The 284,557-nt window shown below is 53.3% G+C and overlaps 3 protein-coding genes across 11 annotated transcripts; 1 reads left to right on the top strand and 2 right to left on the bottom strand.

Moving 5' to 3' along the window:
* Window positions 1-68,984: 68,984 nt before the first annotated feature.
* On the top strand, window positions 68,985-235,064 carry SYT7 (synaptotagmin 7). 5 transcript variants are annotated; one of them, XM_074954644.1, is made up of 13 exons: window positions 68,986-69,314; window positions 150,506-150,609; window positions 163,633-163,712; window positions 169,154-169,285; window positions 170,374-170,589; window positions 176,643-177,011; window positions 184,734-184,856; window positions 193,342-193,477; window positions 217,411-217,681; window positions 218,791-218,960; window positions 219,760-219,874; window positions 220,380-220,579; window positions 234,065-235,064. In XM_074954644.1, exons 1-13 carry the CDS (start codon window positions 69,284-69,286, stop codon window positions 234,167-234,169), a joined length of 2,052 nt encoding a protein of 683 aa, XP_074810745.1. In that variant the 5' UTR covers window positions 68,986-69,283; the 3' UTR covers window positions 234,170-235,064. The 5 variants fall into 5 exon arrangements, with proteins under 5 accessions (XP_074810746.1, XP_074810745.1, XP_074810747.1 ...); XM_074954645.1 differs by lacking the exon at window positions 184,734-184,856 and having other exon boundaries at window positions 68,985-69,314; XM_074954646.1 differs by lacking the exon at window positions 169,154-169,285.
* Window positions 235,065-253,102: 18,038 nt separating this feature from the next.
* LRRC10B (leucine rich repeat containing 10B) lies at window positions 253,103-259,366 on the bottom strand. The gene is made up of 2 exons (XM_074954643.1): window positions 256,754-259,366; window positions 253,103-254,471 (listed from the first exon to the last, which is right to left on the bottom strand). Exon 1 carries the CDS (start codon window positions 258,810-258,812, stop codon window positions 257,922-257,924), a length of 891 nt encoding a protein of 296 aa, XP_074810744.1. The 5' UTR covers window positions 258,813-259,366; the 3' UTR covers window positions 253,103-254,471; window positions 256,754-257,921.
* Window positions 259,367-270,020: 10,654 nt separating this feature from the next.
* Window positions 270,021-282,457, bottom strand: SAXO4 (stabilizer of axonemal microtubules 4). Of its 5 annotated transcripts, XM_074956871.1 has the most exons (14): window positions 282,338-282,457; window positions 278,588-278,737; window positions 277,751-277,868; window positions 277,173-277,326; window positions 275,626-275,754; window positions 275,220-275,283; window positions 274,687-274,790; window positions 274,062-274,121; window positions 273,557-273,643; window positions 273,229-273,360; window positions 273,046-273,140; window positions 271,538-271,702; window positions 271,355-271,442; window positions 270,021-270,897 (listed from the first exon to the last, which is right to left on the bottom strand). In XM_074956871.1, exons 2-13 carry the CDS (start codon window positions 278,691-278,693, stop codon window positions 271,355-271,357), a joined length of 1,302 nt encoding a protein of 433 aa, XP_074812972.1. In that variant the 5' UTR covers window positions 278,694-278,737; window positions 282,338-282,457; the 3' UTR covers window positions 270,021-270,897. The 5 variants fall into 5 exon arrangements, with proteins under 5 accessions (XP_074812972.1, XP_074812975.1, XP_074812974.1 ...); XM_074956874.1 differs by lacking the exon at window positions 271,538-271,702; XM_074956873.1 differs by lacking the exon at window positions 273,229-273,360.
* Window positions 282,458-284,557: the final 2,100 nt, after the last annotated feature.

Genomic DNA, 284,557 nt, shown 5'->3' with positions numbered 1-284,557 from the left:
AGGTGGCCGGAGAGATTCACTCAGGCCAAGTTGGATGAACTAGAGCTGGGGAGGGGGACTTGTCATGTTGTGAGACGGTGTGTATCAGGTAATAGCTGTAACATTATTGGACGACACCAGGTGGCCCTATAACAGCTAGTCTTACAAGATCTGTTTAACTGACTATGTAGGCAGTTAGATCTTAGAGAAATACTTATTGTTTGGGGTACTTGTTTTCATCAGCTGGGTGTATCACCAGAAGAACTCTCTTAGGTGCACAGCTCCTGCTTACAAGATATACCCACACATGCAAACAAAAACTGTTACAGAGGGGCCCTTACCATCACCTAAGCTGCCCATGTGCTGGCCACACTCTGGAAACACCTTGGTGGATCACAAGAGGAGGAGAAATAATTAACAAGTCTTGTCCTGATATCGCCAGACAGGGGCAAACTTCCCACCAAGCCCTTGCTGCTATGGAGAGTGTGAGACTTTCCTTTAAACTCTCACTTTCCCTTTCTTTTGTATTTAGCCAACAGAGCAGATCCAGCTCAGGCTCATGTGAACCAGCGAGAAACCTGGCACAGATTCCGCATGCTGGAAAGTCAGCAAAGAGTTTCTGCGTCAGAAAGAGGCTGCAACCAACCCTCTTCAAGGCCCTTGGAACAGCTGTAAGGCCAGATCCTTAACTGGTGTAAATCAAAGAGCCAATGGCTGCAATGGAGCTGGATTTATTAACACCAGCTGAGGAATTGTCCCACAGTTGTCCACCCACCTACCAGTGGAGATCCCCCAGGTTGGATGGGGGTAGTGCTTCCTGCTCCTCCATGGGATGCGTCCCCCAGTGGCAAGTGGGGTCAGACTGGCTGAGGAGGGGTGTAATTTACATGTTCCTGCACCAGCCACAATGAATCTGGCCTGACCTCCCCAAGCGCCGGCTACTCCTGCTCTTGCTGCAGGGCTCTTTCTTTCAGCATGGCGCAGGCATAACATCTGCCAGAGGAAGCTCATGCCCTCCTGCTTGTGTGTATCTAGCCTCCCCCAGCTCAGACTCTCCCCCACACACACACACTCCCGGCAGCAGTGGAGATGCACATCTTTGACATCCACTTTCCGCGGAAAGAAAGTGGCTCGGAGACTTATTTTTCCACAATTCGGCCCATTCAAACACGCCAAGCGCTGGCCTGGCAATGGGCATCTGGCAAGGAGCCACTTGGTTGCCAAGGAATCCCGGATGCCTCCCAAACACAGAGGCCGTTACAAGGAGCTCAGCAGAGAACAAGGGCCTTCATTTGGAGACTGCTGTTTTGACAGAGATCCAGGAGGAGACACAGAGCAACATGCTTCCCCCCCGGGCTCAGAGCAGCAGACAAGCCAGGCTACTGTGGCCATCAGCTTCCTCCGGTGCCACAATGCTAGTGACTGATCACGCTTTCCCCTGTTGGGCTTTACGGGTATCCTGCACATGCCCTCTGGGCATCAGAAAGGCCATGTTTTTTTTCCAGACACCCACCCCCTTTTTTTGGTCCTTTGCCCCTGCTGGGGCTTTCTTAGGGCATTTTCATGGCAAGGGATGGTTTTGTCTTGAAAGATGGATGGCTGATCAGATAAAATGGTGTACCAAGTACAGGGCAAGTATATGCTTCGTGTTTCACAAGCACACCCCCTTACATGGGATGACTCGGGGGATTGGTAATAGGGCACAGAGCCTTCACCTAGCCCAGATTGGTAGTGACCAAAATTCACAGCCTACAGGAAACGTGGATGGTCTTGGCCTAATTCATAATGGGCATCCAACCCACTGGCCCAGCTGGCTCCCTAGTTGACAGCCAAGGATCAAATAGGCCTGGAGACAACGTGCCCCTCACCCACAAAGCAGCAGTCCCTCTGGGATTGGGTGGAGCACTGCAGCATGGGAGCAGCCAGCGCTGCTTCTGGAGACAGACGAAGAGCTCTTGTCTCCAGGGGTGTTCAGCCAGCGCCTTTCACCACCATTTATTTTAAATTGACTTTGAAAATATTGAACTGCTGATTTTTAAAGTCCACAGCAGCACGGTCTCTGCCCAGGCAGCCGGTTGTGCAGACACTACTGCGGCTGCTCACTCGAGCACGGAGTGGCTTGAATCTTCCCTGTAGTTCCCATCTGCTAGGATTCAGATTAATGAGAGACAGGTAAGAACGGGAACCCCCTGTGTAAGGGCCAGCCAGCAGAAAAACGAATGCCAGGGAGGAAGGCCAGGGTAAACCTCAGTTCCCCACAACCCCTAGGTCTCAGCAGATGTTTTGCTTCCTGCTGCATCCGTCCCCTCTGTACTCTGTATGATGAACTTCACCCTTGGTGGTGTCTGAACTCAGCTCCCTTTACCAAGGAGGGCTCCACCTCTCCTGGGTGAACATTGCTTAGCTAGCCCCTCTAACTCAGTGCTCTCTGACTCTACCAGCTGCCTGTGAGCAGCCCAGGAACACTGGAAACACCTACCCAACTCCCAGCCTGCCCAGGAAACTGCAGCTGGAAGATATATCCCTTCTTTGCAGTGATGGGCAATCAATTACACATTGCCACATCTACGGTAAGGGTCGCCTACCATCCCCATCGGTTTGCACGGAACTCAGTGCTGGGGCTGCCAACTCTCTGGATTTTGGCCCAGCAGTTCTGATTTTGATGAGGCCATCCAGCAAATTAGGCCAGCAAGACATTACAGGCCTGATTTTCAAGATTAGGTGCACGTAATTACTCATCCTACCCTGCCTGTCTAGCTTGTGTGCAAAATCACCGCAATTACCCAGCCCAATCTATACGCACTTTTCCGGTTACACAGCTGCCTGGTCACTTGCACACCTGCATACGAAAAGCTGGAGCGATTGGCTGAGTAGCTGTGTGCACCTCACTTTGATCGCCAGGCCCTAATACGTCGCTGGTTCCCTTTCAGCTCTGGCTCACCGTTAGCAGGGTAGGATGCCGCGTGGTCGCAACACTGCGATGTTGCTTGGTGACCTGGTGCCTTGTGACAACCAGTCCCGCTGCTGCATCGCGATGCAATGACCCTACATCATGACACAGCACACCGTGATGCTGCAATGGCAAGTGGTCACAATGCAGACATCACGCTCACTTGGATTATTCCCCTGGAAGATTTCCCCTTGGCCTCTGTCCCTCTTTGCTGGAGGAGTCGTCTTGTGGCCTGTGCTAGTACGTCTAAAATTGTCAGAGAGAGAGAGTACACACGCCTCCCCGGGCCCGCTCCAGGGGATTGCTTGCACTGTTGCATCTTGCATTATTGAGTGGAAACTGGAGCGATAACAGTCTCCTTGAAATTGCTCTGTCCTGGACACTGGGTTCATTATCAGTGACACTGAGTTATTCTACAGAACACTCTCTCTGCCAGTTCCACTCCAGATCCTAGCTGCCAGTAATGTGATTCTATCTCCTGCCTGCTTTCCCTCTGTCCCTGTACCCCCGCCCCTCCCGGCCTTTCACATACCCGGAGCTAGCAATGTCAGAATCATCAGGAGGTGCCCTTTTCTGGGGAGTTAATCACCCAGCGGGCAGCAGACACGCATCCCAGGGGCAGTAAGCACTGCATGCCCCCATGCCTGATGAATGGCACAGTGTGATGATCTTTCCCATCAGAGGGATGTCTCCACTCTGCTAAATACCGCTACTGCTAGGAGTCCCTCTCAGCTGGGATTGATTAAGCCTCCCCAGCAGCACTGATCTGATTTGGTCCTATAGGTAGAACCAAGTCATGCGAAGCAAACTGCTGTAGCCTTGGTAGTTTCAAGGGCACGGCTTGGGTCCCTAAACACCGGGGTGACAACTGGATCCTGTCTACCAGGGCAAAACCAAACAGGACCATGACAACTGGGAGACTCCCAGCAGTACCATCGTAGCAGTAGTGTAGGTGGTCCCTTCCTCAGTGTGGGAAGTTGCATGGGTGAAGGCAGCTTGGTGCCCAAAAGGGGACTCCAGAGGAGGCAGCAAAGGGAAGTCCCAAGGCAATGATCCTGAAGGGGTGTAGGCCACAGAAAAGGAGGGGCAGGATGGTCCAGTGGTTAGAGCATTTGCTTGGGAGCAACTGCCAGCTTCAATTCCCTGCTTCGCCACAGACTGGCTGTGTGACCTTGGACAAGTCACTTAGGCCCAGATTCTCCAATGAGAATTAGCCACCTTTGAGGATCTGAGCCTTAGCCTCTGAGCCTCAGTTCCCCATCTGGACAATGGGCATACTAGCACTACCCTACTTCCCCGGGGTGTGGTGAGGTCACTCCATTGAAGAGTGCAATGTGCTCAGATCCGATGGGAGGAAAAGCAGTTCTCGTAGGTGAGGGTGAAGTGCCAGTCAGCACAGGGCTGGATCCTGAACTGGTGTAAGCCAGTGCAGTTCTGCTGATGGAGCTATGCTGATTTACACCAGCTGGGGATCTGGCCCTCAGTGTCAAGACTAACTGGAGGTTATAAGATAAAGGTGTCCTCTCCCATCCTTAATATCAGCAGCCCAGTGAAACCCAGTGCCCAGCTACAAAGGAAAGCTTTGCTGTCAGACCAAACAGGGGAATACATTTTAACTGTGATTAACTTATCGCCTTCTCACAATACCTAAGTACATGTCCAGCTTTGGAAGCACAGTTTCACACCATCATTGCCAGATACATTTAACATATACTGGCCCATTGCAAAAAGTCTACATAAAGAACACTGAGGTCACAAAGTTAAGCATTCAAACATCAGGAAATGCCAGAGCTATACAATTTTAACACTGCTCATTTGTGCACATCCTTATGATATAGCCTATAATTAACATGATCATGTTATTTCCCAAATTCTTCCTGCGACCCCCGAGGGGAGCATGGTGTCTTGTAGTGGTTATTTCCCTCTTCTAGGCGTGCTCTAATGTCATTGTCATAATGGGCCAGTTTGTCTCTTTTGGTTTTATATGATAAATTGTCTCCCTGTAAGGACTATATTTCAGTAATGGATGGTGACCAAATTAACACTTATATTCAGTAGCATCCAGAGGCCCCGATCAAGATCAGAGCCCCATTGTGTTAGGTGTTGCACATTCACATGGTCCCGGACTTTCCAATGAATGGCAGAGCCTCTCTAATGGGCAGCAAAAGGGGTGTGCTGGTTAGCTATGGGCTAATTTATATGTTCACATCCCAGCATCCTTGCTTAGGTGCAATGACGGGGACGAGGCAGTTAACTGTGTAGCTAATTTAGCTGCTAACTTGGGTGACCTAGATCTGCCAGCACATTTTTGCTCTCACTCTGTTGTCTATTAAATCCATAGGACATTGGGTAAGTACACTGGCTTTCCATGGAAAGGATTCAGACTCAGCACTGCAAGATACTCTCCACGGGGATCTAAGTTTGTAGACAACACAGAATCCCGCTCACTCCCCCGCACCTTCCCTAATGGCAGGGTGGTCCGGGACTTTCCCCCCTCACATTTACCTCCACCCAGGGCTTCTAACTGGCATGGTGGTGGGAGGGGCTGGGTCCCCTCTTTTGCCCCCTCTCCTTTTGACATCTGCCTGCTTCTCAACCAGCTCCTCTGCTGTGCTCCCACTTGTGGCAGCAGGTGGGGTTTGCAACTCAGCATTGGAGCCAGCCAGGAGGGAGCTCACGCCAGCCCTTGCTCCATCCCAGCCTCTCCCCAGAAGCCACACGCATCAGACTTCACTAATTCCCCCACCTTCCTGGGGCCCAGCCCGCCCTTCACCGGCCCTCGGGGAAGCTCTGTGTCTCCAGCCTCCCAGCTCACTGCCATCACTCTCCTCTGAGCTCCTCCCGCTTTATACCCATCGCCCCGATAGGATGGTGCCCAGGATCAGGTGTGGTGAGCAGCACCTGGTTCTGGGATGGGGCACCTGCGTGGAGCCAAACTGACTTCAGAGTTTGCCTGACAGCAGAGGCCCCGGTTGCCTAGTTGCCCTACACAGGCGATTAGAACCCACTAGGTTCCCTTCATGGTGCTTCCTGGATGATTTTCTGTTACAGGATAGAGGCCCAGTCCGGCATCCTCACAGCTCCAAAGCCTCCCGCTCCTGGTGGCAGCAATGACCATTTGGGCCAGGTTTCAGCTCCCCATGGATTTCAGCAGCAGGACTTTGCAGTGTGCAAGGAACGCGGGAGAGGGGCTAGAGTGGGAAAGGCAGCCGGAGCCCCCTGGGAGAGGTGGGGGAATGGGAAGAGAATAGGGTTGGAATATTCTAGTGTTTCCAGCACTCCCCCAGCAGCCTTGCCCGCCGGTCTTTCACTGCTGCTTTTTAAAGCCAGCTTCCCCTGGGATGGCACAGCTAATTTAACCAGAGGTCAATCTCTCTGGGTCAGGGCAGAGGAAGGATGCAAGTGGGACAATGTTCTATAAAAAGATCCTCGCTGCTGCTTTTTTGTAATTCCATATCGATTTTCCCTTGCATATCTGTACCGGTTCCGTGCAGTATGAGATGAGGGGGGATGGGAGATCTCGCCAGCACTGCCCCTGCTCCTGAAACACATCAAACCAGCCTTTGCCTCACCTGCATTACACTAGCTAGTGAGGACTAGGATTTTACTAATCAGCTGAGCACACCCTCATTCAGATTGGCTGGGAGGAGAGCTGTGCGTAGAGGGTGAAGTCAGACTGTAGCAAGGCCCCTCCATACCCAGCATCAGATGCCGCCTCTGCCTCAGTTTCCCCTCTGTTTCAGTCATTCTCCTGCTGCAAGCATCCAGGACTGTCAGGTCACTGCAGTCACCCAGCCCACCAGCTAAATCCACTCCTTTGGGGATATAAGCCATAGAGTCCAGACACACACAGGGCTTCTAATACTGTCCTTTCCCTGGGCTCTAGGCAGTCCCTTCAGCCACACCATGTTCCCACGGATGACAGCACCCCCGCACTAAGGGGCAGGATAGGGGTAGCCCACGCCCACCCATAGTGGTACACAGCCCTGAGCAACCAGGCAGTCGGCCCTCATAATACAAAATCACCGGGGCTTCTCCTCAGGGTCTCTGCCCCTGCACTCCTAGCCCTGCTGCACTTGAGAGGGCACCAACTCTAAGACCTGCTCTCCTTAGAGTCTTCTAAACGCTCCCTCTAGGCTACGGGCTGCTCGTATTTCCCCAGCAGTCCTGGTCTTAGTCATCTGCCCTTATCTCCCTGGTCTCCTCTACCTGGCAGGTGGGCTAAGCCTGCCATAGGGGTAGCTGAGCCCCAACCCCCTTAGAGGGCCAGCTCACCCTGTAACACCAACCTTACCCCAAAGGACAGTGTCTTCTAGGAGACATTCGGGAGCCAAGCCCAAGGCAGCACTGGTCTTTGCTCTGTATTTTGGGATAACACTTGGTATTTTTACATCCCTTGCCATTGAGCAACGCTGTTCACCAGGTGTCAGTTGCAGGCTCATTTATAGCTTGTAAGGGAGTCACAGGGTGGAGGGGCAGGGCAAGGAAAATGGAGGTGAGTGATGGGCAGACTGAAGCAAGGAAGGGTATCGCAGAGGGCTAGCATACTGAAGGGATGATAGGTAAGGTGGCCCATGGCAGATGATCAATAATAATCCCTAGCACGTTTCACCAGCAGATCTCAAAGTGCTCTACAAAGGAGGGCAGCATCATTATCCCCTATTTTACATATGGGGAAACTGAGGCACGGGGTTGTGAAGTGACTTGCCCAGGGTCACTCAGCAGGCCAGTGGCAGAGCCAGCAACAGAACCTAGGTCTTCTGAGTCCTGCCCCACTGAGCTATCCACTAGACCACACTACCTCCAATGGACAGAGAAAGGAAAATCAGCTTGGAATAACTGAAACAACAACTAAGAGGTGCTGCTTCCCTTCCTGGCCACACACCCCCTCCCCCCCCGATACTTCTTTGTCCGTCTGTTCACCCACTTAGATGATAAGCTTTTCACTTGGGGGCGGGAGGAGCCGCTCTCGGTCTATGCTTGTATGACCCACCCCTACCCCTGGTGGCTGGATATGGTTGCAGTTTAGGAGCCTGTTAACTGGCTTTGTGATAACACAGCTGGGTCTTTTAGCTCAGGCTGCAGTAAGGATTCTTGGCTGTAAATCCAGAGATGCACAGACCCACCCCAGGGCATTGTGTTAGGTTTGTAAATGGCTAGCCCGTTCTTGAACACCAGACTGTCTTGGCCGCGTAGGGCCATAAGGAGGAGTAAGTGCCCCCTTCCTTCGCCCCATGCTGGCCCCCTGGAAGCGAATCTGGGCATGCAGAAGTAAGCAAGGTGAGTGGCCAGATTCATTGCGCTTTCAATATGTCATTCAACGAGCACCGATACAGCACGGAGCTGCTCCACTGCGGGCCTCAATCAGCCTTGGGGCACTGAGAAGTCCAGCGATGGCCCATTAATGCACCCCCCTGGGGGCGGGGTAGCAGGACTGGAATCTAGCTCATTTGCCATGTCACCGTCAATTAAAAAAATATACTGAAAGCAGTGAAGCAATGTATCCTTCCACTCCAAAAAGCAATCCCTGCAAAAAGGCGAAGAGAAAACAGCAGGGAAAAGGCTCTGAGGCCCAGCTCCTCAAAAGGGCCTAACCGGTAGTGAGCTGGAGCCGGCTGTTAAATTTAGAAGCCCTTTCAGAACCGGTTGTTCCGCGAGGAAGAACTGGTTCTAAAAGGGCTTCTAAATTTAACAGCCAGGCAAAAGTGGCACCTTAGGCACCGACTCCGTGGGTGCTCCGGGGCTGGAGCACCCACGGGGAAAATTTGGTGGGTGCAGAGCCCCCATCGGCAGCTCCCCTCCCCGGCCTCAGCTCACCTCTGCTCTGCCTCCGCCCTTGAGTTACGCTCCGCCCCGCTCTGCTTCTCCGGCCCCCCGGCTTCCTGCAAATCAGCTGTTCACGCGGGAAGCCTGGGAGGGCTGAGAAACAGGTGGCGGCTTCGTGCTCAGGCCCAGGGAGGCAGAGGCGCAGGTGAGCTGGGGGGGGAGGGGGCGCGAGGAGGGCCGCCCGTGCCACAGCAGGTAACCCAGGGGTGCAGGGGAACCGATCCCCACCCCAGCTCACCTCCGCCTCCCTGGGCCTGAGCGCAAAGCTGCCGCTTGGTTCTCAGCCCTCCCTGGCTTCCCGCCGAACAGCTGATTCGTGGGAAACCGGGGGGCGGAGAAGCAGAGTGGGGTGGCGCGTTCAGGGGCAGAGGCAGAGCAGAGGTGAGCTGGGGCCGGGCGGGGAGCTGCCAGTGGGGGTTCTGCACCCACCAAATTTTCCCCGTGGGTGCTCCAGCCCCGGAGCACCCAGGGAGTCAGTGCCTAAGGCGCCACTTTTGATGTGATCAGTGTGGGGAGCAGCTGCTCCCCCTCAAGCTACGCTCCCCCGCCCCTAGGAGCCAGAGGGACCTGCCGGATGCTTCCCGGGAGCCGCCCCAGGTAAGCACCGCCGGGACTCCGCACTTCACCCCCCGGCAGGTCCCTCTGGCTCTTAGGGGCGGGGCGGGCACCCACTATGGTGGCCCACGAGACCTTCCTGCCCGGTTCCAGGGTCAGTCAGGGGACAGGGGAGGAAGGTGGAGGGGGCGTCAAGGAACGTGGGGGGTTGGATGGGGCAGGAGTCCCGGGGGGCAGGGCCGGGCAACGACCCCCTTTTGCGGTGAGGAGGGAATGGGTTGTTAAGATTTTGGCAGCTCATCACTGGGCCTAACTCCCACAGCAATCAGCAAATACCTAAACACCTTGGAGGCTCTGGCCCATAGATCCCCTCGCTCCGCTGCTCTGAATAAGTTCATTGTTCATCTCTCTCTTTTAAGGTTCCCTGGACTATTTGACCCCTCGCTTGCTCCCCACAAGCTCAGCCCCCTTACGGCAGCAGCTTGGGACTCAAGAGCCCCATTCAATTCACTTCCTTTTGAGCAGCTCCCCAGCCAGCTTTTACACTCCACGCAGCTGAGGAGGCCCCACAATGGAGCTGAAAGCCCTCCTTGGGGAGGGGCCAGTTCAAGCGGCCATGTGTCCTCCTTCTACCCATCCCACTCTGCCGTGGCACCTTCTTCCTGTCACCTTCAGGTCCCCTCCCACGGAACATAATGGACGTAGGGGTCTCGGGATCTGTTGACCTCAGACAGGCCCAAGCAGGCAGTCGCAATGCAGCACTGGGCAATTGGTGGCTCTCCAGGGTTGGATGCTCTTGCAGAGCCAGGCCGGTGCTGAAGCAGCGTGGAAGGGGAGCATACTCACAGTGCCATCTCCTCCCCCACTTTTGGGGTGGCTTACATGAGGGTATAGTGCAATGATGCCTGTGTGAGCATTTCGCACCCTCCCCTCCCCAGGGGCATTCCTGCAGGGACTGACCACACTCTTTCTGGTCCTTGACCTGGCTGGGGAGGCAGCCCTGTCTCCCAGCTGTAGCAGGAGAAAAAGAGATTAATGATCCGACTCCTCCAGCCCCAGCCCCAGCCCCTGTCTTTAAAGTATTAAATGAGCAGCGACTGGTGTCTTTGGCGATCGTGGATCAGTGGGCAGGCTCCTGGACAAAGCACTGGGTGGGAATCCGGACAGATCTCCTAATGCAGAATGCAACATTCAGCACAGCCTGTACTGGGTCTGTCACTGCTCTGGTGTGCGGGGGGGAGGGGGGACAGCAGGATGGTTCTGATATGTAACAGAGCTCGGCCCTTGGGGCGCTAATTGTCCAATTTCAGATTTCCCCCCCTTTTTTAATAAGCTTTCGCCAGTGAGAAGTGCTACCACCAGCAGAAGTGATTTTCCACTCACAGCTCCTGTCTCACACACACACTCACCGCATCCAACCAGCAACAGTGGCCTGAAATCATATTTCATGCATTAAGTTAATGTCTTACTGGAAGCAACCACAAATCTTACCCTGATGACGCAACACAGGCAGGGTTATTTTGGGGCGGATATCGGTTTGCTTATAAAACGGTCTGTCCTGGCAGAGCAGTCGCAGGAAGTGAACCTGTAGCTCTCGACATGTCCTCGATCAGATCCCGAGCAGCAGGGCAATTGGAACTGTGAGAGGCTGCGCTCGTGGGCTGGCCGCTATCTTTGTTATTACCAGCACTCGCTGGCTGGTTCCATACACAGTGCTGGAGGTGGGTGCCTTGATGCGATAAACAGCATGTTCACAGTCACTGTAAGCACCCCAGCACCACAACCAGAGTCTCACAAGCAGTAAAGCCATCTGCAAAGTTTTGGTTTTGCCCACATGGCGGCACCGCGGGCTGGGGCGAGACCAAGTCTCTTTTCGCTGTGTAAGATCCTGCTGGCTGATCAGATTCTCTCTGGGCTGCTGCTGTCTGACACCTGAAACAGGAGGGTGCTGTCTTGGCTTGCGGCCATGTGCCTTTTCCGCCCTTGGGCGCTGAAGCTGTGGGGTGCTCACAATGGAGCGTTTTCCATTTCTTGTTTGACCTGAAGTGCATTTAGTGCCGGCAAGCAGCGTCTGACAGCCCCTAACCCTAGCACAGGGATGGCTTCCTCCCACGGCCCTGCCAGCTCTGCAATAGGCTGACCCCTGGTCACTCAGCCAGATCTGATCCATGGTGAAATCCTCTACAGGCTGCTGGCAGCCAGGTGCCAGTTGGGGCAGCCCATGGACTGCAGCGATCAGGGCCGAGGGCCATACAGGTGCCTGGCAACCTGAAAATAGAGGAGATGCTTTGGTAGCAAAAACCCAGTGCTCTTCCTGTGCACCCCACGGAGTTCAGCCCAGCTGCGGTGATGAATTCAGCCCAATGGGCCTCCCCACTCCATGCAGGGGCCATCTCTAGGTCTGGCTGCGGAGTTCAGTCTCTATGGCCTATTCTGCCCTTGCTCTCTCTGCTGAGCCTGCCCAGTGAAAGGGTCCAGCTGGTGTCCATGGTGGCACCATTGCTCTGATGTCTCCCCGCTGCCTGGTCCCAGTCGATGCGGCTCCTTGGATCACCCGCTCCCTCCAGCTGCCTCAAGTCACCACTGCTTCCTGGGAGCTCACTGCGCTGGCTTCTAGGCTGCCTCCCATCCCTCCCGCTGACTGATGCCAGTCCCCCAGAGCCCCTGATGGCAGTTCAAGCGAGCTGTGGGTACCCCAGGGAGACTACCAGTTCAGCTCTTAGAGGGGCAGTGGGAGTGGGCAAGAGATGGGTCTCAGCTTCTCATTCTGCCCCCTAGAGTCCTGCCTGCTGGTTCTGTGCCGAACTGTAAGAGCAGGGCAAGGTTACCCCAGCTTGGGGGATGTGAGCGTGTAATTAAAAGCTGTCTCATAATGCAGCCACACAAGGGGGCTGGATTAATGGCTGCATGGGCAACCTGACTTTGGGCATTTCCTGACGTCTGAGTGCTTGACTTTGCAACCAGTAACATTCTTTTCCCGGAGGTTGCTTTGGGTATTTGCCTTCCCCACAGGCCAGATGCCAGCCAGGTGGCAATGACTCCTGGGCGCTGCAAAGCTGGGTTTACCAGTGCGGCCGACAGGGATTAACAGACTGAGCCTGTCAGTCTCCTGTTGCTTTTTCAGTGGCACCAGGCTGTGAAGGAGAGTTTGGTTCCTGCTCAGGAAGATTCCTGAGGCTGTTCTCAGTCGGGTGTGAGATATTTGTTTTCTTGTAATTTCTTGTTGGCTCTTCCCATCCCCTTTTGGGGCTAGTCGTCCACTTGTTGCTTCATGGCCAGTCTAGTGGGAGGACCACCAGGGGACCATTGGCAACAGCACACCTCCAGCATGGCAGTGCCCTGCACAAGCGACAGCTGGGTACTGGGCAATGCTCCTCCACCAGAGAGAGGTAGCTGGGCACCTCCTTTGCTAATGGGGCACCAGTGAGGTCCCAAGGAATTAGGGAGAAGGTCAGGGTGGCAATGGGGAGGGCCAGCGGTGGTGTAAATCGGCGTAGCTCCACAGGAGTCAATAGAGCTAAGGCGACTGGTGCCAGCTGGGATCCGGCCCTTCGAGCTCTGTATTGAAATGGTGGATCCCTTGCAGTTGGGTCAGTACGTCACACTGGGTCAGCTCTCACATCCTCCCGAGCCATCAAGCGCTGGGTGCTCATTCACATCCCCCCTTCCCTCACCCAGCCCCCTCGCTCCCCCTTCCCATTTGTCTCAAACACCCACTGTTATCACTCCCGCCCCAGTCCCAACCCCCTGACAGCACTAATGCCCCATCACACCCACACCTCCAAGCAGGCAGGCGTGTGCACATCTAGAGCTGGGCCGAACAATGGCGCAAGGCAGCAGTGGGTGAGGGCTGCTTTAATCAGGTGCTTTTGGCATCGCCGTGCCCGGACCTCATTCAGTCACACTCCATGTGCGTCACGTCGCATGGGATTATCCGCCATGCCACGCAGCGTGGGGACTGCCCTTCAAAACACAGGCCCTCTCTTTGCGGCCTGCCGTTCCCCTGGTGCCTCCGTTTCCTGCCTCAGCGCCGGACGACGAGCTCGGCCAAGCCAGGCAGAGCAGGAGCTACTGGGCCAGGGAGGGAGGGGCAGACAGAGAGATGACCCTCCGCGAGGGCCAGAGGCCAGCTCGATAGGACGTGACAGGGGATAACAACATCAAACCCCAGGTATCTCAGAGACATTCACAGTCCGTGCTGGGGCCAGGGCATCCCAGGCGGGAATGAGCCTGGAGAGTGGATCCCCCGCCATCACACCAGCAGACGGACTCCTCCAGGGCAGGGCTTGGGCAGAACAGAGAGCAAGCAAGCAAGCGCTTGGGCCTGAATGGATGTGGAGTGGAAACAGCCTGGCGGGGCAGAGCTGGGCAAGGAGCCTGAATCTGTCAGTCCCTTGTTTGGTCTCCCTGAAGGCTCTTTCTTTGCCCAAGGGCTCAGCCTCACTAGCTGGGATAACGAACCAGGATCTGGATCCTCCCACATTCTGCACCTCCCTTGACGGCTGTTAAGCTAGCAGAGATGCCCCCTCGCTATCCTGCCAAGCCCCTGGGTCTTCCTTCCACTCCCCAGTGAGCTCCCTCACAAGTGAGACAGTCTGGACCAGCCCTCAGGTGGCTGCGAACTGCACCCTGACCTGCCACACTGCCCTGCCCTGCTGGCCTCTCTGGCTGCTAGGTCATGATCCAAGGATCCTGCTCGAATCGGCCTCTGATCCTGTCGGTGGCAGTCAGAAGTTCCCTAATGTGCCCAGCAGGGGGAGCTTTCAGACTGTTCCTACCCTTTGGTTTAGTAGCCGATGTGCCCGCATGGCTGCGAGTGCTTTCTCACCTGCTCCATTTCCAGGGGGGCGCCGGCTGTGTACTGCGCCTGGACTGTCTAATGAACACGGGACCTCTTTAGTTCCCTTCAGTTGCAGGGAAGGAGTAAGCAGGGTTTCCAGGAGCAGAGGGGGTTACTCCTAGCAACGGGTGTGTGACAGACCTGCAAGACCTAGAGCTCTGGGCGAGGGGGCACTTCAGTCTCAGCCCCTATTTCCAGTTGCTCTAAAAACCTCTCACTTGGCTAGCAAATTTCCATGTCCAATCATCAAACACAGGCCTCTGGAGATTTCCCAACCAGCACTACTACTTCCATGGCCGTAGTGCCCACCAGCATTAACAGAGGTCAGGGCCGCATGGTGCCGGGCAAACCCAGAGTGAGAGACGCTCCTTGCCCCACAGCGCCCACAAGCCAAATAGACAAGAAGTGGAAAAACAAAAGGATTCTTATATCCATTTTACAGATGAGGCACTGAGGTCCTAAGGGATTAGGAGCTCAATTTTCAAGGGCTCAAACCCTGCCACAAAATAGCGCACCTATATAGGTACCTAGATGTAGCCAGCTTTCACTGAGAGACTCATGGGCAGCACCCACCATCCTAGGCACTTTTGAAAAGAACTTGCCCACACTCACAGAGAGGCTGTGGCAGAGCTGGGAATTGAACTCACAGCTTCTAAATCCCAGCCCAGTTCTTCAGCCACAAAATCAGCCTCCCTCCCTGTGATAGGGGTTTACAGACCCCTCCCACCAAACCAGGGCAAGGAACAGAGCCATACTGGGCTAGGGAGGCCCACGTGCTCCCAGTGGAGGAACAGAATCACAGAAACGTAGGACTGGAAGAGACCTCGATAGGTCATCTAGTCCAGTCCCCTGCACTGAGGCAGGACTAAGCACTATAGGCTAATAGTTTAAAACAGTGACTCTCAACCTTTCCAGCATAGTGTACCCCTTTCAGGAACGGGATTTATCTTGCATACCCCCAATTTTCACCTAACTTACACTACTTGCTTACAACATCAGACATAAAAATACAAAAGTGTCACAGCACACTATTACTGAAAAGTTGCTGACTTTCTCATTTTTACCATATAATTATAAAATAAATCAATTGGAATATAAATATTGTACTTACATTTCAGTGTATAGTAGATAGAGTAGTTATAAATGAGTCTTTGGGTGAAATTTTAGTTTGCACTGACTTTGCTAGTGCTTTTTATGTAGCCTGTTGTAAAACTTAGCAAATATCTAGAGGAGTTGATGTACCCCCTGGAAGATCTCCAGGTACCCCTGGTTGAGAACCATTGGTTTAAAAGGACATTGGTAGCCCAAGAAAATGAAACATGGCTGAAGCTGGGATAGGAGGGGCTACAGAGTTGTTCAGGCTGCTGCAGCAGCGGGGAAGCAGATTTGCCCCCCACCTCCTTTGGGAGCAGAAAGCCCTAAATAGGCTGCTTTGAATGGGACCTTAACAGACCAAGTGGAGTTTTCTAAGCCAGCAACCACACCCCAAACAGAGAAGCTCCTGTCTGACTGGAAGTGACCCAGGGGAAAGTGTAACTTGGAGTAGATCAACAAAGTCTGGACCCTGTGACAAACCTCTACAGCCCAGGTCAGACTCTGGTGGAATGAATGGGCTCAGGTCCCCCTGTCTTGCTCCCATGTAGCAACAGAACCACAAGGGGAGCACTAGGAGCCCTCAGGAGGGATTGAGGCCTCCCGCATACAACTTGGCTGGGGCCCCCACTGGGATGACTCGGCCGGCAGAAACTGAAAGGCCACTGCGTGATCGCGAGGCCAGCTTGGGGTGGGACTGTCCCGCTACACTCCCCGTTAAGAAGCCTCTTCACACTGCGAGTGTGCTCAGATAGCGATTGTGTCTGCTGGCATTCCTCCATGCTACTCTCATACCTTTACCATGAGATTTGCCATTGGTCTTTTTAAGCCCCAGCTCCTGGAGTCAGGTGATTCTATGAGAATCTCAGCTGCTCTCTTAAAAGGACATTTCTAGCCCTTGTGGTTGTGGAGGAAAGCTTGAAAATGTAACCCCTCAAGGCTCCAGCACCAGAAAGCCAATAAAAAGGCCCCAACATTTATGACACGATAAAAATCTGACGATTTTGGGGCAGCTACCTCCTGACGTTCGAATAAGGGCAGCAGTTGGAGCGCTGAATGCCAAAGGCAGCTAGTTTGAATGAAGACACTGAGTCTCATGCTGAGCACTCACCCCGTTCCACAGTAGAGTGGGACGTTCCCACCCACAGATGGAATACCTAGCACATTCATTCCCACCCCGCCAGGGAGGTCCTTCTCAAGGCAGAGGCCTGGCTTTGAGGAGGCAGATACATCTTTGGGCACCCAACCATTACCTATGTATTTCAAAGACCCCTCGCTGCTCTCTGAGCTCCAGTTACCTATAGCTCTGGGCTAAGCAAAGGTTGGCTGGGTCCCTCGGGACTGTGCTAACGGGAGCTGCATGCAAGGGAGCTCCGAGGCTCAGTCCCTCGGGGCTCCCAAACACCATTCCACCATGGTGTGATCAGCCCAACTTGGGATGTTACAGACTCCGCTCAGCCAGCCCTGAGGGGGTGAGAGCAGGGGGAAGGCATGGAGAGGAGGACACAGCCACCGCTAGAGCGAGTGTGGGGTGGTTGCAGGACTGGAGGGGAAGTAGAGTATATGGAGACTAAGGAGTTATTTCCATGCATCCCACTCTGCTGCATTTCAGGGCAGCTGAATCTCCCCTCCCCACCCCCCACACACATAGTTATTGCCATCCTTCCCTCCTTACTCCCAACTCTCTCTGAATCGCTAAGGTACTGGAAGAGGGAAAGGCTAGTGGCCTGAACACAGGGCTGGTAGTCAGGTGTTCTAGCTCCCAGCCCCTCTGTGGCCAACTCATAGGGGCTCTGTGCCTCGGTTTCCTTTGTCTGTACAATGGGGACAGTGAGACTTACCTCCCTGGCCAGGGCTGGGAAGGGGAGGTAGCTGATCCTGCTAAAGTGCTTTGAAGGGCTACGCACCCTGATCCCCAGAGAAACCCCCTCTCTCCTCTGTTCCTGCACAAGTAGAAGAGCGGAGATTCAGGGCTGGGAAGGAGCATCCCATGAGCCTCTTCCCCTTTCTCCCAGTCCCCACCCTCCCCACTCGCTGCTTCATGGCGCACCCTAAATCCCAGCAGGCAGCATGGCTGCCGCGCGGCTGTCTAACACTAGGAGCGTTAGCGAAGAATCATAGAATCATAGAATATCAGGGTTGGAAGGGACCCCAGAAGGTCATCTAGTCCAACCCCCTGCTCGAAGCAGGACCAATTCCCAGTTAAATCATCCCAGCCAGGGCTTTGTCAAGCCTGACCTTAAAAACCTCTAAGGAAGGAGATTCTACCACCTCCCTAGGTAACGCATTCCAGTGTTTCACCACCCTCTTAGTGAAAAAGTTTTTCCTAATATCCAATCTAAACCTCCCCCATTGCAACTTGAGACCATTACTCCTCGTTCTGTCATCTGCTACCATTGAGAACAGTCTAGAGCCATCCTCTTTGGAACCCCCTTTCAGGCAGTTGAAAGCAGCTATCAAATCCCCCCTCATTCTTCTCTTCTGCAGACTAAACAATCCCAGCTCCCTCAGCCTCTCTTCATAAGTCATGTGCTCTAGACCCCTAATCATTTTTGTTGCCCTTCGCTGGACTCTCTCCAATTTATCCACATCCTTCTTGTAGTGTGGGGCCCAAAACTGGACACAGTACTCCAGATGAGGCCTCACCAGTGTCGAATAGAGGGGAACGATCACGTCCCTCGATCTGCTCGCTATGCCCCTACTTATACATCCCAAAATGCCATTGGCCTTCTTGGCAACAAGGGCACACTGTTGACTCATATCCAGCTTCTCGTCCACTGTCACCCCTAGGTCCTTTTCTGCAGAACTGCTGCCTAGCCATTCGGTCCCTAGTCTGTAGCGGTGCATTGGATTCTTCCATCCTAAGTGCAGGACCCTGCACTTATCCTTATTGAACCTCATCAGATTTCTTTTGGCCCAATCCTCCAATTTGTCTAGGTCCTTCTGTATCCTATCCCTCCCCTCCAGCGTATCTACCACTCCTCCCAGTTTAGTATCATCCGCAAATTTGCTGAGAGTGCAATCCACACCATCCTCCAGATCATTTATGAAGATATTGAACAAAACCGGCCCCAGGACCGACCCCTGGGGCACACCACTTGACACCGGCTGCCAACTAGACATGGAGCCATTGATCACTACCCGTTGAGCCCGACAATCTAGCCAGCTTTCTACCCACCTTATAGTGCATTCATCCAGCCCATACTTCCTTAACTTGCTGACAAGAATACTGTGGGAGACCGTGTCAAAAGCTTTGCTAAAGTCAAGAAACAATACATCCACTGCTTTCCCTTCATCCACAGAACCAGTAATCTCATCATAAAAGGCGATTAGATTAGTCAGGCATGACCTTCCCTTGGTGAACCCATGCTGACTGTTCCTGATCACTTTCCTCTCATGTAAGTGCTTCAGGATTGATTCTTTGAGGACCTGCTCCATGATTTTTCCAGGGACTGAGGTGAGGCTGACTGGCCTGTAGTTCCCAGGATCCTCCTTCTTCCCTTTTTTAAAGATTGGCACTACATTAGCCTTTTTCCAGTCATCCGGGACTTCCCCCATTCGCCACGAGTTTTCAAAGATAATGGCCAAGGGCTCTGCAATCACAGCCGCCAATTCCTTCAGCACTCTCGGATGCAACTCGTCCGGCCCCATGGACTTGTGCACGTCCAGCTTTTCTAAATAGTCCCTAACCACCTCTATCTCCACAGAGGGCTGGCCATCTCTTCCCCATTCTGTGATGCCCAGCGCAGCAGTCTGGGAGCTGACCTTGTTAGTGAAAACAGTGAAGCAGGCTAATGAAGTGCTGGTGGTTGAGTTTCCTGCTGCCTCATCTCTGAGGCGCCGTTAGGCACTGCCCAGGAGGAGAGGAGAAAGTAACACACTGAGGGAGAAGGCAGCAGGACAGAGACACTTACCACTGCCTCAGGAGGAACCCCGCTTCCCTCGCCCCATCCCAACAGGCCCTGGGTCCCATTCTACCAGTGGCTCCTCAAGTCTCCAGGATGTTGCTCTCCATCCCAATGGGTCCTTGCAAGGCGTGAGGCCTGGGGGGCTCTGTTGCCCACCCTGGTGGGCCCCTGTGAGGTTGAGAAGCCCCCACAACTTCACTCCCTGTACTGAGGGGCCCCAGATGACATGGGAAGACTGACACAACCCTGCCTCTTCCTCAGGAGGCCCGGGGTCCTCTGCGGTGAAGGACACGTGGGCTTGGACAGAAAGTTGTTTCCTGTCGCCCTCAAGGTGTGTGTGAAGAAGGCCTTGGTGTCTCTCCGCCGGGCAGGCCAGAAGGGGAAGAAGCCATCTCCACCCCTCCTGCTCCAGCCCTGGCTGTTGGGGCCATGGCTGAGGTCTGGCAGTCCTGGGTGAGAGACAAGTCATTGCCATGGCAATCAGGGGTGTGTGCAGGTGGCGCAACCACCGAGGGGCAGCCACCCTCCCGCGCTACTTCCCAGTGACTTCTGGGAGACCACAGCTCAGCAGGCCTTTGGCACCAGGAAGTCGGTTGTTGTGGCCTTTGCTCTTTACACAACGTACATAACATGAAGGAATCAGATGGGCACCATGGGGGCCAAGTCACTATCTTTACTGAGCAGAGAGGACACACAAGGCCTAGCTACATGTGTACAGTACAGCACTGCAGGGCTCCTGAAACAAAGATAGCGAGGATCACTAGATGCCCCTCAGACCATTTATGAAGATACTACCCAATTCCTATATGCTACAGCAGTGAACCCGGGTCATTGGGACCAAGCCTGTCAGCAGTGAAAACACACTATGGATATACAGAATTAATGGCAAGTTCTAGTGCCCATCCACCCAAACACACAAAGAGCCAGTCCCTATATACAGCCAGTCCATCCAACCCCACATCCTTGCTCCTACCCAGCATGTCCATCTAGCTCCCAACTGCACCTCCCTCCCCCAGCCAGCCGACTTATCCTTGCCATCCCCCTTACAGCAGATCCCTCTGACTAGTGAACACGCAGGAGAAACCCAGCTGGTGTTTATTCCTAACACCTGGGTCATTTTCCCCATAGCTCCCTGGACGCTCTGCTCCTGTGGCCTCACATAACAGGTTCTCTTGGGACAAGAGCCTGTGCCCAGCGTCAAGCCTGAACCTTTTCTCTTACAGCCCCCGTTCCTGACAGCACTCTATACCCCTGCCGTGGCAGGCACACCCCTCACAGGCCTCCTTCTTAGCATGGCCTCAGCACATTGAGGTGGAAAGCCTGTGATTCTGGGCCTGTAGTGTTATGAGTGTACCTGGCGAAAGAGGATCAGGTCCCAGGAGGGATCTATATTGGTGGCTCACCAGTCACTCAGTAATGTAGGACCAGGGCTGGCAGCTGGGAGGCCAACAGCAGAGTCTCAGCACAGAGCCCTGGCCTCACAGCCTGTGAGCGAAGGCTCCAGTTCAAACAACGCCACCCGCTGTGCCATGCATGGCTAGTGAAAGTGGGTGCCTGGGCTCCTTGGGGACCAAAAACGTGAGCGTGCCACTGTTTGCACGACCAGTCGTGTCTCAGATCCTTGCACTTAGGCTTGGGAAAGCCAGTCTTAGCCTCCTCCTCATCCATTCTACCAAGCTAACCCCCTTTTGGCACACACACCCCTACTGCCTCTCTTCACCTTCTGGCTGGCCAATGGTTTCCTACCCACTGCCCTTCCCTTGCTAGCTAGCTGCTTGCTCCCCTGTCTGCATGACAGGGCTCTCCTCCCTGTTGTAAACTCTTTGCTGGTCTTGCCGTCCTGTTAAAAGGGAGGGCCTTGACTGGATTTCTCACCATTTCAAGTGGCACAACTGCCCGTCGTAGCTCTTCAGTCTCGTTTGCAAAAGATTGTGCTCACAGCCGTGAAATACCCATTTCTGCACAGAACACGCAGCTCAGTCTGTGTCGAAACACTGAGACCCATTGGATTGTTCCAGACACAAACTGCCTTAAGAAACAGCGAAGACTGTAAAGACGTAGTAATTGCTTCTGCTAAAAGCCTCATTAGAACACTGGGCTTATTAGAAAACCCAAATGCCTGAAAAGCCAAGAAATATCCAGCTAAGGGCCATTGCATAACATTGCTAAACCAAAGCTTGAAAAGTCTCGAAACTGAGAACTAAGTTTTCACAAACACCCTTAATCTGCCCTGGCCCCTGCTATGCTCCAATCGCCCCTTTAGGGTGTGCTGCCCACATGATGTATACCAGTGCCTATGTCAGGTGTTTCAAATGTGTGTGTGCGCTCTATCTGCCTAGCTTCTTACCAGCGCCCATCACCATGGGCTCTGAGCAAGTCCTCTGTGTGGGACAGGTAAGGTGATGAGTGTGTTTTGGAGAAGGTGGTGCAGGCCTCTGTGGTCTGCAGCTAGAATCTGTACAATGGGTGGGATGATAGGGCTGGATCCAAAGACTATGCACTTCCATGGGCTTTGGAGATCTGGCTAGATAAGGATGGGCTGGTCTCATGAACAGAGAAGGAAGGAGATTAAGGCCTTGTCTACACTACGGGGGTAAGCTGACCTAAGTTATGCAACTCCAGCTACGTAAACCATGCTGGGTTGATGGGAGACACTCTCCTGTCGACTTACCTTATGCTTCTCGTTCTGGTAGAATACCGGAGTCGATGGGAGAGTGATCTGCGGTTGATTTAGTGGGTCTTCACTAGATCGACCCCCCGGTGCAGCAGTTGCTGCAGCTTCGATCCCCGGTAAGCGTAGACATGCCCTAAGTGTAACCCATGCTGGCAGAGCGTGGCTCTTTGTCTTTCTCCCATGGCTGGTTTATGCATTTCCTGTTGTTTCCTCACTGATGAAGCTAATCCTTTAGCTGAAGCAATAGAAGTTCATTCTTTTAGTTCCAGAGGTCATAGAATCATAGAATATCAGGGTTGGAAGGGACCTCAGGAGGTCATCTAGTCCAACCCCCTGCTCAAAGCAGGACCAATTCCTAATTTCTGCCCCGATCCCTAAATGGCCCCCTCAAGGACTGAGCTCTCAACCCTGGGTTTAGCAGGCCAATGCTCAAACCACTGAGCTATCCTGGCTTGGAGCCCTGTGGCTAGCCCAGTGAGGCAGGAATGGGCATTACATAAGCAAGCGGCGTCTACATACCACTTAGAGAGAGCAGGGAAGTAGGGACAGATTGGGGGTGGGGGGGCTACCCCACTCCTAAAATAGAAGGGGTTAAAAGCAGCCCTGGAGAGGGCTGTGGCTGGCTGACTGGGGAAGCAGCCGCAGCTGGGCCATGCCCCAATCAGGCCCCAGCTGGCCTGTATAAAAAGGCTGTGAGCCAGAGGCCCAAGGAGTCTCTCTCCAGACAGACAGGGTACTGAGGGTGGTGCAGTGCTGGGGAAGGAGCAGGCTGAGCGGGGGCACTCTAGGCTGTAGGGGCTGGTCTAAGGCCCACAGAGGTACTGGGAGGCAAAAGAAAGCAGCAGGTCTGAACCCCCTTGCCTGTGATGAGTGGCCTTTACACTGCAGTCTGCCCTAGGGAGTGGGGGCTTGGTGCTGACTGGCAGTAGCCCAGACTGAGGCAAGGTGGGGATAGTGGGTTGTGGGTTCCCCAGGAAGGGGAGACCCAGAGGCAGAGTGTGGGGGTACTGCCAGGGGGCAGAACCCCATAGAAAGGGGCACTGGGATCTGTGAGGGACACGGGGCCCAGAGCTGTGGCAGATTCCCCAGCCTGCAGAGGGAGCTCTATGCTGGAAAAGAGTTAATCCCCAATGACCAGCAGGAGGCGCTGTAGGGGTGAGTTGCCATGCCTTTACAAGGATATATGCAGATAGGGAGATGTGAAAGTGTCGTCTGTCAGCTAGGGCACATGGAGTTTTATAAGTGGCTTCATTGCACTGTGCTCATTTCCCTTGGGATTTACTGTGATGCACATATGGGGCACACATGAGAAGGGATGGCCCCAGCCCTGAGGAGCTCTAAGTCCACGAACAGGGGAACAATCAGAGGGATTTTCTGTTCAGATCTACTTAATTCACTAGAGGCAACAGGGCAGAAGTTGGTCTATTAGCGGGATTTCAAAGGGGAGAATGTAGGGGTCTCCTGAATGAGCTGGGGGAAGCGTCATAACATGCACATGGGGAAAAAGACAGAGGGCAATTGTGCCAACGAGAAGGGTCAAATAACCCACGCCTCAATCACAACTCAGTCCTGCTCTGGGATTCATGCTAGTTACTAAATTTCAGCAGGCCGGGGCAGGGACTTTCACTCCCCCTCTCCTCTGGGTGCAGTGCGACCCTGTGGGGAGGGGCCCCCTGGCTGCCAATCCAAGGAGCCAGCTCGGCTCTGCCACCTGCTTTTGTCCCCCAGGGAGGGTGGGAGCGAGAGAACAGTGTGGGACAGTCTGGGGCCACATGTCTGTTGTCTGCTCTCTGATGCGTGGGAATCTCATTGTGGAGTGGTGCTTTCCAGCTCCACCGCGCGGCTTGGCAGGCAGAGGGAACAGGACTAATTACCTTTGTCACCAGCTTCTCTCGCTACCTAAAGTGAGCAAGCAGCGTATAATCTGCCCTGTCAGACAGGAGCCCGTGTGGGGTGAGAAGCCCGCCTCCCCACACCCCCACACGCATCTATTCACCGGGCTGTCAGTGCCAAACGCCACTCGCTGACAACAAATATTATGCCAGGCGAGGAAGGGAAAAGCTGATTAGAGGAGGACGGGGCACTGTGATTCATGGGGGTAACTGGCAGCTGCAAGGCAGGACTGATAAAGAGCAGCTGGCTCCCTGTGGCAGCAGCCCATGCAGGGTGTGTATACACAGGGATCTCCCCTGGGTGCTGGCTCAGCACCCAGGGGATCCAGGCCTGCACATACCGGCACCTGACAGGGGCCCCTGAAAGCACAGAGAAAGGACTTCTGACCTCTCCCACTCCTTGGAAACCTATCTAGCCAGTATCCCCTCCAGCTCTTTGGACTGCTCATCAGCTGTCCCACCCTTCTGAAAAGCTGAGCTGTCTCTGCACTCCTTTATTGATCAGAGATGCAGTCTTGAATATTAGCTGCAACTAGGTGTCATTGCTTGCCTATTCCAAGACCCTTCTATCCAAGAGGGATGCGTAGATGGTTTCTTCCTCCTCATAAAAGAAGCTCAGACACCTGCCCCAAGAGCCTCAGATACCTACCCTCATAGCAGCTAGATAAAAAGATGGCAGGGGATAAACACCTGTAAAGGAAATGTGTTATGACTCCCAATGCTGTCCCCTACAGAGTACTATGCAGCACTGCGTAATTATCAAACACTGTCTGTTTCTCCTCAACGTCTCTCCTGCCAAGCGATCCCCAGCACTGCATCACAATGGCACACTCAGGAGATCAGGGTTACAATAAGAAAAGGAGTACCTGTGGCACCTTAGAGACTAACCAATTTATTTGAGCAGCAGTACCGCCCCCTAGGGAGCCTTATGGAGCAGTCTCACACCCCACGAAGCACTGCCCAGCACACAGCACTGTCCTGTTGTGCTCTGTCTCCTCCCTGGCAGCCTGCCTGGGGAATTCTCCCCCTCCGGCGCTGGGTCTGGGACAGCTGTGTCTCCAGGAGACCCACCCTCCGCCAGTGTTAACTAGGGAGTAGTGAGGAAGCTGCTGGAGCAAGACAGCAGCCGGTCTCCCCGCATCTGGGAGTGTCTGATTTCTGACACCGTCACTTATGCCATTCTAAATCCGGCTCCTGGCTCTTGTGGGGTGGGAGGATTTGCGTCAGTGGGTGACTATTATAGCTGGGAGAGCGGCAAGGGGGGACTCCTGGAATGGGAACCAGCTGCTGCTTGAGTCACGCGTGGAGAAGGCTCCCGCTCAGGCCGGCCAGGAGTGTGCGCGGTCAGTCCTGCCTGCAGCATGATGGGAAGGATGGGGGGGCTCCATTCCCATTCACCCCAGTGGGTTTGCTCCATCCCCCACAAGGCCTGAGTTAGCTCCTTGTTCTCGAAGGGAGGCTGCCAGGCAGGAATGGGAAATGCTGCAGACTCTGCTTCGAGCTTCCATTCCCAGCTCACTCCTATGTCCCTCTCCTCCTGCTCAGCTGGATCTCAGGCAGGCAACGTGAGGATCCAGCTCCTGGAAGTCCAGAGCTGCCTTAGAGAAGCATCGTTCTGGGTAGAGATTTCACCCATGTCCATCGGAATCCCTCTGATTGCAGAGCTCATGCTCACCGCTCTTAAGTACTGTCACGATTCGGGAGAAAGGGAATCCATTAGAAATAGCACTGAGAGCTCCCAAAATGGCCCCTTACAAAGGCTTCTGGGGATCCAGCTCACCTGAGCCTAGATCTGTCCCAGGGAGCCTCTTCAGGGGACTGTCCATGAATTCATCTTACTTCGCTGGGCATTGCCTTCAGTTCCATGTGGACACTTCAGACTCCCACTCTCCCATCACACCTCAGCTGGGGGTCCCCTCAGAACCTCATCCACTGCAATTGCAGCCAGATATCCACAAACCCAACTCAGCCCGGCCTCCTGCTTCCCGAAGAGCTTCCCACACAGAAGCACAGAAAGTTCAGGGCCCAGCAACGACTTGACCTGGGGAGTCCTTGTGCTGGGTGTTGATCCCCAGATCCCCCATTCTGCAGGATTCAAGGTGAGGCACCACCCCTGCTGAGCTGGTTCAAACCATGGTTTTAAAGGTGAGATGAGCTTGGAGAAGAACAGCATTGGCACTGGGGGAGGTTTGGGGCTTGGCCCAGTGTCTTTTTTTTTAACAGGGGCAGGCTAACTAAATGCCACTTATCTGGTCATTGGGTATGGGGCCTAACCATTTAAAATCCACATTCTAGCCTAGGTTGAGATGTGTGCCAGGATGCAGGCTGGCTCAGCCCTCTAGATCGAGTTAGCCTTGATCACATATAGCTTAACCCCATTGAGAACCTAGGTGTCCAGAACTCCAGATCACTTTAGCCTGGAACACACTCTGCTGGGGGTTTCAGTCAGGTGTCCTGTACCCGACTCCATTCAGTTGCTCCTGAAGACAATCCACACAGAGATATACACGCTGGACTGGGAGTTGGAAAGCCTGGATTCTACCTGCCTGTACAACTGACTGTGAGTTTAGCCAAGTCACTTAATCTCTCTGTGCCTCCAGCTCCCACCTGTAGAACCGGGACAATGATTCATACCCACCTTCCCCAAGTGCTAGTGAGAGCTAATCATTCGTATCAGAGCCCAGCTAACTCACAATGGAATAAGCAGAGTCTGTTCTAACCTCTGTCTTCAACCACTCAGAACTTTCTGAAACATTCACCTTTGGGCCTGACATTTTCCAGCCTGGGCTCTGTCCAAAGGTTACTTATTTTTGGTGAGGGATGCAGGGAGAGGGAATGTTTTAGTAAAATTCTTTCAGCTGTTTTGTCTTAAGGGAAGGTTAAAGAAAGGAATTTGCTGTGGTTGGTTGAAAATTCTGTCAATACTGTTTTTCAACAAAACATTATTCAAGAATAATCTTTGTTTTTTTTCCCCCAAAACAAATCAAAATTTTCTGTGGAAAGCAAAGTCCCCAAAACCAAAATATTTTTATCTGAATATGTTTTCACAGTATCTCATGGGAGTTGTAGTTAGCTTGCTTCATGGCCTCATTCTCCTCTAGGGAGCGGGCTCCCTACTTGGACTACATCTCCTATGATGCACCAAGGCCAGGAATTCCCAGGATGCAACCACTTTTCATCACCATAAGGGGAGATTGTAGTGCATCATGGGATATGTAGTGTGAGACCAGGGAGCTGACCTCTTGAGGAGACTCAGGAGGCATCTGAACTACAACTCCCATGAGGAGAGGCAGCACAGTTTCCAAATTGCTATTTTTCAGTTTTCGGCATAAGTATTTTGATATTTTAATTGTCATTTTCTGACCAGTTCTAGTCTTTTTCCATTGTAAAAAAACAAACAACCCCAAACCTTTTCATGGGTTTAATTTCAGAAAGGAAAGGGGAGGGCAAGATAGGGGAGCAGCTACATCTGGGGAAGTTACTGATAACCTACAGTAAATAAAATATCCTATTTTGTCCTCCTGTCTGCTTGCTTACCTCCATCAGAATGCACTAGTCTCCTTGGCATATGTACACGTGTCAGTGGAATCCTCCCTCGTCCAATACCTTTTGCCCTGAAAGTTAAGGTACTAACAGATGTATGCTGCACGCTTGTCATTAGTTGTATTGGGCTGGTGCCAAGATGCCTCAGGCAGGCAGGGGCTGATTGTGCTAGGTGCTGTATCATCATAAGTGACAGTCCCTGACCCAAATAGTTTACAATCTAAAAGAGGCACAAGCGTTCTGAAATGGGTCACGACCTGTAGAGTTGGTGTATGAAAAACGCTACCAATCTATCAGTGGGATTTGCCCCATCACTTCACAATCTTCAACATATTTAGCCTCACAATGCCCCTATGTGGTAGGGATGCACGACTATCTCCATTCCACAGATAGGGATCTCAAGATCCTGCAGGGATCCTATAGCAAAGTCAGGAAGAACCGACGTCTCCTAAGTTATAGGCTAGCACCCTAATGACTGGAGCAGTCTTCTCTCTAAAGACCAAGCCCTTCAGAATCAACTTAGTTTTACATTAAGGGAAACAACCAAACACAAATAAAACTGCTGCGGCAGGTGTGTGGGTGTGTGTGTAACATGTCGCATCAGCTGTCTCGCAGAACAGCAGCTACCTCAGCATCTTTGTCAGAAGTGTAACAGTGCAGAACAGAAAGCCAACTTGTAGCAGTAATGAAGCTATCCACAAACCGCAACCTATCTTAGGGGCAAATGTGTGCAATGGCACATTCTTGCACGCAGGAGATGTTGACACCATATTGTTTTCCCAATACACTATATACGGTTTATTCCATTTTCAATAAAGAAGTTATTATTGATATTACTAAGGCAAGTGGAGGTCTCACACAAGATCAGGGTTGCATTGTGCTGCACAGACACATAGCAAGAAACAACCCCCAAAGTTTATGTTCTCATCCAGACAGACATCCCCCCCTTTTCCAGAGAGATGAAATCCCTACCCCAAAAAGCTTATACTCTAACTAGACAAAGGGAGCTTTACTGTCCCCAGAGGGGGAACTGAGGCCCAGAGAGAATCAGTCACTTCCCCAAGATCACACAAGGAGGTGGTGAGAGATCCAGGTAATGAACCCCCAGCTGAGTCCTACTCAGCTGTTGTAACCACCAGGCCATCTTTCCCCGCCAGTGAAGGGGTTAACAATCCAAGTGGTTGGGAGTCTTGGCATATTTTTTTCCTGCAGGCCTGTGTGAGCTCTTCAGAGCCACCAGGTCCTTTCTCAGGAGCTGTCACATGCTTATCCACCTCATTAATTTTACTGGACATGGTCATAACTTTGTTTTCCAGCAGGACGGGAGCATTTGGCCAGAACAGAGTGCTTGCAGAAATAGGAGGGAGCCTATCCTAACCCGGCTAGCAGCCTCCTTTCCCCCCCTCTAACAGGGCTTAGCTGGAGCCTCCGCACCTAACAGGGAAGGTGATAATGAACACCAGGCAGACAGTGAGGTGCACTTTAAATGAGTCCAATTTGGCCATTTTCTACTGTATTTTTGCTCATGCTATTTTGCCTCGTTGTGTTCCGCTCGAGAAAGGACGGAGAAGCAGATCTGCTCCCCACAGCTCCTCTAAATGCAGGATGCTGAGTGGTTAAAACACTAGCTTAGAATTTAGGAGACCTGCGTTCAAATCCAACCTGTACCACATGCGCCCTGTGTGACTTTGGCAAAGTCACTTGGCCTCCCTGGGCCTCAATTCCCCATCTGAGGATAATAAATCTGTCTTGTCTATTTAGATCGTGTCAGTCCCTGCTCCAGAGAATTTACAAATTATGAGCCTGTACAGCATCCAGTGCCACAGGGCACTGATTGAGGTTTGGCATTACCATACTATAACTAACTATGGACACAAACATTTAAAGGGCATTATTTAGGATGCAAAGTCAAGCACTGAAAGGTCTGGAAATGCCAGAATATACCATTGCCCATGCCACCTTAGTTCAGCCTCCCTTATGCATTATGATACAGTACTTAATTGCATGGTCACTTACTAGTTTTCATACAGGATCCCTGCCTCATTCAGTGCCCAGGGTGCAGCAGCTCTGAGGAAAGCTTGGCTGCTTTGAAGGTGGAAAGGAGGCAACTGAGGAGATTGGAGATGGCTCCATCTTTCATGACTTACTCCAGATTCCACAAGGCACCAATTCCTGAATGGACTCAGATCCAAGCCCCATGTGAACGGATTCATCCCAGCTCAGGAGAACTTGTCTGAAGGAAGTCAGATGCTTTAATAAAATGGCAGGGTATGACCAACTCATCTGAGCAGCTAGTGCCCATCGGGGTCTTTTGTCTGGGAAGGGCAAGGGCGAATTTGTGTAGAAGAGAAAACAGAAGCAGAGTTAGAGGGCGGGGATCAGAAGTATTTACAAGAGCCAAAAGTTTAGATCTGGGAAACCCATCTTTAGGCATCTAAACACAAGGCCGGTGTTCAGACATGCTGAGAACTCAACTCTAGTTGAGGCCAGCTGGAGCTCAGCACCCCAGAATGTTGGATGCTTGAACGTGGATGCAGGCAGATAATTTCAGGCAGCCAGCAGAAACACGGGATGACACCTGCCTAAGTAAGACATTGTGTGCTGTGATGATTAATTGGTGGACAGAGGTTAAGGCCAGAAGGGACCATTAGATCATCTGGCCTGACCTCCTGTGTAACACAGCCCATACAATGTCACCCAGCCATTCCTGCAGTGGAGGGAATCGTTTTTCTCTGCTTTCTAAGAGCCTCTGTCAAGCCTGAGAGCTGATGGCCATATGGCGCTCCACATGTGCTAAGCAGCGAGACACAATAGAGATTGCTCGGGGAAAGGTAGGAGGAATTAAAACCAAGGGGGGAAAATTACCAGGCATCTGCTACAGGCCCTAGGGTCTGGAGAAGAGAGAGAATGACAGTGTCCAGATGCAGCTCTCAAGATACTTGAAACCAGTGTACCAAACACTCAAGCAGGATTTTAACCAGCCAGGTATCTGTTGGGTAACATGGGCAGCCAATCGTGCCTCGTGTGGGTCCTTATCTTCCAAAGTGGACAACTTTATGATCCGGCAAGAGGCTCTGACAGAAAAGCATCCCTCCTGGACTGGCTGGTGGAAGATGGGAGACCCTCACGGCTCTAACAATAGCAGTTAAAGGCCCCTCTGCCATGCAACAAGCTCACATCATACAGCAGAGCAAGAGGATGCGTTTACTTGAAAGGCACTATAGCTCAGCGAATTAAGTGAGCAGGACATCATGGGAAGAGGTGTCAGAATTAGACTCCATGAGTGTGGGACACTGATCCCTTAAAGGTGGCCACAGGTAACCGCATGCCTGAGCTTAGCTCCCCACAGGGAGTGGAGTTAATTCCTGCTGGGACATCTCTTGGGAGGGGGATGCCACTGCTGCACCAGAGCCAACCGGCCTTCGCACCACACAGAGCTCAGCAAAGACAGATGGGCTCCCCCGGCAGAGACCTTACTAAACATTCTCCTGCCTTCCTGGCGCTCTATCCAGTGATGAGCTGCCAAAATCTTAACAACGGGTTCCCTCCTCACCCCACGAGGGGGTCGTTGCCCACCCCTGCCCCCCGGGATTCCTGCCCCATCCAACCCCCCCGCGTTCCTTGATGCCCCCCCAGGACCCCTGCCCCATCCACCCCGTCTGCCCCCAGAAACGGGCAGGAGGGTCTCGTGGGCCACCATAGTGGGTGCCCACCCCACCCCTAAGAGCCAGAGGCACTTGCCAGGGGGCGAGGTGGGGAGTCCTGGCGGTGCTTACCTGGGGCAGCTCCCAGGAAGCATCCAGCAGGTCCCTCCGGCTCCTAGGGGCGGGGGAGCGTAGCTGGGGGGGAGCAGCCGCTCCCCACACTGATCACAGCAAAAGTGGCGCCTTAGGCGCCGACTCCCTTGGTGCTCCGGGGCTAGAGCACCCACGGGGAAATTTGCTGAGTGCAGAGCCCCCACCAGCAGCTCCCCACCCCGCGCCCGGCCCCAGCTCACCTCCACTCTGCTTCCCTGGGCCTGAGCGGGAAGCCGTGGCCTGCTTCTCAGCCTGCCCCAGCTTCCCGCGCGAACAGCTGATTCGTGTGAAGCCTGGGGGGGGGGGCGGAGAAGCAGAGCGGGGCGGCGCATTCAAGGGAGGAGGCGGAGCACAGGTGAGCTGGGGCCGGGGAGCTGCCAGTGGGTGCTCTGCACCCACCAAATTTTCCCCTTGGGTGCTCCAGCCCTGGAGCACCCATGGAGTCGGCACCTAAGGCACCACTTTTGGCCGGTTAAATTTAGAAGCCCTTTTTGAACCAGTTGTCCCTCGCGGAACAACCGGTTCTAAAAGGGCTTCTAAATTTAACAACCGGTTCTAGCGAACCGGCTCCAGCTCACCACCAGCTCTATCCCTGCATGGGGGAGAGCGGCCTGGACTGATCCCTATGCCGCTACGAGCACCAGGACAGAGGCAATGCAGCTTGAGTCTCCCCTGTGGCAGGGGCTGCCCTACATCCCTGCTTCATGGAGCCCTTGGGGAGTTTTGAAGAATTGCCAGGGCACAGGAACACCCTGACCACACCCCTGACCTGCTGCCTTCCAAATTGGCCCTCTTCCAGCTCCACCCCCTGCCATAGGGGACTGTGACTGACAAAGGCAGCTGTGTGCTTGTGCCCAGAGATCCCTCACTCTGGGGTATCCCCCATGAGGGGGTTGTGGCCACAGAGCAACGCTGAACGGTGCCCAGAGCAGGGGTAGCAGCAGGGAGGAAGGTCACCAGGGAACACGGCTTGTACTGTACAAGAGGAAGCGGAAGCGGCATTGTCCCATCAAAGCCCTTCCCTGCAAACACCCGCCAGGCATGAGATGATTAGGTGGCAGCTTTGCATTCCTAGGTGCTCAGCAAAACCTTTTCACAGCTCACTCACCAAACCGCTCATTGTAACAGAGCAGCTCTGAGCCTAGAGTCCTGTCCACCAAGGCGGGAACCCAAGAAAACCATGCTCCCTTTCTAGGCCTTCTTATGTGGCAGACAGAATTCCCAGAACTCCTTGGGATTTTAAAGGGGCATTGTCCAGTTTTCACCCAATACACGTTTACGATCAGCGAGACAGAGCTGTGCCTGCCATACAGAACGGAGTGACTTAGCCCAGTGTTCTTAGCAGGGTCCCCCGTCAGCGACACAGTGAAGAAGCCCATTGTAAAAGGAAAGTTAGTTTGTAATGCCTCAAACGGGGAACTCTCCTGGCTCTATGGCGCTATATTCTCCTTCCTCTGCCTGGCAGTCCATCCTGTCTGTTCTGCTTCACCTGCCTCGTCCTCCACACTACAGCGTCTGGAACAACGCACCAGTGCACTTTCCCCTCCAATGTCTCACACTCCCAGCCGCACTAGAGAAACCACAGGTGGCCGGCTGCCAGCTGGAGCAGCGCTCCTGAAACAGAGAGGGGCCACATGGGAGCAGCAGGGACTAGCGCAAACCTGAGGGCTCTAGGACAGGGAGGCAGATGGGCCTCCCCAGATTGATCCCCTGCCCCCAAATGCAATTGGGGGGCGGGGGCTAACACACACACACACCAGGCAGCGAGTCCTTCTCCCTTAGGAAACCGAGACGGGGGAGCTCGGCAGTGTCCTGGGTAAATATCGCCCCCAGCCCCACTCTCTGGCAGAGCTAGGAAAAAAAAAACATCAGGAAGGAGAAAAAGGCGCTCCTGCCCTCACCTTACAGGGAGAACGTTTTCACGGGTCCAGGGCTCAGGGGAGTGGGAGAAATGGGCCAGATGGGTTGAGAGGTCTTCTCTGTGCCTAGGAGTCTGTGACTCCCGGACACCTGTCTGGGATAGCCCATGGCAGAGTCCCGGGAGGAGGGGGGCTGGGTTCCAAGACACTTCTTGCAGCTCCCCCGACTTGTGCCTGTCCCTCGTCCCTGGCTGGGCTGTTGTTTCCAGCTGGCAACCTGCCCCATCTCCTGCTGTTCCAGGGCTCTGAGCCCTTCCTCTGTCTGCAGGGCCTTGGAGCTCCTGCAGCAGGGAGACTGGGCGACTGCATTTCCTGGCCTGAGAAATTCGCCTTTACCCCAGCGTGGGTGGACTGCAGACTCATCTTCTTCCCTTGCTCCAGCCCCAGGTCCTTCCCAGAGCCAGGAGGCAGGTGAAAGGGTGAGGCAGTGGAGGAAGATGGGATGAGTCAGTGGCGAAAAGGAAGCAGAAGAGGTACAAAGAGCCTGAGGAAGGAGGGGAGTGGGAGACTGATGGAGAAGAGAACCTGCTCCCTCCGGCCCACTCTTGGCTTCAATGACAGTCCCCTCTGGAGCCCGGGGGAACTCGGGAGCACAAGGCATGATGCCCTGCTACGCTGAGCGACAGGTCCCCTTGCCCTTCCCATCATGCTGCAGGCAGCACTGACTGCAAATCCTTCTGGCCAGCCTGAGCGGGAGCCTTCTTCACGCATGACTCAAGCAGCAGCTGGTTCCCGTTCCAGGAGTCCCCCTTGCCGCTCTCCCAGCTATAACAGTCACCCACTGACGCAAATCCTCCCACCCCATAAGAGCCAGGAGCCGGATTTAGAATGGCGTAAGTGACGGTGTCAGAAATCAGACGCCCCCAGATGCGGGGAGACGGGCTGCTGTCTCGCTCCGGCAGCTCCCTCCCCACTCCCTAGTTAACGCTGCGGGAGGGCGGCCCTCCTGGAGACACAGCCGTCCAGGACCCAGCGCCGGAGAGGGGAGAATTCCCCAGGCAGGCTGCCAGGGAGGAGACTAGAGCATAACGGGACAGTGCTGTGTGCTGGGCGGTGCCAGGGGGTGCTTTGTGGGGTGGGAGACTGCTCCATAAGGCTCCGTAGGGGGCAGTACTGAGGCATGGTAACCCTGATCTCCTGGGTGCCACAGTGATGCAGCGCTAGCGACGCAGTGTTGGGGAGCTGTTCCCATCCCCTGCAGGTGTGGCAGGGCTGCAGTCTAGAGGGTGCGGTGCTGGGGAGCTGTTCCCATCCCCTGCGGGTGTGGCAGGGCTGCAGTCTAGAGGGTGCAGTGCTGGGGAGCTGTACCCATCTCCTGCGGGTGTGGCAGGGCTGCAGTCTAGAGGGTGCGGTGCTGGGGAGCTGTACCCATCTCCTGCGGGTGTGGCAGGGCTGCAGCCTAGAGGGTGCGGTGCTGGGGAGCTGTACCCATCTCCTGCGGGTGTGGCAGGGCTGCAGCCTAGAGGGTGCGGTGCTGGGGAGCTGTTCCCATCTCCTGCGGGTGTGGCAGGGCTGCAGTCTAGAGGGTGCAGTGCTGGGGAGCTGTATCCATCTCCTGCGGGTGTGGCAGGGCTGCAGTCTAGAGGGTGCGGTGCTGGGGAGCTGTATCCATCTCCTGCGGGTGTGGCAGGGCTGCAGTCTAGAGGGTGCGGTGCTGGGGAGCTGTTCCCGTCTCCTGCGGGTGTGGCAGGGCTGCAGTCTAGAGGGTGCGGTGCTGGGGAGCTGTATCCATCTCCTGCGGGTGTGGCAGGGCTGCAGTCTAGAGGGTGCGGTGCTGGGGAGCTGTACCCATCTCCTGCGGGTGTGGCAGGGCTGCAGCCTAGAGGGTGCGGTGCTGGGGAGCTGTTCCCATCTCCTGCGGGTGTGGCAGGGCTGCAGTCTAGAGGGTGCGGTGCTGGGGAGCTGTTCCCATCCCCTGCGGGTGTGGCAGGGCTGCAGTCTAGAGGGTGCGGTGCTGGGGAGCTGTACCCATCTCCTGCGGGTGTGGCAGGGCTGCAGCCTAGAGGGTGCGGTGCTGGGGAGCTGTACCCATCTCCTGCGGGTGTGGCAGGGCTGCAGCCTAGAGGGTGCGGTGCTGGGGAGCTGTTCCCATCTCCTGCGGGTGTGGCAGGGCTGCAGTCTAGAGGGTGCAGTGCTGGGGAGCTGTATCCATCTCCTGCGGGTGTGGCAGGGCTGCAGTCTAGAGGGTGCGGTGCTGGGGAGCTGTATCCATCTCCTGCGGGTGTGGCAGGGCTGCAGTCTAGAGGGTGCGGTGCTGGGGAGCTGTACCCATCTCCTGCGGGTGTGGCAGGGCTGCAGTCTAGAGGGTGCGGTGCTGGGGAGCTGTACCCATCTCCTGCGGGTGTGGCAGGGCTGCAGCCTAGAGGGTGCGGTGCTGGGGAGCTGTTCCCATCTCCTGCGGGTGTGGCAGGGCTGCAGTCTAGAGGGTGCGGTGCTGGGGAGCTGTATCCATCTCCTGCGGGTGTGGCAGGGCTGCAGTCTAGAGGGTGCGGTGCTGGGGAGCTGTTCCCATCCCCTGCGGGTGTGGCAGGGCTGCAGTCTAGAGGGTGCGGTGCTGGGGAGCTGTTCCCATCCCCTGCGGGTGTGGCAGGGCTGCAGTCTAGAGGGTGCGGTGCTGGGGAGCTGTATCCATCTCCTGCGGGTGTGGCAGGGCTGCAGTCTAGAGGGTGCGGTGCTGGGGAGCTGTTCCCATCCCCTGCGGGTGTGGCAGGGCTGCAGTCTAGAGGGTGCGGTGCTGGGGAGCTGTTCCCATCCCCTGCGGGTGTGGCAGGGCTGCAGTCTAGAGGGTGCGGTGCTGGGGAGCTGTATCCATCTCCTGCGGGTGTGGCAGGGCTGCAGTCTAGAGGGTGCGGTGCTGGGGAGCTGTACCTGTCCCCTGCAGGTGTGGCAGGGCTGGAGAGTGCTCTGCACATGGCACGGGCTGCGTTTTCCTTTCACACCCTTTTCTTTCAGTGCGTTTCCGGCGATCTGGAGAGGCCCATGCTGCAGAAGGCAGGATGATGTGAGTGAGGGTGCAGTGACCCCAGTCCCGAGCCCTCCTTTAAGAAGGTGTCTCGCAGCCCCTTCCTCCCGCAGGGCTTTCCAGAACTATGGGCTGCTGGTCTACACAGCCCAGCAGTCAGAGCAGCCGAGTGATAACAGGTTATTAAAGCTCTCTGAAGTGTCCCATTTCCCATTATTGCTCTGAGTGCAGAGTCATTACCATTTAATAACCACTAATCCCCTCATTACTAGTTATCTCCGCTCACTAGCTACTCATTGCCAGTGCCCAGCATTGTGCCCTCCCTCCTGCTGCTGGCAAACAGCTGTCCTGAGCCCCATGGAAGAACTCCCTGGCTGAGCCATCTGGGCTCAGTTCCCAGGCACAAGATCTGCAAAGCTATAGGACAGCGGGAAGAACCAAGCCTATGCACCAACCTCCCAGACTCGGTACTCCACCTCCACTGTTTCCTCCACCTACTGCTTCCCCCTCCTCCCAGTTTGTCTGTGTGCTGATCCCCAGCTGATGGCCTCAAATTTCCAGTTCTGATCTCTCCAGCTCCCTTGGCCATCGGCTCCCCACTCCCCTGCGTCTGATATTACCAGATTGGGCATCCTCCACAAATCTGTATGTGGTTGCATTTCACCTCCTCCTTGCACATCAAGGAACATATTAAGAGAAGGGTGTCATAGCACCCGACCCTGAGATTACCCCACCCAGCACTGCTTCCCCTCAAATGGTCTCCCCTTAATGGTCACTCCACTCCCTGCTCTTCAGCCAGTTGCCAGTACATGCAATGGTATTTTTATCTGCTTGGTATCGGTCCAATGTCCTAATGTTTATGATGAGGCACAAGAATGACTACCTGACTGAAATGCACATAGACTCTCTGCCCTGCATTCCCTTTATCTGCTCCATCAGTGATTACATTTAAGGAAGCTATTAGCCGGTTTGGCACAACCTCTTTCTAATAAACCCATGTTGCTCAGTGGCTATTAGAAACCTTTCTCCTAAATGTTTACATTATTGACTATGCTTTTTTGGCTTGGGCTAGATGTTGGGCTAGTTGGCCCAGTTAATTTCCTAATATGGCCGTCTTCTGGCCTGAAATTACATTGATCTCTTCCCTCTACCACTCCCACCCCTTTCAATACCTCCTGCCCACATGATTTACTGCAGGTTATTTTCATTTCCATGCCAGAGGCTGGAGATTTCCTCCACTACATTCTTTAAAATCTCCCAGGTACCCCCTTCCAACCGGGCCTCCAGATTCACCGTGCTCCATCCAGGTGTGCCGTCTCCTGCAGGTGTGGCAGCGACTCTGTTGTCTTTTCGTAATGTGTGCTCAGTTTCTGAAGTGATGAGGGCACCCGAGTACCTCGGTGAATGACATGTGGCAGCGACAGTGCCTGTGAACTGTTGGCATGCAGAGCGAATAAAGGCTGTATCGCTGAAGATAGGTGTTCTCCTTTAGATCAGATTGCAGGGGCCTGTGTTACTGGAGCAGAGTTCTCATCCCATCTCCCCTTTGGGGTGTCAGTCACATAGTAACTTGTCAGTGACTTTTGCTCTGCCTGGGGACCCTCCATGCCCTGCCTCCTCCCCACGGTTATCTGAACTCCCTGGTTAGCCTTTTGAGCTGACAAGAGAATCCACTATCTATAAGGCTCCCTGCCCACAGCAGCCCTCCTCCTCTCCCATCTGCCACCTCCTCCCTCTCCCACTGCAGAATGTGTGTATCCAGCTTCCTTTGTTCTCTTTGTCTCACCGCCCCAGCATTGTCTCATTTGCTGTCCCCTGATTTTGTCTGCACCTTTGGTTGGCAGTGTCTCGCAGTTCCTTTCCATCCCCACCCCACCCCCCGCCTCCCGCCTGTTTCCTACACAGTCCTTTCTTCCTTGCAGGCATGTGGGTTTTTTAATCTCCCTTGTATGTAACTTGTACTTAATTTTTAGGCTTCATGTATTGTCTTCTCAGAAACATTCTCCTCCTGGCACTTTGGCTTATTTTGTGCTGCCTATGCTTTTCTCCCTGATAACAAAGTTTGCTGGATGCAAACAGGTGTGTTCTGGGCCCGCTCTCTCAGCATTGAGTCATGGCAGTTGTTCCAAGGAAGTCATTGGGCCTGTTCTTAATCATTACAGTCCCCAACGGAGATCAGACCACAATGTGGTAAGGACTGGACATACATACACTACATACCTGGCCCCAAAGAGCTTCTAATCGAGATAGACAAGACAGGCACAGGGTAGGAGAAAGGGCAGTGCTGTTTCACTAATAGGGAGCTGAGCACAGAGAGACTCGGTGACTTGTCCAGGGGTCACACAGGGAGTCTGTGGTAGAGTCAGGAAGTGAACTCACATCTGCTGAGGGGCCACCCTGTGCTTTAGCTATAAGACAGGGCACAGGGGGCTTGCGAGGATCATCTGAGTAATCTTATTGTAATGGTGCCTCCCTCTCGGGTCCAGAGGGAGGCTGGATGTAGCTGGATGTATTCCCCCCCCCGCGCCCCCCCTGGGGCTCCCCACCCAGGTCAAGTGGAGGGTCTGGGGCTCCCCACAGCTGCCCAGGCTTCCGGCCTGGTCAGGGGGTGTGGCCTTAGGCGGAGGAGGAGGGGCAAGGGGCTGGGGCTTGTCCTGAAAAGTGGATGGGCCAGGCAGTCCGTAGCCCCTCCGCTGGTTCCGGCACCCCTGGCCTCAGAGAAATGTCTTGTCACATACACCTTGTGCACAATAGGTTGCAGAGCTGCTACTAGCAGGTCAGGCTTCTGTACCAGATATGGACTGGCCCCAGAGCTTCCTTCTCAAGGTAGATGCCCCAGATGTGTCTTCCATAAGACCCTTTAAAGGTCTAAATGAACGAGGTTTAGGATTTCTCCTCACATTTGGTTTGGAATGACAATGCAATCGCCTTTAATCATGAGTCCATTTGACTCACTTAATTGTCCACATACAGCAAAGTAACCTCTTGTCACTTCATTAGTGTCCTTTAGATTCCCTGTCTGAGAAGAAAGCTCCATAGCCAGTCCATACCTGGCACAGAAGCCTGGCCCGCAACCTACCATGTGCAAAGTGTATGTGACAGTTCTAGGATTCAGAAGTGGGACAAAGACAGAGTCCATGTGACACAGCTTGGAGGAAACCTGGGGGCAGGGGACAAGGTGGGAGGAAGAGTCTTATTTGTCACAGAATCCAGGCTCCATTCAGATGTAATCCACCCCCAGGGGAGAGTGAAACTCAGATTAGAGCAGTTTAGCACCACAGCAGAGAAAATCCTGTTACTGAACTGAGAAAAACTCACCAGCTTCCAGGGTTTTGAGCAAAACATCAAACTCAGGCCAAGTTTGTTGAGAATTTGTGACTCTTTGGAGGGAACTCGGGCCGAGTTCTGAGCAAAGTGCTCCCCACAGCTTCAGTGGGGAGGAGGTTTAGAGAAGAGCTTGAGCTAAAGTCTGGTTCAGGATCCAAACTTGGCTGAAACTTGTGGGGTGGGGGGGGACTAAGGTCGGGCGCATTGCTAATAGGCTTGTGTGAAATTAGGGATTTGGACTCTAACTCAGGCAAAGTTCAATGGTTCCAGTAGAGTTTTGCATTGAGGTTTGGATTGTTGGGAGGTGCCACATCCCCTGCCCAAAAACAAACATTTGACATCCCTCTACCCTGGTGAACCAAAATCGCCAAGACTGGCCCAAATCACACAAGTCCCTGGAAGAGCAGAAGCTTCTTCTGAACATCCCGAGTCTGAAGCAGGAAATCTAAGGAGAACAACAGGCCCTTGGGGTTTTCTGGCACTTTGTGCTTCTGCTTGGAAAACCTCTTTTCTTGGTGGATTCACCTTCCCATGGCTGGTCTTGGCTAAAGCCTGGAGGAAGGCACAGATTAAAACAGATGGGGAAAGAAGAACATGTTACCTAATGTTGGTAAAGTGCATGGAGGCTTTGATTCAACTTCACACGGGGTAGGGCGTATGGCTACACTTGAATTGTTAGTCATGTTTTAACAGGTGTGAACTCCATTATGACCTCTAATGTAGACTGGCCTTTACAGTTTATTCCTAGTCCTATTTAACCCTAGACCACAGCAAAATGTGCGTCATGTAACAACTACTTGTGTAGCTGCTACACTAGAATTTACAATTTGGTTAGTTAACACTTGACTAAAAATTCAAATGTAGACAAGCTGTTGGGCAAAGGTCAGGGCTGGCTCTTGTTTTATTCAAACCAACTGCCCGGCTTGAGTCCTAACATGACTCCTCATTTCTAACACTCTTCCTTGTGACACAAATAAGGGTGAATAATGCCTGTTTATTCAGTAAATGTCCTCCTACCATTTGCTTTTTTTCAGTTCACATGAACTCCAGAGTCACACTTTTTCTTGTTGTTTCCCCCACCATTTGCATGAAGAAACTGTCTGCCACCAGGTCTAAGGGTATATCTACACTGCATTGTAAACCCAGACTCAGATTCAGGTTTGAACCCAACCCTCCCACACAACCATCCAGACACAAATCTGTCTGACTCAGGTCAGCAAGCACTCAGGACCTGGGTCCTAGGACAGATCGCTGGATATGGGTCTTCAACCAAGTCCTGCTGAGACTTGGGGTCCAAGCCCGGTCATTTTGCAGTGTGGATGCAGCACAATCTCCACACCCAAGTCAGCAGGTCTGTGTAGTGCAGTATGGACACATTAGCATAGCTGTGAGACCCGGGTCCAGCAATTTTAAACCTAGGTTTACAATGAAGTATGGAAGCTCAAACCCAGGTTTAGGAACGCAGTCCACTAGCACAGGTTCCACAGACCCAGGTTTGCAGTGCAGTGGAGAAATACCATAAGTGTTTCTGCAGTGTAAGGTTGTCATTTGTGTTTTCCCGCAGAACTCTAGCTACAATGATTGAAGTCATCTATTATTCTTTCATTTTTTGACATTCTTGATATTTGCTTCATAACTGCACAAGCTTCCCCTATTCCCTGCTTAGGGATTTGGAATAGTAATGTAATATCCCACGCAAAATCTAGGCATTAATGTACTGTTGCAGATAAGAAATCAAGTGCTCAAAAGTCAGGAAATGCAAAGTTAAGGTTGAAAGCTCAAGATTAACTCAGGTCCTTGCTGCTAATGCCAGAAAAATAGATCTCTCTGTATGTCTCTGAAAATGATCTGTCAAGTAGCACAATACATAATGCAGCTTCCATCATCTTTATGCTGCACTTATCCCAGGACAAATTCTTCCCCAGTTCTTCATGGTGCATTAACGCTCCCAATATGCAACTGTGGTGATGCACAGGGGACAGAATATGCGCTGAAACGTGCTGGATGCTTACATAGGCTGGCTGGGCAAAGGAAACACTTCATGAATTTTCAATAGGCTGTTCAACAGGGGGCTTGGTCCCATCCAGACTCCCAAACATGGGAAGAGTTTGCTCTTCAGGGGTAGGCTGTCCTGTGGATGCATGCTACAGAGCAGTGACAGAACCTTGCAAAGCCCTTCTGCTCCCACACTATTCCCGTGGGCACAGTATGGCACAGCGTTGGTGATAGCCAAGGGAATGAGGCTCTGCCCGCAGTGGGCAGCCGAAGCAGCACGAAAGGACGATGCCACTCCCCAGGTTTGCACTGCTGGGTCGTGCCGGTGTCCAGCACTGCTGCGAATAGCAGGCAGGCTAATCTGACTCAGGCTGCCCTCTGCCAACTCTTTGCCAGCTCCATAGGAGGGGAGGCCAATGGTAATTGACAGCCTACTTGTTTTGATTGCTTCATCCGTTGTCAGGTCCCATAATAATGATTAAGGACCTTAACATTTAAAATGTGTGTGTGTTTCATCCCTGTGTATGAGAGAGATGGGAAAGCTCTTTAGTAGTTCAAGTATTAAGTATAATAGAGATTTTTATCTCTGGTCCTGTTTTATTCTCTATTAGATTTCCTGCATCTCTCAAGCACCCAATAAAATGTTTGCTAAAGCGGTGCCGTGGTCTCTGCTCACTCAATAAACACAGTGCCCATACCATGCTCCTACTAAACCAAAACTGGCTCCAGAGGGAGGGTGGCTTCCAGAGAGGGACAATCAGGATCTGAGAGCACAGGGTATTCCTGGCAGTAGGACAATACTGGTGATCTTGGCACAGGAGTAGGGGACGGGAGCTACGGAGGAGATGGCAGGAAGGAAGAGGACTGTGAGGAAGACACAGGACGTGATTGGAGGCGTCATTAGAGGCTGTGGGAGCCTTTCCATTGACTTCAGTGGGCTTTGGAGCTGGGCCTGAGTGAAGCTGGTGGGAGTCAATGCCAGGCCGCAGAAGCTGGCAGCACTCCTGGTGGGCAGTTTCAAGCCAGGATTGCCTCATGCAGCAGGCCCAGGAACAGCGCATGCTTTGCTATCTTCATTTGCCTCAGAGGCTTCTCATGCTAAATATAATACCCTAAGGGGTTGGTTTTCCTTCTCCACCTGTAGCCTCAGCCTCTCAGCCTCCTCCTGCCAACCCTCCTCATCCCAATGTGTGTGTTGTTTCTGCATTTTCCACACATCCATGGAAACACTGGCACTCAGAGCCCCTCTTCATCTCCTAGTACAACTCAAGGAAGAACTCATTCTTTAGCATCCTCTTCTTTCTCAAGCTGCCCGGCGGCTGCTCTCTGCTGCCCTCCAGAGGCCTCTGTAGAGCTTGGGCAGGCATCTTGGATATGGTCTTCCGAGAACCTCAGCATGCTTCTCCTCATTATCCAGGTTGGGGGGGCTGCCAGGCCTGGGAAAGAAAGAAAACAGCTGATGGGAAAGTATGTATGGGTGCCCCCTGTGTTCCAAACCTCACATGCATACCCCGCTCCCATCTACAGTACCTGCAGTAAGTAGGGGCATGCAACAGAACTAACACATCCACAGAGAGTATCTTCTCCCAGGGTAACAGAACTCTGTTGCAATTAGGAGTGGGAAGGAGGAGAAGGCAAAAATAATGCTAGATAAAAAGATGGAGGATCATGGAGTCCAGGATTTGTGTGACACTATCATAATGTGTCACTGTCTGTGCGCGTAAACCGAGGCAGCTGTGGCCTCAACAGAGTCCAGCAGGGGCTTCCTCTGCTCCCCGGAACTGCTGTAAATCTACAGCTATCCTGTACTCCCAGGGCTTCTCCCTACCCGTAGCTCAGCATGCTGGCAGAGCTCTGAGTGTCCGCAGGCAGCTTCCCAGTTCTCTGGAGAGCCCACATTCAGCCTATGGTTTCAGCTGGTGCTTAAGGTCTGCAGTAGATCCTGTGCACTTCAGAAAGTCCACAGGGTGCAAAGCTGAGAAGAGGCAGCAGGAATTAAGATGTGGAGTGGGGGAGAATGTGGAACTGTGGGAAGCTGACTCACTGGGTGAGGAGCCGGGGACCACGTGGGACTCCCATGCCCCCGCAGTTCTCTGTTCCTGGGCTCGCCCGATCCCATTACCCTGCAGAACTTAGGGGCATCACATGCCGCCTCTTCCTTGCCTACCTTGCTTCTTATGTACATCAAAGGTTTCAAACTATAAAAAAAAAATAAGGAAAATCCCATCCAGAAAACTTTGCTGTGCTGGAGTCAAGCTTGAAAGCATGTATCAGTAACTGAAGGGTAAAAAAAATACTTACAATGGGGTCATAAAAACCCAGAACAAAATCCAACATCCCTCAAACAAACCCAGGCAACAGAAATGCAGGAAGTTCAGAGTGAAAGTTAAACTTAAAAGAGAGCTCCTTTTTAAAGGATGAAAAGGCACATTTAAGGCATGCAAACAACCTTAATTCTGCCCTTGCAGTATTACCCTGATTAAAGAGAACAGAAAGACATTCTGAGTCACCCTTATCCATCCATAATAAACAGTTTAAAGTAATCAGTGACTCCAGCCACTGGAATGATTTACTCTTAATTGTACAGTGGCTCTGCAAAACCCGACTGCCTTTATGTCCACGAAGATAAAAGAAAAAAAAAGATGTAGTGTACAAATTCCCACTGAAACTAATAGCATACTGGAGGTCATCATTCATTAAGATTTCATGTACCAACCATTATACAAGCATCAAGAAATGAAGCTATTTTTAATACGGATACTAAGCTCCTAGACTCAGATCACAATAGCTATAGCCCTTACAGAAAAAGAGCAATGCGTGGTTATGAAGCACCACACTTACAGCTGGTGCAAAATGGCAGGTCTGCACAAGGGCAGCATTCTCTTCAAACTGAGTATTTCTGCAGCCGTCAACCACAAACTTCTTAATGCCCTTAGGAAAAAAGACGACTTGGGACCAGATCCAAAATAAACTGAAATCAATGGAAAAGCATTCAGTGATTTCAACAGGCTTTGGATGAGCTCCAAAAGGAAGATGGGAGGTTGCCAGGAGTAGAGTCCAATATACCTGCTTTTCCAAACTCCATGCACCCGCTGGTGTAGAGCATCACAGCCCCATTGACTTCAGCTGAGCAACAAGTTAAAGCTCTTAGAAAATATCCTTGATCCAGAAATAGCAGTCTGACGCCACAGAGGCTTGAGCCTACCCAGCTGTATTTGTGTGAGTAATGGTCTGTAGAGCCAGGGTATGTCTACACAGCAAAGAAAAACCTGTGGGTGGCCTGTGCCAGTCAACTTGGGCTTGCGGGGCTGTTTCATTGCTGTGTAGACAGACCCTCATAGGGTCTAGGGTCTACACAGCAAAGAAACAGCCCCGCAGCCCGAGCCCTGCAAGCCTGAGTCAGCTGGCATGGGGCAGCCGTGGGTGTCTAGCTGCTGTGTAGACAGACCCTCATACTCTTTGTGTGAAAGGAACAAAGACCAACAGATTGGAAACTGGTGCCACCCAAACAGCAGAGTTAAGCTTATCTGGGAGCGTCCACTGTGCAGCTTCATGCTTCCGAATGTTAGGGGCTCTCCAATGTAACCTCAGCTTTGAATTTCTAATGTGTGAGGTATTTTTTTATAGAACTGTAACATTGCTTTAACACCCTTAACTTTTTAGTCACTGATGTGTGCTCTCGACCTGAACAAAGACTTATGCCTAGAGATATTATTACTAAGCAGTTATGCAGCACTTTTTCATCCATAAGTCTCAAAGGACTTTATGAAGGAAGTCAGTCTCATTAGCTCCATTTTACAGATGGGGAAACTGAGGCACTGAGCTGAAGTGACATGCCCAAGGTCACCCAACAGATCAGGACACACAAAGGTCTCCTGACTCCCAGTCCAGAACTCTATCTATTGGACCTCTCTGACCACCTTCTCCCTTCTGATTCAGTCAATTCTTCAAGGATTTGAATTTCAAAGTTTCCAGAGAATCTAAATCACGAAGCCTACAACAACATAGCCCTCCTCATCATATATCCTTATACTTGTTATGTCCTGTATTCTAACCTCTCTTTTCCCCCAACATCCCTCTGCCCTTCACTACTTACATGGATATTGTTATGCTGGGATGTGTTAATGGTGGCCACCAATCTGGTAAAAGTTGATGGGCGTACTAAGCATCCTTCATTTCAGGCTAAATGAGGGTGCAATTTAGTGATAGTTTAAACCACAGAAGCCACCGCTCATGGCTTGGACCAGAAAAGCCTAACTAAGAAGTGAAGCCATGTGGCCTATGGGGTTTCCCTGGAGACTGACTACAAATTTAGGCTCTGGGCCATTGGTTTAGTTGCAGCTGTCTGTCTGTCTGTCTGCGGAAGGAACCAAAAAGCAGGGAGAAAGTGAGCAGAGGCAGTGTGAGTGTGGCCCTGGAAGGAAACCAAGAGAGACCTTCTTTTGGGCAGAGAACTCACTGAGAAGGCAGGCTTGGATTTCTGACCAAGGAAATTGCCTCCTGTTTGTGTTTACTGTGTTCAGGGGAACAGGACTTTGTGTACATTCATTGCAAATAAACAGGATTACACCAACAAAATGCCTGACTCACCTCATCCATTTCTCCTCCTAAAGGAAAGAACCCAGCAAGGCCCCGAACACGGCTAACCACTTGGGCTTAAAGGGGTTAACAATGTTTTTGATACCACCAGTGACTTACAACCTCTTCCAGTCTTCCCTAAGAATGTCCTGATTAAACTGTACGTTGGATCCTTCTCTATCAGCATTCTGGTCATGTGTCTTACCCTACCAGGTCCCTGCAATACCAACTAGGTAGTAATTGTCTTCATGCATGAGAAACTCTACTTCCTCCTTGATTCTAGCATCAGCATCATCACATCTCAGACAGCTTTCACCCCCTTCTTTCTTAATCCTGGCTCAGCATTTCCTTTATTAGTCATAGGGCTGCTCTTCCCTTTCACTTAGAGACCTAGTTCTATTCATTATATAATTGTATTCCCTTCTCACTGCTGAGTTTAAAGTCCTTCCAACCAGCCTTGCTAATCCCCCCCACCCAGCCACCCAAGGAGGATTGAAAGTGAAGACTCTATCAGTATAGTATGAAAACCAATGCTGCATGAATCCAAACTCTCCCATCTCCATGCCAGCTCATAGAACACCATTTTATCACTAAGATCATCCCTCTTCCTTCTTCACTGGCCCTTGCTACAGGTGGGCTCATTGGAAAGATCACTTGGGACTTTCTTTCCTTCTGTTGCTGCCTAGACATTGTCCATGAGCCTTTGTTTTCTACATACTGGACTATGCTGCCATGGGAGCTTTACTGCACTGCCTTTCAGCTTTCCTTCATGGCCCGGGAGATCTGAACAGCAATTGAATGCTCAATGACATTAGCACATTAGCATTCATTTCAAACAGAACCCAAGCTGCAAAGGAGGGGGATGATGGATCCATTAAATGCAGTATTTATTTCTTCACAGCCACAGCTGCAGATCCAAGAAAAAACTAAGCCAGCTCCGCCGCTAACGTCAATCAGCATAACTCCTCTGAAGGCAATGAAGCCATGGCGATCCACACCAGCCAAGGGTCTCAGGTGTGGAGTCTAAAATGTAATAGTCCTTCGGACACTGTCCACACCAGAACTTGTAACTGAGACTGGAGCCAGTTTGGCTGGTCTTACTCATTCCCAGCTCTCTGTGCAGTCAGACATCCCAGAATGCGCTGCTGCATGGGTTGTCGGTGCCACTCTCTGGGCTTGATCGATGGGAGATGGCTCAGGCCCTGTGGGCATGTTCTCTGGGCACTGTGTGCCTTGCTGAGGCAGGATGGAAAAGCAGCGCAGATTTTCCCACAATGCACTGACACAAAGGCAGAAGGGGAGGTGTGGATGCACTAACTCATCCAACACATGGCTGGGCTGTGAAAAAGAAGCTGCTGTGTGGACATAACACAATGATATTTAGCTGGGACAGGGGAGAGTGTTATGAATTGTTATAAAACCACAACTGCCCTTATTGTATAGACAGGACCTGAAGTCAAGCCTCCAGCCCAGCAAGCAGAGATCTCATTGGCTGGCAGCTAGCATGACAATTTCCTGCCTTTTCCAGAGCCTTTGTTCTACTTTAAGTGTATCCCAATGTTCCTTGTTTTCACGCACCGTCTCCTGTCTCCAGGCACAGCAGAGATGGAGCTGGAGGTGAGACTGGGGGCCACAGGAAAGGAATATTCCCAATGTCTCTAATTCTGGGTGCAGTGGAAAGCAACTGTCCTGCTACCTCCCAGCTCTAGTGCAAGCAGGGAGAGTGTTTCCTGATCTCTGATGCTGTAGTTACTGGAGGCAGTTTCATGGGGGCAAGCCACAAACCCAGAGAAAGATGCTACGTGCTGCCAAGGCATGAATGTGCAGGGAGATTTGCAAACCACGTGCTGCCCTTTTAGGATACCAGTTGCCTGCACTCATCCAGCACATGAGTCCAAATCAGAGACCCGATTGGGATTATAGGGAAAATGGCACATGCCAATAATCTCCAATTGCTACTGATCTTAGAGGAGCTCCAGGCTGCTCAGCCAGAACGTCGGGATGCCCCACTTGGGTACACAAGGCAGCAGGCTTGACTGCCATTTGGAAATGCAGCTGCACAAGGGAATAAGACTCTCCTAAAGCCCCGATGCAGACTAACTGGATCTTGGGCCCAGGATCACTGGGGCAAGTGGGACCAACTCATCCATTTGCACCTGGAGCAGATGGGCCAGGCCTTGGCTCCATGTCCCCTTACATGCTGGACGGAGCAGCTGAGACAGCATGCAGGGGTAATGATTTATTGTGATATAGCGAGGGGGAAATAGAGGAGGAATTGGTGCCTCCCAGGAGCATCTTAGCATCCTGGGCAGGGCATTTTATGCAGCACCCCTTATTTGAGGCTGTGTCCGAAGGCACAACCTATCCCAGTTGTTTTTTAAAGGCAACTACAGAAAGCCACAGCTAGACCTAATTCCATGCTAAAATTACTCCCAGAGGGACTAGAATGTTTGGACATAACAAGTATAAGGATATATGATGAGGAGGGCTATGTTGTTTGTTAGCCTGGGAGCAAAGGTGTATAAACACTTAGAACAGGCAGTGAGCAAAGAGGAGAAGACATAGGAGGAGAAGACAGCAGATAAATAAGGCAGAAGGAAAGAGAGACAGGAAGGAGAATGGAAGCCTAGGGATGGGATAGACCAAAGTCTCCATCCCAGGAGCTGCCGAGCACCTGTGACATCAGTGGACATTGAGGGTGCTGAGCTCATAGGATCAAGCCCAGGGGAGAGCCAGTCTCTGTCCATATTCAGGAGCAGAAATTATTTCAGACACCCCCACTCACTTAAATGGCAGCAGCTGGGCAGGGCTCAGGGTCATCTGATGGCTCGAGCCCTCTGCTAACAAATATCTGGGCTCCTGGGTTTAACCCCCTGGGTTTAGCCCCCCCTGGGCTCCTGGGTTTAAGCTTGGCTTGGATGGGATCTTAGAGCGGGCTGTGTCTCCTAGGCAGGCTAGTGAGTGGGCAAGGGACAGGGCATCGATGGTGCAGACAGGCTGAGTGCAAAGCAGCTTTATGGCTCAGCACTTCCAACACAGCTGTCATTCAAACGACTGACCGTCTCCATGGGGAAGAACCATCAGGCTACATTCGGTGCACATGAAGGCATGTTGCTGAGAGAGAAGAAGCATTGCTGGATCAGAAGGGTCTAGTCTGAAGGCCTGTGGGGGACAACCTGGATTCTTCCCAGGGAGGCAGTAGCGAGACACAGCTTTGATCCCCCATCTCCCTCTCGGCTGGCTTGGTTTCGGGTGGGCGCGTGTCTGGCGATGGGAAATGGATCTTTGATTGACCGTAATTCCTCTCTCAGCTTCCGCTCCCCATCTCCTGTTTTCATGTTAATTATAATTTTATGTTCCTGGTTCGGTTTCTTTTGTTCGTTTAATAACGTTGGCTGCCCAGGAGAGGAGAAATAATGAATTTTTATAAAACACAGAACAGGGGCTGAGCGGGAACTCAGTTGAAAGGCCCTGGAGCTCTTACGCTAGCTTAATGCCCCACTCAACCTGGCTGAGCAGAGCATCCAACAAGCAGCAGAGGGGCTGGGTTCTTCAGGATACCGGGGAGGGGTGTTTGTGGGAGGTGTATCAGCTGCACGGGAGGAATATCAAAACCTTCCCTCTCCGGCTCAGGCTTGTTTGGCTTTGCAGATGGCTGTCAGCTTTCAAGGAATCTGAGATGGACCCACACCCAGCTGGACCCTGGTCTGAGGAGCGTTGCTCCTCCATGGCCAAGGAGTCTAAACCTGGGGGTTTCTCCAAGGCCTAAAAGCTTCCTGGAACTGGGTGGGTCCTCTAATTTCAGGAGCCAGGGGAGTCCCCTCAGATGATACCAGCTGCTGCTTCTGATTGTTGGCTTTTTCTAATGGTCATTTCTGAGCAGCACACTCTAAAGTGCCCTTAATTCTCCACACTGACCATCACTCCACAGCCTCTGTCCTGGTCCCAGGGCAGTTGTCAAGGGACAAAGGAGGGCATTGCTGGATTGGAAGTAGCTGATCATCCGTCACTGTGGAGCAGACCCAGTGAGGGCAATCTACTGTCTGGAGGAGGAGTAGCATGGAGGACATTACTGTTATTGTTGTTCAGCATAAGACTCATGAGAGGCCTCTAACATTCCCCACTCTCAGTCCTCCACCCTACTCCTTCTCCAGAAGGTAAGCTGCCCTCACTAGGTCTGCTCTTGTTTGCCCTCTCAAAGGGCTCTCTTTCTGTTTCTCGTTTTCCCTCCGCTCCTATCTCTGCCTCTCCCTCTTGTCCCCTGAAGATCAGCTCTTAGAACAGAGAGATGGGTAGCTGAATGTTTAGTCCTGAGTTCAATGCAGAGGCTGGCGGTTGAGGAGGACAATAGGGTGCGGGATGAGGACAGTGAAGTGCTGTCCTGCTGCAATGGAGGTGATTGTCCTATTAGGGATGGTGGAGGTGCTGGCAATGGGGTAATTACAGTAGAAGCGAATGTAAGCGAATTGTAAGCGAATGTGGTGACCAAAGAGAGCCAAAATGCTAGGGAAGATTACGATGATGTAATTTCTACTGCTCTGGTGAAGGTCACACAAGATGTGGGCTCTACTGCTGATAGACATCACTAGCAGACTATGAAGAGTGCGAATCAGACTGTCCTGATGAAAGTGGTTATAGTGATGGGGAAGTTAAGAATTAAGATGCCTGTGAATATTACAGAGGACAATATTGTGATGTCGTGAGGACAACCCCATCCTGATTCCAGAGCAGAACCACAAGAAAGTTCCATCCCAGAGACTCCATCACAGATTTTACACAGAGCACTGTCCAGACAGGACTCTGGGAGTTTAGTCAGTGCTGTGTGGCTGTGCATGCAGTGTGGACACAATCAAAGCACTTCTACTTACATACCTCCCTACTGAGTTCTGGTGTCTTGATTTAAGGAATGGCCCAGTAACCTGGATGTGACCCTAAGAACCGCTCAGTGCCAACTGGCAGGGGGGTTACAAAAATATCCTGATCCTAGTATGTACCTTCTAGTTGACTGAAGAATATCATGTGAGGTCTTAAATGAAAGCCAGGCTCATGTTGATCAGTAATAGCATTGTGAAGTGTATGTACAGATAAGTCAGGAGCTATACTAAAAATATGTTCCTAAAGTCTGTATCCAGGCAGAACTGACAAAAAGATGTGTATTCACCTGTCTCTTTGTTGACATGTAAATCAAGCATTGCAAGCCAACACAATGGAAGTCCCATTTATATAAAAACATAAGAATGGCCATATTAGGTCAGACCAAAAGTCCATCTAGCCCACTATCCTGTCTTGCAACAGTGGCCAATGCCAGATGCTTCAGAGGGAATGAACAGAACAGGTAATCATCAAGTGATCCATCCCCTGTCACCCATTCCCAGCTTCTGGCAAACAAAGACTAGGGACACCATCCCTGCCCATCCTGGCTAATAGCCATTGATGGACCTATCCTCCATGAATGTATCTATTTCCTTTTTGAACCCTGTTATAGTCTTGGCCTTCACAACATCAAAGTCAACTGGAGGGTGGGAGGAGGAGTGAAATCAATAGAAAGGCAGCACACCAGAGAATAAACCACAGAGGGTTATCTTATCTCTAGGTACAAAACATGAACTTTGGGGAATACAAGGATCTTTTATCCTGCACCTAAGAAGTGATGGGGCAGTGCGGGATGACCACCTGCCCTGGCTGAAACATTGCAAAGGGCAAGTGAGATTAGATAAACTTCTTTAGACAGAAAGTTAGTCTGTTCAGTTCAGTTTCTAGAAAATGTGCTATGACTTTGTTTTATATATATCCCTCTTGTTCCCATTATCCTTACTCACTATCTCTTCAATCTCTGATAATAAACTTATTATTGTTTCCACTATAAATATAGCTCAGTGCTGTGGTATTAGACCAGGAGCTGAATCACTCAAGCTGGTGTGAGCTCTGGATCCGTGGGGACAGCAGAGCTGGTATTACTGTGGGTGTTCAGTGCAGAAGAGGCTGGATATCACAGGGGAAGCTTTGAAGGGGCCCGGGGACTGGGGTGCACCGAATGTTAACCTACAAGGCAAAGTGAGGGCTGGCCTAGCCCAGTGGAGATGGTGTGGGTGGCTAACAAGCTGGTGGTGTCAGGGAGCTGACACCCAGTTAAGCATAAGCGAGGCTCCCTCTGGCTGGAGGCAGGGGTGACTCACAAGGTGAGATGGAGGTGAGGGTGGAAGTACAATATCAGGGCATTTTGATGAAGATTGTGACAGGTAACAATAACATCTCTCATACGCTATCAAGATATCAGCTCTTGCCTCTGCTCTGCCAGTGGGGCCAGCCTTCACCGCCCACTTGTTACATTTTCAAACAAGCACCTTCATGCTTTCTCCCAGGCAACCCGTCATGCTTGGGGGCAGCTCCCTGTAACCATCCACAAAGCCATCTTGTTGCCCTCCTTCAAATCCCTCTCACAACTTTGCTTTGCTGTGATACCTACGAAAAACCTGACAACAGTTAGGCTGCTGGTGTGCTGAGACCACTGCCTGTCATCCTGACCGACGTTGCTTTATTGGTTTCTTGTGCTCCCTTAGCTGCCTGTATCTGTCTGTCATCTCTTGTAATAAACTCAGGTTGTAATCTTTTTGGGGCAGGGACTGTGTTTATACAGCGTCTGGCAGAATGGGGTCCGGGCCCATAACTGGGGCTCCTTGGTGCTGCTCCAATACAGACAATTAATAATAATTAGGGCCCTTTGATGAGGATGATTGTGATTGTGGTGATGAAGATGAGGCCCAGCCATGGAAATGATGGAAAGTGGAAGACTTATGATGAGGATGCCCCTAAGATCAGACTCAAATGCGCCACAATGCTGAAAAATTGGAGCAAGAGGCCAAAATCAATTACAGGAGATGCAGTGAGAACATCTGCAAACATCCCCAAACATGACAGGCTTTATGTGGGGAGGAGTAAGATGCACACATAGAACAGGGGACTTAGCGGTGAGGCAGCTGGGCCGGCAGAAAACAGACAGGATGACAAATGGAAATGTCAAGAATGTGATGCTCTGCCAGAAGAGGCCAGGATGTTGGGGTGTCACACGGAAGAGAAGCTCATTCCACTTAGCGCTGGGCTGGCTGCCGTCAGGAGCCTGCGTTCAGTGGTTAGCTCCATGTTTGAGGAACTGGAAGCAGATCAGAGGAGAGTACGAAAAGTCAGAGAAGTGCATAGGAAATAGGTCCCCCGGGGCAAGGCTAAGAGAAAGTGGCACATTGAGCTGGCAAGAAATGAAGTGGAGCGGAGACATGAGAGCTGGCTACAAACACTTGAAAGGAATGATTGTCACCAGCTGAAGGCAGAACAAGACGTAACCAGCTCAAAGGCCAGCTGGGAACGTTTAGGTTAAACAGCAAAAAAATCTTTCTGACTTTGAGATGAGTTCAGCCTGGAAACAATTTAAGTGGGGAGCCCACTCCAAAGGTGGCCCCAGCCTTGCAGTGGTACATGAGCAGAGGGAAGGGCAGTTGGCTCATCTGGATCTAGCATGCGGAGGTGCATTCAGCCACCCCTGTGGGCCTGCACAGGATGTGAGGGACAGTGGTGGGAGCATGTGCGGGACAGCGTGGGGACAGGGCTGGGTAATTTGGAGGGATACAGGCGAAACATTCCCCCAAACCACTGAAATTTAGGGAACATATAAGTATATGACCATCACTGCCCCTCAACAGGAACCCTCCAGGTCACAGTCACCCCCTTCACAGCCCCCAACAGGAACCTCCAGGTCACAGTCGCCCCAGCGAGGTGACAAAACCAGGATTCCTATCACAGGGTGAGAGGCAGCGGTTGGTTTTGGCAGGATTCCTGGCTGTGGGTACAGGAAGGTTGGGGGACCAGGAAGGGAGAGAGCAAAGGGTGCCCATCCTTCCCTGTCCCGTCCTCAGCCAAGCAACAGCCCTTCCCTTTGCTCTCAAAATAAAACCAGGGCCTGAAACCTCAGCTGAGCCCCAGAGTTCTCCTTGTCCTTCCTAAGGGGGGAACAGGAACAAGTCCCTTCCTTATCCCCATCCTGCACCCAATCACACCAGCTAGAATAGAGCAGCCCCAGAGCCTCAAATGGCTCCCTAGGGGCCATCCTGCTGGCTGAACTCCAGCCAGACCCCCTCCTATCTTAGTAATACCCTGACATCAAGGAGCTGGAAGGGGGTGGCCAACTCCCTGGGGGAATCTTCAGTCACCCCCAGCAGCACAAAGGGGATTTAATGTCTGGGATTCATTATAATAAAGGGTGAAGTGGGAGCAAACAGCATTTACCCATCTGGTGTCTCCACTGCACCAGTCAGCACATCCCACATACCTGAAAGCCCCAGCTCCTTTCTCATCTATCTCCCATGGGCTGGATCCTACCTTATTTCTTTATTTTCCCTGTTCTTGTCTGCCATGCCCTCCTCCACCTGCTCTTACACCTTTCTCTGGCATTTCTCCTTCTTTTCCGCTCTCCCCGCTCACCTCTCTCTGTGAAAGGGAAATGTAGCTCAAGGATTCCTGCCCAAGAGGCCTGATGCCTAGAGGGAAGGCAGGGTAGCAATGGGATAGGTCTGGGAGGGTGCAGGCCTGGTAGCACACTCAGCCAGTAGGGTTGTCAACCCTCGAGGATTGTCCTGGAGTCTCCATGTCAAGTGATGAAACCTCCAGGAATTCATCCAGCCAGAATTGGTGACCTTATCAGCCAGTCTACCATCAATTCCACCAGCTCAGCCATTTTGTTGCAACTTAAAAAACTGAGGCAAATCTGTGTGTTTTGTAAAACCAGCAGGGGCTGCGGGATGGGTCCCCACACCAGGGATATTCCCAGCCACTCAGTCTCCCTACTCACATGGCATGCAGGGCCTGCACCAATTACATAATGCCCTGATGCAGTCAACCCCAAGTGTTCAAAAATCATGAGATGCTTTAAATACAATACATCTGTGGGGAGGGGGTTGTTTATATTCTGAATCTTTAGGGTACACTTGGTTTATGTTTGTAGTCTTTTCTCTGCAACCATGAAGGCTGGAAACTTACTGCTCAGATTGCCACAAAACCACCAGACAGTATGAGGAGCATAAGCAGCCCACAGTGGTGTGGCTTATGGTTTTGTTTTAATATGGCTGGAATTGTCCAAAGCTGCATTCTAATTGGCTGGTTGGATCTTTCTTTGATGATGTCACAGCTGCGTGCCATCTCCCAATAATGTACAGCTGGTATCTCGTCAGTGGATGGCTGCACCTACATGTGAAATAAGAGGGGTGGGGCCGGGGGAAGGGAGTGGTGGTGGCAGTGGTAGCTAAAGTATGTGGAGATAAAGATAGTACAGGCCTCCTGAGCCTTATTCCAAATTTCTCCTTTTACTAAGTACTATTTTTCATAGTGGAAGGGTATATGTGTTGTTCCCTCCACCCTGTTTCCCCCCCCCCCCCCCCCCGAAACACATTCCCTGGCCGGACCAGGAGCCATTGGGTTTCCATCCTGGTGGTGGCTTCTGTTCTCCAAGCCTGTCCTAGGCCTGGTTTCCATGGGAACCCTGGCTGATAGCTGAGGAGCATACTGAGTTCCTTCCTTCTCTGTAGCCTGAGGAGATGCTGGGTTTTCATAGAGAGACCAAAGATGGAGGAGATAGGGGATGTGTTTCCCTTCACAGGGAGGAGGGTGTGAGAGCCCAGCCCTACAGGAGCTGCTGTTCTGCTGCTAAGTCTCAGCCGGAGGACTAAGGCAACAATCCTACAAGGCGGTCTGCATGCACAGATCCTTGTTCCCAGTGGGACTCTGTGTGGGCCCTTGTCAGACTGGGGCCACAGTGAGAGACAGGGAGTGATCATCCATGTCTCAGTGCTTGAGCCAACCTGGAGACTTTCACACTTTACGTCCTGCTTCCTGCTGGACAGAGGTGCATGGACATTTGTGTTGTTCTTATTGTAAGAAATCCCAGGGCTTCCTGTTAGTTGCCCTACTGCCCCTTGTGTCTGCTCAGAACTTCACAATGACAGCAAGGGCAGGACTCAGATCCTCTTGCTCCCCAAGCTCCTATCACTTGAGTTAAAGGAGAATCTTCTTTCGGTGTTGAGCAGTATAGCATGTAGGGTACACCGAGGACCAGTTCTGATTCCGTCCAGCACACGGCAGCTTGCGCAGGTGTGCACACTCACATAATTGGCAGCTGGCTCACTGCGGTATCATGAGAAAAGCCATCGTATCATGTCCCACATGTCCCACAGCACAACATCGCATAACAATGACATACTCGGTCATTTTATGGATGGGTCAGTGAGCTGAAGTTGGGGTGATCCTACTAAATTCAAAACAGGTGGCAACCTGCTGAGGCAAGAGGAAAGGAGAGAGACTAGATTTTGAGAGCATGTAAGTCAGTTGCCGGAGGAAATCCTCTTGGAGCTGAACTCTGGTGTTTGCTGCTGACCTGAGCAGGTTTGCAGAGATAACACTACTCCCAGAACAGAACTCCACAATCCTATCTCAGTGCTTTATTCCATGCTCCAGCCAGAGCTCAGGAATAATACAGACACTGGAGTTCCCTGCTCTCCCTGTCCCAGCCTGCCTGGGGGGCCTAGAAAGGCTACAAGCTGAATCTCTCCAGGGGATTGTTTCTTGGCCTATAGGTTCCCTTAGAAGCCATGCCCTGCAGCCACCCTGACACAGGGCCACCTAAAGGCCACAATTTGCTTTTCCCTTTAGTGGTAACTGACCCATCTTGGAGGTTCCCTTAGTGTGGGGCACTGTAATTCCACAGCTTGATAAACACACGGGGCCTGAGTCTGCTCTCACTGACAGCCTTGTGAGCTCAGAGCCCCCCAGGAGGAGAAGCAAGCCACTGAGCGAGGAGAGAGAAGTGGGTCTGGAAGTGGGCAGTGTGACCCAGTCATCCCCTCTCACACCGCCTCTGCTCCTTACTATTCCAGTTGGCCTGGTACGTAATGGCCTGAATCTGTTGTGCTGTAGCCCCTTTATGTGCTGTGTTGGCATAAAGGGGGTAGAAACGGCCGCTGGGGAATACTCTTATATAAGGGGGCTCCCTCGCCAGCAGTGGCATGACTCTAGGCTGTGCTGATATAGAGGCCAGGCCAGGGGTGGCTGGAGTGCATTGCACTCTGCCTCTTCCTGGCTTGCCACAGCTCCCAGGGGACCATGGGAAGAAGAGTGTACATTGGAACAGACCTGGGGCTACAGTACTTTATACCAAGGGCCAGGCAAGCCCCCAGCTGACCCCAGGGAGGTGCTAAGGAGGCTTAAGGCTACCTTTGTTGTCCCTTCCCACTCCACGGTTCCTGAGCTGAGTGTGGGAATGGTGCTGCATAGAGCCGGGCCAACGTCTTCCCCCAGTCTGTTTCCTCCAGCTCTTTCTGGTGCTTGTCTCTTTTGCACTATTTACACCAAGGTTAGACTGGGGCTGTAGCCAGGGAGTGGGGGTGGGGAAGTGGCAGGACTCAGATCTCTGCTGATGATCCCCAACTCCACCCACAGCCTCTGAGCAGCTGGGTGTTTCTGTCAAAATTATCACTAGGGAACTAGCTAGCAACAATGAGTTTTAAATGGTCACCATTAGCCTTCAGAGTCAACATCCCATTGAGAAACAGAGGGCGGTGTACATCTTTGTGGGTCCCTGGTTTCAGTCTCATTAAGAGAGTCCTGCGTCAGTTCAGGACAGAGGTTTGCTTTGAAACACTAAGGGCTAGAAATGTAATTACTTTTACATACAAACTTATATTCTGCAGAAACAGATGGAGGCGCCCCCAAGAGGGGCAGCACTACTGAATGCTGTCATGGCCCAGTTCCATCCTAGGTACTTACATTACATTACTGGGGTATTTAAGCACCTTGCAATGTTTTTATCCCCCTTGAGGTGGGGAATTGCTGTTAACCTCATTTTACAGCTGGGGAACTGAGACACAGGGAGGCTAAGTGACTTGCCCAAGATCACCAAGGAAGCATGTGGCAGAGCAAGGACTTGAACTTAGATCTCCTAAAGCCGACGCTAATGCCCTAACCACTGGCTCACGCTTCCTCTCTGAGCAGCCTGCTGTGCTTTGGTTCCCAGCAGCCTGCTATGCACTAGCTCTGGATCCACAGCATATTGCTCTACACCAGCGTCATCCAGCCTCTACATTTATACTGACCTGTTCTCTTTTCCACCCTGTTCCAGCCATGTTCACAAGAGCGAAGAGACCTGAGAGCAGAATGCCTTGTGCAAACTCTGGCCGGGAAGATGTGATTAAAGCCAACAGCCGAGAGGCTCGGGGTAGAAATTATTCCCATTTCCCCAGTAATCTGGAGGAGAGAGAGCAGCCTTGTTGAGCAGTCTGATTGCTGGGGCCTTTCAGTCACTCTGTCAGCCTAGAGCTGGGGGGAACTGAACTGACGTGTTCTTGCCTTCCGGAGGCCTGCAGTAAGGCTGTCAATCATACTACTGGTGACAAGCATGGAGAGGCTCCTTCAGCTCCCGTGGCAGACACAAGACTTCCCATAGGGGGAGGGGGATGGTAGCCTTGAGTTCTGTCCCCCATGCTGCATATGCCTGGTATGGCTGGTGATCTTGGTGCCTATATAAGGCCAGGGACTCATTTACTACAATCAGTGTAAAGAAAGGTCAAAGTACTGCAGTGGTGAGCCAGTGCAGCAAAACAAACACAGGCAACATGGCAAGTAGCAGGTGTTTCCTGGCAGCCAGAAGCACTATACAGGGTATAATGAAACACCTAGGTGCCTGATCCAAAGCCCGATGAAGTCACAGGAGGACTTTTCATGGAATTCAGCTCAGGGCTGAAAACAGTCCCATCAAATGGGCGGCTAGCAACAGAACAGTGACCTGTCAGGAGTGTAGCTTTGTTCTGTGTCTGTACAACACTTAGCACAGCAGGGTTCTGGTCCATGACTGGGGTGCCCAGGAGGCACAATAATATAAATAATAATAGCAGCGTGGGGCTTCCTACCCCAGGGCACAGCTTCAAATGGCCAACCTAGGGCTTTCCTGACACTGCATTCTGTGGGCTCCCCTCATCAGAGACCCATCTTCTAATGGAGCCACTGCACCTTGCAACACTCCACTCCTTGGTCCCCAATATCTCCCTGCCAGTCCCATGTGAGCTCTATTGTCAGAGGCGGAAGGCCCTGGCTAATGGTCCCATAAATCAGGGCATGGTCTCTTTGCTCAAGGCGAGCTCACAGGAAGGCGTGGCTGGCGTAACGGGACCCTGCTTTGTGGCAAAGCTGACGCAGGAGGGAGCAGGTAACTCTTATGTAAAGGGCGTGGGGTTATAGCACAAGCCATGCAAAGCAAACAGCCCATGCAAATCTCTGCTGATGATCCCCAACTCCACCCACAGCCTGTGAGCTGGAAGGAAACATCTGATCCAAATCCAAGCTAAAACGTTACAGACATATTCAGGTAAATATAGTGAAGAACAACTTGTGCCACAAGAATCGTGCCATAGAAAGCATGATTGACACTCCCTCTGTAATGAAAATACATACAGGGTGTTCAATCACCCCCCGTCCAATCACTCCTATGTGGGATGCTGTAGTGAAGGCAAAGTCCCTCATTACTGGGTAGAGACTGCAGGGTGTTATCCCCACCATGTTCCTGGCCAGCGCTTCAGAGCAACAGTAAGTGTGCTGTTCCCCCAGGCTTAATGTTAAGCCTGGTGCATGCTGGGGCAGCGAGGAGGGTGCCCATTGGTTAGCAGGCAGCATGGCATCATGTCCCAGTGCTGAGGATTTATTTGCAGCCATAAAGGCTAGAATGTGTATGTGTTTTGCAGATGAAAGCTTAAAATTGCTGAAAGCATTGGGTCCATGCGAGAAGTGATAGGCAAGTGTATCGGCTCCAGTCTGACCCCATTCCCCAATGGCCGGTCCCCTCCGTGGCCAGGCCAGACCTCTGCTCTATTGAAGGACAGGCATTATTTTGACCTGATCCCTGGGAAATGCTCAGAGAGGTCTGTGCACAAGGCCTGATCCAAAGCTCATGAGAGACTGCAGGACTCTGTCCGTTGACTTTAATGGGCTTTGGCTCAGGGTCTTAGTGCTTGTGTGAGTGACTGTCTCTGCACAAGAGTGTGGCTTTGAGGGTAATTCTGCCAGTGTCCCTGTCTGGAAATTGGAACATTCAGCAGTGTAACCTACTGCCTTCCACATCCGCCCCTCTGTGCCTGATCCACACAGGATAGGAATCTATTACAGCTCCTAGCTACAAGCCCTTCAATTCAAGGGGTATAGGCTTACACCATTGAATCATAGAATCATAGCATCATAGAATATCAGGGTTGGAAGGGACCTCAGGAGGTCATCTAGTCCAACCCCCTGCTCAAAGCAGGACCAATCCCCAACTAAATCATCCCAGCCAGGGCTTTGTCAAGCCTGACCTTAAAAATATCAAAGAAAGGAGATTCCACCACCTCCCTAGGTAACGCATTCCAGTGTTTCACCATGCTCCTAGTGAAAAAGTTTTTCCTAATATCCAACCTAAACCTCCCCCACTGCAACTTGAGACCATTACTCCTTGTTCTGTCATCTACCACTGAGAACACACTAGATCCAGTCTCGTGCTTGAGGGTTCTGGTTCACAGCCCCTGGTCACCACCAAGCTGGTGGTTGTCACAGACAGCATGTGACAATCAGTATAACTTTGGGTCCTGGTTACTTCAGAGTCTGTCTCCTCATGTGATGCCATGGCATTTGAGATCAGCCAATATCCTCCATCTAACAGCCCTCCCAGGACCAGATAGCCATGGGTTGGTGGCAGGGTGTTTTCAGTGCCTGGCCCTGGGCTCTGTAACTTGTTCTTTCTGCCTTGGCCTGACAAAGCCAGGACCTAATGATCTGCAGGGCTCACCTAGGATATAGGTAGAAGCTCTTGCCTGTGGGGATGTGTGGATGAGTTTCCAGCTGCCCTTCTTTGTTAGCTAGGTTGTTAGAGGTTGCTTACTGGGACTAGGGCAGTATGTGTATGCTAGTGAAGTGATGTGGTTTTAATTACACATAGGTTGAGGGACTTGCTGATTGCAGAATTTTATACGCTGCAATAACTAATTGTATAGATGAGTGTGTTCCCGGGGGAGGGGGGGAAAGGGGGTGTGTGGAATACACCTGACCTGTTCATTTTCCAGCACAAGCATAAAATATCCTGAGCTACACAACCCACATAATCTCCAACACAGAATCCCAGCACCAGGGGCAGCTTTGGCTGTGCTCTGACCGGCCTCCACCCTCCCAGAACACACACACATACAGCTGCTCATACAAGTTAAATAACTCTTAATTCCATTTAGTCGCTTGACCGGTTCTATCCTCAGCATAATGTTTACACAGAAGGACAAACAAGATGCTGCATGGCCGGGCTACGATTCCACTCCAGTCAACAGACGAGAGCTCTTCTGCAGGGCAGGGATGCTGCCGTAAGAGCTGTAACCTAGCTAATCTCTCACTGCTTACATCCTGGGAAATGTTCCATTACACTGGACAGGGGGTCACAGAGACAAGGTAGGGATGAGGACAGGGAGTTGGGAACTGCCTGATCAGAACAGCTCATTGGGCCATCAGCCCTATAACCCTGGCTCTAATGCAGCCTGTGGGAAAGATAGTCTTGGGGTTAAAGCATTGGCACAGACCTTTGGAAAGCTGGGCTCAGCCCTGCCATAGACTCTCTGTGTTGATCCCAGGCAGGTCACTTAATCTCTCTGTCTCAGTACCCCCTTTGTGCAAGGGGGATAATAATGCTCCCTTTGCCTCTTTCCAGTCTAACTCTTCAGGGCCGGGAGCACTGTGTGCATGTATAGCACCCAGTGTGCTGGGGCTCTGATCTTGGATGGCATCTCGGTGATGAACATGGGAATTTTCTGCAATATTTTTATGGATGATATGCCTGGAAATGAATGATGTGACAGGATTGCTACCCTGTCAGTACAGAAGGGTTCAAATGCTGCTCTGGGGCAGATCAGGAGACATGAGGGACTGGTGTCACGGAACTGTCTGGAATGGTATGAATGGGGTGTTAAAGACTGGCTGAAAGCGACCCATATCAGTGAAGGATCCAGAAAGAGAAAGAGAACCCCAAGGACTGAACAACTGACACCTATAAATGGAAAATTCCCACAGGCACAACATGTGAACTCAGCATGGGTCTGCAGGAGGGAGACAGTAGAGCAGAAGGTGACAGGAAGCTAGGATAAGCACTGGCCTTGACAGAGAGAGCCACTCTCACCTGGGACTGACACAGAGCGACAGAACGAAAATGGATTCTACAGCAGCTTGGCTGGGTGGAGTCCTGATGCTGGTGGCCAGTCTGAACTCTATCTTACCCTTTGCTTCTCCGTGCTCATGTAAGGACTTCCCGATGCTGGGTTCCAGTTGACTAATACACCCTACTCCATTGTGCAGTCTCTCATGAGCTGCCTGGTGTGATGAAGCCCAGAGGCTCAGTCTCAGAGGTGTTGGCCTCCTAACCTGAAGGAAGAGTGGGACCCCTGAAGAAGTACTGCCAAGAGACTGTTTAAAAGCTGGGGCGTAGCACAGATGCCTAGACACTAATATAATACAAGTAAATAATACGACTACTATGCACTATAATTCTGTGCACCCCTGCAGTGCCTTTAGTTGGAGGATATCAAAATGCTTCACAAACAACAAAGAATTCAGTGCTAAGTATTATCCCTGGTTTACAGACAAAGAGGTGAAGAGACTTATCCAGAACTTCACAGTCAATCTATGATGCCCCCAGTGCTTTGCACTAACCAGCAGCAATGCTCCCTTTATTTACAGTTTTGGTTCCCTTTTCCTTACGGCACTTTGCCTCCTCCTAAAGTGTACTTAATAACTATAATTAATAGGACTTATCACTCATGCAGCACTTTCATAGAATATCAGGGTTGGAAGGGATCTCAGGAGGTCATCTAGTCCAACCCCCTGCTCAGAGCAGGACCAATCCCTAATATTTGCCCCAGCTCCCAAATGGCCCCCTCAAGCGTTGAACTCGCAACCCTGGGTTTAGCAGGCCAACACTCAAACCACTGAGCTATCCATCCTCCCCATCTCAAAATCACTGTACAAACATTTAGGTATACAATGTAAGAGTTATGAGCTACTTTTCAGCAGCCAGTGGGTCTTTATTGTGGTAGTTCATGTATTTACCCTTTATTGACTGTCTTGGGTGAGTCCGGATGACTTGGAGGCTGTGATGGACTTGTCCTTTAGCCACTCAGGTATCATATAATGAAAGACCCAATATTTTGCCCCCCGCTACTCCCCGACTTTGTAGGTCTTGTGATAAACCAGTGGAGGCTAGAGAGCAATTGCGGCAGCTTTGTATTTGCACGGTCCAAGGGAGAGCCAATGTCTGGAACAAAGATCCAATGGATGGAAGTTGGAGCTTGATAAATTCAGACTGCAAATAAGGTGCACATTTTTAAAAGTGAGGGTAATCAACCTCTGGGACAGATTGCCAAGGAATATGGCAGATGCTCCATCACTTGAAGTCTTTGAATCAAGGCTGGATAGCTCTTTACATGGTATGCTGTAGCTGAACCACAAGTTATTGACCCTGATACCAGGTGAAATTCTGTGGTCTGTGTAATGCAGGTCAGTCCACTACAGCCTTAAAATCCATGAAATTATGGGACCAGAAAGAGAGACTGGGAAGTTAAGATGTTTGAAAGGGAAGGAACTCAGATTCTCAAGCAAAAGGGAAGGAACTCGGATTCTCAAGCAGACTTAATTGAAATGAAGAAACCTAGGCGTCACGTTGTTATCTTTAGTTTGTTAACATTTTATTTAGTCCATCCTAGCAAACGCCTGGTTACAACCTGCTCTTGTTAAAGTTGCAAAATAGTTTTCATTCTAACCCCCTATTTTAGTCACTTATGCTCTGAAAATTTCATTTTTTTTTTTTTGGATTAAGTTTCTTTGAGCCCAAAGATTAATTGTTATCCAAGGCTTGAGCAAAAACTAAAACTAAATAAATAAATTCCACCACTTTTGAGAGTAAGGAGAATGAAACAAATTCACTTTCCCCCAAACTGTGCAAAAGTTTAATGACCATTTTTTTAACAGTACTAGAGCCAAAATGGCTGGGGATTGTGAATTGCAATTTGGCTGGGAAATAGACTTTATTGAAGAGCAGTGCACAGCTGCCTCCTGGAAGAAATTCATTTTGATTTGGTCGACTTCTGGGTGTTCGGAAATCACATATTGAGCTTTCACGGTAGAGTTTTTTGACTGGACTCATTAAAGGCACAACAAAGAAAAGATGAGCTGTTGTGGTGAGGGATGATTAGACTATCAAATGTCTATTGCTGTGCAGCCCGTCACAAGAAGTGAGGGTGAGGATGTTCTGTTTGGACTAACAGAGGGAAGATCTCCTGGGGGAGACTGGAAAAGGAGATGTGTGTTTTGGCTTATTATTTGTCGGACAATAGAACCAAGAAGCCCAATGGTGCTAGGTGGTGTGTAAGCCCATAGTAACTCTGTCACAAAGAGTTTGCACTATGAATGGGCAAGACAGACACAGGGTGAGGGGGCAATAGAGCCCCAGAGACACTTCTCCAAGGTCAGACAGTAGGTTAGTGGTAGAGCTAGGGATCTGAACCCAGTGCTCTTTCCTACAAGTCCACAGCCACTAGACCAGACCGACTCTCGCTTTGGGTAGGGAGTTAGGGTAATAGGGGACGGAAAGATCCTGCATAGGTGAGACATCTTGATTCCCCAGCTGGCTCAACCAGACCCAAGCTGCTCACCCTCCCTACCACAAAGCATAAGCTGTAAAGACCACACAGGCATTTCCACCTGGTGCGGGCACCCATGGTCCAGCCCCCTCCAAGGCTGCAGGGTCAATGGCATGACATACAGCAATGCCTTAATTTTCCCCATGCTAAGCACTCTTCCTGTGGGCAGGGACAGCAGGTACAGCAATCTCAGCCTGTTGCAAAGGAGACACCCACAAAACACTCTCACTCTGCTTCTTTCTTGTTGTTTTTCCTTTGATCAAATCTAAATCTCTTTCGAGAGAGGTGTGAGGGCCACCATCTTGGCTGACACAGTGAGGAGTGAACCCGCGGCCGGGGAACCACTGGAGCTAAACGCACAAGTTGCTGTACTGGAGGAAAGGCTTTCCAGTCAGGGCTGTACCAGCCTCTGCAGCTTGGGCACAGTGGGGACCAGGCACATGCTCCCCAGTGGGGTACAGAGGTCCAGGTTTTCCTTTGTGTATGGCAAACTGAATCAGCAGCATGTTTGAGGCAAACCTAGGCCAGCTCCACCTACTTTCAGGGCAGTTCCAAATACATTGCACAGATCTGCTTCCAACTTCCCCTGCTTAATTACCTCTCACTTGGAAACTCCTCCGCTTGCTCTCGCACAGGTAGGGAGGAGTTTGAGGCCCGTTGAAGGTCACTAGGGCAGCGACAGTACTTCAGAGTCATCTGCGCATGTCCCCCTCTCCCGCCATTAAAACTTGCCTCCCCCTCTGCCCCCGATCACAAGTAAGCAGTTTGGATTTAAGACCTTAAACATGGCCTGCGCATAGTCCCAGGCAGGAAGGTGGCTTTGCTGCGTTCACAAACAGTTGGCTGAGAAATAAAGGTTTGGGTGAGTGAAGCTTGCGTAGGGCTTGGGAGCAGCATGTGTGGTGTGTATTGCAGGTTTCAGAGCCAGTCCAGGGAACATGCTGGATGGTGGTGGGGAGGGAATGAGGGTTGTGTAGACGATTGGGGATTGTGGAGGGATCAGATAGCTATAAAGTGGAGATGCAAGGTGGTGGTATATCATCAGCTGGAGAGCAGGCAGGTCTCTGGGTTGAGAGTGGGGTTGCACAACCCAGGTGGGGAGGAACGATGGTTAAGGTGCTTGAGTGGGACTCAGGTGCTCTGGGTTCAGTCCCCCACCCCACCTCTGACACAGACTCTCTGTGTGATCTTGGCCAAGTGACCTGAGGCTGGATTTCTATAAGTACCCAATCCACTTTAGGCCCCGAACCATGGGCCAGATTATCCAAAGCACTGAGCACCCTGCAGCTCCTGTAGAGACACTCCTGGGCAGATTATCTCTGGAAAATCTGGCTGCCTCATTTGGTGCATAGATGGGAGCAGAACTCGTGGGGTTTCAGGTCCCCATTCTGTCTGTTTCCTTTATTTAGCTTGCAAGGTGTTCAGGACAGGGGCTGTCTCTTATCATGTGTGTGCAGCGCTGAGCACACCCATGGACCTGAATCTCTACCTTGCAGCATTGTTGTAACCTGGGCATAGTGAGGGCATGACTCTGCTCTGAGTCAGCAGAATTTTACACTCACTTTTCACCAGTGAAAATGTCTGGGCAGGGTGCAAAGCAGTGGAGTGCATTTGTGTGGGAGTGAGGGGTTATGGAGCTGACAGGAGCTTCTGTGCATGGGGGGAGTGGGATTTTCTAGCCTGCTGAAGAGCATGTGGGAAGTGTGTTTAGAAAGCGGAGTAGAGCAGCGATTTGCTGCCAAGAATTTAATTAGAGGCTCTCACAGAAAGGTCCCCCCCCTTTGTCTTCAATCAACCCCACATGCTAGGGGCATGTGAGCTCTCAGAGGAGCGATCGAGGGACTTGTTTGCTTTCCCCATTTAAACCAAACCACTCTCTCATAGCCCCAGGGAAGTGGGTATGATCAGTTGGCAAACAAACTTCACTGAGTGCACTTACTGGAAATGTTTATATTTGTGTCCTGAAGAGTGGGCTGTTTACTGAGACTCCAGCCCAGTGTTTAACTTGTTATCGGAGATGGTGTGTGCATGGGGATGTGGAGGTGTGTAGAACAGCCCAGTTCCGTGGTCTTTCCCATTATCCTTTTCCGACACAGGAGAAAGAGGGCTGGTTATATAGGCCTGGTCTCAACACGCTTTTTGTCCCACTATAACTATTTCAGTTAGCGGGGTGATTTTTGTTACAGATATACAGTGTGGACAGTTCTACTGGTATAAGGGTGTCTGATCCTGGTATAGTTTATTCCCCTTCCTCTGTAGGAATAAACTACACTGATACCAGGCTCCTCTATACATCTATAGCTGTCCACACAAGGGGATCCGTCCTGATATTGCAATACTGGAATGGTTCAAGCACTACAGCTCTTTTATGGAGACAAGGCCTTAGTTAAGAGCCAGCATGAAGTCAAATTTCTTCAGAAAGAGAAATCTCCTGGTGCTTTAATCCAAGCCAGGCGTGCAGCACAAATAAGGAAACAAAGCAATAGGGGAATGGAGAGTAGTTTCCTCTACACAGCAGCAGCCCTGTCCATAGGAGACGGCTCTCTCTGTGTCTGCTACTGAAAATGTTCCACCTCCTTCCCTGGAGGTCCAGAAAGCACTCCTCCAAGTACCAGCTACTAACCTCCAGGAGGGTGTTGCCTTATTTTGTTTGAGAAGCAGGGGAACTGAGACTGTTTTGGGTCCTGAAAGGAATGTACACTGTGCATATGACATGCATGTGTGCACCTGTGCTTGTACACGTTTCTGTCTCCAGGTGTGTTGTTGTTGGGAGGCGGGGGGGGAGCACCTGGGACTTCTGGTTCTAAAACGTGAGCCTTCGCTACTTGAGCTAAGAGACCCAGCTCAAGTCAAGGTTGGAATAGGTTCATCAACCTTGGTCCCAGTCAATGCTAGAGAGGGACGAAGCAACATGCTGAGTGGCTGGGACACATGCGTGTACAGGTGGGTACCTGTGGGTTGATATGTGCATGTGCATGCATCTTATAAGCATGTGTATGTGGACCCTGTTAGGGCACCTTCCCCTCAGAACGTTTTTATAGCACTTGGTGCCACCTCTGATGCATTCCAAAGGCAAAGATGAAATTTTGAGAGATACCCGCACAAGCCACAAGGATGAGGCCTGTCCGGCAGGGCTGACGCAGAGCAGGGGTGAGCTCCAGCAGAGGCAGGCAACCACCCCAACCCACCTATCATGAGAGACCTCTGGCCACCACCATTGGTCTGGGGAGCTGACTAGTGTGTGTGAAAGGATGACGGGGGTGTCAGTAGAGCAGGCTTCTACAGCGGGCTGGAGAGTGTGTTTATGGGGGGGGGGGTAACATTGACTGACTAAAGTGGGCAACTTCTCTACCTTTGCTCCTGCCCAAACTCTCTTGGCCCTCCCTCCTTAACCCTTGGACATGGGTTAAGGAGCATGATAGGCTGGGTTCATTTCCCCACTGGGGAGGAAAGGTTAGATCACTTCCTAGGGACAATTAGTCCCTTGGAGCTCTCACATAGGCTTGTGTGAGTGGGGATGGGGTGGGGGTTCTTGGCTCTCAGGGGCTGTTTCCTGTTGGCCTCAGTTTAGCCAGAGAGCTCCCCTCCCTGACACCCCCCTCCGTACCTATTTATCAACACACTGCAGAGCCAATTTACCAAACATATTTCCGTTAATTTGCTATGTGTGTTTTTCCATTGGATGCGTTCAGCAAATGTTAATGTGCAATAAAAGCAGGGGACGTAAATTGTGTTTACCTGCTCTGGTGGAGTGGAAATGATATTGAGATCTTCCTCTGCCCCCTCACAGATGGCTCCAGAACTCATTCCAGCAGGGCACAGAAATCCACCCATGGCTTTACCAGTGACCATGTGGACTAAGAATATCTGTGCTAGTGTCAAGACTAAGATGATACCCTCTGTGAATTTATCAGCAGGCAAAAAACTGAACTGGATTTCTGTGCCCCTTGGAGTGGACTCTCGGTGGCCCCGGGAAGAAGAACAGGAGTTGGATTTCTGTGCCCACGGGGTGGGTTCTGGGTGCCCCTGGGGAGAAGAACCAGAGTATGGTTTCTGTGCCCACAGGGTGGGCACCGCATGCCCTCAGGAGAACCGGAGTTGGATTTCTGTGCCAATGGGGTGGGCTCTGGGTGCCCCTGGGGAGAGGAACCGGAGTTGGGTTTTTATACCCACGGGGTGGGCACCAGGTGCCCTCAGGAGAAGAACCCAAACTGGATTTCTGTGCCCACGGGGTGGGCTCTGGGTGCCCCCGGGAGAAGGGCTGGTGCCCGGTGCACACCGCGGGCCCGCGGTCCAGCTGGGCGGGCGCCGGCCCATGCACGTCCGGCTCCGGCAGGCGGCTGCAATCCCCTCCGACGCCAGCAGCGAGCAGCAGCGGGCCGGGCGCCGCGCACACACACACACACAGGCGCGCGCGGCGGGGTGTGGGGAGCGCGCCGGAGCCTGGCATGCCCCAGTGTGGACGTGAGTCACTCCGCGGAGCCCCTCGCAGCAGCAGCAGCCGCCGCCCGCCAGGCTCCCCCCACATGCCGGCTCCCCGCTGCTCCGGGGCTCAGTTGCCCGCCGCGCTTGCCCGGCTCCCCGCTGCCTGCGGCTGATGCTCGCTGCTCCCCAGCTGCTCCGAGCCTGCCCGTGTGGACCGTACAAAGCCCGCAGCCCGTGCCGCTGTCTGGGGACTGCCTTGCCTGGGAGGAGCCCACGGCTACCAGGAAGGGACCATGTACGTAGACCCGGAGGCTGCCGGCAAAGGTAGGAGCCAGCCCGGCCCCTCCGGCGCGTCTGGGGCTGCCGCGGCCACCGGGCGTCTCCTGGGCCCGCCCTCGCTCTGCTCGCGCCCCTGAGCGCTGTACAGCGCCGAGCACCGGGACAGCGGCACGACCCCCTGTTCGACCCCTGCTGCTGCTGCTGCCGCCCGAAGCGGGGCGACGGCGGCGGCTGCGCCCCCCTCTGTCTCCACGCTGGGCTTGACCGGGGGATGCCCCCCATCTTCCCTCGGGGTAGCCCTTTGGCTTTGACAGGCAGCTGATTCTCGCCCCCAGCCGCGCTTGCCGCGCACCTGCTGCGCTCACCCAGGTGCTGCCCGCTGGGCGCTGCTGATGCTGCCCTTCCGGGACTGGGCCGGTGGGGACGGCGCGGCTGGGGGAGCGCAGGGCTCGGCTGCTTAGTGGAACTTCGCTCCCCATTTCGGGGCACAGAGAAGAGCAGGGCACGGGCACAGAATGCGGCTCCAGCCGCCCCTCTCTCATGCCTTCTCCTCTTCGCTTGCTTCATTTCATCTCCTCTCTGCCCCTATTCCGCCTCCTTCCCCTTCCCTCTCTGCCCCATCTCTCCTTCCTCCTCTGACCCATCTCTCCTTCCTCCTCCTTCCCCTTCCCCCTCTGCCCCATTCCTCCTCCCCATTCCCCCCTACCCCATCTCTCCTTCTTCCTCTGCCCCATTCCTCCTCTTCCTTCCTGTTCCCCTCTGCCCCATCTCTCCTTCTCCCTCTGCCTGATTCTGCATCCTTCCCCCATTCCTCTTCCTTCCCACTCCCCCTGTGCCCCATGATCTCTCTCCTTCCTCCTTTGCCCCACTCCTTCTTACTGTTCCCTCTCTGCCCCATTCTGCTTCTTTCCCATTCCCTCTCTGCCCCATCTCTCCTTCCTCCTCTGCTCCTATTCCTCCTCCTCCTTCCCTCTCTGCCCCTATTCCGCCTCTTCTGTTCCCTCTCTGCCCCATCTCTCCTTCCCCTCTTTGCCCCATTGCTTCCCATTCCCTTTGCCCCTATCTCTCCTTCCCTCCATCATCCCATCTCCATCCCCTCTTTGCTCCCATCTTCTTCCCCTTCCCCTCTCTGCCCCATTCCTCCTTTCCATTTCTTTCTTCTCTTTGACGTTCTGCTCCCATTACCTCCTTCCTGTTCTCTGCTCACAATTTACTCTATCAGATCTCTGCTCCTGTTCCTCTCTTTCCCCAGATCCCCTTTCTTTTCCTTTCCTTATTCCGCTTTTCCCTCTCTTCCACCCACGGAGCCGCCTACTTCTCCTCCTTTCTCCGTTCCTTTCCTCTCCTTCCCCGCGGGGGTTGTGGGCTTTCTGGAGTTTCCCAGGCAGGAGTTACAGTAGTTTGGGGGGGAAGTCACCGCCGCTCATTTCAAATGAGTCACCACCCTGCAGAGCTGCCTGAGCAGTGGCACCTGCTATTCCTGGAAGAAATAAACACAACACAAGCAAAACATTCCCAAGTCCCGGAGCCAGTTTGAGAGCAGTCAGCCCACAGTGGGCGGGGGGGGGGAGGAGAGCCTCTCCATCTGGCTGGCTCTGGGGGTCCTGCTTAGACACAGCTTCCTGGCCTCACCCGCTCCCTACCAGCCTCAGTCTTGCCCTCTGGGGATAGGGGTTTGGGGAGGCACTTTGGCTGGTGCTCTTTGCTGATCTCATGCTTACAGGGAGCAGTTGGCCCACTATCCAGGAATCTGGGACACGCTGGTGTTGGGGGCTAGGACTTACGGCTCTCGGCAGAAGGGTCTGTTGCCAATGCAAAAGAAGAGGGAAGGGGCATTGTCGAACGCAGTGTGGCTGACTGGGGCCTGGTGTTACCTTCAGGGTTTGGTTGCCAAGGTGGCTAGTAATGATGGGTTCCCAGGGGCAGGAGGACAGGCTGTTTTCTTGAGATTTGGGGAGATCCAAGAGAGGGGTGGATTGGGGGGTGGATTTGTCTTCAGGGGATTCTTCGGAACGTAGAGTCAAATTTTCCAAGTAATCACGATTCTATTTGAAGTAGATGCTCAGGCCTCAGCTAACTGGGCCTGTAGGAACTGGCAGACCCAGAACATGGGTCCATCTAGCCCAGTGTTCTGTATGTCAGTGGTTCTCAACCAGAGGTCCGGGGCCCCCTCGGTGGCCGTGAGCCCGTTTCAGGGTGTCGGTCAAGCATGGCTGGCACTAGACTGTGTAGGGCCCAGGGCAGAAAGCTGAAGCCCCACCGTGCAGGACAATAGCCCTGGGCCCCGAGCTCCAGCACCGGGGGATAAAGCTGAAGCCTGAGCAATTTATCTCCACGGTGTCCCTTGTGGCGTGGGGCCCCAGGCACTTGCCCTGCTTCCTACCCCTTAATGCCAGCCCTGGCTTTTATATGGAGAAAACAGTTGTTGTGGTACAGGCGGACCGTGAAGTTTTTATAGCATGTTGGGGTGAGGGGGGAGCCTATCATTTTGAAATTTGCTGCCCTTCCGTTTTGTTGCCTGGCCACCAGGTCTCATCCTGTGCAAGGATAAATGGGATGTACCTGATCTACCTCTTCTGTGCCAGTCGTTATTTTCTATATCTTGATCATTCCCCTTCTTATTCAGCTCCTCTCCAAACTAAACAGTCCCAGTCTTCGCAATCTTCATATGGAAGTTTCCTATGTCTCTGATCAGTCCTGTCTCTGAAGCCCTATGTTTCTGCGCTGTCCCTTTGGAGACAGCGTCCCCAGCATGGCACACAGTATTCCATACGGGGATTCCGTATTCTTTTGTTTTACACGCTGGCGTTATAATAGTCTCAGTGTAAATCTCCATCACCTTCCTTGCGGACCCTAATGTGCTGTTTGCTTTTTCAACTCCCGCATACTGAGCAGAGGTCTCCATTGTACTGTCCGCAATGGTGTCCATGTCTTTCTCCTGAGCTGATAATTAAAGTCAAGCCCAGCAACGTGTGTGAGTAGTTCTTGCTGTGGGCCACTTCATTACTGCAGCCCCCTGTTCTGTCCTGGCCCCTTACCAGGAGATTGAGGCCTCAAATCTATTACATCCAGCACTCCACCTGCCTCTGCCCCACTGAGGAATCCCACTGATTGCCCCCAGATTAGGCAGCTTCAGCCTGAACTGCTCTATGTTTGACATCTGCCTCGCTGTGTGGGCAGCTCTCTCCCAGCCCCTGCGGTGAGCTGCCCTCACCACATTATGTGGGTAACCCTCCCTGGACTCCTCCCCACATCACAAAATGTGTGTGACCCTAGTCCAACGCCCCCTAGCTGCACTAATGAGGCTCCTTCCCTGACCCCGTGACATTTGGGTGTCCATGCACTAGTGCCCCCTAGTCCCAGCACACCCCTGCTCTGAGCCCCTCCTCCCAACATTCCGAACGGGCGAAGCCCCCTGTGCCCGACACAACCGCACCCTGAGACCCGCTGTCACCATGATCCTGTCCCATTGCCTTCCACTGCACTAATGATCCTGCCTTGACCACGGTTTTCCCCATGATTTATGGATGACTGTCTCATGCCCCACTGCTGAGCTAATGACTGCCTGAGCCCCATGTCATCCCAGTGTGCTCACCCGTACCTGCCTCTCCATGTCACAGGGACAGCCCCCTTGGTCCTTCTCCCATCCCATCCTTGGGCTCTCACACGGAAGGGTGGATTTCTGGGATGTAAAGCTGCCACGCGGAATGGAATTGAATGTCTGCCTTAGAACAGGGGGTTGGGGCGGGGGAGCCAGGTAGGGGCAATGATAAGGCAGCACAGATTTCCCCTCTCAGGCCCTGGACAAATATGGGTTATTTTGAGTGGGCTTGATCCTGCTAGGAGAAACTCCTGGGGGTGCCGAGCCCCCTCAGCTTCCACTGAAATTCCGCTGAAATCTGTGGGAGTTGAGGGCACCCAGCCCCTTGCAGGATCCAGCTCCATGTGATGTCTGTCTCCATTGTGTGGCCTGGAAGCAGGCCAGACAGATACAGAAGCTATGACGGCAGGTGTGGCTTCCTCAGACACAAGTTCAGCCAGAGCGCCAAGAAACCTAGCTCTGCATGGGTTGGCAAGACAGGCCTTGCTGTATGGGGAGACCAGCATGAGCGGCAGTGGGTTGGTGGGGGACCTGGTTTAGTTTCTGTGCTGAAATCTCTAGTCTGAAAGCAATCACAAGGAGACTCCGTGAGCAGCCTTTGGAGGAGTGTGTCTTGAGGCAGGGACAACAGCAAGAACAGGAGCAGCAGCAGAGAAATAAACACCAATGCCTGCACAGAACCGTGGCCTCAGATCTCATTAGAGCTCACACATTACGCAAGGTGGGATTGGATTGGTATGTGGATGGGCACCTCCCTGGACACTGGGTGTGAGTACTTGTATGGGAGATGTCCAGGAAACATAGAGGTGCTGCAGGAAATACTGTTGGTGACTCCGTAGATGCCACTTTCCCCTCTGTTTGTACTTGTTCCAATGCCCCAGCATGGTGCTAGGGGGAACTTCGCTGCAGGTGGCATCATCTTCTGGCTGAAAAATGATAAAACCAAGGTGCTGATCATGTGTGGTCATTAAAGATCCTATATCCTGGTCACACTCCCCCGCAGGTTCTTACATCTTGCAAAAATCAATTCCTGTTCCGCTTTCAAATGGAAAGAGTATTACCCTTCATTTCCTAATGCAAAATTGTGTTATGTTGCTGTGTGCTGTTAAACAGCAGTTGCACCTCTCTCCAGAGGTGGCTGCATTTCAGTGGTGAAGGAAGCAATCAGCCTTGAGAGATTTGTGAAATGTAATTCATTATGACTTGTAAAATTCTTTGGGACCTTTGGAGGAAAGGTGCTTTATAGCCCAAGGTAGTGGTATTAATTATTACCTAACTGTAAACAATCCACAGTCTAGTTAAACAATGGGAGGAATTGGGAGCTGTTATTAAGGGAAATAGTCTAGGGTGAAAAGAGACATTACGGGTGTAATTCAAACCAAGAAAAAACTGAGGTGGTTTCCAAGGAGTTTTTCCAGAGGCCAAGAGTGGCAGAGAAGGCTCTTGCTCTGACTGATTGTGGCAAGGGATTGCGAGAAGGGAGCAGGGACATGGTCATGGTTTTGTGAGGTTTGGGGAATGGGTGATGCCACACATGATACCCAGCTGCCCAGGGGAGTTACACTTCCTGTAGCACATCTGAGGGCTTGATCTCTCTGAAAAAATGGATCAGCCTTAATGTCAAAGATGCTTTCCCTGCTACAGAGCAAGATTTCTTCCCCATAACCCTGTGAGTGAGATTTCTGCCCCCCACCCCCGCCATCCATGTCCTCCCCTCCCATCTCTTCCTGCTCTGTCTCTTTCCATCTCAGCCCGTGGAGTGAGACTGCCCACCCCTGTCATGCCCTTCGGGTGTCTGGCAGCGTGAGAATGTCTGATGCCCCCAGCACTTCTGGGAGGGCAGGTGTGGGGGCAGTTTGATAGTGGCTGTCCCCCTTCACTGTGTGAGTAATGCCTGGGGGGCAAGGGATCAGCACCCCACATGGCAGAGCCTCCTATGTCCCTGGGGCAGCCCTTTCCACTCTTCCTTTGGTGCCTCCGCTCCTCTGATCACCAGCTGCACTGACAGAGCCGAGCAGCCTGAGTGATGGCCCCTCACGATGTGGTGAATAAATAACCAAGCGCCTGCTGTTTTCTCAGGGGAGCTCCTGGATCTGGGATAAAAAGGTCTGCGTGTTTGAGCAGCAGGTGTCGGGATGGCAGAGCAGGGGAGTGGAAGGGAAGGTGACTCCCGAGGGCTTGTGGTGTGGAAACAAAAGCGGGGCTGGTTAAAAATAAGATGAAATAACATCAGAAAGATTGTAGCCTGGGGCCCTGGTACAATAGGGGAGCTTACATGAGCAGAACAGCCGGGAGGGGAGGGAAGGGGGGGGGAATGTATTGGGGAAAGTCACTGGCAGAGAAGCAGACACAGAGCGAGGAGCTCAACCAGCCCGCAAAGCCATTCTGCACAGCGCTCTCCATCCCCTCCCTGGAGAGGCCAAAGAGCCATTTCCATGAGCAAGCCACCTTCGCTCCCCCCGGGCCTCCCTGTGCCGCTCGGCTGACATGCGTCTGACCTCCTGCTACTCCAGGTTTGCCTCTCTGGCTCTGCTAGTGCCCCTCCATCCTGCCCCACAGCACCACCCTGCTATTTCTGCCCCAGCTTTCCCCTCAGTCCTCTTGATCAAGGACATCCTCTGTTATGTCAGGTCTGGCACTGCAGATACATTTACCTACATGTGCCTCTGCCAAAGCCCCAAAATCCAGCCCTACAGCATCCTCTGCTCTTCCGCTCCTGAGGTCCCTGCATCAGTTTGCCAATCCCCTCAATCCTGCCCTGTGTTATCCCTCTGCTGTTCCAGCTCTGGGCTCTCATAGAGCTCTGCCAATGCCCCTCCATCCTGCCCCGCAGCACCACCCTGCTAGTCCAGTTCTGGACCCCCTGCTTTGCCAGTGCCCCTCCATCCTGCCCTGGAGCACCACTCTGCTACTCCAGTTCTGGGCCCCCTGCTTTGCCAATGCCCCTCCATCCTGCCCCACAGCACCACCCTGCTAGTCCAGTTCTGGGCCCCCTGCTTTGCCAATGCCCCTCCATCCTGCCCTGCAGCTCCCTCTTCATGCCACACCTGGGCCCCTCCAAAGCAGAGACCATACCACCTGTTGCCAGCTCCTGCAGCAGTGGTTTTCAGGCATATTAAATCAAGACCCTTGGTCTCATTTTTCTTGGGACCAAGGTCACATTTGAACCCAGATCTGCTGGGCTGAAAGGCCGATGTGTGAAACTATTGCATCATGAGCTCCCTCCCACCGGCCTCCTGCTGGCTTTTCTCTCTCTTCATCCCTCCCTTTCCCACCTACTAGCTGTAAAATTTCTCCTTTCCTGCTCTCAGGTGCTGGTGCCTCCCAGAATAGCTCCCATGCCAAGGGAGGGGTGGGGAGAGAGAGAGAGAGACCCACACACACACCCTCACACACCCAGTGGTGACAGGTGAGATCAGGTTACTAAAATTAAACCTGCCTTGGCTGCAGCTGCAGGAAGTGGGGTTGGAGGCGAGGGGACCCTCAGACAGAAATACGCTCTAGCCAAGCCCAGTAATGGCACAGGCCAGCCCCAATTTTGTTTCCAGTGAAAAATGGGGCGAGGAGGGTGCCCCCTCCCCAGCTGGGAATGATAAGTGTGGAAGGAGCTTGGGGCTGATTTCCGTGATCTGATCTCGCAGCCTTCAGCCTGCCAGGGAGAGAGAGAAGGAAATGAAGACAGATGTAGATAATAATCGCTGCCACCCCAAGCCCCCGGGGGCTCGGCTACAATATGTATTATGGATGAATTCAGCAGGGAGAAAGGCTTTCGAAGAGCAGACGGCAGGGCTGGCAATAAGGGACTGTGTTTTTTAAAGGCAGAGAGCTTGGGAAAGCATAGAGTGGGGTGGCTTGAAAAGCCACCAACTGGCTCAGCAGGGCATGGCCCGTTCCTGGAGGGGGTGGGGGGGGCAGATTTAAAGCAGGTGCTGGGATACCTATGGGGTGGAAGCAAGCCCCTTCTGCCATTGGGGGTGGGGTCCTCACTTCCAAACAATGGGACTCTCTAACACTCTCTTGACTTCCTCATAGGGCGAGTCCCTGCCCTGCCCAGCCTCCCCACTTCCCTCTTGGCTTCATAGATTTTAGGGCCAGAAGAGACCATTATGATCCCCTAATCTGACCTCCAGAATCACAGTCAATTCAGTATCACAGCTAAGGCAATAACCCACATGTCTGGCATTCATTTCCATGACAGAGGTGGGGATAGAACCCAAGAGTCCTGATTTCTACTCGTGTGTGTGTGTGTGAGAGAGAGAGAGAGAGAGAAATGAGTGAGTGATATAAAGGAACTGGTGAGAAGATATGAACTTCCTGGAACCTACACACACACCTCCTCCAAGGGAGCTCTGGGTAGGGGCTGAACAGACTTTGGGACTAAAAGAGGCCATGTGCTGAGAGCAGTGGAGAGGATCAGTGGGGCGAAGGGGGCCTGGGAGAGTATTGACTGTCTCCTTCCTTGACATCTCCAGTAATACGAACCCACTCCTCCATGTTCAGCTCTTCTGGTCAGTCCGTTCTTCCTCTCTCTTCACGCCCATTTCCCAGTCCTCCTTATCCATCTCTCCATCAGCCTCCCATGTCTTCTCTCCTTTCCTCTCATCCTGTCTCATCCACTTTTCCCCACTTATATCTGGTCCTTATGTCGCTCACTCCCCCATCCTCCCTTCTGTCTTCCCCTTGCTACCTTTCCCCTTCCCCTGTCTATCCATCTTCCTACCGCGCACATCACCATGGTATCCGAGCACCTCTTTCCCCGTCTCTCATTCACGCCCCCTTCCCCCCAGTCCAATCTGTCATGTTTTCCTGGGACATCTGTGCGATTGGCTCGTTAGGGACATCAGGAAGCCAGACAGACCGGCACCCAGGTGAGATGGCCACTGATAATGCAGGATAAGAAGGAGGGAGACAGGAGGAGCGGGAGGGAGAGGTCACCTTGTGTGGAGTTAATGAGGTTTAAAAGGGAAGCGGCCAATCTCGCAAGAGGAGAGAAAGCGGGGGCGGCTGAGGTCGAGGGACTGAAACTGCCCTGCTTCTGCACCAGCTGAGGGATGGATGAATCTTTCCCTGAGGATATAGACAAGCTCTGAAGCTGTGGGGAAGTGTAACAGGGTGGCTTGCCCTTTAAGGGCTGAAGGCCTGGGACCAGCCAGCCCTAGTTACTAAGGAGGCACACCTCAGCAGGGATCAGCTGATTCCCTATAAAGAGTAGCAGGAAACTGCAAAGGGGGATGTGAAGGAAGGCCAGAGGCAAGTGACCTGATCTGTCTGGGAGCAATTAGGCTCTGGTGGAGGAACCTGGGGGACTTGGGGAGTGAAACCACAGGCAGGAAAGGCCTGGGAATGACCTGATGAGGTGATAAACGGAGGAACTTGGGAACTTCAGTTTGAGTGTTTGTTAATGTGATAAACCAGAACCCGAGAAGGGCTGTGAGTACATAAAGGGTTTGTGAGTTATTGAAGAAGCCCCTTGAAGGGGGAAGCTGAGGCAGGGGCCACTTACAGGACTGCCCTGAGGCCACAAGGGGATACACAAGAGGTGGCCTGCCCAATAACAGGAGGACTGTAATAAAGGAGAGATGCTGGTAATAGACCGGTCTTTATTTTACGTGATATGGGTCAGTAGCCACTGACTTCAGTAGCTACTGCTCCATGGACCAAGGCTTCATTGTGGGTGGGCCATGTGTTGCTGTCCATGCCCTTTAGCTGGGATTGGGCCCTGGCATGTTTGCCTAGATGTCCCATTAACCTCCTGCCCAGAGACTGCAGCTGGAAGTTGGTGCCTAAATTCTTTGACCATTGGCAGCAGGTGATAGCAAGAAGCTGGTAGCTGGGTTTAGCAGATGCTTTATTCCTTTTGCCTTTGTCCATCTTTTCCTTCCCTGCCTGAAGTGGGTTCCTCTCTGGATCCTCCACACGTACCTTAGAGTGTATGTTTTATTCATAGCACAGTCCTGGTTTCCCATTTGGCTGTCTGGGACATTTCCCTTCCCCGATCTGTGTCCTTGTGTCTGGGGGATTTTGGTGACATGCGTGACTGAGTGGTGGCAGTGTGGGAAAAGTGTCCCCCTCTTTCAAGTCCGCTTGTGCATGGCCAGTTTGGTCACATGTTGTCTTTCAGTGGTGTGGATGGAAGGTCGCTCCAGGTGGGCTGGTCCTGGGAGGAGTGAATTGGAATCATTATGATTTAGATAATGGCATAGAGAGTACACTTAGAAAGTTTGCGGACAATACCAAGGTGGGAGGGCTTGCAAGTGCTTTGGAGGATAGGATTAAAATTCAAAATGATCTGGGCAAACAGGAGAAATGATCTGAAGTAAATAGAACGAAATTCAATAAGGACAAATGCAAAGTACTCCACTTAGAAGGAAGAATCAGTTGCACACATACCAAATGGGAAATGACTGCCTAGGAAGGAGTACTGCGGAAAGGGATCTGGGGGTCATCGTGGACCATAAGCTAAATATGAGTCAACAGCGTAGCACTGTTGCAAAAATAGCGAACATCATTCTGGGATGTATTAGCAGGAGTGTTGTAAGCAAGACACGAGCAGTAATTCTTCTGCTCTACTCCGCGCTGATTAGGCCTCAGCTGGAGTACTGTGTCCAGCTCTGGGTGCCATGCTTCAGGAAAAATGTGGACAAATTGGAGAAAGTCCAGAGAAGGCAACAGAAATGATTAAAGGTCCAGAACACATGATCTATGAGGGATGATTGAAAAAATTGGGTTTGTTTAGTCTGGAAAAGAGAAGACTGAGAGGGGACAAAACAGTTTTCAAGTACATAAAAGGTTGTTATAAGGAGGAGGGAGAAGAATTGTTCTTCTTAACCCCTGAGGATATGACAAGAAGCAATGGCCTTAAATTGCAGCAAGGGAGGTTTAGTTTGGACATGAGGAAAAACTTCCTAACTGTCAGGGCAGTTAAGCACTGGAATAAATTGTCTAGGGAGGTGGTGGAATCTCCATCATTGGAGATTTTTAAGAGCAGGTTAGACAAACACCTGTCAGGGATGGTCTAGATAATACTTAATCCTGCCATGAATGCAGGGGACTGGACTAGATAACCTCTAGAGATCCCTTCCAGTCCTACGATTCTACGAGCAGGGGCAGGTTTGGAGATACCCATTAGGCTGGCTCTTTGCAGGGGAAGAAAGCTTCAAACATGACTCCAGGCCCTCCCTTTGGATGCCTTCAGTAGGTCTCCTGGCTTCCTATTGGCCAAGGTGGTGCAAGGGTCTGAGATTCCCCTGTGGGAGATTTTGGTCAGCTTCTGCCAAACCTGTTGTGGAGAAAGCCAATGCTTTTCATGGCTCAGTGGGTGAGCGTCACCTGCCTCTGAGGAGTCCCTGAGACCCGGTTGGATGCTGCTGCTGATCCATTTGCTTCTGGCTGGGTCCTCAGGGATTCAGAACCTCATGCAGTGTCATTGTGACCTATTCATCACGAGTGAGATGGGCAACTGAGGAGTGAAGTTTATTTGAGCATCTGGCCTGGGCCAAGAACTAGCTGCAGGGTTCTCCCATAGCTGATCCAGCTCCCCAAGAGGTGGTAGCTACATTGATGGAAGAATTCTCCTGTCGACCTAGTGCTGTCCACCCCAGGGGTGAGGTTGGCATAGCCACGGCTCTCAGGGGTGTGGATTTTTCATGCCTCTGAGAGACGTTGCTATGGCAGTGTAAGCTCCCAGTACAGACTAGCCCTGAGGTTATAACACCTCTGGAGAGGCACCACCACCTGGGGAGGCTCGCATATGCTGGTTCAAATTTGACTCTCCAGAGGCCAACAGACAAAAGAAAGGACTTTTGGATAAATAGCACAAGCTTTAACTCACTCGAGCCTTCGCTCTAGTTCCTGATCTACAGACTGATCCAAATGTGTAACCACAGGAAAAACCCAGCAGTGGGGTTTGAAGGACTGACCCATACCAGAGCCCTGGGTTGGAGCTAGGGGCGCCCTCTGGTAAGCTTTTTAGCATGTTTGTAGATTCTTTTATGGATTGTATGTGCTTTCTCTGTAATGCTTTTACCTTCAGAATAAATGTGCTTGCTTAGAAAAAGCTGTGTGGTCATTTGTAACTGCTGGCAATACACTGGCCATAGCTCATGGAGAGAGAGCAAAATGCAGACGCTGGCCTCTTTGGGCAGTCTGCCTTGCTGTGAACGTTACAGTGTAGGCAGGGAACTGTGCAGCCTTAACGCTCCTGGTCAGAAGGGAGTGCAACATGGGTCTCTGCCCATGAGAGGTGACGGCTGGGAGCCAGAAACCTTTAAGTGCATTCCCTCAAGGGATGATGGAGGGGGAAAATACAGGTGCAGTTATCCTTAAAACTGTGACACACAGCAGCTCAGTCCTCTGCTGTTGGTGCTACTCTTGGATGCTCTCAAATGATTGTCATTGGGGATTTCAATAAGCATCTGCATATCAGCGCAGATGGGCTGGCACACGCCTTCCTGGAAGCAATGGATTCTCTGGGCTTTACTCCAGGGTCTAGAAGAGCCGCTTGATCTCCAGCCGTGAGCTTGTATGGGTGAGTTCTGGATAGTTCAGATTCTCCGGTCATCTGAGTTGGGTGGTCCATCTATCCCCTCATCCATTCCAGTGCAGGGTCTGTTCCACACCTACGCCAGCACCACATCTAGTCTATTTCCCCGTGATCTTGGAGACTCCCGAGTGCGACAGGTTTCAGCTGGTGCTGGGGTAGATCTGACCCTCATCCCCTTCATGGTGGCACTGATAGATAGTCCTGGGTGGGGGTGCGTTCAACTCCTTGGTTCATCCCTCTATCCTTGTTATTTCTTGGGCCTGGAAGCCACTGGGGCTAACTCCTGCCCTCCTGAAGATCACCCATATAAATAGTGTCGGGTGAATAAAATGCTTTTGAGATGAAACTCACCAGTGCCCACCTCCTTGCCTAGTCTAAGGGTCTATCTGCCATATTTAGCACCTCCAGCTCCCTGCTGCCTTGTACACCACTGGCCGGATGCTCTCCTCCATGGGTTTCCTGACTGTCTCTTTTCCTAGTTCCTCTCTTCTGTGTTACCATCGAAGGATCCTCTTCCTCCTCCCTCTCGGTACTGTTTCCCAGGAGTCTGCCATTCATCCACTTCCCTTTTCCCTTCAACTCACACCCCATCGTCTCTTGTCACCTCACAGACCACTCTCAGATTTATCTCTGCAGCCCTGTACTCTCTGCCTAGGCCACATCTCTCTGTCTCTCTCCATGGATGACCCACTAGTTCTTCAAACTAAACTCTCCCATTTCTTTATCAGCACTGACCACTCCTCCCTCCTGCCCGTCGCTCAAGCCTGCACCCTTGGGAATATCGTTGACTCCTCCCCTTCCTTCTATCCTCACATCCAGGCTTTCCCCAAACCCTGCCATTCTCCCTCTAACCATCTTCTGTCCCCACTGCACGCTCCTCCTCTGTGCACCGCCCTCTGGAGGGGGTTGGTTTGGTGGGGGGGAGCCAGGTAGCAAGTGCCTTTATGTACCTGGTGACAGACTCACAGCTGTAGCATGTGCCCCTGGTGACTGCAGTTCCCTCTTATCAGGGCTCTCAGCGAGGCTCCCCCAGCCCCTGCTGCAGCCTCTTGGTTGTGAGCTATTATGAGTATTACTCCCACTCCAAACTCTTGACAAGGGCTGGCTCAGAGTGGTGGATTGATTAGAAGCTGCTGCTGTTGGTTTTTAAAGGCCCTGGCTGTCCTCCCGACCTCCTGCTCTTGGAGTTTCAGTGACCGTCCTGCTTTAAGAGATTCTGCCATCTTGTCTTGGGTCTTTTGTGGATCGTGCCCACGTGGGGGTGGGGCCTTGTGGGGAATAGGGGTGGGTATATCTATGCTGCATCTGTGGGACCCGGGCTTGTGGGCTCAGTGTTTCCAAGCCTGTGCTTGAGCATCTGCACTGCACTGTAAACCTGGGTTTGCAGTTGCTCGACCTGGGTCTCCCAACTGTGTTAACACATCCATACTGCCCTGTGAAGACCTTCTGACTCAGGCCTGCGGCTTGAGCTGCGTCCACACTGCAAAACGACAGAGCTTGCACCTGAGTCACAGTGGGACTCAAGCTCTGACTGACCCCATTAGCAGGATCCTAGGACCTGGGTCTTGAGTGCTTGCTGACCCGTGTCAGGGTGGATGGATGGAAGTGGGGTTTGGGCTCAAACCTGAGTAACAGCTTGGGTTTAGTGTTCAGTGTAGACAGGCCCAAGGTGTGCAACTTACTCCCCTGCCAGGGCTGCAGAGTGGGGACTGTGTCTTTTTCTGGGGTTGGGACATGGGGTAGGAGCTAGACTTTTATCTGAGGTAACAGGGTATGGATGGAGCCTATTTCTGGGACAGAGACCTGCAGCAGGGAGTGGGGTATCAGGGTGAAAACTTGGCTTTTATCTGGATGGAGACACAGGCCCGGCCTCGGTCTGAGTCGGAGCTGGACTAGGCCCTTTCCACAGGTGGGGCCATGGGGGCACAGAGCAGGGTGGTCATTGGGGCTAGGAGAGGAGGGAAGTATGTGGCGTTGCTGGTGAGGGGTCACTGGTGGTGCACAGGGTGACTTGCTTGCTATGTGTATAAGTCTGGGGGCCACTGAATTTGTGGGAGACTCGCCATGCGCAGGCCTCAGCCCTAGTTTTGTTGCTGTGAAATTTGTCACTGTTTGGGAAACTCCCTGCCAGTTTGGTGATCAGGACACTTAGAAGGTACTGTAGAGAAAGAGAGCGACAGGAGATAAAGGGGCTGGGTGAGCTCATCAGAACTAGCCCCCCTTCACCACGTCCTATTGCGCCTCCTGCTGGGAGAGGCTGAGACTAGGATACCTATGAGCTCCCCATACGCGCAGTGTCCTAACCCCATTACCTATAGCACCCCCTGCTGGGAGAGGCCAGCACTGGGATTGGTTTCTCCCCTCATCTCCTCTCCTGTGACAGTCTGGAAGTGTGTCACTTTCTGCCTCTCTTTCCCTGTCACTCAGTCACCCTGGCTGTGTGTGAATAACGGAAGGCTCAGAAGAGAAGTGATTTCGGGTGGTGGTGCGGCTCTCTCCCCTCTCGAATGGCTCTAAACCGGAAGCAGCTCTGGGAGGCATCCCGTTGCTGGAGGGTACTGGCTGCCCCTGAAACAGTGCTGAAATGGCAATGCCAGTGTGTGAAGCCATAATGCTGCCCGGTGGCATAAATGTGCTGCCCCCACAGCCAGCCGGGGCAGATGGAGGCTGCACCAAATGTTTAACGGCAGCTGGGCGAGCCAGCCAGGGAGCTGGGAGAACGGTGGGCGGCAGGGGCCGTGCTCGCTGCATGGGTCACTGATTCCACACGCTGCTCCCCATGTCCACACTGGATCCGGCTCCCCCGCCAGGGCCGTACATGCTGCACCTGCAGGGGACAGAGACAGTACAAGCCAAACAAGCTTCCCTGCTGGTTTCCAGCCTCCACTCTCACCTGCATGCAGAGACGGTAATAGCATGCTGCAGCCAGGGAGAGATTCCATCCTGCGCCCTGGCAGACCTCAGGGATTCCTCCCCCTTTGTTACTGGGGCATACCAACCTGGGGAGAGCACCCCTTGCTGCTTAGAGGCAGACAGAGTCCTGCTGTCGGACCCAGAGAGCTCCTCTCCCCCCTGCACTAGCCATCGGGATGGGGGCACCCCATGCTTGCTGCAGGGTCAGATCTCCTTGCACTCTTTCAGTAGAATAGAGGTTCTCAAACTTTTGTACTGGTGACTCCTTTCACACAGAAAACCTCTGAGTGCGACCTCCCCCTTATAAATTAAAACCACATTTTTTATTGTTAACACTATTATAAATGCTGGAGGCAAAGCGGGGCTTGGGAGTGGAGGCTGATAGCCCACGACCCCCCATGTAATAACTTTGTGACCCCCTGAAGGGTCACGACCCCCAGTTTGAGACCCTTGCAGTAGAGGGCATTGAGCCTTCAAGAGTCACACTGATTAGGTGAGGCCTTAAAGCCCAGCTGGATGTGCCCCCGCTCCCATGCACTCCCAGGCTGTTGGGTGGGTGAGAAAGGGAGTGAGCAGGGAGAGGGGTGAGTGGACAGATGTGTGTGAGCAAGCCGGTGGAATCCATTTGCACTGGTAGCTGTTTTCATCCAAGTCTGATCCTCTTTCTATTTAAGACCAAAGAAGCTATCACCCAGGGTAAGAGGAAAAGTCAGCAAAGATGATGTAGCTTCTGGCTTTCTCATTTACAGCTTAGCTGCTGGAGGAATCTCAGGTAAGCACCCAATACGAACCATCTTATTAGCCACACTGAGACTCTGGCTAGGATTGGACTAAAGTATTAAGTTTATCCAAGAAGCGGTTAAGTAGGAGGAATTGGTGGCCGGGGAATTCTCTGAGAGAACCAGCAGAATAGCCCTTCGCCACATACATTACAGATCCTAGCACAGGGAGTGTGGCAGGGAAAGAGGGGCCATGGCTGGGCTGTTTGTTGCATTCTGATTATTCTCGCTTGCAAGAATGGCCCCTTGTGGCCTGTTGTACCCAGGTGTAAATTTAGAGCAGTCCCAATGCTGCTCTAGCTTTTGTGGAGGGTAAGGCAGGCTTGACCCCCCCCTCTGTTCCTGTGCGGAGCATAACTCATCTGGAAAGGAAAATCTAATGTCAAACCAGCATTTGGGGAACGGGAGGAGGCACAAATCCTGGACCTACAGGGCGGTAGGAAAGGGCCATAGCTCACAACTCAAGAGGGAAGGTGCCTCTAAAATATTGAAACAACCATCAGTCTAAATCTGGATTCGGAGCTGCCTTGTTCTTGGCCCTGCATATGCTGTTACAGGCACCGTTCTGGCTAACTGAACTGCACACACTCCTTGTTGCAAACAGATGGATCGTACAGCATTGGAAATCAGTGCCTCGGCTGCACAGGCCTTGCTGGCACGGACGGTTAGAAGAGCTGGCCAGCCTCAGAAGAGCAACGCATCAAGTAGAGAGACTCTCGCGCTGTAGCAAGCTGATCCGGATCCAGGGTTTGGATCTCCCAAAGCTCAAGTGGGACTGGATTTTTTTTTGTTTTTGCTTTGGGCCCAGTGCTCATAACAGTGCAGTCCTGGATTAGGTGAGCGCCGAGAGGTGTGGCCAGCTTGTGGATGTGCTCCACTGTCCCCTACTGCATGGAATCAGAACTGTTCCGTGTGTGACTCAGCCCTTATGTTATGCTGCTAACAACTATAGGAGAGTCTCCTTTAACTCGAGTGGGAGGGGCTTTGGGAGCAGGAGGGGCAGAGCTCTGTCTATGCTGTCATTGTGTGTGCAATTCTAAGCCGCCATGGAAGCGCAGTGAGAGCTGTGAAATCCTAGCTGGCCACAGCTTTTTTACAACAGTCTCAACTGTGTGTGTAACCCTTGAGTCTGGCCATACTGTTACAGCCTTTAGTGACAGTGTAACCCATCCAACACAGCACTGACCCGCAGAAAGGACTGTATAGAACATAACGGGTGTGTAACAACATTACCTAGCTCTTATCTAGCACATTTCATAAGTAGATCTCAAAGCACTTTACAAAGGACGGTCAGGATTGTTATCCCCATTTTACAGGAGGGGAAACTGAGGCACGGGGCAGGGAAAGTGGCATGCCCAAGGTCACCCAGCAGGCCAGTGGCAGAGCTGGGGATAGAGCCAAGCTCACCTGAGTCCCAGTCCAGTGCTGCATGCTCTAGGCCAGTAGTTTTCAACCAAGGTCTGGTGCCCCCTGGGGGGCCACGAACAGGTTTCAGGGGGTCTGCCAAGTAGGGCCAGTGTTAGACTTGCTGGGACCCTGAACCCTGCCACCTGGGGCCGAAGTCGAAACCTGAGCAGCTTAGCTTTGCTGGTCCCACTGTGGTGTGGGGCCCTGGGCAATAGCCTTGCTTGCTACTCCCTAATGCCGGCTCTGGCTTTTATATGCAGAAAGAAGCGTGGCACAAGTTGGCCATGGAATTTTTATAACCTGTTGCGGCGGGGGGCTCAGAAAGAGAGAGGCTGAGAACCCCGGCTCTAGGCTGCACTGCCTGCACTTTATGTCCCAGGTGTATTGTACAGACAATATCAGACCTGGTGCAGTTAGCTAGAACCAGATACATCAGTCAGGCTCTTATTTAAGTGCCTCAGTGAGAGCTGAGCTGTTTTGAAACCCTGGCCCCGCTTGTGGGTGCTGAGCCCTTGAAATCTGGCCTTGAGCTTTTGTGACTCTGGCGCCATTGTCTGCAGAATCTGCCTGCTTCCAAACCACACCTCTCACAGTCCTTGCACTCCTGAGTGTTAGGAATGGTGATGTTGTTACCAGACAGTCTGTTACCTTCCTTCCCACCCTGTGCATGCTGCCCCAGGGTGTGTAAGAGAGTGGGGAGATTAAAGGGCAGCGGGGTCCCTGGGGAGTGTGATCAAAGGGGAAGGGGAGCGACTGCCCTGCAAGGCCTAACGGGGAGAAGACCACCTGGCCTGGGATCTGTGAGTGAGGGGGCCCAGGGAGTTGGCCTGTGATCCAGGGAGGAGGGCAGAGGGCTGTGTGTGGTCAGTAGAGGCAGTTTCACACCTGGGAGTGGGTATAGGATGTCTGGGAGTGCAGTGGGGCAAGAGCCCTGCGCAGAGTGAGCTCTGCTGATTGCAGACAGGGGTGGCTGGGATCCCGGGGGCGGGGGCCATGTCCATGTGGATAGGAAGGGCTCTGGGCATGTAGGGGGAGCATGTGTCTGGGCCACATCGCCTCCTCTGGCTGCCCTTTAATGAGCACAGCAGTGCAGAATTGCTGCCTGTCTCCTGCAATCAGTGCTGCCCACTGCCAGCCCAGCTGGGGGCTTGGCTGCCTGTCTGCCCCTGCTCCAAGGTACTTGCTCCTAGACCAGGCTCCTTCCTCATTTCCTCTGTGCCGCCCTTCCACCCATGCCCAGGTGCTTCTCCACAGGGGTGGAGAGTGAGGGCATCAATTCTTGACAGGTGGAAGCTGCTCATGGCCTCCTACATTGGCTGAGCCCATCTCCTGGGGAGAGTAGCTATGGTAATCATGAGTCTACGCCAAGGCCCCTGCCAGCAGTGCTCTGAGTCCTGGGATCCCTTTGGCCCAGCAGAAACCAGAAGATAGGGAGTGGGGGCCCTGGATATTCATACCTAGGGCTAGTTCCCTCACTCCTCCCCAAGCACGCCTGTCTAACACCTGTGGGAGGTAGGGGGGCGGTGAGGAGAGTCCCTGGCTGGAGCACAGGAGTGGGCTTCTGCTCCTGCTTTGTCACTAAGTCAGTGTGTGACCAGGACCTCCCTATGCCTCAGTTTCCCCATCCAGTTAAAGAGGGGTGCTACCACCGTAACAGAACTCCTGTCACCCAGCACTTCACAGTTGTCCCTGTGCTGCACCTTGTGTCCACCCGTTGTGTGGCTTCCCTGTGCCTGCAGGGGTACAGTGCTGCCCTTCCAAAAGCACAGGCACCCACACCGACCCCATCAAACGAGACTCTCCATTCTCTGACAGCAGCATGGGGACTCGAACAGGTGGGGAATCAGTTCCACTTCCCTCCAGTAGGGGGTGGTGGTGGTGCCAGCCAGCTTATTACCCCATTTGCCTCTTTCCAAGGGTTGCTGTGAGGCTTAATCCACAATGCGCTTGGAGATCCCTGGTGGGAAGGTGCTACAGGCTAGCAAAGTGTTGCTGTACCCAAATAAAGGGGGTGCAGTGTGTGTGTTTGGGATCTACCCCCCGTGTCAGGTTGAGGGCAGCTGTCCCCATCCCGAGCCTTGCTACCCTGAAGAATTCATTCTGGACAAAGCCTTGGGCAGCACGGCGTAGGAGACAATCCATGCTGGTCTCTGGTTCTCTGTGGGCCTCTCTGAAGCCTAGCCCTCGGGTATTGCTGGGGCAGACACTCTTGCCTCTCTCTCTCCCCCCAAGGACCTGGAGCTTTGGCTGAATCTGACTGAGCGCTTGCAATGGTGCCGTGCGCTAGGAACGAGGAGAGCGCTGTGGTAGGGCACAAACTGGGGGAGCTGGCTGCTTTCTCAGCTGTGGGCGGCTGTCATGCGGCTCACTTACTGCGTGGTGCCAGCTCCGTGCTGGCTGTGGGAACAGCACTGGGCACTGATTTTGCTGGGCTAGATGCTCCTCACCATTCCTGCCTGATTCCGGTGACGTCAAAGCTTCCTCCGGTGCCTCCAAGCGAAGGTCGCTGGGTCTGTTTCTCTGATTCAGCCTGGGCTCCCCAACCCCGCTAGCTGGCAGCGAAGGGACTAGGGCTGATCAGAGACTCAGCTGTGACCCCTGAGCCAGAGCAGCACTCTGAAAACCCTTCTGTGGTTTGCTTAAGTGAAAACTAAAAGGCACCACAGACCCGAAGAAGGGGGCTGGTTAGCGTGACGTCAGGCCTTCTCCTGATGGGTGGTGTGGCTGGATCACAAGGTGTCCTTGTGCTGTGCCGAGTATTCTCTCATTGCCCTGTCCACAGGAAAGGAGTATTGGCCCCAGCTGAAGCAGCTGGCCTGCATTATCTGAGCACCTCCCTGCTCCTCGCAGCTTGGCGAGTTCTGCATGGGGGGTGGAGGGGGATCACAGGGCTGGTTTAACATGCCTGACTGGCTCATTAGCATCACTTGGGGGGGGGTGCACACTCCTGAGGGGGAGGAGAGAGAGATGGGTGTGCATGGATGGAGAGGCAGATGCGTATAGGGGTGGAGGGACAGGCAGATAGGGTGACAACGCAGGACGCTTGTTGCAGAACAGTGGGGTGCAGAGGGGTGAGTGTTGATGGGAGCCTGGGCGATGGAGCTGAGCCCTGGAGGTTTTGGGCAGCTGGGTGCAGGAGGTAGACAGAAAGAGCAGTCGCTGTTCCTTCTTCCTCCCCTCACCCCCGCTTTTCTCCCAGCGCCCTTGACTGCTGTCCTGACCCTGTTTTCGTAGGCTCTGTCTATCACTTCTCTCTGCTCTCCCATGTCACTACACTGGTCCCTCCCTTGTTTGTTTTTCTCTTCCCTTCAGTTTTCAAGCCTGTCCTTCCTCCTCTGCTTGCTCCCTCTCATGATCCGTGTCATTCAGTCTTCACCTCCCGTCTGTCTGTCTGGGGTTTGATTCCACCCCCCACCCCAGGGAAGGCCCGTTCTGGTGCTCCCGCCCTCTCCAGTCCTCTTGATTGCGGGTTAAATGGGAAAGCCCTGTTCCAGCCCCAGGAGAACACCCCTCCTGGGCAGCCCCATGGGAAGTCAGTCCCCTTGCGAGCCCCCTGCACACCCATTTGCTCGTAGGGCATGTGTGTGCCGCATCCCTGGTACAGCTGCCATGTCCCCTTGGCTGCAAAACTGTGTTTGAAATTACCTGAGTGGGAAGGACAGACTGTTTGAAAGTGACACAAAGGGATGTGCAGGAGCTGATGCCGGGCTTCCTGTGGGCCTGCCAGTTGCCTTGTCATTTTGCCTCTCTTCCTGTTCCTTCCTCAACAGGCACAGGGGCCTTTGGGGTCACACGTTGTCCCTGCAAAATCCATTTCAGGGGCCAGCACCTGCATTTGGGGTCACTGCCCTGCCTAGAATCCGAGGAGAGTCCTGCTGGGATTGGGCTGGGCTGGGCCAGCCTACTGCAGGGGTCATCACCCTGGCCTGGATCGCAGTGGCCTGGGGTGAGCCTCCCTTCAGTTCAGGCTCAAGGGAGTTGCACATTGCATAGCATGCCAGTGCATAGTAGCTAATTAGCACAATGGCATGTGCTGTGGCTGCCAGCGGGAAGATCTCACTGCAGGCAAAATGGCCCAGGGGGTGGGTGGGGCCACCTTGTGTCCTGGGTGATGATTGCTCTGAGTGCGGCTGGTTAGAAATATTTCCTGATCTGGCTTGGCATGTGTGTGTAAACTGCACTACTGTGTAGGTGTATTCCAGTGTACGTTGTATACATGCTGTGTGTAGGGCTGGGTTAGGTGTGTCTATATGTGTTGCTTTGTGTAGGTGTAGGAGTTCACACTTACTCCTGGGCGAATTTTCTGCCACTGCGCATGCGCAGAATTTATGTCCCCCGCAGATTTCTTTGCTTCCCCACAGAAAAATGACTTTCTGATGGGGAAGCAAAAGGAAGCCACAAGAGCAGTCATGTATGTTTCATGTTTCAGCAGAGAGGTAAATCACTGTGGGGCAGGGGGGTGGAACTGGGGAATACCTGGTTGGTGTCTCCTCCCTGCGCTGGGATCAGCTGCTAGTCCAGGCTGGGCTGGAGAGGACAGGACTTCCCCCTCCCCTGCATGGCATCCGGGGCTGTGTCAGACCCACCCCCAGATTTATCCCCTGGCTGTAGGAAGCTCTGCAAACTCTCTCCTCCCCCCCCCCCCACCCCACTCTTCCTTCACCCATAGCTCCTCAGCTGCAGGGGGAGGGATCCCTGTAGAAGGAGCTGCTCCCCCATCCGCCCAATCCTGTGCATCCAATCTTATACAGACTCTCCTGCTGAGCCTCACCCCCCTACACACCCAGAACCCCCACCCCCAACAAGCCCCTGTGCATCTGCACCGGGACCTCCCACTGAGCCGCCCGTACCCAGATTGCTCCACACAGAACCCTCTCAACCCACACCTGGATTCCTCCTACACCAAGCCCCTCCACACTTGGATCCTGCCTCACTGAGCCTGCCCACACCTGATGCACCCCGTATGGAGGGGCAAGGCCCTGGGGTGTTTCCTGGGGCAGGCCCTGTCCTTGAGCTGTGTCAGGGTTGGGTGCAGCCTCATCACTGAGTCCGTATCCCAGGGAGGAGCTGCACAGTGATCGCCCACCTCTGTGCAGCCAGTGGCCTGTGCTCCCCAGTGCCATACTGGAGCCTCAAATGTTGTTTGTCAAAATTTGCAGAATTTTAAAATATTGTGCGCAGAATTTTTAATTTTGGGGGGCAATTTTTTTTATTTAATTTTTTTTTGTACAGAATGCCTTCAGGAGTAACACTGTATGGGTGTCTGTATGTACTATGCCCAGCTGTGTGTATAGGTGAGTGTTGCTTTGGACAGCTGGAGATAGTGTAGCTTGCATGCTTGTGTGTGTTCATTGTGTGGGGGGATGTGGGTCTGTATAGTGGTAGGAGAGCTTGTTCTGAGTGGGTGTGTACATATATAGGAATATGGAGGGGTGTTAGGTTGTGTAGCTACGTATATGTATCTCATAGATGTGTGTGAGGCTGTATATGAGTACTGTGTGTGTGTCTGTATTGTGTAAGATTGTGTTGCTTTAAGTGTGTATGTAAGAAGTGCCCTCTGTGTATAGGTGTACTATACTGGGGGGTGTAGGTTGTGTTGCGTGTCTGTTTATGGGTTTGTTTGGGTAGCTGCATGTGGGGCTGAGTGTCTTGTATGCGGGGGGATGTAATGACTCTGCTGTGCGTGGGTGTATTTGTGTTTTGGGGGGGCGTAGGGTTGTGTTGCTGTGTAATGAGTGTGCTGTGCTTGGGGGGGCGTGTATTGGTTGGGGTGTTTATAAGCTGGCTATAAGTAAACACGGTGTGGCTGTGATCTCAGGGGACCTATGTGATCTGCAAACACCGTATTCTAATTTATTTATTTATTTATTGGGTGTTTCACTAAAGTCAATAGACAGCGAGGGGAGGGTTGGCTCCCACTTCCCCAGGTGGCTGGCAGTGTGTGGCAGCCGGGGACGAAGCCTGCTAGCAGCAGCTGCGTGTGTACAGAGTTTTGATCATCTTTTCAGAACCAGGTGCCCCGCAGGAAGGGAATGTCTGGAAACCACCTGATGGCTGCCTTCTCTCGCTCACGCGTCTTCCTCCTCCCCGCCTGCCCTGGTAACTCTTTGGAGGATGTGGACCTGAGGCCGGCTGGAGCCCAGCAGCAGCTGACCCAGCCTGCCATGGGTTGTCTCAAGGCAGCACTCACTGGCTGAGAAGAAGGCAAGGCTGGAGGGGCCTCAGGTGCAGGGCACCACTGGGATCACAAGGGCAGAAAGGCCTCGCCTTGGACATCTGTGCTGCCAGGGCATGGACCGTTGCAGCCACCTTGGGATGTTGTGGGGAAACTTGTCCTGCCAGGGCTGTGAGCAGGATGCTGAGAGACCCCAGGACTGGCTTCTTCTTGAGTCAGTTGGGATTCGCTGCCCTGGAGTCAGTGGAGCTAAGCAGTGTTGCATCAGGAGAATCAGGCCTAGTGGCCTGTAAGGATTCAAAGACAGGGCGATGCACCAATCCCAGCATGTTAGCAGCTTGCCCTGTATGTTCTCAATCAGGGGGTCACCAGCAGAGATGGGGCAGAGGGAAGGTTCATGTCGCCAGCCTTCTGGTAAAGGTGATTTGCTTAGTCACTTGTAATCCCATCTCACTTAGAACCCCTTCCCCCTGTGCCCCATAAGTCTCCACTGCACTGATTCCTAGGGCACCTTCTGCACAGCCCCCTGGACCCAACACTGCAGATAGCTATCTGGCACCTCTCACCATGGTACCTAGGCCTGCAGGATTCCGGGGCACACCAGCAGTGGATGGTGGCTGAGTATATATATGATCAGGGTACTAAGAGCTGGTGCACCTGAGCTCTGCCCTTCCAATATTTACTCTCTGCGGTGCTGCCTTGTTCCTCCAGCCTCACCGGCGAGACCTCACCAAAACGGTCCCCAGGCCTCCTGTGAGCTAGTTGGAAACCTGCTCCCCTCTGAGCTTTCGGTAAGAGTTCTCTGGAGCCGTCTGCGAGCCTCTCTGCCTGCCAGTCCCCAAGCAGAGCTGAGCTGCGCTCGATCCATTTGCAGAACTGCCCCCCAGAAGCCCAGAGTTTGTGTGACCTCCATTTCAGCTTGCCTGACGCTAGCTCTTGCCTGCAGCTGCATCACCTTGGGCTGCGATCCTGTCATCTCTCATAAGCTTAAACAGGGTTAAGCCTGGTCAGTGCTTGGATGGGAGAGCCCCAGGGAAAACCCAAATGCGTGAGGAAGTGGTGCTGGTGATTCAGTAACTGGCATTCTTCCCCAGGAGTCAGTGCAGAGCCAGCGGTGCTGCTGTCTTTCCAATGAGATGTAACACTGAGGACTTAACCCTTTGTGGTCTTTAAAGAGTCCATGCCCTGCTGTAGTTTAACTCTGGCGTCTGGGCCAAATTCTGCAGAAGTTTCAGATCTGGAAGCTCTTCATTCTCTGTCTGAAAGATGGTTTCATGCGATTGTGTTCCACTCCGTAGGTGGCTGCATTCTGGCATTCCGTGAATGACCCCTGGATACAGGGTCTGTGAAATGTTTTGGGTGCTCTCAGGTGGTGATTGTTCCCTTCACCTTAGCAACAAACAGCTGGATAAGAGTGTGAGGGGAAGATGCTGCCACCTCTGTGATCTTTTGTCTCCTTTCTCTGCAGGCAACTGGGATTTGTGAGTTGGGGTGAGGGAAGGAGACTTAATTCTTTGCATGATTTTGTGCATCTTTTCCACACACCCACCTCCTGAAGCCAGGCTCTGTTCCGTAGGACGAATTGCTCATTAGCGACAAGGACCTGGAATTTGACAGGATGGCTCTGCAGATCATCTCTTTATCGATAGATTTGAGGTGGAGAGAACTGAAAACCCATCTCTGTGGGAGTATTTGCTGCACAAGGAGACCTAGGAATGGGATCCCTTTGTGGCATCCCTGTGCACGACCAGTCCCAAGAGAACAGAGGCTGTCCAGGCTGCAGAGTGGCAGAGGCAGCCTAAGGATTTGAGGATCTGATGCACTTCTTGGAGACCCAAATGGAAGAGCCCCCAAGGAGGAGCAGGTCAATCCCTGCCTGTTGGGATATTAATTATCTGGGACACCCCTAAGATACTAACCAGAACGTCTGGCTTCAAATTCAGTTCCCTGGGAAAGGAATGAAGGGGCCAAGGTTCAACTCCTGCCTACTAACTGCCTCCGTTCACCACCAAACATGAACCAGGGGTCCTGGCTCAGTCCCTGGCTGGGAGAGTCTGCAGCCAGGAACTAGTGGTTGAGATAAGCCCCTGATGGGTAGCCTGCTTCCGTGCTCCCGGGGACAGGCACTCTGATTGGTGAATTCCCTGGGATAGTCACTGTGGGACGCAGATTCAATGCCCAGATGGTAAAGGACAGGAACCATCAGGCCTAGGTAAAGTCCCAAGACAGTAACCTGGGTACCTGGGTGCAGTCTCCAGCAGGTAACTCTGCCCACACAGGGATAAAAACAGGGGCGCCTGGGATCAATCCTGGCGTGCAACCCCCATCTCCCTCAGCCTGCATGCTTCTGAACAGACACCTGGCAGAACTTGGGGTACCTGGGGCAATGCCCAGTGTGGAGAGCCCCCAGAATGCAAGCAGCACTGAGGGGATCTCAGCACTCAGCTAACCATTCCTTCTCTGCTCAGCAGGTGGAACTGGTATTTCAGAGCCAGGCTTGGTAACAGGAAGAGATCTGAGCACTGGAAATAGACAGGGTAGGGGAGGAAAGGGGCGGGGGAGACAGAAGCCCAGCAGCAAGGAGAGGAAAGAGGGAGAAGGGGGCCATGTGGGAGGCAGGAATAGGAAGCTTTTGTACGCCCTATGGGACGCGGTGTATTTGATGAAGAGAAATTCTCTCTAAAGAAAGTGGGTGCATGTGTGTGCCTGTGTGTGTGTGGGGGGGGAGGGTGTCTGTCCCCAAGGGGTGGCAATGCAGTGGGGTAGGATCACCTACCTCTGAGCACCCAGAGAGCAGGGCAGAAGGACTGAGGGGAAGCTGCCAGGGGCGAGGTGCACTCAGAGCTGGGCTGAGTTACAAAGGAAAGCTTGCTGGCTTGTGGATGCGGGGCACTGCCTGAGCATACAGACACTGGGCACCTGGCGTGTGTGGTGGGGCTGTTAATATAGATATGGGGGGTGCCAGGGGGAGAGGGTCATAAGATTATTCGGTATGGAGAGCACCTAGAGGAGAGGGTGTTATAAGCCAGTCACACTCATGCAGGGAGGTGACACGAGCAGGGGTGCTCAGGTGGCAGGGATACATGAAGGGGGCTGGCCTGTTCTAGGCCCGGGGGTACAGAGGAGAAATAGGGGGAAGAGATTTCCTCGTGCCTCTCAGGAAGGTGAGTGGAGAATCCAGTGGTGGGCTGAGAGTCACTGGGGCGGGATGGGGGTAGAGACTCTTGGGGCAGGGGCAGGAGTGTGCAAGGAGTGTGTCCAGTGAAAGCCTTAACCCTGTTGTGCAACCCCCTGCTGCGTGGTCAGTCCCAGCGAGGGTGACCAGATGTCCCGATTTTATAGCGACAGTCCTGATTTTTGGGGTCTTTTTCTTATATAGGCTCCTATTCCCTTCCACCCCCTGTCCCGGTTTTTCACATTTGCTGTCTGGTCACCCTAGTCCCAGCAGAGGGGAGACAAATGAGCTCCCACTGACAAACGTGTATCAGCAGAGGCAGCATGAGTGCTGGTTGCTCCGTCCAGCCCCGGCTTTGCTCGCCTGGCGTTTGACCGAGACGGCATAAGCCGTTCTGGCTTTCTCCCTCCGTCACCTTCGGGGCTTTCAAACATCAGGCAAGCTGGGGAGGAATGAAGACGTGAGCAGAGCTGCCTTGGCTTGCCCCGGGCTGATCTCTGGAGTGCTTCAGGCCTGAGCCCTTGCTGCTGTACATGGCCTTACGCTGATGAGCTGACACATGCCCTGATGTCCCTGTCACTCGAGCGCTCCTTGTACCTGCTGCCTCCTCTGGGACCTGCCATGGCTCAATGACCTGTAAATAGCTTCCAGCAAACTGCAGAGCCTGTGCAGTGGTAGGGGCAGGACAGCTGTCCCTTGTAAATGGATCTTAAGCGCTGCTCTCCCTGCAGTCGCCTCTCTCTGCTCCTTTAGGTGCCTGAGCAATGCATAGATATGTATGGGGGGATGGATGGACAGACAGACACATGCATGTGGAGGAGGGACGGATGGATAGTCATGGCCCCTCTGTGCCTCAGTTTCCCTTCTACCCTTTGTGCATCTGGTCTACCTAGTTCGTAAGCCCTGCGCGGTAGGGGCTGTCTCTTACTATGTGTTTATACAGCACCTAGAACCATGTGGGCCTGATCTCAGTTGGAGCCTAGACACTAGCATCATAAAAATAACTCTGAGCAGCACAGTGCCCCCTAGCCTCAGGCGGGTGCCTTGCTTCAGATCAGACTCATGCGGACGAGCGCCCCTTGCAGAATCGAACGCCCCCAATGCCTTAAGCCCGTGGGTTTTTGTCGGAGGTCTCCCATCCAAGCACTGACCAGGCCAAGCCCTGCATAGCATGAGGCTTGGCAAGCTGATCCTAATAATGAATGAATGAAAATAGTACTTAGGGCTTGGTAACACTTTGCCTCCACAGCTCTCAGCGCGCTATTAAATATTCTCCGGGTTGCGTTTTGGAAACAGGTACTATGGATTCTGTGGCTTTTATTTTGTATTAACCCCTCTGCCTTCTGACATGGTGGGATTTATGTGGGCAGATGTGGTGGTAAAAGCTGAACCAGTTTCACTGAGATGGTGGGTGCTACTTAGGGCTGGGGCAGGGGAAGCTAAGGGAGAGTACGTGAGGACAAGTGGCCTAGCGCCTTGTCATGGGGAAGGGGTGTCAATGGTTTGGTGTTCTCTTGTTCTGGGGGACACGTGGATCAGATCTGCACAGATGGCAGCGTCTGTGTGGCGCCACTCGCACCTGGTGGCTTTGTGGAGGCTGAGGGGGAATAGATAAGAGGCACCAGTGATCGCTCACTTCCTCCCGCATGCTGTGTTAAATAGGCTTAAATCACCTTTGTTAAATGCTATTACATGGTTTTAAAAGCAGATTTTATTGCCAAATCCAGGGCATTTGGATTCAAGGGAGGCAGCCCAGGACTCTTGCTCTAGGTTTATGACTCTCTCTCTCGTCTCCATTTATCATAAAAGCCACTAGCCCTAATTAGCACCTTCCTCACACAGATGGGAAATCTGAGGCATGCAAAGTTACAGCCCGTGTGTTCCTGTTCGCTGGGCTAAAGCCAGGCCCCTGATAATATGACATATGACCAGGGAAGAGTATAAAAATATTGCTCGGGCATGTAGGAAAGATATAAGGAGGGCCAAATCGCACCTGGAGCTGCAGCTAGCAAGAGATGTCAAGAGTAACAAGAAGGGTTTCTTCAGGTATGTTGGCAACAAGAAGAAAGCCAAGGAAAGTGTGGGCCCCTTACTGAATGAGGGAGGCAACCTAGTGACAGAGGATGTGGAAAAAGCTAATGTACTCAATGCTTTTTTTGCCTCTGTTTTCACTAACAAGGTCAGCTCCCAGACTGCTGCGCTGGGCATCACAGAATGGGGAAGAGATGGCCAGCCCTCTGTGGAGATAGAGGTGGTTAGGGACTATTTAGAAAAGCTGGACGTGCACAAGTCCATGGGGCCGGACGAGTTACATCCGAGAGTGCTGAAGGAATTGGCGGCTGTGATTGCAGAGCCCTTGGCCATTATCTTTGAAAACTCGTGGTGAACGGGGGAAGTCCCGGATGACTGGAAAAAGGCTAATGTAGTGCCAATCTTTAAAAAAGGGAAGAAGGAGGATCCTGGGAACTACAGGCCGGTCAGCCTCACCTCAGTCCCTGGAAAAATCATGGAGCAGGTCCTCAAAGAATCAATCCTGAAGCACTTACATGAGAGGAAAGTGATCAGGAACAGTCAGCATGGATTCACCAAGGGAAGGTCATGCCTGACTAATCTAATCGCCTTTTATGATGAGATTACTGGTTCTGTGGATGAAGGGAAAGCAGTGGATGTATTGTTTCTTGACTTTAGCAAAGCTTTTGACACGGTCTCCCACAGTATTCTTGTCAGCAAGTTAAAGAAGTATGGGCTGGATGAATGCACTATAAGGTGGGTAGAAAGCTGGCTAGATTGTCGGGCTCAACGGGTAGTGATAAATGGCTCCATGTCTAGTTGGCAGCCGGTGTCAAGTGGAGTGCCCCAGGGGTCGGTCCTGGGGCCGGTTTTGTTCAATATCTTCATAAATGATCTGGAGGATGGTGTGGATTGCACTCTCAGCAAATTTGCAGATGATACTAAACTGGGAGGAGTGGTAGATACGCTGGAGGGGAGGGATAGGATACAGAAGGACCTAGACAAATTGGAGGATTGGGCCAAAAGAAATCTGATGAGGTTCAATAAGGATAAGTGCAGGGTCCTGCACTTAGGATGGAAGAATCCAATGCACCGCTACAGACTAGGGACCGAATGGCTAGGCAGCAGTTCTGCGGAAAAGGACCTAGGGGTGACAGTGGACGAGAAGCTGGATATGAGTCAACAGTGTGCCCTTGTTGCCAAGAAGGCCAATGGCATTTTGGGATGTATAAGTAGGGGCATAGCCAGCAGATCGAGGGATGTGATCGTTCCCCTCTATTCGACACTGGTGAGGCCTCATCTGGAGTACTGTGTCCAGTTTTGGGCCCCACACTACAAGAAGGATGTGGATAAATTGGAGAGAGTCCAGCGAAGGGCAACAAAAATGATTAGGGGTCTAGAGCACATGACTTATGAGGAGAGGCTGAGGGAGCTGGGATTGTTTAGTCTGCAGAAGAGAAGAATGAGGGGGGATTTGATAGCTGCTTTCAACTACCTGAAAGGGGGTTCCAAAGAGGATGGCTCTAGACTGTTCTCAATGGTAGCAGATGACAGAACGAGGAGTAATGGTCTCAAGTTGCAATGGGGGAGGTTTAGATTGGATATTAGGAAAAACTTTTTCACTAAGAGGGTGGTGAAACACTGGAATGCGTTACCTAGGGAGGTGGTAGAATCTCCTTCCTTAGAGGTTTTTAAGGTCAGGCTTGACAAAGCCCTGGCTGGGATGATTTAACTGGGAATTGGTCCTGCTTCGAGCAGGGGGTTGGACTAGATGACCTTCTGGGGTCCCTTCCAACCCTGATATTCTATGATTCTATGATTAAGTGGCCCAAAGACATTGAGCTCCCAATACCTTCCATTCAAATCAGAGTTGCAAGGGTTTCAGCACTTCTGAAAATCAGGTCATTTCTTTAGGAGACTAAACACAGATTTAGGTGTCTGACTTGAGCTGAAAAATGACACCTATAGGACTCGTCCAAGGTCCCAGAATGAGGCAGTGCCAGAGGCAGGATGAGAACCCAGGAGTCCTGACTCCCTGCTATGCAATTGCTCCACTGTGTCACACTTCCAGTGGGGTTCTTGGCCCCCGTTCTACCGGGCTGCACCGCAGGTTAGCTGAACCAGGGCTCTAGACCAGCGGTTCTCAAACTGTGGGTCAGGACCCCAAAATGGGTCGCGATCCTGCATTAATAGGGTTGCCAGGGTTCATGTTGCTGAGACCCGGGGCCCAAGTGCCCGAGCCTCAATGTCTGGGGCAGCAGAGCTTGGGCTTTGCCCCCCTCATGCACCGGGGGTGGCAGGGCTCAGACTTCAGCTTCGACCCCACCCCAGGCGGCAGGGCTTGGTTGGGCTCAGGCTTCGGACTTGCTTTGTGGGGTCATGTAGTAATTTCTGTTGTCAGAAGGGAGTCGCGGTGCAATGAAATTTGAGAACCCCTGCTCTAGACTTATTCCAATCAGCTTGAGACCCCGAGGTCCTTCCAGGTGCCAGACAATGCTGGTCCCGAGCAGCAGGCAGTGTCTAGCTCAGGGGTGGGCAAACTTTTTGGCCTGAGGGTCACATTGGGGTTGCAAAACGGTATAGAGGGCCGGGTAGGGAAGGCTGTGCCTCCCCAAACAGCCTGGCCTCTGCCCCCTCCCACTTCCCGCCCCCTGACTGCCCCCCTCAGAACTCCTGACCCATCCAACCCCCTCTGCTTCTTGTCCCCTAACCGGCCCTTGGGACCCCACCCCCATCCAACCCCCCTGCTCCCAGTCCCCTGACCTCTATACACATCCCTGCCTCCTGACAGGCCCCCCGGTACCCCACACCTATCCAACCCCCCCCGTTCCCTGTCCCCTGACCGCCCCCCCCCCGAACCTCTGCCCCATCCAACCGCCCCATGCTCCCTGTCCCCTGACTGCCCCTCGGGACCCTCCGCCCCTTATCCAACCCTCCGGCCCCGCCCTCGGTCCCCTTACCATGCCACTCAGAGCAGCATGTCTGGCAGCCGCGCCGCCTGGCCGGAGCTAGACACACTGCCGCTCTGCTTGGCAGGAGCTCGCAGCCCCACCACCCAGAGCGCTGCCCGCACGGCGGTGTGGCTGCAGGGGAGGGGCCAGGGGCTAGCCTCCCTGGCCGGGAGCTCAAGGGCCGGGCAGGACGGTCCCGCGGGCCATAATTTGCCCACCTGTGGTCTAGCTGGTTTGGGATGCTGATTGGCTCCTCAGCTCCCTGCAGGGCAGCCTGGCGGGGTGAAGGTGGCACCTCATCGAAGACCACATGCTGCTCTTGAGTGGCAGGTGTGACTGGTTAGATTAGTTCCCAGGTGACCTTGCTTCCTTCTCCTCTCCCTGGTGCCTGTAAGCCATCAGTGTCTGTCCGTGATAACGATCCCCCTGGATGGGCATGGGCTGCTGGAGAGGGTAGCAGACCGTTGCTCATCACTCATGCAATAGGTCTCTGCAGACACTGGTGCTGCACTGCTGTTGCATCAGACATTGACGGGCTAAGTTACCAGATCAAGGCAGGTGGCGCCAGTGCAACCTGCCAGACCTAGCCCTCTTCATCATGGGCTGCGACTGGCTCAAGTGTCCAGGGGCTCTGGGCAGCTGCTCATCACTTTGCAAGTTCCCTGTTCCTAGTTGCTGGGAGACCTGCTAAGGAAACAAATAGCCTGCTAACTACAACTGATCCCATTGGCAACTGGATAGATATGCCTGCATGCACTGCCAGCACGTGTAGACGTGCAGTGCACGCGCACACCCACACCTGCACCGCTTGCACCGCCAGTGCATGCAGACGTGCAGTGCACGCAGACGTGGGTACATGTCCCTGCAGCACAGCACAGACGTGCAGTGGCGTTTCCTACAGGAACGTACGCACATACACACATTCAAACATAAAGCTACAGGCACTTGTATGGGTTCACCCACACTTTGTCACAGACTCACAGATGCACCTGGCTATCTGAGTTCTGGCTTCTGGAGCACCTGTTCCCTGGCACCAAGATGGCAATTGAGATAAGGTCTTGTCTCCCCTCCCTAGATCTAAACGTCAGCAAAGGGCCTTCGACTTTGAAATCTGCTTCCCCTGTTGATCTGACAGAGCTCAGGTCTGTTGACCTTCAAGGCACAGTGTAAAGACCATCTGTTTGTAGAGCTTTTTGCTGGAGGGGAGACGGTAGGGTGTAGCTGCCTAGAGCATGTTGCAGGGTGGCGTCTCTTTGGATTTAGTTTGACGTCGGGCAACTAATTTTGTATTGTTTAAGTAATGTATCTACATACGTCCTTGTAAAGGGTAGAGTTTAATTCAACAAAAACAAGCACCTGTCCACGCGCATACCCGCATGCACAGTCACACACGCATAGGAAATGTTATTACAGGCAGCCACCCAGGCTCTTAAGCATGCATTCACACATCCATACAAACAGTCACAGCCCTATACCTAGGGCCCTGCCAAATTCACAACCATGAAAAACACATCATGGACCGTGAAATCTGGTCTCCCCCGGGAAATCTGTATAGTATAAGGTTAGAGTTCACAAAGGACCAGATTTCCCGGGGGAGACCAGTGTTTCTCAAACTGGGGGTCCTGACTCAAAAGGCAGTTGCGGGGAGTTGCAAGATTATCGGGGGGGGGGGCGCGCAGTACTGCCACCCTTACTTCAGCACTGACTTCAGAGCTGGGTGGCTGGAGAGCAGCCCCCCACCTGCAGCAGCGCAGAAGTAAGGGTGGCAATACCGTGACCCCCCTACAATAACCTTGCACCCCCCCACAGCCCCTTTTTGGGTGAGAACCCCTACAGCTACACCACTGTGAAATTTCAGATTTAAATATCTGAAATCATGAAATTTATGATTTTTTTAAAATCTGATGACCATGAAATTGACCAAAATGGACTGTGAATTTGGTAGGGCCCCAGCTACACCCAGGGTGGCATATGTGTATATTCGTGTTGTTTCAGCGTTGTCCCAGGCACTCTCACACCTGAGCCTGGTGCTGGGTGATATAATCCCCAAATCACTTGGGTACCTCATCACCCCCACCACACATTTCTGTATTCCTCCAGCTCTCTAGCCTGGTGCATGCTGGGTGAGTAAAGGCCGCTCTATGGGTGAGGAGAGGAGGGACTCTGGGGACAGTGGGGGGTTGTGGAAGCACTGATGGGTGACGGGTAGAGCGGTGTCCCTCATTGTCTCTTGATTCCCCTTGCACAGTTATATCTCTGCCTGTCTGAGCCCAGTGGCAGGGGACTGGCCAGGAATAGCCCTTCCCCAGGACATGAGCAGGTCAGAGGTGTGCGGAGTGGGACGGCAGTGAATGATGGTTCTATCCTGGGTCCAGGTGTGGCTGGGGGCCTGGGCAGGGGCTGTGGCCGCTCCAAATGCTTTTGTGCGGTAGGATTTATTTAGCAGAAGAGCTTTTCAAGTGTCTTTCGCACCCCACCCACTGGCTGATTCCTCAGGCACCTAATTTCAGCAGTTGTGACCCCCTCATTGGCTGTTGTGTCTGGGAAGGGAGAGCAGGGCTGTCAATCACAGGGGCCAGCTGGGTTGAGAGGATGGAACATTCCACCACCCCAGTGTGATCACCATGGAGACTAGCAGGCGAAGACTGTGCTTTGGGTATAGCAAGTGGTTGACACTTCGTCACAGGTAGTGACCATAACCTTCAGCCCATGCTGTTCAGTGTGCATCAGTCATTGCTAAAGTTTGATTTAGTTGGGGATTGGTCCTGTTTTGAGCAGGGGGTTGGACTAGATGACCTCCTGAGGTCCCTTCCAACCCTGATAGTCTATGATTCACCATCCAGGACTTCACTCAGGCCAAGGTACCCAGCATAGCTTCCAGCTCTAAGTCCTGGCTGGCCCCATGCTGCTCTGGCTTTCTCCAGCAGTTTGCTAGCTCCAGCAATGCACAAGGGAAGGCAGGGACAGAGGGTGTGGTTGTGCTTTCCACACCCAAGTTCAAGTGTAGGAAGCGTCTCACCCCCAAGGAGTGCATCAGCCCAGGGTGAAATTCATTCAGGGACCGTGAGGTCATATAGCGAGCCCTGGTCCTCCCTGCAGTGCCCACTTGCATCAGGTCAGTTGTCCGGCCTTGAGTTGACATCGCGTAATCTCTTGCTCTAGGCAAATTGTGTTTCCATGGAGATGATGGCTCAGGATCTTAAGAACTCTGATAACTAGGCGATTGTCCCAGGTGGCTCCTGGCTTGAGATAGAGAAGGGGCATGACAGGGGGGTCAGCAGGATCCTGCAGCATTGAACTACAACGACTGAAGGTGTGAGGAAGAAACCCATTGCCTGATTATTAACAACCCCAGAAAACATGGTAAAGGAGAACAAAAACCCAGGACACACACCAGAGCTTAGGTTTCCTAAGTCAGTACCTTTAGTTCATGCAGCCAGAGAGTTTGCCATACGGAGCGCCTTCTCTGGACATTTTCCTTTATACTTTGGAGAGGGTTCCCATTATGCCCTACTCTTAAAGGAGCGCTTGTTCCTTCGCAGGGCAAGCTCACCTTGTCTTTCTCTGCAGGGTGGGCGGGTGGAATGGAAGCGCACCAAACAGCATTTAACAGCCCAAGATAAGGAAAGGAAGGAGAACAGTGAATACTGTGATATGGGGTAAACTAAAAGGGATAGGCCCCTATTCCACATTTACTCTGTCAGGGGAGTCACACAAATGCATTAGATGTTCTGCATTAGTTTCCAGGAGCTGCCATTGAAGGGGCTGATGATTAGCTATAGATAATGGCAGAGAACTTGGTTTCTCTTGGAGATACCATGTTGTATCATTACGTCTTACAAAGCATTCCGAGTGTGGGGAAACCACGCAGACCCTGCTGATTTCCAAATGCCCACCCTCACAGTGGTGCACAAATCCGGACCCTAGCTGCTGCTCTGTTAGGAGGGTTGCCAACCCCCCAGGATTGGCCTGGAGTCTCCCAGAATCGGCGTCGATCTCCCAGTGACTATTGAAAGCAATCCGGGAGGTTTTAATAGGATATTTTAAGAAAATGACATTACGTCATGTTGGGGGGGAAAATCTCCCGGAATAGCTTCAGTCAGAGTTGGCAACCCTACCTGTTAGGTTCTTGCCGCTTCTGCAGTAGAAGGCAGGGCAGCCCAATGTATTTAATGGGTTCCTACCCAAGTCCTACACCCTGCTCTGTCCCAGCACATGCTGCCCTAGCAGCTGCCAGGAGCGGAGGGACTCGTGTTGCCTGACCCCCAAGGCTGAACCCATGGGGGCCAGGGCATTCTCAGAGGGGAGCCTTGGCTTCCCAGGGGGGCTGACAGAGTTCAGGGCTGGCCAAGGTCGAGGCCCCTTGCAAGGAACAGCTCCCTGCTTTTCCGTTTGTAGAAAGGCGGGTGGACGGTCTAGGACTTGTTCTGTCTCTTGAAGCAAACGAGGTGCAGGCTGTATTCGAAGGGCCCACAGCCCTGACTGCTCCTTGATGTCAGGCAGGGACGTGTCCCCTGCTCCGTGCTGGCTGGAGTTTTGCAGCGCAGGATGGTCTATGCAGCAGGCCTTTCTCCTGGGTCTGTCGTGGGCAGCATTAGGAGTTTTCTGTAGCGGGTGGCCCTCTCCTCGGCCCACCCTTTTCTCTCCTGTGCCTGGGAGATTCCTCTCCTCTTCTGCCCGTCCCCCATTGCTCGTTTGCACCGGGGGTGGCTTTTGAGGCCCTGGAGCTGCAAGGAGCCCCGAGGCAGCGCTTTGCGCATGTCCCGGCTGTGGTGGGCAGAGTCTGGCGGACACACTCCGTTACTCGCGAGTTTGCACAGGTGCAAAAGCTGCAAATTCACAGCTTTTCAACTGCAACCTAAAAATATCAGAGTGGGGAGATGACTGGCAAATGAGGAGGAGGAATTAGAGGCCCAGTGCCAGGCAAACAGAATCTGTGAATCCCCCAGCGTTGAGACATAGCCCCATCCCCACTGCTGTATCCCAACTCCTGAGGACCCCCAGCTCTGAGGCACAGCCCCAGCCCACAGGACCCCCCAGCGCTGAGACCTGTGAAGCTAAGTTGCTCAGGCTTCGTCTTCAGCCCCGGGTGCTGGAGCTCAGGGCCCCGGGCTGCAGTCCTGGGCCCTAGAGAGTCTAACGCCAGCCATGCTTGGTGGATCCCCTGAAATCTGCTTGCGTCCCCCCAGGAGGCCCTGGACTCCTGGTTGAGAACCACTGCCTTGGGAGGTGTCAGACTCTTGGCTTCACAGAAATAGATACATTGCCTTCCTCTGCAGAAGGTCTCTCTGGTGGTAGCCATCCGCAGAGACTTTTAATTGCTAGACACTCCTAATGTTGGATTCCTTTGTCAGTAAACAAGTGTCTGCACTGATGGTCTTTGGGAGCGAGTGGGAACTGGGAACACTGGGGCTGATCATCCATCCATCCATAGTGTGAAGCAGCAGGATGTGGTGCACTGCAATTCGAGCCAATAAACGTAACTGGCAAGACAAAGGATCTGAGAATCACCAAATTTCTACACAGAGTTCAATATCAGCTCAAAATAGAGCCCTGCAGGGCTCTTGCGTCATATGTCCATTTGATATCATCGTCCATTTCTAAGCCAGTGGCTCGTTGCCACACATTGGGAGTTTATTGCTGACGTCTCTTTGATGTCCCCCAGAATTAGACTCAGTTTTTCATCCTTGTGGCCTCGGGGAAGGTTGCTCCCTTTGTCCAGCAATCTTTCTGATATTTCTTTATCTTCGAAAAAGTGGAATAGAAAGTGCCATGCAGTTTCACTCTTCTCTGTCATAGCGATTACATATTTTCTTCCCTCGGTTTCCAGTGAATCATAAATCTCCTTGTTTCTAGTCCCACTTTGGGATTGCTGATTCTATAACCATGGAGAGCCCGCTGGTATTTTGCCCCTTTCTTTGTAGAAACTTTGTTGGCATAGAATGAAGTTTCCGGGTGTAGCTCTCTAACATTTTAGCTTCGTGAAGGCTTTGATCACTTCTTTCCCGGAACACAGTCTACATGTAGCACTCTGCGCATTTTAAATTCTCCCTGGGATTGTTTTTATTCGTGCATCTTGCTGCCGGTATTATTTCAGATTGGGAGGCAGGCTACGTAGGTGTGGAGTGTGTTTGCTTGAGTTTCTGCGTTTGGTCGTCTACTGCTTTGTGATGGTAGGAGTGTGTGTTGCTTGGATTGGGATGATAACAGAATACCAATCAGCTGAGGGGATTGCCCTAGTTCTGCTCTGTGCCGGTGTTGGGAGAGCGCCTGTATTTGCTCAGCACTGGCTGGTGGAACAGCAAAGGGCTGGGTTTCCTCCGGCTTTCTGCCCTGTTAGGGGAAGTCTGGACTCAGCCTTGGCCGCTGCAGGGCAGAATGAGTTAACATATACTGCCAAAGAGTTTCCAGGGTAGTCTTATCAGTGGGTTGTATTTACCTAGTGTTTTCTTTACAGCGCAAAGCTTTTATAGCCAGACTGAAGCTCCCTGATGCATTCAGTATGAAGCCCAGAAATATATAATTTATAATGTGCTCCGTTTCCGTGGCTTTCAGATTAAATTGTAGCTTGTTTTGGGTCTTTCTCTGAACAGTCAAGAGCTTGGCCCTCTTCTTGGTTGACCCGGAGAGCCCACGGGTTGTGGTAGGTTTGTACAAAGCAAGAGATTCTTTGGGAAGCCATCTGGGGAGGAGGAGAGTTTGACCAGGTCACTTGCACAGAGCAGGCATGTGAGGGCAGATCCACAGCTGGAGGAAACGGATGTCAATGGAGCGATGATGATTTACACTAGCCAAGGATTGGGCCCTGGGTTAGTTAGTGAGAATCTGGGGACTGCTCCAGCTTGGTAGGTCGTTGATGTGTATCTTGAGAAAAGTAGGGCTGAGGTTCCATCCATTCCTTGTTCATCTTTATTGCTTGAAGGCCTCTGTCTGTAGCACTGATTCCCCTGGGGTAAACGTGCCAGGCAGTGGGGAAAGTCATCGCAGAATTCCCCTGTTCCAGTCGAGCGGTGCTTCATGCCCGCTCTGCGTACGCTCTCTCCCCTGGTCTCAGCAACAACATGTGGTGCTGGGCGACGGGGAATCAAATGTGGCGCCACATGTCTGTGTTTCCCCTCCGGCTGGTGGACTAGTGCAGAGATTGAACTCAGTCATTTGTTTTGTAGCAGTTTGCGGTTCAGTCCTGGGTGCCAGGGTGAACCAAAAGCCCATAAAGCAGATGACAAATATCTTTCTGCTTCTATATTTTCCTTCCATGATTGTTAATAAGTGTCTGCGAGGCAAAGATGAGTTTGAGGGCTCATTTCTCAGGCAGGGCACCGGTTGGACTCTCGTGTGTTAAGCTGTCACTGCTCAGTTGTTGCATTATTCTTTTATTGAGGAAGCAACACAGTAGCTTGCTGGTAACGCAGATAACCCCGTGGTTGTGGATCTTCCTGCTGTGTGTTTTATTATATATATTATTGTAATGCTCAGGGGCCCCACCTGAGATGAGGAACCCACAATGCTAGGGGTTCTACAAGCATGGAGTAAGAAGCAGGCCCTGTCGTGGAGAGCTCCTAGTATAAGCAGACAAAGCAAGGTCTGTTGTCTCCATTTTACAGATGGGAATCTGAAGCCTGGAAGTGAATTGCTGGAGGTTGCACAGAGAGTCTGTGGCACAGCCAGGAACTGAGCCTCATGTCCTGGTCTAGTGCTTTTAAATACAAGACCATTCTGGCCTCAGAACTTAGGGAAATGTCCCAGGGAAGCATTAGGTGAAACAACTTGAATGGGGTTTTCTAGGTGTTGGGTTTTAACAGCATGTGGAATACGTTCTCTCACTGTTGCCAATCCCCAAGTCAAACAATTATGAGTTGGCTCCCCCAAAAATCATGAAATAAAAAAAAAGTGGGGACCTTTTTCCTTTGCCTTCTGGGTTCTGAACTTTTAGGTCACACTTAGGTCATATCTTCAAGCTTTACTCCACAACTACCAAGGCTAGAAACTTACTTATATTTTTAAACAGAAGCTGAGATTCTCACTTAATCACATGTCTCCAAGAGCTGGGGCTTTAAGAAAAACATCAAATACTGTGAGACTCTACAAAATTGTGAGTACAGGCAGTGCTGCATCTAGGCCTCCTCTCTCCTTCAGCCTGAGTTTCTGAAGGTCCCTGGAGTGTTATGGGGCTCTCTGGGGGGTTGAATGACATTACTGTTTTCTCTGAGCTTGTTGTTTTGTTCTTGAGTAAGTTTGCCAGCCTGAATTCGTCTCCAGATCTGCCCAGCCTGCATGGCGAGGTTGCCTTCCTTTGCGCTGGGGATAGTCTCACTAGACCTGCCAGATGGAATTGGTGTCTACTGCCATTTGATTTTGTAACAGCTGCTCTGCCCTGTGCTGGTGGGAGCCTTGGTTTGCGGTTCCACGGGGAGTTGAGAGGTGCAGAGCACTTGCTTGGACCCAAGCGCATGCCGTACTTGTGCACCTATGCAGCATGTCCTGGTGCACACCTCTGCAGAGCACACACATGGAAGCCTGGGTGTTGAGAAGAAGACGCAAATAGAGACACGCTAGTGCCCGTGGAGGAACACTGAATTGCCAAGAGAGGGCATGCAAGGGGAGGGGGGTGTCTGGAGGTGGATATGCAATTGTGTATGAGTACCTGGAGAGGGGGGTGCAAGTGTGCTTTGTGTAGACCTGTAATGATTACCTGCATTTGCATCATGCACCCACAGAAAAACATGTATGCCAGCACTTCATCATAGAATATCAGAGTTGGAAGGGACCTCAGGAGGTCATCTAGTCCAACCCCCTGCTCAAAGCAGGACCAATCCCCAATTTTTTTTGCCGAATTTCCCTAAATGGCCCCCTCAAGGATTGAACTCACAATCCTGGGTTTCGCAGGCCAATGCTCAAACCACTGAGCAGAGCAGCGTGTGATTGTGTGTGCGTGTTTGTGTGTGCATATATTGTGTGCGGGCACGGGATGCAGGGCGGGATTGTGCCTGTGTGTGTTTGTGCACGCATATGATTGTGTGTTGGCACGGGATGCAGCACGGGAGTGTGTGTGTGTGTGTGTGTGTACGTGCACGCATATGATTGTGTGTGGGCGCAGGATGCAGGGCAGGATTGTGTGTGTGCGTGTGTTTGTGCGCGCGTATGTTTTTGTGTGTGTGCGGGTGTGGGATGCAATGTGTGATTGTGTGCATGTGCACATGATTGTGTGTTTTGCTCCTCAAGAGAATGGGGAGGTTTACATGAATGGAGACTCCAGGGCCCTCTGTGTGTGCAGGTATGGTGGTGCCAGGGTATGCAGGCGGGGCGTTGGAGCCATCCTTATAATGGGGGTGCTGAAAGCCATTGAACAAAACTGTAAACCGTGCATATGATGGAAACCCTATCTTCGGTTGTTGTTACTGCTTCAAGCCAGGGGCTGCTGCCGCACCCCCAGTACCCCTGTGCGCAGGGCCATGAGGGCGTGGAAGGGAGTCCCCGGTGGCAGAGCGACTCCCGAAGGGCGTCACCAGGTTGTGGGGCGCCTTGCGAAGCTGGCGCTGAGTCTTTGTGGTGCTAATGAGGCAGGTGATCCAGTCATCAATAACAAACAGTCAAAATGGAATTATATTCCATCAGAAAACCAAATCACGTGGAATACTGATGAGAGAGCTACTGACCAATAATGGCTCCGCTCCCACTGCTCAGCTCCCGGCCGCTGCCCTCCCTCCTCCATGCCTTCCACTCGCTCTTCAGCGCTAGCTCCCTCTCCCTGCTTCTCGGGATGAAAGTGGGGCCTGCTAGGGGAGCTCCAGGAGGCTACCTGGTAGTCTGTGCTGCAGGGACCTGCGCATGGAGAAGGGGGCCTCTGGAGGAGGCCTGGGCACAAGGATCTCGGCTGGAGGTGACGCCCCCAAATCCTGTTTAATTCCAGAGGCATGTAGGCACCTCATGCCTTTGGCTCCCCCTTGTTGAAAAGGGGAAGCCCAAGGTCCATTTCACGCTGAGCAGCGAGAGGCAGCTTCCCCTTCACTCTTACACTGCTCAGGCGTCACCTTGGGCCACCCCAAAGACGAGATCCCGGTTTCCCATTGAAAGGGGCTAGAGTGCTTTGGAACTGTGTGGGAGAGCAGCCAGTGCAGGCTTCTGGGGAGCCACAGGGTCTGGAGTCTGGATGACGGAGCAGGTAACTCAGGCCTTGGGGGAACCAGGTCTGGAGCCTGGATGATGGAACCAGGTAGCTCAGGCCTTGGGAGAACCAGCAGGTCTGTGAGTGGGACAGGTGCTGCCCACTGCACCTTCACCATTTGTGGCTAAAAATTGAGCCTACTTTCCTTAAAGGGCTAGGTGGGGTTCTCATGAGTTCAGGTGACCCCCCCTCGGCTCCCTGATGCGTTGCAGATGCTCATTGTCCCAGTGCAAGGTTGCTGTGGAAGCTGGCATCCCCCCACTACCCTGTTCCACCCTGAAGTTTCCTGGGGCAGAGATGACGGAGTAGGAAGGAGGTTTGGACCGTGTACAGTGCGAGCATCCCAGTGAGTGACCAGCCGCTCATGGAAGGAGACAGAGGCCTCAGCCCTACTGCCCTTGTCATCTGTCAAGGTGGGTGTGGAGCCAGAGAGGGGCTGACATTATGATTCATTTCCCCTGATTGATCGGGCACAGGGCCCTGTCAGAGCCAACTAACCTAAATTACATCAGACGACCGCCACACAATCCGGTAGCCAGGCGAGTGGGGTCTCTCCGGGCCGTGGGACTCGCTGTCTCTCTCACGTGCACCCAGTGCTGTCTGCACCAGCAGATAAAAGAGATTTATGGCAGATTGGAGAAGGAAGGGGCAGGGAGAACAAACGAGCACTGTATATATCATGTGTACTCGTCTCTGTCCTCGCGCGTGCTGCCTCCAGCCAGAAGCAATTATCAGCCGCCAGAAAAAGCCCGGGCTGGTGAGAGGAGCAGCTTGGTAAATGAATCATGGCATCCATCGGAGGCACAGCTCCTGCTCTGCTAACAAACCTGGCTCTGGCAAGGGAGCCCCGGGATCTGGCAAAGGAAAAGGGACTGCAAGCTGTTGGGGAGCCACCTAGATATGTGCCCCATGGGAGAGCCACACGGACCTGCCACCCGTCTCCAGCCTGCACCTCCTGGGAGAGCCACACGGACCTGCCACCCCTCTCCAGCCTGCACCTCCTGGGAGAGCCACACGGACCTGCCACCCCTCTCCAGCCTGCACCTCCTGGGAGAGCCACACGGACCTGCCACCTGTCCTTTACTCCCACCACCTTGCCATCCTTCCTCCCCTCTTAGTTTGATCCAGATTCAAAGAAATGATGACGAGCTGGAGCTGACCCTGGGCTTCAAGGTTCAGATGTGGATGCACAGCCCTGCATAACAAACAAACAAAAACTGCCTCAGGTCTCTTAAGGGACCTGCAGATGTCAGCTGGGATTGACATTCACCTCTGGACACCACAGTCACTGGCTGGGCTTGACTGCTGGCTCGTCAGCACCCCGAGCCCAGGCCTCGCCCACTAGAGGAGAGCTTCTTCGGCTGTGAGGACGACGTAGCTGCTGAGCCTGTCAACTGGAGCACTACAGGCAGTGTCCCTTTAACGTTTCCCTCTCCCGGTGGGGTTGTCCAACATATACATCTCTTCTCCCCCTCGCAATCTGTCTCGGTCTCCTCACTCAGCCCCGCCGCCTCGCTCTCTCTTCGCTGTCTTCTCTGTCTCCGGCTGCCGTGGCGTTTTGTGGCCCTGTGCTTTAGGGCTGCAGTAGTTACAGTTTGTCTTGTCACAAGGCTGAGTGAGCAGCAGAGCCGAGGCGTCTTCTGTCTGCTAACAGTCGTCTTCTGGCTCACCACTCCGTGTCACCCTCGGCCCTCGCTCTTCCAGATGTTCCCCTCTCTCAACTCACGCCACCACCTCTCGATGGCTTTGCTGACAGTCAGGGGTCCCAGTCGGTGCCTGTTCCCTGGCCATCCCTTTCGTGAGGGCTGCATCACCCAGGGACCAGCTGTTCCCAGTGCACCCGGCATGTCATGGCACGTGTAACTCTGATCACCACCAAGAGCTTTGCTCCATTTGCAGCCTGTGGCTCTATTTATGGCCAGAAGGGGGAGCACTCACCTGGCTGGGAGTGGGGGGCACTGACAGCATGGGGTTCAGCCCTGAGAGTAAGAAGGATGGGACTGTCTCCCCGGTACCATCGCGGGGAGCTCTCACCTGGGGAAAGTCGCGGGGTGGTCACGGTAATGGGGCAGCCCAGCGGGGCTTCACCCTGAAAAGCCATAGGGCTGAATTCAGTCCTAGCGTAAAGCAATGCTAATCCCATTGCAGCTGATGGGGCTGTGCCAGGGTGGAGGTTGCCCTGTCGCCTTTTCCAATTTGTTTGGGTCTCTCCCTTTCACCTACCCTGCCACCTGGTCCTCCCTCTGAGCCTGCCCCTGCGTTCCCCCTGCACCTCCCTTTGTCTCTCCATCGCCTCTCTCTGTCTCCTGCGTGCTCCCTTTTTCTGTGGCAGCCGCTCGCCTCCCTTCTCCCACTCTGACCCCCACCCGCTTCAGCTGCTGGTGATGGGCTGGGGCAGCCCTGGAATTGCACTGGGGTGAGCAGTGGATGTTGAGAAGGGTGGGGAGATGCTATAGGGTGATGGATCCATACCTGGCACCATTAGCCCCTGTCTCTCTCCCCCCTGCTTAGCCTCGGGCCCCACCCCACTCCCCCTAGGTGGTGAGCGAGGTTCATTGGGCTGGGTTTCTGGTATGTGTGTTGCCTAGTGGCAGGCTCCGTCTCACTCCAGCTCTCTCCTGCTTTCCTCCCAATGGGAGCTGGGCCTCCTGCTAAGAGCCGGTGTCTGTGTTCTCGTGGGCCATCCTTGGAAGTGGCCTCTCAGTCCTGGTCACCTGGCCGGCAGCGGTGACTTGGTCCTGGTCACCTGGCCAGCCACTGCTCAGCCGTGGTGGTGGAGGGGGGCTCTGGCCACCTCCAAGTTGTCTGCAGTTTCCTCGGGGCTCCAGTTACCCCAGGCTGGCTCTAGTCCGGCCCCATGGCTCCTGTTGGTGCTCAGTGGAATGGTGTCACTGCAGCTAGAAGGGATGTAGTCTCAGCACAGGGGATGTGGCACCAGGAGCCACGAGCACAGCCTCTGCCCTACGTGGCCCTTTAGAGCCCCAACACCACGCAGGCCTGGGAGCCGTCAGAGTCTATAGGGTCGGGGGCCTTCCCAGGGGCAAGGGCAGGCAGGATTCTCCAGGGAGATGCTGCCCTGACCCCCTCCTGTCTGCCCATTTATCCCCAGTGTGTCCCTTCACCCTCCCCCTGCCCTGTGCCAGGCAGGGCTGAGCCGGCCCCTGGCACTTCCCAGCTTCCCCCTGCCCCGGGATCCGTTCTGTTCCCCCAGGGCAGAGTGGCCTGCAGGCTGCTGCCTGCCCCACGGGCTCCCTTGTCCTCCTGTGCTTTTATTCTGCCTCTCAGTGCTGCTGCTCCTTTCTCCATTCGTTACACAGCTTCTCCCCTCCCCTCCGCCCCCCCAGGGGAACACAGACCAGGGCATCTCTCCCAGGTTGCACTGGGGGTCAGCCCCGTGGGCTGGGCACTGGCAGCCTCTCTGGCTAATTAACAAGTGCTAATTGCCTGGAAAAATTCATTTAGAACCAGCCTGAAAACTGCAGCTGAAACTTCGCCTCTGTTGAGTGCGATGAACATGTGAAAGTAGAACAGCGCTGAACGGGGGTGGGCTCTGGGCAGAGCTGCTGGGCTCAGCCTGGGGACCAGATGTGCCCACATTGGGGCCCAAGGGTTAGGTGGCAGGATGGCCAAGTGGTTAAGGCAGTTGGCTAGCATTTAGAAAACCCGGGTTCAATTCCCAGCTCAGCCACAGACTCCCTGTGCATGCTGCTGTATCGCTCTGTTCCTCAGTGGGGGAACTAGCCCTGCCTTACCTCACTGACATGGCCTTACTGTCCGTGAGGCGCTAAGTGACCAGGGTAACGAGGGCCAGAGAAATGCCTGAAACTGGACTACTCCTGTTGGCTTGCCCTGCCAAGTAATCTGCCTTTGGGGGTGAGGGTGTGGTCTGGAGGCCCTCAGCTGTCCAAGAAAGGTGGGAGCTAAAGTCCACCAATGGAACGCTTAAGCCAGTGCTCTCAATCCTCCCTTCCCGTAGTGCTCCCTGGGAGTGGTGTCCCGCCTGAATCAGGCGGGGTCTTTGTGGGCAGAAAGAGGTTGGCCCGATCCTGCTCCTGTGGGAATTCAGCTCTGGAAAGAGAGGGTCCTGCATTGGGGTGGACAGAACCCAGGTCCTTCCCCCACTCTTGGCTCTGATGACACCTTGGCCCCATCCCAGTCCTGGGCAGCCCTTGGCAAGGTCCTTGCTTTAGAACCTTCGTGTTCTTTGTGCCTGATTTGATTTCTCTGCTAATGAGCATCCTGCCGCAGCCTCCTTAACCCCGTTTGGAGCTGCCAGTGTGGTCAGGGGGTGAGGATGCAGAGGGGAGATGGGCTGGGACCAATAAGCAGGGCCAGCAAGCAGCCTGCTGCTCCTGCAGGTTGGGATGGTGAGGCACACACTCCTAATGCTAACAATGAATGCTAGGGGAACGCCAAGCAGCCTGCGGGGGAGAGGGCCCTGCCCAGGGTAGGCCACGATCATCCCAGGGCTGGCTGGGAGCGGACTCCAGTTGCGGCTCCCATTCCCTGGCACATGCGCTGGGGCTCGAGGCGGGGTCAGCCTTGTTGCTGGGTGAGCCTATGGGGTCCAAGGGTAAGGTGGCAGTACCGGGCTGTGGGATCAGAGGCAGGCAATGCATCCAGGCCAAGTACCCTTCAGTTCTTGGTCAGGAACGAATCGGGATGTGACACAGCACTGCTTGGGGGAGATCAGAAGCAGGTTCCTTGGGCAGGGAGAGCAGGAGCCCTGCTGTGGGGAGGGGAACTTAGCACACACCGATGTGATACTGAGCTGCGGGAGTGTCATCATACATGCCCACCCATACTGTCCGGGAGCAAGCCTGCTGTGCCCCGCCCCTCCGGCATGTGGGGCCGGGCCCATGCTCCCCTTATCAGCACGGCCGTGTGCATTGTGCCGATGGCAGGGGCATCAGAGACTGATTTGAAATGTGTGGCATAGGGGAACGTTTGTGTTTCCCAGTGTGTGAGTGTGAGCACAGGCCGTGTGTTAGCATGAATGAATGTGGGGAGGGGGAGGAAGCTAATGTGGGGGAGCGTTAAGGGGGGTGTGTATGTGTGAGGGAGAGAGCAAGAGAACACGAACACGTTCCCTTCCTTAGTCACTAGGGTATAAGAGCCATGAAATTAACAAGCCGAGAACAGCAATAATCTGTTCCATCATGCCAAACTAATTCCTGCCCCCCCCGAACTGTTAAACACATCGCAGACAAGTGAAGGATCTGCTTGACATAACTCTTCCTGCCTGACAGCATGATTTCAGGGATGCCGCATCTCTTCGTTCCAATCCGTGTCCTCAGCAAGGCAGCCCTGTCCCAGCCATGCTTTGTGTGCTGTATGCGGCGGCTGGCTGCGGAGGGAGGCAGGAGAGGAATTAATTTGCTACTTTGCGTCGTAATTTAGCACTTAGGATGTAAACCATGGTGCTTTGGCCTCTGGGGTCAGTTGCCTGAGTGTCATGTGCAAAGTGTTATGGAGCCATCTTGCCCTCGCCCCACCCTACCTCACCCGAGCTCTGTTCTGCCCATTCATCAGGAAACCAGTGTCGGTGCTCTCGCTACCCTGGCTGACTTCTGCCAGCGAATACCTGGCTGCTGCTGCTCCAAGTTCTCCAATCCCCAGCCTAGGGGAATGAGTGGCTCCTCGCTCAATGGGAAGAGCTGGTGGCACCTCACCTGAGATCACGTCCCGTTGTGCTAGGCACTGTACAGACACACACTGAGACTCAGTCCCTGCCCCCAAGAATTCAGGCCCAAATCACAAGTGTTTTGATTCCTAAATCCCATGGGAGTTAGGCAGCAGATACCTTTGAGGATCTGAGCCTCATAGTCTAAATAGGGCCAAAGGAAATATAATTATCCCCCGTTTACAGATGGAGCACAGAGACATGAAGTGACTTGCCAAGACCTGAACCCACAGCTTCTGATCCCCAATGCCTTGTCTGTGAGGCCAGCCTTGCTCTGTATGCAACTGAGCAGCTAGATTGGTTCACTCTTTGTGCTGAGGGGTAGAGGATAATTCCATCGGCTGGGGCACATCCACTTATGACTTGCTTTGCCGCTGTGTGCCTCAGTTTCCCTCTTCATAAAATGGGCATAAGGATCCCTCCCTTGTAAAGTGCTAATCAGAGCTGGAAACATCTATGGTGTGGAACAGAAATGCCAGGTGCTGTCCTTCCCCCACTGGCCAGTGACTGTGCGTCCAGCCATCAAGGGACTGGACTTCATCTATTTCAGCACCACGATCAGAGCCAAGGCCTTTAGCCATCATTAAAGTCAATGGAAAGACTCCCTTTGACTTCAGTGAGCTTAGGATCAGGCCCCCACTGAGTCACGCAGTCTGAACAGCCCTCAGAGCCATGGAGAGCTCTCCTGGGCGGTGAGGTTATTTAACCGTGGCCATAGTGTTGGGGGCGCTTTATGGACAAATAATTCGGGGCGGTCCCTGCCCAGAAGAGCTTGCAGTCGAAGTGAGGCAGGGATTTGGGTCTGAATGGGTGAGGTAACCGGGGGCAGTAGGGAGGAGCCCCAGTTCCTCTAATCCCCAGAGTGGGGGCACCTGAGCCCCTGCTCCCTAGAGCCAGCCCCAGCTCAGAGACTCCTGGCGGCCCTGTGGGGGGCTAGCACCACTGGGGCTCCCCTATCCCAGCACTGCGGGAGGCACAAGCCCCAGCCAACCACCCCCATTCACTGGGGCTTCTTCAAGCCCATTCCCGAGCGCAGCTGGGCCGCCATGGAAGACGAAGTCCTGGAGGTCGTACAGAAGCCGCAGCTGCTCAGCCCGCCTGGCCCGTGCCACCTGGGCAAAGCGTGAGGCCAGTGGCTGCAGGGCTGAGTGCAGGTTCCATTCACCCGCAGCTAAAGGAGCCCTTAGATCAAGTGATAGGGGCACGTGTTTTCATTGCTGAAGAGACCAAGTCAATCCCCACCACTGGCCAGGGTGTGTATGGAATGGGCTGCTGCTGGCTACATGTGCAGGGGACCTCTCCTGGTGGTGGTGGTATTTACAGTGAGGTACTGACTGCAGATCTTAGCCATCTGGGGCCCCACTGTGCTAGGCACTGGACCAGTGTACGGTCCATTTCTGAAGCCTGGGCCTGCAAATCTAGCTCAGACTAGCAGCTATTACAGGAAGGCCCATTGACTTCAGTGTGGCGCCATGCGGGAGCAAGGATTACTTATGTGAGCAAGAGTCTGTGGATCAGGGTTTTATAAGGTTCTCCTCAAAGTACCTTGTAGCTGAAACGTGTCACGCTTGGTCTGAGCCTGGAGATCAGTGATTCTGGCAAATTTCAAGGAAAACTTTTCAGACAGCTCTGAGTTAGCAGCGTGCAGAAAACAAGCCCTTCTCAACCCTTCTCAACAATCGCCCGGAATCTTTTCTGTGCTCGGGCGGTTTGGATTTCAGACGTCAAGTGTGGCGTGGCTGTCATCCAGGGCGTGCTTTGCCTCCTCGCATGAAGACATTTGATTTGAGTCCTGCGCGTGTTCATAACGCACGTTTGCTGTCCCTCTTTCTGTGTTAAGCACTAGCCCAAGCGCGAAGCTCTGAACAGCGGCTGAGGTTGCGTTTGAGGTCGCAATTCGAGTTCAGCCTTGCAAAACTGGCAGGAAAATGGACCGGCCCAGGCACACACCTACTAGCCAGGCTTTAAGGTAACTGTGTGGCCAATGCTGAGTCCAGAAGCCTGGGGCCGCTCCCCGAGGGCTGACCTGTAACTGGGCTGTGTCGCCCACTGAAGGGGCAGGGCAAGAATCCAACAGACTCTGAGCCACAGTCTGGGCCTTGTATCCCCTTGCTCCAACGTGGATGTGTGCTAGGCCCTCTGCTGCCTCAGCTAACTTCTCTCCTGCCCTGGTTAGTGAGTTGGGTGGGGGTGGGACCACCCACTCCCCTCCCCTCCCCTCTCCGCCCACCTGAGTGGGAAGGAGAGCCGCTGTCCTGTGGTGGCTGTTCTGCCCCACTAGCCCATAGGCAGCCTCAATGCTGCTGGAAGCCCACCAAGGGGAGAAAGTGGTCACTGCAGGGGAGTGCAGCAGGGCTCATGGTTTAGCTTGAATCCATGTGTGCTTCTGATCCTGCCTGTGAAAGGGGGCTGATGATCTTTCCCTTCAGCCCCACCCTTTGTCTCTCTTGTCTGTTGAGATTGGATGCTCACTGTGTGTCTGTACAGCACCAAGCGCAGAAGGGCCCTGATCTTGTTTGGGACCCCTAGGACCTACCCTGTCACTGGGAGGAGGCAGATGCAGCCAGCCCAAATTATGAGATTGCTATAAAAATCAAGAGCTGGATTCCCAATTAACTCCATGGTTGGTTGGTTTGTCCTTTGCTTTTGGAGCTCTCTGGGGAAAGGGAGCACTCCACTCCCTCGAACCATGAGATTCACAACCAAGCCTGCAGGGTCAGACCCAGCTGCGCTGTCCCGTGGCATCAGCCCAGCTCACTGTGATTCGTGACTCGCTTGAATTGTGAGCAGCACAAAAACGTCCGCTGCAAAATTCCACTCCACAGCCCTGTTAACTCCTGCCAGGCTGCTCCGGTCTCCCGGGATAACCAGGGGACACGGGTGACTTGTCTGTGGCAGGCTTTAAGGCTCGGAAAAGGAATCACATTGCCCATCTATATCTATGCTGAGGAGCTTGAACCTTTGATTCCCTAGCAAGCTCCTCTCCAGCACCTTTTTACTGCAACTGGTAACCCTCCTTAATGTATCACTTCCACAACAGTGGTGCCACATGAAAGTTGATGGTATGGCTTGTAGGGAAGGTGCTGCTCTGGGAGTCAGGAGATCGGAGTTAATGCCCTGCTCTGCCACTGACTACCTGGGTCACCCTGGGCATGTTGCTTCATCTTTCTGGACCTCCGTTCCCCAGGTGTAAAACAGGGATAAGGCTTGTCTCATTAGATTGTAAACACTTTGGGGCAACAGCGCCTGGCACAATGGAGCCCTGCTCTCGGTTGGGAGCTTCTGGGTGCCCTGTAACACAAATAGTTATTCCAAAGATCTTGGCATGAATCAATCCCAGCACTCATAGAAAGTCCCAGGTTGTCACAGCCTGCTAGGAGCAAGCAGGCCCATTTGTGCTGGAAATGGCCCACCTTGATTATCATACACATTGTAAGGAGAGTGATCACTTTAGATAAGCTATTACCAACAGGAGAGTGGGTTTGTTGTGGGGGGGAGAAAACCTGGATTTGTGCTGGAAATGGCCCACCTTGATTATCATACACATTGTAAGGAGAGTGATCACTTTAGATAAGCTATTACCAGCAGGAGAGTGGGGTGGGGGGAGAGAAAACCTTTTGTAGTGGTAAACACCCATTTTTTCATGGTTTGTGTGTATAAAAACATCTTCTGTATTTTCCACAGTATGCATCCGATGAAGTGAGCTGTAGCTCACGAAAGCTTATGCTCAAATAAATTGGTTAGTCTCTAAGGTGCCACAAGTCCTCCTTTTCTTTTTTCAGGCCCATAGGGTTTGAGACCAGGGCTGAGGTCAGGTAGCTGGTGGGCGTTGTCGATGCGCATGGTCGGGGAGCAGCTGGGCTTTGTCGGGAGGTCAGGGAGGGGTAGTTGTCTGAAGGGCAAGCCAGCTTTCGAAGTCCAGGGTGTAGACAAGTTCAGCAGCAGGGATCTCAGTCCGCCAGAGGACGACAATGGGTGGATAGGCAAGGTGCAGGGTCAGTGTAGGTAGTAGGCAGGGACAGGCTGACCCTGAATCCAGCCAGGGTATGGGCATATCAGAAGCGTGGCTTGGATAGCAGGAGCTTGTTCTCAGTGGGTCTGGGCAGCGACAGGCCTTGTTGTTCAGACAAGGGGTGGGGCCGGTACTGGAAGCTATAGACTAAGTGGTGTCCAATCAGCAGTCTGCTGCTAGTCACCTGATCCCGCTGAGTAGGCGGGTGTAGCCTCTGGTGGTGGGGTATTAACGATGGGTCCCTTGTGTGACCTTGGGGCGCGGTGGCACAGAGGGTAAGGCTCTCGCTCGGCAACCCCGCAGGCCAGTGGTGCCTGATGCAAGAGAAGAGCCAATAACTGCTTGCTTGAAAGCACAGTGCTGCGCCTGCCTGATCTTAGCAGGCTGGGAGCGATCAGCGTGTTGTGGCTGGGGACCTAGGGGTGACCTATGACAGCATGTCACCGAAAACCTCAGGGAGGGCGGCTGACTGATGGAAAAAGCCAAGACTCCTTCACTTGGGTGGGTAGCCCATGAGATTTTGGATGGAAAAGATCTTGGCTTGATTTCTTCTTGGAACAGCTTCTTCCTAAGCAGGGACAATCCTTCATTTGAGCTTTGCTGCTTGGATCCCTTTCTGCAGTGAACAGATCTTGCCTTTTATTTTAATTTTCTCTTGCCAGAATGCACTTAGGGTGAAACTGGCCCATGCAAGGGCTAGACATCACTTAAATCCTGCTTAAACCCCCAAGCACAAGGCTCAATGTCCCCTTCATTCCTTAGCTGAGTTGGGTTTGTAGTGTTGTTATTTATGTATTTATTATTAGTTTATTGTTATGGCTGTTGGCTGATCCAGCTCTTTGCTATGGAGAAAGGCTCAGAAGCAAGCTGACAACTTTCCAAACCCTTTACCTCTCCAGCCCAGCTTCTCTCCTCTTCCTTCTCAACCCAGAGGTGACGTTATTATGTTTTGTTTGGAAAAGTGGGAAGAAATACCCAGCCTGACTGTTTAAGGAGGGGACATTCCAGTCCCCACAGGTTCCTTTTCACGTTGGGGTCAGGATATTGCTCGAGATGCAGGATCTTTCCTCCCTCTCTTGCTCATGAAATGTAAAGTGGGTCGAACTGATACAAGCAAGTGACGTTGCGTTGAGCAAAGCTGTGATTGCAGAAGACAGAGGGATGTTGGAGTTCAAGGGAGGAAATTGAGGCCCGATCACTGGCTCGCGTAAATAGCCCGTTGCTTCAGTGCTGATCTACCCTGGCTAAGGATCTGGCCTCTTGGCTGTCTTGAAATGGCATTGAGTCCCTTTGTATTTTTTAATCTCTGGGGGGATTCTGCATCAAGCGTGCTCGATTGATGAGTCAAAAAATGATTTTTTTCTGCCTGCCAGCCCTGCAGAGCTCAGCCCGGCATCTGAGTGTCTTTGTGTTTCTAACATCAGTCAGAAGGACTCTGCAGTCAGAACTTCGCTGACAAATGCCTGATGCTTTGATGCTGGGCAAATGCAAAACAGATTGCAGCTTGCTGCTCTGTGACCCTGCTGACTGCAAGCTGAGGCCCTTGGTCCCATGTGCCTTAGCATGAAGACAATGGGACGATTTCCGTGGCATATGCATAAAGGTTTGCAGGTTCAGCACCAAAGGGACTAAATCTAGCACCGACTGAACTCAATGGGAGTCTCTCCAGTGCTGTCAGTGGGCTGCGGGTCAGGCCCTTACCGGTAGCAAAAGCTCCTTTATGTCAGCAAAGAGATGCACCTGGGCGTAAATTCTGTCCTCCCTTACACTCGTGTAAATGAGGAGTCACTCCGCTGAAGTCCGTGGGACACCTCCTGACTCACATGGGGGTGAGTGAGGGCAGGATTCGGTCCCCAAGCATATGGTGAGGCTGGGATTAGCTAGGTTCTGGTTCTGATCTGAAAAGTGACTCATGGGCTCCCTGTGTCTCAGTGGTTTCTAGCTGCAATGCCCTTAGTTATCATCAGTGCATTGTCATCGAGGGGCTTACTCAGGGGTAAGTGACTGGGAACTAGGCTGGTCCTCCAGTGAGCTCCACGCGGACGGAGCCCTGCACCCACATGGTGCCCCTTTGAACTCGGTGGGTCTCCATGCAGCTGCAGGGATCCATCCCTGCCAAGCTCACTGCAGAATCGGGACCTTCGTTATCAGTTCTGCTGCTGTTGCACAAGGCATAATAGACTCCAGCTCCCTCTCCCTTGGCTTCGCTGGCTTGGCTGGGCTAACAAAGCAGTAAGGACATATTATCAGCCCTGACCCTGAATCCAGCCAGGGTGTGCGTCTGCAGAGTACAAAGGAGCCCAGCTGACAGTCACGTTTCAGAGCAGAATCCCACACTAGTTTCCCAGAGCAACCTTACTTCCTCTTTCTTGCCGCAGGGTCGTTCATCCCATCATCACACAACTGTCTTCAGGCCCCTTCCAGCCCTGTGTGTCTGTGACTCTCTGATTGACCCTGAGCTGAGAAATGTGGCACACAAATATTTTACCTTTTTAAATGCACTGGTGACTGTATTACTCATCTCCCTCTTACACAACGGCCACTCTTCGCCTTGGATCCATTCTCCTTTTGTTTTGTGCTTGGGGCTGGATTTATTGTACTGTATTTGTATGGCAGGCTGAGCCCTGTGGAAGGGGGAAGGACAGATGCTATAGAAACTGTGTTCTATTGCTCTTATGTGGTGTATTTGTTTAGCTTCAAGGGTGCCCAGAATGACACAGTCACGTGGTCCCTGCTCCAAGGAGCTGTCAATCGAAGTAGACAAAGAAAGATCAGACAATACAAACCCACCACAAAATTCAGTGGGTGGCCAGAGAACAGATTGAATATGGAGTCAGGCGAGTTGCTTTGGGAGGTGGGGTATGGGGGTAGTGGTTTGAATTTGTCAAAATCTTCTGGTTGCATAAATCACAAGTGAGAGGCAGGACGGGCTCAGAGCCCTGGGCTGCGATGGAGGCAGTCTGGGCTCAGATTCCCATTTAGTGAAACCAATGCAGATCCCGGTGTGGCTGTGCTGAGTCCAGTTCAAGTGGCTCTATTCACTTCAGATGATGTTAACTGGGGACAGGTTTAAGCTAAACCACAATAAGCCACCTTGAAACTGAAATAAAGCATCTCCACCAGCTTAGCTGGACCTGGTTACAAATCACTTTAAAGTGCAACTTTCCCACGTAGACAAGGCCTCAGTTTCCCATCTGCACCATTGGGATGATAATCCTTCCTCCCAGCTACCCTGTGTCTTGTCTATTGAGATGGTAAAAGCTGAAGGGAAGGGGCTGTCTCTCACTGTGTGTCTGGGCAGCGCTGGCACAACGGGGCCCTGATCTCAGCCAGGGCAGGGCCTGTCTCACTGTGTCTGGGCAGCATCCGGTGCAACAGGGCCCTGATCTGCCTTAGGGCAAGGACTGTTCCTCACTTTATGTTTGTACAGCACCAAGCACAATGGGAGCCTGATCTAGGCACTACCTTAATACAGATATAACTAATCCTCCTCTGGCTGGTGGATGAACTCTATCAGGCTACCTGGGAAAGGGTGTCTGAAGGAGGGATTAGTAGGGTAGGGAGTTCCCAGCCATGCAGTATAATTTTATGGACAGGACCTGCTGTCTTGGATTCTGCGTTGCTTTCCAGTGGGGCTGGGTATATCAGCTGGACCATGCTCTGCTCTCTGGTACAACTGCCCATGGTCTAGCGGGCAGAGCACTGGAATGAGACCCAAGAGAGCTGGGTTCTGTTCCCACCTCTTCCTTTGACCTGAGACAAGTCCCTTTGCCTCTCTTTCCCACTCTTTGGATCGTGAGCTCTTTGGGGAGGGACTATCTCTCACTCTGTGGCCCTGATCTCAGAGGGGACTTCTAGGTGCTACCATAGGGATTTTCTTCTCTGTATTAGCTCACGTACATCATATGATCATGTAGTGGAAAGAAGCCACTGAGGTGTTGAATTTCCTGACACGAGTGCGGCTCCAACCTCCACACAGTGCTGATGCAGCCATCCATCCATGAGCAGCAGGGTGGGGACAATGACAAATTCAGACTGGAAATAGGATGAGGGTAATTAACCATTGGAACAGTTGCCCAAGGGTCGGGGTGGATTCTCCATCGCTGGCAATGTTTCAGTCAAGACCGGATATTTTTCCAACAGCCCTGCTCTAGGAATGTGGGAGCAGGTCTCTGGCCTGTGCTGTACAGGAGGTCAGACTAGATGATACACAATTGCCCCTTCTGGCCTTGGACTCTATGATCTCTTGATCAAATGAGCAGCACGTTGCTAGGCCCAGTGCCGCGGTGAATGGAATCACTCAACTTGCCTAATCCTCAGCTTCAGCATCCCACTCCAAAATCACTCCCGCTCAGCAGCCAGCCACTGTATGCTCCACGTGCGCTCTGAGTCCGCACCATGACTAGAGCTCAGAGCCCTGCTGGCTCCCCCTTGGTCCAGAGCTCAGCTCCATTGTGCAGTGCCCCAGAGGGACATCGCCTCAGATCAGCACCATGGAGAGCAGCCGCTTTCTTCCCCAGCCCCTTGGGGGCTGTTCTCAGGGCTGTGCTGGCAGGTTGAGTTTGCTGAACATTCCTCTCAGCAGCTTATCTGGTTTCAGGTTATAAATGTTTGAAATTAAGGGCTGCTCCCAATTCCCTTCTAGGCAACAGTTGCTAAGTGTGTTTTACACAAAGACTCGTTATTACTGATGCAATCGAGGCGTTTTCCCTTTTTGCTCTTTCCCTGGCACGTGCTGGTGAGAAAGATGGCTAGGAGGTGCACAGGCCTGCTGCATCACTCTCCTAAAGAGCCCGATAATCTACGTGGTGTGCGGGGGGTCCATCGTGTCCTTCCACCGCTTTGAAAAAGAAAACCTCTGTCCAGCTGCGTCTCCCAGCCCAAGCCGTGTCCCCAGGGCAGCTACATGCTTAATAAATTCTTTGTTTCTCTGCTCTGCCCTGCCTCCCTATCCTCTCTGACAGCTTATCCCTCGGCCCTACAGATGATTACATCTTCTGCTTGTCAATGCTGCGCACACGCCCCACACACCGGCGGGCGAGGGGAATGCATGGCTGCATCCCCTACTCCCCTCCCTCCTTTATTCCAGGGGGTGGCTGTCTTTGTGGTGGGTTTTGATTTCCATTAGGCCCTGCATCTGACTTGTGGGATTGTCTGCGGCCAGAAAAAGCACCCACTGATTCCAGCCAGAAGCACCATCAAATGCCCGCTTTTTTGGCTTGCTCTGCACTCACCTCCCTTGCCTGCATCGAATCTCGGCACCGCTTTTCTATTAGCGATTACTGTGCTCTTCCAGCTCTTCCCCTCCAGCCTGACGGGGCTGACAGTTTCATTGACGGCCTCTCGTTAGTGCCATTAAAATCCTCTTCTTTTTTTTCCCCAATGATATGCAGCGTATTTTGGCTTCTGATTTATGCCAGGTTCTCCAAGGTGGTCGTTTTCCTGTCCATTGAGGAGTTAGTGATGCAGAGATGAATTATGGGACTGCGCGGCTGAGAGAGCAGAGTGAAAAGCAGCCGGGCAGATTAGCCACCAATATCAGTCAGCCTGACTTGAAAAGGGCGGGGGGATTATCTGCACGGCCTAATATAGTTCTCTGGGCACACCAATTAAAAAGCAGAGCCTTGGAATATGGATCTGCTGAAGGAGATTAAAAGATTGGTAATGAAAGAAGAGCCCCTGAGCTTCCGCTTCCTAGAGCCCGGCCGACATGCACAAAAGCAAAGCCTCTTTATCATGGGGCAGTTGGGATGAAGAGCACGTGCTCCAACCAGCCCCAGCGCCGATGCTGCCTTGTCCCAGAAAGACAGATGCTCCCTGCCAGCAGAGCCGCGCTGCCGGCTCTTCGATTTTGTTCAAAAATAAATCACATTTGCCAAATAAAATACAAGGGAAGAATACTAGATTATAAGGCCAGATGTGAGGCAAGGGCGCCGTCCTGGCAAAGACTCTGTTGATCATTGTGAAGCAGAGAGAGATGCCCACCCATTTCTCCCTCCCTCCCACCCGCCGTTACTGGATCACACTGGCTTTTCATCTGAAAGATACCAACCCAGAGAGGGACGCCAAATTGACGGGACTGAGGTCCCAGTGCTCTGCAGTGCTGGGATCTCACCTCAGTCAGCAGACACTGACGAAGGGAGATGGGCTAAATCCTACTGAGCTCAAGGAGTGTCCTTGTATGGGGAAACTGAGGCATAGAATGTGGGAGTGATTCGCTTATGGTCACACAATGACTCAGTGGCAGAGACAGGCCTAGAACAAAGATCCATTCCCTAGTCCTGTGTCTTCATCAGCGTATCATCTTCCTTTCAGGGTCATTGGCAGTCAGTCTCTCTCTGTTCTTGGCTTCCAGGTACTGCTCCCTCTGCGGCAGGGAGCTGGTCTCTGTCTGTGCTGGGTCCTATGGAACTACCTTCCTGCTTCTTTGGGCCTACAGGGCTGGTCTGCTGCTGCTCTGCGTCCTGAGGAACACATCTCCTGCTGTGTCAGAGACCCAGAACAACAGACCAGCTCTCTAGGCTCAGAAAAGCAGGAGACCTGTTCCTCTGGACTTGGCACAGCAGAAGAAGCAGGTTCTTGGAGGCCAATTGTAACAGGTGGCCAAGGACCAGTCTCCACCAGCTTCAGGCCCAGGCAGCTGGTCTCTATCTGTCCTGGGCCCTGGGGAATGTCTCTCCCCCTGGGCCAGACCAAAAAGCTGGTCTCTATTGTTCTGGGTGCCTGAGAATGTGCTTCCGGCCTAGGGAGCTGATCCTATCCCCCTAGGTTTCCTCGTCAGGAAGCGAGCTGGCTAAACCGCAGTACGAGTACGTCTTGCATGCTCTGCATTGCCCCGATGGGATGGCAGGGCAGGGGCCAGGTGTAATTCTCTCATCACTGGGAAAACACCAACTCCCTCTCTAAAGATCCCGTGGATTGCAGCTGGTCAGCATGAGGCTGGTCATTGCTGCCGTGACGTTGGCTGGCTGGGGCCCCCATGTCTGAGACTCATGGCTTGCGCAAGTCCCTCCACCTTAGGGCTGGCAGGAAAACAGGAACTCCAGTTTGTGGAAAATGTTAGGGTTTCATTCTCCCTCAGGGTGAAACCAGGGACCTTTCTGAATTTTTCATGGAAAAACGAGAGATAGACCCAGAATAGCCAAGAGGCCGGCGTTTGGGCACACAGCTGGGACACGGGAGACCTTCGACTCAGGCAGAGCAGGGGAAAATAGGGCTCCCACCTCCCTGCTGAGTGGCCGGACTCTGGCCTAGTAACTGTTCTTGGGTTCCTCTCGTGTGTGTGTGTGCGTGTGCGTGCGTGTACACACACCAGTAATTCCATCCTGGGCCCGAGAAATTCCATCGTGGACCCGAGAACACTTCCCGGTGAAAGCATCATCAGACATGGCCATTTCTGTGACAAGTCTGGGTTTAAACAAATGGGTGTTTTCTGATGCAAAAAGTTTCATCGCAAACTTCCCCACCGGCTGCCTCAACCTTTGTGCCTGTCCCTCCACTGGTAAGAGGGGGTGCCCCATGGCACAAAGGGGTGTGGAAGCGAGCTGGCCCTTCTGCCTCTAGCCTGCAGCCGCCTTGCCATGCAGCACTGTCGCCCAGGGTCGCAGAGAGCTCTGTGCGCAGCTCCTGGAGCTCTCAGCTCTGCTCCTCCTAGAACGTCTCCCTAGTTTGATCCTCTTTGCTCTCCTTCCCTAGTCAGTCGTCTGTGGTACTGTCAGGGCATGCTCCCTGCGCAGGTTTCCCAAGGACAGCACGCATCCTGCTGGATGGGGGGAGGCCGTGCTTCCACCTGGAAGCCTCTTTTAAAAAACCCCTCCCCCGGTCTTCTTGACTTTTGTTTTGTTAGTGTGTGTCTCTTTTCAAATGTCACCACGGCCTGTGCGACAATGGCAGGGAGGGGAGGCGGTGCAGCAGCTGCCAGCGGCAGTAGGGGAAGAGACGGGAGCCATTGTCTCCATTTAGTACCATAATCTGAGCCGTGTTTCAAAATCTCACAGAGGAGCTTGGCTTTTTCTCTTCTTTCTCCTGTCTCTTTGCTTCCCTTTGTCCTCCCCTTAAAACGCAGGCGGAACAGACATTGGGAATGAATTTGGGGGCATTCTGCCTCTGCCAAGCACCGGGCTGCTCTGGGAAGAGGGTGTCAGAATTGGCTCTTTCTGCCAGAGCTCCCTACACAGCCTGTGACTGGGCAGGCTGCGGCATCTGGCACACGGGCTGCAGGCTCCGTTTCTGAGCCACTTGGCTTTCGCGACAGCAGCCAGGCACCAGAGGGACAAATGCCATTCTATCCCCTGGCCTGGGGCATGTGATGAGGTATGGTGGGTTGGTGCCAGCAGGTGACACTCTTTCCGCTGTGGGCTTGGGTTTCTCTGCCAGTACGGCGGGACAGGGGGCTGCAACAGTGGCTAGAGGATGGGAAACTTCCCTCTTGTGCCAGCTGGGGGCACTCTGAGAGCTCTGGGGGAGAGGAGCCTCCCACCTGAAAGGCTGAGGACTGGAGTCGTGTTAGCAGCAGGGAGTGCTCTAGTGGGGTGGCCGTGAGTCTGGACTGTAGTGCAAAAGGGAAAGCGTTTCTGCAGGACTGAGACTGGGGATTAATTCATCATGTTTATTATGGTAGGGCCTAAGGGCCAATCAAAAGTGGGGCCCTGTTGTGCTAGGTGCTGCACAAACCCAGAGTAGGAGAAGTACCCTGCCCTGAAAAGCTTACCATCTAAATAGACCAGGCAGCCACAAAGGGTCAGGACTGGGGTAGAACACAATGTCTCTCTGGTACCAGCAGGGGACGCTCACAGTGGCTTGGGTTTGGGAAGTATCGCACAGCAGACCGCCACCGTGGTGGCCAACAGCAGCGATTGAACTGGCAATCTCCAGAGTTAAAAGCCTGAGCTGGAGTGGACCAGCCACGACTCCCTAGCAATGGCTGTAGCAGACTCGTATCCTCTGCAGATCAGGCACAGTGGGGGCCTGTAACACACACTGTGCACTGGGTTACCCACTCAGCTGCTTGGGGTGAAGTCATCCCTTTGCCCACCTGTCGGGAATGGCAATGTCTCCATGGCACCAGCAGCGGGTGCCCTCAGCTGCTTGGGGTCATGGAGATGAGGGGACACAGCAAGGCCCAGGAGTCCCTGGGGCAGAACATGCCTTTCCTAACAGGCAGTTTGACATCTGTAGATACAAATTCTCTTCCCGGGGAAACGCAGGCTGAGAAATCTTTCTTCACAGCTCTGCAGCCTCTAATCAAAGCAGCCAAGCGTCCGTCTCTTCTTTATCCCATGGGGCCTGCGCTCATCCCTTCCCCTCACCCCATGGTTCATGAGAGTGGGGACAGATCCCTCGTTTGTGGCCTAAATGCAGCCTGTGTTGGAGGAGCTCCTTTTAGCAGTTCAGTGCCTCGTGAGTAGCACCATGAATATCTGGTTGCCTCCTTCTCAGCTTTCATGTCTAGCACAGGCTTCGTGGGGGGCTGGGAGGGGGGGCTGGGCTGAGCTGGTGGAATAAAGAACCGCAGCCTCCCGTGAAGCAGGAGCAGAGAGGGAGGGCTCAGTACACAGTGGTGCTGGCAGCTGTGCGGGAGCCGGGCCGGTGTTGGGGAAGGGACACAATGTCTAGGTCCTGCACCCCAGGGAGGACTGTGGTGGCTGTCAACCTCCAGGATGCAGGAAATCCCAGCCAGACCGTCCTCCTCATATGATGAGGGCAACAGCTCCAGGGGGAAGCACTTGCCATGGCTTCCTGAAGGCGCTGGATCAAGGGGCAGAGGTAGCACCTGAGGCTGGGATGGTCAAAGGAACCTAATGGATCCAGGCCTCTGACTCCTTAGGCTCCTCTGAGAATCCCAGCTCTGAAAGCAATGCCTTGTGAGCCATGTGGTATCCTGCCCCAATGGCCCCCTGGAGCCCGTGCTCCTCTCTTCCCCCAGCCCCCACGGGGCTGATCCTCTCCTGCAATAGTGCGAGTAGTGGGGCTATGGCAGATCCTTCGCCAGCCCATCCGTGGGCACAGTGGGCATCAAAGGGGACATCGGGTCCAGTTCTGCTCATACTAGAGAGAGACTTCAAGTCCCAGCTCCTGGAGTCAGGTGCACACATAAGAATCTCAGTCCCCAATGTGAGCCCTTGAAAATGTGCCCCCTAATGGCACCAAATCCAGAATGCCACTAAGGAGGGTCCCCCACCCCCACCTTCTTCTGTTTAAAGCTCAAATGGTTTTTAAGCTCATCTCTTGATTTTTGTGGGCCCGGCTCATGAGTTTAAAGCCCCAGGCAATGCTGGCTCGGCACCAGGCTTTTGTTGGCCAACCCCATCAACGATACAAATGCGTCTGCTCCTGACAATCCATGTCCCTTGCCCACTTCTGGTTAGATACCTTTAGTGTCCACCAGTTGGCACTATGCCATACTGGCCCAGACAGTTTCTGTATCACCATGCTGAGAGCCCCTGGGGGATAACCCTCCAATATGGGGTTGACTAGCTCCGTTGCCTCTAATTGGGCTGATGCACTAACCAGCTCCCAGGAGGCTAGAGTGGGCGCTATAGCTGCATTAGCAAAACCTAACGGGGCCAGCGAGACCATGAAAGCAGCCGCTGAAGTGAGCTGTAGCTCTCAAAATCTTATGCTCAAATAAATTGGTTAGTCTCTAAGGTGCCACAAGTCCTCCTTTTCTTTTTGTTCTCTACTAGCTACCCCCTGGAGACGGGAGTCCCCTCAGCAGGGGTGTGCAGTGGGGGGGTTGTCCCTCTCAGGGCAGGGGTTTCAGTTCCACAGGGGAAGCCAAGGACTGAAGGGCTGTGCTTGTGGCTCTCCCTGTCCCCATTAACCAGCGGCGTCTGCTGCAGTCATTCCTTGGGCTCCAGTCAAGCCATCAGCCTTTGTTACACTGTGTTCCGCCAGCTCTGCCAACTACAGGGCTGCACCCGGTGCCAGGGATTTAGGAGCACGCTGCCAGCCCCACACAAGGGAGCACAAGGTCTCTGCTCCCGACCAGAAGGCTGAGACTGCTGTGGGGCATGGTCAGGGATCACCAGAAACCCCTCAGAGCATCCCCTCTCCCAGGGCACAGGGCGGGCAGTGGCTTAGGTGCTCTACTTCGTTGCTTTTTCCTCTGGGATCTGTCCCTTAGAGATGGGCTCGTGCAGTGGGATCTGGATTTGGAGCAAGGATCTGGGTGTTCAGAGCCAGGGAGTGGGCTGGGCCCACGGCAGGGTTCAGGGGAAGGCTCAGGGCACATCAGGGAGAGAAACTCGCCCTCGCTAGCTAAGCACATGCAGCAGTGGGGGTCCAGGGCTCAAGGCACAGCAGGGAGTCAGGTTCATGGTGAGCCAGGGCTGAGGGTGCAGAAGGTCTCAGATTCTGAGGCCTTCAGGGAGTCTGGGCTCAGAGCCCATCCGAGAGGGAGGCTGTGACGAAGTGGGACTGTTCTTAATGGTTCCTCCGAATATTGTGGGGGTGCCTCAATTTCCCCTATGCAGTTCTTAAGTATCTAGGGGGTGGGGTAAGGGTGTATGATCACTGCAGAGCCCTAGAGGGCAGGTGTGTGCAGGGGTCTGGACACAGAGAATGGCCGACACCCTGTTTCCTGGCAACTGATGGCCTGGGCCCTTCCCCCCTGCAAGGTGAGAGCTAAAGGGTTGGAGAACAAAGGAACCAGGTGACCTCCTGGCCCGGGAAAGAGACAAAGCCCAGAGGAGGAGGGGCTGGAGGGAGTTTCAGTTTGGGGCTGGCTAGGACATGGAGTGAAGTGCAGACGTGGTTGTCTGGCTCACTGCCCTCCAAAATGGACCCAGCTGAGGGGTCCTGTTCTCTGCACCTACAAGCTCTGTGTTAGACCATGTTCCTGTCGTCTAATAAACCTTCTGTGTTACTGGCTGGCTGAGAGTCCCGTCTGACTGCGAAGTTGGGGTGCAGGACCCTCTGGCTTCCCCAGGAGCCCCGCCTGAGCGGACTCGCTGTGGGAAGCACACGGAGGGGCAGAGGATGCGGAATGCTCCGAGGTCAGACCCAGGAAGGTGGAAGCTGTGTGAGCTGTTTGCCCTGCGGACAGGCTGCTCACCGGAAGGCGACTGCCCCAGAGTCCTGACTGGCTTCATGGGGAGCAGTTCCAGAGCATCGCCCGGGCACTCCGTGACAGAGGCACAGAGGGAGTTGGGGCACACCCTGAAGTCCTGGCTAAGGGGAGTTGGGCCTAGGACCCTTCAGGGAGTCGGGCTCAGAGGGAGTCAGAGGCCAGGGAAGTGGGAGGGCTTTGGGCAGAGCAGGCAGTGCAGTGCTGAGAGGGGCGGCCAGGAGGGAGGCAGCTGCAGGCTGCCCCCAGGGCACAGTCCCTCTCGCTAAGCATTGCTGTTTTCCTTTTGACTGTTCAGCCCTGCTTGTGGGCTGCTCCTTTATCTCAGTGATTTATTGTTCATTACCAAACTCCATTAAAAATTCAGGCTCCCCATGTGAGAGTATGAAAGAGGTATTCTTCCCCATCCCTTCCCTCCCGCCTTCTGCCTTCCACTGTGCACCAGCCCAGCCAGGGGCTGCTTCTTCGTACAGCCCGGGGAGCAGAGCCTGCCTCCGAAAGTGCAAGAAATGGCATCCAGCTCCCCATGCCGTGCTCGAGGCCTGCACGCCCCATCTAGCCCTGCACGCCCTACCCAACAACTGCACTCCCTTTCCAGCCCTGCACGGCCCATCCAGCCCCACAGGCCCTAAAAGAGGCCCATGTGCCCCATCCAGCCCCTCAGGCCCTGCCGGAGGCTCGCACACGCCATCCAGCACCACACGCCCTGCCCAAGGCCTGCACGCCCCATCCAGCCGCACACACCCTGCCTGAGGCCCGCGAGCCCCATCTGGCCCGTGTGCCCCATCCAGCCCCCGCATGCCCTATCCAGCCCCGCAGGCCCTGCGAAAGGCCTGCAGGCCCCATCCAGTCCTGCACGCCCCATCCAGCCCCGCACGCCATGCCTGAGGCCCACACGCCCCATCCAGCCTCCCACACCCTGCCCAGGGCCCCCACACCCCATCCAGCCCCACAGGCCCTGCCCAAGGCCCGCACGCTCTGTCTGAGGCCCACATGCCCCATCTAGCTTGGTCACAGGCTTACAGCAGTGTTTGCAGAATATACAATCTTGGCCGGCTAAGCCAGACTGATTAGAAAGAGGGAAGGAGGAAAGGGATAGGAAAGAAGAAATAAGGTGGGGAAGGAAAAGGGCCCATGGAGGGAAACAAAGTCTCATCCCACATGCGGTTTGGGATTCAGCCAGAGCTGGTGGAAGTGGTGATGTATTCTGTGTTGCTCTGTGTGGCCCGGTCTGGTCAGGACACGTCAGGATCAGGATGATGAAGGCCCAGGAGACAGTGGAGGTGGCAGCCAGGATGGTGCAGCTTGCTCCTGTTAGGCAATTTCCCCCTCAAACTCTCAGTCGCAGGGAGCGATGGATGGAGTGATCCATCCCCTCATTATTTTGTCCACCACTTAGGCCTCGTTTCCGACACACCAGTGTCGCTTCATTGATTTCTGATTCCACACTTTTCTTGTTTACCAGACGCGATCTTCACACAGTCCTTGTTATGGCAGGGGGGCGTTTTGGACTCAGTCTGTCTGTCTTTCCCCCCTTGCACCATTTCCCATCAATGTTTGTGGTTACAGGTTATGGTGACATTTTATGAATTTTCACTCGCTTTTTACTGTGGAGCTCATAATTAGCATAAATGTATAAGCCCAACTGTCACCCCATCTAGCCCCACACACCCTGACCAAGGACGTGTCTTTATCCAACCCCTTCAGCACCATCAAACTGCAACCATACCCATTCCCCCCCAGACCGCATCGTGTACAACTGGCTTATTACAGCCTGTCTGGCATCACCCTGTGGCCCCCACCCTCAGCATACCCTGCTCAGTGCCATCCCCCATCCCCCTGTCCTGTCCTCTCAGGCCCACACCCTGCTTTCCCACCACGCCTTGGGTCCTTTCCTCCAGGCACATTGCCTCTTCTGAACTTGATTTCGGCTCTCCTCTACCGGTAGTGTATTCCATGGACCAGTCTCAGATTGCATCTGCTTTCGTGGGTCACACCTGTTTATACAAGAGCTACCCCTGGTTCCACACCAAATAAGATGTTTTACCTGCACTCCCTTCCTCCCTCGGGATGTAGGTGAGCATTACTGGATTGGCCTGGGGTTGGGAATAATACTTGATGCTGCTAGAGACCATCTTCTCCAAAAGACTTGAGACAGCTTTGCAAAGGTTAGTAGATCTCAGTGTCTGTTTGCGCTCCAGATTGTCGCTCGATCATCTGCAGTTGGGAGGCTGTTGTCCTTTACGTGGGTGTGACTTCTCCTCCCATCTCCTGCCTCTGTCCAGAAGAGAGGAGGAGAGAAAGGATGAGATTAAACAGGACAGAAGGAGAAAGAAGCACCCAGAACATGATGGAAGGGGTGTGGGAGGTTGCTCTTCTGCAGAGGGTTATTAATAAAAGCTGCATCTGTGGTCTAGGAATAGCTCCTCTGTTGTGGTGACACAGCGATGGAGTCGTTAGTGTAATTCGCTGAGGTCCCAAGAGGCTGCCCCCTTGGGCCAGCACTGGAGAAGTGGTGACACATTGGCTCAGGGAGATCAGCACATACTAAAGGAAGCTCCGGGGAGAAGGCGGACAAGCTGTGGGCAGCTCTCCGTGTGTCATGGCCAATCCGGCACCGGGAGGGGTGAGAATGAGATAACATTGGGAGGGTGACAGCCAGCTCCCAGTGGAAGAGTATTTACAAAGAGAAACATGCCAGCAGTCAACAGTGAATGCGCTTCCGCCACCCAGCCGTATGGGCCCAGGCTGCCCCAGCTCCGCTCCCACCACCCAGCCGTGTGGGCCCAGGCTGCCCCAGCTCCGCTCCCACCACCCAGCCGTGTGGGCCCAGGCTGCCCCAGCGCCACTCCCGCCACCCAGCCGTGTGGGCCCAGGCTGCCCCAGCGCCGCTCCCGCCACCCAGCCGTGTGGGCCCAGGCTGCCCCAGCGCCGCTCCCGCCACCCAGCCGTGTGGGCCCAGGCTGCCCCAGCGCCGCTCCCGCCACCCAGCCGTGTGGGCCCAGGCTGCCCCCGCCCCACTCCCGCCACCCAGTCGTGTGGGCCCATTCCACGTTAGGTGACCTTATAGGGGAAGGCAGGCAGGACTGCGAGCCAAGGTCCTCCTGTGCCATGGGTTGGAGGCTGGCCATAGCCTGGCAGCTGACCTACAGATGTGCTGGGGCAGGGGGTAGTTCCCTGTACCCTGCCTGTAGCTGCAGGAGCTGATGAAAGGGAGAGATCTGGCGTGGGCGCCCACTGAAAGTGGGACAGAGATGCAGCCAGGAGCCTCTCTTGCAGCCAGGAGTGACGAGAGCAAGAGATGCATCATTAATCAGACAAAGAGCTGTAGCCTCCCCATGGGCCTCTGGAGCCTTTGGCAGCTCACGCAGTCTCAACAGCAACTAGCCAGGTGGGTTAGTGTTCCCACCATGACAGCGGGGCAGCCCCTGGTGCATGGGGAATGAGCCCGTCTGGCGGTGCTGCAGGGTGGGTGAACGCTTGGGTATGGGGGCATGGAGGGGCCACAGGGAGAGTTGGAGCTGTGGCCTGTGCTGTGGCACAGCCATGCTGGCCAGGCCGCACCAAGTGATCTCAGTTGCTGAGGCGGGTGTCAAGCCCTCAGAGCAGGCCTTCCAGGCAGGTGCTGGGATCCTGCCAGTTCCCCAGGAGCAGCTGTTTGTTTCACTGGGGCACCATCAGCAACCCCACTGCTGCATTCGCTTAGCTTGGCGAGTGCTGAACACGGCCCATCCGGTGGCTTCCCAGCGGGGAGCAGAGTTCTGGAGAGAGCAGCTGGTGGACCTAGTGCCCTGCTTTCTCCCGTCCTCCGCGGGTTGAAGGCCAGAAGCGTTTGGAAATCGTCTCGCCACCCTCTCCCCAGGTCTCCAAGCATGGTGCGGGTGGCAGGCATAGCTGGAGGCAGACTCGCTGCAGCAGTGCTGGGAGCTGGGGCTGGATGGTCTCTGCTGAACCATGTGCTCTGATGTACAGGTGCAGAAGCTGCGGGTGAGGGCAGACAGCCTGGTGGCCAGATGTTGTGTTCACCACTAGACAGCCACTGAGCTGAGCTCAGACACCTCCTTACTGTATCTGCAGCCTCTGTGTGTGCTGGTCTCTAGGACAAAGACGGTTGCCCAAGTGTTTGAGGCCTCGCATTGTTGGAGACTTTAAACTAGCAGGAAACACAGTGATCCAGCTCTTTCCGCCCTGCCAGTCCTATCCCCACAGGGCTGACAGTGCTTGGCATAGCTGCCCAGCCTTCCTTGCTGGAGCTGGGCTTGCCAATGCCTCACTTCCTAGAGTGACAGTTTCAAGCCCTGCTGGGGGTAATGCAGCTTTTCACTGGTCGATGAACTAATGACACCTAAGGTTGCTTCTGCTCTGCACTGAAGAGCCCATGGCCTGATTTTGCAAGAGTTGGGCCTCACCCTGGTATCCTTGGAGAAAGCCTCTCTCTGGCCCCTGTTCAAGTCGTGCTCTCTAGCTGTAGGGTCTGAGCACCTCATGACTTTCACTGGATTGATCCTCCCCGTCAGGCAGGGCTGTGCTATCATCCTCATTTCACAACTGGGAAACTGAGGCACAGCGAGGGGCAGAGACTTGCCTGTGGTCACGCAGGCACCCTACAGCAGGGCAGGGAACTGACTCCAGGTCTCCCAAAGCAAAGGCTGGTGCTCTAACCACTGGATTAGCCTTCCTCTCCTATGCAGAGGAGTGGGTATACACCAGCACTGTTGGTGTCGACGTTGTAAACCAGACGGGCCTGGAGCTGCCGAGAGCCGTTCCTTTGTCTCTAGGGGCTTTGTGCCAGGTCCCTTTGTGGCGACTCTGTAGCCACGTAAAGCAGAAGAGCAGTGTTTATTTTCAGCGCCGCCCCACAAGACCCAGGCCCAGGCCTCTGCTTCTTGATGCTCTGCATCCCGCTCCACAGAGGCATCCCTGCTGTGCTGGTGAGGCTGGAGGAGAAGGAATCAGGTGGAAGCCCAGGGGGTGTCTGTTGTGCTCCATCATAGCAGGGGGCATAGTTCGGGTGATCACAATTATGCTCTGGCACATGAGGGCTGATAACCCTTAACTTGTCATTGGCATGCAGGGGCAGCCCCAGTCACTGCCACAGCTGCTCTGAGACAGAAAAACGGCTGATCCCTGGGTGAATTTCATTAAACTATTTGCCTCGATAACAAGGGCAGCTGGTGAATGAATGATTAGTTATTATTTAATATTTATACCGCAATAGAGCCTAGAAACTGGGGGGGGAGGGAGAGGGTCTTGTTTGCCAGGCATTGTACAAACCCAGCATTATGATTGTGGTGCCAAGCAGCCCCGACCAAGATGGGGTCCTTGTCGTGCTAGGTGCTGTAGAAACACCTGGTGACAGACAGTCAGTCCCTACCCCTCAGATCCTACAGTCTCAACAGAAAAAAAACAGGGCTAGAGAAACTGAAGCACAGTGACTCGTCCATGCTCACACAGCAGGTCCGGGGCAGAGCTGGGAATGAAATTCAGCTCTCCTTACTCCCAGCCCAGTGCCCTGTCAGCCAGGCCAGGGTGGCAACTGTCAGATCCGGCCCATAGGACGATTCCGTCCAGTCCCCGAATGCCTCTGCCCCCTCACCCCCTAGCAGATCTGCTCTACACCATGAGGGTCCTGCGCATGATGTGACCTCGCACACACTGTCCTCGTGAGGTCGCGCCGCATGGAGGACCCGGTGTGTAGAGCACGTATTTCTGTGTGTGGCCCGCAAAGGTGCCCCACGCAACTGCATCCAGCCCACGGCAGGGAAAATGTTGGCGCTCCCTGCATGCAGCTGCCCGTAGGAAGAGCCTGTCCCTGCTCCATAGCTCTGACGTGGACAAGCAAGTTCCACAAGCTGTCTCCAAGCTGTGTAAAGCAGGAGTGTTTCCTTCCGCGCCAATTGTGTTCGTTCCCCCTGGGTTTCACAGCCTGCCTGTCCGATGGGAGATGGTGCATGGGACCTTCTCATTGGCGTGCTGAGCCCTCTCTCTCGCCCTTCCCCTTCCTCGTCTAAATAGCCCGAGGGACTCTGTCCTGCCTGGCTGGTGTGAGGGCTTTGCCCCAGCCCGGCTGCTAGCTTCCCCTGCCCCCAGCATAGGGGGCATGGCCAGAGTGCAGGGCTGTTCTCTGCTTCCCAGCGGCCCTCATACATTGAAGCAGCCTTGAGGTTGCTGTAATTTGCACTGGCAAGGGGCCAGCAGGGTCCTTGCACAGCCCCAGAATACAGGGAGCCAGATTCCCCGCTGGGGTACACCGCCATATCTCCATGGACTCCGGTGGAGCTACACCAGTTTATGCCAGCTGAGGATCTTGGCCCAGCAGGAAAGTGGCTTAAAGCCATATTACTTCCCCCCCAGCCCTGCCCCACTAAGCATCTGATCCTTAGCATTGGTGTTGTCTGTTCCTGTGAACCCCTCCTTGTGCCTGCACTCCCTCTCCCTGCCAGTCTCCTGCCCTCCCCTGTTCCTGCTCCCTGGTTCAGAGATGAGGTGCCCAGAACCAAGTGGAGTCGCACAGCTGCTTGCTGTAATGGCGTTCTCCTATTTGTGTATTTGCTCTCTTACGCCCTGGCCTCACGTTAACGCTGCTCCTAGCACATTATTTGCTCCCCTACCCCCAACTGCCTCTGTGCATTCAGCAGCAGGCTTTACTGAGCTGTCTGCGGTGACACCTTGGGCTCTGTGCTGAGGGGTTATAACTAATTCAGAACCAGTCAGGGTGTGAGGAGTTTAAATCATTCCTTCCAAGGGGCATTTCTTTGCACTTGTCTAGCAGGAATTTGGCCGGCCGCGTAGTTGTCCAATTACATTGTTCTGTTCATTCCCTTTGGATGGCCGTGCTGCCCTCCAAAGTCTGCTAACCGAAAGCATTCTGTGCCATCAGCAAGATTGGCTGCCTTAATATTCAACTCCCGTTCCAAATCATTAATAAACCTCCTGGACACGGGTCCTCATCCTGGTCCATGGGGCACCCGGCTCTGAATTCCTGCTCGCTACAGTGGTGGTGCATTGTGTGTGTGATGGCAGGGTAATACCATGCCCTAGGTGGGTCGTTAGCAGTGGGGATTGTCCCTGGGCTCTCTCCATCTTAAGGTGTGAGCCTCAACTGCTTGAGCTAAAACACCTGCCTCAGTCAGCTTAGCCTGCAGTGGGCTCATCAATCTCTGTGTCACAGCCACTACCAGAAGAGGACAAAAGTGCCACACTTTGTGGGTCACGGTAGGGCCTAGAGGGACCCCATTGTGCTAGCTGCTGCACAGACACAGAGTGAGAGACCATCCCTATGAACAGAGGAATAGCGATGATCCCCATTGTACAGATGGGAAGCTTAGGCACAGAGAGATTGAGTGACTTGACCAAGGTCCCACAGGGAGTCTGTGGCAGAGCTGGGAAGTGAAAGCAGGTTTCCTGAGCCCTGTCTGGTGCCTTAACCACTAGACCAGCCTTCCTTGATGAGAACTGGCCATTTATTTTTCCTTTGGGGCCTGATCCACTGTGCAGTGACGTCAATGGGTGTCTTTCCATTAATGTAACAGCTCCTTTTTTCTGACCTCAGCTTGCGTTAAATCCATGCTAGGCCTTTAAACTCTCACCCCTGGCCCCCTGAGCTTCCCAGCCATGTCCTGAACGTGAATGATGTTGCCACCTGCTCCTCCCTTCGGCACTGTCCTAGGAGGGTCCTGGCAGGTTACAGCTCCAGCAGCCAGGCTGTCTTGTCCGTAGCATACCACACTCAACTAGGTCCTTTACAATAATCACCAGTGCTTCCTGTTATCCCTGTGTGTTGTCCTTAGGCAGTGCAAAGTATATTCCTGGCCCCAGGAATTTCACCACAGACATTGATGAAAGGCCTGCAGACCTGTAATATAATAATAACCTCCCCCCCCCCACCCCCACGCCGAAGTAATAAATATCTCCCCTCCAGCTGAGCGCTAGGGGAGGGCGTCTGCTGGGGCTCAGCCACACCTGTGCAGAGGATGGGACTGATCCGTCCCTCCCCAGCCAGCGGCTGGAAGCTGAAGCTTGACAAACTCAGGTTAGACACATGCAGATTTTTAACCCGGGAGACTGGGAGTGGGTAGTGAATCATGGGAACAACTTGCCTTGGGACATGGGGCTCAAAGTCCTTAAAGCAAAATGGGGGCATCTCTCTAGTTCAGCCAGGAGCTATAGGCTTGAGATGGGAATTTCTGGTGAAACTCTCTGGCCTCTGTGATGCAGAGGTCAGATTCAATGGTCAGAACGAGCCCCAGAGGGAAGTGCACAAGTGCAGTGGAGGGCAGGTATGTGGGGCTGTAACAAGGCAGCCCACTCGTTTAAGTGCCAGGAGGCCCTGGGCCAGACAACACTGTTAATTAGCCCTGCCCTGCTACACTTGTGTTGGGTGTCGGACTCAGGAGGAAGCGGTAGAGAGTTGGCTGGAGAGGACAGCAGAGGCCTGGGATGGGGAGCACAAGGCTGGCAGAGGATAGGAGACTCCAGGTCAGGATCTGGGAGTGGCTGCTCAGGAGAGGGTAGAGAATAACCCAGAGGAGCTCAGGAGGGGCTGAGGAGGGAGATGGAAAGGACCCAGGCAGGGTGAAAGCTGAACCCAGAGGGTGGGCAGAAGAGTGCCTGGATCAGAGGAGAGAAGACAGACCCCTGGGGAAGCGGGGGCTGGGCTATGGTGGAGACTAAGGCAAAGACTTTGTGTTGTGTGTGATGGGACGTGATGCCCTGAGTGGGATGGACTTTTGTTCAGAGAAAAAAGACACTGCAGCAAGTCACCTCTGTGGCAAGAGGAGGCTGAAGATCACTGTGGGGAAACTGAGGCAGAGTGCAACAGTGCTGGGTCTTCCTGTGAGTGGGGCACTCCAGGATGGAGTCTTGGGACCGGGACATTGATTGCAGTCAGGGGACAGGTGTAGCGAAGGGCAGGAATTTGTCCCTTTGCAGTTTTCAAACCTGGGTATCTCAGCAGAACTCCAGTCCAGCTCCTGCTTACACTCGGGCAACTCAGCCAGGCATTTGAGCCCCTAACAGACGCTGCTGATGGATGCTACCGATGCCCAGCTGTGGGATTCCAAGGCCACATTTGAAAATCAGCCCTGGCCCATCTGTACTAATTTTCCCCCTCTGTTTCCGGCACTGATGTGTACGTCTCCGGTTGGTCCATGCCAGCATCACCCTTCGCATCCTTGTTTAGAGAGGGACCTGGGGCTGGCTGCTCTCCAGTGCACTGGGAGAGTGGCTGTTTTGAATGATAAATTATGCCTTTTTGTGAGCAGCTCAGTGACTTTGTTCCTCGGCTCCTTCCGAGCCCTGCAACAAACGCCAGCCGTCCCCAGTGATTTATGAATGGGACTCAGCTTACAGCTGTGGGGCGTTTCCCTTCGCAGGCCCCACTTCTGAGTGCCAGGAAGAATGACCCCATTGGGCTGGAGTTTGTGCTGCTGTCCCTCTGCACAGCAGCGAGTCATTAAAGTGTCGCCTGGTGAAACTCCCTGTGGCTGTTTTAAGAGACCCAAAAGTGTGGGGACAAAGCTGTCACCAGGGAAGATATTCGTCAGATTTTGTTTTAGGGCTCCGATCACTCAAAACCCAGCTTTACTTATAAACTCCAAGCCTTGCGGGAGGAAGAGAGCTACTGACCTGACTTTCACTAGTGTCAAGTACCCCAGAGACCCTATTGGAGTCAATGCAGATAGATTAATAGATTTTACATCCAGAAAAGACCATCTAGTCTGACTTCCTGTGAGTCACAGACCATGGAATGTCCCCCAGTAATTCCAACTTCTGGCTCATAACCACTGGTTGAGCTGAAGTATGTCTTGTACCCAGTTTTGAGGTAAAGACTTTGAATAATGGAGAATCCCCCACCTCTCTCAGAAAGCTGAGCCAATGGTTCCTAACCCAGATTCCAGTGTGACTTAGTTTAGCCTCCGCGTCCACTGGCTTTGATGTCCAAATAAGGCCCAGAGCGATGAGATCTAGCTGTGACACTGATGCTGCTGGTTTGGTGAGCCGGGCAAGTCACTTCAATCTCTCTCTGCCTCTGGTTCCCCATCCGTAAAATGGGGAGAATAATTCTTGCCTGTGGGGCTGTGATGCTCATGTGGGATCTTTGGGGCGTGTTCTAGGAATGCAACGTCTGTTACTGGTCGGACGTTTCCTTCAGCTAAAGCTTCCCCCTCACCTGTGATGCGTTAGAAGAAACGTTCCTTGGGGAGGAAAGCTGGGAGCATTTGCAAAGCTGCGCAGCCCGTTGGCCCCCTGCCGTTTGCACCCGAGTCTCACCTGGGAGCATCCCTGTTTCATTGTGCACTTGCACAGCATCTTCCTCTAAGAACCTCAAAGCACAGGAAGTCTCTTCAGGGAGATGGGGGAGTAGCATTGTAATAGGGGTCACTCGCTCTCGACTGAAATGCAGCCACCTCAGGAGTGGGAAAAGGCAGCTGTTTCTCCGCAGCATTACAGTGTGAGAGTCAGGAGGTGGAAAAGAATCTTCTATCCTGGGCATCTTGACCCCCAACAGGTTTTAGGGGGTCACTAATAACCCTCCATTTCTTTATCATAGAATCATAGAATATCAGGGTTGGAAGGGATCTCAGGAGGTCATCTAGTCCAACCCCCTGCTCAAAGCAGGACCGATCCCCGACTAAATCATCCCAGCCAGGGCTTTGTCAAGCCTGATCTTAAAAACTTCTAGGGAAGGAGATTCCACCACCTCCCTAGGTAACGCATTCCAGTGTTTCACCACCCTCATAGTAAAAAAGTTTTTCCTAATATCCAACCTAAATCTCCCCCACTGCAACTTGAGACCATTACTCCTTGTTCTGTCATCTGCTACCACTGAGAACAGTCTAGATCCATCCTCTTTGGAACCCCCTTTCAGGTAGTTGAAAGCAGCTATCAAATCCCCCCTCATTCTTCTCTTCTGAACACTAAACATCCCCAGTTCCCTCAGCCTCTCCTCATAAGTCATGTGTTCCAGTCCCCTAATCATTTTTGTTGCCTTCCGCTGGACTCTTTCCAATTTTTCCACATCCTTCTTGTAGTGTAGGGCCCAAAACTGGACACAGTACTCCAGATGAGGCCTCACCAATGTCGAATAGAGGGGAATGATCACGTCCCTCGATCTGCTGGCAATGCCCCTACTTATACATCCCAAAATGCCATTGGCCTTCTTGGCAACAAGGGCACACTGTTGACTCATATCCAACTTCTCGTCCACTGTAACCCCTAGGTCCTTTTCTGCAGAACTGCTGCCAAGCCAAGCGGTCCCTAGTCTGTAGCGGTGCATTGGATTCTTCCGTCCTAAGTGCAGGACCCCGCACTTATCCTTATTGAACCTCATCAGATTTCTTTTGGCCCAATCCTCCAATTTGTCTAGGTCCCTCTGTATCCTATCCCTACCCTCCAGCATATCTACCTCTCCTTCCAGTTTAGTGTCATCTGCAAACTTGCTGAGGGTGCAATCCACACCATCCTCCAGATCATTTATGAAGATATTGAACAAAACCGGCCCCAGGACCGACCCCTGGGGCACTCCACTTGATACCGGCTGCCAACTAGATATGGAGCCATTGATCACTACCCGTCAATCTAGCCAGCCCGACAATCTAGCCAGCTTTCTATCCACCTTATAGTCCATTCATCCAGCCCATACTTCTTTAACTTGCTGGCAAGAATACTGTGGGAGACTGTGTCAAAAGCTTTGCTAGATGGCTAGATGGGGGCAGAGGAGAACAGTCCTGAAACTTTTTGTGTTGTAGCCTGGAGTCACAGTATGGAAAAGGTTGAGAATCTCTGTTCCAGGGGGTTGTAACTGCAAGGAAACAGAGTTCTCTTCTCTTCCCTGACAGGTTTCAGAGTAACAGCCGTGTTAGTCTGTATTCGCAAAAGGAAAAGGAGTACTTGTGGCACCTTAGAGACTAACCAATTTATTTGAGCATAAGCTGCTCAAATAAATTGGTTAGTCTCTAAGGTGCCACAAGTACTCCTTCTCTTCCCTGAGGTTCCTATACCATGCTCATCGGCGTGTCCGAGGGAGTGCCTTCCAATCGGGCGTTACCCAGCGTGACTAACCTGTCCTGTGTGGTGGGGTTTTTCCATGTGCTCGTTGCTCTGTATTTATGTCAGAGAAAGCAAAGGCAAAGAAACACGCCTGGCACTTGGAGCAGAAGCTGCGGGAGGTTTGGGATGGTCCTTAATTCCTGGGGGAGTTCATTCCCTGGGCTGGGACTGGCCCCCAGGAAAGCTCTGTCTCCTGCACAGAGGAGCTTTACCCTGATTGGGGAGAGTTTGTTTGGCGTTGGAATTTGGCCAGGACTTGGGGGCTCTTCCCGGCATGTTTCTGTAGAGGAGCTTTAGTGACCGCAAGAGGCCAGGACACTGACCTTTACTCCTCCCGCTGATCTGATTTCACCATGGGGTAACTCCCCTGAGAAGTCCCTGTAGCTGCATCACTAATCGGTTTGGCCCAGTACCTCCAGCAACACAGATTCCCCTAGCATCGTGCTGGGACTTCAGCTCACAACAGACTCCAAGAGGAAAGTGTCACGTTCTGCATCGCCAGCCAGCAGCACTGCCTCCGGCAGCCCGCCACTGCTCCAGGGGCCTGTCTAGCCACACTCTGGCATCTGACTGTCTGAGGTCTCCTGATCAAGCATTGACCCAGCTCATCCCGGCTGTGCCTGGGAGAGCCAACCGGCCCGCCATGCAAGGTGTCATATCCCCAGGCTGTCTTTTCACCTGGCTGTGGAGGCGCGATGCAGCAGACAGACACAGGGGCGGGTGAGCGAACACCAGAGAGATGTGTGGTTGTGCAAGCGGAGAACACACTGAGATACAGCAGGAGCAGCCTGACTGCTCTGCATCCTCCTTGCAGACCTGCCTGGCGGGTGTCCTACCCCTGGTCCCTCCTCCACGAATGTGACTATCTGATCCTGCGGCTCAGCCCTGGCCAGCTCTGGAATCTGGCATGCCCCTAGGAAACCTGCAGCATCCCAGAGTCTGACGACTTGCAGGGCGTCATGGCTCTGTATTACTGAGATCATTTCCCTTTGTGTTCTCGCCATTGGGTCGGAGGAGGCAAGGTGACGTAAGGGCTAGTCTCAGGCTCTGTGTCTGATCTGAGGCTGGGAGGAATCTCTGTCCGTGTTCCTGCTGATCGTCCCCTATGGGAGCAGAGGGGGCTGTGCCAGTGACTGGCTCCCCCACCCCTGCCGAGCACGCTAAGCAAGCGCAGGCTTCCCCATCTTGCCACTGCCTTAGCAGACAAATTACACAGGGCGGCTCCCCTGCTGCCGGCAGCCCCACTCCCTCTCGGGGCTGAGGAGTGTAGTTTGCAGCGTGGGTCTGCAGGTGGGTGGGAGCAGGGGAGCAGGAGCCTGGAGAATGGGGTGCTGGTGAGGGTGGAGCCCCCCACTCTGCGATGGCCCATGGGTGACCAACCCCATAGACACCCCCAGTCAGTGGGAGGCTCAGGGTCACCCTATATGACAAAGCCCGAGACAGAGCTCTGAGGTGGGTCTCATGGGATAGCCCAGAGCGGAGCTGATGTTTGGCTGGACCTCAGGAGCCAGCTCCTAAGAGTGGCATGCGTATGGCTCCCTGAATTATTGATAGACTATTATTACAGCGATTAATTATTCATGAGCATTGATTATTATTTAGACAGCACCCGACGTGTGCGTTACTAGGCCGCAGAATGACCTCCCCGAGAAAGTGCTCTGACCTCTCCCCTCTGTCACTCAGGGCGTCTGAACACAGGACAAGGCGTGGGCAAGGGGCTGCAGGGAGCAACCCTCAATGGGGGGGGCGAGAGAGGTGTGGCTCCAGCTGTGCTTGTGTGCCAAATCCTGTAGCCTGTAGTCAACCCAGAAGCCCAGCTCCTATCAACAGGAGCTTTCCTGCGTCGGCACTCCGCGAGTCGGCCCTGCAAGGCTGGGACCGTCGGTCAGTATCATGGCCGGGGGGCTACACGTGTAACGCTCTCCGTTTCACACACCCGCACGCACAGAGAGCTGTGGCCCCAGCCTGGCTCGCTAGCAGGCACCCAGCTGGGATTTGTGTGCGGTGCCACCTGGGTTTCTTGTTGTAGGATGTGGGCTCCCAGTTAGCGTGGATGCCCAGGTCTTTCTCGCTCTCTCTTGTCAGCATCGATCCCTCAGTGTTGGGCTGGCACCCTGCTGGGCCCAGGCAGCCTTTCCCCACGATGGGAATGTCAATCACCCAATGTGGGAGGACCATCAAGAGGAGACCTGGAGTACAGGGCCCTTTGCTGTAAGGTCGCTGGCTCACACAGGCCCCCAGGTCTGGGGAGACTGAACGGCTGAGAGGATGTGGAATGGGGTGCAGAGCCTCCACCCCCAGGTCCCTGCTTCCAGTCAGGCCTACGCTTATAGCAGAGGGTCAGGGTTCCACTAAGGGCACTGTGGCAACTGGCCCTTCTGTTGGCAGAGACCCCCTCTGACATGGGTCAGGGATTCTGCCCTCCTCATCCCTGCTGGAGCTGGTCCTGCTCTGAGGCCAGGCTAGCTAGGGGGGCAGTCAGGGGCGTGTGCGTCGCTGTGGCCCATACTGTAGACCTTGCCTGGGGGGAGAGAAATGTCTGACTTTGGGCCTGGGCGTCCTTCCAGCCTCTTCTCCCAGCCCCGCCTCCACTTGCAGACGTTTCCTAAAGGGGAAGCAATAAGGGAGATAATAGAAGGGTTGAGGAGACAGGGAGAATCCGGCTTTCAGGCTTGAGTAAACAAAGGTGACTCATTCCCCAAAGCCAACGTTCAGGGAGAGCCCAGACAACACAGCCGAGTAGTCAGGCCCATTTGCAATGAGACTGGAGTGATGCAGCGCAGATACGCAGATACCGTGGCGGGCCTCCCCTGGGATGTATTGTCACTTAGGGGAATGCACCATGACCAGCAATGAAATTAATAGGACCGATTCCTGCCTGGTGTAAATCCACTGCACTAGAGGTGACTCACCTAGCAGCACAGGGTCTGCCAAATACCAGGCAGCAGTGCCTCTAGCCAGCTGTGCTGTGTCCAGCAGCGCTCAGTTCCACGTGCTTCCCCCCGAATGGACGGCTGCGCACTAACGTGCCCATAGCGGAGGGCTCTTCCTAGCACCAGGCCATTAGTGGAGAGCCTGGGTCTTGAAACAGGAGGGATTGGGTTCCCAGCACTTGCTGTGGGGAGCTGGCTCTTCCTCCTCGTTTTCCAGCTGCTAAGTTACCATTTAAAAAGCTAACAATACATGAAATACTTCCTGAATGGGACTCTTCCATGTGAATAAGGGCAACAGTTGTATGATCATCAATGGGGGAGGGGAGGCGGAGCTAGGGGATGGCCAGTGGGAGGGGAGCAGGTTCGCATGATCTTTACTGGGTGGGGAAGTGCCCATGAGACTCGTTCAAGGATAGAATGTGACGTCTCTCACGATATATTTGTATCACAGTTGGTGTAACTGAGGAGATGCTTAATATTCATAAACATGTCTAATCCTTTTGGGAGTCTACTAAGCTCTTGTCCTTCCTGACATCTTGTGGCAAGGAGTTCCACAGGTTAATTACACTTTGTGGAGAAAGGTATTTACTTTTGTTAGCTTTAGATGTCTTGCCTTTTAACTGAATTGGATCTGCCCTTGTCAAGGCAAGTGAGAGCACCGACTTTATCTTGTCTGTATTCATCATTTTATAGACCTCTGGCACGTCCTTTCTTATTCACCTCCTCTCTAAACCAAACAGTCCTAATCCTTGTAATCTCTATGCACATGGAAGTTTTTCTATGCATAGGATCATTTCCATTGTCCTTCTCTGGATCACTTCTATTTCTGCTATATCCTTTTTGAAGGGTCTAGATGCTGTATTGTTCAGTGATAGATGACTACGAATGAGGTGGGTAGATAGATCACCCAGAGCAGCACACAGTATTCAAGGTGAGCGCACATCACTGATCTACAGAACGGCATTAGAATAGCTGCATTTTCATACTCTATTTTTTTTTATCCCTTTCCTGCCTAAACATCTTGTTTGCAATTCTGCCTGCCTGCCACTGTGCACTGAGAGGTTCCTATTGAAACGGCTATGATGGTACCTTTTTCCTGAGTGGTTATGGTTAATTTAGAGCTCATCACGGGGTAGGAGTAGTTCAAAATATTCCTTCCAACATGCATTATCCTGCACTCATAGCCCATTGCTTTGCCCTAATCTCCTAGATGCACTGAACCCTTCCTTCTGCTAGTATTCACTCAATTAAATCCGTGCCATGGCAGCTGCAAATTTTGCTGCTTCACTTTTCAGCCAGGCGTCCTACCAACGCATGGGACATTGAAGCACGACACCGTTAGCCATGTCAGAAAGGGGGCGTTCGTGCCTGCCCTTTGCTTTCAGTCTTTAACCCAGTTTCTAATCCAGGACAGTTTACCTTGCACCCTGTGATGACTTAATTTCCTTAAAACATCTCGTGATGTGCTTGGTCACAACTCTTTTGAAAGCCCATCAGCCATGCCTCCCTTATATACTAGTTCAGTCGTCCTCAACCTTTTCCACACTCTCCTTCTGTCTAGCCAGCCCCCTCCTGCTGTTTAGAAATATGGGAAGGGCAGGTTGACTACAACACCCTGTTACCTATTGATGACACATACACCGTCAGGCCCAGAATCTCTGCGTTAGTTAGTTGACTCCTTCAGAGAATTCCAGTAGATTGGAGAGGCACGTAATTCAAGCTGCCCAGGGATGAACTGCCCCATTGTACTTTGTCAGCCATGTCCCTGCAGGCTGGCACATTTTAGAAAATAAACAGATCAAATGACGGAGTGTTTCCTCACTATCATGCCTTGTATGCAATGCATGGTGTCTGGCTTGGAGATGGGCTATCCCACTGCAATGTGATCTACTCAGTGGACCGTACCTAGAGAGGAGGTTCGATATATCTTGCTACAATGTCTTGTGAGATCCACGAACAAGCAGGGCCCTTGGCTTGGCCTGACGCCTGACGTAGTCTGTGGTGCTGTATGTGGATGTGTGTAGCCGAGATTGGAAACTCTCTGGGCAGGGGCTGTTCTCAGGGAGTGTTTTTAGAGTGCCCATCACTCTGGGAGACTGATCTGGACTGGAATGCAGGTGCTGCCCAAATACACTAACTAATTGTGACCCGATGGCTCTGATATGCAAACTGCATTCTGTCTGGGTTAGGATGGACCAACTCTCATTGCTGGGCATTCTGTGTAGCACCGTGTCTGGGTGGCTCTTGGTGTCGGCTGTCCCATGCCGCTCCCTCTGTCTGGGCGAGGATGGGGGGATCTCGCTGTCGGGTGTCCTATGCTTCTGGATGCATGCCTGGGTAGGTGTTTGGTGTAACACCTTATTCCCTGAGGCCACAGCAGGATGGCCCTGAGGGGGTCTACCTTACCATCAGGTGTCAGAGTGGAATGGCCACCATACTGGGACATGGGCCATGGTGCCAGAGTTCAAGTGCTGCAAGGTGGGGGTGGGTCCATGTGCTCCCATGTGTGGCTGGTGACCTGTCCAGTCTCTGTCTGATCAACCACATGGCTGCTGCCATCCTCAGCACTCTGCCCGTGTTGCCTGTCTTTCTCCCCAAAGGCTGAGCTTTCCGCAGTAGCCGTGCCTGGGACCATCCTGCAGGGACTGTGTCGGGGGGGTTGGCTCAGGACAGACCAGACCAGTGGGAGCTTTGTGTCCCTCCCTTGCCAGCCCTGTTCTGCCCGCTCTCCCCCTCGCCAAGGGGCCTGACCCTGTGGTTTCCTCTTGCCAGGAGTGCCCTCCCGCGATGTCCTCCTGGTCTCAGCCATCATCACCGTCAGCCTTAGCGTCACCATCGTCCTGTGCGGGATCTGCCAGTGGTGCCAGCGCAAACTGGTAAGTGCCGTGACTCGGTGGTGGGGGGCCCTGCTACCCTGCTTGGGTTAGGAACAGCTAGGGGGTAAGGCTGCCGGGTGGCACACAGTATACTCGCCGAGGTACGCCACTCGGGGCACGGCATGGGCAATCCACTCTGCAGCAGCGTCATCCACGACCGTGGGGAACGAGAGCAGTATGAGACACAGGGCAGGGAAACCAGGGCAGTCTGGAGAGGAGCAGCCGCCCAGGGCCAGGGCTCGGCCAAAGAGGACCAGGGTCCAGCAGAGTCGCTGGTTTAAAGCAGAGAGGGAGTTCAAGGGAGCGTCTCCTGAATGAGGAGTGTCACGCCCCAGAGCAGAGACTCCACAGTCCCTGGCGATTCCTCACCTGTAATGGCGGGACCCCAACCCAGCCCCTCACCAGAGCACAAGGATTGGACCCCCCGGGTGGGACCCTCCCACCCCGAAGACCCCCCCCCCTCCACCCGTGCTGACCAAAGGGCAATGTGGCTCCCCCCCCAACCTTATCTGCTGCAGCTTCCTTCACCTCTGAACCACATCTTAGAATATAGCACAACCAGCAGGCCCCCTGCCCACCCCCCACAGAACGTGGGGCAGCCCCAAATTCAGAGCGGGCACCCCCAAATTCAGAGCAGTCACTAAGGGAGGGATCTTGCTGCTAGAAACCTGGGTGCCGTGCAGTGCTGTTGCTGACATGGTTGGCTGGCTCGACCAGGTGCAACACCTGGCAGTTTCCTTTCTTTACATTTCTCTCTCTCTGTCCTTCTTCCCACCTTGGATCAAGCCATGGGTCTAGCAAGATCCTTCTCCCAGCTGTACCTGAATTCTTCAGAGGAAGGCCAGTCCTTCCCAGAATGCAGGGAGGAGGGGCGGGAATGCTTTCCTGGCCCATGCAATGGTGCGCTTGGGTTCTGAAACATGACAATGTGATCCCCTGCCTTAACTGGTATAGACATGTTCCCACTGATGGGAGTGATCATCTTCACACACACACACATCCTGCAGAGAGGCCAGCAGTAGGGAAATCTATAGTCCCCCTGCCTGGAGGAGGCCAGAAGGGTCAGAGCACTGAGCAGGGACCAGCCCCGGCTCCTCTCAGGCCCCACTTTGCCCCACTGGGTTTTCCTTTAAAGACAGGGAAAGCAATCGAGACCAAAGGAAAGAGCCGAGCCTGGAGGTCAGGCTTCTCTGAGCCCCACACCACACTTACGTCCTGCACAAGGCCAGCATGCGTGGGGGTCGAAATTCCCCACCAGGCACACAGCTGACCAGGAGAAGATATTGGCCAGGCATCAGCGGAGCCCAGCTAGCCTGTCTTACGCTCCAGTGCAAACAGACTTTGGTCACACCTGCCGCACCCTGCACTGGCTGGAGAGGCTAGGATGACCAGGTGTCCGGTTTTCGACTGGAACACCCGGTCGAAAAGGGACCCGGCGGCTCTGGTCAGCACCTCTGGCCAGGCTGTTAAAAGTCTGGTTGGCGGTGCTGCGGCGCGAAGGCAGGCTAGTCCCTACCTGTCCTGGGGCACCATGCTGCACCCCGGAAGCAGACAGCAGGTCTGGGTCCTGGGGGGGGAGAGGTCACGGGGCTCCACGTGCTGCCCGAGCACCAGCTCTGCACTCCCATTGACCAGGACTCGTGGCCAATGGGAGCTGGGCGGGGGGGCGGTGACTGCGGGCGAGAGCGGCATGTAGAGCCTCCTGCTCCCCACCCCACCCCTCCGCCTAGGATCCAGACCTGCTGCCACTTCCAGGGCATGCACAGCCCCCTACGCTGCGCTGCTGACCGGGAGCCAACCAAGGTAAGCCTGCACCCCAACCCTGAGCCCCAACCCCTGACCCGTTCCTGAGCCGCCCCCAATCTGGAACCCCCTCCTGCACCCCAGACAACTCATCCCCGGCCCCACCTCAGAGCCCGCGACCCCAGCCCAGACTTCTCACCCGCCCTGCACCACAACCCCCTGCCCCAGCCCAGAGCTCCCTCCCACACCCTGAACCCCTCATCCCCGGCCCCACCCCAGAGCCCGCACCCACTCCTGCACCCCAACCCCCTGCCTCAACCTGCAGCGCCCTCCCACACTCGAAATCCCTCAACCCCACCCCTCAGCCCGGAGCCCCCTCCTCCACCCCAAACCCCTCATCGCCAACCCCACCCCAGAGTCTGCACCCCCAGCCGGAGCCCTCACCCCCTCCCACAGGCCAACTCCCTGTCCCAGCCCAGAGCCCCCTCCCACACCCTGAACCCCTCATCCCCAGCCCCACCCCAGAGCCTGCACCCCCCGCCGGAGCCCTCACCCCCTCCCACACCCTAACCCTCTGCCCCAGCCCAGTGAAAGTGAGGAAGGGTGGGGAAAGCGAGCCACCGAGGAAGAGGGAATGTAGTGAGCGGGGGTGGGGCCTCGGGGCAGTCTGGGGATGTATATATACCTGGGGCAGGGGGTGTCACCTCCTGAGTCCTGCAAAGTCTGGTATGTGGCACCAGCAGCTGGCCGTTGGCTATGTTCTGCCTGCTGATGAAGTCAGGGCTCTCACTGGCTCAGGGCTTGGATCTGAAGAATCAAAGGCTCTGCCCTCAGTTCACCCTAGCACTCACCTAATACCTCGCAGAGCCCCCTTCCCCTGAACAGTGTAGGAGGCGAGGTTGGGAGGTGCTATTTGGATAATTCGTACTCATGGGACTTTCTTCAGTTCCATGTGCCAGCTGCTGAGAGCCACTGTGCCCCTGGTGGAGGATGGGCAGGTATCCTGGGGCAGAGTTAAGGTGATTGCCAGAAATTTAATCATGCAGTTCCTGAGTTTGGAGAGTTTTTAAAACACCTGTAACTTTCCCCTAATGTTATTTTACAGGGCACTTTATTCTCAGACTTAATTCTGGTCTAACAAAACTTAATCTCAGGGTATAAGATGTTTCATTTAGACACACACCAATGCTGCTTTTTATGCCTCTTGAAACTGAAAACTGTCAAGGCTTGATTTTCCACCTTCCCATTTCTAAGAACACACTTGCCTGTCTGAGAAGTAGCAGCTCTTCCATTCACCTCTGTTTGGGGTAGCAGTTGTTTCCTTAATTTGGAATCTCAGCAAGATCCTTTACTTATTAATCCATTCAGATTGTTAATTCGATAGCAGAGAGACAAAATGTAACGGTCCGAACAGCAGCCCTCGCTTTCCCCAGCAGAAAGACAGTTGCTTGTTATGAAAATCAACCGCAGCCAAATAAATCTAATTGGGCTCATGGGGTGTTGGGGAACAGGAACAAACTGGGGTATGAGAGTGGGGGTTACAATGCTCCCTTTTCTGTGTAAACAAAACTGCACAAGCTTTGAATAAGGGGGGGTACTGGAGGCACAGCATGAGGCGTAAGAGGAGGAATTGGGGTACAGGGCAGAGGAGTTTAATTAGGGGTGCACAATGAGATGTAGACGGAGACACACTGGGGTATGCAGTGAGAGGCATAAAGGAAGTAATTTGGGGAGCACAGTGGGAGGTGTAAGGGGAGCCACTTAGGGCATTAGTTTAACAGGTAGAAGAGCAGTCAGTTGGGATTCACAGGGGAGGTGCCACCCCTGGGTGTGTGGGCAGGCTGGTGTCCGGGGCCCCTGGAGTCCCACCCCGCAGTGACAGTTGTGCAGCCCTGAGAGGCGTTTGCTGAGTAAGGCTCCGTGGTGGCGGCTGCAGCTTTTATTTTGCTCTTTCGGAGATGTGATAATTAAATGTTTGGGTGAAAATGTGTGTGCTACATAAAGGGAAGTTTTCAAAATAAATATATATATTGGAGATGCACGGTAATGAGCTGGCCCCTCTCCTGCTCCGCCCTGGCTCTGCATTGGCATGAGCAGCCCGGGGGGAGGCAGGCTGCACGGCACTGCTGCGTTATGCCCGAATGGTGGTAAAGAATGGACCTGCGGGCCCCCCCTGCCCTGCGGCCCCCACCCACCCCGGTCCCCCACAATGCCCTGTGGCCCCTTCCTACCCACAGTGCCCTGTGGCCCCCACCCGCCCTAATTCCCCACAGTGCCCTCCTGGCCAGGATTCAGTAGCACGTTGTCTTTCGTTTCCTTCCTCCATGAAGCCTCTCTGTGCACGGCTGAGATTGGAAAGTGGGTCAAGTGCTCCGAAGGCGGCTATTTTTGATTCTTTTTCACTCTCCAAACAAACACCACGCTAGAAATAATATCACCTCCCCATTCCGCCTGCCGGGGCCCGAGAGGGCACGGCCGGGCACCGGGAACCATTAAAAAGCCATAGCATCTGTTCTTTAAAACTGGCGTTAAAAGGAGACAGCATCTGTCTTTCCAGAGGAACGTTCCTAGGAGCGTCTCCCTGCTGCACCTTCACACGCACAGGCAGCTCTCCTTCCCCAGCCCTCCGGCAGGTATCAACACGGCTCCTCCCCAGCTGCTCTCTGCCAGCTCTCTGGCTCTGCCACCCCACCGCCCAGATCCAGGCTGTTTGGCTTCCCGTGATTTATGGCTGGGGGAAGCTGGCATGTGGAATGTCGAGGAGGGCCGAGGATGTTTACATTCACAAACAAGGGAGTTAAGCAGCGATACTGCCACATTAATAAGTAAAGCCCTGCGGCCGGGAGCCAAATTAATAAACCAGGCAGCCTGGGAGGAAGTGAGATGAATTGAAGAGCTCCCCGTTCAGTGGTAACTGGGCCTGGGGCCAGGTTCAAAAACGCTTCAGCCAGCCGCACAAGAGAAACAAGGACTCGCTGGGAGGGGAAGGACAGCCCTGGCCGCTGCCTGGGCCCAGCTCTCCATGCTGCCTGAGGGTAACGAGAAGGGATAGAGAGCTAGCTGGCTGGCTCAGTGGGGTCAGGGAGCCGTGGAGTGCTCAGCTGCCTGGGGTGAAGGGTGGCTTCCTCGTCCTGAAGACTCTGCTGCTGTTCCCCCTCCCAACACCCTCCCTCCCTCAGAAGCGTCCTGTTCCCAGTACCCAGGCCAGCGCCCTGGAAGGTGACAGAGTTCTGTGACAGATCCGTGCCCAGCCAGCACTGAGGACCGAGGGAGGAAACCTCTCCCAAGGTCACAGAGCCACAGCCCCTAGCAGGTGCCCTCGGTAGGCCGAAGATCCATGCCAGGTGAGGAGAACCTCCTTGCACTCCCCAGCCGCCCACGTATCTACCTGTCTCTCATGAACCATAGTTACCCCCGTCTGCCAACCAGCCAGCCAGCCTCCTACCTGTCTGCCCTCCCTCACCCAGGCATCCAGCCCGCTCTGCTGAGAGAGCATTGTCTGGCCGGCAGCAAACAGGGCAGTGCCTCCCCTCCATCCAAGCCAGCGGAGATGCCGGAAGAGCTGGGCCAGCTCAGAAGTATCTCTGTGTTATAGCAGCAGCACCTGACCACTCGCTCTCCTCCCCTGCCTCGTCTACTCCAAGTCCTGTCTGGCGAAAGGGAAAGAGCCCTGGCAGGTCCACCAGCTTCTCCGGGGCTAAGGAAAGTTAATGCAGCCGCTGCTGCCATGTGCCACCTGTTGGGAGCCTCCCGTGGGGTCCAGGAGCAGCAGCTGATGAGGAGGGAAGGTCACAGCCGCCGCAGTCCGTCAGTCTGCATGCGCCGGGGAGCGCGGGCAGCACAGAATGCTAACAAGCGAGTCCGCTCTTCCAGCAGGCTAAATTTAGAAGCAAAAGCAAGAAGGTGAAACCCTCTCACCTCCTCCCCGAACGCAGCTGAAACATGCCCAGCCTGTCTGCAGCCAGCTGCCGGCTCACTCACTCCTGTAGTGCTGGCTTGTCAGGGAGGCTGGATCCAGAGACGCTGTGAGGGCCCCCCGGCCACTGGCTGTCTGGCTACTCTAATCGCAGCATCAAGGCCAGGGGATTGCCCTCCTGGTTCATGGCATGGCCCATATTTTCATCCTGAGATTGTCTCAGGGACACCTGCCCTCCCAGGTGCAACAGCCCTGTGCAACGCCAGCCTCCCCGCCACAGAGCAGTGACCCGAGGAAATGTATTGAATGTGTTTCTAGCTTCATTTAATGCGAATGAATAAGGAGGACAAAGAGCAGCAGCATTACCCGATGGTCCATGCACAAATGCTCCCCAGATCACAATTTTGGAACCTCTGGTATGACTTCTGTTCCATTTCCTGCAGCGCCCCCAGCTGGGAGAGGCTGGCACAGCAATAGCTGGGAGCTCCCCCACAGCCAGCACTCCAGTGTTGCTGTGTCCTCCAGGGGCTTGTGCCGGGTCTCCCTTTGCTCGCTGTGGCTGCTGAGCCAGTCCGAGCACACCTGGCAGATACCCCAGGGTAGGGTAGCTAACATGTGGTTGCCCTTCTGGTTCAGCACGCCTTCAGGCTCCTCCATGCCCCAGAGGTGAAATCAGAGCCCCCCACTCCCTACCCAAGAGCTGGACACAGGTTGTGAGTTCCCTGCCTCCTTGAAGAGGCGCTGGGCGTGGAAAGGACTGGGCTCGGGGGCAGGACCTGAGGAAAGGGTTGGGATGAAGGGGAGGAAGGAGGCCCGGGAGGGTGGAGAGTGGGGAGCCCTTCTCCCATCCTGCTGGCCAAGTTTGGGAAATCAAATTCCAATCTTGCCCTGTGACTTTGGCGGGACAAGTGCCAGGGAGCAGTGGCAGGAATTGGCCGTCACAGAGCGCCTCCGTTGCACTCCTGGCAAAGAACCCTCCACTTCACTTCCGCATGGATTAGGCTGCTGACTCCTCCTGTTGGGCTTGTGGCAGCTGGGCACAAGGTGTGACCTGCCCATCTGGTAGTCAGCAGGCCAGGCCAGGCCAGGATTACATGGGGATGCTAGCCAGAGAGAACCCCAGGGTCTGCCCCCGTCCAGCAGCCTGCCCAGAGCGTCCCCTTTCAGTTCACTGCAGCCCAGTCCCACCTGCCCCTGTGGAGAGAGATGCTGGATGTTGCAGCAGAGCGTGCCCTTTGGGAGAGCCTGGGGTGTGAGTGCCCTCTCCCCGCTGGTCAGTGCCCTGGCTGCAGCCTGCGGGCCTGCACTCCGGTAATGGGAGCCATTGCGCAAGGCTGCCTCGAGGGGAGGCATGAGGGTGGTTGTGCCTGTGTTCCTGGGGACCCAGGCTCCTGCCCTCAGAGACGCTCACCCCGCTCCACAATGCCCAGCTGCCCTCAGACCTTGGCAGATGGAGCAGTCACCTCTGTGGCCGAGGGAGCCAGGGGTTGGTCAGCTGGGCACTGTGTCTCCCCAGCACAATGAGCCAGAGCCCCAGCGGGCACATGGCAGTTGTTGGATCTGCACACGTTCACACCAGCTGGGGTGTAGCCCCGTCTCCCTGATACAGGGAGCAGGCTTGCCCAGCTCGAGTTTCCCAACAGAGCCAGCTATGTGGCTCACCAGCACTGACCGGTGAGCACCTGTCCAGCTCCTGCCAGGGAGAAGCTACTGCTGCAGAGACCAGCCTGTGCTGAAGCATTGGAGGAGTGAGCTGCTCCCCGCCCCTTACCTCAGCAGCTGGCTGACGGGGCCACCAGGCAGCTGCCTACTACCAGCCTGCCTGATGTGACAGGCCTGGCACTCTCACCCTCCCCATCGGCACAAGCGGACCCTGCCATGGCTGGCCTGATGCTGCTGGCCTGGGAGAGGTAGACGGAGCCCTGCCTCGCTCTGGCAGGGCAGCAAAGGCTCGGAGAACAGAGAGAGTTCAGAGAATGCAGGAGGATGGGGGAGAGGAGTGACACGGCTTCACCTCCAGCACAGGGATCTAGGTCCTTCATAGCCCGGCCCATGGCCTGACATGACTGAAGGGCTGAGAAGGAGGAGGAGGGCATGGAACAAAGGGGCAGAGAATTGGACAAAGGGGAGACACCTCATAGCCTGGCCCTGGGGGAATGGTAGGCTCAGCCGAGCGATGTAATGGGTTGGGGAGATAACAAGTAGGCTCTAGGATTTGTTATTATCTCTGTGCTAGTAGCTCTTAGAGGCCCCCCACCAAGCTTGCTGGCCCATTGCCAGGTGCTGCACAGACACAGAGTCAGAGTCAGCCCCTGGTCTGAAGAGCTTACAGCCTGAATGGACCCTGGGAGCGTCACAATCACCTTTTACAGATGGGGCACTGAGGCCCAGACCCTCAAAGCTGTTTAGGTTACTAACTCCCATGGGAGATGAAGTGACCTGCCCCACAGTCAGTCACACAGGGTGAAGAATTGAATCCAGATTTTCTGCTTCCCCATCCTGTGCCTTAAGCACAAGATCCAACTAGCTGGAGTCACAGCTGGTGATCTGCAGCCTTCCCGGGGCCCAGCAGGGGGCACTCTGACTGTGGGCATTGACCATGCAGTGGGTGCAGGCCAGCCATTCAGGTTCATCTCATCCCCACGCTGGTCTGCTGAGACGCCTTGCTCATCAGTGTCTGTGGAGGGGAGTTTTTTGCCCTTGACCAGGCACCGTGGCCCTGTGGTTATCCCACCCTTACTCAGTTTCCCTGTACCCTTGCCATTGAGGTGCCCACCAGTGATTGTCCCCAGCTGAACAGTTGCTTCACCCAGTCCCTGCTGTCTTATCTAAAAGCAGATGTGATGGGCAAAGGGCGAGGAAAGCGTGAAGGACAAAGTGGGTTAAGATAGAAAGGTGGCTAGATGCATACTGAGGAAAGGGAAGCCAGCCCACAATGGCTGTCCCGCCATATCAGATAAAAGAGCTCCTCTCGGCCTGCCCATCAGCAGCGATGCCATGTGTCTCGCTCAGCTCAGGAAGTGTGCACATCTGTCCTAGATTGGCACATAGGCCAGATTCAGCTGGAAGCAGATCCAGCTCCCATTGAATTCGGTGCAAGTTGCATCTCCTTTGACCTCCCCCAAAGACCCATCCCTTTGTAACCAAGGTAACCAGTTATCTCTTGTACCATCCACCCCAAATCATTTACATCTAACTCATGCTTCACTCCAGCTCTCAAGTATGAACAACAGCTAGACGTCTCTTGAAGTGCCCACTTCTAATCCTGCTGGGATGGTCATTAGGCTCCTTCATGGCTCTGTTCCCTTTTGCACCATCTCAGGGGCAGAGACCAGGATCTACCCCTATATTCTGCTACAGTCCTAAATGTGGTGTCAAGTTGGCACTGTACTTGGTTTTCAGCATTGCACTGGAAAGAACTACTCCACTGGCTTGAGCTTGAAACCTCCTTGGACGGGAACATTTTGATGAATGGAGTTCACTGGAGGCCGTGCTGACAGAGCCCCCACCCCCTTCACACCTGAGCAGTTCTGCTAATGGAGCCTGCGGACACTGCAGCCTGCTCTTGGAAGAGTCTGCGCCATTCTGGAACCTGTATGATTTAACGACAGAGCTTACGGGTGCCTGGAACGCAAGAGGTTCACAAGACAGTGTTTCCGCGTCCTGCAGGCCACTCCGGCTGTGTCTGTAACCTCCTCTAACCTGGACCTTTTGAACAATGGAGCTCAGAGATCTCATGAGCTGGGCCGGGGGTGTTTGCAGCCTTGTTGAACTGCAGCGGCTGGGCTGAGAGAGTGTGGCAGGCTTGGGAGCAGCTTAAACCCAAACTGGTTGGCTGATGAAGGTGACAGAGTCTCCAAGTTGTGCTGCTAGCAAAGACAGGAGCTCACCTGCTGAACCTTATGCTCTGCCAGCAGTTGTAGAGCTCTGGAGATGCTGAATTCAGCCTGATGTTGGCAAAAGTTATCAGCTCAGCTGGGTCCTGGCAAAGTTCTCCGAAGTTCAGACATTGGGGGAGTGCCCCAAGGGTCGGTCCTCGGGCCGGTTTTGTTCAATATCTTCATAAAGGATCTGGAGGATGGTGTGGATTGCACCCTCAGCAAGTTTGCAGATGACACTAAACTGGGAGGAGAGGTAGATACGCTGGAGGGTAGGGATAGGATCCAGAGGGCCCTAGACAAATTAGAGGATTGGTCCAAAAGAAAGCTGATGAGGTTCAACAAGGACAAGTGCAGAGTCCTGCACTTAGGACGGAAGACTCCCATGCACCGCTACAGACTAAGGACCGCATGGCTCGGCAGCAGTTCTGCAGAAAAGGACCTAGGGGTTACAGTGGACGAGAAGCTGGATATGAGTCAACAGTGTGCCATTGTTGCCAAGAAGGCCAATGGCATTTTGGGATGTATCAGTAGGGGCATTGCCAGCAGATCGAGGGACATGATCGTTCCCCTCTATTCGACATTGGTGAGACCTCATCTGGAGTACTGTGTCCAGTTTTGGGCCCCACACTACAAGAAGGATGTGGAAAAATTGGAAAGAGGCCAGCGGAAGGCAACAAAAATGATTAGGGGACTGGAACACATGACTTATGAGGAGAGGCTGAGGGAACTGGGGATGTTTAGTCTGCGGAACAGAAGAATGAGGGGGGATTTGATAGCTGCTTTCAACTACCTGAAAGGGGGTTCCAAAGAGGATGGATCTAGACTGTTCTCAGTGGTAGCAGATGACAGAACAAGGAATAATGGTCTCAAGTTGCAGTGGGGGAGGTTTAGGTTGGATATTAGGAAAAACTTTTTCACTAGGAGGGTGGTGAAACACTGGAATGCGTTACCTAGGGAGGTGGTGGAATCTCCTTCCTTAGAAGTTTTTAAGGTCAGGCTTGACAAAGCTCTGGCTGGGATGATTTAGTTGGGGATTGGTCCTGCTTTGAGCAGGGAGTTGGACTAGATGACCTCCTAAGGTCCCTTCCAACCCTGATATTCTGTGATTCTATGATTCTATGACATTTGTGGTGACTGGCTCCAAAGTTAACCACCTGGCCTTCTAAGGCACATTCAAGGACATGTGCTGTTGTGGAGGGCTCTTGGAGTTTCTAGGCCAAGCCATTTCTGGGGAGGTGCCTTCCCAAAAGTAACTCAGGAGGAAAACATCTCCATTTGCACCTCTTGTGACTGTCTGAATGACCTCCAGAAATCTCTCCTCTGCTGGGAGACCACACAGGAGAAAGCAGAAGCAGAACTGAGGTGTTTCTGAGGGACACAGAGGGAGATCAAGGGCTGAGGCTTAGGATGGAGAAAGCAAACCACAACCTAGCTATGAAGTCACTGCACTGCCTTGGCTCCATAAATGAGCCCCTTCCCCCCCCCCACTCCCCAGGGCAGCATTTCTCATGGTGATTAACAGGCTGTTTGTGATCCTCCCCAGGCTTTTTCTTAATTTGTGGGCAGATTACCCACAACTAACCGCAATGAACAATACATGTATGTGGCTGCCTGGAGAGCTCACAGGGACAGTGCAGGTGGGGTGAAAGGTCTAGGGGGAGAGAGCTGTCAGTCTGAGTCCATATTTCACATTGCTAGCCTACCCCTCCCCGGCCACGGAATCCCTTCCCCTACCCTGATCAGACTGGTCATTCTCCAACTCTCTGTTGTCCCCTCAATCCAGTCCTTCTTTCCAGATCCAAATTGCTGACTCCCCTGCCCACAAACACCCCAGCCTTATCCCACTGTCACCCCTGCCCTCAGTCCAGACCCAGATTCCTTCACACGCACATCTGCTGCTGTGCCACTCTCCATCGTCCCGCTCTGATCCAGATCCAAATTCTCTTCTGCTGTTCGTCGCCACCTTGACCTAGATCCAAATTCTCTCCTGCCCCATCCTGCTCTATCTGTGTGCCTGGAGCCAGCTCCCTTCCTCCCCTCTCCCCCCGCTGCTGTCCTGTTTTCTCCCACCCCTACATCCAGAGCTCCTGTTGGATCCAGAGCACCCCATGTGTTTGCTGCTCTCTCTTGTCCCCTCTCCCCCAGCCCCCGGCCAAGCATATTTCATGCAGCTGAGGCTTAAAAATACCCCTGGCGGCCTCTCACTTTTCTTAGATGGCTTCCCCCTAGAGCTGTGAGGGGGGGGCCCTTTACCTGCACCTCTGTGGGATGGTGTCATCTGCTAATTGTTTGCTAATCAGCATTAATTGTGCTCTTGTCTGCCCTGGAATCGCACAGCATGTTGAACCTGCCATCGGAAATCACTACCAAGTGGCCTTATTATCAAGCCCCAATTAGGAACAAATGCACATTTCATTATATTGTGACATGGGTTTTTTTTTTCTGTGAACTTAATTAATTAAAGTTCAATTAATCCTAAAATTGCTGTTCCTCCCCTGCTGCAGATGTGATGGGGCAGCGGAGAGGAAGGCCGGGTTTTGCTCTCTGTCATGCGTTCGTGAAGCAGAAGCAGTAGGGGGGCATAGGTCATCCAAACTAACTCCTTGGAAGTGCTCCATTGTGATGGCCAAGCAAGGAGCATTCTGGGGCATGCCTTTCCCATGATGCTCTTTCACTGTTTCAGATGTCTAGGGAAACACACCAGAAACATTAAGAGTTTGACCAATTTCAGGATTTTTCCAAGCAAAACCAGGTGGGCAGCTGAAGTGAATGACAAACTGGAAGCCACAAAAGAGCAAAAACTAAGTCAGAACACACCTGACAATCCGGGACATGAGACTTAATCATGGCCTCATCCAACGAACGTCCCCCAAAATCCAGCACCCATCTTCAGCTGCACATTCCCCTCACCCTGCAGACAGTGGGCTGATAGAGATGGCACCAGGGAAAGCTCTGGCTGGCCTCATGGGCAACCTGTTGGTTCAAGAATTAGTCACATTAAATAGACATTATTCAGGGTGGGGTGGGAGAGTTTGGGCACTTAAGTCACATGGTCTTGTTTCTTCTCCCTGATTAAATGACTGTTTTAAAACAGGTATCTGTCAGTGGGTGAGAGGATTGCTTTGTGTTTAGGGGACTTGACTAGGATGCTGGGGACCTCGGTTCAATTCTTGGCTCTACCACAGATTCCTTGTGGGACCTTGGGAAAGTCACTTGGCTACCATCACATTAGCCAGGAAAGCGTTTATGTCATAACCACAATGAGAGCCAGATGGATAGGGAGAACACTGATCTGCAGCAAATGAAACCTGTGAGTCTGATTACCGCTGGTACCTGGGGCTCACAGTGGGCAGACTGGCCTGAAAAAAATTAACAACCCCCAGACAATTCACAGGTTTTAGCACGAGCGAGCCTGTGTCCAAAAATTCAGTTGGAAACTTCTTGGCTCCGACCCCTTGACATATCTCCCTTCTTTTCCCATAGGGTAAACGTTATAAAAATTCCTTGGAGACGGTGGGGACCCCGGATTCCAGCCGAGGGCGCAGCGAAAAGAAAACCATCAAGTAGGTGCCACGGGACAGCGCGGGAAGGGATTAAAGCTTCAGGTGCTGCCCTGGAACGTGGTGTCTGCTCCACGCAGCTTCCCAGAAGCTGGGAACTCCTGAACCCCAAACACCCCCACACACTGCCCCCTGTACACCCTGCCCCCACACAGGCATGACAATCCGCCAACATCCGCATGTCCCTACACACTGCCCCATTCACCCTGCCCCCACACAGCCTTAACACCCCACCAACACCAGCACATCCCCACACTCTATGCTCCATACACCCTACCCCCACACCATATTGACAGTCCACCAACACCCACACATCCCCACAAACTGCGCCTGTACACACTGCCTCCACACAGCCACAACAATCCACCAACACCCGCACATCCCCACACACTGCACCCCATACACCGTGCCCCGACAGAGCTTTAACACCTCATCAACACCTGCACATCCCCACAGTCTATGCTCCATACAAACTGTCCACACAGTCATGACAGTCCAATACGTGCACATCCCCACACCCTGCCCCCACACAGCCATGACAATCCACCAACACCTGCACATCCCCGCACACTGTGCCCCATACACCGTGCCCCGACAGAGCTTTAACACCTCATCAACACCCAAACATCCCCACACACTGTGCCCCATACACCCCACCCCCATACAGACTCCACACCCCTGCAACACCCACACATTCCCACACACTGTACCCCATACATCCTGCCCCCACACAGCCAAGACAATCCACCAACACCCGCACCTCCCCATACTCCTTCAGTGTCCACAAACACATCCATAGACCCGGAAACTCTGAACATCCCCACACCGTGATGCCTTCAAACATCCCCATGCCTCTGCACCCCACATTCCTGTGCCCCCAGACTACCCAATCACACGTCCCCCCACCCTCCTGCACCCTCAGATACTCCCATGCTCAGAGACTCCACACACTTCTGCACCCCAAAATACTTCTTATAGCCCCACCCCCAAACACACCCCTGTGCCCCCAAACAAACCAGCCCACCACTGCACCCTCAAACTCTCTCACTCATCGCCCCCAGCACACACACCTCTCCAAAGGCACACAGCTGCCTAACCCCCAGATGCCCCCCCACCTCCTCCCCTAGCTCAGACACCTCCCTGACACACACAGCCCCCCACACCAATCAGACACCAACCCCAGACTGCCCCACTGCCTCGTGTGCACCCAGCCATGACCCACAAACTGCTCTCCTCTGCCCCCAACACCACCCCCCATCTAAACATTCCAGTGCTGCCCCTGCTCACCAGCCCTGAGCAAGAACAGAGCCTACCAAAGCCAGACCAAGGCTTCATGTCTCCCTGCCCTCCTCAGGCAGCAGGCAACCACCTCCTGGGATCCCTGAGGACTGTCCCCAGGGCTGCGAATCCTCAGAGCTGTCTCCTCAGGGTGGGCAAAGTCAGGGCCTCGGGTCCCTCATGCCAGGCTCGTAGCCATGGTGGCAGGGCTTGGCGAGGCTGTTAGGCCATCATGCTGCATCTTGCCTGCAGGGGATGCTGATCGCCAGCCGGGGTCTGCTATAAAAGACCAGGTCCTGCAGCAGCTAGTTCCCCTGGTTCTTCCTTCTTCCTGCATGGTCCATGCTCCCCAAAGGGCAGCCAGGGCACATGGAGGGGCAGGGATCCTAGCTGCTCTCCACATTGACAGCCATTGGGGTAACCAGTTGAATCTGGGCTCCCATGCCCACCCCATCCCGACCCCCCCTGGACACCTCCTTCTGCGGCAGCCTGCTTGGCTTGGACCAACCACAATGAGATTTATCCTTCTCTATTCACATCTCAGCACACAGAAGTCCCCGCTGCCCCACAGAGGGAGGGGAGATGTCTCAGGGTCCCCTCTGCCCCACAGAGGGAGGGGAGACATCTCAGGGTCCCCTCTGCCCCACAGAGGAATGGGGAGGTGCCTCAGGGTCCCCTCTGACCCACAGAGGGGAGGGGAGACGTCTCAGGGTCCCCTCTGCCCTATAGGGGTGGAGGACACCTCACGTTCTCTCTGTCTCACACCAAGCGGGGGCCCTGCTGTTCACTTGGCTGTCTCCATAATGTCTCGCCCCACTCTCAAGCTGAGGGTTTAAGCCCATGGTGCACTCTGGGGGGATATGGGCCACAGCCATGACCTTTCTCAGGGCTTCTCTTTGTTCAGAGGCCAAGGCAGCATCCAAAGACAGAGACGCCAATGGGGCAGTCCCTACACCCACTCCGTAAAGGACGTGGGGCCGAGGGCTGTAATGCGTGACTGGGCTGTGCAGCAAGAGGGCTCCTAAGACGGTTGCACTTGGGTGGAGAAATGGTGTGAAGGGCTAGTGATGGGCCTGGGGTGCTGTAACATCGTGCAATGGGGCAGTGCTCACCGGGGCAGTAAGATGGGCCTTCAGGGGAACTGGGCCCTGTGACTATGACTAAGCCCCAGGTGGCTCCTACCCACCCACGCCAGGACAGCGATATCGGTCAGCACTCTGCCTGTTCCCCCCATGCCCTGGAAACCTGGCGTCCCCTTCTGCGTGGCCTGCGCGGCTGGGTGGAGGTCAGCTGGCCGGGGAGGGGGCAGTCCTGGGAGGAGGGATGGGTGGATGACTGACGCATTTCAGCCTGGCGAGAGCCATTGTCGCGTCTATCGCTCTTCCAGGCTGAGCCTGTCGCCTTCCACTGCCTTCCTGAGAAGTGGCCACTTCCAGTGGGACTGTGGCTGCTTCCTCCTCCCACCAAGCCTATGTGGTGCCTTGTGGAGCTTACTCTCTTCACCCGCCGTGACCAGGGCTGCCCCTCCATGGGCCGGCCAGTGGTGCAGTTATTGTGGCACTCTGGCTGGTGGATCAAGTGTGTGCGCACAGGGTCCCTGGGTGCATGGGATCTTCCCTAGCATAGGCCCAAGGGTGGCAGCACCTGTCCTCATGTGGGCCAGGGGACCTTGGGCAACATGCCCCTTCACACAGTGCCCGCGTGTCGGCCCCATTGCGTGCTCCAGACCTGGCTGATGTCACCGACCCTGCTGATGAGTGAAGTGATGAGAGACGAGGTCCGTGGTGAGTCGCAGAGGAGTGGTGTGTGGGCTGCCCTCTGAGGAGAGGAGTCACTCAGGGGACAAAGAGCTAGCCTGAGACACACCATCCTACACCGCAGACACTCACCCCATCGACTCCTCAGACACTCCACCCTCTCTCTCTGGGAGGGTCTGCCCACTCCCTAAGGGATACGCCGCCCACTTGAGACTCTTCACCCTCTCTCCTCGGGACTCAAAAGCTGCCACTTCCCAGAAGCCTCATGGGTCTCCCAGCACCAGTGACAAGAGTCTCTCCAGACAGCTCAGCCTCCGATGCCCAACCAGCTGGCCCTGACTGAGGGAGAGAGCTGCAAATCAGAGGGCCTTTGTCTCTCCCTCTCTCCTCCATCCTCTCTTCTCTCTTTCTCTCCCCACCTCCCTCTTTTCCCTTCCCTGCCTCCCCTCCACTTTTTCTCTCCCTTTCCCCCTTCTTTCCACTGGGTTGTGAGCGAGCCTTGTGCTCCGAGGCAAAAGGCAGTGGCCCCTGGGGCACGTGCGGCCCCCTCTCCTCGGCCTTTCATCTCACTCTGTGTGTTTGGAGAGGCCGTTTCATGTCAGAACCGCAGGAGGACTGGAGGAATTAATGAGGGGAGGCGGGCTGAGTGCAGGCACGCAGCCTGTCGGGGACTTTTGAAGTCTCCGATGAATTTGCCGCAGTACCACTTGACTTCAAAGGTGCTGCTTGTTGGATCCCACGTACTCCAGGTCAAGCAACAGGAAGCCATTGGCGGCTCTCTGAAGTCAGGAGGCGATGGGTAGATACGGCTTGTCTCTGATCTGTCCGTGGCATGAAGTGACCTATTTAGAGTCTGAAATGTACAGCCAGACAGTCGCAGTGCACGCCCTGCTGAATCACGCTTCCTGGCTCCCGCTGCACCGCCAAGTGGGGACTGACCTTGTCCCGCAGGATGGGACAAGAGGGTTACCCTTGGTATACGTTTTCTAGGAGTGGAGGGTCTCACATCTGGAGCAGAGTGTCATTAGTTCTGGATCCTGCAGGGAGGGATTACACATCCGTCCTGGATTCTTCAGGGAGGAGTTGCACATCTGGAGCAGGTGTCAGTAGCTCTGGATTAGAGAGGGGCCCCACATCTGGAGCAGGGTGCTATTAGCTCTGGTTCTCCACCTCTGCTGTACTAAGATGAGTCCTGGTGATGGACAATGCCTATCTAGGTGGAAGACAAACAGGGAATAAGAACCCCCTGCTGGATTCATCTGCCATCCCTCTCAGGTTTTTAGTGGCTGGTTTCAAATACTAGTCCTGTGTGTCTCTCAAGTTGCTCCCCGGGTCCCTCTCCTCTCTCCAGCTGGAGTTTCTAGCAAATCTCGAAGTGATGGCAGAACAAGTCTGACTATATTCCTGGCCCAGTGTCCCTCAGAGGCCAACCTCGGGAGATCCTGATGGACCATCACCCTAGCTTGACTCCCAACTTTATCAAATGTTCTTAGAATCTTTCCATTCCCCAAATCCCACGTCCTCCCATGCCTCAGGAACTGGGCATTGAGTCCTGCCAGCTCATTTCCCCCTTGTCTGAAGGTGACATTCCCCTCAGCATGCTGACCTCCAGTCTCTTGGAAGATGTCAGTCATTCCCCAAGACTGTAGTGGATTCTGCCGCTGTCTCAATGCTAAGGGGACTACGTTTTGCACTGCCCCATTGCCAGCTCTAGTGATTATATTGTGAGTCTTGAGCAGCTGGGGTGTTTTCCTGATGACCCCAGCTCTCGGGCTCGCGAGTCTGTGAGCATCTCAGCTTCTGTGGTAACACCTGCAGTGCGTTCCCAGCCCAGTAATGGTTGCCAAGAAAGCTTGAGAGCATGACTCCCTAACGCTCCCAAACCACCTCCTTTTTAGGCCAATCTTATGCTTTTGGGGGTGTGCCTCCTGATTTCTGAATGCCTGGAGCCATCAGTTCTGCCATCATCCGGGGGGCAGGGTGCTTGGAATGTAGTGAGAACTGCCCTGAAGCTGTTCCCAGGAACAGAGCAGGGAGCCTGGCGAGACATTACCAGGTTGCCGTGTCCAGCGGACTCTCCTTTAACCTGCACTCTGTCTCTCTCTCTCTCCTACCAGCTTCTGGAGGCTCCTGCTCCCGTCTTTCTGCTGCTCTTCCTCCCTTTGTCCCCAGTCCATCCTCCCTCCGTGTTTGCGTGGGTGTGTATGTGTGTGGCAGGCCAATGCCGCGACCGCTGTGGCTTTTTTTTCACAGGAGGAGATGGAGCTGCTCTCCTTTCTAACCTGGCTTCTTTCTGGTTTTGTGGGGGAGGGGGTTGATTTTTTTTTTCTCCTTCCTCCCCTCGCAGGAATTCAGATTCTCTCTCTTGTATTTCCCTTTTCTTTCTCCCCTCTTCTCCGGCCGATGTAGTGATCTAGACAGAGACTTTTGGAATAACAATGACAACACAGTGCAGCAGAAATGGAGCTCCTACCCTCCCAAGGAGTTTATACTAAACATTTCACCTTACGCCCCATACGGTGATCCACGACTTTCCCTCAAGTGAGTCTCTCGTTACCTGGTTTGATCATGTGTAGTGAGTATATGCGCAACCCACCACCCACCCACCTACCCTCTCCTCCCCTTCACCCTCCTCCTCTTCCTCTTTGCTCCACCTCTTCTTCCCACACACTCCACCCCCATGGGCAGACAGCCATGGAGACGAGCAACCCCTCCTGCCCTTCCCGCCCCCCGCCTTTATCTCAGTGGTTCCCAACCACTGGAATGGGCGCCAGTACTGGTATGCCAGGCCAGTTCCCTGGGCTCAAATCCAAGTCAGAGAGAGCGTTGCCAGGGACTTCAGTGGCCCTTCACAAGGCACCACGCATCAGGCTGCCCCTGTGTGGGGCTGGGCCCAAGCTCCAGGGCGGGATAGAACACAGCCCACCAAATGGGAAGCAGCGGTGGGCACCGGCTGGCACAGCTGTGGCCTTGGGACCTCATCCAAAGCTCATGCCAGACAATGGGAAGCTTGCCATTGACTTGGTGGAGGTTCGGCTCAGGCCCTTCGCCTGCTAGACTGGAACAGCTGCCCCAATGGATTGGGAACCACTGCCCTAAGTGACTCGCTGAGAGAGGCTAGCGCCCCCATCCTGCTGCCCCAGGTCCCCTCTGCTCTCCCTCCCCCACCCCATGCCCCCTTCTCTGCAGCACAGGATGGGGTTGCGCGTTTGGGTCCCCCCTCAGCGTGTACTCTGCATTTGCACTGTGTGGTGGTGACTCTGGTGCTGGTAAGCTCTCACTAACATGGCTTTTCTCTCCCTCTGCCTGTACTGGTGCCTCTCCTAACAGTTTTCTCCATTGTTTAACCCCTCGTTGTCTATGGGATAACGTAACTTTGCTGCCATCACACACTCACACCGAGCCGGGGCCGCCTGTTGTTTTTTCTCTCCTCTCCCTGTTGCCGAAGGCTCCCCGTCAGCCCTTTCTTTTGCAGTGCTGATGTCTCTCTTTCTCTCTCTGTCTGTCTGTCTCTTGTCTGTCTGTCTGTCTCTCTCTTTCTTTCTCTCTCTCTTTCTCCCCCCACGTGTGGCCTCCTCCCCGCCACCCCCCCCCTTCGCGCCCATCCTGGTGGATCTGGCCCACCCCAGTGGCTCTCTGCTGTCGGGCGCTAAGTTGGCCACCTCTTCCGCTCCGGGGTTGGCGGGGGAGCGAGAAGGACGCCTGGGGGAGAAGCAGCAGCTCCGCGAGGACGGCATGAAGAGCAGCCTGTCTGCCCACAGCGAGCCCAGCAATGGGAAGGCGGGGAGAGGCCGATGGCACACGGTGCAGAGCCACCTAGCAGCAGGGAAGCTCAGCCTATCCAAGTGAGTGAGAGCGCTTCACAGGCCCTTCCCGGCCCCACGAGGCACTGCAGCGTGGGGTCCAGCAGAGCATGGGGTTGGGTGAATATCCTGCTGTTTGAGTGGATTATCCCCCCCACTGGGGTCAGGCAGCAGGTACAGGAAAATGTGGGGTCGTGTGAGAGGACTACCCCACCCCAGTGGGATCAGACAGGGCAGTCTGGAATGTCTGAGATGGCAGGAAACACTTGGCCACCCGATGGGGATTTAACCCCCATGTGTGATGAGAATCCTCTTGATCCTTGGTGAAGTACTGTCATTATCTCCATTGCGGTAGCATCTGGGGGACCCCAGTCAGAACCCAGGGCCCCAGTGTGGAATCCCTGTCATTGGAGAACAGGTTTGACAACCACCTGTCAGCACTCACCTAGGTACACTTGGTCCTGCCTTAGCTAAGGAGGGATGGACTGGATGACCTCTCGAGGTCCCTTCCAGCCCTCTATTTCTGTGATTGTGCTAGGCACTGTGCGAACAGCAAAAGACAGTCTCTGCCCCAAAGAGCTTATAATCAAAGTAGAAGTCTAGAGACAACAGGTGGGTCTAGACAGGAGAGTCTGAAGGAGGACACCGAGGTGTCTTTGTGGATGACCACAGGGAGCTTCTCCCATGCATGAGGGAGAGAGCACGAAGGGGCCTGTCTGAACATTTAACAAGTGGGTGATGGAGGCTCTGGCAAAGCGGAAGGGGAGCCAACGGCTTGGCAGCATTGGATTGACATTGGGAAGGATGGGGTAGGCCGGAGAGGACCTTGAAAGTGACAAGTCATTTGGGTTTGATGTGGTGGAGGAGGAGCCAGCAAAGCAGTGGAAGGAGAGGTGTGAGAACGTCAAAGCTACAAGCCTGGAAAATTATCTGTGTGGTGGTGTTTTGAACGGGAGATAAGTGGGGCAGGACTGCTTTTGTCAAGGCCAGAGAGGACAAGTTTGGTCAAGATGGGGTGGGCGTGGATGAGACTTTTAGAGGTGTGGATGGAAAAGGAAGGCTGGATCTTAGAGGTGAAGAGAGAGGAGGAGGAAGGCAGGAGAACGTGTAGACCCAGCCTGGATGTGAGGACCTACAGAAAGGGCTGAGGCAAAGATGACGCCTAGATTACAGACCTAGGCAACAGGAATGATGGTGGGGTTGTCCATAGCGATTGAGAGAGGAGCGTGAGGAGAGGCCTTAGGGAGTGGGGTTTGGTGGCTGGGAATTAATTAATTTGATGTCCAAAAAGCAGGGCCCCGTCTCCATGTCACTATTGCTAGCTGGCTGGTTCCCCCAGCTGGCAGAGCTGCATCCTCTGCGGTGGGGTAGCACCCTCTGAGCAGCCTTGTGGATGTGCTTGAGTCAGTTAATCTTGGGGATCCTGCCTGCTACATAGGCCTTCTATGGGTCTGGAAGCACTCACCTAGGTCTGTGATCACCTGCCCAATGCTCAGTCTCTTGGAATCAAGGCTCTCCTGGGGATCAGTGCTAGAAGTGGGGGGAGACTTACAGGTACCAGGCAGGCCAGGGGTTATGCCTACATTTCTGCAAGTATCTGCGGGTAGGGGAAGTGAGCAAGGTAGGAGGCTGCTCAGCTGGCTTTCTACCCCTTCCATGCTTAGTACCAAGCCGGGGGGCTCTGGTAACTTACTAGTGGATTGCTCCAGTGGGTGAACACTCCAATATGGAGTCATTGGTTTGTGTAATGAAACAGCTAATGGATTGCCCCACTCTTGGGCCATCCCATTCCTACCCTTGGGGGCAGGACCATTCTTAGCCCCACCCCCATGGAGGGGGCTAACGGCAGTAGTGACTTCTTGGAGTCCATTCTATGTGCAGATTTGGCCTAACTTTTGCAATAAACTAAATTTTTGAGCCCCAAAATTTTGCTCCCTTAGTCTGATGTCAGAGGGGGACTTGGGGAAAATTTTGAAGTTTATCAGCATTAGAAAAAAACAGTTTCTTTAGGACACTCGTAACTCAGTTTGGCTTAAAGGTTTTGGACCAGATTCTCGGCTGCTGTAAATTGGCATAGCTCTATTCATTTACATGGAGCTACACTGATTTACACCAGATTGAGGATCTGGCCCTAAATTTCTAATCTCTGTTGGTTAAATTGCCCGAGATCCAGGAAGGTACAGACTCCAATGGTGCAGTATTTAACTCAGATACTATGCTGTGCTGTAATTCACTGAATAACATGTATAATTCTACACCCTAACTAGAAATACAGCAAAGTAGTCTCTCGGAAGAAAATATATAGATGTATGGCATGTTTTCACATATCATTGTGTTGAAACACATTCATTTAAAAAAACTAAGGAAATTCCCAGACAAAATGCTTTGTTAAGATGCCAGTAAGGTTTTAATAACATATTCAAATACGTCATTTAAAATTTTGTTAGAGTCTTATTGTTATAAAGAATAATTTGAAAGCCAGGAAACTGTAAGTTAATATTCAATTTACAAAAAAAGAAAAAAAAGAAAGAAACTGGAAATTCAGAGTTAAGGTTCCATAAATAACCTTAACTCTGTACCTGAACAACCTTCTGTATCCCCAAGACATCTTTCCAATGGCCCTTTCCATACATTTCCTATATGAGCTACATGCCCCTACAATAGAGACCCCTTTCTGATTTATGATATGCAAATTGCATTATCGCTGCATTGAAACAACATACCCAGCTACAATCCCTCCTCAAATCCATGCTCCTGGACTGTGTCAGGCAGAGCACCTGCCTCCTACCCATCTGATACAAAGTAAAGATCTCTCCTTCCCACCCACAAATGCCCACTGGAGCAAGACAGGACAACACTCACATCACACTTTCTATATATGGTCCCCAGACACATTACCTGTTCCAGAGAGGACTAGCTCAGGTGTTCAGATACCATGGGGGTGGGAGTAGTGATGGATGGATGGATAGATGGAAGGATGGATATATGCATCTGAGGTGGGAATGATGTATGAGTGTGCATAAGGGTGGATAGATAGATAGATTAGATAGATAGGGTGTAGCTAGCTAACTAGATAGATAGATAGATTAGATTAGATAGCAGGGTGTAGCTAGCTAACTAGATAGATAGATAGATAGATAGATTTGACAAACTTTTGAAAATGACTTGAAGCACTTGGCACAGACACCAATCTATGACATGTGGTTAGTGCATTTAAGAGTGGGAAATGAGGCAGAGTTAGGGTGTTTGAGAAAATTTAGCTCTGAATTTCTAGACTGTAGTGCCTTTGCATTGTCATGAATTTCCCTTTGGCTTTGTCTTTACTGCTTTTTTAAATACGATGTCCCTGTTTTAAGAAGGTTTCTAGCAGAGGGAATTGATCTGCCTTACAGACCTGGTTGTATCTTAATGAAGTTCCTTTTGCTGGGGAGTAACACAGCCACTCCTGTAGCTGACACCTGCCCTTGTGATGGGGCTCTCCATTGCATTGTGTGTCTGGAGGAGGTCGACCTTCACTCGCTTGTGCCATAGGAATAGCAGTATCCCAGGGGCAGGAGTAGGTACTAGCAGATGCTAGAGTGCCAGGTGTGCTTGATGCCAGGTTCGTACAGTTCCCTCTGCATCAGAAGCGGCTCCCATGCGTCAGTTACCGCTGATAGAAATTTATATATTCCACTGGCTCAGGGCCCAGAGCAGCCAATTTTAGTTTCCTGTGACTGAGAGGTTGTAAATTGGACTAATTTAGGATTTGATAGAAAACTGAAATGAGGTCACCGAGCATGGAAGCGAAGGCAGCGGCTGGGAAAGGCCCATCTCTGCGTCATACCAGGCAGCACAGGGGCCACGCTTGGGGACTCATCACCCAGATGGCATTGCTCCTTCCGAATCACGTTTGCCAAGGAACCCAAAAATATATGCCAAGCCAGAGGCAATGCCAGCTGGGTGACACACCTCTCCAGGGCACCTGGGTCTTTGAGGCGGGCTTTCTGCTTATTCAGGACTTCACTTTTTCTCTGTCCCTTTACTCTTTCTTGATCTCTCTGTTTCTCGATCTTTCTTTTTTCTCTCCCTCTCTCCTTTCTGCTCTCTGCGTGATGCACGAAGGCGCAGCTTCACCATTGTGTTTCAGCCATAATTACAGCCCAAACCCACATGGAAAGTAGACAAGTTTTCCTGCTGCTGCCACGGTGGAAGCGATTCCCCCAGGGCCCGGCTGGTATGTGCCACGGAGGTGGCATCTGCCGCCACTGTGGCTGGGCTGTTCTTCCTTTGTACCCTTGGGAACCATGCAGGGTCTTAGGTTTGAAATGACCATCAGGGTGGATGGTGAATACCCTGGCCTCAGCCCAGCCGGCTGCTACAGGGACGTCTCAGCCGAAGGCATGACCTCATGGCAGCAGCAGAGCTGGGGGACAAAGAGGTTAGTTGGGTCCTGGCCACATGCTCCTCTGTTCAACCACATGTTTAGCTACCTGCTTCATTGGCTTTCCAGCCGAGCGTCTAACTGGGTGCTCTGTATGCGTGCACAGCCATGTGCTCTGCCCTGTGCCCAGCCTTGGGCTCCAGCTGCATGCTCTCATGTGACAGCTGTGTGCTCAGCGACAGGCTTTGTCAAATATCCAGGAACTGTGTGCTCAGCTGAAGGCTCCGTCATGTCTTCAGCTAGGTGCGCCATTGCATTCCCAGTTGGGGCGCTAGCCACATGTTCTATTGTGTGCCCAGCTGTGTGCTCAGTTTTGTCCACTCAGTTTTGTCTGGCTGTGCTCTACCATGTAGCTGGCTGTGTGTTTATCTGGGTGCTCTGCCATGTAGCTGGCCATGTGTTTATCTGGGTGCTCTGCTGTGTTTATCTGGATGCTCTACCAGGAATCTGGCTGTGTTTATCTGAGTGCTCTACCATGTGCCTGGCTGCATGTTTAGCCGTGTGATCACCCATGGGTCTGGCTGCATGGTTAGTTAGTGTACCATTGCATTGTCTTGCCATGTTCTCTGTCCTGGGTCAGCCCATGCGCTCCGTATCTCATGCCCAGATGAGCCCCTGTCCCCACGTGGGCAGCTGGCTGTATTTTTCAGCCACCAGCCCTTTCCACCAGGGTTCAAACATTGCAAAGGCCAGATTGTGACCTGGCCGTTGTCCCTTTGGAGTCAGTGATGCAGCCCTGATTTACCCTGGCTGAACATCTGACCCTTAAATGCAGAGTCATCCTGAAAGCTAAAAAACACAGATGCAAGAGACCAGCAGGCATCTTCCCCTTCTCTGCAGGGCAAAGGAAAGCTTGAGTCCAGGGGCTTTCACCTCATGGCTGGGCTTTGGGCTGCCTCCCGATTGGCACTGCGCCATCACCAGCATGTGGGGGCCGAGGAAGGGGCAGCCAGTCAGGAGAGAGAATACTGGGAAGTCATTGCCGCACGCATGCGCCAGGCCTGACGTTGCCGCTGTGCCCCAGGGAAGGTGCACGGTACACTTGAGGGGCTTCTGTGGTTCTTGACCTCAGAATGTGAGTGGCTGGGAATGCGCCTTTTTCACGCCAGCTTGGCCTGAACTTCGCTGAGGAGCCTGGTCCCGGGACTTTGGAGAGCCCCCAACCTCACAGTCCCTTTCAGGGACTGAGTGGCTGCCCAGTTGCAGCCAATGGGGAGAGGGGCGTTTCTCATGTGACGGGAAGCAGCGCGGACACTGGGGGGTTCGCCTTCACGCAGCAGCCTAATTAGCTCAGAAAGGAGGTCGGCCAGCGTGCTGAGAAGGCACAGGCTTCCTGCGAGCCGAGTGGGAAAGGAACGGGGACAGCGGTATCCCAAGCGTCGGCTCATGGGCACGGACACGCCAAGCCCTCAAGGATCAGACAGAGTCTGGGCGACATGGCGTGGGGTGGACGGGAAGGCGAGATGGCCATGGGGCAAAGAGCTTGCGCCTCTGGGAAGGCAGAGACAGGGCCGAGACCTAGAGGGACAGCTTGCTGGTTCCGAAGGCCCCTGGCAGAGAGCGCACCACGCTGGGGCATCTTCTCTCTAACTCTCTTCTTTTGCTTCCTCCAATTTTGCCCCTTCACCTTCTTCTCCTTTCTTTCCTCTCCTTTGCCCTCCCCCTCCCTAAGTTTCGAGGACTCCACCATGTCCACAGCCACTACCCTTGAGTATATCCCCACCTCAGCAGGAGACCCGAAATGCCAGCGCCCGCGCACACTGATGCGCCAGCAGAGCCTCCAGCAGCCGCTGAGCCAGCACCAGAAAAGCAACCACAGCCAGCCCACCACCAGCCAGAGCCTGGGGCACCTACAGTCTCACACCAGCTCCTCTTCCAGCAGCAGCAACCCCCGGGGGTACCGGAGCGGCCAGTCGCGGCAAGGAGTCTCGGCTGGCTCCAAGCACCGGACAGCTGGCGGCCGGAGCCGCTCCAACCCTGGGAGCTGGGACCACGTGGTGGGGCAGATTCGCAACCGAGGCTTGGATGTGAAGTCCTTCCTGTAAGTTCTCGCTCTCTTCTTCCCTCTCTCGTTTGCTCCTTCTTTGCTAGCCAGTGGCAGGCGCCCAATGCCATGCCGGCCACTGAATTGTCCTCTCTCGTGGGCAGCACCGCCAGCTCTTTCACTGCTCTGATCCTTATTTGCAAGTGGCAGAGGCAGCCATTACCCTGCGTGGATCTCTGTCCCCAATCCATGAGACACTGAGGAAGAGGGGGGCTCTCTCTCCTTCCTCTCCCTCCAAGTGTGTCTGGGGAAAGGTTCTCTCCCTCCCTCCCTCCCTGCTCCCATCAAATCTGGTCGCTTCCATTTAATGCTGTGGCTTTGCCCCACATATCCAGTAAAATCTCAGACTAAAGCATCCTGTGAATTTTGCAGCCACAGCTGGAGAGGAACTCTTGGGGCCCAGCCCTCCTGGCTCAGGGAACCAGTAAGTCCCATCCACTTCCTTCTCCTGAAGCAGGAGAAAAGGCCCGTTGAGTGTGTCTTAGCAGAGCTGCTGAATCCCGGTTCCAAACCCCCACAAACTCTTGCGGAACTGCAGGTCTGGCTCCTCACTCCACAGCTGCCTCACTGTCTATAGAATGGGCTGAACCAAAATCCCGGATCAGACCCGGGAGAAAGTGCCTGTGCGGTCCTGGATCCGTCCCTAGGTGCAGCTGCAGACAGCGCACAGTCTTGCCTTTGGGAGAGGAGGGAGCCTGTCAGCTCAGGGACAGGAATTCTCTTCCTGCCATGGGGTGACTCTCTTGTACCAGTGGGAAACTGACATTCCCACCGCGAAGGAGGCAATTGCCTGTGCTTATCCTTGGGAGTGTCAGCCCGCAGATCCTCCACGGCCGTGATCCCTAAATGCAGCTGTGTCAGAGCAGCTGGAGGCGTGCGATCTCTCATCAGTTGTAAATGCGTCTCCTATCAGTGATGGCTTTTACATTCCCAACGCCATGAACTAAGCTGAGTCCCTTGCTGTCATTATATCCCTGCATATGACAATCACACTTATCTTCTGGGCACGTGCCTCTCCTCTGCCAATACTTTCCCAAGGCACCCTGCTCTTTCATTCACTGTTTACCCAGTGGGGCCCATATACAATGGGAACCACGTTGTAACTCCCACAGAATGTATTACATATAGGGCCAGATCCTCAGCTGGCGTAAACTGATGTAACGCCATTGGAGTGAATGGGCCAGATCCCCAGTTAGTGTAAGTCAGCATTGATCCCTTGACTCAGTGGTGGGTGGGAAGGATGGTCTGGTGGTTAAAACTCTGGACTGGGCTTCAGAAGACCTGGCCTCAACTCGGGCTCAGCTACAGACTCCCTGCATGAGCACGGGCTGCTCACTTACTCTGCCCTGTGCCTCAGTTCCCCATCCGTGAAATGGGATGAAGCTTCCTGACCTCAGAGCAGTGTTCTGAGACTAAAACCCATTAGTGAGTGGGCGGTGTTCAGATGCCAGGTAACTACTTAGATGGGTAAGGAACCACTCTGACTGACGCCAGTTGAGGCTCTGACTCACGGCAGGGAATCCATCCTGCCTAATCAAGGGCATGGAGTGTCAGGGGTAATTCACCCACGTAAAGCTCTTGCAGATCCTTGGATGGAAGATGCAAACTCACTACACCAATGATGGTGATCAGCATCCTTGGGGTTAATTTGCTATTAATTCAGCCAATTTTGTGGCTGTTCACACCCAGCTCAGCACCAAGGCCCTTTTACCTCCTGGCCTTAGCCTTAAAGATTTTCATAGCAGGCTCCATTTGCCAGCTTCCTGATTTATAGATGAATCTCATTAGCCCTCCAGAGGATTATAGACCTCTCTGTTTGCACAGCTTCATTTGCTTATTCCAGCCTTAATTGGTTGAAAAAAGTACCCCCAGAAAGAGAACAAGCTGAGCAGTTCTGTTGCTTTTGCCCTTCGAGGAGTCACTGCCATTTAGTTCCATTACTTCCAAAAAACCATTAACTTTGTTTTTCATCTTGCTTACCATCAAACTCCCGCTCCTCAGCATTTTAATGCACATGCATTTATTAACCTCTGGAGGCCCACAGGAGGCTACACTAACGAGGCTGCATCATCCATGCAAAGCATCCTGGGATCTCAAGTGGGTGAAAAGGCTCGCTCTTCTAGAGAGGGAGCTGAGCCTTTAAATAGCAAGGCAGGCGTGCCAGTGCTCCCCCCCCCCCCCCATACACACACGCATAAGCAGAGGCTGGAGTTGAGTGGGTTATTCTGTAGATATGCAGAGCACAGAAATATCTGCCTAGTATTGCTTTTCCATGCAAGCAGTTGCTGTGGTTGACATGGGGATGCGCTGCCCATGAGGGAAGCTGGTTGGTGTGATCAGGAATGGGAGAGGATGGAAGCTTGGGTAAATCGCTAGAAAGATGTGATCCAGGCTAGGAGAGCCCCAGCTTTACACCTTCAGGAAGGGGCGATCTCCAACTGCTTCCCAATGGGACCCAGCACTTCTAGCCCTCAAAGGGCCCAGAATAACAGACTTTAAATCTGTGGCATGTTCAGGTACATGAGTGCTAGTTTGGGTTCTTTCGTGGCTCTCTCTGAGCCCTAAACAGTCAGGCTCATGACAGCTACAGTACTTGGCTTTGCAGGCGGAGGAATACAAAATATAGTCCCAATAAAACAGTTTAAAAATCTCTAAAGCTTTCCTAAAATGTCCGGTATCTGTAGGAGACACACCAGCACGGTGTGCTGGGAAGGCTCTGCTGGAACTTGGTTGGGATGACGTGCGTGTCGCACCAGGTGCAATGCAGCCGTCCCAGACTCACTGATAACATTTACATTCCACACCAGGCTAGCCTGCATTCCCTGTCTCTAGATGCAGAGATGAGTGCATGGTCAAGGTCTCTCTCTTTCTCTCTCACTTCATTTTGATCTGGGGGATCCTCACTCTCTCTCAGGGGCGCTGGAACAATTTGTGTAGAGGGGATGCTGAGAGCCATTGAACCAAACTGTAAACCCTGGGTATGATGGAAACCATGTCAAGTCAGGGGGTCTGGCAGCAGCCTTAGTTCCAGCACCTATGCATTCTCTCTCCCCTTCTTTTCTCTCTTATGTATGTCTGGAGCCAATTTCTCTCTCTCTCTAGTCCTTTCTCCTGTCAATTGCCGTGCATTTCTGAGATACAAATCACGCAGTAGAAGAAGCCCATTCAGACCTTCCCTAGCTTCTCCCCCTCTGTCTCAGCTCTGTCTCATCCCCTGCCAATCCCATTCATAGCCCTGCCCACTCGGTTTGGCCTCATGTGACCTCTCCTTCCCCCTCCCACCGTCTGGCCTTTGTCTCACCCCGTGACCTTTCTCAGTTCTCTCCCCGATCTGAGCTGCCTCCCATTCACTAAGGAAACCTTTCTAGTTCCGTTAAGAAACAAAACACAGCAATGACACTCAGGGAACGAGACAACAGGACCAGCGCCCAGGGGTATTTTTTGCCACTGTGTTCTGCACTCGATGTCTCCTAATCCTCCCATAACAGACAAGCATCTTTGCAGGGCCCTGCTCCACAGCTGCTGCCGTGCTGTTGGCTGGTCCTGACTTCCGAGAAGCGCTTTACCTAGGAAAGGAGTCAGATGGCACTAGGCCTCTGCCAGTGCAAACCCACTCATGCTTCTGATGGCAGCAGCTGCAACAGGATCAGACCCCATTCATTCTGTCTAGTCCTCATTGCTTTGGCTGGTGCAGGCTCCCTGGCAGCTCAGCGTGCCACCCTTTGCATAGCTGGATAGACTTTAAACCCATTCTAATCATCTAATCTGATCTCCTGCATAGCACAGGGCGGAGAACCTCACCCAGAGATTCCGGCATCCCAGCCCATAACCTGTGGTACAGCTAGAGCACAATCTAGCAATGTGGGGCTCCGTCCTGCCAGGTGCTGAACACCCTCAGTGCCTAATGACTTTGAGAGGGGAATTGAGGCCACCTGGTGCATCTCCTCAGCCCCTTGCAGGACTGGGGCCGTAGGATAACAGCAGTGATCCCTGGGCCATGGTCCCTCCCTCGTTTGGACGTTCCACTTCCCCCAGAGTTTCAAAATGTCCCCTTTAAAGAGTTCCGCCTGGCTGGATCCCAGCAGATAGTGTCAGACTGAACCTGGGGGACAGCGGGCAGTTGGAGAGGGAAATGTTCTAAATGGAGATGGAGGAGTATCTGGGCTCCTTTCAGTCCAAACGAGGTGACACTGCCCTGGGGACCAAATGGACATTGTCCCAGCCTTGGGGAGGTTCCTGCGTAGACCCTCTCTTCTACCTATTGCAGCAAGGAAGGGTGTGCTCCCAGGACATTAATAATAATAACTCCATACACTTAGCATCTTCCAACCCACGTTGTCAAAGTGCTCTACAGAAACCAGGCCTCCACTGATCAGATGGGAGACCCTTGGCATCGGTCAGTGAGGGAGCACAGGCTAGGGGTTAAAAGGAGGCAAGCGGACTGGGTTCTAACCCCAGCTCTGCTACTGACTCACACTGAGTATGGAACAAGAGGTGGTAGTTCCAGCTCTGATCGAGCTAGTGCACTAAAAATGGACGTGTAGTGGTGGGAGGAACTAGCTGCCCCAAGTACGAGCCCATGCGAGATGCTAGGCACACACGTGGCTGGCTAGTCCCTGCTACCGCGGCTACACTCTATTTTTAGCACGCTAAGGCTAGTGGGGTTAGGTCTCCAATAGCCGGCATTTATGCCTCCAACTCCAGTGTAGACGTACCCAGTGTGACCTTGGGCACATGGCTGTGCTGTTCCACGCCTCAACGACCCGCTCTGTGAAGCAGGATGAAAACGCCTTTCTGTCCCGCTTTGCTGCTGGGAGGATTAAGGGCCGGGGTTGTCAAAGGCAGCGAAGGGAACTGAGCAACCAGCTTTTGGAGCTTTGGGTTTTCTGAAAAGCCCAGCCTTATTCAAGCAGGCCAGTGTCATCAAAAGTGGGTGCCTAAAACGAGGCGCCAAAGCAGCCTGATTTTCAGAGGTACCAGCTCCTCTTGAAAACTGGTGGGATTTACAGGTGGTCGGCACGTCTGAAAATCAGGCCACTTAGTGAGGGGACTAAAGGTGGATTCAGGTGTGTAGGGCCCCTAGTTTGGGTCATTGTACCTGAATGAGATCATTCTCCCAGCCACAGTGTGAGACAGAAATGTATGATGAGCCCCCTTTTGAGTGGGAAACTGAGGTGCCCAGAAGCTGAGGCCCAGATCCCCAGAGGTGTTTAGGTGCCTAACTCTCATGGGTTGCAGTGGGGATCTAGGCCTTAGCCACTTGCCCAAGGCCACCCTGGGACTTCAGATGGCCGGACTCCTACTCTGTGCCTTAACCACAGCACAATGCTCCCTCGCCGATGAATAGCAAACCGTCTCTCGTGATCTGTAATACAGATGCATTTAGAATTGCGAGGAGCAAGAGGAGGCTGTTTCTACCCTGGCTCCTTCCCGAGTGTCGTGCTGTTTGTCCTGCTCTCTTCTGCTCCCATGCCCAGCCTTTCCTGCCTCGCACAATGATCATCTGATCTCAGACACAAGCCGCGCAGCGGCTTCAAATGCAATTACACAGCGCCCCTGCCCAGAGCACCCCAGTACCTTTTGAAGCCAGCCGAGAGCAGTGAGTTCAGGGATGCGAAAGTGTCCGCAAGACACTCTCGTCAGCCGTAATAAGTAGTGGCACGTGCGTGTCGGAGCGTCTGCATCACACTTCAGCGTCGAAGGCACAGCTCTTGAACCGGGGTCATGACGCTATTTGTTGTCTCCACAACACATAAGAGCCCGGGGCCCGCAGAACCGCTGCCCGGCAATAAAGGTCAGAAAGACCTGCTTGCTCAGAATTGAAAAGCCTTTGCGCTCCCACCAGGAGTGAGGTTTAATTTGGAGCTGACACTCTTTCCGAAGGTCCATGCTTCTGAGCAACCGGCAGTACTCTGCGGAGAACATTTCTATTCACTTTGCTCGGGCGGCTTGAGCTGGGGAAACAACAGATCAATCCAGCCCTGGGAAATGCCTTCGACCACAGTAGAGCTAAAGCAGGGATGGCTTGGGCCCAATGTATGGCCCTTTCCCCTCACAGAAAACCTGCCCTTTAACACCTGTTCCCCAGAGGTTCCCCCATTTGGTACCAACTCTCCTTCAATTCTAGCTCCTACTACTCACTGCCTCCCATGGCAATCTGCATATGACTAAGACCCTCCAGTATCCCCACCCTCTCACCCAACCTACCTATGCTACCAGGCCAATTTCTGTCCCAAGCATCCAGATCAGCTTGCATCGTAGTTAATTCTCCATACCTACCCTGATTCCACAGCAGCCTCCTGTAATCATTCTCAAGTACCAGCTCCCCAATAGCTGCCTTATTCCAACTCCATCCATCTCCAGCACCAGCTCGCCCAGGGGCAGTAAAGGCAGCCTGCCTTCAGTAATCAACATTTCTGTGACCTTGTCTGCTAGAACCAACATCCCTGTACCCAACCACCCTGCACACCACTGTCCCCAATGGCAGCTCCCCAATGCAGAGCTGTTGTCAGGATCCATTCCTCACTACCGTCTCTCCAGTACACACCTGCCTCAGATAGATTAGATTAGATTAGATTACAGCTAGATAAGGATAATTTCAAATACAGCAAAGGGGAATTTTCCCAAACTCTTCATTAAATAAATCTTCTCCTTTGGGCTGAGAAGTGAGAGAGAGAAATATCCCAGGACAGGGTAATTTTACAGAAAGCTATCACCTGAAACGAATGTGCCTCACAAACCATATGACCATAGGCTTTACCATTCGGGATCAGACCATTGGGCTGTCTAGCGTGGTATCCTCCCTCTGCTGTGGCCAATATGTGATACTTCGGAAGAAGGTCCAAATCCAAGTGAAACTCCTCCTGAAGTCAATGGGAGATTTTCTGGAGTTGGCCAGGATGCATTTTGGCAAGTTGTGCAGTGGTTGCCAGTGCAACAGTAAAATACCAACTCACCTTCATCCACACACTACCTGAGCTTTGGTCGTCAACAAGCCCCAGCTATCAAACCACCAAGGATTGCTCTCCACCGCATACCGTTACTCCTCTCTTTCAGAACCAGGACACCTCCCATAGCCATAGCAATCCTAGTTTAATGCCCATCCTTCCCATGTTACCCAGTTGCTCTTGCCTTCCACACCAACCTTCAACCCCTGTTCACCTGCCTTCACTTTCATCTTGTCTTCTCTGCTAACCTTCATTCCCTGCACAGTCACAACTCCCGGAGGAGAGGCCATCACCAATGGGAGGGGAACTGCCCCCAAGGCAGCCTGTCTGTTAGGATGCAGTCCACACTAGAAAGAGGTCTGAGACGCCCTGCATTAGATTGACAATCTGTTCTGGAGCTGGTTCTCAAGTGTCCACTGGTGATGGATTCCCCACGAATAACGCAAGTGCCTCTTTCCTACTGAAAAGCGGCACCATGGCTGGTTGACTTTAGCCCTGGTCTCCATGGCCAGAAAGAAGTGCCAAGTGCATTTGCCACCTTACGGAGATTCTCTGTCCAACAATCTACTCTATACTCCATGTTATCTCCAACTGGGGAGCCTGTGGCTCTGTACTGCGGGTATCTATCCCAACCTTGAGTAGCTTCACACTCTGTCTCTAAGGTGCTGTTTTCCTCTGGGTTTTGTTTCTCATGCTTTGTTCTCCTCTCTCTTTCTCTTTCCTTTCTGCTTCCTGCTCTCCTCCTCTCCACGGCCGGCTCCCTCCTGTGCAGGGAAGGCCGGATGGTGGTGTTATCCCTGGTTCTGGGACTTTCGGAGCAGGACGACTTTGCCAATATACCTGATCTGCAAACCGCTGGGAACCAGCAGGCACAGAACTCTCAGGGGGACAAGAGGTATGAGTAAGGGAGAGGGTGCTTCAGCAGGAGGAGAAGAGAGGGCCCTGCCGAGGGTCGGAGGAGGCTGGTGGCAGCTCCAACTGCCAGGGAGAGCGGAAGGTTGGCGCAGCAGGAGGGGGGGAATGCCAAGTAGCCCGGGTGTTGGGCACAGTGCTGTTTCAAAGCCATGTGGCAGGCTCCCTCCTCTTTCCCTAGCACCTAGTCCTGGTGTTTGCGTTCCTGTTAGGGGGAGCGCTGGGGCTTGGGAATCACGCCTCCCTCAGGCAGGAATGAATTGTCCTTGTCCTCCTTCCTCCCTTCCCTTCTGCCACCTCCCCTGCCCCATTCACCTCCATGTCTCATCCCCTTCCCTCTCTTCTGATGGGTGTCGGGGAGCAGGGTGGTGGCCACACCAATTCCCGCCTTTGAGCAGCCTCACCCTGCTTAGCTAAGGGCGATGGGAAGCGAAGACATGAAGGGAGGGGAGCTGAAAAGATCCAGGGGAGAGAGGGGAACAAGACCGACAGAATGGAGAGGGACAAGAGGGAGGACCTCAGGGAAATTTGTGGTCCACTGGGCTCATTAGTCAAGGCCATGGCAAGTCCCCCAGTCTCAGTTCCTTGGTGCATTATCAGGCAGTATTTGTTGTGGTCCCTCAAGAGGTGCCATGTGCTTCAGCAGAGAGCTGGAGAATGACCTCCTGCCAGGAATTTCCTGGTTTCATTCAATCCCCTGTACACCACATCCCGGAGAACCAAGACCTTCATGATTGGAATCCCAGCCCCATAAGTTAAGGAGAACTTTGCCATTGACTTCAGTGGGGCCAACATTCCACCCCGTGCATTTAACTTAACTCTGCAGTGTTGGCTGGCATAGGGCAGCGGGAGACAGTGAACTGCAGGGAGGGGAGAGAAGAGTCAGTGGAGAGGGAATCTACTACTCTCATGCTATTCTACGGAGAGACCCGACACAGTCACTGGTATTTGCACATTAAACCCAGGGAGGTAACAGCCGCCCGGTTGTTTGTTGCCAAATACACCTCCTGTGGTGGCACATACCCCTGGGCTACTGTGCTGGCTGCTGAGCTGTGATCTGAGAAATACCTTTGTTTCCCAGGATCCCAGGGTTTCTTTCTGGCTACAGGGATGGCAGGATATTTCCTAGCAGCTCTGGGGCTAAGGTTTCTCTTCCTCTCGCTGGCAGGCAGTTGCTTTCACCGCTCCTACTGCCTGGCTTCCAGCAGCCTCTCCTCTCCTGGGCCCCCAGCTGGTTCCCGGGCAGTATGGAGACCGCAGGGAGGAGGGGGCCTGGGCTGCAATGGGACAAAATGGAGGGCAGATTGGGGGCAGCCACCCCAGGCTGCCCCACAGACTCCAGGCTCCCACTTCCCCATCACCCCTTTCCTCAGGCTGCTCCAAGCCCTGTCCAATCCCCAGTAAGGCTCCAGGCTCTCTCCCCACAACCTCTCTCACTCCAGCCTCCTCCAGGTGAGCCCTGACTCCTTCCTGGTTCCCCTCCCCCAAGGCCCAGCTTCTGAAGTGGTGGGGCACTGCCCCATCTCCCCTCACTCCTGGGGAGGAGATTCCCCCCAATCAGTGCAAGAAACATCCCATGTGGGCAGATGTGCAAGCACCTTGGCAGCCATGAATCAATGGGGTGGAGTGACTGGGTGTTTCAGGGCAGTGAGCTCCAGGGGGCTGAGTCTCTTTTTACTCTTAACCAGTGTAGCCCCCTGGACTGTTCCAGAGTCACTCCAGAGTCACCCCAGGGAAGGATGGGAAGCAGACCCTAGCCTTGGTCTGTGGGGAGCTTTCATACCAGAGCTCTGTTTACACTGTCATCAGGGACTGATTACCGCTTGTGTAGACATAATCGCACTAACTCTGATCTAGCTAGCTCGGTATGCATAGCAGTGAAGCTGCAGCAGCATGGACTGCAGCACTGGCTAGCCGTCTGAGCACATACCCACGCTGGCTGGCCTTCAGGTGGCCAGCCCATGCTGCCGCAGCTTCGCTGCTGTTGGTAGCCCAGCTGGCTAGATCACAGCTAGCTCCGCTGTGTCTACGTGTGCTGCAGCGTAGATATACCCTGTGAGGTTTATGGATCATGCCTGCACTTCAGGGGCATCTGCACAGCCCTGCCTGAACTCCGCGAGTCCTGCCCTGGGACGCACAGGGCTCAGCAGTGAGTCTGGGGGTGGTGTCACGCTTTTTGGGCTGTTCCAAAGTCCTGGTCAGGAAAATGGGGAGAGACACCCCGCAGAATATTATACCCTGATCTTTCCATTGCCTAAGTCACATGGCAGGCAAATCTGCCAGTGTCCTTTGGCCTTTCTGTTGCTGCCCAGCAGGGGCTGCTTCCCCTGCTAGCTGCCTGCTGTCCTCACAGAGGCGAGGGTTGTGGGGGAGTGATGTGACAGCCACAAGCCCCCGTCTCTTGTGTGGTTTTGTGCCATCTCATTCCCCTGCTGGGATCAGGAGGGGAGGGGGCCTGGCTGACTGGAGGCAGAGGCCTCGAGCAGCTCCAAGTGCATGTTAAATTCCATCTCTAGCTGCGAGGAGGTGTGAAGAAAGAAGAAGCCGGTTCCACATGATCAGTGTGTTAATTAGCTGGCACCGTTCTCACCCACACGCTATTTATACCTCACTGCGGTTATATTTCACTACATATTTTAGCACTTCCATTTTGATCATCTCATTGCACAGTCTGTCCCTATCTGATGGTGTAAGTGGGGGTGGGCTGAGCATGTCCAGCCGAGATCGCCTCAGCCCAGAGAGAGCATCCCCTGCTGGCACAGGTCCATTCTGTGCACACTGACCTAGGAGCTGATCTCCCACGGGGCACGCAGCATGCTCCAATCTGGAGAGAGCGCCCCCTGCTGATACCACTTTGTACCTTCCACCTTGGTCCTAGGAGAATAGCCTGCCCTCCCCCCACCCCCACCGCAGCCTCCTCCTGACCTGGTGAAAGCACCCCCTGGTGGTGCTAGGGAGGCAAGTCCCTTCTCCACAACCTGAGGACTTGTAAATCTGTTCACGGATTAATTTAAGGAAAAGTTGCCACACATACCTTGTCTTCCCCAGCAGACAGAGATGGGCCAGTGGGGAGGCATACGTGGGGGAAACTCTGTAGTGAACAAACATGGGGACAGTTCCCCTCATCCCAGAAAGGAGAGAGAGAGAGTGTGTAACCCCAGGGACAGTCCCCCTCTTGCCCCAGAAGGATCCATTGGTGGATGTTTGTGGATGTGTGTTTAAACGCCACAGAAAATTCCCCTCTTACCCTGACCAGGCCTGTGGTTGTATTTAGGTTCTCCTCAGCACTGTAGCAGACCCTGCTCCTGGCCTTCAACTGTTGCCTTTTATGGAAGACTTTTGCTGGACTTGACTTCCACTTGATGCACAACAGCTTGGTCCTTGGGATGGTGCTTGCAGTCATCCAGCCTGAGACAAGAGGGGTGGAGAAGGGCAACTCCAGCAGAGGCCCCCTGCCCATTATTCAAAGCAAGGATTTGCCCTGACCCTAAGCAGCCTACCCTGGAAGCTCAACGTCTCATCACAGATGATGAGGTTCATTCAGTGCCCAACTCTATTGCCCAGACCGTCCTCAGTGTCCAGTTCTCAGTGCTGTTAAGCAGCAAGGGCCAGTGAATTTGGGGTACCCATGCCTCGAAAAGGGGGCTCACTTCTGAGACACACACACACACCAACCAAATCCTGCTGGGCCTTTGCTGCAGGCTTCTCCAGCCAAAGGCAGTTGCCCTTGGCTTTGCAGTGGGAGTCAGCAAGCAGGGGGCATGCTCCTGGCATCGTGTGCGAGGGGGGAAGGCTGCACTGTCAGGTCCAGCTGGAATAGGACACCATCCCTGTTAGAAAGAATCAGCCTGGTCCTAACAGAGACCCTGTCATTCATGAAAACAAAGAGCTGCAAGAGGGGACTTTGGGGAGAGGTAGGTGAGCCCTGTCTAGCCAGCCTGGAACCCTGACCAGTCTCACCTCCCCTGTGCAGTGCGGGGATAGGATGGGGGTCCCTTGGGAGCTGGATTTCTTGGGGAGGTGATCAAACTGTCCATGCCCTGCCACCTCCTCTTTCTCTGCAGCGAGTGAGCACATCACCCACTCCTTCCCTTCCCCTCACTGCCTCTCCGTATTCCCCCTCTGATAGGCCCACGCACCACCTGCCATTCTCAGCCGCGTGGGCCCCCAACTCCCAGCCTGTTTCCCCCACATCTTCCTAGTGACCCCATTTCGCCCACCCTCCATGCTCCCCCTCCACGCCCTCCTAACCCCAGTCTCCTGTTCTCCCCATAACCCATCAGCCTGACATGGATCCTGGGCAAGATAATGGAGCAGCGGATACAGGACTAGAGTAATAAAGAATTAAAGGAGGGTAATATAATTAATACCAGTCAACATAGGTTGATGGAAAATATAGCCTGATATCTTGATATCTTTTTTTAATGAGATTACAAGTTGGGTTGATAAAGGTAATAGTGTTGATGTAATAGACTTAGAGTTCTGTAAGGCATTTGATTGGGTACCATAGAACAGTTAGCTTAAAAAACTGGAATGATATGAAATTAACATGGCACATATTCAATGGATTAAAAGCTGGCTCACTAATAGGTCTCAAAATGTAACTGTTAATAACAAGCAAACAATATGCATTTTACTATGTAATGTAAATGTGTACAGCTAGGAAAAAAGGACATAGGCCACCCTTACAGGTTGTGGGAGTCTATCCTGGGAAGCAGTGACTGAAAAAGATTTTGGGTCATGGTGAATAATCAGCTGAACATGAGCTCCCAGTGCGATGCTGTGCCCAGAAGGGCTTGTGTAATTCTTGGATGCATAAACAGGGGAATCTTGAGCAGAAGCAGAGAAGTTATTTGACCTCTACCTTTGGCACTGGCGTGGCTGCTGCTGGAATGCTGTGTCCAGTTCCGGTGGCCATAATTCAAGCAGGGTATTATCAATTAGAGAGGGTTCAGAGAAGAGCTATGAGAAAGATTAAAAGATTAGAAACTATACCTTGCTTAACAAAGCAAAGGGTAAGGGGTGATTAGATCACAGTCTGTAAGTACCTATATGGGGAACAAATATTTAATAATGGGCTCTCCAGTCTAGCAGAGAAAGGTAGAACATGATCCAACAGCTGGAAGTTGAAGCTAGACAAATTGAGACTGGAACTAAGGCGTACATTTTTAAGAGTGAGGGTAATTAACCATTGGCATAATTTACCCAGGGTCATGGTGGATTCTCCAGCACTGACAATTTTTAAAGCAAGATGGGCTGTTTTTCTAAAAGCTCTGCTCTAGGAATGGTTTTGGGGCAGTTCTAGGATCACACTGGCCTCTTCTGGCCTTGGAATTGATGACAATGATAGGCTCTATGTTCTCCCCACTTCCTTCCAGCCCCCAGCTCCTGCTCCCCCCACCTCACCTCTCTCCCTGTTCCCTCCACCCTTGTCTCCTTTTCCCCCTCACGCTCCACCTTCCTCCCTGTTCCTCTACATCCTCCCAGCCCATCTATTGCTCTCCCCACAAGCTCCCCTGCCCCTCCAGTCTCGGTGGGATATAGGGGGATGTAGCTTGTGGGGGCTGGCGTGGTGGGAGGGGTGGGTGCTAAGGGCTCCTGAGGCTTGTGGGTCCACGGAAGGCTCTGTCTCTCTTTCTCTCTTTGTTTCCCATTACCCCCCATCCCAGCACTCCTGTTCACAGTGGCCATGTGGTGTATCACATTGTAATGTCTCCTCCTTTCCCTTTTCTCTGCTTCTTCCTTCCAGCCCTGCTGCTGCTGCTGCTCAGCCCTGTCCCCCCTGTCAGCCCTGGTGGCGCCAGTCCAGTGCCTAGTCCTGTCGGTGTGGTGGTTGCTTTTTGTTTACTAATCTCTCTGTGTGTCTCCTTCTCTCCCCTCACGCTTTCTTCCCATTTTCCCTTCCCTCAGGAGGCAGGCCAGGCCCTGTGGTGGAAGATGCTGCTCTTCCCTTGTCTCTCTCTCGCTCTCTCTCTTGCTGTCCTGTGAGCTCCGCCGGTGCTAACCATTTCCCAGATAGCTTTGCAGCTGCGTCCTGATGCACTGGGGTTGACAAAATACCTCTGAATTGTTCACACCTCCAGCTATCAATCACACACTTTCGCTCTCTCTTTGTTTTTAACCTGACTTTACCTCTCCAGCTATTTCAGTCTCTTTCTTTATCTGTGTGTGTGTCACTCTGTCTGTGAGTGTATTGGCCTGTCTGGATCTCTGTGTGTGTCACTCTGCCTATGAGTGGATCACTGTATCTAGATCTGCCTGTCTTACGCTGTCTACGAGTGTATTGGTGCAGCTGGATCTTCGTGTGTGTCACTCAGTGTGTCAGTGCATCTAGATCTATGTGTGTGTGTCACTGTCTATGTCACTTTGTCTAGATCTGTGTATCTATCTGTGAGCTTACCAGTGTGCCTGGATCTAGGTGTGTGAGAGAGACTGTGTGGATGCCACTGTCTAGAAGATTTAGGCGTGTGTTGCTCTGTCTGTGAGTGTGTCAGTAGGTATCTGTGTCTGATTCTGTGTGTTTCTTTGAGGGTTTTGTTTGCTTTTGTTTTGTGTCTCTGCATGTGGGTCTGTGTGTATGTGTGTATCCCACGTGTCTCTGTGTGTATTTCCCTGCATGTTGGTGTCTCTACATGTCTCCCATGTGCCTGTGTGTGTCTCTCTGTACGCCGGTGTCTCTCCTCTGTGCCTTTTCCAGTGTTCTGCCCCTGCGCCCTCATACCTTGGATCTCTCCTTCCTCCCAATCGTACGTGCATCATCTCCTCTGGCAGCATCTATGCTGGGGTTGCTGCTATCAAACCCCCCAGCACTGCTGTTCAGTGCACCTATCGACCCAGCTGCTGTCACAGAGAGACCATTGAATTGCTAGACCAGGACGAGCATAGCCGGGACCTCCCATGTGTGTATGTGAATGAACACCAAGCCATGGGGGGCCTGGATGTCCTGGGCCAGAGAGATGGCATCATCACCGTGGTCAGAACAATGGGGGAACCAGTGAAGGCCTCTCCTTAGTGTCTTAACGGGATAGGTTCATCCCTGCTAGGGTATCAGGGGTGGATCTGGCTTCCTGGATGTCTGGGGAAGATGTCCGGGCTGACCCAGCCCTGCTCCCTGTGCTATATGGTTCTACCCAGCTCACAAATAGGGACAAGAAAGGCCAGTGAACCCACATCTCCTGGGAAGGAGGAACAAGCCTCCAACTTGTGTCCTTTGTCCAGCTTCTAGGGGCAGAAAGAGGGAGAGCTGGGAATGGGGCCGGCCAGCAGGAGGGGAAAGGTGGGGGAGATATTGGCAATCTAGCATCTTTACAGAGAGGTTCCTGCAGTCAGCACCTACTGAGATCAGACCTTTCCCAGGCATGGGCAGGGGAGGCATGGACAGGTACTGAGCAAGGCCTGTCTGATGTGGGAGACCCTTCAGTCACTCTCCTAGTGGGGTGGTGAGTCCTGGCCATGCTGCTGCAGCTCCCATGGCAGGGTGCTGAGCAAAGGAGGCATAGCCAGGCAGCTTCCCCCAGCACTGTAAATGAGAGCCGCTAACACACCAGGAACTGCAATGGGATGTCACATGGGGGACATGGGGCTGCCAGGGCCTGGCTGCTGGGTTACAGGCCTTAGTGGGGCTGTCAGGATTTGACTGGTGGGTTACAGGCCATAGTGGGGCTGCCAGGGCCTGGCTACTGGGTTACAGGCCATAGTGGGGCTACCAGGACTGGGCTGCCATGGAGTCACAGCTGCAGCGCGGTTGCCATGTTGCTGACCTGCCCGCCCTGGGGGAGTCTGTCCCATCGCACTTGGCCCGCAGAGCTGACGTCCCGTAGCACCTGGCACTCGGGTTCCCCCAGGTGCTGTGCATGTGTCGGGCCTGGCAGACAACTCATCTGTCAGGAGAAAGCAAACAAAGGCAGCTGCCTCTCTGTGAGAGGGAGCGTGTGTGTTCACAGAGGTTAATGGGCCTGAGAGGCAGGGGAGGGTGTCAGTGGAAAGAAGCAGAAGCAATAGCTCAGGCTCTGCCTCCCTCCCCCATCTCTCCCAGTACAAGACAGGAGAGCCTGCAGTGCCAGTGGGTGATGCCCAGGCCCCCACTGAAGGGGGGGAATTACTGGAGGCTGGGGAGACATGAGGGCCTCCATCTATAGGGCCAGAGCAAGATGGAGGCCAGGACAAAGGGGATCAGCACCAGGCTGAGGGCAATAGTGAACAAGATGGACGGGTGCCCATGTGAGGGGCATGCCTGGATCCATGGTTATGAGTCCAATGGGTGGGAGGTCGGAAGTGAACTCTCTTATGGCCAGGTGGGTGAGGAATCACCGAGGGGTGTGAGGGATACACAGGGATGTCTCAGGGGATCTTGGCATTAGGATACAGCCGTGATGGAGAGCAGCTGGGGCTGCATTGGCACGGCCTGACCCACGGCTCAGACATGGCACCCTGCCCCCTTCTCTTACATACTGCTCCTCTCTCCCAAGGTTGCCGTCTGGAGGCAAGATGGTGAACACAGCCCCTATGCCTGGGCAGACCCAGCATGACGAGTCTGACCGCAAAACGGAGCCTCGCTCGTCCGTCTCGGACCTGGTGAACTCCCTGACCAGTGAGATGCTAATGGTGAGTGCAGGCCAGAACCCCTGTGCCTCTCACTTGGAGATACCCTGATCCTGTCTGAACTGCCCCATGCCCAATACTCCTGCTCCACTTCCTATAGTGCCCCCTGCTGGGAGAAGCTGGGACTGGAATAGCTGGGAGCTCACCCACAGCCAGCGCTGCTACCCCATTTCTGCAGCCTAGCTACATCTCCACTCAAAACCAATCACTGTGGGTCCAGTGTGCCCTTGGCTGCAGGGCTCAGTGGGTGACACTGCAAAGAGCGCTCTGGGAACTTTAAGGCTCAGGGTTTGTTGTTGCCAGGTTGTTCTAGATCCATGTCTCAGGGGCTGTTGCCAAGACACTGAAGGCTACCAAACCCTGCAGGGGTGATAGGCAGGTTGTTCTAGGCTCCTGCTTTGTTCTGAGCTGTTCTCAAAGTGTTCTAGACTTGCACTCTCTTTGGGGGCAAAGAGCAGGTTGTTCCAGATTCCTGCTTCATTCCGGGATCATGGAAATAGTCCAGACTTGTATTTTTTGGTGGGTGATGGGCAGATTCTTCTCAGCTCATGCTTCATCCAAGGGTCATTGCTGAGAAGTTCTAGGCTCCCAGTTCCTTTGGGGGTGACGGGTAGGTCGTTCCAGGCTCACACTTGGTTGGGGGACCTCCACTGGGATGTGCCAAGCTGCCGTTCCCTTCTGGGCTGGTGCTGGGCCACAGCTAAGAGGGGGTTCAGGCCAGCCTTTGTTCCCCAACCCTGTGTATCCATTTCCCTGGAGTCAGCCCTGACAAGCCCTGCATTCAGGGAGCAGGCAGCACGGAGCCTGTCACTGGGCACCTCTGCCCAGCCACACGCCCAGTGGTGGCAGGGGCGCCTGCGACAGGGTTGGCCAGGCTCATTCATCTCACGGATAGCTCTCTGTTCCTTTACGAGGGCTGAGCAAACCCCAAATGGGGCCAGAGGCACCCCCTTGTCACAGAGTTGGGCAGTGTGTTGGATCAGTAACTGTGAAGCTCTCGCTCTGCTCTTTGCTGACGGGAGGCCGGGATGCAGCTAAAGTGGCTGAGTGTGTTCTGGCACCTGCCCAGCGCAGATGAAATGAGTAAGAAAACCCTTGCCAGAGCTCTGTGCTGAATCCTTAAGGAGGCAGGACGGGAAAGAGAGAGCCACCAAGCCCGGGGTTCCCAAGCATCTCAGGGAGGCCAGGGGGAGCGCTGAACTAGAGCAGGCAGGAAGGGCAGAGGGTGTCCAGCCAAGAGGGGGAGGCACCATTCTGGATGGAGGATGATATATCTATTTATTGGGGCAGCAGTTGCTTTAGGGAGGGGTTTTATTTGCAGTCGCTATTGATGGAGCTAATGACATGCCGAGAATACTCAGTGTCAGGATTGCCCTTCCCATGCATTCAAAAATCACGAGACTGAGCCTATGCATTCAAAGATCATCCCCCCAGATCATGAGATTCGCTAAAGAAATCACAAGATTTCAAAAATACTGTATTTGGGGTTCTTTTCATTTCTTATTTGGCTTTGGAGTATTCAGGGGTCACGTTTTCAATCTTTCTGTGCCGCCAGGAGGGCAGGAAACTTGCTTTGTTTTTTAAATGATAGATGAGAGTCTCATAGAAGCCCCTAATTCCAGGAACTGGGGCTTTGAGAAATATGCCAAGAAACTCGCTAAAGTTTGCAACCTTGAGATTGGAGGAGTCGCAAGCAACCCATGCGGACAGAGAAGTGAGACAAAGGGGCTGACCTTAGACATGCAGGCACAAAATAATGCCTCTTGGGAAGAGACCAACTGTTTGTGGGGGGAAGAATCTGGAGCAGGGATTTTCAGTGGGGAAGTTCCCTCTAAGCTGCGCAGCCAGGTGGTCACCCAGCAGGCTATCAAGTGCAGCGCACTTCAGGTGTCCCTCCCCTCACTGCCTCACTGCTCCTGACCTCTGCCTTGGAGCCCCTAAACAGCTGCTGCCAGGAGCCTCTTGATTGCTGTGCAGAATGGGGCGAGGGAAGGGGGCACTGATGTCAGGGTGTCACCCTCCCCCCACCACTGTACCCCGTCTCCACAGAGCGGGTGGGACACGACAGGGCTCCAGAGGGAGCTTGCTGGCAGCTGTTGCTGTGTTTGAACACGCAGCCTTCAGGCTGTTGAGTGCTGATCTACTTAAAGGGCAGCGGACTTAAAGGGGCAGCGTGTATCTCTCTTTGTCACACACACTGTGTGTTTCTCTGTCACACACACACACACACACACACACACACAGTGTCTCTGTCACAAATACACACTGTGTCTCTGTCTCTCTCTCATAGAATCATAGAATATCAGGGTTGGAAGGGACCTCAGGAGGTCATCTAATCCAACCCCCTGCTCAAAGCAGGACCAATCCCCAACTAAATCATCCCAGCCAGGGCTTTGTCAAGCCTGACCTTAAAAACTTCTAAGGAAGGAGATTCCACCACCTCCCTAGGTAACCCATTCCAGTGTTTCACCACCCTCCTAGTGAAAAAGTTTTTCCTAATATCCAACCGAAACCTCCCCCACTGCAACTTGAGACCATTATTCCTCGTTCTGTCATCTGCTACCACTGAGAACAGCCTAGATCCATCCTCTCTGGAACCCCCTTTCAGGTAGTTGAAAGCAGCTATCAAATCCCCCCTCATTCTTCTCTTCCACAGACTAAACAATCCCAGTTCCCTCAGCCTCTCCTCATAAGTCATGTGTTCCAGTCCCCTAATCATTTCTGTTGCCCTCCGCTGGACTCTTTCCAATTTTTCCACATCCTTCTTGTAGTGTGGGGCCCAAAACTGGACACAGTACTCCAGATGAGGCCTCACCAATGTCGAATAGAGGGGAACGATCACGTCCCTCGATCTGCTGGCAATGCCCCTACTGATACATCTCAAAATGCCATTGGCCTTCTTGGCAACAACGGCACACTGTTGACTCATATCCAGCTTCTCGTTCACTGTAACCCCTAGGTCCTTTTCTGCCGAACTGCTGCCTAGCCATTCGGTCCCTAGTCTGTAGCGGTGCATGGGATTCTTCCGTCCTAAGTGCAGGACTCTGCACTTGTCCTTGTTGAACCTCATCAGATTTCTTTTGGCCCAATCCTCTAATTTGTCTAGGGCCCTCTGGATCCTATCCCTACCCTCCAGCGTATCTACCTCTCCTCCCAGTTTAGTGTCATCTGCAAACTTGCTGAGGGTGCAATCCACACCATCCTCCAGATCATTAATGAAGATATTGAACAAAACCGGCTCGAGGACCGACCCTTGGGGCACTCCACTTGATACCGGCTGCCAACTAGACATGGAGCCATTGATCACTACCTGTTGAGCCCGACAATCTAGCCAGCTTTCTATCCACCTTATCGTCCATTCATCCAGCCCATACTTCTTTAACTTACTGGCAAGAATACTTTGGGAGACCGTGTCAAAAGCTTTGCTAAAGTTAAGGAACAACACGTCCACTGCTTTCCCCTCATCCACAGAGCCAGTTATCTCATCATAGAAGGCAATTAGATTAGTCAGGCATGACTTGCCCTTGGTGAATCCATGCTGACTGTTCCTGATCACTTTCCTCTCCTCTAAGTGCTTCAGAATTGATTCCTTGAGGACATGCTTCATGATTTTTCCAGGGACTGAGGTGAGGCTGACTGGCCTGTAGTTCCCAGGATCCTCCTTCTTCCCTTTTTTAAAGATGGGCACTACATTAGCCTTTTTCCAGTCGTCCGGGACCTCCCCTGATAGCCATGAGTTTTCAAAGATAATGGCCAATGGCTCTGCAATCACATCCGCCAACTCCTTTAGCACTCTTGGATGCAGCGCATCCGGCCCCATGGATTTGTGCTCGTCCAGCTTTTCTAAATAGTCCCGAACCACTTCTTTCTTCACAGAGGGCTGGTCACCTCCTCCCCATGCTGTGCTGCCCAGTGCAGCAGTCTGGGAGCTCACCTTGTTCGTGAAGACAGAGGCAAAAAAAGCATTGAGTACATTAGCTTTTTCCACATCCTCTGTCACTAGGTTGCCTCCCTCATTCAGTAAGGGGCCCACACTTTCCTTGACTTTCTTCTTGTTGCTAACATACCTGTAGAAACCCTTCTTGTTACTCTTAACATCTCTTGCTAGCTGCAACTCCAGGTGTGATTTGGCCTTCCTGATTTCACTCCTGCATGCCCGAGCAATATTTTTATACTCTTCCCTGGTCATTTGTCCAATCTTCCACTTCTTGTAAGCTTCTTTTTTGTGTTTAAGATCAGCAAGGATTTCACTGTGAAGCCAAGCTGGTCGCCTGCCATATTTACTGTTCTTTCTACACATCGGGATGGTTTGTCCCTATAACCTCAGTAAGGATTCTTGAAAATACAGCCAGCTCTCCTGGACTCCTTTCCCCCTCATGTTATTCTCCCAGGGAATCCTCCCATCAGTTCCCTGAGGGAGTCAAAGTCTGCTTTTCTGAAGTCCACGGTCCGTATTCTGCTGCTCTCCTTTCTTCCCTGTGTCAGGATCCTGAATTCGACCATCTCATGGTCACTGCCTCCCAGGTTCCCATCCACTTTTGCTTCCCCTACTAATTCTTCCCGGTTTGTGAGCAGCAGGTCAAGAAGAGCTCTGCCCCTAGTTGGTTCCTCCAGCACTTGCACCAGGAAATTGTCCCCTACACTTTCCAAAAACTTCCTGGATTGTCTGTGCACCGCTGTATTGCTCTCCCAGCAGATAACAGGGTGATTGAAGTCTCCAATGAGAACCAGGTCTTTCGATCTAGTAACTTCCATTAGTTGCCGGAAGAAAGCCTCATCCACCTCATCCCCCTGGTCCAGTGGTCTATAGCAGACTCCCAGCACGACATCACCCTTGTTGCTCACACTTCTAAACTTAATCCAGAGACTCTCAGGTTTTTCTGCAGTTTCATACCAGAGCTCTGAGCAGTCATACTGCTCTCTTACATACAGTGCCACTCCCCCACCTTTTCTGCCCTGCCTGTCCTTCCTGAACAGTTTATATCCATCCATGACAGTATTCCAGTCATGTGAGTTATCACACCAAGTATCTGTTATTCCAATCACATCATAATTCCTTGACTGTGCCAGGACTTCCAGTTCTCCCTGCTTGTTTCCCAGGCTTCTTGCATTTGTGTATAGGCACTTGAGATAACTTGCTGTTTGTCCTGCTTTCTTAGTATGAGGCAGGAGCCCTCCCCTTTCGCGTTCTCCTGCTCGTGCTTCCTCCCGGTATCCCACGTCCCCACTTACCTCAGGGCTTTGGTCTCCTTCCCCCGGTGAACCTAGTTTAAAGCCCTCCTCACTAGGTTAGCCAGCCTGCTTGCGAAGATGCTCTTCCCTCTCTTCGTTAGGTGGAGCCCGTCACTGCCTAGCACTCCTCCTTCTTGGAACACCATCCCATGGTCAAAGAATCCAAAGCCTTCTCTCCGACACCACCTGCGTAGCCATTCGTTGACTTCCACGATTCGACGGTCTCTACCCAGGCCTTTTCCTTCTACGGGGAGGATGGACGAAAACACCACTTGTGCCTCAAACTCCTTTATCCTTCTTCCCAGAGCCACGTAGTCTGCAGTGATCCGCTCAAGGTCATTCTTGGCAGTATCATTGGTGCCCACGTGGAGAAGCCGGAAGGGGTAGCGATCCGAGGGCTTGATGAGTCTCGGCAGTCTCTCCATCACATCGTGAATCCTAGCTCCTGGCAAGCAGCAGACTTCTTGATTTTCCCGGTCGGGGCGGCAGATAGATGACTCAGTCCCCCTGAGAAGAGAGTCCTCGACCACCACCACCCGCCTCCTTCCCTTCGGAGCGGTGGTTGTAGAACCCCCATCCCTAGGACAGTGCATCTCATGCCTTCCAATCGGCGGAGTCCCCTTCTGTTCCCTTCCCTCAGATGTATCATCTAGTCCACTCTCCGCATTAGTACCTGTGGAGAGAACATGAAAACGATTGTTTACCTGTATCTGCGCTGCTGGTACATGGACGCTCCCCTTTCTTCTTCTGGAGGTCACATGCTGCCAAATTTCTTCACTGTCCTCTTGTCCCCGCTGCGCAGCCTGCTCTGAATCTTCAGAACATTGTGCCCATAGAAGCATATCCTGACGTCTGTCCAGGAAATCTTCAGTTTCCCTTGTGCAACGCAGGGTCGATACCTGTTGCTCCAGACCTTGAACCTTCTCTTCCAATATGGAGACCAGCTTGCACTTTGTACAGACAAAGTCGCTTCTGTCCTGTGGAAGAAAGACAAACATGGCACATCCGGTGCAGGTCACAACAGCTGAACGCTCCCCATCCAAATTACCTTCCTTCTACGAGCTTCCTCAGGAGTTGTAGAAACTACTCAGAGAAGCCGGCAAGATGTAAGCCTCAGTGGGCTCTCCCCGGGTGAACTCCCAGGCAAACTCCCTCTGTTCGCCGCTCAGCTGGTTCGCAGTTGACTGGTTTTTATAACAGTCAGGCCCACTCAAGGCTCACCTGGAACAAAGCACACACACACACACACACACACACACACACACACACACACACACACACACACACACACACACACACACACACACACACACACACACACACACACACACACACACACACACACACCTCCCAACACATACTTGTATTATTGTTGTTGTAACTTGATACTTCTTTCAAAGTGTACTTTTGACACCTTAGAGACTAACAAATTTATTTGAGCATAAGCTTTTGTGAGCTACACGATGAAGCTTATGCTCAAATAAATTGGTTAGTCTCTAAGGTGCCACAAGTCCTCCTTTTCTTTTTGCGGATACAGACTAACATGGCTGCTACTCTGAAACACTTTCAAAGTGTGTTGTTTTAGTGTTTTGACTGGTCTGTGCATTTCATAATTTTATTTCTCTTTTATGCTTAAATTTAATTCTTTGAGTACTAAGTTCTAAAATGCCTGACCTGTCCTGGCTGGAGTAATTATCCCTATGGTAACTTTTAAAATATATATATTATAGCTAGGTTTTTTGTTTCTACTGGTGGCGCACATCCGCACATTACCTCGCTATGGTGCACATAACAAAATGCATTCCGCACATGGATGGAAAAAATTAGAGGGAACATTGGTGGGGAGCCTGGGGAGTGGCTGGGGATGGGGGGTGAGACAGGACACCTGCTTTAGGAGCTTGCAATGCCAAGTAGATTTCAGGGCATTCACATCACTGAGCCAGCTGTGGGGAGACAGCAGCTAGAACGCTGGGTGCTGCTCAGGGAACCTCCGTCCCGAGGCAGTGCTGAGCGGAGAGGAGCCATGGGGATTGCGGTGCAGGGCGAGAACAGGGCCTGATCCAAAAGCCACTGAAGTCACTCAGAGACTCAATGGACTTTGGATCAAGCCCTAAGGGAGCTCAGGCCAACATTTCTCTATGCTGGCCCCTGATTTTGAGTGCCCAGTTAGAAACCTGGAGACATCTAAAAATCAGTGACCATTTGTGAGAAATGGGGCCTAAATGATATAGCTTGGACACAAGTGGGCTGGAGGAGCGAGGCTCTGAATAGTCCATTGCAGAAGGGAAGGCAGCGTAACCAGAGAAAGGCAGACTTGTGAGTGAGGCGCTGGCCTGGGTCTCCAGAGCTCTGCATTCAGTTCCTAGCTCTGCCAGAGACCTGGGTAACTCACTCAGTCTCTATGGGCCTCAGTTAAACATCTGCAAAACGGGGTGCGGGGTAGTGATCCTTCCTTTGTCTGTTGGGACTAGTTAGACTGTCAACAGTTTTGAGCCGGGACAGGGGGGTATATACAGCACCCGGCATAACGGGGCCCTGATCTCAGCCGGGGCAGGGGCTGTCTCTGGCTGTGTCTGTGCAGCACCCGGCATAACGGGGCCCTGATCTCAGCCGGGGCAGGGGCTGTCTCTGGTTGTGTCTGTGCAGCACCCGGCATAACGGGGCCCTGATCTCAGCCAGGGCAGGGGCTGTCTCTGGTTGTGTCTGTGCAGCACCCGGCATAACGGGGCCCTGATCTCAGCCGGGGCAGGGTCTGTCTCTGGCTGTGTCTGTGCAGCACCCGGCATAACAGGGCCCTGATCTCAGCCGGGGCAGGGTCTGTCTCTGGTTGTCTCTGTGCAGAACTGGCATAATGGGGCCCTGATCTCAGCCGGGGCAGGGGCCGTCTCTGGCTGTGTCTGTGCAGCACCCGGCATAACGGGGCCCTGATCTCAGCCGGGGCAGGGTCTGTCTCTGGTTGTGTCTGTGCAGCACCCAGCATAACGGGGCCCTGATCTCAGCTGGAGCAGGGTCTGTCTCTGGCTGTGTCTGTGCAGCACCCGGCATAACAGGGCCCTGATCTCAGCCGGGGCAGGGGCTGTCTCTGGTTGTCTCTGTGCAGAACTGGCATAACGGGGCCCTGATCTCAGCCATGGTTCAGTGGGGCTTTTCTGCCTTTGTTTAAGAGAGGAAAGGGTCAGAGAGAGGGGTCCACGCTGCCCTGCTCAGGAGGGAATTTGCACACAGCTTGCTCTTTCCCCGTGTGACCTTGGGCCGAGTGACCCTCTTGCTGGGGGCTAAAGAGAGATGGGCTCAAACCCAAGACCTGCCCTTGGGGGTGATCCTCACTGGGCCCTGATTCTGCACCATTCAAGCCCATGGGAGCTTGGCCACGGGCATCAGTGGGCTCAGGATCAGGGCTGTAGTGATGGCACCAGCCCAGCAGGGCAGAGACGTTACCCCCACCGCACCCCCGGTGCCATCCCAAACTCACAAACTGTCTTGTCTCACGGCAAGATCCGGAGCTAGAAGAATGGCCTCTGCTTCTCCTCATGGACATTGTGGCATCATGTGGCGCCCCCTTGTGGCACATCTGGGAAGAGCGGTGTCAGTGACAAGCAGCTGCTCCCTAAACTGGGGCGCCGGGCAGAGATAAGAGCGGCGAGCCAGAAAGCAATCCTCATGCCCCTCCGCACTGCAGCATGAGAGTGAGACGCGCCCCGGAGGCTGGGACCACCCATCCAGGGGATACGGGATGAGCATGCCTCTGCAGAGAGAGGGAAGGACAGACTGGCTGCTCCCCACCCCTAGGTGCATGGCCAGGGCTTGGGAGCCCAAGCTCCTTGGCCCAGGCAATCAGAACTGCTCCCTCCACTCTGCCGAGGAGACCCCAGCGCCTAGGCCTGGACCAGGCAGTGGGAGAGGAGGAGCTGGGAGCGTCCATCCTCCTGGATCAACGCACCACACCGTGGGGCTGAGACCCTGCTCCTTGCTTAGGTCCCGTGTGCGTGGAGTGAGGCCAGAGCTGCCCAGCTCAGAGCCAGGGGCCAATCCAGCACCCTTGTCTGGGCTACATTTGCCCTTTAAAACATCCCTGCCGAGATGTAAGCAGGTGGGGCACTCTGCTCGACTGGGTCACATAGCTGGGCCCACCATGGGGTATGGCACATTACCACCTACTGCCAGGGGAGAGGCTCCAGCAGGCAGCCAGGGGCCTGGATCCCACCTCCCCCAAGCATGGGAGGGACTAAGGAGGGCGTTTCCCACAGGCCAGTGCCACTGCTGGGGCCCTCAGTCACACAGTTCAGTCCAGCCACCGCTCCCGGGGCTCTGGGACCGGCAGCTCAGCTTCCGTGGCAGGCTTGGGCAGAGGGGGAGGAGCTCAGCTGCAGGGCAGGGAAGAGACCGTGTGGTCGAGGAAATGGATACGCTTCCCCTTAAAGGCTGGGGAGCCTGGGGTGGGGACTGAACCCCGCAGGATGTGGGGGCATTACCTCCACACGCAGCAGAGACATGCAACTGGCCATAGCCCACAGACATACAGCAACGCACACACGCAAAGCCATGCTCTAGCCAGTCATCCATCCCCCTCCACCCGCAGCCAGGCTAATGCATGCGGGGGTGCACATACACCCAGGGCAGGGACATTCACACCCAGAGCCTCCTGGCCTGGACACATACCCACAGGGTCACACGTGTCCTACCTGCCCACCCACATACGCTCTGGCTGCCTACGTACCAGCCTGCCCTGGTGCACCAGTCCTGGGGGAGGCCTCTGGGCCCAGCAAGGAGCCCCTACTTAGTCCCCTAGTGTCTCCCCCTGCAGGAAGTGGCTCACTAATGTTAAACACACTGGTGGGGTCAGAGGCAGGAGCTAATGAACTGCTGGGCCACCGCCAAGCGCACCTGCCCTGTAGGAAGACGCACAGCCAGGCCATGGGCTGCCACCGAGTCACCCAAACCTCACAGGCCATGGCAGGGCCCTGAGTGGCAGCCTGCATCTCCCACCCCCTACCCTGGCCCCACGCTCAGGCCAGCCCCTGCAGCATGGTGCGGGGCAGGGCCCTCTGCCTGGGCACAGAGACACCTTGGACAATGTGTCCTGCTTTAGCAACCGGTGGCCTCTCTCCTCCTGTGCTCCCCATGCCCTGCCCTCCCCTGCCCCCCTCCACTGCACATGCCCTACTCCTCCTGTGCCTCCCTCCACTCCCCTACTTCTCCAGCCCCCTGCCCCTCCCCTACTCCTCCAGCCCTCTGCCCCTCCCCTCCACTCCACTCCCCTACTCCTCCAGCCCCCTGCCCCTCCACACTCTTCTGCCCCTCCCCTCCCCTACTTCTCCAGCCCCCTGCCCCTCCCCACCCTCCTGCCCTCCCCTACTCAGCCAGCCCCCTTCCCCTCCACGCCCTCCTTCCCTCCACCCTGCTCCAGCCCCCCCCACGCCCCTCCTGCCCTCCCCTCCCGCTCCAGCCCCTCCCCTACTCAATTCCACTCCCCTGCTCCTCCAGCCCCCTGCCCCTCCCCTCCACACTCTCCTGCCCTTCCCCTCCCCTACTTCTCCAGCCCCCTGCCCCTCCCCTCCTGCCCCTCTGCTCTCCTCCCCTACTCCTCCAGCCCTCTGCCCCTCCCCTCCACATCCTCCTTCCATCCCCTCCCGCTCCAGCCCCCTCCCCTCCACGCCCCTCCTGCCCCTCCCCTACTCACTTCCACCCCTACTCCTCCAGCCCCCTGCCCCGCCCGTCCCCACTTTTCCAGCCCCCTTCCCTTCCCCTCCCTCCCCTCCCATCTTCCTCCAGCCCCCTTCCCTTCCCCTCCCTCCCCTCCCATCTTCCTCCAGCCCCCTTTCCCTCCCCTCCTGCCCCTCCTCTTCCCTCCCCTACTCCTCCTGCCCCTCCCTTCTACGCCCTCCTGCCCCTCCCTTCCACTCCCCTATTCCTCCAGCCTCCTGCCTCTCCCCTCCCCTCCCCCTCCAGCCCCCCCGCCCCTCCTCCCCTCCCCTACGCTACTCCTCCAGCCCCCTTCCCTTCCACTCCTGCCCCTCCCCTCCCATCTTCCTCTAGCCCCCTTTTCCTCCCCTCCTTCCCCTCCCTTCATTCCCCTACTCCTCTTGCCCTGCTGCCCTTCCCCTACTACCCTCTGCCTCCCGCTCCCTCTCAGGCAGTCTTCTTTCCCGCAGCAGGCAGCTCACTAACCCCTCTGAGTCTCTGACCTTCCAGCCCTGGCTCCTACTCTGCCAGCCCCTCTACCTTCCATTCACTGCTCCCCAACCCAGCCTCTCTGGATGGAGGAGAGAGAATCCCGCTGGGTGGCTGAGCCTGCCAGCCCTGCAACGGGGAGGGAAGCTGCTCTGTACGGGGCTGTAGGATGGTGGCACCCTGCTCTCTCAGCTCCCCAGCACCCTCAGGCTGTTCCTCAGGGGGCCCGGCCCACTCAGCAGCATTGTTTGCCTGAAGCCCACTGCTCAGTGTGGTACGCCTTCCCCCCACCGCCTGGCCAACACAGGGGAGGAGTTTAGCTCTTTAGCTCAAGCTGTGGAGACTCACACCTTGGCTCTGGAGGTCCTCCTATCCGTTCCAGGTCATGAGCAAGACACATAGCACCAACACTTGGTCTTCCAGACCCACAACCAACAGATTCCCATAGACCTAGCAAGAGCCTGATCTGAGCCATCATTGACAAAGGCACTGCTCTGAGGCAGCTCATATGGCTGACACCATACAGGAATAGACAGGGCACTGCTGAGGGGAAGCTCACAGCACTGGAGTCCATGCTGGCATAGACAGAGCACTGCTAAGGGGAAGCTCACAGCACTGGAGTCCATGCTGGCATAGACAAAGAGCTGCTGAGGGGAAGCTCACAGCGCTGGAGTCCATGCTGGCATAGACAAAGAGCTGCTGAGGGGAAGCTCACAGCTCTGGAGTCCATCCTGGCATAGACAGGGCACTGCTGAGGGGAAGCTCACAGCGCTGGAGTCCATGCTGGTATAGACAGGGCACTGCTGAGGGGAAGCTTACAGCTCTGGAGTCCATGCTGGCATAGACAGGGCACTGCTGAGGGGAAGCTCACAGCGCTGGAGTCCATGCTGGCATAGACAGGGCACTGCTGAGGGGAAGCTCACAGCTCTGGAGTCCATGCTGGCATAGACAGGGCACTGCTGAGGGGAAGCTCACAGCGCTGGAGTCCATGCTGGCATAAACAAAGAGCTGCTGAGGGGAAGCTCACAGCGCTGGAGTCCATGCTGGCATAGACAGGGCACTTCTGAGGGGAAGCTCACAGCTCTGGAGTCCATGCTGGCATAAACAGGGCACTGCTGAGCAGAAGCTCACAGCTCTGGAGTCCATGCTAAGATAGCCAGGGCACCGCTGAGGGGAAGCTTTGTAGAAATGAGAGATAAACAAGGCTTTTAGGACCTGGCTGGAATACACCTACCCTGCCCCTCCCTGGACAACACACAGTCATTCCCTGCTTCCACCACTGCCTTTGGGGAGACTCTGCCACACCCTAACCCCTTGCCATTAGGAGACTATCACTGCTCATCAGTGTCACCCCATTGCTCCTACCTAGCCCCCTTTAAACACTCTCCTCCCCCGCTCGAAATTCACATTGCTCAGGTCCCCTAGACAGTTGTATCCCTGCACCCCTGGCAGGGACATGTGCGGGGGAGACGGAATGTAATTACCCCAGCTGGAGCTAACAGTACAGTGCTGTGTCTCATACATGCTCTGTCCTTCCCCAGACACATTACCCAGCTACATAACAGGATTACAGAGAGGGAGACCAGCAGAAGGACAGGAAAACAAAACTGTTTTGCCACTTAACTCCCTGCTTTGTCCCAAGGATGCAGGAGATGAGGGGCCAGATTCTCAGCTGGTCTCCATCGGCGTTGATATGCACTAGCTGAGAATTTGGCTCAATAGCTTTTAAGGGCAGGCTCAGGCTCAGTTCTTCCATATAGGCAGGGCAGCAAAACCCCCCAAGGCAATGCCTGGGTTTCTCCTTCTCCCTAATGCTCCATGTGTGTCCTTCTGCGCTCTCCTCAGCGGTTGGCTTGGGGAAGGGCAGAATGAGAGGCCCTGTGGATTTGTCTCAGGCAGATCAGGGTAGCTGCTGCTGGGACCCCTGAATGAGTCTGTGCTAGATTCCTTACCCTGCACAACTAGCTTCCACGGCTGGTGTGGAACATGAGCTAATGACCTGACACAGTGTCCTCCAAATGACCCCAGGAGGTCCCCAAGCAACCCAGCAAGCTGCCCTCTGAGTGACCCAGGGAGGGACCTACACGATGACCTGACCAGGCGTCCCAAGGGATCTGATGATGTGTCCTCAGAGGTGTATTTTGAGCAACGCTCGAAAAAGCTAGAGCAGTCTCACTGGCTGCCTCCCTGCTCAGCTCCCGCTGGCTCCTGGAAAAGTGTGACGCTCGGGTGGATGGCAAGAAATGGAACACGTCCTGCATTCTTTGCTTCTGAGCAGAGCTGGTCAGGAAAGGGAACTTCGGCTCCATCTGACATCTCAAGATTTCCATTCCTCCCACTTCGGAGTGACAAGTCAGAATTCACCACAGAACGAAGAGTCAAAGACCCTTCATGTGAGACACACGGAAAGAACTTTATGGAAATGTAGTTTCACTGGGACTTCAGTGTTACAATGTACCAGTTGAAATGATGCCATCAAAGTGAAAAGCTTTGATAATCTCCCCTTGTAAATTTCAACATAACAGAACGTTTTGGCTTCACTGGATCAGTGTTTTCCGAGGGAAAGCTTTCCACGGGCCGTGTTTTGACCAGCTCTGCTTCTGAGGGTACGTCTACACTTGGTTGCAGCCCATGTAGCCCTAACCAGGGTAGTGGTGATCTAGCTAGTGTGCGTCCTGGCGCAGTGAAACAGCAGTAGCAAGGGCTTCACCATGGGCCGTACCAGCCTGTCCAGACCCCTGGGTAATTACTCACGGGGCTAGCCCAGGTTGCAACACGGGCTGCTGCAGCTCCGCTGCTCCGGCACCCCGGCTAGCTAGATTAAACCTTGCTCGGGTACGTGTGCTTGAGCTGCAGTCACACTCTGGTTGCAATGCAGGTGTAACCTTGTATCTCTAATGCACTAGTGTGTGGTGGCAGGGAGGGGTGACCAGTGGGTCCCTAATGCACTGGGGGTGGGCAGTGTTCATCCATCCAACAGCTCTCTAAGCACTGGTGTGGAGGGAGGGATGGGGGGTGGGACATCCAGTGGAGGAGATGGTTGGACAGCTTCCTAAGGCAGCATCAGTCTGTGACAAATCTGAACCGACTGGCTCCTCGATAGCTCCTGTGCTGCCCTGAGCCCCTGCTGGAACGCAGTGCCATTGCCCTGCAGGAGCACTGGCCCCGGCCGATGGTACCACAGGAGCCCCAGCAGAGAAGGGGTTGAGATCCAGTCCTAGCAGGTGAGTGTCTGGGGAGGCAGTGTATGCCCCCCTGGACTGACATGACCGAGCGAAACCACAAATGTGGAGCTGAGTCAGACAGACAGTGAGTGGGGCTGTCAAGGGGCGCGTGTCAAATGCTGCATCACAAGGGCCTGGTGGGTGTCAGGAGGTCCCATGTTTGGAGCATGTGGGGACTGTCAGTGGAGCACAGGAGAGACCTGGCCCTTCTGCCCTTCTCTCAACAGTTCTCACACATGAGGAACTCCACTAGCACCAGCCATTATCATCTCCCACCGCCCCATCATTTGCTCTTGAGCCTTTATTTAGGGATGTTGAAGAGCTTCATCCCAGCTGGGTTTGGGGGCCTTTAGGTGTCTCTTCCCAACTCCCTGATAGACAGTACAGCGTGGAAATCCCTCCCCATAGATAGCCGGGTATGTTACTCCTCTCTCTCCCTGCTCAGCCCTCTTCTGTCTCAGGCATTCAGGCCATACGCCCTTGCCATTAGCCGCTGTGTGCGTGAGGGTCCCATCCTCTGCCAGGTCCCAGTACCTCCACTGTGTTGGGTCGAGGAGGCCAAGCTATCCCAGGGCTGCCCACGACGAGACGCAGTCTGGGCCGTCGGATTGGTTCTGGGGAGATGGCTGCAGTGATGTGACAGGCAGGCTGTCAGGAAGGATTTGGCTAATTGGAGCTCCCGACCCTAGGGAAGTGAGTGTGTGGAGCGGAGCCAGGAGATGCCGGTGACAGAGAGAGAGGCTGATCCCCTCTGACAGCTGCCTGGACAACAATGAAGCCACAGGCCCGGGAATCCATAAGATATTATCTAGTTGTCTAAACGTAGTGGGAAGAGTTCCACTCCCCAGTTCCTCTCAGAGGTGTCTCCGCTGACAGAGACAGGATTGCCATAGAGTGCTACAAGCACAGGGGGCTCCAGGTATGGAGACAAAGGGAAGAGCCCAGCTAGGTCCTGGCAAGATGCAGAGGGGATTTCTCCTTCATCGTGGATGTGGGTGTGCCCCTGATTCCATGCTGTGTATCCAGGAGAGTCAGCCAGGAGTGAAAGGCCAGCCCCTAACACCCCTCAATGCCTGGAGGATGAAAGGATTTGTTCTTTGAAATCTGGGAGCCCATGCCTGCGACTAGACATGTATATCCTGTCCCAGGGCCATGCACACACCCACAGAGACATGAGGGCCACATGCAGAGGAGGGACCTCAGCATCAGCACTTGAGGTGACGGGGCCTGGAGTCTCTGTGCGTGGCGATGTGCTGATGAATTAACCAGAGCTGCCCCTGACCCTTGCTTCAGTCAGAGGCATGGCCTGAGATTTTCCTGGTGCCCTGCTCACCGGCAGCTCCTCTACCTCTCGCTGAGGTGGCTAGCTGAGCTGAGAGCTCTGCAGGAAGGAGAGCGGCCTGTCTCGAAGGGGCCTGCAATGCCTGTTTCTGGTGGCAGTGCCCAGGCTGTGCTCCACATTTCCTCTTGCTGACAAGATGCCGGGAAGGTTTCTCCTTGGGCATAGTATGGCACGAACAGCACGCACATCTGCTCAGCTACGTGCCAATGCAGGTCTCCCTCTGCCCAGTCCCCAGGGACTTCCCGGGTAAGCCCTCCGCATCTGCTTTGGGCCAATGGCTCCAGCGTCCTCCAGGCTGCCCTTGTGCTGATGGAGTGGCTTGCAGCTGGTGGCGTCACTACCCATAATGGAGCAGAGGCATGTGCCGCCCTCCTCGTGTGTCTGCATCTCTTCTCTTATTTCTTCCCCCATTCCTCAAGGGGAGCCCCGGCCAGCCCTCCCAACAGTCCCTGGGCTGCAAGCCACAGCACCAAGCCTTCTGCTCTGTCTGAGTGACTCAGGCTCCCAGTGGATCCGGAGAAGCCAGAGGCGGAAAGGGGCTTTCATCATTAATGGAGGAGTGCAGAGCCACCAGCACCCGCAAGGCCTCTCTGTTCAGCCAGGACAGGAATCAGAGCAATCTGGACAGGGCTACTACAGACCAGCTGGCTCATCTACACACACTCCCCCCACCCTCCCCGGTTCATCCCACTAGTGACTTCTCCATCCTGCATCTGCACAGCCATGGCGCCTCCACCTCCTCCCTGGTTGGCCACATGGTTGCTCATACTTCCTAACAGTGAGGCCTATCAGTGGGAGGATCCACGGTCCTGAGTCCAGGCCTTCAGGCTGCGGCCACATCCACAACACCACTCAACAGCTCTACTAGTGACTGGAGAACTAGGAGCCTGAAAGGCATATACTCCATTAAAGGTACCTCCCCCAGGGACCGGATTGGATAAGTTCTGGAGTCCCTGATTGAGCCACGTACACTATTTAAGCCAGAAAGAGACCAAGGAAGTTATCTGTGCAAAAAGGTGGCTCCTGGCTTGCTGCTGCTACAGAGCCTGCCGTCTCCTACCTGCTGTCCCAGCCTCGTCCCCAATTCCATACTCTGACCCTGTCCTGTTCCCAGCTCCTGCCCTTAGCCTCCTTCCAGTCCCTGGACTCCGTTGCCCTGGTTTCTGACTGCTCCGGCTCCAACCATGGGCTATGACTCTTTGGCTTCTGACTCAACACTGGCCTTTGGCTTCAGCTCCTGTTTCCTGTCCCTCCTGGCTTCGATTTTCAGCTCTAACACCTGGCTCCTTCCTTCAGACCTGCCCATTGGCCTCTGGTTCCTGAGCACCATGCTGACCACCAGGCCAGCCTGCCCCATACTGCTCCCAGGGCAGGGGTGGAAGTCTTATCACTGGAGTCGTCTAGAAACCAGCTTGTTCTTTAGAAACTAGTACAAAGCACTGTTAGGTGCCCTGAAGGGAAGCTCCTGCACTGGCCAGAAGGAGATTTAATGGGTCTGTTCCCGTTGTGGTTTCTACCCTACCCAGTAAGAACCTTGCTTCCAACATCTCAGCCTGAACTTCTCCTTCCTTAGTGCCAGGCCGTTGCTCTGAGGCCCACGTAGAAAGCTGTGGGATATTGGATGCAAAATGCGCAAGGCATCTGAGAGATGTGAGGGTTTAAGAACTACCGTCTTCCTCATTTCTTGGGGAGGCTTTGTGGGCTGACCAGGCCTGGCACCATTCAGAGCGCAGCCTGGGCCCCTCGCTTGTGAAATACCTCCCATCAACACCCAAAAGTGCCCTAAACAGTGCCCATTCCTGCCATGAAGCACTAGGATGGGACAGGCTAAGAAATGTCTCAGTCTGCAGCATGATGATGGCAGCGTGAATGGAGGTCACTGGCGTAACTCAAATGGTTCAAATAGTCCTCCCTTCAAACAGTCCCTCATGGCACCGTTGGCCTTGCAACATCTTCCAAAGGCCTCTGCTTTTGGGAACAGTGGGATAGATACCTAGAGGACAGTGTGGGTATGGGGAAAACTGTAACAAGTCTGCAGCATGGACACACTGAACCGACTGGGCTTAAACCTGATCTTTCCTGTGGCTTCAGTTAGAAGCAGCTCTGTGAGTGCAGATTCAGCCAAAGAGAGCTCGGTCTGGAAACTCCATGTTTGCTTTAGTCTGTGTTGGCCTCGGTGAGGACTGGTGCCTTTGGCTAAGTCAGGAGAGGCTGGTGAGATAATAAGTCATTAGATGCACTGTTCACAAGCGTTTTCAGCTGGACTACTGCAGTGTTTCTAAGTGTGAGACCATGGAGAGGGGTCGGGTGGTGGGAGGGCAGCAGAACCGGAGTGTCCGTTAGTGAGGGGTAGGAGACCCAAGCATCTAAAACCCACTTGTACAGCTGGCCAAAATGTTCTGACCAAAAACTTTTCTTGCCAGGGATGCACTGAAAACATGTTTTGCAGGAAAATTTCGTTTTAGTCTAAATTTTTCGACAGGACATTTTGAAACAAAATTAACGTTTTTGTTTCATTTTTAATTGAAATTTTCATTTCATTTTATTTTTTGAGACCTGAAACAGATTGATGATTTTGAAAGATTTCTACATTTATATTGTATTAATACCATTAATGAAACGTGACCTGGTTGAAATAACGTGTTTTGACAAGACTCAAAGGGGATATTTCCAAATATTTCGTTTTGCCGAAAATTCCAAGATTTTGACTCTTTTTTTGTCCCAGTTGGGGGTGAAACCAAATTTCAAAATTTGAGAACTTTCAACGGGATGGAAATTCCATTTTCGGCCCACTCTAATTAGAACCATTCAGGAAACTAACATTAAACCTGTGGTCCCCCAGCTTGAGAGAGCTCGGCCCTTTGTTATATCTGACTGGAGGCCCCCAAACTAGAATTTCTTTTAAATCCTAAATTCTTTTAAATCATTTAAAGAAATTATATGATTTGAGGCCAGGTGCTGAGGGGCAGGAGATTTGTAATTGGAAATTGTTGCCCTTGCCTGGGAGTCAGCAGAGACATGTAGCATTGTAACCGTGCTGTGGATTTGTATCTCCCAAAGCCACTATACCATTCATCAAGGGCTGAGGGAAACTCTGAACACACAGAACGTTTCAGAATGTAAAACTCACTCTGCCAAAAGTCCTTATTAAAGAGTTTCCAGTTCCCAGGCCTTGTGTCAGAGCACTAGTGGCTGAGATTGGGCATAAGGGTTAGCAAATGTTTTGAACTTGAACATAAGAACGGCCATACTGTGTCATACTGATGGCCCATCTAGCCCAGTGTCCTGTCTTCTGAGACTGGTCAGTGTCAGATGCTACAGAGGGAATGAACAGAACAGGGTAATTATCAGGTGATCAATCCCATGTTGTCCAGTCCCAGCATCTGGCAGCCAGAGGCCTAAGGACACACAGGCACCGACTTTCTGAAGTGCCGGGGGGTGGGGTACTCGACCCCCAGCTCTGCCCCAGGCCCCCACTCCACCCCTTCCCCCAAGACTCCATCCCCTCCCCACCTCTTCCCCCCCAGATCTGCCCCCTCCCCCGAGCATGCCACGTCCTTGCTCCTCCCCTCTCCCTCCCAGAGCCTCCTGAATGCTGCGAAACAGCTGACCGCAGCGGGCAGGAGGCACGGGGAAGAAGGGGGAGGTGCTGATCCGCGGAGCCTGCTGGCGGTCAGGAGACACTGAGGGGGTGGGAGGGAGCTGATAGGGGGGCTGCCGGTGGGTGGAGCACCCACAGAGTCGGAGCCTATGTAAGGAAACCCGGACATGGGGTGGTATCCCTGACCATCCTGGCTAATAGCCTTTGATGAACTTATTCTGCATGGATTTATCTAGTTCTTTTTTTTAACTCCCCCGCCATTTCATCCCCTCCCCAAGGCCACGCCCTCGCTCCGCCTCTTCCCACCTTCACTCCACTCCCCTCCCCCGAGGTCCCACCCGCTCGGTGCTCTCTGCTCTCCCTCAAGTGCCTCTACCCAGCCGCCAAACAGCTGATCGGTGGCACTGAAGAACAGCTGTGGCTGGTGGGTGCTGAACACCCACTGGTTTTTTTCCATGGGTGCATGAGCCCCAGAGCACCCATGGAGTCGGCGTCTATGCCCAGGGGGCATCAGAGTTCAGAGACACCCCTCTGTGTTACAGTCCCTCCCCTGCTTCACCCTTGCTTTGCAGGGTAGTGATTAACTGCAGGCCTGGATCAGCTGCAAATTACAATACCCCGTGTACTGGCAAGGCTGCTCTGGTCACGGAATAGAGGGAAGACCCATTCCATGTATGCAGCAACTGCTCACTCCTGCCTGCCCAGACCCCAGCTCTGGGTAACATGCAGAGATGCAAGGAGAGTCGCTCCGCTGCACAGCTCTGTAGTCCAAACCACAATCTGGGCCACTCAGGATCAAAGATGTTCCCAGCCTGTGTCAGCAAAATGTCCTCAGCAAAATAGGTGCGTTTGGTACAGCACATGCCCTGGGTGTGGAGGGACAGGTCGGTGTAAAGGCCGTTTTGTTGACTGTTGACATTTTCAACCTTTCAGATGTATGTTTGGATTTAGATTTTCCTGGCGTTCTAGGGATTTGTTTTGTTTTGTTTAAACCACAACATCCTTTTAAGACCATTTCCTTGGAAAAGATTGATGTGTATTTTCAACCTTAACTCCAACGTAAGGAAGCTTTTCGTCATGGAATATGGAGAGATCTGGGGAGCGATACAGTATCGTGTGAAAGCAGAGTGATGATAATTCCCCCGCACACCACCAGGGGGAAGCCGTGGTGCAACTGAGATAGTCATTATTAATCGCTGATTCGTTATTATGAGCAGTAAAACAGGGAGTACAAAGGGGAGCGTGGGAGTTGGGAGAGTTGGAAGGCCTCCCATCTAAGAGACTGTCACAGGAGCTATGCGTACGTGCCTTAAAGAAATGCAGGGAGCAGAGTGGGATAGGCCTCTGTGCCAGCAACAGAGCAGAGATAATAGAAAGGAAGCTGGGAACGATTGGAGTTTAATAAGAAGCAAGGGCCCTGAGCACAGGAAGAGCACATTTAGATGAGACGCCTGCTGATGCTCTGACAATGGACCGAGGTCGGGGAAAATGCTCGCAAAGAGCCCAGATAAGGCAGGCAGAGCAAGCGGAGGGAGCTGAGCTGCAGTGCAGTGGCCTGTGAGCTCCGTTCCTGCTAGCGATTGGTACTGGAGAAGCAAGGGCATTTTGGAGAGGCCCATGAGAAGCAGGCAGTGCAAATTGCCAGGGCAGGCGAGCCGGGGGCTGAGGCCAAGCAGGGTAAATTGCTGGCTAGCGAGTTGGCGCCACACGTCACTGACAAGAAGCAGAGTAACCAAGTGCTCTGGCGGCTAAATCACAGAGCTTATGAATATGCCACTGCTGCTGGCTGGCAGGTTCAGTCCTTTATCTCAGATGGTATAACTGGCTCTGTGGATGAGGGGAAAGCAGTGGACATGTTATTCCTTGACTTTAGCAAAGCTTTTGACACGGTCTCCCACAGTATTCTTGCCAGCAAGTTAAAGAAGTATGGGCTGGATGAATGGACTATAAGGTGGATAGAAAGCTGGCTAGATTGTCGGGCTCAACAGGTAGGGATCAATGGCTCCATGTCTAGTTGGCAGCCGGTATCAAGCAGAGTGCCCCCAGGGTCGGTCCTCGGGCCGGTTTTGTTCAATATCTTCATTAATGATCTGGAGGATGGTGTGGATTGCACCCTCAGCAAGTTTGCAGATGACACTAAACTGGGAGGAGAGGTAGATACGCTGGAGGGTAGGGATAGGATCCAGAGGGCCCTAGACAAATTGGAGGATTGGGCCAAAAGAAATCTGATGAGGTTCAACAAGGACAAGTGCAGAGTCCTGCACTTAGGACGGAAGAATCCAATGCACTGCTACAGACCAGGGACCAAATGGCTCAGCAGCAGTTCTGCAGAAAAGGACCTAGGGGTTACAGTGGACGAGAAGCTGGATATGAGTCAACAGTGTGCCCTTATTGCCAAGAAGGCCAATGGCATTTTGGGATGTATAAGTAGGGGCATTGCCAGCAGATCGAGGGACGTGATCATTCCCCTCTATTCGACATTGGTGAGGCCTCATCTGGAGTACTGTGTCCAGTTTCGGGCCCCACACTACAAGAAGGATGTGGAAAAATTGGAGAGGGTCCAGCGAAGGGCAACAAAAATGATTAGGGGACTGGAACACATGACTTATGAGGAGAGGCTGAGGGAACTGGGATTGTTTAGTCTGTGGAAGAGAAAATGAGGGGGGATTTGATAGCTGCTTTCAACTACCTGAAAGGGGGTTCCAGAGAGGATGGATCTAGGCTGTTCTCAGTGGTAGCAGATGACAGAACGAGGAATAATGGTCTCAAGTTGCAGTGGAGGAGGTTTCGGTTGGATATTAGGAAAAACGTTTTCACTAAGAGGGTGGTGAAACACTGGAATGCGTTACCTAGGGAGGTGGTGGAATCTCCTTCCTTAGAAGTTTTTAAGGTCAGGCTTGACAAAGCCCTGGCTGGGATGATTTAGTTGGGGATTGGTCCTGCTCTGAGCAGGGGGTTGGACTAGATGACCTCCTGAGGTCCCTTCCAACCCTGATATTCTATGGTAGAAGCCTGTGCTTTTTGCCCAGACAGTCCTGGGTTCAAACCCACTGGCAGCCTGCAGAGACTCATTTGCTGTGTTGATGCAGCACCTGTCCCCAGCAGGCCCTGCCTGCCCACAGCTCTGTGCCAGTTCTTCCCCAGCCTGAGCAGACGCACCTCTGCTGGGTCCCAAGCTGAGAGGGTCAGTTGGGAGGTGACAGCAGGAGAGACAGGCTATGCAGCTAGTTGGCTGTCAGAAGCTCCTTCTCTGTTGCAAGCAGTGTGATGGGGCCTGTGCATAGCGTTTCCTGGGCTCCCGTGCCAGCTGCAGGCTGACCTCACATTCCAGGGGGGGTGGTCTACCAGTCTCCAGGCCCCCCGTCCCAGTAGGCTAGCACACATGCTGGGTGGGTGGCCATCTCAGCCAGCTCTTGTGCCTGAGCCATGCATGGCAGCACTTGCCCTCTCTTAGGCAACGTTGGGATTTTGTCCACTGTTCTTTGAGGACACTGAGCTGGACGCTGGCGTGAAATACTAGCCCAGCTCTGCAGAGCTGTCCAGACACACAGAGGGCTCCAGAAGAAACTCACCTCCCTTTCTGACCATAGACACCTTCTCTACTCCCAGACCAGAACCTGGCCCCACCAAAGCCCAGGACGTTTTGCTGATTATGAGGAAGCAGGTTGATAATCGGCAGAGCCTTGCCTCGGAGAGCTTGACGCTGCATGCTTCGTTCTCACCGACTGCACCTCTCACCCACCCCTTGGCTGGGTCAGCAGCTGATTGAACCTGGTCTAAAAGCATGAGCTTCTAGTGGTTGAGCTACAGGACCAGCTCCACCATTTGGAAACAGCAGCTGCTGCCTAAGAAACCTCTTTATGGGGAACAGCCCCAGAGGTGCACCCAGCCCATGCTGTGTTTCGCGTTACTCACATCACGGCTGCAGATCGGCCCTGGCTATTTAAGCAATATTGTAACATTCCTCAGAGGCAGATGGAAATCAGCCTCATCCACCCAGTAACTGAGCTACCCATCCCACTGCTGTGATCTCCCCTCCCCAGGAGCCTCCAACCCCCCTTCCTCAGTGCAGATTTACACTCTGCCCCGACTAGAGATGCCTCTTGGGTCTGTAGAGTCCCGAGCTACCTGATGGGGAGAAATCAGGCCAGTCTCCTCCTCTGGTCCCATCTTGGGGAAGGAGGGGGAGAGAGGGGGCGGGGCGAAGGGCAGCTATAGGAGGAGGTGCTCAAAGACTGAACATAAATCATAGATAAGCGGGTGAAGTGACAGGTAGATAGACAGATCTCTGGGTTTCTCCCTGGCAATGGTGCTCACCCCATGCTGAGTTCTCCAGGTTGACTCTCCATTCTCTGTCCCCACTCAGCTCTCCCCAGGCTCTGAGGATGACGAGGGACACGACAGCTCCAGCAGGGAGAACCTAGGCCGAATCCAATTCAGCGTCGGCTACAACTTCCAGGAATCCACCCTAACTGTCAAGATCATGAAGGCTCAGGAGCTGCCGGCCAAGGACTTCAGCGGCACCAGTGACCCTTTTGTCAAGATCTACCTGCTGCCTGATAAAAAGAACAAGCTGGAGACCAAAGTGAAGAGGAAGAACTTGAACCCGCACTGGAACGAGACCTTCCTCTTTGAAGGTAGGCGGCAGGAGCCAGCAGACAGGGCGTGAGCCAGGAGTGAGTCCCAGCTCAGCCATTGACCCCCGGCTAACCCTGGGAAGTCACTGCCTCTCCCCTGTGCCTCTGGGCCCTGTCTTTAGCATGGGGTTAGCACTTCGTGCCTCCCAGCGCTCAGATACTGTGGTGACGAGGGCCATATGAACACCTAGAGAGACAGAAAGTGAGTCCAAGTCCCTGTAGGAAGCAGGATTTGCCAGACTGGAGCCCAAAGTCAGCCATCTAGACCAGCAGTGTGCCTGCTCCTGCCAGGCTGATCTCTCCACACGACTGTTCTCTCCACCATGCTGGATCGCACTGTGGCCAGTCAGCACCAGTACACCCTTTCCTACCTCCCCACATTGAGCCACTGGCCTGTCTGGCCAAACGTCCTGCCTCCTGGTCCTTCCAGCATCGGATTCTGTGACCTACCCCCACAGCCACCCCAATGGACAATCAGCTCTGTGATCCCCTCTCGAGCCTCCCTGTACTGAACCACTGGTCACACTAGTCGTATGTCCCACCTTGTGTGCCACATCTCTGGCCTATCTGGTCCACTATCTCCGCTTCTGCTAAACCATATCAGACTGTCCTGCCTCCTGCCCGATCAGACCACACCCTTGGGATCTGACCTCCTGCCGTATCAGATCACACCATTGATCTGGGTCCAACCTCTGGTGAACAGTCAATACCTGATCACTCACAGAAACACCTCCACAGACAGTTGCGATGCACCCAGCCAATTGTGGAAGATGTTTGTGAAGGGTGGGATTCCTTCCTGACCCTGGCAGTGGCCAGCTGGTGTCATGAAGCATGAGGGTTGATTACTCGTAACCACAGATATTAGTAGAGGTCATAAAATTACTGAAAAGTGTGTGTCCCTCCAACCAGTGCCCCTTCTCCACTGACTGTTTGATCCCAGCAACATGCACCAGCCAGAACTGGCTAGAGAGATGCATGCCAGGGATGGTCTCTTTTGCATGAATGCCACCTGGGTTTAAGTAGGTGTATGGATCTGGAATGGCTCTGCCAGACTTGGCCGTGTTGCCACGTTCCTGGGTAGCCACCTCCCGCTCTGGTCTCCTTGGCAGGTTTCCCATATGAGAAGGTGGTGCAGCGGGTGCTGTATCTCCAGGTTCTGGACTATGACCGCTTCAGTCGCAATGACCCCATCGGAGAGGTGTCCATTCCACTCAACAAGTTGGACCTGACCCAGATGCAGACATTCTGGAAGGAGCTGAAACCCTGCAGCGATGGGAGCGTAAGGCCTTTGCTTTGTGTTCAGAGAGAGGCTTAGCCAGTGTGTAATGCCCTGGCTTAGTGTACGTGGCTATTAGCTGGCCTCAGTGACTATAATAGCCTAGTGCTCCCAGAGGACATCCTGGAGCTGCCACAGCAAGGGTCCCAGAGAGGACATCCCCGAACCCCCACCACTGTGAGATACCCTGAGGGATCTACCACTATCCCAGCAACACTCCTGGAGGCTGGGATGAGAGCCATGTCTCCGGCCTGTGCTATGCTGGAGGTCAGACACAATGAGCAGAGTGGTTCCTTCTGGCCTTAAAATCTATGAATCAGTGATGGACCCATGAATCTGGTACCGGTAAAAAGGGGAAGTATTGACAGCCCTGGGGACTGCATCTTCTCTTTATTCAGAATCCGAAGGGCTACGGGTCTTACACCCTGTCAGCTGAGAAGGGGTTTAAGGCCTTGTGCATCCTGTAGGAGACACTCTACTAGCAGAAAACAGTTCTCGGCCGTGGTTTAGAGCCAGCTGCAAACACGTGGGCTGGCACCAGCTGTGGGATACTTTCACGGATCCATGTGGATGTGAATTTGTTTCCAATAACGGTGCTAGCTGAAGCCATGCTACAGATTCCTTCCCAGCCCTAGACAGCCAGCTTCTTCGTATGTGGTGGAGAAGCAAAGCATGTTACAGCCATAAATATGTTTGAAGGTGGTTTCTGTGGGGACAGGGCCGCCAAGGTGCTCTGGTTGAGCTAGGCTAGCTTGTGTCCCAGGGAGTTCTGCCAGTCTATAACAACCTCTCCTCTCTGCAGGGAAGTCGGGGAGAACTCCTCCTGTCCCTTTGCTACAACCCTTCCGGTAACTCCATCATTGTGAATATCATCAAAGCACGGAATCTGAAAGCCATGGACATCGGGGGGACTTCAGGTACTGGCAATCAGGGCCCTTCTTCTGTACTGAGCCAGGGGTACTGGCAGGGGCCATTCACCACAGCGTAGTAAGGTACAGGGTAACTGCAATCTATTCTTTCTCACCTTGGGGCCCCTCTGCCTCTCCTCAGGGAGGAACTTGTCCGGAGTTCCTCTGTCCCATACCAGGGAGAGAGTCCTCCTTTGTCTTCCACAGGGAACAGTCAGCTCTGAGTCTCTTCTGTCCCACAGTGGGAGAAACTCAAGAGTCCCCCTGACCTGTTTCAGCTCCCTAATACATCCTGCAGCGAAAAGGGGAGCTGCTCCACAGATCCCTCTCTCCTGCACTGAACAGGAGGCTGCAGGCCACCAGCTGAAAGAGAGGGCCCTGGCGTGAGAGGCAGGAAATCTGAGGACAGGCCAAGTTAAGGAGCAGAAGCGGGAGGAGCCCTGCCCTGGCCTAACAGCACTGTGCCCTGCCCTGGCCTAAGAGCACTGTGTCTGACCTCTCCTCTCCATGGCAGACCCCTACGTCAAGGTGTGGCTGATGTACAAGGACAAGAGGGTGGAGAAGAAGAAGACGGTGGTAATGAAGCGGTGCCTGAACCCAGTCTTCAACGAGTCCTTCATCTTCGACATCCCCACCGAGAAGCTGCGAGAGACGACCATCATCATCACCGTCATGGACAAGGACAGGCTGAGCCGGAACGATGTCATTGGCAAGGTGTGTCCCCCCCCAGACAGCCCTAGGGCCGCAGCTCTCCTGGGCTTGCGTGATGGAGGAGCAGGTCACAGGGGTGGCGGGAAAGTGGGTTCTGTCAGCACAGAGGGGAAGGGGCTATGGGAGGCCAAGGCGGGACCTTCACTAGCATCCCAGCGCAGCGCTCAGAGGGGCACACCACGGATATTTTGTATTCCCACCTCTGGGACAGGGAGAGGGCTTGAACACTTCCATTTAAAATGCCTGTTCCAGCACACAGCATTGCCATAGGCCACAGCCTCACGGCATTGCCATAGGCCATATGCACAGGTGCCACAGGTGCATGTAGGCCGTGGACATGCACTAAGGGCTTAGGCCACCAGCACATACCACTGGCAGAGGCCACCAGGGCAGCTGATCCACACATGTCACAGATATAGATAATGGGCACTGTCAGCACTGGGAGGCTGTGTCAGGTGGGGTCCGGCTGGGGTCTGTTCTGGCTCCAGCACTGGCCAGTGTTTTCACTAAGGACTCACAGAGTGGAGGAGAGACACAGCCAAAGCAAAGAGGGCTCGCAGGAGCCTGGGGCACACTGTTAACCCCTGCTGGGCCACACGGGGATGGTAATGCTTCACAGAGAGGGGCTTTGTCCCCCTGACTGCTCCCAAGTTAGCTCTTGCCAAGTGCATTCAGTCACCCGTCAGTACAAAGCTGCTAGGTCACTGAAGGGGCTGGAACTGTCCAGGGAGGTGTAAGAAGAGATGCATGCATGGCAGGGGCAGGGGAGGCTAATGGCTTGGCTGTTGTGATGTTGACAAGGAGCTATCGAGCATAGTAGGCCGGACACACACCAGCGGTGGGACTCAGTCCCAAAGGAGGTGATATTCCAGGCACTCCATTGCGGACATACAAAAATGCATACGCAGCTGCATGCCTAGTCTGTACACGCAGTTAACCAAGACTGTGTGCGCAAACGGCTGGTTGTATGTTAACCCCTCTTCCCCCCCACATACACATACAGCTGCCTGACTCTGACCCCACAAGGGCGTAGTAATAGCCTGCTCAAATTAGGCTTGCAGTGGCAATTGTGCCCCTCAGGGCTTTGACCCAGCTGGATTGTGTTAGCAGGAAGAGCCAGGACAAACAAGAGACAGCATTATTTCCTCCCTATCTTTAATGTCACACGATCCCGATCCACCCAATCCTAGGCCAGCACTGACTCCTCTCGCAATGGAGCCGCTCTGCAAGCTCACACTCAGTTGCTGTTCCTCCCTGGGTCTTTCCCAGCCTCGTTGCTCTGTAGATAACTGGTCCCTTCCCACATTTGTCTCTGTTCCACTTCTTCCTCTGCCAAGGCGGATGGCCTCACATGGCATTACTGAACCTCAGGCACCCGCAGCGCTGATCTCCCCAGCTCCCTTTGCTGCTGGCTTCCCCTTCTCCTGCATTTGCTATGGCTGATTTGGGCATCAGAGGCAAAGCTCGTGAATTTCCCCTTCCCCTAGCCTGTCAAGGAGAACATTAAGTGATGGGAATCCTAGCACTGACTCCTGAGGTTCCCTCCCTTGACATTGCTCCCTGCTCAGAGGTCTCCCCCTTAACAGTTACTCTCTGCTCCTTGTTCATCAGCCAGCTGCTAATACAAGCAACAATCGTTTGATCTACTGGGCCTTTTTCCAATGCCTGTGTCTTTTAGGTGGCTCTGCAAGGCATTTCTGGGGTTTGGCGATCCATTTTGCACCTTCCACAGGGATTACAGTGTCGCACAACACCACAGCCAACAGAGCCAATTGGGGAATCCCACAAGCTCTCTGCGGAGTTCACTGCAAACACCCCAAATATTGTGCCCCAGCAACATGGCGGCTCAGAGCCCCTCTGCCCTGCGCTAGCTTGAGGCGAAGAAAAGGGAATTCTACAGACCATTGGAACTGGTGCCACCAAAGCAACATAGCCCCAGGCAAGGAGAGAGGGCAACTGTCCATTCGTAAGAAGGGACGTTAATGCCAACCATGTCTTGGGAGTATAACGGGGAAGTCAGGAAGTGCCTTAAACAGAAATAAGAGACTCGTGAACTCATCTCTCAGCACACAGAGGAGTCCCTCACACAGAGGGCATAATGTGGAAATGATGGTGCTGTAGGGGAGGAAAACTCACCAACAATACCCTGTCTAGAGTGTCAAGCTCATGGTGCTCAAGCCAGAAAGTGCCCCATGCCTCCATTGCCACCTAGAGAATTCTGGACTGTGAAGATCCTGGAATCAGGTGAAGCCTACAGGGATCGGGAATTGATTTACTGTGAGAAACTATGCATAAGTCAGAGAATCGCTATAACATGGCCAGGACCATCTTCAGGGCACGTGGGGATAGGGAGCCAAATGTCGGAAACAGGAGCAACATCTCAGCTTTGTCCATAAAAAAATGTTGATGTATCCAGTTAGGAAAACGGAGCCACATCCATTGCTAGGATAATCAGGCGCAGCTCCACTGGGATCAATGGATTACACCCATGGGGAATTTGGTGTCTTCCCGCATGAGCAAAATGGCATGGAAAGGGAAGCCAGGTCCACCACCCAGATCACTGGGATGGAAATCTGGCCATTGTCCACGTAAGAGGTGAAGCACAAAAGCCTATAGCTTTGTGACAGCACTGAGCAGATGTAGGTACAAGAAAGCCACAAGACAGGAGAATAGAATTCCGTGGTTCTCATGGCCACTGGGAGACCAGAGAAGTTCCAGACTCCTATCTAGCAATGTGTGTGATACTGATTTGGACAGTGGAGAGTGAGCCCCACGGGTTGGGTTCAAATAGATACCTAACATTTTTTAAGCTTGTGCAGATGTCTCTCAGCCTCTTCTCCAGAAATTCCCAGCGTGCAGACACGACTGGTACCAGTCCAGTGCATTCCCGGTGTTGCTCCGCTAATCATCTAGGTGAGGCAGTAGCATCCAACTATCCACAATATCCACATCTGCCCATAGATCTAATAACACCATCAAGGACAGCTCTGTGTTTGCAAAGTGGTGAGTAAATCATCCCTGACGCTAGCAAGGGGATTCTTGGTGCTGTGTCCCCGACTGACTCTGGGCAGCTATTTCATTGCTGAACAGGACTGTCTAGATATTCCTCCAGCTCTGTTACCACTACTGAGTCCAGAATCTTGTCCACAAGTGTCTTGTTAGACACCAGTCTGTCCTTCCCAGTGCAGTTAGGATTTCACTGGCAGAAGAGCCACCACTTCCTTTACACCGACTTGAGAACAGCTGCCTCGAACGAGGACAGCTGAGCTGCATCGGGACAGCGTGTCTCACCACTCCCAGATGCTCCAGAAGGAACACTGCTGGGCAAGGAATCACCCTTCAGCTAGCAGCACGGAGCCCAGCTATCGCACTGCGCAGCTCCAACTGTAAAGATGGCCCGAAAGCCCGTGGGCAAGCCGAGGCGATTGAGAGGCCAACCCCTAGTAATAAGTGACCACATGGGGGAGCTCAGGTCAAGTGGTCTGTCTAAAGTCTTCTTCTCCCTGAGCCAGAAGAGGCTGCTCACCTTCCCCCTCCATCACAGTTAACTATTTAAATGTTCATGTGAGGTTAGTGCTGGTGAAAGATGCTAGATTGACAGCCCTGGAGTGGGACATCTTCTGTTAATCCCCAGCATGCACAGTATGAGCAAGGCCCATCGCTGTCATCATCATCAAGGCAAATCCCAAAGGAATGTCGCTTCCTTGCAGATTGGGCACCACCCAGACTGATCTCTAGCTAGGTCCTTAAGGCGATTAGGCTGGATAGTCAGTCTGTGTCCATCGTCGGCAGTCCTATTGCACTACTGAAGCGCTTGGTACCCATGACCTTGCCAGTGGTGTAGCAGCATTCCTTGATACACACACTTCATAATTCATTGATCTTCCCTCCTGATGATATGTCTGCACTTAGAAAGCCACCAAACCCAAACCTGTGCTGATGGGAGGCAGTTTCTGGGTTCAGCTATGAATATCCTCATTGCTGACCTTGTCCTGCCACTTAATATGGAACAGCTGACAAAAACAGTGCTATCCCTCATCTCTGACCTGGAAAGATCACCTTTATAGAAGGGTGGGAGTTCATGGTCCTTGCCCCATTCAAGCCTCAAGCTCTCTTTTGAGACTGCTGTCAAGAGGGTATTGATTGGTTTCATGACGTAGATACATATCCACTGGGAAGTGGGCCAAGACCACTGAATTCATCCCACCCAAGCTACCAAACAGATGTCAGATGGGAACCTGCCTACCTAAATTCAAACCAGTGGCCTGGAGGCGAAAGGCCCCATAGCCCGGTAACCATTCACTGAGCCCCGCCCCCCCCCCAGCCCTCCAGGTAACTCTATTAACTAAAGAAAGGTTCATCCATCAATAAAAAAAGCAAGCTGAAACAACTTTGCTTGCAGTAGCCACACCTCAGTGTCTCGGTCTCCTCGCCTTTCCCACAGCCTCCTATTGCTCCGTCACCCTATGCGGATGAGAGCCCATCCCAAAAGCCATGTGACTTTCCAACATGTCTTCCTGGCCCTGGAACGGCCACGGAATATGAACACTAGTCATTCATTGCATACGCACGGGGGGAGCCTCCCAAAGAACTACTCCATACTACAGCCAATCCTAGAAGAAACCCCAGGTCCCAAAAGGCACCGGAATTCTGGAAAAGTTTGGATCTGGCACTAAACTCTGCAACCAGCCCAGCAACAGTCTCAGCTCCGACTTGACATGATCCAAGAGTTGCTAATCCAGCCAACAACCGGGATACCAAGGAAATGAGCCATCCACTGTGTCTAATGGATCTCTCTGCCTAAGCTTTTCTGCTACACTTGTCTCTCCAGTGTACAGCAGAACCTGCTTTAGGGTGAACTTGAATCTAATGAAACTCTGTTTATAGGGAAATAAAATGAAAGGCTCAGTGCTCTGCAGTTCCAGGTAGAGTGTAATCTCCACCTACAACAAAGCTGTCCTGTGGAGGAAAAATATCTCATGCTGTGGGGAGTGATCCTCTGACTTTTACTCAGGAGAGTACATCCATTGGCTTTAATGGGGCTGCTTGTGTGAGTAACGGAGGCAAGATCGGGCCCAGTAAGATGGGATCTATACTTTGGATATAGTGCCTTCTGATCTTACAGCAAACACTCATTGCACATGTATTCCAAGGCTGAGTCGCCCTGAGTCCTAACCAAAGAACTAGTTAACAACCTTGAGTTAGACCCTCAGCAGGTGTAAATCAGCCAAGCTCCAAGGACCTCAGTGAAGCTACAGCCAATTTATACCAGCTGGGGATCTGGCCCATTGACTCAAGTGGAATGATGCTGATTTACGTCAGTTGGGGAAGGATCTAACCCATTGATTCCAATGGAGATACAGCCAGTTTACACCAGTTGGGGAGCTGGCCCCTTATTTGTAAAGACAAAATTACAGGCGGTACTTACAAAAAATAAATCTGTTGTAAATCTGATTTACACTAAGTATCTATAACTCTCCCCCCATTAGGGTAATGATGATACATTGACGTGGTAATCTCATTATTATTACTGCATGCTGCAGGGAGTCAATTATTCCCTCATGCCGGGCTGCAATAAAACAAACACCACGTCTATTACATTAAAAGCAGAACATGAAGGCGGCATTAAGAAGCTGAGAGTTTAAGCACAGTCAGGCCACAAAGTGAGAGGACAGCTGGTAGCGTTGCCTTGGGCCTCAGCCGCGGCTGTGTGTTCAATTCTTGACTCCGCTGTAGCCCCCTGTGTGACTAAGGGCCGGTCACCTCACCTCTCTGGCCCTCAGTTCTCCATGTGTCCGAGGGGGGGATGATCCTTCCCTTCTCCCGCCCTTTGTCTGTTTAGGGTGTAAGGTCTGTGGGGCACGGGCAGCCTCTCACTAAGTGTGTGTGCAGCACCTAGCGCAGCTTGATTGGAGCCTCAGGTGCTACCGTGATAGTGATACAAGTAGACAGCCCAAACTCTCTTCCCCTTTGTACCAATGCAACCCATCGACCACCAGTGAGGATACACATGTGTCACCGAGGCTGGATTCTGGTCCAAGGTTTGCAGCAACATTAACTCAGCTACGTTGCAAACACAGCGTCATCATAGGTAGGATTTTCCAAAGCGCCTATGTGACTTAAGAGACATTTGAACAACTAGCCTTCAATCACCCAAGGCCCTCCCAGCCCCCTGCAGGGCTGCTTCATGTCTGTGGGTATGTCTACAGTTTGAGCTGCGGCGTAATTCCTAGCTCAAGTAAATATGCCCACACTAGCTCTGATGGAGCTAGTGTGCTAAAAACAGATCATTGGCATGGGGGGGGGCCGCAAGCTGTGGGCGGGGCTAGCCGCAGCAAATATATACCTAGCATATCAGACAGGATCCTACTGGGGCAGCTAGCCCTTCCCACCACGCATGCTTGCTGTGGCTACACTTCTATTTTTAGCATGCTAGTCAATCAGCACTAACGTGGGTATGACTCCTTAAGCTGGGAACTGCACTTCCCAGCTTCAGTGTTGACCCTCTTTTATGGAACAGGTGCCTCTATCCTATAAAATCGGGCAGGATCAGATTTGGTTATGCTACTCAAACCAGAAACACCAGGAGGCCAGAATGAGAGCGGGATGGGATTTTTCCGTGCCTCGATTTTTCATAACAAAAATGCCAATATGTTGAAATTGAAGCTGTTCACATATCAGGATTGGGGCCAATGCCTTTCCCAACTGGAAAAATGTCAAAGGAAAAAGTTTTGAAATTGTCGAAATGGTTCACGTCAACGTTTTCAAAACAACAAATTCCAGTGTTGTGGTGTGAAACGACTTTTGAAATGTAAGCTAATTAGTCTGAAAGAAAGGTTTTTTAAAAGTGGGAGAGAAGTCAAAATGGAAACCTGGTGTTTTGGTTGACCTGAAATGGGGAAACAATTGGTTTTTGGGTTCACAAATATTTTCGAGATTTTGACTTTTTGTCCTGATTCAAGACAGGAAAAAGATTTGGAACACTTGAAAAATATTCGTGCCAGAACCCAGGTGTAAACTGACTGGGAGAGATGAGAGCAGAGGACGCTGCAGGCTATGTGGGGAGACTGCATGCTGAGAAAGCATGGAGATCTTAACCTGTTAGGATTCTCATGTCTCATTCCCACTGTCCTCACTGGAAAAGGAGATGTCCATGGGACAGCCTCTGTCTTTTGGAAGTGCACTTGGCAATAGGGAGAAGCGGCCTCAGTGAAATCCACTGGCCTAACTGATTTCACTGCAGGCTCAGCAGTGGTTCTCTCCCATCCATGCAGTGAGACCAGCGAGGAGAGCAGCATTTTCCTCCCCCATTTAACTACGCTGCTTCTCTTGCTTTAAATGGTGTCTCCCCCTGAGAAGGTTCAAACCCTTACAGTTCTCTGCATGCCGTGCACATTACATTAACATTGCAGGGCTCCGTATTGACTCTTAAGGATTGTACAGCCAGCATGCCCAGCTCTTGGTTCAGGAGCTGATTTGTCTAGCTGCCGGCAGTGTTGCAAGCCCCACCTGGTATCTGGAGACCCAACAGGGGCCTGACTGCCTCCAGCATCATTCCAGGGACATTTGGCCAATGCGGGAGGCAAAATGGAATCCAGCTCGCTCTCCTGTAGCTGGGAGGGAAGCAAGGTCTCTTGATCCAAACAAGCCATTTTCAGCAGTTTTTCTAACCATCGCCATCCTTGAGAGTCGGGGGCCAGATCCCCTGCTGATGTAAATCAGCATCGCCTTGGTGAGCTCAGCACGGGCTACACTAATGTACCCCAGCTGAGTGTCTGACCCAGGATTGTTTAAAGGGGAAAAAAGAGGTTTTTTTCTCCTCTCTTGTAATTCAAAAATAGATGAACCAATTATGCACAAACTTTTCAGAAAAGCTTCCTAGACTTTGCTACAGTGACAGGCATGTAGATTAGATTAGATAGATTACACACAGTAGGTAGGTTGATGTGACACTTTTGGGGGTTACCCCAGGTGGCCAGGGTGAATCACTACCAGCTGCATACAGCATAAGAGAGGCTTTTCTGTGCCCACCAGAAGAAAGCCTCCCAATTCTATAGGCAACCCAAGTGCTCTGATCCAGGCTCCGCAAGCCTGCTACTCTTCCCCTCTGCAGGCTAGCAGTTGGCACACCCCACCTGCCGGGTGTAGCGTGTGGGTACTGGGTGGTGTTAGTGGCCTGTGGAATGGAGGAGGTCAGACTGGATGCCCTGCTGGGCCCTTCTGGACTTCAACTCTACAACTCTATGACCTTGTTACACTCTCATGTCCAGTCCCTGGTCTTCCAGACACCTGCAGTGTACACCAATCTGCTGCCTCTGTGGAAGCCATGTATTCTGTCCTGCAGCAATCTCCTCCTGGCCTTGGTTATACTGAGGGCTGCCCCTCATCCCCCTCCCCTGTGGACATCTCGCTGTTCTCTGCTGCTAAGGGTGTGGAGATCTCACCTCCCACGTCAGCTGCCTCCCCCTCTGCAGGGTGTGTGTCTGGGACCCCAGGGGGACACTCCCTCTTGCTGCAGGTCACAATATTAACAGCCCTAGGCAGTGAAATAATATCATTCCGCACTCGCACATCCACAGTTTCTGGAGAACCCCCGCCTTAAAGTTCCTTTTAAACCTTCTCCCACAAGCTCAGTGTGAGCCAAAGGTCCCATGGTTTCGGATTCCCCCAGGGCCAAGGGCTTTACCCTCTCTTCTGGGAGCACATCAGACTCCTTAATCATATCCTCCTTGACAAGTGGGTCATGGACCCCTGTGTCCCTCCAGCCTCGGCACATTCTGCTGTTTACCTTGGTATCTTTGTCCACCTCCAGTAGGTCAAACTGGACAAAATTAACTGGGACCCTCTTATGGACCCTGGGGGGCTCTGGATCGGGGATTCCTTAAACTGCCCAGTTCAGGGTTGGCATTGGGATTCCACGTGGGAAGCACATTGCTTCATCATGCATTCACTAGCCTCAAACAGGTAACAGCTTCTGGGACCATCCCACTGGACTGGGAACCTGTTATTGGTGTTGCCAGGAGGGGACCATTTCTGGGGTGGTATGAATTTAGACCTACCTCTCCTGCCTTCTTCCCCAGGACAAATCAGGGACCCTCCTTTATGCCGGGACGTTGCCCATCCCTCTGTGGCATGCGCTCCACAAATGGTCTTGCACCTATAGATCAGCTCCGTCTTTTACAGTCATTGGGGTTTTATCCCACACTGCAGCCCTTACTTCATCAGTGCTGCAGGCATCAAAGAATGGCTCGTGAGCAAACATGTCGACCAGCTTTTCACAACCCTCTGCCCCTTTACCCCTTAGCCACTTGCTTAAATAATCCCATTTTATAAACATAGTTCCCGTGACTCATCTGATCATGTTTGCTGAGGTTTCTAAACTGTAGGCGATATACCTCGGGGGATTTGAAACATTTTCAATAGTTTCCTTGCACCGATCATAAACCAGAGCCTCCCACAGATCCATATAATTAAACACGTGTAAGGCTTTATCAGAGAGTTTGAGAAGCAAGACAGTCATTTTTGTGCACCAGGAATCTGGTGTACTCTGTGAATCCTCTCAGAGGTAATCAGATGCTCCTCTATGGACTGCCTGTCCCTGCAGCTTGGGCATCGTTTCTCATAGCTGGTTGATCCCTGGGGGGCGGGGCACTATTTTGTAATTCTTATTTTGTAATTCCAGCACTCTAAGCTTTTGCTCAACTGTGTTCATGCTTTCAGCACCATCAGTCTCCAATGGGCAGCTTCCTGGACTGCTTTCTCTCTCTTGCAGCCTCTCTCCTTCATCCACCTCTGGTGCTCTCATTCCTTTTCCAATTTCACCAACTCCGATCTGGTCATCTGGGATGAAGTGGGAATGTTCTTAACGGTTTGTCAAAATACTCTGTGTGTGCCTCAGTTTCCCCCATGTGTTACTTAAGTGTCTACTTCTAGGTGGTGGGACAAGGGTGTGTAATCATTACAGAGACCCCCAGGTGTGACTGCCTGGGCTCAGACAATGGCCAACACTCAGTATGCTGGCAGCTGATCACCGGGCCCATCCTCTGCAAGAACAAGCCAGAGATGTTGGAGAACAAAGCGCCGGGTGGAGGCCAGGTGACCCGTTTGCCCAGGAAAGAGACAAAGGCCGGAGGAGGGGCAAACTGGGTGTGACAGAGGCTGGGCTGCTGGAAGCTGGTTAGTCTGTGGTTGGGGGATTGAAGAGGGGAAAGCTCTGGGCTCGGGATTACCCCATGCCCTCCAGGATGGACTTTGCTAAAAGTTCCTAATTTCTGTGCTAACAAACTCTGTTCTACGCTGTGTTCCCGACGACAAATAAGCCCTTCTGTTTTCTACTGCTGACTGCAGAGTGGGGATGCACGGCCCCTTTTGGAGCGTATAAGGCTTCCCCAGGTGTCCCATCCAGGTGGACTCACTGCGGGAAGCTCACAGTGTGAACAGGGGCACTGAACGCTCCGAGGTCAGACCCAGGAGGCGCTGGAGCCAAGGAGGTGTGCCCTGGTGAGAGTGTGCCCTCAGGCAAGACACGCTGCTCTAGAGCCTTGTCTGACTTCATTCAGAGCAGTTCCAGAGCACCCAGCCTGTGACTACGTGACATCATCTCCAGCCGAAAGGCTGCTTTGTTGAGGGCTGTGCCAGGCTGGCCCCCATTGCTGGGAGTCGCACCCAGATCTGCATTCCCCACATTTTCATTCATTCCCAAGGGATCTAGCCGCTCTCCCTACAACTTGTTCCATGAGCGTAAACCTCGTTCCCGCAGCAGCTGATCCACATTGGGCACGCAGCTGCTCTGACTGCCATGGAGTCCATTTGCAATGTGTTTCATGGCCACTGTTCTGTGGCCCTCTCCCGAAATAGACAGAAACCAACAAAATGTCTCCTTTTTCTCTCCTGTCTCTAACCGTATTACCTTCGAGCCTTTAGGATAGGTCTGTCAGTGTACGTTGTACATGCCTTGAGCCCTTTTTCCTTCCCTTGTACAGCCACAGACGTTTGTCTCAGTTCAGAATCGGGGCATTTCATTAACGTCAGCTCAGTCCTGATGGTCCCCTACTCACAGTCTTTCCTTGGCGTTCTTTTGTCCGTCTCAGTGCTCAAGCCTGCATCTGCTGCAGGCTGCAAACCCAGAGCTGGGCTGGGTCGATGGATGTCCGTTGTTCTCAGGGTTGATTGAGTCCGCTCTGGAGACCCATCCTGCCTCAGGCGACAAGTTTCACCTCCAATGGCTTTGGAACCCAATATTCTGCAAGTGATATAACGCTACAATTGTTCCCCACACAGATAGGAGGCCAGGTGTCCAGTTTTGAACCAGGCAGTTCTCTTTGTGGGCGGTTTGTCCCGCATCCAGTACTGAGACAAAGCCGGATGTGGTTTTGGCCGTTATCAGACGGAGGACACCATTTTGAAGAGTGCGCCACTCCGCCCCTGCTGGTGTGACCTCGCATGCACCCTCACGCCGGCAGGTGTGGGGTCACACCAGCGGGATCAGGCCCAGGCCATTCGCAAAATATCCAGTATTCAAGAAATGAATGAGTGGCCACCCTATGTACAAACATCCTGCAATAACCATGATAATTAGCTCATTCTTAGCTTTTAGAGTCCACAAGACCCCTTGGTTGAAATATCTGGAGGACAGTTGGACACAGATGTAATATACCTGCCTGGGCATGTCTGTGTCAAAAGGCAGGTAGGTAGATCAAGTGTGGTACAGCAGGCAGGGCAAGAGAGAGAGAGACATTTCATTACTAAAGGAAATTTGTTGAGAAAGTTCCAAGCAACAGAGCAAAGAACTTGAAAGAAACTTGCAAAGGAAAATTGTCAAGTATGTTCCAGGCAACTGCAGCCCGAGGTTGAGAATAGATTGCCCTCCACAACCTCAACCACAGCTCTGCTGCTGGCAACATGATAATAACTTCTGATTGAATAATTACCAGTATATAGCATACCTTAAGTCAAGCTATGAAATCCTGTTACTTTGAGTGACAATCACAAGGCTCCATTAGTGCATCTGGAACACACGTCTCAGCTGTCAGCATGCAGGAGGGTTGACACGCACATTTTCAACGTGGCTGTATAGAAAATCGGCAGATAAAAATAACCCAGCCTGTGCGGAGGGGTTTTCACTCGCTTGCATTGCCTTGTAGCTAATTCTGACGCCTCCATCAAATTTGCTTGGCAGAGGAGGGATGCAGGGTATCAGCTGATGTTATCACAAGAGGTCCATGGAACGGGGCTGCGGATGAGAGGCCCAAGGAGGGGAAGGGTTGAGATTTAGTGGCCAGAGATGCATGCCCCAAAGAGGAACCTGGTGTTTATTGCAGAGCTTCTCTGCACTGTGCCTAATTGCCTGGAACTGGCAGGTGGTCGGTGCTTTTCTCTGAACGGTGTTGCCAGTTGTTAGCAAAGTAGAGGTGTCGTGTTAGTGACACAGCCTCACGTCCGTAGGCAGCAAATTATATGGGCCCATGGTGCCCTTGCTCCACCAATATTTAGGAACGTGGACCCGGCTCCACCAATGTTTGGGCTTACTGCGCTTTGGGGGGCCCGGCGCTTCAGGGGGACATGGGATCCAGGGGAGCCTGGGTGGTTAGCAGGGGGCCTGGTGCCGGCAGCAGTGAGCATCCTGCCCTGCCCTGCCGGCTACCGGTGTCGCTCGGGGGAGGGGGTGGAAGCCAGAAAGTGGCGGGGTGGGGCTTGGGGGAAGGGGTTCTGGGCACCACCAAAAATTATACAAATCTGGCGCCCAGGCTCACATCCCGCTGAATATCTGTCTGCTTCAGAGCATGGGTCATCTCCAGATAGCCAGAACATCTCAAGGGCACCTCCCCGGCAGCTGCAACCCCTCCCGTTCACCAGTGGGTCTGCACAGCTAGCTGGTCCTCTTCTCCCCCAGACCCACCAGCCCACCACCTTGCTACCCTGGCCACGCCTCTCTTGCTGGTCCATCAGGCCAACTCCAACAAGGGCAAGGGGCTGGCTTGGGGGACAAGAGCTGGGAGGCAGGTCCAGGCGTGGGGGCCGCAGAACTTAGTGTACAAAGAGGGAGGGCAGCAATAGAATAGGAAGGAACATGCTGGGAGCAGGACAACGAGAGGAGAGATACGGTCATGGGCAAGGCGGCAAGGGTTTGGATGAGGAGCCAGAGCAGGACTTTACTTGTGTAAATGGTGGACCTTGAAGTCTTTAAATCAAGATTTGAGGACATCAGTAACTCAGCCAGAGCTTCGGGGTCTATTGCAGGATTGGGTGGGTGAAGTCCTATGGCCTGCAACGTGCAGCAGGTCAGACTTGATGATCATGATGCTCCCTTCTGGCCTTTAAAGTCTCTGAGCAGCAATCCAGAGAGCTAAAGGGAGGCCGATGGAGTCAGTGCAGCAGGGAGGAAGGTGACCCTAGCTGCAGTGTTGGAAGGGGGTGGTGCAGAGCTGAGCTGTGGCCCAGGCACACAAGGAGGGGGAGTCAGTGACTCTTGGGTTTCTCTCCCTGTAGATTTACCTGTCCTGGAAGAGTGGCCCCGGCGAGGTGAAGCACTGGAAGGATATGATCTCCCATCCCCGGCAGGCCGTGGCACAATGGCACCAGCTGAAGGCCTGAGCGGCAGCGGCTGAGAATTCTTTCTGGCTTTCACCGCTCGGAGTCGACGTTTCTTGGCCATGCTCTCGCTACTTTATGCACAACGGAGGCACCTGGGGATCCCCCTAGGGGATGAGCTCAGGGCTGACAAGGAGCTGAGGGTGTGAAGTTGGCAACGTTTCCAAACTCTGGGAAGCAGCGTTGGCCGCCCGCTGTGTCCACGGAGCGCCCGGCACCAATGGGAGCATCTTTAGTGCCCGACTTCCTGCTTTAGCCTTTCCTTCTGACTCGTTACGCCGAGAGAGAGACGCCAGCCCTCTAGGTGGGAAGAAGCCTCGGCGCTGGTTTGTTTTGGCCCTGGGGGGAGGGGAAGTGGTGTTGGCGCGACTGGCTCCTTGAGGTGGTGAGAGGAGGAGAGGCCTCCGCCACACGAGACTTCCTACGAGTTCTTCCAGCCCAAGGCCCGTTGGGAGCGGTCCCCCGAGGAAGCCAGCTTCTCCTAGGGGGCGCGTGGGCCTAGGAGGGGGGCTGGCAAGGGGGACGCGCCTTTCGTCTCCTTGAGGTCATTTATTTTTAATTCAATAAAACTTGTAAGAGTAATAAGAATAATATAAGTAATAGCGGCTAGAATCCCATCCCGGCCAGGGCTGGGGGAAGCCGCGTCACTCCAACAGCCTCCTGTGCGTTTGCTGTGTGCGTGTATAAGCGTGTTGTAAGTGTCACATGTTTGCGTGCGGGCTGCTCACGTCTCTCTTGCTCTCTGCCCTGCCTGGGAAGCAACCCCTGATCCCACAGGACGGTGGTGGTTCCAGTGCGGGAGGTGGGGTTTTTTTAATTGGCTGGTGCGTGGGGTTTGAAGGAACTGATGCCACATGGGGAGTGGGGCCAGTCTCTGCTGCCAGTCGATGCTTGATAGGGAGGGAGGCGGAAGGAGCCGGCCACCAGACAGGGTCTCCCCTCATGACCACTCTGTTGCATATGGGATTGGAAGCCATAACAGATGGATCGGTAGCCAAACTGGGCTCGGCTTTAGGGCTAATGAGAGCTTGACTGTAGACACCTCCCTCTGGCTGGTGAGGGCCTCATCCTGCTCAAACTGAGAGAATGTCCCAGCTCCCAAACACTGCCACGCTCCCAGGCATATGGACCCCGAAACAGCCCACCCCTCCAGCACTCATCCCCCAACAAGACCCCAGACACCCTCACCACAAACAGCCCACTCCTCCAGCACCCATCCCCCAACCTGACCCCAGACACCCCACACCCTCACGGTACACAGCCCACCCCTCCAGCACCCATCCTAACCCTAAACACCCTCACCATGCACAGCCCACCCCTCCAGCACCCATCCCAACCCTAAACACCCTCACCATGCACAGCTCACCTCTCCAGCACCCATCCCCCAACCCGACTCCAGGCGCTCCACACCCTCACCATACACAGCCCACTTCTCCAGCACCCATCCCCCAACCCGACCCCAGACACCCCACACCCTCACCATACACAGCCCACCTCTCCAGCACCCATTCCAACCCCAGACACCCGCCCCATACACAGCCCAGCTCTCCAGCACCCATCCCCCAACCTGACCCCAGACGCCCCACACCCTCACCATACGCTGCCCACCCCTCCAGCACCCAATCTGCCCTAGGCCTCAGAGGTGCTGTCTGTGAAGGTTTCCCACTTGCCATCTGTCTCCCCCTAGCTGTGGGATTGGATATGGCCCCTCCTCCTCAATCCAAATGTGATGCCGCCCCATGATGGGGTCTCCTGCATGGGCTGCCGTAGCAGGCGGCCATTTCACGGGGGCCCATCTGAGCCCATTCCAGGCGCCTCACTGGGCCACGTCCGCCGGAGCAGCTGACTGGGCACCTGGGGTGCTCTGTTCCCCACCTCCCCCACCGTTCTGGGCATTGCTGCTCATTTCCTGGCAGTACGACACTGGGGCAAAGGGGCTGCACCTCGCCTATGAATGGGCACAAAAGAACTAATGTCACCCAGAAGCCTCTGCTAGGTGGTGAAGAACGCCAGAGCCCTGAGCGCTGGGGCATGGGAACGCTGTGGACACATCCCACCCCCACATGCCCACCGCCCACCATTCCCCACAAGCAGGGGGCCAGACTGGCCTAGCTGTGAGCGCGCCAGGGCTGCTGCTACGCCACTGCCTACACCGCCCCCTGCTGGGAGTGGCTGGCACTGGCCTAGCCAGGAGCACCCCATGGCCCGCACTCCCCGCATGCCCCTGCCTGCTGCCCAGCACGTCACGCAGCCCCAGGGCTCTGAGCTGCCCCGGCCCTTCCTCTGCCCCATTGAAGGGGCTGTTACTCTCCATTCCCGCCAGGGCTGAGCCGGGGGGGTTGTGGTGAATTAAGCATCGGCCTCGCTCAGCCAGGGACCCTGCTAGAGAGCTAGCTGGAAACTGCCCGGCTGCTTTGGAGCCCAAGCCATGGGCCTGGCGAGAGCAAGCCGTAGCGCCTGCACAGCTGCAGAGCCTCCACCAGGTGGCACTGTAGGGCCATAGGCAGAGCAGTGCCGGGGCTCTGGCTCCGGCTGATCGCCCTTGGAGTCACTGCCCAGGTTGCTGGCCAGGGAGCCCCGCAGAGACTAGGCGCTTCCAGAGTTGCCCTCCCGCCCCCGCCCCATCTGCGCGTTTCCCCCGCTGGCAGAAGCACAGCGCTCAGGCCCTGAACTAGACTCAAGGCAGGCGGCTGGTACATGCCAGCCAGCTCCCCCCAATCCCTGGGCCAGTACAGCTGCCCCCTTGCTATGCATGGCTCTCTGGGACCCTCTTTCCAGGGCACCATGGCTGCTCCCCTGCTGAGGCCTGGGCTCCTCACCATTGTTCTGCAGCCCCATGTCGCTGGTTCCCCCCCACCCCCAGCCACTCCTCTTACTGGGGCACCATAAAATGGTTCACCTTCGCCACACAGCCCCCTCCCTCGCAAAAAAAGTGTGTCCCCCCTCCAAGCTGGGCTCCTGTCACCAGTTCACTATTCCCAGCCCACCCACCCCCCATCACACAGGGCTGCAGTGCCCAAAGCTGGGTGCTTGAAGGGACTCTGCCCCCCCACACACACACACACATCTTGCTCTGCCCACCGTAGGTGTGTTGAGTGCTGAGGCAGCTGGCTGGGTGGTGGAATAGGTGCTGAGGCCATTGGGTGGGAGGATGGCTGCTCGGTAGGGCGAGTGGGGTAGTTGCAAGGGTGCTGTGGATGATAGATGGGAGGGTGAAGGTCCTTGGGGTGGGTGCCAAGACTGATAGATGGGGGGAAGGGTTAAGGGGTCCAGACCTGATTGAGGGAGAGGGTGTCAGGGCTGGGTACTGGGACTGATTGGTGCACGTGTGCCTGGGGTGGCTGCAGGGGCAGCTGGGTGGATGGCTGAGTTAGGTACTGAGACCACTGGGTAGGCTGGTGCCTGGGGTGGCGACTGGGTGGGTGAATGGCGTGATAGGGTGGGTGCTGGGGTGTCTTGGTGCTAAGTGGATGGTTAGGTATCGGGTCGGGTACTAGGACGTGTAGGTGGGGGGAATGCGAGGGAGGATACCAGGGTGAAACCAGGTAGAGGGTGTGCTCCCCTAGACCATGGGAGCTCTGCATTTAGTGGTGTCTAGGCTGCCTTGCTGCACTCATGCCCAGCTGGGTGGTGGAGTCACATGGCACGTTGCCCTGGGTGATGACAACATCTATTCAGTTTCCCTTGTGATGTTCTAGAACCCTCAGAGCTGGGGTGGGGGGCAGGGAACACTGTGTCCATTGTTCGGTGAGATCATTAACGCCTACTGACGAGGCCAGCTGCCTCTCATTAGCGGTCCTCACTAGGTCCACGCACATGCCGTCCTCGCTTGACACTGTCAGTCTCACTGGCCTTGCTCTAATCTACCCTTTTTTAGATGAGATCACTGAAGAGACTGTGGGAGGACACCTTGGGTGTCATGTAGAGTCCATAGGTTGCCTTGATTCCTTTCCGTTTGTGGCATGGAGGCTGCACTAGTCCTGCTGCCTGATAAGCTCCTAGTGATGGACAAAGTTCAGGTATCATCATGTTCCTTGTAGATCTGCCAGCAGCCTTTGGAGCTGAGGACCTTGAGGGTTGGTTGACTCTATTGAAGATCGTAGCTAGGGCCGATGAGATGGCTCTGGCGTAGGTCTGCTCAGGGCAGGTGATGCTGGGCAATTGCTTTATTGACAGAAGGACATGTTCATGTGTCGTACGCTGCAATTCCATTAGGTCCTGTTCAGTTTGTGTGTGAGGCCACCAGGGGCAGAGGAGACTGAGACATTACAGGCCACAGCAATGTCCTTGTTATGTCAGTGGCAGGTCGCACGCCATCTCCATTTCCTGGCGCAATGATGCTGGTAGGTTGGGTACCAGTTAGAGTGTATGGCTGGGGGTTATTGAAAGGTTGTTCCCACCCTTTATTAGCGCAGGTCCAAACTGAAGGTGCTGTCAGAACTCCAGCCTCCCCCGCAATCTCAGGCATCACTGGCAGCTTTTATTCTTCTGCCTCTAGTCAGACGATTGTGACCATCTCACTTGGACCTTGATTGTTATTCAGGCATTGATGGCCTCCAGACTGGATTTCTGCCGTGCACTCTACACTGGCAGTCCCTTGGAGATCATCTGGGTTGTAGCACTGGTGCGAAACCTGGTAATGAGCTGTGTCCGGCACAGTGAAAACATTACACCTATTCTTCCAGAGGCTACAGTAGATTCCCATGAGCTTCCAGGTGTGATTCACGGTGTCACTACTAACCTATAAATCACAGGGTAGTTTAGGTCCTCGATACCGGTGCAACCACCTCCTTTGGTGCCACCTTGATAATTGATGTCACTGTCAGTCTTAGGTTATTCATGATTTTAAAATCTATTGGGGCAGCCTCGGGGAAGGCTCTCAACGCACGCATTCACTTCTGCTTCCATCCAGCCAACAGAGCCCAAGGTTCGTAACCTGGTGGGCGTGATGTAAGGACCACCTACTCTCTCAGGCCTTCCCTGAGTGGGGTGACTGATAGGCTCTGTACAGTAGTTCACCTATTTTTTAGGGCATAAGAGTCTTTTCTTTGGTTGACATAGTTATTGTGTTATGGTGTTTTTTCTACATAACGTGCAGGTGCCTAGAGACATTTGTGATGGGCACATTTTTATAAAATTAACAATAAACCATGACGGGAGGACAGAAGAAGGCCTACAGGTGATGGGGAAAGGATTGGGATCTCCTAGGAAGGGTTGGGTGGACTTTCGGTTCTTTCTTGTTCCCCCATTTTGTGGCATCACTTCTCAGCTGAGCCAGTTCTTCAAAGCCCAGAGGAAGTGCTAATAGGTTTATTTATTGGTCTGTGGGGGAAGGGACCCTGGGGAAGAAAAGGCCACTTAAAAACGCAGAGAGAGCAAGAGAGACGGTGAGACGGCCCTTAGCGATCTGCACTCATTAGGTGAAATAGTTACCGATTTACTACAGAAATAAAAACCAAACTCGTATTGATGTGGGAGGGGCGACAGCGTGTTTTTATTTTTGTGCCCCACCCATGCAGCTCTCAGCCAATCAGATGCAAGGAAACATTCCAAAGGGATACTTTTCGCAAAGGGGGACTTTCGCGCCAAAGCAAACTTGAAAACACGCAGCTTCCCATGTCAGTATTTGAGCTGAGCTGTGTTGATGGGAATGGTTTCTCACCTGCAGCCCTTCCTCTGCCTCTTCCTGAGCCTCCGGCAAAGTCCGAGCTAGAGCTAGTCCAACTATGGGATGAATGATCGTCGTCCAGAGCCCCATTCCTTCTAATATACACTATTTGTTATTCGGCATAGCTCGGGTGATAGCGGTGGTTCACAACTGAATCAACTCCTCACTGTTAGTCAGCGTGTGTAACTGGTCACCTAAATCACTTTCTGATGTTTCTGCTCCACTGATTGCATGATGGAACCATTCGCAACAGGAGGAAAAAAATTAACCAACTTTCTGGTATGAACTTTTGCACCAACCTGTGCTAAAATTGTGACTAGGATCCTGTGTCGCTGACCACTGGCCAAACACTCCCAAATTACAAGCGTGACAACCCTCAGGCAGCAGAGTGAACAGCATTTGGCTCATTTGGGCACAAAACTATTCAGGACTCAAGGGGCAAGGGGCGTTTTACTAGTCCACCCACTCCTGTCAGAAGTCTGCCTCAGTGACAGCCCAGGCTGTGGCCATGGTTACAATTGTGATGTCTCAGCTTTGGCATTGTGGCTCTTGCTGGACAGTGGAAGAAACAGAAGGGGGACGTGTGCAACCCCAACAGGAAAGAGTAAACTCATCACCTGTGGAGGTGTTAAGGTGAGGCCAGCCCTGGGGTTCTCCGTGTCTGTGACGTGGAGCTACCCTCTGAACTCCTGCTCCCTGGTGGCCTTCCACCCCCCTCCAGGCTGGGGTTTGGCTTCACAGCTTCCAAAATTCTCAGTGAAACTGATTCAGTTTTGACCATCACACCGGTCCCCGTGTGGCCTCAGGAAAACTGCTGCACCTACGTGGGACTCTGATTCTTCTTTGGTACAACAGGGATATTCCTACTTCCAGCCCAGGCTGAATTCATGACATGCTGGGAGATCCGGGCTAGCAAAGGGGCAGGGGTAGCTAACATCCCAGAAGTCCTGGTACCCAATTCCTGCATTAGCAGCCATGTGACCAATGTACGCAGCTAATGTCATGTGGAGATGTAAAGCCACAAAAGGAACGTATTTATGCGTCAAACTAAAGTTTTGCCTGCGATGAAAGTCCCTCTTTAAAGTGCTGGACAATCTTGACAGAAATAATCGTGTTAAGAATATTTGTGTTTTTTTTCCTATTCTCTCTCCTTTTTTTTGTAATCAAAGACACTTATAAACCTGGCAGAGGAGGGGAAGATGAGCTGAACGGGTTTCATGCTGCTGGCTAACAGCAATGGTGGCACTGACTGGCTGATAATAAGCAGGGTGGTGGCGTGGAGGGGCAATAGTTGCCATTCAACTAATTGGGAGGCAGCATGTCTAATGGTTAGTGCAGAGAGGACATGAAGCCAGGATTCCTGGGTTCTATCGCTGACTTTGCCACTGACTCACTGTGTGACTTTGGGCAAATCACTGAACCTCGCCGTGCCTCAGTTTCCACACTTGTAAAAAGGGGCTAATAATACTTCCCTCCCTCGCTGGGGGGTAGGTTGTGAGGCTTAATCTACAAGAACCAGTTTCGGATCCCCAAAGTCACACGGCGTCGTCCCCCAGTGCCACAAGAAACCCCATTGACTTCAGTGGCATTTTTTGTGGAGCAAGGTGCTTACTTAACACGAGTAACAGGAGACAAATCCGGCCTCTGAGTAAAGCACTTTGAGATCCTCCAATGAAAGGTGCTAGAGACATGCAAAGTACTATTTTCATTATTGACCAAACGGCCTCTCTGCCCGTGTTCCCACTGGGTTAGCAGCCGGGGCTAACCCGTTCCCCTTCCTTTCCCCAGAAGTGGTTTCTTTTGTATGGCTGGATTTCCAGGAGTTGCGTGTTCCTTTTTAACTCTAGAACTCTTCGCTGTATCTTGTTTGGGTAGCTCTTCTTCATGTGCTGATAACCATCGAACTGGTGTGTAAAATACAAGAAAACGAAAAAACATAATGACTAAACTGTAGACTTCTTTGCTAGCAGCAACGGCAGCAGCTGGGCTAGACACCGCTGCTACCTCATTTCTATTGTGTTTGGGCTGAAGAGATGTTAAACTCATGGCGTTGCTGTAATTTTATAATAGAAACAGAGAAAACACACCAAAAAAATTATAACGGGAGACAAATAACCCAACTACTTACTACTAAGCCAGCGTGATTTCATCATCTCGAATGTTTACGAGGTAGGATCGTTTTCTTTGAAGAACCATATTTTTGGAGACCTGGCCCCTCGTTTTGTGGAGGCGGCCTCTCTTCTGAATAATAAAGGACAGCAAATAACTCGGGTTTCAGCATTCTCTCTGGTCACTTGCAGTAGGGTGCCGGGGATGCGGGAGGGGAGTGGCGGGGTGTGATTCATGCACAGCCCCACCAGGGGACGCAAGGTGGGAGAATGGGATGGAAGGGGTGTTCCCACCGCAGGGAGATCCAGGGATCAGCGGATCCTCTCCCTGCCCTCAACCTCTTGAGGCATTTTCATCTTCTCTGTGGTTTCAGCTTCCCAAACAGCCTCCCAAGACATGGCCTGGATGTGGCAGAGGGGTAGGGTGGGCTGGGCTGTAAGGAGACCCAGAATGCTGTGCAAAATGCACTTCCTGCAGGCATGGGCTAAGGAAACTGGCCTGTTACAGGGCTACAAAGCTTAGCCAGACGTTGATGCTCTCCAAAAGCTAGGGAACGTCTAGCTGGAGTGCGTGACCCTGGCCTTCTGATCCATGTTGTAACATGGATCGCTCCCATTTTCACTGGAACCCGGAGAGATCCAGCCCCTAGTGCTGGCCTGGCTGGCTCCCCTTTCCTCCTACCGTTCTGCCTGGCCTCCTGAACAGCAGTGCTCTGCCAGTCACCCTGCCTCTGGGAGCATGGCCTCCGCTCCCTGCCTGCAACATATCCGCTTGCCAGTGGACTTCAGGGCCCCTCAACCCTGGCAGAAGGTGACTTTGTCAGACCTCCAAACCCCTTTGGAGCCATGGCGAGAAATATTTGGGGCCATGGAGCCAGAGGGAAAGTATTGGAGGACCCTGCGTAGAGGAGCAGGAGGCTTTTGAAGCACAGGAGAGGGGATTGGGGTGTGGGGACTGAGCGACTGGGGGAGGGGATGGATCGTACGGGTCTGCCAAGGGCTCAGTGTGCTCTTGGTGCTATAGCCAGCAGCACTGGCTTGGCAAAGAAATGAAAGCAAGGAGCCGAGTGTGGAGCGAGAGGCTCCAAGAAATCCCAGCAGCAGAAAGGCCCAGACAAGAAGGAGACGAGCAAACCCATAGCAGGACTCTGAGCAGGGTGGAATACAGGGTAGTGAAGGGGCTGGGAGAGCACAGGCAGGAGATGCCAAAGGAGAAACATAGGTTCCCCCCACCGGGTCCTTCACTGTACTGAGTCCTTTGTTTAGACTGAAAGAGGACATGGGGCTGACTGGGATGGATAAAGGCAAGTGTGCCCCTGCCCCTGCCCCCTCTTTGGCAACTGCCCCAGGTTTTCACTTTAATAATTCAGGGCATCTACCCATGACACTCTGCAAAGCCACGCCCTGACCCGCTCAGCAAAGGGTTTGCCTGCTACAAGGATAAACACCTGGTGCTACAGGCCCACAACGAACGGCGCTGCCCGCCTCCTGCCCCTGACTGTGCGACAGAAAGGGCTCCTCTGGTCCGCCCAGCAATTATCGATTGTGTTCACACTTGACAACCTTCTGTCCGCGAGGAGCAGATGGAAATGGCAGCACACTGCTAACTGTGCCCTTTCCTAGGGCGCTTCAAACAGGCCCTTGCGTCAGCATCTGACTGGCTTCCCGCACCTACAATGGGCTGGAAAACTGGAGAGCAAGGAGTTAGTCACAGAGGCACCTGACCAGCATGGAAGTGAATGAAAGCAGTTATGGACAGCAGCTGCACAGACAGCGATGAAATGGTGCTACTGGAGAAAGCCGGGGCTTTCTCCAGACCTGCAGAAGTCACAAAATCCCAGGTAAAAGCAGTGGCTGCAGGAATGGAAGGTGATTGAAGCGCATTCAGGCAAGGAAGAGCCATGCAAAAACACTGGCAAATCCCCATTGCTGAAGGGACTGAAGCAAGCCACAGAGTCTTCACCCTCCCTTCCTCCCACCATGGGCACAGAAAATGCGCAGGAAGGAAACCTGCTAATGCAGAAATTACGCCAAGTGTAATAAAAGCCGTTGCTTTGCACAAGTCTCAGCCCTGAGCCACACAGATCCAGGCCCATCATTAGACTGCAGGTGACAAGAACAGTGTTTCTGACAGCAGGGAGCTTTTGATTGATAGGCACTAACAATGCCTCAGAAACAAATAAGTCATGTTCAAGCCAAACACCTACTAATCTCCCGCTAGGCACAGATACTCAGACTGTGAGACAGACACTCAACACCCCTGCCCTGCACATTTCAAACCCCGGCCTCCACGTGCCAACAAACGTGTGTCAGGCTGTGGAGGTGAACAGCTTATAGGTGATGGGCCCAGGATGAATCACTGGGGGGCTTGTGGCTTTTATTGATCCTTTGTGATGGATAAAGGGCTTTTTCGGCTTTTTTTTTTTTTACACTAGAAATTCAAGACTAAGCCTAGAAGACTCCCCAGTGATTAGAAATCTAGTAACATGGTGGCCAGCAGAGGAGCCCAGGGAGTGAAAGCTAAGCAAGTGTCTGAACCAAAAACCACTGGTGTTGTTCCACTGACCTCAAATAGGCTTTGTCTCAGGCCCCAAGGGAGAGGCGAAGGAGGGACTTCAAGTTAGACTGTTTCACATTCTTTCAGATTGGTTTGATTTTTATTAACTCCAATGTCTAATTATCACGGTGGAGAGGATGACTTTGGTAAAGCCTGAGCACCTTCTCCCCTTTAATTACGGCATAAGAATGAGGCACCCAGCGTAAGGACACATCCTCCAAGATCCCCAAGAAGACCAGAGTTGGCATTCCTGATATTTTATTTGTCCACCATGAAGAAGCAGAAAAGGGCATCAGCCCAATTTCCTGTAACTCCTTTGCAGGTCCGTTAAGCACAATGGTACAGAAGAACTAGAAAGCGGATTGAAAAATGCCACCTGTAAGCCTGCTGTAAACACTCAGCCACATCCAGTTATGGGCCTGGAAGCATGTTTGGAGCGGAGCACAATTGACATCTGCTCAGCACGGGGAGGCCCAGGGGAGCTGGTTACTGCTCCCTGATTTGCAGATTGCATCTGCGCCACTCTTCGCCTGGGACAGGCTGCTGTAACCTATACCCACTGCGCACAGCCACAGCGCAGCACACCCTGGCCACTGCCCCTCCCCACCCCGACATGCCCCTTACGCTGGGGCTGAGTGGTGGTGCAGGGGTTCTGTTCTGCCCTGCCGGAGGAATTCTCAGCTGATGAGATCTGGCTGCTTTCCAGTCCCTTGAATGTATTATATTGGGGTTCTTTGTAGCTCCAGCTGAGATTACAAAACCTGCTGTTCTCACAGAGCATGCCGACGTTTTCAAGAACTGAATATTTTTTCAGGTAAACATTCCTCTCATCTTGATCCAGCAGCCACCCCTGCCATCAACACACCAAGAAAAATACCACTTGCAAACTGAAATTGCCTCCAGCAGGAATTAGACCACGCAGTAAAAGCAGGGATTGTCACTAGCACGACAGGAGCTACAAACAGTCATTTACAAACTGCTATTTACCAGTTAGAGAAAAAGCCCCAAACAAGCAAACTCAGTCTGTCTGGACCCTCAGCAGCATAGGTGAGCAACACAATGTCCACATTACGCCAGACTTTGAAGACAATGGGCCAGACCCTCAGCTGGTGCAAATCAGCATGGCTGTGCTGAGCATCTGGCACATTACACCTACACTAACTGGCTCCTCCGGAGTGCAGGATGTGAGGCCAGAGTATTAAGCAATTCAACTGTCTGAAGAGTCATCGTGAGTCTATTTTTGACTGATTTTAACCAGGACAAATTCCTTTGTCCACCTTTTGGCATCAGTTCAGCATAAGAAAAATTCCAGTGCCAGACATGAAAGACTCAACAGAGCTGCAGTCACTTGACATCATCCAAATGTTTGGGGGAAACTCTAGAAATCACCTGACAAAGGGGCACATCTGAGGCCAAGGAAAAGTGTGATCTGCATCCCAGATGTTGCATTCCTGCAGGTGGGATCAAACTCCCGTCACTACGATCAAGAACAAGGAATGACCACAGGACTATTGTTCCGAGCTAGAGACAATACTTGGCCCGTTTAGCCCAACCTGTCCAGGTCTGTGAAAACAGAAGAAACTCATGCTCAAAGGTATCAGAAAAGAAGCAGGTCCAGTGTTTATCTACTTTGATCCAAAAGAACAGCTGATGCTACAAGCAGATGCATTTAAGAATGAACTTATTCTGCTCTTCCAGAAGGGCCACCCCTCTGTTATGCAACCAGTTCATTCACACCAACAGGGGAACATTATGCACAAACAGCAAAGGAGCTACAGGCACTGGTATTTGGCTACAAGCGCTTTCATCAATATAGGTATTGATCCCCACGTTAGAGTTAAATCCAGCCATGAATTATTTCGATCAATCCTGAAATAACCATTCACTGCAGGATTCTCCAATGGCAGATGCGACAGCCACGCTGTGTATCGTCCATGGAGAGAGAGGCCTGTTGAGAAGCTGCTAAAAAATAACAAAAATCCATTACTGATAACACCAGCGAAAGAATGAACATGCAGGACCACATGGGAAATTCTGAAGTGCCAGGAAGTGATCGGAAAGTGACAGAGGCAACTAAAGGGGAAGAACAAAATAAAACTTTGGAATTAGCAGTAGGGGGTAGACTGCTAGATATTGAAAAAGGAATGTCCCTGCTTCATTGCCAAATAATGGAAACAGAGAGAAGAAATCTCATTTTTGAATGGTGTAATCTTTAAAAGCAAGAAAAAATAAAATAATTTCCTAGCGGTTCTTGCTCTCTGAAGATGTAGGGGCAAATCTTCAGCTGGTGTAAACTGGCATAGCTTTACTGAAATCAATGACGCTATGCTGATTTACACCAGCTGGGCATCTGGCCCATCAAAGTCAGAGGATTACTGATTTTAGGTGTATAAAACCAGCATAAGACCAGGAAGAAATTCTCCAAGCTGTGAAGTTCTGAGCAGTTAGGTACCCGTAAAGGGATGTCTCATGTCACACACCCACTTCCCCCTCTCTCAATGACTAGGTTGCTTTTCCTTGTTCCCTGGTCAGTTCCTTCCAAAGCAAGAGGCACAAATAATCCCACCAGGCACTTAGCAAAACTAATAGGCAGAAACTCCAGAGCCCCAGGTCTGCGGGGAAGAGGGGAGAGCACTAATCCACTGGGAGGAGAACAAAAATTCAGACAAGTGATTTCATTGATTTCCAAAGATACCATCTCATTTGATTCTCTTCTTGAATACTAAACCACACTGTACCAGATACTGCAATAAGAACTAATAGAGTAAAACAAGGGATATATGTGCCTTGAAAGGTAACAGATTTTTAACATGGAAGAATAAGGTATCTCCTAAAAATGCAACTGCTGGACAATTTCAAGAGATATCCCAATTAAATAAAACTCCAGGGGGCAGCAGCATCATGGTGAGCCCAACCTTGAAGGCAGTTTAAGCACCGATAAATCAAGCCTGGATTGTTGCTGAAAAACCAAGTCTAAACAGTGATGCTTGGTAAATGAATGCAGTGTAAACCAGGTGGCTGCACTGCAAATCTGAACAGAGACAGATTTGACTACGGTTGCCGAAACTGCTCTTCTGTGAATGGAAGGACCCTTGGCAGGTCGTAGCAGCAAATCCAAAGAGCCATTTAGCTACAGCTCTCTTGGGAACAGCAGAACCTATTGTACTGGTGTCAAAGCCAGCCTCTCCCTGGATTAGCCCCCCAATCAAAGCAGTGTCCTGGGGTATGGCCGTTGTCGCATACTAGCTGCTACTTGGAGCCACAGGTGAGAGTCGGGTATAAAATGAAGACCAATGAAAAAGAACCTCTCAAGAGTGCAACTGTCTTGACTTTCAGAAGTACTACCTCTCCTTCTACACCCCATATTCCCCTACAAGGCAGCTATGCAGAGAAATGCCTATCGCCAGCATGCTAAGTCTTCTTTGGCGGAAAAGACCTCCTGGTCCAATGGCTGGAAAGGCACTGAACCAGCATATTGTGGAATATGGAAGACATGACCAGGCACAAAAGATGTCAACCTACCCACTACAGATAATGAAGTTCCTAGTCATTGAGACCTTTTGCACCTTGGGTCTTTGACTTCAGCAGCCAAGAGAGTGAGACTTCTCTCTTAAAAAGCCTTACACACAGGCATTCACACATCATTAAGAGCCCACAGCCGCAAGAGAACGCACAAGAAGCTGGGGCGTCAGCATCATGTACAACGGCCAGTCATATACATAATATATACTTCAAGTACATAAAAGGTTATTACAGAGAGAAGGAAGAAAAATTGTTCTCCTTAACCTCTGAGGATAGGACAAGAAGCAATGGGCTTTAATTGCAGCAAGGGAGGTTCAGGTTGGACATTAGGAAAAACTTCCTGTCAGAGTGGTTAAGCACTGGAATAAATTGCCTAGGGAGGTGGTGGAATCTCCATCGATGGAGATTTTTAAGAGCAGGTTAAACAAACACCTGTCGTGGATGGTCTAGGTAATACTGAGTCCTGCCATGAGTGCAGGGGGCTGGACTAGATGACCTCTTGAGGTCCCTTCCAGTCCTACGATTCTATATGCCTACTGATGTCAAGGGGTAAACTCCAGAGGAGAGGGACCTCAAAGGCACAAAGTCCAAGCACATTAACAGGACAGTGAGCTGCAGGACTAATCTCAGTGCCAAAGAGCTGCAGCGGGTTCAGAGAAATGTCTCATTGCTGCACCCACAGAAGGATGCGCTGTAGAGGAGACAGGCCCATGGCCCTGAGGGCACCCGTGGCACAGGCAGCCAGTCAGTCTTTGCCTAGGCACCCTGGAAGGAGCAGATAGCACCAACACCACCAATGGTCATGGCCTTGAACACCCAGTTAGAAAGGACAGACAGACTACTCAAGGAACCAGTAAAAGATACAGGGCTAAAGTATCACAACGCTGCTGAAGCGTCACCAAAAGCCAGGACAAACACCGCCAGAGCTGGCAAGTCCCCAGGCAGCCCCTTCACCGAAGGCAGTCTGAAAAGAATTGGCCATGGAACACTAAGGAGCAGACCACACGCTGCAGGAGTGGACTGCAGGAGTTGGCCATACCTCAGCCCTTCAGAGCTCAGGCAGTTCTGGCTTTGTCTCATGCTGGCAGCATGAGCCCAAGGGTGGCAATCCACTGAGATGGGTTATTTGGCCAGAACAGGTGTTCCATGTGCACTGAGAAACTCTTCAACCGGGTTCAGGGACTTTAAGGCCAGAGGGTACCATCGCAATCATCTAAGCTGACCGCCTGCACATTGCAGGCCACAGATCCTCCCTCACCCACCCACTTCTGTAGTAGGCCCATAACCTCTGGCTGATGGGCATGCAGAAAGGCAAGCAAAGAAACTGTGACCTATTCCTTTGATTTGGTACATTGTCAGCAAGTTGACCAGCTTGATACAAGTGAGCCAATGATACCTCATGGAATGCCAACAAGATCATGGCAGACCATTGACAGTTGTTTGATTCCTTGTGTGGAACAACAGACACGATATGAATGTTGTGCAATATTACACTAACTTCTCTGAACTGGAAATTCTGAATACCACTGAAAGTACCACAAACGGAGGGCCATACTCGCTAGACATGGAATCCCTAAAAAGATTGTCTTAGACAACGGCCTTTGTTATTCCTCAGAGGAATCTGCAAACTTTGCCAGTGCATGAGTTGGTAAACATAGCACAGTTAATCTGTGTTATCCACAGAGCAACAGTCTTGCTAAGGAACCAGTCCAAAGGACAGAACGTATACTGGTCAAAAGCCAAGGCTGATGGCAAAGGTTCTTCAGCCTCTATCAGAATTCACTTATTGACTTTAAAGTGTGATTCTACTCTGAAAAGTGACACTATAGAAATGGCACCATGATGTTCTACATCTGTCACCTCTCAATGATTCCAGATCAAACGTGCTTAGTATACAAGTAAAAAGAAGTCAGGCACTAAAACTCACCTTAGGCTCTGAAAACTAAATTTATTTCTTTCCTTCTTCGACATCATCACCAGCTAGAGAGTTTCTGCAGGCCAACTTAGACCTTTGTTGGCATCTCTGCAGCCCCCTATCTTCTGATTATGTCCTCAGTGACACTGGTGAAACCCCTTCACCTTCAGTGGAGTTGCACATGTGTAAATGACTGGAACGGAGGCATGGCTGCATGGCAATCAGGAGATGTGACTGTAGCATGTGGTGACAGACCTGAGTGAGCTTTGATCTAGCTCCAGTTACAAGAACAGTAAAGCTGGAGCAGCAAAGGCAGCTGCCTGGGCTAGGCCCAGCTGCCCAGGACCCTGGGTACACACTCAAGCAGCTGCCCTCCATTCTGCTGCAGATTCACGGCTATCCTTATTCGAGCTCCATCAAAGCTACCTTAGGTATGTCTATACATGCTGCAATCACACGCCTGACTGCAGTGCAGACAGACCCTGAGCACACAATTCTGCCGATGGTGAGAGTGCAGAAGGAACAGAATCCAGCTCACTCTCCTGGAGCTGTGTTGGCACCGCAGGGCTAAGAGGTGTGAAAAACAGCCAAAATGTATTTTTCTCAATAAAGCAACCAGATATTATTCATTATTTTCAGGTGCCCCCAAATGTGCTGGGCCTCTGAAAACACTCCGGGAGTAGATCTGCTGAGCAACCCCCTGCCGTTTTTGCAGACTCACTTTTCAGAGTGGAATCACACTTCAAATCACCAGTCCAGGTGCCAACCCCTTTTCTCAGCACACACAAATGGCTGAAATAGCAGCTCTCTGAACCGGCTGAGAAGATCCCTACTCTACATGAGCAAGCCAGAAGCTGATAAAAAGCCCTGGGCCGGTGTTCGCAAGCCTTGCATCTCCTAGGGCACACACAATTGGTGTATCGCTAAGACAACACGCACTGTGCCGGCCAAACCAACGTCACCTACTAGACCAGCACAAACACCTCTACCTAGGAAGCCAGAGTCCCAAATATGGCCCAAGATTGACACCCAAGGAAGTCAGGGATTTGTATATTGCCTCCTATGACGACGACTACTGGGCGTAGGTGGATGATTGCCCTGAGACATCGAGACTTCTCACGTATACGTTGCGAGCCAGAACCTCAGCTGGGGTAAATCGGTGCAGCTCCATTGATTTTAATGGAACTAGGCCAATTAATACCTTCTGAGGATCAGGTCTTGTGTATGCTTGGATTGTTTCAGTGTAAAGAGCAGAATGGTCATATGAAAGCACTTGCCACAGTCAATGCAACTGATTCGTATTTCTCTTCCAGCAGACACTGTACATTTGAGAAGGGTTCTCTGAAGGGACAGGTAACAAAATGTGCTACGAGTGAACCTGCTCGTTTTGTTTACCCTGAACATTTCAGATTCATGCCCTTCTAAAGAGAGACTTCTTCTCTGCTAGGCTGCCTTATGTTTGCAGTCAGCAGGAGCAGATGGAAACAGAAGCATGCTCCTAACAACTGTGATTAAAACAAGACACAAAGCAGTGCACGCTGGATATTGGAGAATATGCCACTTATATACATACAGATCCTATGCTCTATACTGTGACCCAAAGATGCACACATGCCATAGCTATTTGCATACAGTGCTAGGGCTGTGAAGTCTCACTTGGATTCCTGCAGCGTCAGATTAGCTCATGACCAGACCTGCACATGCTCTCCTGGAATGCAGGCCCAATCCCGACCCATGCAGATGCAATTGTTGTGCCTGGAACCGGCCTCCCAGATTGGATCCCATTCCTTTTGTGGGCCCTCTCTTGACTCCCTCCAGCTAATGCCCTCCATGGGAGTGAAAAATAGGCAGTCTAATGCCACAAGGGAAGCACAGCGCAGACAATCAGACGGAGGGAGCCTGGGGAAGTCAGACTCACGGGGGTAGCATGGGGCAGCCAGGCAGAAGAGCTGGGGAGCAGCAGAAGTAATGGCCCCAACAAAAAAGCAGGGCAAGAAGGAGGGGAGACTGTGTTATTTCAGCATCCAAATGCCTTTCTGTGGGACTGCAACAAAAATGTGGCCATCTACAAACTTTGTGCTTGTCATTATGTTGTACACTGGGGCCAATCAGACCTTCAAAGTGATAATGGGGATAGAACTCAGATCTCCTGCTTTAAAAAAAAAAAAAAAGAAAAGCATAGACTCCTGCTCCTTGAGCTAAAGGGGAATCTTCCTTAGCTATCAGCAGTAGAGTGCTCTGACATACAGAAGAACATTTCTGATTTTATTCAGTGGAAAGCAGTGGTGTGCATACATGCCACTCTTTGTGCATGCAGGTTGTCCCATTCGTACACAGAGGTGTGAATGCCACTATCTTGTATTACGATAGTGTCTTCAATCCCAAAGCACTTCAGACACTATGAACCGGGGTAGTCAATAGGCAGACCGTGAGCCAAATCCAGACTGCCAGAGGCTTTTGAACGGACAATGAAATCTTTTTATTTACTTATTTTCATTATTGTTATTGATGTGTGAAAAATGTTTCTCTGGAGTCTGGACCTTGCCTATACCTTGACCAAAAAATTCCCCTGCTATAAACCATTCAGATAGCACCTCTGAACAGAGCCCACCTTTGGGGTGAAAGGTGGGATCCAGCCAGGATACAACACACTCTAGAACAGTGACTCTCACCCTTTCCAGACTACTGCACCCCTTTCAGGAATGGGATTTGTCTTGCATACCCCCAAGTTTCACCTCACACTACTTGCTTACATCAAACATAAACATACAAAAGTGTCACAGCACACTATTACTGAAAAGTTGCTGACTTCCTCATTTTCACCATTATAAAATAAATCAATTGGAATATAAATATTGTACTTGCATTTCAGTAAGAGCAGTATAAACCAGTCATTGTCTGTATGAAATTTTAGTTTGCACTGACTTCACTAGTGCTTTTTATGTAGCCTGTTGTAAAACTAGGCAAATATCTAGAGAAGTTGATGTACCCCTCAAGACCTCTGCATTCACTCAGGGGGTACACGTATCAATGGTTGAGCACCACTGTGCCAGAACACCAGAGAGCAGGGGCAAAATCCTAATCTTATAAAAGTGCCTGGGAGCCTTAATGTCCAAACAGAGCAGACTGGACCACTCCAATTAAAGCCTGGCGCTCAGTTTCTCTCTCTCAGTCGAAAAGCTAAGTCAACCCAGCTGGAATGTGAACTTATGATACCGGGCAGCAGAGCTGTGTCACACCTGATACATAGACAACAAAGCCAACCCTGGATGAAACCCTAGACAATGGTCTCTCAGATCGCGACATAGTTCTGGAACTTCACAACTCACAAACATTCCGTATCCCTCCATACACTTGACTGTAGTTCATTTGCATACTGCAGTCTTATTGGTTACAATCAGAGCCGCTTGAAATGCAGCCTTTTTATTCTGCAGGAAATTCCAACATTTCAAAACCTGGGTTTGCGCCACACCAGCCTGGACACAGAACACGGTGAAATTTCCCATGAAATGAAATTTTCAAAACAATTTAGTTTCAGGTCAAACAAAACATTTTGTTCAGATTTTGACTTTTTTAAAAGTTTATATGTTACTGATAGAATACAAAATACATTTCTAAATAAAGTTATTTCAAAATGAAAAATCAAAACGTTCCACTTTGACCTTATCCCAACCCTTCAGTTCCATTTTTATTTCGTAACAACATTTTGTCAAAGTCCCTATGCTCCTGCAGAGAGTTTTGAGAAAACTGTCTCATCTGAACATTTTTTGACCAGCTCTAGTTAAAATGTCTTGCAACTCTGACTGTTTTTAAAATCAAAAATGTAAACCTTTGGTCTGAAGTCTTTGGACTGGTCCACAGACACATGCTGTTCCGACAGGTAACTTGGGAAACTCACTGCTGCAGGATGTTATGGGGGAAAAGAACTCAGTGGGATCCACAGGTTCTTATGCTTCAGTGAAAGCTGATCACCATCTGGGATCAGGAAACATTATTGCCCCCTACCACCTTGCTATGGTATTGCACAATTCGATGTATCATGCGGGGGAACATACTGGCTACTGCCAGAGGCAGGATACCAGACTAGACAGACCACGGGTCTATTATACTATAACAAGGAGGACAGATATTGGCCCAGCTGATCACTGATCTGCTCTAATACCTCAAGGAAGTGAAATACCAGATGAGAAGGACTCACTGCTCTGATCCGGTCTTTGGAAGACTAAGAGACCTTCCCTCATCCTGGCTGGAGCAGGACAGTAGAAATTCACTCCACCTTCACAAATGGGCAGTAGGATTTAGACTTCATGCTCAGTGAGGCTGAGGATTAAGATAATCAGGGCCAGTCAGCCTTTAGCACAAGCAATGTTCCTGTGGGTACCTGCATTCTTGCCACACATACACCAGATTCCTAGGCTGACTCAGCAACTGCCGCCAGTCCAATGTCCCGCTCCAGCAGAGGGGGCGGGACTGAGATAACTCGCTTCTCAATCCCCGCCCCTGACCTGGCAGCCTCTTGCTGACTCCGGATGTTACTATAAGAAACAGCAAAGGAAATCATTTGAAATTGTTCCCTTAAGAAGCCTAATAAAACCACTTGAAGCTGATCAAGAGAAGGAGAGCAGAGAAATGACTCAAAACAGGAGGAAGAGGGGAATGAATTAACTACTCCAGTTAAGCAACATTCCTGATCTTGGTAAACAAAACACCTCTAAGAGGTACAGGAATCCCCACCACCAATTTCATGGGAGTCTGGACAATCAGCAATAAAAGGCCCTTCCCAGGCAGCAGTTTAGTCTCAGTGTACCCAGCTTAATAAACTCATGTGTGCACTAAGCCTCAGGCAGGCATGCCCCAGTGCACAGAGCTAGCCAGGGCAGGCAGCAGCAGTGGGCTCAGAGAGGAGATCCTGCGGAGTGCTATGGGGATAACATGCTGTATACCCCTAACTCACAGAGACGGGGGCAGCAGGACTCTGGAGCTCTGAAATACAAGGGCCAGGGAAGCACTAAGGGCTGTAACTGTCAGGAGACATTCTCTCCCCCTCCACCCGCCGTCATTTCCATAGCACACTTAGAATTTGTTTTCCCAACAGCCACTTGAGTCAGTCTCTCTCACCTCCCGTGTTTGCCCCTTGGCCTGACCTTCCAGCCTCTCTACTCATCACTTCGTGGCCCACTGCAGCTGGGATGGCATATCCTCAGGTGCCACAAGGGCTTTTCAAATGAGGTGGGAGAGAGCAAGAGAGAGAGGACACAGCTGAAATAGAGACAGAGGGAACACGGCTCAGAGATACCCCACAGCTCAGAGAGAACAACAGAGAGTGAGGACTTGGTTTTCAGGTGCAGATGGGCCAGCTCCAGGACCAAGACCATGCAGTTTGAGCCTCCCCTAGTCACACAAACCAATTCAGCCCCCGGAGCAAAAATGACGCAGACAGGGACAGAGCAGTTCTGAGAGACATGAGTCATACTGTTCCTGTTATCAGTACTGGGCTGATTAATCCCCACCCAAGGCACCTGAACCTGCTACAGAGACACCTGCTACAACAGCACACAGGCCCTGTCAGCTCAGCCTAGAAAAGACCAAAAATCACAGGCTTAAAGCCCCAAAGCAAATTAAAATGTTACTGTGCAGACACACACAGAACCCACCTGAACAAGCCACACCTTGGCCTCATAGTCATGCAGCAGGAAGAGCCCAGCCGGCTACAGGATGTGCTACAGACCTTTAAAATCCTCTGGCTACCTTCAACCCGCGGATAAATCTACTGCTAGATCTTTATGGGTGGGGAATGTGGAGTACAGCAATTGGCACTCAGGCTGCACTGGATGGGACATAAGCACTGCTAAAATCACCCTCCACTCTTACACAGGCAACATCTTCCCACCTTCTTCCAGACACTGCACAAAGCCCCAAAAAAGAAAAGTATGTTGGCTACTGGAATTAGAGAACATCATCAACACAAGCAGCTAGATTGTTCCAGCTCCCTTCACACTAGCAGACCTCCTATCTACAGGGCACTGTGTAATACAGAGCTGTGCTCTCACCAAGTATTGAAGCAGTGATCCCAAAGCAAAAACGGAAACCAGGACACTTTCCACTAGAAACCCAAGGATGGGCAATTTTGTACCCCACTGTGACAGGAGAAACTGAAACTGACAGGCACTTTTTATTCTGCTGCATGAGATCCAAAAGAAGAGGAGGAGACTTTTCCAAGTGATCAGAACTAGCAAGACTCTTTGCAGCAAAGCAAAGAAGAAAAATGACATAACTTTGAGTGAAAGGAAAAAGACAGTGGAAATGTCTTAATGCTACCTGGCCCCCAGCCAGCAAATCCACAAAAGATCATAGTGGGCACATGGTATAAAACCCAGTTAATCCTCTAAAACCCTGACCAAGGCACAGAGACTTGACAAAGTGTATTAACTTTGGCAATACTGGTATACTTTGCCATGCCAATAAAGTTACTGAGATTGAAGCTGGGCTGAGAGTGAACACAGCCCAGGGAGGAGTGGAGGGGAGGAGATGAAGAGAGGAGGGGAGAGCGCTATGGAGGGGAGCTCAGAGAGAGGTATGGAAAGGAGGGAAGGAGAATGGACCTAGTTCCCAGTGAGGGAGGAGTTGCACTGCAGAGGGAGTCACAAATGACAGCAGCAGAGGAGGGATGGAGGAGAGCGAGGAAGAGTGCAAAAAAGACAGTACAGTTCAGAGACGGGCAGAGAGAGGAAACAGGATCCCCCAAAATGTTAAAAATAACACAGATGCTTGAGAACCCAGTTCCCTTTCCCCAGACCATATGATTCTGTTTACATACTCTTTCCAAATAAACCATCCTGGCAGCAGCCTCCCTGAGAATCAGCCTGAGAGCCTCTTCCTCTCGCTACCAGATTTTCTCAGTTTTCTACTTTTTATTGCTTAGATTTGGTACAAATCTAGCCCGCGGTGGAATGGGAGAATGAGCCTGCCACCCCCAGGAGGAAAGAGAGAGTCGGAGAGAGTCCTGCTGCTGCCACCCCACTGCCCCAGACGCACACAGTCCTGGTGGCCCAGTTCACACCAGCTTTTGCTTCTGTGCCCATTTAAGGGAATGGAAAGTCCAGGCAGCCTGCAAAGCAGCGCACAGGGCTCCTTTTCCCACCATACAAAGAGCGGAGGCAAAAACCCTTTCCAGGCCAGAGAGCGAGTGCTGCGCACAAACAAGGCTTTCCTATCAGCTTCTTTTCAAAGCTGACAGCTGGAAGGAGCAGCTTGGGAGATGTTTCTCTCTGTGAGTCTAATTCCAGTAGCAGAATAGGAATCTCTAGGATGTGAGAAGCTTTTCTGTTCATACTCGAACCCTGTGGCCCTCCAGGGCGCGGAGTCCAAGGGAATGAAAAAACCCCACCAAACCAAACAGCATGGCTTTTTCCTGTCTTGTTTCTGAGTCCCGTGGCAATGGGCCGGATGGCAAGTAGCAGAGATCACTCATAGATACCTAACCAAACAGCCACAGATTGTCACATTAAAGTCCTTTCAATTCCAGGCTTCCACCACAAGCTGGCTGTTCTGAAAAGGCCAACTCTTATCAATGCCCATCTCAAACAGGGACCATCCTCCTACAGACCTGGTCCAATGGGATTATCCAACACAACAGCATTGTGGTTTCCCCTGCCAACCCCCACGTCCTGTGGTTATGCAGGATGTCTCAGGGGTGCAGTGACTGCCCAGCACTTCTGCAGATAGATGATACTCCCCTTTGCGGTCTGTGGTCCCAGCAAGGAGACAGTGATCCCTTTGATTCATGGTTTTCCTGTCTCGTGCAAGAAGATAGTGACTCCCTGGACTGGTAGTTGCCCATGACCCTAGTTGGGAGACTGTGGCCCCCCATGGCCAGAGATGGTCCATGCAAACTCTCACCCCTTGCAGCGCAGAAGCGGATATACCAGCCCACCAATGTCCACCAGATTTTCTGAGCAGCAACCATGTTGTTGTAGTGCCCATTCTCATGTTTCTTCTGGGGAGCATTCGAGGGCAGAGAAACTGCCTTCAGCATCCTCCAGCAGAGAGGAGTCGTTCCTCAGGGTGCCCTGCATGGCTTCTGAGCCATTCTCCTCCTGTTCATCCTGCTCCTCCTGCTCCCGCAGGCTCTGGAGACGTTCCTCCCTGGCCTCCATCAGCTCCTGGGCCCCATCGCCCACAAGGGTGACAGTGTCAGCCACACAGGGTGGTGCTTTAACTGGATTATGGTCATAGGAAAAGAGCCGTAACCTTTTTAGGTGGGCCAGGTCTGGGAAGTCGATGATCTTGTTGCGGTCCAGGTCAAGGATATGGAGCTGGGCCATGCGGAGCAGGGGCTGTGGGAACTCCTCAAAGCGATTCCCATAAAGCCATAGCCCCCGGAGGCCAGTCATACGCGGCAGGCTGCCTGGCAGTGCCCGGAGTCGATTGTCACCCATCTGCAAGGACTGCAGTGCAGGCATCTGGAGCAAGGCCCGAGGGAAATGGTACAGGTAGTTGTTCTCGATCCACAAGCAGCGCAGAGTCTGGAGCTGGGCAAAGTCTGCAGGGAGGCCAAAGAGGCGGTTGCTGCCCAGGTAGAGGCGGGTGAGACGGGGCAGGCGGCATAGTGCCTCAGGCACCTCCTCCAGCTTGTTGAAGTCCAGTGCCAGGATGCGCAGCTCCCGCAGTCCCTCGATCTCCTCAGGCAGCTCACGCAACCCCGTGCCACTGATGTAGAGCTTCTGCAGGCTGCCCAGGGCACACACTGGGCCTGGCAGCCGCTTCAGGTGCCGCCCGGTCAGCTCCAGTGTCTGATCCCCACCACTCAGCTGCTCCTCCGCTCCCGATGGCAGCCGCTCCTCCCTGCCTGAGGACCCTGCGCTGCCCATTCTCATGGCCAAGGGCTGCTGGGATAACGAAAGCCACCGCCTCCAGCGGGGCAGCCCACAGGGAACATGACAACCAGCTAACCTGGTGCCCCCCGGATTGGCCTCCTGGGACTAAGACCAGTGCCCCTCCCCGGGTCCCCCCTGTCAGGGATGGGACCGACCAGCCTCCTGGAGCTGGGACTGGTGCCCCCTTGCTCCCCTCCGGCCAGGGCTGGGACTGGTGCCTCTGGATCGCCTCCCCCGAGACTAGGACATGTGCCCCCCTTGGGTGCCCCGTGCCAGGGATGGGGCTGGCGCCCCCTTGCCTCCTCCTGCCAGGGCCGGGAGCAGGGCCCCCCAACAGCCCCTCGGCTATGGGGCCGGTGCCCCCGGATCAGCCTACCGGGACCGGGACCAGGACCAAAGCCCCCGGGATCCCCCAGCCAGGGCCAGGCCGGTACCCCCTGGATCGCCCTCCCGGGGCTAGCACCCTACCCCTACCCGGGATCGGCCTCCCCCCCGCGTGGTGCCGGCCCTGCCGCTGCGCGGCCCCCGGTGCCTCCCGGCCTCTCGCTCCGGGGCTCCCGGCTCGGTCTGAGCTCGGCTCCCACACACCCGGCGCCTAGCGACTCGTCTCCATGGCAACCCCCACGCGGGACAGCCCGCCTATGGCGGAGCCGCTCGGGCCGGCGGGGGCGGGCTGTCCTCAGACCCCGCCCCTATGACACGCCCACTCCCGAGGCCGCTGCTGCGGGCCTGGCTGTACCCGATATGGGCTCGCTCGCGAGGCCCTGCCCCGCCTCCAGCCGACAAGGGCCTCGCCCCCCCCCCGAGTAAAGCCTCGGCTACACTCGGCCCCGCCCCCAGCACCTGTGTCCTCACTACGGCCTAGGCTACACAGGGCAAAGACACACCAGGGCTACAGCCCCAGGCTCAAACCCCACACCCCTTCCTCTGCTACACCCACCGCACACCCCCAGCCCAGCTCCACTGAGAGACTCCGTACCCTCCAACAGCCACCACACCCCAGCTCCACCCTCTGCACAACTTCCTCCCGTGCTACACCCACCGCACAACCCAGCCCAGCTCCACTGAGAGACTCCCTATCCTCCAACAGCCACCACACCCCAGCTCCACCCTCTGCACAACTTCCTCCCGTGCTACACCCACCGCACAACCCAGCCCAGCTCCACTGAGAGACTCCGTACCCTCCAACAGCCACCACACCCCAGCTCCACCCTCTGCACAACTTCCTCCCGTGCTACACCCGCCGCACACCCCCAGCCCAGCTCCAGTGAGAGACTCCCTACCCTCCAACAGCCACCACACCCCAGCTCCACCCTCTGCACAACTTCCTCCCATGCTACACCCACCGCACACCCCCAGCCCAGCTCCACTGAGAGACTCCCTATCCTCCAACAGCCACCACACCCCAGCTCCACCCTCTGCACAACTTCCTCCCGTGCTACACCCACCGCACACCCCCAGCCCAGCTCCATTGAGAGACTCCCTACCCTCCAACAGCCACCACACCCCAGCTCCACCCTCTGCACAACTTCCTCCCGTGCTACACCCGCCGCACACCCCCAGCCCAGCTCCAGTGAGAGACTCCCTACCCTCCAACAGCCACCACACCCCAGCTCCACCCTCTGCACAACTTCCTCCCATGCTACACCCACCGCACACCCCCAGCCCAGCTCCACTGAGAGACTCCCTACCCTCCAACAGCCACCACACCCCAGCTACACCCACTGCACAACTTCCTCCCATGCTACACCCACCGCACACCCCCAGCCCAGCTCCACTGAGAGACTCCCTACCCTCCAACAGCCACCACACCCCAGCTCCACCCTCTGCACAACTTCCTCCCATGCTACACCCACCGCACACCCCCAGCCCAGCTCCATTGAGAGACTCCCTATCCTCCAACAGCCACCACACCCCAGCTACACCCACCATAAACCCCCCACACCCCAGCTACACCCACTGCACAACCCCTTCTCCTGCTAAACCTGCTGCGTAACCCCCCCAGCCCAGCTACACTGAGAGACTCCCCCCTCCTACAGCCACCACGCAACCCCCACCCCAGCTACACTGAGGGACTCCCCTCCCCTCCTGCAGCCACCACACAACCCCCTTCCCAGCTACACTGAGGGACTCCCCACCTATAGCCACCACACAACTCCCCTCCTAGCTACACTGATAAACTCCACCCCCTCTACACCCACCATAGGTCTCCCTGCATACCACCACCGCCAAACCTACTTCTGCTACATCCCATGTGCACACCTTTCCACAACTCCCTCACAGAGACACACCCCTGCACAACAGAGGGTCTTCTGGTTAGTCAAAGTAGGAAGAAGATATCCCTGGCTACTCTTGTTTGTGTATCCAGGAGTAGCAATGAGCACCCCAAGACTTATCACTGCCTTGACTGCTTGGCAAGTACCACTGCAAATGCCACTGCCTCAGAAAGTTTTCCTTTTCCTACTAACAGGACCTGGGGTACTCTCTTCCCTGGGTTTAACTGAAGCCGGCTTCCTTTTGTCCAGGTTCCTTCAGACACATCATTGCCATCCTCTGCACCGGAGATGTAGAGCTGGGTGTCATCAGCCTATTAATGGCATTCAATCTCATGGGATTTCAGTGTACACTCGAGAATTCTCCAACCAGTCCTTTCTTCTTCATATGGCAATCCCCTGGGTACACCTCAAATCACACTAACAATCCCTGCTCATGCAGCCAGCCATACAAAACAGGACCCATCAATCCTTATCCTCCACACCCTCAACCAACACATACACACAGCACTGCACCAGTCCTGTCTTCTCCTTCCACCTAATCCACCCCCGCACTAACATCCAGCCAACAACCTCCAGCATACACCCAACCAGCTTTCCTGGGCATGCACAAAATCACTCTTCCTTACAAACCCAATGAAGGTCTTCCCACAAGACCCCAACCATCTCTCTCTAATACACTCAACCAGCCTTGAGTTGGTTGGAACTCAGGCAGCTCACGTGGTTTGGCTTAGGTTGGCATTTAGATAGGCAAGGTCTCCCAAGCCAACCATCTTTTATGGCTTGGATTAGGCAGGCAGCTTGCATGGCTTGGATTGGGCAGGTACACTGGAAATTCCTTTGATCAGGAGAGTTATTCCTTTATCAGTTAATCCTCTGGTACTTTAGCCTCAGGGGTGGAACTGTCTTCATAGCTCTATCTTGTGAGCATATGGCAGGCAGTGGCAATCAAATAAATAATAAACCCTGTTTGTCCCCCTCCCTGTAGGAATGTCATGATACCAAAGAAGGTTCAGGCCTGTGTCCCAGTCCCAGCTCTTGGTTGGTGTGGGGTATTTCTGTTTGTTACGCACAGGCCTGGTAAGTTTGTTGCGAGCTCCTGTGAGAGGCTGGAATGGGAATTGTGCTGACAAGAGTTTATTGATCTCCCAACAGAGTGAAGCCAATTAGCCCAGAAGTTACCAGAGGTCACAGCATCTGCCTTTACTTTCCCCCCTTCCCTTCTCATTTCATCTAATTTATTTTCCACCAAATCACGTTGAAAACAAAACTCCCTCATACTTGGTTCATCCTGTATCTTTTCAGTATCCCCTTCCTCCCACTTAATGCAGCACACAAGAGATCCGCATGCCCACATACATGAACTCCTGTGTCCTACAACAAAATTAAGAGGCACATACGCAAACATGCTGACCTCATGTACATGCAGATGTATACACCAAATGAACTCACCTCCATGTACCTGGGCATATGCACACAAGCACACATTCATGTATGGTATTTGTGCACAAATATGCCCACATAAAGAACAAACATACACATTAAAATTACATGCAAACACAAAATGCACTGAATTTGCACCCATGCAGTCTATGCCATACACAAATACTGAAATCACCTACATCCCTATACATACCTGCATTCACACACACACATGTGTCCCTAAATACACAGAGCAAACATGCACACATACACAGTATTTGTGCACAAATATGCACATGTAAAGAACACGTACACATTCAAATTACATGCAGACAAACACACTGAATGTACACCCACGCACAAGATATGCCATACACAAATATTTAATTCACCTACATGCCCAAACATACATGTATACACACACAGAAAACTAATGTACATTCGCACACAACCACATGTGCCTACATTCATACAGCAAACATATACAAACATGCATGCGTTTCTGTTCTGTTCTGTGTAGATCCATATACCATGCCACCACTGTGGTATCCAAAGGCATGCACACACAAACATGCATGCATGTGCATGTTAAGGGACAGTACATAAACTCCCACGTCACCCAGCCTGGTTTCTTTCAGAGACCTAGTCATCGTTATCCCTTTTGAGATACTGGGTTTTGATTGCCCTGCACTGACCCTTGTGTCCACTGCATTCTGAGAAGACAGCAAAGATCTGCATCAGTACCTTAGAGCTGGTGGCGCTGCTGGAGATGATGATCTGGCTCCTCGGCTGGTGGGAATGGACACAGTCAATGGATTTATGCTGATGTACACTAGCTGTGCATCTGACCCTTCCTTCAGCTCATTCCTTGCCACCCTCAATTCTGTTCCACCCCAAGTACCTACTCTTCTTACAGTAATGTTCCCAAACATTGTCCACTAGTTGCTTCACTCATATTCAGTGAGTTATAAATTATCAAGTCCTGGCTCCTCTCCTGTATCCAGGTTCTGCTCATGGAAACTGTTGCATCTCCTCATCATTTGAATTTCCTAAGTCTCCTCTCCTCCAGAAATAACTAAAAAAGCCATAATTTCTCTTCTTCAGCACAGCCTAGCTACTTTGGTTCAGTCTGAGAGCTTCTTAACTTCTCTCCTCCCCTTTTTTCTATCCTTCTCCCTGTGGCTGGAAGTGATCTGGAGAAGACAGCCACCTTCTCCAGATCCATTCACACCACTCGCAACACCCCCTGCCTCATTCCCAGGTTAGAGAAATAGCTTAACAACCCCAGGCTCTGAAGTACCAGGTGGAGACCCCACTGTCACAGAAGAGGATCATAGGCAGAACCAAGACCCCTGGGACCATAGATCCCAACCCCTACCCCATTTTTTGCCATCTCATCCCACCAAGACAAAAGATGCATTGAGATATAGTTATCGATCAGCAGTTGTGTATCTCTTATTGCCTCTTACACATCCCTCCAGGTGTTTTGTACTCAGCCACTCTCCTGCCTTAGTTCCCTGTTCAAATCAGCTGTGTCATCCACAAGACCTTCCCTGGGAAAAATTATACTCAGACAGCCCTCCAGTGGCCACTGTCCCAATGACAATCTCCCATAGATTGCATGTGGGATACTGTACCTTACTCAGGCAAAATTCCCACCAATGTCAACAGGAGTTTGCCAGGCTAAAGACGGAGCCTGTACTAAATAAGGAACCAAATCAATGGGGGTTTTGCCCAAGTAAGGAGAGAGTGTAATGTGTGTCCGGTTTGTTCCTGTGCTGTAACTACAGATGGGGCAACCCAAGGTCCTGTGTTCTGGTAGTGGGGGCTGAGACTCCAAGTCCCTCACGTCTCATTGCACAATACCTCAGTGCTAACCGTGGGATAAGAACATGATTAGAATATTTTTGATTAGCTAAACTAGATAGTCTGAGGTCCATTCTGAAGTCCATTCCCACCACCACCATTACTAACACACTTAAGAGCTGAGAATTCACTCACAGGGATTGGTCAGGAAGCCACTCAACCCCCTCTCACAAGCCTGGGTCCAGCTGTCCTCATCCCCTTTACTCCCCACTCATTGCCCTAGGTCAGGTCAGCCTCTCACTCCCCTTTTCGCCCTGGGTCAGCCCAACATTCTGCCCCACCCTTGTTAATGGTGCATTGCCCAGAACAAACAGCTGCTGCCTGTTTGACCAGCCAGAGAGTGTGTGTCTGCCCGGGTGTTACTCTGTCACACATGGACTGACTGAGAGGCAAGAATTGCTGCTGTACAAGAAATGCTCAGGAGCAGCCAGCGTTACTCACAGTGTGCAGACACTAAACAACCTGTAACAAAACTGGGAGCCCCAGAATCTCAGAACCGTTCATTAATTTTGGGTGCCCCACCTGAGTTCCCAAGGCACTGAGCTCTGCTATTATTATTTGTGTTACAACGGCACCTAGAGGCACTGACCAAGATCAGGTCCCAGAGTGCCAGGTGCTGCACAGGTGCACTGTGAGAGACAGTCCCTGCCCCGGCAGAGATCAGGGCCCTGTTGTGCCAAGCACTGCACAGACACACCGCAGGAGCAGTCCAAGTCCTGGTTGAGATCAGGGCCCCTTGTGCCAGGTGTTGCACAGACACAGCCCCTCCCCTGAAGAGTGCCGAGTCTACACAGACAAAGGAAGGATCATTATCCCCATTTTACACGTGGGGAAATGAGGCCCAGAGAAATGCAGTGACTTGTCTAAGGTCCCACATGTCTGGGGCAGAGCCAGGTACGGAACCCAGGTCTTCCAGTGCCTCAGCTCCAAGCCCACCCTTCCTTTTGTGCACCAAATCACATTGTTTTCCTTGGGGGCTGGGGGTGCTGAGTGCCTTTGTAATTCAGACCCTAATCGTCTCCGGCTGTGATCAGTTTTCATTTTAAACACAACAAAGGACGCCAGAGGAGAAAGAGCAGCCTCACCAGCTCATCAGCCAGCGGCCTGCACACCAGCCCCCCTCTGCAGGACTCATTACACAAACCCAAGCGCAGGCTAGAACGGTCGGTCGCTGCATGCACCTACAACCAGGCCTGCTCACGTGAGCCCCGGCTTTGCCCATGGGCATGCATGGGGGGGGTGGGAGTTAACCCTGTTCTCACTAGCAAGCTTATACCAAGCAGCACTCGTGCACAGCACAGGGCCAGCACGTGCAAACAGTGAATCACACGCAGGCCAGTACGAGGGCCTGTCATAACCACACACGTACGTGTATGCACAGCCACAACGGGGACACACCTCCTGAGCCTGTGCTGTGGTGGATGCTCCTCTCAGGCCCTGATCCAACCACATGGAAACGGACAGTTGTCTATTGCCTTCAAGGGGAACTGGAGCCGGCTCTTACACCAGGCAATGACTGTGACTTACCACTGGGGTGAGCCATCAGCTGGTCAGCCTCCTTCATACACCCCCTGAACAGTGTACCATGGTTCAGTCCTTGCCAGCTCTCCCCTTATCCCCAGTCACTCTGTGGCTGGGTCCCCAGGCTAGTTATTTTGGTACTAACTCCTCCTCAGTCCTTTATATATCCGTTGTCATGAGTAACGCTTGCTCTGAATGAGTCTCACTCCAGATGGTTGTAAAGGTAACAGGGATTTTTTTTTTTTCAGAGCTACGTACAGCCCTGTCTGTCTTCTGAGATGAAGTCAACAACCAGCATACGTTTCAGCTCCACACGCATATGCTCCTTTCATGCTAGGGCAGGGGTGGGCAAACATTTTAGCCCGAGGGTCACATCTGAGTGGGGAAATTGTATGTAGGGCCATGAAAGTAGGGCTGGAGCAGGGGGTTGGGATGCAGGAGGGAGTGCGGGGTGTGGGAAGGGGCTCAGGGCAAGGGGTTGGGGTGCAGGAGGGGTGTGGAGTACAGGAGGGGTGTGGTGTACAGGAGGGAGCTCAGGGCAGGGGGTTGGGGTGCAGGCAGGGTGCGACAGGGGGCTCAGGGTAAGGGGTTGGGGTGCAGAGTGCAGGGGGGCTCAGGGCAGGCGGTTGGGGTGCAGGAGAGGTGCGGGGTGCAGGAGGGGGCTCAGGGCAGGGGGTTGGGGTGCAGGCAGGGTGCGACAGGGGGTTGGGGTGCAGAGTGCAGGGAGGCTCAGGGCAGGCGGTTGGGGTGCAGGAGGGGTGCGGGGTGCAGGAGGAGGCTCAGGGCAGGGGGTTGGGGTGCAGGAGGGGTGTGGCAGAGGGCTCAAGGCAGAGGACTGGGAGGGCTTGGCAGGCCAGGGGTTGAGGTGTGGGGTGCAGGAGGGGTTCAGGGTGTGGGCTCCGACCTGGCGCCGCTTACCACAAGCGGCTCCAGGGTGGCAGCAGCACGCAGCAGGGCTAAGGCAGGCTCCCTGCCTGCCCTGCCCCGCGCTGGTTCCGGCAGTGGCCAGCATGTCCGGCAGTGGCTCCTGGGGGTGGGGTGGAGCAGGTGGCTCCGCCGTGAGCTGCCCTCACCTGTGGTACCACCCCTGTAGCTCCCATTGGCCTCCGTTCCCCATTCCTGGCCAATGGGAGCTGCGGGGGGCAGTGCTAGTAGGTGAGGGCAGTGCAGGGAGCCCTCTGCCCCTCCCCCCAGCCCCAGGGACCACAGTGATGTGGTGCCAGCCGCTTCTGGGAGTGGCATGGGGCTAGGGCAGGCAGGGAGCCTGCGTTAGTCCCGCTGTGCCACAGGGCTGGCAATCCTGTGGGCCGGATTGAAATCCCTGACAGGCTGGATCCAGTCCACAGGCCGTACTTTGCCGTCCCCTGTACTAGGGCATTGCTGGTGCTCTGAACAGCCATGAAACCATGGTCCATTACCTAGCACATCATCATTCGCTGGGATCACCTGCCATGTACAGGCGTACACACAAACATGCACACAGGCATGGGGTTCACGCAGGCATGCACACGCACACTCAGAGTCAGATCCAGAACCGCTGTGCACTCAAACACAAACGCAAGCAGCACAGGGAGAGCCATCTTGGGAAAGTGAAGCTAACCCAGTTGAAGAAATAGAATCCCATAGATAGATGCGAAATAGGAATGAGAAATCCAGCAGGAAGTTAGGCTAAGGCAGAGATCTGGAGTTATAAGGGACAGGACATTAGACGTCATTGGACAGCAAAAATTTTAAAAACAGTTTGATTCTGTGCTATACAGGCAAAGGTAGTGGACAGAGCACTGAACTGGGATTCAGGAGACCTCGGGTCTATTCCCAGCTCAGCCACTGGCCTGCTGGATAGTCTTGGGCAAGTCACTTTGCCTGTCTGTGCCTCATTTTTCCCATCTGTAAAATGGGGATAATGCTTCTGCCCACCTATTATCATGATCCTCATAAGGGCAGGGAGGTCCTGCTATCTGGCTCTGCTGACAGACCAGCTATAGTCGGGTTGCGGTCCCACCTCACCAGAGAGGCTTAAAGGAGATCAGAGAAGCATAACAAAAAGAACCAGCTGGGCTGGAGGGGCTGGTTTATGAGGAGAGATTAAAGGAGTGAACTCTATCCTGCCTGGTTAAGCCAGGTGGCAGTGGGGAATGTGACAGTCTGGCAGTCCCTGCAGCATGTCAAGCTGATCGAGGGATTCTTGCAGGGGCGGGGATGTGGGTGGAAGGAGGGAGGGGAAGTAGAAATGATGGGATGAGGGAAAATTTAGGCTGCCTACCAGGAAAATGTTCCCAGCGGTGAGATCCGTCAGATTGTGGGAAGCCGGCCACTTGGGACATGGAAACTAGACACAGTTATGGGGGAGAATCTAGCCCAGGTGTGCAGGAGGGGCTATGGCTGATGGAGCCAATAGGATCTACCCATCTCTAAATACTCCTGCACACACTACAAACATGATGCAGGCCATGACACACACACACACTCTCAGAATTCACCCCCCACTTGCAGTTTCCTTTCACATCTAGTGTTACACATGTTAACTCGAGGCTCTGAGTGAGCTGTAGCCAGAGAAGCTGTGAGATGTAGCAGGATTACTGGGCAAAGCTACAGCCCCCAGCCAGCTTCCCCTCTGCAGAGTGTGGGGGGGAGATCAGGTGTCGGCAGGCTCAGGTGTGCTGGAAAACAGAGCTGCAGCTAGGCAGTGTTACCTGCAACATGAGGTCAGCTTGTTTGGTATCACTGACTGCGCTCGGTGTTGTCAAAGTCAGAGGCCCCAACCCAGCTCATGAAACATGCACTAGGAAATGAAACTACCCTCCAGAGAGCAACATGAGAGCGGGAAAGAGGGAGATATCATGGTTTGGGGCAGAAACTGAGACCGAGGGCAGGAGTGCAGAGGGTGTGCGTTGCAGCCCCAGGAGCCAAAAGGTCAATACTACACCAAACAGGGAAAAAGCCTACGTCTTATATCACCCCATGCAGGGAGATCCCACTGTGCATGTGTGCATCATGCCAAGCTGGGAGCCTAGAGACCCTACTGCGTGTGTGTGCAACACACTATGCTGGGAGTGTGGAGACCCTACCTGTGCGTGTGCACGTGCAAGCTTAACACCATTCTGGGAATTGAGACCCCGCTGTGTAGCTATATAACATTACACCATGCTGGAAGGCTGGAAACCCAACTCTGTCTTTGTGTGTATCACACCATGTTGGGAATGTGGAGCTCCGACTGTGTGTGGGTGCATGTACACACCATGCTGGGAATCTGGAGACCCTACTGTATGTGAGTGCATCACACGATGCAGGGAATGTGGCGTGTGTGTGTGGGGGTATATATATCACACCACGCTGGGTGTCTGGAGACCCTGCTTTGTGCATGTACCATCACACCATGCTGGGAGTGTGGAGACTACTCTGTGTATGTGCACCTCTCCGTACAGTAGGTTATGGGGCATGGGAAAGGATCCTATTACCTATACATCACCCCATGCGGTGCCGGTGAATTTGGGACATGCTGAGGGTGTGGGAATCGAGCTGCCAACCGTTTGGGATGGGGAGGGGAGCAGTAGGAAGAGAGTGTGTGTAGATGCACAGTGTGACAGGACCGGGAGGAAACGCAGTGCTGTGTCAGACTGTATATGAACAGGTACCAGCTGGCAGCTGAAGAGACAATTCCAGCCCATCGCTCTGCTATTACCCCTCTCCCATCTGGGTACCGCCACAGTGCAGCTGGGCCAAACGCTGCTCCTTTCAGGGCACAAGGGAAAGCTCGCCAGTTGGTTCCTAACACACATGCATGAGCGGGTTGGCATTAGCGCCGTGCTGGGGCACCTGAGCCAGGCAGCATCACCACACAGCTGCCTCCACCATCACAAACACCACTGTGATTGAGCTGTGAAAGAGAAACAGCCAGGCAGAGCGGGGATTGCACCAAGCAAACCCAGAGTTACTCAGCTGGAGTCAGTGCAGGGACCTGGATTAAGGTCTGGAGAGCAGCCGCTGAGTGAAGACTCCTCCGAGCAGGCGGTGGGCAGGGGGACATTACAGTGTGACCTAGCCTTACTGAATCTGAGCGTGCATCTGCAGGGCAGGTTCAGTCCCCCATCTCCAGAGCTCAGCAGCCTCCACTGGGTCTCGGGTGGCCTTAGCAACAGGGCTACATTTGAAGAACAAACCACCAGATCCTCCACTGCTGTAAATGAGCCTTGTTCCATTGATGGTAATGATTTAATGGTCAAATTGAGGCAACCCTGGTGCCGGTGAACACTACAAGTCCCCCAGGGCCGGCGAGAACGGCCCTAGGCCCCATGGGAACAGCCCCCAGGCCCTGCAGAGACCCTGTGGTGAGCTGGGGTAGCCCAGCTGGCTGCAGCACATACCTAATGGTTAACTCCATTCACTGCTGCACACACAGGGCCCAGCTTCCCTTCTCGAGTCAAAGGGCCTGATCCTGTGTGGTGCCAGGCACCCTCCTCTCCAACTGCTCAGCGCCGAGTGGGATGGGGCCCAAATGCCAGGAGAATGGAACTGCAGGGCCAGGACACCCCCAGCCAGAGCAGGCAAGGTGCTGGGGAGGGGCGGCACCCCCCTTTCTGCCAGGAGGCACCAGCTGATCCTTCAGGTGCAAAGACTCCATCCAGCTCCCATGGCAGCACATGGGTGCCTCCACCCATGGGATGAGAGCTGGGGTCAGCTTGCACAGCAGAGGGCTCCCCTATGAAAACAGCAGGGGACAGGGGTGGAAGGGCATGCTGGGGTCCCCGGGGAAGAGGAGAAGGAGAAGTTTATGGGGGCCATGGGGAAGAAGAGGAGAGGTCTATGGGATCTAAGGGGAGGAGGGCTGGCAGCTAGGCCAATGAGAACCAATGAGCCTTCACTGGGTGGTGATTTCTCTTTACATCATTGGAAAAGTAAAGCCCTTTGGGAGATGCTGAAGCCCCTGCCTCGTCAGGGGAGACCAGCCCCGGAGTCCCTGCCTCGCCAGGGGAGACCAGCTCCTGCAGGGTGGAGACACCGATCTGCAAGAAAGCAAAGAAAAGGCAAAGCGGTCCTTGAAATCTGGCAAAGTGGGGGGAGGGACCCCAAGAGGGGAATGGAGAAGGTGGAGTGGCCCTGCGGAACTCATATCACCTCCTCAAAGGCTGGGGAAAGGACAGGGATGAGGATTGGCAGCCGTCATGCTCTCCACTCTTCATAAGGGCCTGGGACTCCCTTCCCAGCGTCCCCTGAAAGGAAATGCCATGAGCTGTGCCCTGGAGGAAGCCCTCGCTGTGGAGCAGAAAGCCTGATCCAGGCCTAGCAGATCCTGACACCTGGCCTCATCGGCTCCAGCACCAGGGCCAAGTGCTCACAGCTGACTGGCCAGGTCTCTGATGGATGCGTGCCCTGGGGCTCCACTGCGTAGCTGGGGGGCAGCACAATCCCAACCCCCCCCTGCCCTGGGAGGTGCCCAGCAAGCTCACGCAGGCCCCTTACCTACTCAGGTACGGCGGTTTGGTAGAGAGCAGAGAAGCGGCTGTTGTGAGGGGTGTCACGATAGAACGGGTCCACCGTTGTGATCGTCCTGGGAGCGGAGGGGGAGAGCGTCACAGAGGGAAGAGGAGGGGCAGGAGGGCGTCAGGGGCAGGGTGGAGGGCAGTGGGAACCAGCCAGCCTCACCGGCCGACATGGGGGTGGACCCGTCTCAGGGTCTCCGTGGCATTGGGATCTGTGCCCAGTTCAGTGATGTGGTTGTTGGTGGCGAAGCCACCCGGCTGTTGGGGCTGGATCCCTCCGCGGGTCCATCCTTCGCGGTCCACCCCCTTGAGGGTGTTGTCATAAAACCTGCCAGAGGGGAGGAAACAGAGTCAAAGAGCGCTGCATCCTGCTGGGTCCAACAGCTGCTCAGCCCCCTCCCCACAGGCCAGGCGACCCCCTTCCCTTTCCCTGCCCACACACACCCGGACAGGGCACCCCCACTCAGACCAAGAGAGACACAGGGCATGCACATGAAGAGAGGGGAGAGCGCTGGGGGAGGAAGGGTAGAGCTCCCCCAGGGACAGGGTGGGCTTGTTGGATCATATTAAAGAAGTTCTGTATTAAAATCACAAATGAGTTTGATTCCCCATAGTTTAAATTCCAGGGTATTACTAATTAAGAGGTCTCTTGGGTTTTGGTACTGTTTCTCTCCCTCTATGTGTGAAACTTGCAAGCTGCTAATTGTGTTAGTACATTCTAAGACAGAATCTGTTCTCAAAGCAATTCACAGAGACTCAAAGCAATACTCTAACAACAGAAACAGCACCCAGAGACTCCCCGCCCTTTTGTTGTATTAACAATTGTGATTAAAATAGAGATAGAGGATGTATGTGGACGGATGCTTGGTGTGGATAACAACTGAATGATCAGGGAGGTGCCAGCCTAAGAATCCAGTGTCCATCGGCTGAAGAAGGCGTCAAGTGGAAATAACCAGAGGACCCCCGGAGGGCAGACTGGAATCCACCCAACAGCCTCAAGAATGGGAGAACCAAAGAACAAGATAACTTCTTGGAGCCGTCAGGAATGTGCTATCTGCTGATTGATTCAGCAACAGCATGATGAAGCAATTCCCATAGACTGGCATAGGAAGAAATTCCTATAAAAATAGACTCTTAAAAAGTGAGAACTTTGGGGTCTGATTCTGCAAACCAACTTCCAGGAGCATCAGATGAGCATCTGACAAGGCCCTGCTCCCTCCTCATGTCCAGGCCACCTGGCCAGTGGCTTGGCATGAGCAACTCTAAGGCTGGTAACTATGATGACAACCTTGCAGAACCTGTGTGTGTGTGTGTGTGTGTGTGAATGTGTGAATGTGTGAATAAATATGAGATTGAATGGAATGTTATAGCTATAACTAACTGCTTACTATGATAACAACCTTGCAGAACCTGTGTGTGTGTATATGAATGAATGAGTGAATAAAGATGAGATTGAATGGAATGTTACAGCTGTAACTAACTGCTTACTATGATTCTTTCTGTATTCACAATAAATGTGGTATTTTGCCTTTTTCCCTTTAATAAGATCCTGCTGGTTTTTAATTTATTGGTACAACAGGCTGGGAGAGGCAAGGTAGAGCTCCCCCCAGGGGCAGGGTGGGCTGGGTAGAGCTCCCCCAGGGGCAGGCGGTGGCAGTATTTCAGACTCACTTGGAGTTGTAGCTGCTCAGGTACTTGTTGGGCAAGTCCGGGTCATAGGGGGGCGTCACATACTTCTTGTTGTTGATGCTGAATCCGGAGAGTTCCTGGGGGAGGGACACAGGGCTGAGCTGGCCAGATCGGAGGGGACCTGCGGGACCCTAGGCAAGCAGCACAGGCCGTGCTCACACTCACCTTGTTCCCCACGTATTCCCGGCCCAGCAGGTTGGTCTGGGCCTGTAGGGGCCTCTGGAGCCCTCGGAACTGAGTGTGGCTCAGGGGCCCTGACCCCTCGGCCCCAGGCTGGGGTGCTGCGTGCAGCGGGCCCTGGGGGGCAGGAGGAGACCAGGTGAATGGAGGGACAGTCACAGACGGGGAGGGAGGAGACAGAGAGGCCAGCACACAGACAGGTTACAGGTGGAGAGGAGGATGCAGACAGACAGGGAGGACTGAAGGCAGGATGGGGGGTGCCAGTGGAATGGAGGGGGCAGGCAGGTTGGAGGAGGGGAGGCAGGTCGCTCACCATGGCACTGAGGCCGTTGTCTTTGTCCCGGCTGAATCCCGTCTCTCGCTCGGAGCCCTTCGACAGCACGGGCAGGAACTCGTCGCCCTGTCAGGAGAGGGACAAAGTGATGCAGCCTGGGGCAAAGTGTCACCTCCCCCATCCCAAGGACTTTGCAGCCACCCAGTTCACCTGCACAGGGGGAGCAGGGCAGAGGGCGTCACAGCCCGGCCTCTGCGGGGTCACAGGCCCTGATCGCACTGGAAGCCACCCAAGCACTGGGGCTTGGCCACCTATTACAGGACCCTGGGAGAGGGCACTCCAAATGGCTTCCCCAGCATGGAGCTATAGCCCAGAAAAGATCCTAATTCTGCTCTCCCCATTTAGTCTCTGCGTGACTCCCCCACTCTGCCCATCCTGCCCCCCATGTCTGGGTGACCCTCCCACCCCTCCCACCTTTTAGCCTACCCTTTGCCATCCTCCCTCTGCTCCTCCTTCTCTCCCCCCTCCCCCCGGCCCCTCTTACATGGGGGAGAGCGCTGGGCAGGAAGTCCGTCTTGGTGATGCTGATGCCAGGCTGGCTCCTCTGCAAGGGAAATGCTGGGCAGTGAGTCCCCTTCCCCATGCAGGATGGGCCTAGGATTCCCCTGACAGGCTGGGCCAGGCCTGGCCAACTCCTCCCCTTGGGATCTAAGGGGGATCCCTTGAGATCTTACTAAGGAATCTGCCAGTGTATGGGGCTGGCCCATGACATGGGGTCCCCAGGCTGGTAGGGATGAGGCCAGGCTGTGGGCGACCTCCCCCATGTAGCGGATCTGTGTGTGTTGTGTGTGTGTGTAAGTGGGGGGGAAGGTGTTTGGGATGCTGGGCCCCAAACAGCTTTGGCATGTGTTCCAGGGCAGCCCTGATGGGGCACAGGATCCTTCAGCCTCACCCCAGCTGCCGCTCAGAGACGGTTCTGAACAAAACGGGCGGGGGGAAGAGAAACCCACTGGAGAGGCTGGGAAACCGGGGGCTGGGGGGGTAGCAAGCTGCACAGGGTCCTGGGTAAGTCTGGGCATGCACAGCTGGGTCACCCCCAGGTCCAAAGGGGGCGCTGTGCTCCATTCAGAGACGACCACCAGGGGGGCGGGCCAGGGCCCAGCACCTACTGGCTCTCCCGGAGGAGGTGGCAGGAAGGCAATGGGGTTCTGCTGGGTGCCCTCAGTGAATCCCGTCTCCTCCTTGGCTCCTATCGTCTTTCTCTGTAGGAAATCTGTAACGGGAGATGAGGCGGGGGAATACACGGTAATCCACATTCCCAACACTGGGCAACAACCAACATATCTAAGCCACCTAAAGTCACGTAACGCCGCACCTTGGGGTTCGAACCTCCGACCTCTGGCTCTAAAACCACCAGCCTCTCCGGCCAGAGCAGAAAGATTAGCTCCGTTAATGAAGGCTGGAGCTGGCCCCAGCAGTGCAATGCCCCCTGGCCCCAGGATGGGGCATTGGCTCATTACAGAATACCCGGTTTTCCTTTCCAAGCCATGGCTAGGCCCAGTGCTCCTTAGACAAGGAGGGAATGGCTGGGAATTGGAAGGGTACAGGTGTAGCTCCTATGGGTTAGCCTATGGCAGAGGCCTGGTTGGCTGCCCCAGGACATGGCTCAGGAGGGTGCAAGGGGCTCCAGGAAGGACCGTACCTGGCTGGCCGGGAATGTCGAAGCAGAACTTGGAGTTATACTCTGTGGACATGTACAGAGGGCCCTGCAAGGAGCAGGAGAGAGCGAGTGAACCGGGGGGAGAACAGTCTTGCACTCGGCCTGCCAGTAGACCCCTACCCACCTCCCCAGCCTAGTACCCATCCTGCAACCCACCCAGGGCTCACACACACCCTGCCAGAAGACCCTCACCCACCTCCCCTGCCAGGAGCCCTCCACTCTGGTGCCAGGGTATCTCCCCTTCACTCCAGCACGCAGACACACCAGGGCTGTCCCCCTTGCTTTGCTGCAATGCCCAGGACAAATGTCTGGTGGCTCCCCTTTCCATCTCCTTTGCTCTGGCGCCGGCAGTGGATCAAGGCCCAGGGAGAGCCGGTGCTGCACTCACGTGTCTGGCGTTCTCCCCCTCAACGGAGCCTTTCCCCTGCGGCTTGTGCAGGTCGGGGAGCTGTCTGGGCTCCAGCCCTGTGATGGCTCGCGGCCCCTGGTCCCGCGTATCGAAGTGGACTTTCTTAACCTGCAGAGTGAGCCCCTTTGGTGAGTCCCATGGCAGCGAAGCGCCAGGTCCCCACTCAGCCAGGATGGGCAAGGCTGCACAGGGCACTGCTGAGCCTCTATATCCCCACAGGAGGGCGATCAGAGCCAAGGGATGGTTTATATGGACCTTTGCTGCAGGAGGTGAAGGGGAGTGTCCAAGGAGGGGAGGAACGTCGGGAGTGTGCACACCCCTGTACGTGTGTTAAATCAGCACTTCCAGATGCTGACTGCCTCTGGATGTCCCCAGCTGCAGTGCAAGCCCCCACGCCCTACCGCTGCTCCCAGCTCTAAGGGGGAGACTCCATGCCCATTCAGTCCTTGGCCTCTCTGCTAAAACTGCCAACCCACCCCAGCTGTGCAGGCACTACATGTATCAGGGCCACCTGTCCAATCCAGACTGAGACCTCCCCGCAAACTCCTCATGTCACACAGGCCACCAAGCAGTCAGTGGGTAACCCCACCTCTGGGGTCACATCATGCCAATGGCACCCACCCCCCAATGGAGCCCGCACTGAGGAGCAGACCACAGCACTTTCTAGGCCTGTGGGCACTCATGAACACTGTCGGGTTATTTGTATTCCCCTCCGAACAGAACCAATGTGTGCTATTGTTTATTATTTGTGTTGTAGTAGCACGTAGGAGCTGCAGTCACTGACCAGGCCCCGTGGGTACATTTACACTGCATTGTAAACCTGGGTCTGCAGGACCCAGGCTTATGGACTCTGTTTCCAAGCCTACACTGGAGTGCCCACACTGCATTGTAATCCTGAGCTTACAAGTGCTGGACCAGGGTCTCACAGCTGTGCTAACATGTCCATACTACACTACGCAGACCTCCTGACTCAGGTCTGCAGCTTCAGTTGTGTCCACACTGCAAAATGCCAGGGCTTGGCCCCAAGTCAAAGTCTAGCAGGGTCCTATGACCTGGCTCTTGGGTGCTTGCTGACCTGAGTCAAACCAATGTATGTGTGGATGGAAGGGGGAATTGGGTTCAAACTTGAGTCAGAACCTGGGCTTTGCGTGCAGTGTAGACATACCCAGAGGTGCTAGGTGCTGTACAGACACAAAACCAGGATAAGCTCTGTCCCAAAGACCTGATGATCTAAGACAAGAGACAACAGATGGATACAACCAAACCTAATTTTGTAAGTTCCATTTTCCTTGTTGCACGTAGTTAATAAAATAAAAGGGTCGCTTTGTGTATAGTTATTAAAGGGTTAGGGCCCTCTCTGTCCCCAGCCCTATAATCTAGCACTAGCTCTGGGATGGAACGTACCATCTACACAATCCTCTAGCTACAATGTCACCAGGCTGCATTCCCAATGGCAAACCCATGGCAGACAGGATCTTGATCCATGAGCTGGCCAGGCACAGAGTCGGGGCTTACTGGACACTTACAGATTTGGTGGTAGGGAAGGAAATAGGCTTGTCTCGAACAAACCCGCTCCCTGGCTGGTAGATGCTCCAGGGCAGGGGGTACTTGCCATCAGGCAGCTGGAGGGGTCGGAAATGCTTGGTGGTCACCGTGTCGTAGTTATCCTGGAGGAGCTGTCTGGAGCAGGAGGAAGAGAACAAGTGTGGGATAATGATAGATAGGTCTTCTGAAGATCTCACAGTGCTCTAGAAAGGAGGTCAGGGTCATTACAGATGGGGAAACTGAGGCACAGGCAGGGGACGTGACTTGCCCAAGGTGGCAAAGCAGGCCAGTGACAGCTCTCCTGAGGCCCAGGCAAGTGCTCCATCCGCTAGGCCACACTGCAGGACAGATCCCAGCTCTGCACTGATACACCCACCTCCTCAAGGGGTGAGAGGGGAGTAGTGAGGGAGACCCGCCAACCTGGGGTACACTCGTAGGGCTGTCCTGTTGGGATGAACGCCCCAGGGTGGGAGAGGGGTCTATAGTCCATGGGACGGTCCCTACCCCGCACACAATCCCAGCTGTACCCAGGCCCCTCATCTCCACAAGGCCAGCCTACCCCACGGCTGGATTATCCACTTCATCCAGGCTGGCCTTGTAAGAGACGACAGGCCGGTAATTGGATTTGTACCCAGCTCCGGAGTGGTGGCCGACACGAGGATGGAACCTCTCCTGCCCTGCCGAACAAAGCAAGGGAATCGCAGATATCAGCCATGCAGGCAATGTGGGGGCCCATAGAGAGAGAGACACTTGCTCAGGGAGGGAGACACCTCCTGATCCTCTAATACTGTTAGAGCCTTTGAAAGGACTTGCTCTTCCAGGACGATCCCCAAGCTCCAAATTGCAATGGCACCTCAGCAGTTGGCATCACCAGGGATTAAACTTGGGAGACTGAGCTGAAGCAGCAGGTCCATTAGACTGGCACCAGGGCAGGACTCATACATGGCTATACAGGCTCTGGCCACCAGAGGGGACCAGAGAGCACAGATAGTCAGTTCAAGACGATGTGGCTGTGGATGGGACAGGGACAGGGCCAAGCCTGGTGGGGAGCTGTGAGGGAGATTCAGTCCTCAGTGGGTTAGCGCTTGGGACACAGGGGCCTTGCTAGGGAAGCTGCCCTGGGCCTTGGCCCTGCTGGGACACTGAGGCTGGGGTCAGGCCAGCAGTGGATAAGTAGAGCACAGTGGGAGGGAAGCGCTGCTGACTGGCTCCCTGAGCCCACTGGGTCGGTGGCTCCCCAGGGGGTGATGGCCAGCACACAGGGATGCAGGGAAGGCCATTCACATGGCCTGCTGGGGCACCAGCTCCAGGGCTGGCATGGGCTTCACCATCCCCTCCCCTGATCCTTCATGGCCACACATGCCCCGTCGGGCACCACTTGCTGCGGGGCCCTTACCGTAAGCCGTGCCGTAGCTCGTGGCGTAGCACTTCAGAGGGTCCACGCTCCCACCAGCGCTCGTCCTCACATAGGGTGAGACGCCACCTAGGGAGAGGCGCCCCATGGCAGAGGGAGAGCTGGATCTCCGGGGGGCAGGGTGCCCAGTGGCTATAGAGACAGAGGATGTGGTACAGCTGAGCATGGGGACAAGAAGATCGCCACCCACCCTGCCTGGCTCAACTGCTCCTCCGGTGTCTCCCTGGCGATGGAGTGTGAGGTCATTCCTGTGGCACTGTGATGTCAGAGCAGGGGCAAGGACAAAGCCCAGCTCTGAGCCCATTGCCCTTCCGGGGTAGCAAGCCAGCGGATCCCAGGGCCAGGGGCAGGAAAGGACCACAGAGGCCTGGATCTCCTGGGAATGGGAAGGGCCCAGAGCCCCGAGACCCAGCATCACAGTTCTGAAGCCAGGTGATCCTGCCAGGGCCTGGAAGTGACAGGGAACCGTGCTGAGCCCAGGGGCTATGGGACACTTTCTTGGACACCCTGGGGCCGCGAGTCATTGTGTTACCCGCCTGCCTCAGTGAAGGAGACTTTGGTGGTAGCTGGGTGTCCTGACCCCGCCAGCCCTTCAGCCACTCAAGGACTCTCCCCAGCCACTCAAGCACTCTCCTAGGGCTGTGCCAGCCCCTACTTTGCCTTGAAGGGCAACACTTAGTGCACCACAAACTCCTCAAAATCATCCCCCCGTAGTGTCCAGCCCTTGACACTGAACCCTCACAGTAACTACTATGTTCTCTACTCTCAAGGGAACAATACACCCACCAACTTGTTTGAGTCAATTGAGTATCCGTTCCAGTATAACAACACAGCACTGGCATCTCTTTACAGGGACAACCAATCGGAGTTTATTAACAAAGGTTAAGATTTAAGAGCTGCCAAGCAAGGGTAGTAAGAGCAGCCGGTTACACATAAAACCAAAGGTTCAACATGTGTCTTAGAGTCTAAACAACTTTTAACAGGTGAAAATATCATCTAAGGCAAACCTTCCAGCATCACTAGCCCAGGAGGCAACTTTCATTAATGGGAAAAGTGCTGATCTTTTTGCTGCCTCACTGAAGGTGTCCTTTTGCCTTCCCCTTATGCCCCCCCAAAGTTCATTGTCTTTGCACCCCCCAGACAGGACAGCCCTTGCAGTCTAGTCTACAGTGTCTTCCCATCCTCCTGGGTATGTCGTAGACAGATTTGGCTTAATTTACATGATACAGAGTCATATCTTCTCTCCTGTCTGGCAGAAACCTGTGGGTCAGCTCTGCCTGGTTACAGATTTAAAGACACAGTGCCAGGATGCACACATCACTTTTAAATGATATCCTCAGTGTTAGGATATAGCTATTCAGGCCTGTCTGTAAAGGCCTATACTCTAAGAATTTAGGTGTATTCTTATCACTAAGCTAGTTATAGAGGTATAAAAGAAAGAATCAAAATCACTGTCTGCCGGTGTAAGGGCCTTCTCTTACTGTGACAGTCTGAGGCCCTGTGCTTAGGCTAAGGCCTTTGGCGAAGCAGCAGAGGCAGCCATAAGCTGGGAAGCGACCGGTCACCTCCTCACATTCCAAACTAGTCACATTGAAAGAAGGTGCTATTGGGCTGTTAGGAATACAATCCTGTCCTGATCGTGCCTATCGCCTCCAGAGAAAGGGAAGTGCCTAGAAGATGTAAAAGAAAACTTAGCTTGATAGCATCCTATCTGGAAAGAACTCACTTATCAATAGCTGGGATGTGAAATTCTCATTTCTTTGTTGTTCTGTCACTGTAGTCCCCATTTCCCTATTGTTTGTCTGTATAATCTCTGTCTGGTTCTGTGATTGTTTCTGTCTGCTGTATAATTAATTTTGCTGGGTGTAAACTAATTAAGGTGGTGGGATATAATTGCTTACATAATCATGTTACAATATGTTAGGATTGGTTAGTTAAATTTCAGGAAAATGATTGGTTAAAGTATAGCTAAGCAAAACTCAAGTTTTACTATATAGTCTGCAGTCAACCATGAAGCATGTGTGTGTGGGGGGAATGGGAACAGGGAATGGCGGTGGGGAATTTTGCTAAAGGGGGAAGTGGGAACAGGGAATGGGGGTGGGGAAATTGGAATCATGTTTTGCTAAGGGCAGGAATGGGAACAGGGACATAGGTGTAAGGCTCTGTGGTGTCAGAGCTGGGAAGGGGGACACTAAGGAAGGGAACTGGAATCATGCTTGCTGGAAGTTCACCCCAATAAACATCGAATTGTTTGCACCTTTGGACTTTGGGTATTGTTGTTCTCCTCTGTTCATGCGAGAAGGACCAGGGAAGTAAGTGGGTGAAGGAATAAGCCTCCTAACTCTCAGTACGTACATTTCACAATGGTATTAGTGACCAGCGTGATGCCAGCTTTCATTTGATACCTTACACTATGCTATTTCTGGATACATACCACGACAGTGTGGTGCTAGGTGTAGTGAGTTTGTCAGTCCTGCTAGATGTTGCTGTTACAGGACAGGGAACCCTTTGTCAGTTGGCACTGAGGGGTTCAGAGAGTCACATACTAACAGTGTCACCCACAGAGTTACCAGGTGATAGCCCTAAAGGGGATTTTTCTTTCCCTCCTCTCCCCCCTAGGCTCCTCTTTCGGCTTCTCTTCCCCCTCCCTGAGCCCTTCTGCTCTGGCTCCCCAGCACAGAACTCCCTGCACCTGTTGGTGGAGCTCCCCAAGCCTGGCTATCCATCCCATCTCTGCGGTTTTACCCAGTGCAGACTAGGGATTAGCAAGAGGCTCTGTCTCTACAGAGAGGACGATCTGGCCCTGCAGACCGGAGTGTGCAGACAGTCCAGGAACTTATCAGAGAGGGTCGGGTCCAGCACAACTAGAGGCTCAGATGGCAGGAGCACGTGTGGATCCCCCACACCCATAAAGAAGTGGCAAATGCTGAGCATCTTCTTGCTGTGCTCTGCCCGAGGAGCTATCCTTATGGACTCTAGACGCACCAGAGAAGGCTCCTCCAAGCTACTTCATGGCACCTGGCCTTCCTGCTGCTGCCTGAGTATCTCAGGGGCTTCTACCCACCTCTGAGTTCCAGGGCTCAGCGCAGGAATAAGATGTGTTGGTACTTTTCCAGGCTCTGCCCACAACCCAAGCTCCACCCCTGTTCAGTGATAGGGCAGATCGCGGAGCAAGAGAGGCAGATCCAAGGGGAGAGCCCTAGGCCAGTTTGGGCCCTGCCATACCACTGAATCCAGCCCAGCTCCAGCACATGTGGCTGGGCCAGCAGCCCCTGTTCTTCCACCGTCAGCCAAGTCCAATGGCCATAAAAAGGGACACTGGCTGGCCCAACAGAGGGAATTCAGGGTCTTTCACCTCCACTGGCTCCCATCTGACCCCAGGCTGCACATAGGCAGACCTTGGTAGATAGATGTTCAGATCCTTGCGGGAGGGTGTGTTTTTTTTTTTTGGGGGGGGGGGGGGTTGGGGGGTCTCAGTGAGTAGTATAAACCCATCATGGGTATTGCCACTGGCTGCCCCTTCTGTTGGAAGGCTCAGCAGAGACACCATGGAGCCAGCCGTCCCCTCTCAGCACTGAGGGTCAATCCCGCAGGGACAGGCTGAGCCACACTTATCTGGGCTGGGGACAGAGGGATAGCATGGCAGAGCAAGTGGGGGAAGCTGCCCATCTCCCAGCTCTGCCCACCCCCCGCCCTGCTCCCACCGCCCTCCTGCGGGCGCTGCCCCCTTACCTGCCCCAGGCGAGGCTCTGGCAAGGTCCTGGCAGGCGCTGGGCAGGGTTAGGAGCTCGCTGGAGGAATGTGCAGGCCTGCCCAGTCACAGCTGGTATCCTAGCGACCAGCGCCTAGCAACCGGCTGGAGAAACAGGACAGCTTCCAGCAGGAAGGAGCTGAGGCCCCCGGGGATCTCAAAGCAATTTACAAGCACTCTACAAGCACTTACAATGCGGGCCAACATCCCAGACCAGGGCTGCAGGGATTTCCAGCCCTGCCGCCTGATCGCAGCGCAGGCTGATAAGGCCCACCCAGCCCAGATGCTCCTGAGCCACACAGAGGGCACTACACAGGCACAGGTGCCCAGAGTACACAAGCACCCACTGCACACGTCCCAGCATTACCAGAGGCACGGAGAGCAGCCAGCGTGGTTGTGGCCAAAGTAAGAGGCGACTGCATTAGGCAGACAGAAAGCAAGGGGCGAGGAGATACAGCCACAGGACGCTTGGCTGAGAGCAAGCGGTGGAGGGATTGGCCAGGTCATCAGGTAGCAAACCCAGAGGAGCCTTCACCTTGCTTAGCTCCCAGCCCTTCAGCATTCAGGAGGCAGCAACACCACATGGCCATTCCTTGGTACTTCAGCTGAGGTTAATCTCCCTTGATCCTGGTACAGCTCCTGCTGAGTCTCAAAGACACTGAGCTGGGAATCTTTCAAAGGAACAGATCAGTTGCTATGTGTCCCTGCTCTACCCTTCCTACCAGCCACAGGCCCTGTCTTCTGCCCACTTCTCTGCCCTGCAATGAAATGACAGGACCCATCCCCCTCCCTGTAGCAATGAGATACCTAAAAACATACTGTTTCCGCTATCCAGAGTCAGCCCCCACCTCTTCTCTTCACCACCCCAGGGCTCTGAAAGCCTGGCCAGCACCTTAGGTCTCCCCATTGCAGAAGCTGCTCTCAGGAAAGGAGGAAGAGAGAAGAAAGGAGGAATGAAGGCCTGGCCACTGTAGCTAAGGCCCTGCATAAATTGCAGGGTGTTTGTCACAGCTCAATGTTTGAATTTCACGGGACAGGCACGACTGCCAAGTCTCCCCTTTCCCTGCCCCAAACTGCTGCAATTTTCCCCATGGGACTGTGGAAGCAGTCATCCTGGCTTCAACCTCCCACCTGAAGCCACAGCTACTCATGGGGGTAGGCGACAGGTCAGTCCTACCCTGGGAAGCAAGGTAGGGTGGCGGGCTGGTGCAGCTGTTTCACCACATGGCACCAGCTGTCCAAGCCCATCTCAGTCCAGGCTGCAGCTGCTGCTCCCTGCCTTGCTGGTGGGGAGAAGGGGACGGCATCAACAACACATGGTGATTGGGAGCCCTGGGCTCTCTCAACCTACAGCAGCCCCTGGCAGGCCCAGGGAAACACTGCAGGAGCTGAGACTAGGATCTGCACTTGGCACACAACAAAGTGAGGAAGGGGGCCGTGCCCTTGCAAAGAGGTGGAAGTGAGTCTGGAATCCATCTTTTCACCCCACTCCCTCACACACCATCTCATGCACCCAGTGGCAGATCCTGGGCTCAGCCCTTGCCGTGTCTCCCCTGGGCTTGCTGCTGGGCCAGGACTCCTAACTGCAGCATTGTCAGCACTGCCCCCCTCTCCCTGCTGGCCGGGCGGGCAGCTGTAACGACAGCCTGGGCTGGGTGGACAGTGCCATTTGGTGAAACCAGCCCAGCCTGCATCCATTACTGTGAGTTGTTTCATCCCCCGTTCAGTCTCCCCCTTCTACTGGAAAAATCACAATATTGGGCTAATTTCAATGCAGTCCCTGAAACCATGATTTAACAGGGTCTTACCGATAACACGAGAGAGAGATGGCAGCCTGGCCAAGTGCATCCTGAGACCCCTCCTCCTCCTTTCCAGCTCCTTTCCTCCCCTTTCAGGGGAAGGATAGCTCAGTGGTTTGAGCACTGGCCTGCTAAACCCAGGGTTGTGGGTTCAATCCTTGCCATTTAGGGTTACTGGGCCAAAAATTGGGGATTGGTCCTGCAATGAGCAGGGGGTTGGACTAGATGGCCTCCTGAGGTCCCTTCCAACCCTGATATTCTATGGTACATGGCAATAAATGAAGCTAAACTCATCAAACCCACTCGTAGCATCTTTCCCACAGCAGCAATTGCTGTAGGGTTGCAATCTGAACACCAGTGGGAGGGGAGAAGCTAAGAGACACTCTGTCTAGAATGGCAGCT

This window comes from Natator depressus, chromosome 6 (assembly GCF_965152275.1).
Source record: "Natator depressus isolate rNatDep1 chromosome 6, rNatDep2.hap1, whole genome shotgun sequence".
NCBI lineage: Eukaryota > Metazoa > Chordata > Testudines > Cheloniidae > Natator > Natator depressus.
The sequence above is the reverse complement of the archived record's forward strand: the minus strand, read 5'-3'. Positions and strand labels throughout refer to the sequence as shown.

What these genes read in the sequence shown, in the direction of transcription:
- SAXO4 (XM_074956870.1), bottom strand. Translation starts at nt 278,909, where the DNA reads ATGGGCTCAGAGCTGGGCTTTGTCCTTGCCCCTGCTCTGACATCACAG. An exon ending in CGACATTCCCGGCCAGCCAG is followed by an intron (nt 274,791 to 275,219) that starts GTACGGTCCTTC and finishes CTCCCGTTACAG; the next exon opens with ATTTCCTACAGAGAAAGACG. An exon ending in CACCTCCTCCGGGAGAGCCA is followed by an intron (nt 274,122 to 274,686) that starts GTAGGTGCTGGG and finishes TTTCCCTTGCAG; the next exon opens with AGGAGCCAGCCTGGCATCAG.
- LRRC10B (XM_074954643.1), bottom strand. Translation starts at nt 258,812, where the DNA reads ATGAGAATGGGCAGCGCAGGGTCCTCAGGCAGGGAGGAGCGGCTGCCA.
- SYT7 (XM_074954644.1), top strand. Translation starts at nt 69,284, where the DNA reads ATGTACGTAGACCCGGAGGCTGCCGGCAAAG. An exon ending in TTGGATGTGAAGTCCTTCCT is followed by an intron (nt 177,012 to 184,733) that starts GTAAGTTCTCGC and finishes CCTCCTGTGCAG; the next exon opens with GGAAGGCCGGATGGTGGTGT. An exon ending in GGACATCGGGGGGACTTCAG is followed by an intron (nt 219,875 to 220,379) that starts GTACTGGCAATC and finishes TCTCCATGGCAG; the next exon opens with ACCCCTACGTCAAGGTGTGG.